Here is a 257,310-nt window from a genome sequence, read left to right as displayed (position 1 = left end):
AGTTCTGGTGAGTAGCCTGAAAGTTTTTCCTCTTCTGTCCTTGGCTTTCTCAGTTTGCAAGGCTAGACTCTCATACGAAGAAGCATTAGATTAATCAGTGTACCATCCTCACTTTGTTAACTCGTAAGATATTTAATTACTGAGTAGTTATTAATTAGTAAGAAAAAACCCAGTGGCAAGTTTGGGATTTTAAAGGAGCAAATTTATACATTACATATATGAGAACACACACACATATATATATATGCACACACATATATACATACATATATAAGTATATATATGTATAAATACACACATTTATATATTCTAATTGTTGAATATAATTGTATTTAAAAATAATAGATTTATTAGCCATTTTCTTTTGATCTGATATAAAAGTATTCCTCGACTTGGAGATGGTCACTACTACTCTCCATATATTACAGCTAAGACAGATTAAGACTTGTATTAGCAATAATTCATTGTCACAAGTGACCACAGTATAGTCTCCCGATCTCACATGGTGGCCTAATCTACTGGATTATATTATCCACATAGGTTCAGGAGGAGCTTTTCATTCGCTCCCCCGTATTGCCCTACACCAAGGACCCAATCGTTACCTAAATTAGTTGTTGATACTCATTTCTTACATATAAGACAGTCATGAGAATCTAAATGTATTTTACCTAAGTATGTTGCTTGTCTCAAATTTAAATAATTAGAATTCAAAAGATAATGCTAAGTTTAATAATAAAAACTCTGTTTTTATACATAGCAGAAATTTGTCCACCAGTTTCTTTTCCTTTGGATTTTCAAAGGAATTACTGAGTGATGGATATGTTTTTACTTTAACTCACAGCCCATATTAATACTTTGCTCCGTGTGCAGAAATCTCTTAGAATCTGCTACAGGCTTACAATTAGAAGTGCCTTATGTGTTCTGAGCAAAACAATTTGAAATAGAAACACTTTACTTCATATTAAAGGAGAAATGGCTTGATCTCACCATATATCTAAATCCTTTTGTGTTACCAAGTATATATCATGGATTTATGAATTCACAGAGGAAAAATATGTTGGTGAGAATTTTCTGCTTAGAAAGTGGAAATCACAATGGTACAATGCTGTTCATATCTTACTGAGAGTCCACATTATCACCACGACGTTACTCTTGATATTAACTTTGACCATTAGGTTGAGGTGGCGTTTGACAGGCTTCTCCTCGAAACCCACAACCTAGTCTAATCATGTGAAAAACACAGTCAAACCCCAAGTGAAGGACATTCTACAAAATTCCTGATGAGGACTTTTAAACATGATCAAGATTACCAAAAACAAGAAAAGTCTGAGAAAACTTCACAGCCCAGAGGAGCCTAAGGAAACATGAGGAGTAAGTGTAATGTGGTGTCCTAGATGGAATGCTGGAATTAAAAAAGGGGCATTAGGTAGAAACTAAGGAAACCTGAATAAAGCATGGACTTTTATCAGTATTGTTTTACTAACTGTGACGAATGTACCAAATTAAAGTAGATTGATAACAATAGAGGAAAGTGGGTGTGGAGTACAAGGGATCCGCCCTCAACTTTTCGGTAAATCTAAAACTATTCTAAAATAAGTAATTTATTTAAAAATCCCTAAGAACTAAAAAAAAAAAAAAAAAAAGTAAAACCAATTCACACTAAAACTTCAAAGAAAAGGAGTGTAAGGTCTCATTCCTACTTAGTCAATAACCTTTGTTTGGGTCCAGCATATGATAGAAGGAAAGTCTAAATATGTACACAATTTATAGCACAGAAGCCTTTTTTGAAATGGTTAGGCCTATTGGACACAATGTTTTTGTCCCTTTGTTAGGCATGATTAGTTACACACAGAAATTATATGCAGAGAAAGAAGAATTTAGAGCCTTTCTGCAACTGTCATCCTGAGAAATTTAATCTAATAATCAGAATCAAAGTGAAGTTTCTCTCTTGACCCTTCCTTTTTTATAGGACCATGTGACAAGACTTACTTGTAAGGAGAAGGAAGGGCAGGCAACAGCTGAGGAATCATGTTCTCAGTGACAGCTGATGTGCTCCGTGCTCAGGTCTCCAAGTGTTCCTTGTGCTTAACTGGACCACTTGCTGTATAAATTTTTTTAGAGGCTCACCAAGCTCAGGGGAATGGCAGAGAAGGGACAAATTCACTACAAAGGATGGCTTGTCACATTCTACCTCCTAATCCCTTTGTATTTTTTTTTTTTTTAACTACAGTTTCAAGATTCGACATCAGTCTGCTTCTTACATGATTGTGTAGGTTTCTAGGGTCTTTTTGGCCAAGATAAAGTATTTGCTTTCTATTTGGACACATTGGGCCTGGGAAATGAGAGTAAGCTGTATTTCTCCTTCATTTCACTGGTCCCTGTCACAGCCTAACATGCTTGCCCCCTGATGAGGCAACCACAGGGATTTGTTTATCACACATGTTGACCACCTATATAACATGCAAGATCCTGTTACAAGAGGCGTCAGGATTACTGGGTGAACAAGATGGATTTGGTTCTTGTTTTCTTGGAGTTCTGCTGGAAGCTGGGGGCTGTGAAGGACAATAATCAACTAAACAAAATGATGGCAAATTGTCACAAGTGACAAAGAAAACAAACCTAGTACTGTGAAGATAATTACTTGAGGTCGGGTGGACACCTGCTCTATGTAGACATCTCTGAGGAGATGCCATTAGCTTAAAGGGAGACCCTTTCCTGGAACTCAGTTTACACTTGTATATGTTCTGAGAAGATTACGTAGAGCAGAAATAATGATGTTACCTAATTTGCAGTTGTATGGAACTTAACCGTTTACAAGATGAATTCCAAGTATAAAATATATATGTCCTTCAACTCAGCAGCAATTCCAATTCTTCACAATTAGTACTGACTCTTCACCTTGGTTGCATGTTAAAATTACTTGGGGAGATTTCACTAAGTCCCGACGCCTAGTTTCCACTCCCAGAAATTCTGATCTAACTGGTCTGTTTGGGAGAGGACCCGGGAGCATGGGAAGCAGTATTTAAAAGCCCTGCAGAGGGTATAGCTCAGTGGGAGAGCCCATGCTTAGCATGCCCAGCATGCCTGAGGTCTTGGGTTCAATCCCTAGTACCTGCATAAAGAAAAATAATAAAAGTCCCACAGATGATTCTAATGTAAAGCCAGATTTGAGAAACACTAGCCATAATGAAAGACTCACACCTATGAAGCAGAATTCTGCACAATGGTGTTACTACAGTATTGTTTCTAATAGGAAAAAGATCACAACATAAATGCCTATCAGTAAAAGTTGGTTAAATTGACATGGTACGTGTAGTCTTTATCTGTGCAAACATGGAATCATGAGGTAGGTCAATATATACTGATAAGATCTCTAAGACACGAAAACAGCAAGCTGCAGAATATGATGTATAGTGTGATACCATATGTGTAAATATACCCACAAAAATCTGTGTAACTCCATGTGTATGTATGAGTGCATGTCTGGGTTGGCTACTGTTCAGACAGGTGAAAAAGGAGTTATGGGGACTTCAGCAAGATCCAAGCTGAGTGTCAACTGAGGGAGAGTGAGGAAAGATTAGGAAGACTACCTTCTACCATGCCTCAGGACAGTGAAGCATGATATCATGATTTAGGATATGAATTTGAAAGATGTTGACACGGTGCTTCTCAAGATGGTCACGGCTGTGTGTTGCAGTAGAAAAGTGGTAGTAAAGGGGCTTGGAATCTGGAAAGAGAAGCTGACGGGCTCACAGTCATAGTATCACGTGTTGTCATGCTCTCCTTTTGACGGCACTGCCCCTTCCTCTCCACTCTTTCTCATTTGCGCCCAAGCTGTGGATCTCTGGGATACATACCTAGCGCGCGCACACACACATACACACACACACAGCTACAAGGACACACAGACCCACTGACACATGCACACACACATTTTTTCAGCCACCAAGTTTAACCCTGAAGAATTAGATAATGCTAAGAGCTTGTTACTGTTTATCAAAATAGATGAGTTTTGAATGCTTATAAATATATTTTCTAGGAGTGAAAGAAAGGGAGAGACTTGGGAATTCTGAAGTACTAGAGAATAAGAGATAGTGAAAAATTGTACTGAGTTGTAGTGGACTAAGTTCTCAGATTTTTTTTTTTTTGATGTTTTAGAGAAAGAGAAGTGAATAAAATGTAGAGACTGCTGTCTGGGCTGGACTTAATTATGACAACACTCAGTGTTGTGCCTAATCCATATTAGATGCTCAAAGTTTACAATGAATAGATAATTTTGGATAATAACATGTAATTGTAGTAATTAAATATGTTTTATTTGAAACCACAAGGAAAAGCAAAATGATTTTTATGAAGTCAATTTAAATTAAAAATGTGTCAGTTAGCAAGTGAATAAATGGCAGCAACTTTTAATAGAGTTTTCAGATTCCTCTTTTCTATCAGGGCTGTGCGTTAATCTGGTACTCCTATTTCTTAGGTATAGGAAAAATACTGCTGAGCCCAGTCAGATCTTTCCACAAGCCATGGACAGAGAGCATAGATTTACTCTCGGTTCCTTCTTTGTTGATAATGCAGTATACAGAGCCTAGTGTACTTATTGCTATGATTGACTTAGCTAGGTTTAGAGCAAGCTTGTTCTTGTTAAAGAGGGATTGCTCACTTTAGATGTGGATTAGGTAAAAAGGATATTACTTATGATGCTTGAAAAAGTATACTAATGCAAATGTGTAGTAGTTCCTCCCGGTCAATTTATCAGAAGCCCTACAGTTAACACACACTACTTTGACCTTGCATACAGCGCTGAATAAAGATCAGGGATGCAATCAAATTAGGTGGGAAAAAAAAGAAGATAGAATCCATGGTCTCAGGAAAATTTATTCAAGAAACATTTATTAAAAACTTACCATCTACTGTGCTGGGCAATGCAAACACACTTGTGAGCAAAAACTTGAGCTTACAGTCTGGTGAGGGAGACAAGCACTGGCAAAGCATTATCCAAATAAATCTAAAATTATACTGAGATGAGTATTTGAAAGAGTATTTAAATGGGGCTATGAAAACATGGAGTTGGAAAAACTAGAGGGCGTCTGTCTTCCCTAAGGAAACGATAATTGGATTGAGAACAGGAAGAGAAGGAGGTAATAGGTGAAGGGCAGGGGATAAGGATTCTAGCCAAAGGGAGCAGCAGTGCTCAAGCCATCTTAACAAGGGTTGCCATATACAATACGACAAATATCTACATAAAAGAAATACTAAACTAAATTGGTAAAAAAAATTAAGTGAGCATTAAAATTAAAAAGCAGATTGCAAGTGGCTGCATCAAATGCCCTTCCTAGACATTACATGTATAAATTTAAAAAGACATTTAAAATTTAAAAATTTGCCTTCTTGGTTGAGTCCGTATCTGCAAAATAACTTAGAAATCCCATCTGTCCAACTGGCTGGAATAAAAAGTAGGTGATGGCAATCTCAGAAAAATCTTGAGGATGCAAAGTGTATAATGGATTTTAGTTATCTTTCCTCTTGTGAGGAAAGGAGGAGGCAGGTAACATTATTCCCACTACATAGCTAAGACTTTGAAAAAGACAGTCATTGACCTCGTCAGCGCCAGAAACTCAGTGTGTTTTTCTTGCCTCCTACCGATTATTTTGCCCAAATAATTGAGCTTTTTTTGTGTCTTACCTGCAGATAGAATTCCTCAAAATATACTTATTTTGTATTTCCCCACATATTGGGACCATTAAAAGTTTTTAGTAAAGTCCTGTTGAACTAGAATTGAATTTGTTGTCATAAACACTTTTTACATTCCTAAAGAAAAGAAATTGTTGATTAATTGAGTACAGTTGGCCCTTCATATCCATGAGGTTCTGAACCCTCAGATCCAACCAACCATGGATCAAAAATATTTGGAAAAAAATTCCAGAAAGTTCCAAAAAGCAACTGAATTTGCCCCATGCCAGCAACCATTTACATAGCATTTACATTGAATTAGACATTATATATAGGTCATCTAGAGATGATGGAAAGTTTACAGGAGGATGTGTGTAGATTATCTGCAAATATCGCACCATTTTATATAAGGGACTTGAACATCTGCAGATTTTGGTGTCTTTGGAGAAGGAGGGGTTCCTGAACCAATCCCTTTTGGATACTGAGGGACAACTGTATGTAGTAAACAATAATCGTGAGAATTTGCATTTCTTCATATGAAATGTCTTTTTCATTTGTGGTAATCACTCTTTTTGGTATAACAAAGTACTACGTTAGGTTTAAAATTTTATATCAATTTCCTTTGATAAATCTCTCTAGGTAAAATAAGAATTAACTTGGATATGTGAAGAATTAATATGTGTGTGTATAAAGAGCAAGATGTTAATAGTTGTTTTTGAGTGGTAAAATTATGAATGGATTTCCTTTTGCTAATCTACTTTCTTCATTTCTTCTGTGATTGCAGATTACCTATATAATAAATAAATGATAAAATAATTTAAAAAGCCAACAATAAGGGTTGGCTGTAACTAAAATACACAGAGTTCACATAAAAGTCTACTTGTTAAATTTTCACTTAAGGCTCAGGATTTTTTCCCCTTACTCTTATGTAGCGCAGTTCATGTCTGTGTGATAACTATGTGGCAACTTGCCAATGACAAGCACTTGGAATAAGTCGGCTTCGTATAATTCTGTGCTACAATAGCTACTTCTCTAGATTTTAGTCCTTAGTTGACGTATCCACCATGCCCCCTAAATTTGCTTACCAAAGCTCTTCCATCATCTGCAATTTATTTCCTTGTCTGAGCTTTGTCTATAAACTACAAGCTACGTTTGGTGGGTGAGACCTATATAGAAATCACATCTTCTTACTGACTTTTTCCACTGAACAAATTGAATAAAAAGTGGAGTTCTTGGTTCTGACTCTCTCAAGCCCTAAAAAGTAGTATTTATGTAGCCACACACCATTCCAGTCACAATTTGCCCCAATAGGAATTGTATCTGTGATTTATTCAGGTAATGATTATGTGATTTACATATGCCAACCTCAAAGCTAAAGCAAGTGGTGAGTGGTTGAATTTTTTTCTCCATTAGGACATTGACTAGGGAAATCTGGCTTACTTTTAACTAATTATGTGACCATTGACAGTTATCATAGCCTCAGAGAGGCTTAAATTAAAAATGAGAGAAATGGATGAGATCCATCATCTCTTTTTTACTGCAAAATTCTACTGTTTCCTCTCAAGAGTAGACAGATATTAAAAGCAAGCTTTCTTAGGGACAAGGGGTGGATAATAAAGAAGATTTTTTTTTGATATTTACACTCCTTTCATCACTAAGTTTTTAACCAGTGTTATTTATTTAACACTCAGCAAATCCCATCCTTGTGTAAGCAGGAGCCGGTATTATTTTTCTCCTGCTCTTAGAGTTACCCTGTTAGAGGTCATGCCACAACCAGGGCAACCCAGGGTCAGTGCTTAGGAATTCTGTCTTCAGAGAGATGACGAACTATGTGGAAACGGAGTCAGCCTGGTTCTTCACGTTAGCGAGCTTCTTCCCTTGGAGGTGGGGTTGTAAGGTTTCTTAAGGAAGGACGTTTATAGTGATTAAAATTGCTCAGTGCTTGCTTCATTGTGTAATTCTGATACTGTAGTATGTAATTTTGGCAAGAGGGGAGTGTGAAGGGGACAGAAAATCCCAGACAGTGGCATGGAAGGGCACATGGTGTAGCCGCTTACCTCAAGAAAAGGGGCTATGGCAGGAGGAGGACCCTCGCTGATTGGTCAGACCCCTGCCCTGGTCACAAATGCCTCCTGGTTATCACCTGGGAAGGGCAGCTGAGAGCGTAAGTGCCCAAGGACAATGACTGTCCGGCAGCCCCCATCACTCTGTAATATTTAGCATAGCTCCAAGAACAAACTGGCAAAAGAGGCATTTGAGAGTTGATGTTTTTCTGGGAAATAAAGTGCAAAGTATCTTCCAGGACAAAAATGTTAAGAAATTCTAATGGTGTGCATACCTTAAAAGCCAGAAATTCTGCTGCTAGGCACACTGCCCTACAACAGTGTCTACATATGTGCATAAACATTTTTAGCAGCATTATTCATAATAGCACAAAGCTGAAACAATTCAAATGTCCATCAACAGTAGAAAGGACAGGTGAAATATGGTGCATTCACTTAATGACACATTACACAGCAAAATAAACTCTAGGTACATACAATAACGTGAATCAATCTCATATAGTGTTTGGTCAAAGGACTCAGATTAAAATGAAAACTATATATATATATATATATATGATTCCATTTATGTAAAGTGCAAAACCAAGTGAAACCTACTGATGGCATTAGATGACAGAGTGGTGGTTAACTTTGAGAGGAGGGTGGGGTAGTGATGGTGAGTGAATGGGCTGGTGGTTATACAAATATATTCACTTTGCAATAATTTATCAAGCTGTACACAAGATTTTTGCACTGTTCCAAATGTACATTATAATTTAATAAAAATCTCAATAAGGAGAAGTAATACTGCCCTCCAAAGTAAAATGAGTGACAGTAGATGGAGTCAAAGGGACTGAGGGACCCTGTTTTCAGGTGTGTTTAGGGGGCTTCAGATGGCATGCGTGTGGCTGTCTCCAGGAGAATGGGCAGCAACTGCAGGGACAGGAATAGCCTGTGGCTGACAGTGCATTTGCTTCTTCTCGTCCTGGTCAAGGTTTTCTAATTCAGGCCCAGGAGAGTATCCATGTCTCGAGAAGGCTACACTGTGGCACGTTAGGTATTCTCTAGGGACTGGCAGCCTCAGATCGAGCATTTGGAGGAGTTCTAGGAGACGGGGGGCAGCGCCAAGGGCACGCTTGTCCCGCTGTAAACCCGCACCAGGATCTAAAAAATGTCAGACACGTGTTCCCCTGTGTAAATTTCAGCGTGCAATTTCTAGCTTATTAATTGCCACATACATTCTTGTATATCAAATAATTGTGGTTTTTCTGACACGGAGGAAGTTAGGACCATGTAAGCTGGGAAGGCGGCAAAATGGAGCTGCAAGGGCCTCTTTCTCAGCTTGTAGTGAATTATTTGTAGTCAAGACCAAGCACACATATTGATTCTCATCAAGTGAGGTTCTTTACAGAGTGAAAACGTCGCCTGCCCTGGAGAGGAGCCCCATGGGACCGTTTGTGCGGCACTCTTTCAGATGAACAGATTAAACCCCTCATAAGATGCTGCTTCTGACACATCCGCACTGTATATATTAAAATCCTCTCGGTGTCCTTTTGGCAGTTAGGATGCTTGTAGCTTCAGTGTGCCCTCAGTCTGTGTACCAGCTGGCAAGGTGATTTTTTTTCCCCTTCCCTGGAATGTGTAAGGAAGAATTAGATTGCTGTTTGTTGAAATAGACTGTGTATCTCACAAGTCCCATTTCAATAATCTTCCAGAGGCGAGAATGAATTTGGCATTGAGAAGGGCATTACAACATGGCTAAATAAATAGCACGAGGCCCCTCAGCACCTGGCCAGCCAGCAGTGTTACAACGTGACTTCCAGCCTTTACATTTCATGGTCTTTTTCTTCAGCAAACAGAGTCTGAAAGGTCTTGCACAGAGGCAGAATTTTAAGTCTGAACACTCAGGAAACTTGGTCTTGGAACTCCAAAGCTGTCACACAATCCCCTGAGAAGTGCCAGAAACTTTCCAACAAAATCTTTTTATGTCTCCAATAACTGTTAAATACAGTATGCCTTCGGTTTCCCCTCAAATTTAGTCTTTTGAGCTGTATACATATTCTTGTACATTTCTCCAGCTTTCAGACTGGACTCCACCATCACAGGGGTGTGAAAGACCATCTATAGGGCCGTCATTGATACTGCACAGAAATCCAAGATACCCTGGGAAAGGGGGAAAGCCCTTTGGTTAGGGCGTGGAGGAGTGGGAAATCTGAGTGCTCAAGTTTGGTGTGTGGTTTGGTCCCATTTCTTCCCTCAAATTATATTTCTTTAGGTGTGAAGGAGAGGGACTGTCTAAAGCAGGCCTTGTATGTGAGTGGAATTCTTTTTGTAGTGTGCTGTGTTGCACATAGTGATCCTGTTTTTCCTGGAATGTTGAAGAAAAATGGATGAGCTCTCACCTCTCCTCTTGCTACTCTCTTCCTCACACTTCGAGCTCTTGTCATTCTGGCTCATCAGTTTACTCACTGTGTCTCTGTACCTCAGGACCTTTGGATATGCTATTGTTTCTCACTGGATTGACCTTCTCACCTTTCTTTCAATGGTTACCTCAGAGAAGCCTTACCTATCACACTCTCTCAGGTAGGTTTTACTTCCCCTCATTCCATATTGCAGCTCTTCATTTGAAAGACTCATGGCATTTATCAGAATTTGAATTATTTATTTACTTGATTATTGTGCATTTTACTGAATATAATGTAAATTCCATGAGGTAGCCTTCAGGGCTGTCTTGCTTGCTGTTGTAGTTCTCTGACTTAGCACACACTATCTGACATATAGTATTAGGCTCAATAAATATTTGTTGAATAAACAAATGAACAAACTCATTTTGGGTGATACATTTTTCTCTTTATTATATTGTTTTTTTCTTGAAGCTCGCGTCTTAGATGTTTTTCTCTCTGGGAGGCTATTATAACTCTTTAAATAGAAAAAAGTAAAGAGACACATTTACTACAGTTTTGGAGAAAGGAACAAAGAGAGTTGGTCTTGTTGTCCCTTTCCAGCCCTGTATTAGTTATCTACTGCTGCATAACAAGCTACCTCAAAATTTAACAGCCTAAAACAACAATAAACATTTTTTTTATCTCATATAGTTTCCATGTATCAGGAACTCAGGACCAGCCTAAATGAGTGGTTTTGGCTCAGAGACTCTCACGAGGGCCACAGACATCTGCAAGAGGGGCTGGAGGATCCACTTCCGAGGTGGTCCACTCCTGTGGCTAGCTAGCAGGGGCTGGGTGTTGGCAGGAGGGCTCAGTTTCTTGCCATGTGGGTTTATCTGTGTGTCTGAATGAGTGTTTTCACAAAATGGCTGCTGGCTTCCTACAGAGCAAGTGATCCAAGACTGCAAGGTGAAACAGCAAGTCTTTTATGACTTAGCCTCAGAGCCACATGCCTTTATTCTTAATATACTACTTGCTACTCATGTCAGTCACATTTGATGTGGGAGGGGACTGCATAGCTTGTTAATACCAGGAGGCAAGAATCACTGGAGCCCACTTTGGAGGCTGGCTTCTACAAAACCCTACATGATTGTGCCTTTGGTTTCTGGAGTTTTCCATTCTGTTTTTTCTCCCTCAGTCAGCTAATAGCAATATCAACCCTCAAATGTGGAGGTATCTCAGGATGCAGAGACAACATAATAGACATCTGCATGCAAGAAAACAATATTGTTTGTGCTTGCTAAAATCAAGTTCTGCACGCACGGAGTTCTCCTTAGTCCTATCACTGTCTTAAATAGAAAATACACAGAAGATTTTCCACTAATACAATTTTTTTGAATGACAGATTGAAAAAAACAAAGGGGTCCATTTTTTCCCCTCATGTACCTGAGGTCTGTTTTTGTGCTGTGACTTACATACACAATTTCCAGGCTTCAGAATCACATCACTTTTAATCAAAAAGAATTAAACATGCTATTAACTTTTAACTTTCATAGTGTGGGTAGATGCTTATTGGACTTGAAACCCATTCAGCACAAACCAGGCAATTCTTTCACTTTCACTCATGGGCAGTTTTATCCCTTTCTTCTTCTCTGGTTTTTAAAAATGTATTTGCATTTGGTGGAGTTTATTCCAGTCATTAAATTTTAATGCCCAATACACATAATGGGTATTTTTAGTCCTTTACCTACTTGCCTTCGTCATAATCAATCACCAAAACTTCTATAAATATTATCCCTATAGACCCAACTACTGTCATAAAATTTACATCCTACTTATTTGTAAAATGCTTTTGGAATTAGAAAAAAAATCCATACTCCAATAATCCCTACCCAAGTTATTTTTCCTGAAAAGTTTTAAAGACTGTAAGATCCTTCTTTAGCAATGGAGCATCAAGTGACATTTTATACCATAAGAATATCATCTATTATGATTCTCATTTAAGTGATTTGGTGGCTAGGTTTTGCTAAAGGTGATTTTAGAGCACTGCCAGAAAATTAAAATTAGGAACTCTCACCCAGTGCTTGTGGGAGTATATATTTATGGGATAACTATTTCATAGATCAGTTTAACAATGTCTAGTGGAGTTGAAATTGTATATATTCTATGGACCAGTAATTCTAGTCCTGGGTATATATATTAGCAATACTCAAACACATGAGCATTAAAATGTACATTGAGGCACTGTTAGAATAAAAATTTAGAAAGCGTGAAAGGTGAAAACACAAATGGATGACAACACAAACCATTTCAAATATGAAGTATTGATATAATTCATACAATAAAATATTCCACAGAAGCAAAAAATCAATAAAATAGTACATACATAAACTTAGCTGAATCTCACAAACATTATAATGAAATATAAAAATCAAGTTGTACAAACACACATCATGCATGATTCCATTTATATAGCCTAAAACATGCAAACCAATATTGTATTATTTATGGTCTACAGACAGAATAAAAAATAGAACAATATTTATGAAAATTACAAACCCCAAATTTAATATAGAAATTTTCTTTGTATGAGGGAGGGGAGGATAAATAGGATCTGGGGTTTAACTGTAGTTGTAATTTTTTATTCCTTGAGCTAGTGGTAGGTATATGGATTTTTATTTTATTATTTATACTTTGCAGAATAATTCATAATTTAAAAATCTGAATGAAGTGCTGAAATCTTCTGAGAACTATAAGATTCTTGGCTTGATGGTGAAAATTGGTATAGAGATACAACAATGGTCAAATGTGTGCAAACAGCATTTTATGTGAGTTTTTAAATTGGCATTTCCATGTTTTCTATATAAAAACCTTTGCTGCTTCCAACACTGATTTTACCTTTTATCCAGATGATTATTCTGTGTAAAATCACGTACTCCTCTCTCACTTTTATCTGTAAAACTGAGTTGGTTGTGTTAGGTCACTTTTGGCTTAATGTATTGTTTAGCTGTAATGCTTGGTTTAGGTATAAAAATCTGGGCATTAAAAATAAAGATCCTTAGAAATAAATCTAGGTTCATAAAAGGGAGAATTGGCCTCTTAAAAATTTCTAAACTGCTTTCCCCAGATATTCTAAATAATCTTTAAAATATAAACATTGAACAATTATTTGCTCTTCTGCTCTTTCTGTTTGCCTTTCTAGTATTGCAAAAGGGCTCAGTAAAAGGAGGATAGGAAAAAATGAAGGGACACTCTGAGGGTGGTTTGCTTTTTACCTGTATATAGTAGGGTTGCTGCCCTTTTATCACCAGGCAAGTGCTCAGAGATTCACAGATTAAATTTCTGTAAGTACTTTAGAAATTCCCTCAATAGTCTCTGATCATTCTATCTTTAGGTGGAAAAATACAGATTTTGACACTGGCATTGGCTATCCTGGAATGGCTACACTATTCTAAGTTCTAATAATCATATTTAAGTATCTGTGATCTTAAGAAAATGACATCTCAGTATCACAGAGTGGAATTTCCAGCATCCTAGCTGTCAAAAATACAGCAAAAAAACAAACCAACCAAAAAAACCAAAAAAACCCCCCAACAAACCCAAACCCTAAAACCCCACAAACCAAAAACCTAGGGAATAAGAAAAAATAAATCCCAGATACCAAGATGTAGTTGTCCCAAAGCATTGATTCTCAAAACTTGACTGCATATTGGAATCAAACGGGGAGTTTTTAAAAAACACTCATGTTTGGACTCATTCCCAGAGATTCTGATTTATGTAGTATGGATGCCACCTGGGCATCAGGAGTTTGAAGAACCTTCCAGGTGATTCTAATGTAAAGTTTATAATCTACTGAATCAAATTAAAAAAATGTTTTTTTCCCTGTATGAAAAGGCTTGAAAGTGTGACTCAAAAACATACTGACTCTCCAAGCCTGTAGACTGTTTTTAGTAAATGACAATGGAATGGATGCATAAATGAATGAGCAAGTGAAAAAAAAATGCCTATTGACTCTCAATTCACATATATTCCTAACCACTGTTGAATCAGTTTATACAGATTAAAGGTTACTAATTAAAGGTTAATGCTGTTGAGAGCCAGGCCCAGTGTATACCCAAGGGAGAGCTGGCAGCCAGGATGCAAGGGAAGAGGACAAATGTCCACTTTCCCCTTCTCTGTGAGCAGAAGCAGAAACCTATTAGTACTCCTGGGTGTTAAGCGTCTGTGAAATGGTGTCATGAGTACTTAGCAGTGCTTTGGACATAGTGAGCATTTAATCCATATTCACTGAATAAAGGGATAAATGAATAAAAGAAGGGAATGTTGAATGGGGGGAGGGAGGTTACCCAGTGAAAGAAACATGCTGTTGAGAAGTAAAATCACCCAGCAGTTCTGTAACACCGAAAAAGAGAAGTTGAAAGTCCCGTATCTCTATTCTGTTTTATCCCCCTGGCATTTGTTGAAAGGAACTGTATCTTTGTGATGTGAATTCTCCCTAATCCGAGACAGGAATGGAGATCACTGCTCAACTCAGTTCTGGTTTGAGTCCCCCTACCATCCGATTCCTTCCCAGGACCCTAGAAGTGGGAAGCTCTTCACAGCTGTCCCAAGATCAAGAGGTTCCCCAAATAAAATTGAACACTGAACATTCAAGGACGTTTCAAGATAACACATGCTTCTTTTTTACCTTCTCAGTAATACCTTAAATATTGAAAAGAGCGTTTGATGAATGATAGGTCAGGGGCTAGTCTAAATTTCCTTACCAGCTCAGGAAGCATATTCTGCTTCCCACTCCCCCATGCTTGCGCCTCTACCCAAAACTGCTGGAAAGCAGATCACTGGAGATGTGCTTTTGCTTTGAGACAGCGGTTAGCTCTCTTCCATCAGTTCTGTTAAAGGGGCTTCAGCACAGGATATTTACACCACTTCAAGTTGAATTAAGTTCTCCTTAACCTTCCCAAGGGCGGCAGAAAATACTGACACGCCTGCTTCCCTTACTCTCTGCTAAGTCAATACTGCACTTGACTGGTTTCCACTTGACCATTATGAGAGTGTTAGAGAAAAAAAAATTCAACTAACATAGAAGAGGATCAGACCAGAAAAAGTACCTAAGTATGTCAGATTAATAAGAACAGGAGAAAAGCCAGGAAATAATTTTGGTTGACTATCTTTGCCTTTTATATGAGTCCTAACGTTTGATACCTAATGTGTGATACCAGGTCGCGGTTTCCTTGAGATCTCCAATACAGAAGAGAAGAAAGGCTTGGGAAGTGTTTTTTGTTGTTGTTTGTTTTTTTACTTTGAAAATAAAATTATTGCCACTCATTCACCTTAGGGAAAGTCTTATTTTTATGTGCTAAACAAAAGTAAAAATTTTAACATGAAAACAGTAGTAAGCAAAAGATTCCATGACTCAAGACATTTGGGGTTAATTTATTTAAAAAAAATTATTGTTTTTCTGTTTATAAAACTAACACCTGCTCACTGTGAAATATTTAAATACCACAGAAATCTATAGTGTAGAAAGGGTAAATTTTTCATAATTTCACTTCCAGCAATAATAGTTTAATATATTTTTTCAAGTTTTTTTCTATCAGTAACTTTTTATTATTAATAATAATAGTGGTAGTTTTAATGAAAACAAGATTACATTTTACATATTGCTGTGCACCTTTGTTTTGCTTCACAATGTCTAGTCATTATCTTTTCATTTACATTGGAGTATGCTGTATTGACAGTTCTGGGTCACTTAATACAAAAAATATGTGCCGAGTTTTCATGTCTTTATTAGATTCGAAACCTTGCCCTCAGGCATTTACCTGAGAAGGGGTTTTATTGTCAGGATTGTTTATTTGCATTCATAGAAATACTAGCCTAGATCCACTTGGAAAGGCAGTGCAAGCACTTACTGAACACGTACCATATGCCATGGGTAGGAGGGACACAAAAATAAGTGGACCACGTTCCTGCCCACGATCTAGTGCAGGTGACAGACAGGGGTACTTACAGTCTAAAGCCAGTGAATCTGGGTTCCACAGCGGTGATCTAAGTGAACTTTCCTGGTAGAATACAGGAGGGAGAAACTAACTCTGACTGAGAGGAATGGGGGAAAGTTTGTGAAGGAAGAGCATTTTGCATTAGACTCCAAAGGTTGTTTTGGCCTTTAGCAAGTAGATAAGGAGAAGGCCTGGTGGGAACAGTGTGACCTAAAGTATTAAAGGATATGACGAGTTTAAGGAAGTGTACCAATAGAAAGCACTGCAGAGGGAGGGGTAGGATATAAAGCTGCAAAGGTATCTTCTGGCTGGGTCGTGGAGGCCCTTACATGGAAGGCTAGGGCATCTGGTGTTTGATGTAAAAGGAATGGAGGTCTGCTGTTGATTCTGATCCGGGTGATTATATCTTTTGAACACAGCTCTATAGCAGAATATTTCAGGTTGTGCTGTGATTGTTTATATGGTTTGTAAATATCTTCCACACACACAAAAATGAGCTCTTTTGGAACAAGAGATCATTTTTATTTCACCCTTATAGCCCCAGTACCTAGTAAAGGGACTGTCATATTAAACATTCATAATTGTTAAATTGGTTTTTAAAAGTTATTTGTTGAATAACTACTGTGAGCACGTTCTTTCACATGCCATTTCAAATACTCTTGTAAGCCAGCCGAGTCCTGTTTTTAACTTCTTTCTTTGTATTTTTGTTACTCCACATTACTTCCTAACAGAAATTCCCATGCGTAGAGCAAATTTCTGAGTTATGAGAGTAATCTTATGTTAAGATATACTTATATTAGAAAATTATTTCCCGCTTATCTGAAATTCAATCTTAACTTAGCACCCAGTATTTTTATTTGCTATATCTTGCAACCCTACTTATGTAGAGTTAGCCTTCTCCAGTTAGTCCAACTGATACCTTCTTTTCCTTTTCCTTCCTTTTTCTTTATCACCTCCAGATGCAGCCTCTAACATTTTAGATGTGCCAGAAAAACTGTGATTCACTGTGCATTTTTTTTTTGCAGATTTAAAGGGATGTGATTGAGGCCCCTTCATTACTTGCTTGCTTTTAATGTTATCAGACTCCAATGTCTTTGGGAAAAGAGACTTTTTTTTTTAATGGATAACCACATGTAAATATTAATTCCCCCTCAGGAAATTTTGGTTAACATAAGATTCGTCCTGAACTTTGAGTTAACCTTGTTTTATTCTATTCTCTTGCCTTTCATACATATAAAATATAGGGAATTATAATGAATTATACATATACATCTGCATCTTGCTTCATACATTTAGCTTTGTTTTTGAGATTTATCCGTATTGATACATGTTGCTCTTATTTGTTCATTTTTTATGGCTGAATGACATTTCACTGTACAAATGCCACATACTTTATTTATCCATTCTCCTGTTGATGCTGAAATGAACTTTCTTATATATATATGTCTTTGTATATTTGCGAGTTTCTTTAAGGTATATTGAATGGACTTGCTAGTCCATAGGGTGCAAGTATTAATGTTGCTAGATATTGTTGCTCTCCAACGAGAGACTTTAATTGTACATCCCTCTCATGTTTGAGAGCTCTTTTTTTTCTTTAAAAAAAATTTTTTTTTTTTAATGGAGGTACTGGGGATTGAACCCAGCACCTCGGGCAATGTTTGAGAGTTCTTGATGCTACAAGTTCTCACTAAAACTTGAAAATATCAGGCTTTTGAAATATATGTCAATCTGAGTGGGATAAATTAATATTCTTACTTTGTTTAGCATTTTAATTATTAATGAGGTAGAGCATTGCTAATAATATGCTTATTAGCGCCTGTGAATTGCCTGTGTGTAGCCTTTGCCCAGGTTTATGACTAGGTGTTTTTATGACTAGATTTTTTTTTTTGTCTCTTTTGTATTCATTGGAATGAGCTCTTTATTCTGAATATAAATAATTTTATATGGTTTGTAAATATATTCTCTTTTTTCTGTGGCATGTCTTTTTATTCATGTGTTATATACAGGTTTTTAAATTTTAAAGTGATCAATTTTATTAATCTTTTCTTTTAGAGCTTGTGCTTTTTGTTTAAGAAATCATTTTAAAGAAATCACTTCCTAATCAAAGTTCTTTAAGATATTTTCTTAAAGTTTCTTAAATTTTTCTTAGATTTTGTCTTTTATATTTCTATATTTTTGAGTATGAAGTAAATAAAATAGTGATAATTTTTTACATGTGAATAACAAAGTATCTCAAAACTATGTATTGAACAGTCTATTTTTTCCCCCTACTGGCTTGTAACAATACTTCCTATAAACAAGGGTCCATATATCTGATAATCTGTTTCTGGATTTTCTGCTGTGCCCTTTTGGAATATTTTTCTATGCTTGTGCTAAAATCTCAAGGGTCAGTCACTACAGTTGCATAGCACTCATGCTATACAGAAGGGTGATTTTCCCAATGATTCCATTTTGGAGATATATCATATTCAAATGTGTTGATAGTTATGTTTAAATTAAAATACATTTAGTACTAATTGTAAGATCCATAGAGGAAATGAAGCACCTCCTTATTCCCTCCAGTTCCCTCATTTTTATGTGGTAAACAAGAAATTAGACTCTCAGCTGTAAGATCTCTTTCTCTAATTCAAGCTTTGCAAAGAGTACTTAGCATGCTTGAAGGTCACTGCTGATGAACAGCTTGGAATCAAGCTATTAATATTCACAGAACATGCCTATGCTAAGTGACATGATTGTAAAATATTCTGGAAGCCAACTTTGTAGTGCTTTCTGGTAACATTAAGTGTTTCCAATAAAATCCCATTAAAGAAGGGAGATTGGTGTCAGTAGTATCAACTTTGTATATTTCATCTCAGTATAATTTTATTAAAAAATGAATCTGATGTATGTAAAACTTTCTGTCTTTGAGAATTGATTACATTTTCCTTATTTAATTTTTCCCTTTTTTGTTAGCTACTTAGGAGTTTTACACCCATTGTTGGATAACTTGACACTAAAGATACTTACAAATATACTTCATTCTGAACTTCAACAATCAAGCAGTTTCTAATGGCTTCCCCCTGAGAAAGCTGAACACTTGAGTACACATTTACCTTCTCCTCATTTCCTAGAATTTGCTGATGTAATATGGAATTGTAGATCCAAAGCATTATTTTTTTATTATGAATTTTCTTCTTCAAGAATCATTTTTTACTGTTAACAATAATTATTTGCATAATTCTACAATTTATTTAAAATGTTATGTCTTCCTCAAATTATTTTTTCCGTGTTATTAATCTGATTTATTTTAGTTTACTTTTAAAACAGCTTTAATGGCTTAATTAGTACACAATAGGCTGAACATGTTTAAAGTGTGTAATTGTGAGTATGTATATGTATATATCTATCTGTGTCTATACATCTGTGAAACCATCACCACAATCAATGTAATAAACACATCCATTACCCCTAAGTTTCCTCATGCCCCCTCAAATCTCTCTTCAGATTTGGATGGCTCATGTCCTTGAATGAAAATTTCAATACAAGATTTCTAGCAATTTTACTTTACCATACAGCCTTTACATATGCTTTGTAGGAAGTTCATGGATCTCCATTCAGTGTAGACTCCTGTGTCAATCTGGAGATGCAGGCAAAATTGGGATTCTTCCCACAGTTACTGCTCCATCTCCTTCTTTTTGTCTCCATTTCATTTTCTGATACAGGGGATTTTAATGGAAATGTCAAGGACAAGGGAGAGTTCATTTTTTCCTCTAGTTGGCTTCCTGAATGACTGTGATAAATGGTGACCAGTGTTGCTTCCCCACTACTTTTTTTTTTTTCAGTTGCTGTATTTCCAGTAGAATTTACTCAAAATGTCATGGTTTTGGTGGGATTCTAACTTTCTTCAGAGGTAGTAAGGGTCATTCGTATACTCAGGAAATGTGTCTAGTGTTTCCAGGGTATAGGTAAAGCTGCTGTCAAACTGGATTGTGGGTGTCAGAGCTTGGATAGACTTGGCAGAGTGTTGAATAAATAGTGTGTGAATTCCAGTTAGAGTAGGGGCAGAGGGCTAAACCGTGCTAGGGCTTCCTACACTATGGTGAGAAATGCCTCAGTTCATCTTTGTTACTTTCCTGTTGACAGGTTTCTGATTCAGAATTTTTAGTGTTTTCTTAATTTCATAATGATTCTGTATCTGAGATTGCAAGATTTTTCTTTAATTAAAATATAAATATCAGTTTATTTAGTAAATGTTGCAAATTAAATAAGTAACTCATAATAAAGATTAATACACACCCAGAATGGTTTAAATATGTGTTTTTTTGCAGGGGGTAGGTAATTAAGTTTATTTGTTTAGTTTTTTGAAAGAGGCACTGGGGATTGAACTCAGGACCTCGTGTGTGCTAACTAAGCACTTGCTCTCCCACTGAGCTATACTCTCCCTCCTTGGTTTAAATATTTTTACAACACCCAGAAATTGCTTTTAATAACTGAATTTAATGACAAATGTTTGTAGAGATCTGAGGATCTCTTTGAAATCATTAATATTTAACATTTTGCATGGAACTCTCTGGACATGCATATTTTCTTTCCATTTGGAGGTTTTGAGGCAGTGCAAAGCTCTTTCAAATTCAGTGCCATTGCATTTAATTGAAGGCTATTGGAGAATATAATAGGGCTTAAGCTGGTATTTGTGTAATTAGTCCTAAAATATATCTTGTTGATAGTGTGAAGGATTCAAAGGGAAAGGGACAAAACTTCAGCTATGGTATTAAAATGAACTCCAGCAGAGTATTTCTGAACTCTCTTTTCTGAGTCTACTTGTTCTCCATCCTCAAGAGATTATGTGAACAATATTCTTTTCTCCTAAGCAGTTCAGAATAAAATGAATGAGAGAACAATCCAAGAAAATGATGCTGGGAAATGTTCATAGCAATAAGACATCTGGAACCAGGAAGACTTTCCAACTAGAAACCTAGATGGCTCAAAAATATAGTGTTTTATCTTTTTAAGCACACTTCAGTGTACAGGCTATTAACTGCCTGATCTCAGTGGAATATCATTTGGAAGCTGACATCACTCATTTTATCATTGGTTTAACAAATGCAATGGTAATGTAATTGTAGAATTTGTAACATTTTGTACTTGCCCTTGCAAGTTGGAGTATGAGTTTTTTTTTTTAAATTGTATTATTTAATTATTTTAGTGTTGGGGGGTGAATAATTAGGTTTATTTATTTTAAGAGGAGGTACTGGGGATTGAACCCAGGACCTCATGCATGCTAAGCACATGCTCTACCACTTGAGTCATACCCTCCCACATTGAGTATGAGCTTTATCAGCAGATATATCAGTTTGTTTTTTCCCTCTCTTCTTTGTTATGATTGTTGCTCAGACAGGTTTTAAATGGGAAGAACTCTATATCATTGACAGGGATGAATGTCTAAGGTGTGTGTGGCACAACACTAGCCTACAGGTGCAAACTTGGGTCTTGATGACACTGCGTGGCCACTTGCTAGAATCCTCAGGAATGCTCCAGGGATATGTAGAACTCGTTAGCCTCTAGGGATTTGAGTCTGAACCCCTCTGAATCCCACTGGTCTTTACTTGGTCAGATCAATGTGAGTTTTGATGACTCCTTTTACTCTTTTACTTTAAGATTTGATGCAGGTGAAAAGGACCTGCTTCTATTTCCCTTTGACCTAGATCTTTATAAGGCTTTGGAGCGTACCTTTAATTGCTAGAGAAGGAGATAAGAAATCATACAGAAAGACCAGAGCAATATCCTTAATTCCTCAAACAGAGCCAGCCTGAACCTTAGTTTTTCTTGATCTGGTTCTGCCAGCTCTTGTGTGACATCCAAAATGGGATGGGGGCCACTTCTAGGTCCCATTCACCATACCAGCCAGCAGCAAGGGAGAGGAGGAGGGTGACAGAAAGAGCACCATGTAAAGGCGGACTCCGAGGGGAACACCGTTCCACTAGAAAGTGTTTGCTCTAGTGCCTTTCCACTAAATCTTTATGATTTAGGGGTTCATGTGTCTCTTAAGGACTCCATTTTGCCTAAGGCTTATATCTAAGCTCCTGCTTCTGGGGGGAAGTGGGGAGGAGGGGAGAGTGGGAGGTCAGTATTGATCCTTGGTCACTTTTGTTGCTGTTTCAAAGTCCAAGCTGTGTACTTGAATATGTAATACAAAACACATATCAAGCACGTTGTCTGTAACTTAATTTTAAATGCATAAATGCTTTAAAACTGAGAGTATGATATGTATATGTATATGTATATAGTTTATGTGAACATATTCCCTAGGAGCAGGAGCACTCATTATGTTAGTGGTTCTTCAGCACTCAAAACTCTGATGAGTGTGACCTCCAGAGAAAATAAGTCCTTCAAATGTTGCTCTCTGAACCCACAGTAGAGAGTTCATTAGCTTGCATGAGGGAAGTTAGAGATGCTTTTTTAATGGAGAACTTAGTGGTGTTAAAGGTATAAGGCTTGGATGGAAATATAGAACAGGTACCTCTAGAAAGGGATTTATAAATATGGAAAAATCAACGATCCCACACCCTTTGGAAGGTGCTCTATTCCAAGGACCAATTTATTGCCAGTCCTTGTAACTTAATGAGGAATTCAGTTGACTGCCTTGACAGGAAAATTGACGATCCTGCCTCTAGAACATCATCATATCTTCCCTGGGACACTGTTTTGTGCCAGATGCTCATTCCAGTGCCCACTGAGCTGGACTTGACAGAGCTTCCCAGGACAGGCTGTTTGCCTGTGTGGATGCTTTTGCGACGGCTGGTCAATTGTTGCTGTGTGTGTATTAATGACAGAATTCTGTCTGAGATTTGTTTCCTAGGTGATATGCCAACCTGGTAGCCATGTTACCGGGAGATTTGGCTCACCTGTCTCTCTCATTGTGCGAGGCTACTGATATCTACTAAAAGGACTGACTGATTGTGAAGTACGAATTGGCTTAGGTTTCTCTGCAATATCAAGAAGAGTATTGATAAAATAAGGCACAATGCTAACACTTCTTGATAGGATGACCATATAATTTATTTTCCAAACTGAGACACCTTTGATAGTGAAAAGGGGTATGATCAATAATTAAGTCAGAACAATAGGCATAGATCAGGACACTCAACTTCTTCAGACCCTGTGTGCCTGCTAATGTGTTTGCCTTTAGGGCTGACAGGGAGTGGGGGTGGGAGTCCTGGGTGAAACTGACCTATATTTACTTCATTCACCTCCCCAATTCTCATTTTCTCTATCAGATCTTTTCATGCTAGGTGGAAGGGCTGAGAAGCACTATTATCCCAGGCTCAGTTCTTTTCCAGTCCAGGTTAAATCTTTATTAATTTTTGAAATCTTTGTCCCAGTTCATTAAAAAAATTATTAGCTCTGTTAATAAATGGCAACAAAAACTAGAATCTGGAGTTTCTAAAACTATTCCATTTCTTCAGTAATTTAAAAAGGGAGATGACAGGTTTCTAGGACAAATACAAAGAAAGGAAGTTATTTTTCTAATTTTCTTTTTTTTTATTGAGGCATAATTTATATAAAGTGCATAATGAATTTTTACTGCCACCTAGGTTAAGTTACGGAATACTCTCGACATCTCGTAAGGCCCTCTTTGTCTCCTTGGAAAGCCATCTTGAATGATTTTCAGATAAAGTTGATATTTAAGATTTGTTGTCAAGTTTTCTATCTGGTTTCAAACCCTTTGAATTCAAAGGCTCATGAAACTTACATAGGAGTAGGGATTGGTAATTTCTTGCTGTGACTCCAAGGAAGGTAGAAAAGAAGTAGAACGGAAAAGGCACAGACAGAAAGATAGTGGGATAAACATAGAAGAATAAGCACTGCGCAAACTTTTCTTTCTCCTCACTCTTTCCAGAAAGGACAAATAGCTAGCTGTCTGCATCTTTAATATCCTACCCTCAAAAAGAAAGAAAGAAAGAAATATAATTTACCAAGTGCTCACTAGGAGCCTGGGGACTGGATACTTAATGTACATTATCTTGCCAACCCTCAAAACGAACCTATAAAGTGAAGAACAGTATTTTGGTCTGTTTACACTTGATGAATCTGAAGTCCCAGAAATGTTAAGCAGCTTGCCCCAAATCACACAGTTCGTAAGTGTTGGAACTAGGATTCAGATCTTTTCTGCTGTTATACCAGTCTTCTGCGAGAAATGTAGATAATGTTCCGACGCACAGTTTCAGCTCTAAAATAAGAGATGGACTTATTGGCAAAATGACTTGATTGGCGTAAGGTTTTCTCTATTCAACAGCATGGGCTCACAGTTTACAGCTAAGTAGGCAGATAGGAAGAGGGGGAAACAAAGAAAATGACAACTAGCATTGCCTTCTTTTACCCCTTATTCACCCGCCTGCATTTTCTTTATATATTTGAGAGGTGATACATGAACTTGCAAAGAGAAGCTGTTCCGTGTCAGCACCCAATTGACTGTAACTGTAGAAGATTCCTAGTAACCCAAGAACAATGTCGTTTGCAGTTTTTTGCGATTATGGGATTTCCCTGAAGATATAAATACATACTTATGTGAACTATATAAAACTGTAGACTTTGTAGGTCAAAACCAGTAAAATACCATCAAGGTGATGGGATTCAACTGAATATTACTGCAAAGGAGGAAAAACTGTGAGTTGAGTAGTAACTCTCTTCCAAGATGAAATCAGATGTTATTCTTGAACTCTAACCTTATGCTGTCTCTATGAACAAAGTGAGAGTCAGTCCAGTCTTGAGAAACGCCCTTCAACCCTAAAAATTCACCTCGTGTTCTCTCTCAGGAAGACTTCATTTGTTTATTTTTGAAGGGTGATGATTTTAAGCATGTCAAGACAAAGAGACGGCCTCTTTAATGTTACAGAACAGCTGCACAGTCAGTTTGCTGGACCCCCGGTGCCCCTCAGGATGGCATGGCATGTGGGGCTTCTACTTGAGGAAGCTGCTCTCAGTGGCAAGGCAGCATGAGCTTCGCCAGTGAGAAAGTGCCAGGCCTTAATATGGGAGCAAGGGGACTTGGGGACTAAAATAAAATTAAACCAAATGGTAGAAACACGCTCAACTCCTTAATTTGTCTGATTAGAGCCAACAGGCGCCACCGTGTAGAACATTTGCTCCCCTCCCAGATGCCATTAAAGCAGCAGTGGAACTATTTCTAGGCTTGGCTCCAGATTGATGGGGGGTGAACTAACAGTGGATTTGGTTTCAGCCTGGAGTCAGTGTGAGATGGTGACAGACTGCAGTCACTGCAAAAGTCTGTGGGCATCAAGTGTTCCCCAGAGCACATATCTGCCCGGAGGAGAGCCCGCAGTCCCTAAGGAACATTCCTCTCACTCCAGTCTCAAGCCAACCCCGACTCCTATCCTCTATTACTCTGCTTCATTCTCTAAACACAGGTGCAGGATTACTTAGACTTAAGAGTTTTTAGAAGTGTTCGGTTAATGTATACCAGGCTAGCTTAATATTTAATCATTGCCCCTTAAAATTGCCCTATGCTGTGTAAAGGGTACAAAGAGGGGCAAGGCTATCTTTTGCTGTTCTGGGAGAGTAGTTACCAGTAAGAGGAAAAAGAAGTAGAAGACTCGGTTCTGGGGAATGTATAGAAATCTTGACAGCCCTCCCCTGACCTTTTCTGAAATCAGCACTCTGTTCTCCCCCACCCCCAATCAGTCTGCCACTAGCTGTGTGTCCTTGAATTGCTTAACCTCTTTGGGACTGATGGTTCACACGTTTGCAGAAGGAAACGTTCAAAGATCTCTGTGGATCTTGAAAGTGCTAACATGCTGTGAGTGTAAATGTAAAAGTACTTTTAAAGATTAGAGGTGCTGTATATCGAATTGTTATCATACAAAAATCTTCCTCAAATTCTCTTTTCCAGTTCTGCTATTAGGTCACTGATCAATACCATCAACTCTGTTTTATAGAAGTGAAGTTATTTTTCTAATAATTTAACTGAAATGTTTATTGAGCACCTGTGCTAGGCACAGAAGCATATCCAGGTTTGTTGGAACTGAATCTTCTATGATTTGGGGGACCCCCTTTACAAAAAGGCAATTACAAATACAAACTTAGGTGTAAAAGTAAATATTCATTTAGAATGAGAAAAGAAATCATAACATGTTACTGAGGCTTAGAGATTTAAGTCCCTTTCTTCTCAGCTCTCTTTAGGCAATTTATCAGAATTGCTTATGTAGAAATGCTTCTGAATGAAACCTGGCTTTCCCCCTTACCTAGACAGAACATTCTACAGATCTCAGCAACTCGTAGTACTCAGTGGGGCCTGTGCAAGTGAGCAGCTCTGAAGTTTAAGCTTCATGAAGCTTCCAGGTCAATCTGCCTCTAGTTCTTTAGGGAATCAAGACACGTAGGATAGGATTCCAGCCTCAAAAAAATGACAGGGTTATAGCCATTAGCTAGCACTCAGCCCTCATAGCATCAGCACAGAATTGGCACTGAATAAATGTTGTTGAATGAAACACGACCTTTTCAAGGATAGTATTATGTTCTTTACACTAAAGAAGATAATAGTTTACAAGAACAAGATACACTACTGCTACATTACAGGTGAAAAGGATATTTTAAATAAGAGAATACCCTAAGACATAGAATTAGCTACATGACTTAGGGTCTTTGACCAGTTCTTTAAATCAGGTAATTAGAATCAGCCTCGGCTGGGCCCCATGGCACAAAGTGAAACAGATTCAGCAGTTCTTCTGTGATCAAGACAGGTAATCCAGCCCTCATATCTGCCCAGGCTGTTACTCAGTCAACCAAGAAACTGCCAGTCCCCCTTTGCATCCTTTTTGCTGTCAGCATGTGCCAGTGAGCATCCTTAGTCTTAACTGCATCATACCCAACTACTTAACTACAGAGATGGAGTTCTTAACCAACCTTTGGTGGTGGTTAAGTAGATTTTGTGGTTTGCAAACATGGATGGAAAACAATCATACTGATCTTCCCTAAGTTCTAACTGAAATTAAGCATTTCTCTCAGTTGTTGATGTAGGGAAGAAACACAGTTGTTTGCGCTTCCTGAGGCTTTATCATTGATAGAAATCACCTGTATTTTTATACCACATGATAGCAGTTATTTTTGTGTATCACTACTTCAGAATTATAAAGTTTTTAGCCACATCACTAGATTTTTATTAGATGTCCTAATAAAGAAGCACATATACTACATCACATTTAAAACTACTTGGATATCTGTATTTCAGTGTAGTTGGATTTCCTTTGCAATCCTATATATTAAAATCTTATTTACATGTTTAAAACAAAAGCCCTATACATTTTATTTTATATATTTAAAACATTATTCTGAGAAGAGATCCATAGTCTTTAACAGATTGTGAAAGGCGTTCCTGACACCAGAAAGGTTAACGCCCCTATTGTAGAAGCTAAGGTTAGGACTGAATTCTGTTGACATTTACTTTGCAGCAAAATTTGGTAGAATTTTTAAATAGCAGCAGAAAAAGAATTCAAGTTCACTCTGGGTGTTCATGTTTTCATTTAAGGAGTTCATAAACGAATAGGACGGTTAATGAGTTCTAGTGGAACGTTTTCTTCTATTATTGTGTACAAACTGCAGGTAAATACTATTTGATTTCTTGGGCCACATGCTCACAGTGCAGTAATAGTTAGATTAATTTCTAATATGTCTCATCTCATTATAGACCTATGCAATCGTCTCTTTCAATTTAAATTGAGCTTCAGGGAAGATTAAATACTTAGGTATTTATTCCAGTTTGTATAAAATTTCTAGATCCATACAAATTAAACTTCCTCTATCTAAATGACCCTAATCGTTCTAATTTAACTAGATGGAGCTTATTTCCTTTTGACAGAACTTGTCATGTTGAATCTTAGCCATGGAGATGAGCAGCATGCCAAATAGGTAATAAGGATTCCAGATGTTGCCTTGCCACTTTCCAGCAAAGTTATTAATGAAAGTCAGTTGCTTCGTGTCTTTTTTTATCCTCTAATATTGCTAAGAATATAAACTTCCTTTCTCCTTATTAAGTCATGGTAATTTAGAAGTACAGGAAATGGGCTGCTGCGGAGGAAGGTGATTTTTATGAAATTACCAATCTGTCGTACATGGTACATCTGGGAATCTTATAGTGATGTGAGGCTTGGTGGGACTGGGGTGGGAGAGAGTGAAGGAGGATATGAAAATTGTGACAGGGCTCTGAGTTTGATTCTGTGTGTGTCTGTGTGTGTACTGAAGGGGACCGAGCACTAAGAAATCCATTTTATTTACTTCTGGCTGGGATTAGCCAATAAAATAGGAGTAGCTACCATAACAGCCACTCGATTAAACTGGACCTGCCCAAGTTAAGGTGAGGCAAGATGTCTGAAGGCCTCTTAATCTGCCTCTGAAATCTGTTCCTCTGCCCAATGCCTGCGGGAGTCCAGGGAGACATCCAGGACACCGAGGTCCTTTGGTAGGGTTTCATGTATCTGCCCTCAAGGCACTGAAAGGAAGGTACAGTTGGAATGCAGAGAGAACCCTGGGGGCTGGAGGGGGATAGGACCTTGGAAAGAAAGTTGGAGGCCAGAAGATAGAAGGCCTGGTTCCAGGACCTGCTGCTAGATAATGACACGCCCTTTAGGCTCACCAGGAAGATCTAACTTTCTTAGGTATAAACAAATTAGACATTCAGAGCTAAGAAAAGCATAATAATACAAATGATAATTATAATAATTTTTACATGTGATGGCTTCATTAGTTTCTTTTGGGTTTAGTGAATTTTAAATGAATTTTCCTTCAGTTGTTAAAAAATACAACACTCCGGGCTCCCTTTTACTTTGACCTCTCTCCTTTTAAGTAAGCCATGGAAAGACCTTTATATTTCTAGACGTATAAAGTATGGCTTAATATTACTCTAGAGAAAGAAGTGTGATCCAAATAACTGGTGATGTGAAATAAAGTCTAACCTTTAGAAACAAGTCTCAACCAGCATCATAACCTACATTTAAATAATTTTATGTACACAGCCCTGCAGGCCTCTCATCTCTCATGATTTTGGCTCTGGTTAACAATAGTCTCATGTCTAGTTTAAACTGCTTTGAACTTTGAAGTAGAAGACATTTACCATTGAAACCATGTTTTGAAGTTAATACGTGCAGCATTTCCAGGATGCCTGAATGGTTATGTGGGTTTTTTGATGTAGACATCATTTCTTCAAATGTCTACAAAGAAATGCTATTCTGGCTTCAAGTATCTTCTCCCCACCATTACCTCCATTTATTCGTCAAGTTCGTTAACAATTGAAATTATTAAACTGAGCTCTACTGACATCTGCTGGACAAAAATCTGTTTTTCATTATATTATCAACTCAAATGTTCAGGTTTTACTAAATAGCTGGTTACTATTAAACAAATCAAACAAAGCTGTACTAAACAAAATAGGAAACAGAAATAAGCTAAACATAAGATCGTTAATCAGCATGTAATAAATCAAAGTAAGGGTTCCTGAGTCCATTTCTCCAGCTGGTTGAGCCATATTCGGTTTGGTGGATTAACACACATTTTCTGAGCGCCCTCTATGTGTCACCCTCTGTATATACACGGTGGGTTCAGTGCTTGGACAGGGCCCTTTGTTAAGGCACGGAGGGTCTGGTGGGGGAAGACATATATCTAAAAAGATTACTTCAGTAAGTATCCTATCCAGAGCACCTCCTCTTCCAGCAGTGGGACCACTGTGCTGTACCCATTGTTCCAAGAACATCTTTGTGGAGGAAATAAACCAGAGCAGAGCTATTTTATCCATTAGGCAATGCATAGTGCCTTGGGCCTAGGTATTTTTCATGGGCCTACAAATACGTGTGTTCTACAACAGGACAACAGCAGGTTGAAAACGATAAAGTTTAAATGTCTATAGAATGCATCATACTAGCCTCGTTATCTTTAAATTCAATGGTTCTCAAACTTGACTGTGATCAGAGTCACCTGGGGCTATTAAAGCAGATTCTTTTATACACCAGTGTATCTTTATATACTGGTGACTTCGTTGGTCTTGATTGGGCCCTAGAATTTGCATTTCTAACAAGTTCCAGGTAAAGCTAAGCAACGTTGCTGGGCCAGAGGCTGCACTTTGAGAACCAACAGTCTGAGAATGTTAATTCACAATTTTTGGCTTGAGTGCCCAGTAGTCAGTCACATCATTAACTGAATTAGGAAATTCAGCTGAAGGAGCAACCTGGAGAAGTGACAGGTAGAAAGATGATGAATTTGGCTTCTTCAAGGAAACAGAAGAAAAGGCCATCAAGGCCAGACCCTACAGAAGGTCTGTTAATACATTTCAATAAGATATGAACAAAACTCAGGTTTTAACCTGGCAGGTAAGTACTGGTAAAAGATAAAATCTGCTGTCCATTCACTGTAATAAGTGGTAGAAAATGCGTTGGTTATGTGAATCATCTTATCTTGGATCAGTTCTGGTATAGAACACCTGGGGAATATGCTTATGTGAGGAGGAATGTATGACCACACTCACTTGTATCAGCCTTTCAGCTTAGGAGTTGAGAACTAATTTTTTCTATTCCTAGTGATGTTTCCAAGCTTCTGGGTTCAGCCTTGTTCTTATGCACTTACATGTCTCTGGATAAATGACCTCTGAGGCGCTATGGATCCACACCACTTTATGAAATTCTCATTTAGGAAATGTGGCAAATGATAGATGATGGAAAATAAGGGTAAATAACATTTCTGGTGTACACTTACTACTCAGAACACGCTAAAAAAATTGGAGAAAGGAATGTGATTGATCTGCTTTTGTGTTTAAAACACCTTTAAAAATTGGCTGGCTAATCATAGCTCCTTGTAAATTCTAAACAAGGGGCAGAAGGCTCTAATTTTCTTCATACAAACCTTGATTCTAGATGACGCAAATTAATTATTTACTATAGATTATCTTCCGTATGATTCTCATATTACCAGAAGCTTATGATTCCTTGGAAAGATTCCAAGTCCTTGGCAAAATTTCCATTAAAATTTTTAAAATTATAAACACATATTTGTTCCAAGTCCACTTCTTTCACTTGCTGCAATCACCATCACGTGAAATTGATCACCTTTGCCTTGACATTATTTGGAATTGTGTCACATCAGAAATCAGACTTCAATTATTCCAGCTCTTTCATGCTGTCACTGCTAGAGCATGTGCTCTTTGATCATACACATCAATCGGTCCTTTCAACTCATCAGTCAGCTCCTGGCCTGCCTTCCTTCTGCACTGAGTCGGGATTCCGTGATGCATTATCTAGTCCCATGGTACCCAAAGGCTCTGTGGCCAGCAGCATGGGCATCGTCTGGGAGCTTGTTAGAAATGCAGAATCTCAGGCCCATCAGACTGGTATTTTAGAATCATTTTAATAAGATTCCCAATGATTTGTATGCACATGTGGTGGAGAAGCCCCAAACTCAATGTTTCTTTCAAGTTTCTTTGATTCTCATACACTTCTGTCTTTCCCTTTTCATTACTCACCCAAATCCAGTCCTGTTGAGGTTCCATATCTCGTTGAAATCACTTGTTTATATTTATCTTCAGATTTAAACAGTCTTTTGTGAGCAGATGTCACCTTACACTCCTAATCCTAGCTAAATGCTGTACCTATCACATTCTAGCAGCACCAATAACATTGTTTGAAGTCCTTTAAATTAATTGCTATGTAGGTCATGAGCCAATTACTAAGGTGCTCTAGCAGATTGATTGAGCTCTCTCTTCAAAAATATTTGCATTTTTACAGGATTCCTAAAGAAAATGGATTTAACCTAAACCATTCATAAATCTAATGCTGGTTTTTTGAGAAGTTGTTCACTGAGGATGAGTGACTTTTTGTCCTCAAGTTTTCTTCCACCTACTCATCACCGAAGTGATCCAAATAAAAGAACCCTGAGTGCTTCTGCACTGGCTGAGTGGCTTTAAAACATCTTCTCCCTGCAGGAGTACTGAACTCCAATATCTCCAAATATGGACAGAAACCACAGGTCACAGGAGAGGCTTGAACACACTTGAAATCTGTGGAACAGGGGAAGGACTAGCTGGGGGATTAACAGGAGTAGGAGAACAGATTTCCTTGTCACTGCTTGTCTCTTCCCCGTCTTCCTCACCAGACTCCGAGCTGACAGAGGAGGGATGTATATCTTATGCACACAGAATGCCCCACCAGGCAACTTGCATACAACATACCCGTGTTTAAAGAATTTGGGGGATGAATGGTTTTAAAGTATTGCTCATGGCATGATTAAATAAAATGGCACCTATGCAGCATATAGTCAGACGGTGCCAGCAGTTTGGATTATATCAGCAAGGGGGTGATGTTAATTTCTGAATGCTGAATCTGGAGAGAACAATCAATATTAACCATCAACTTTCACTCTGAGCCACATCAGTATTTCTCTGGTTACAAATACCTTTCATAATATCCCAGCTCCATTAGAGAAGAGAAATTAGGCAACTGTGACACTACTTTATAAACTGATTTATCAAGAGTCCTGCCTTTGCCTGCATAATGACTAAGTGCCTCACAAATGCTTTCCCTAACGTGTATTTGTAGAGTGATAGAACATTAGCTACAGATTTAATGTCACCATGGTTATAATTTGCATGTGAATGAAAAGTTAACATAATGTAGAAATGTGAAATTAAACTGGTTGACTGTGAGCAGTAGTCCTGCTAAGATCCTTTCATCTATCCTCATTATTTCACCTCTTGCCTTATTGTGTTTGCTGCTTTCTCCCATTATTCATGAAATTGTCAGATAAATCCCAGAGGAGGCACTAGCACACGGCTTCTGGAAAATAGTGTTTGGAGAGCTTATGTAATGGGACCAGTGACGCCAACATGTTCTCCATTGTAAAAACGGCAGCGTTCCCTTGCCTTGTTTATTGACCCTCAGCTTCAGAAGGAAGAGGGGGAATTTGGATGGGAAGTAGAATAAGAAAGCAAATTATCAGGAGGCTGACTTGTAGGTTTTTCTCAGTTTAAATGATACTTATAAAAGTAGAGAATACATGAGACTTTTAGTAACACTGAATCCACAGTGGGAACTATCTTGGGAAAACAAATGACATAATGATTATTATTCTATTCAGAGACTATGAGGAGAAGCAGGGAGGCAAAGGTCTTTTCTAATGCAAAATTCAGGAAAAAATAAACCAAACTACTATGGGTAAGTCACAGGAGATGAATTATGTCTTCAAGTTTTGTTTGCTCATGAGGTTACAATTGTGGTGCAATTTAAAGTGCTTGTCATTATTTTTCTTCCAGTAGGAAGATGAGTCAGGGAACAGTAAACCAGAAAGCAGATCTCGCTGGCTTTACCCGCTGAAATGTGATCTTGTGGAAAGTTAGGGGGAATGCTCCAGGCATCACTTTGGAGTCTCTGGGTGGCCTCTGCAAAGCACTGTCCTCTCATACCTCCTTGCCCACATCTAAAGATGTGATGCCACCATCTATACCTTTATTCAATCAGAAGAGCAAAATAAAAATAACTGCATTTATTCTTTGTATTATGAGTCATTCTAGCAATAGGCAAGTGAAATGAAGGGCATTTTAATCATATGTACCAGGGGACAAAATGTAGTTTGGAGGTGAAAGCAAGTATTTTATAGTTTGACAAGTTTTGGTGAGCTTGGTGACACTAAGCAGCTGTGTCATGAAAAGCAGCAGTACAGCCATGCCAGGTGGTTCGGCAGAACTCCTTTCCAACCTCTGCATACGCATTTTATGATTATGCTTCACTTAATCTCTCCCCCTCTTTTCAAAGTTCCTTTCAGAATTGGTCAGCTGGGAAATTAATTTCTAGAATTAGACTTTGTTACTAACCGCAGGCTGGATTCTCATATGTATGAGATAGTTAATATACTGCTCTGCTTGAAGCCTGGTAGGTTCCTCCTAGTTCTATAACAATCAGATTTTAAATATTTTCCTCTAATAAATTTTTACTTTCATAAAATTGACCCAATAATGAAGAAAAAGTCAGGAGGAAACCCTAGGGAATGAGGGTATAGAGAAAAGGCATCATTTACCATTGAAGGAAAATATTTCCTAAGCTTAAACCAGAGCAAACAAAAAGCACATGACAATAGATAGTCCTAATAAAATTTTATTGAGAACCAGTAAGTTAAATCCTTTACACAACATAGAAATACATATGATCCCAGCCCTTTCCAATAAATGGCAATGTAACATTGGCGTAGGATCCCTGAACATCCCGAACACTTTGCTTTACACCTGTAGGAGAGCAACAGCTCTTCTACAGCTTAACAATACAGAAATGGGGTGCTCTGACCTACTGCGGGGAGGCAGAACTGGAATTAGAATTCAGTATGAGTAGTGAAAGGACTACAGATGAGTTGGAGTAGCCAAAGGAGTAGATGAATAAATGTTTACTCTTCACGTTTTGTATTTCAAACTCAGATAAGAAAAGGCTGGGCATCATAAGATCAGGCACAAACTGACCTGAGGACACAGGAGCAAAGTCTATCTCTCAATTCAGTTATGCAGGGAAGTGGTAAAAAGAGAGAAAATGGCCACTTTTACCTAATACTCTGCCAAATAACTGGAACTGACATCAAAGATGAAAAGGGAGCCAAATGGCTCTAAGGATTACAGACTTCTTGATGGGACCAAAGCTCAATGGGACTGATGTAAATAATTGATCATGCTGTTCACTGAAACACATGACAGGATAAATGAATACTGCTCAGTAAGGTTTTAAAGCTTTGCTACTTATAGTCTTTGCATGGAGATGAGAGATACCTATTGAGTATTTTTTGGGAAACAATTTTGGGAAAGTTTTTTTTTTTTTTTTAACCAAAAAGATATCTGAGGGAAAAATGATGTAAGAGAAATAGAACCGAAATGATGCTTCTTTTCAAAACTAAGAAAGGTTCTAAGTGTAAGAAAGTGTAGAAGTTTCTTTCTGTCTCTATCATGGTGTTAGGGCATTAGTCTGAATTTTACAGCCTTTGCCTGAGTTTAAAATTCTATCCAACTTTCTTAGCTCTTAAACATAAATAAAATGAACAGCACAAATATAAAATCCTGCCAGTTTAATAACTCATAAAAAGCTAAAAAAAAAAAGAAACCTCAATTAGATTTGTATTAATAAATTTGTTAATGGATGACAGCAATTAAACTGCAATCCAAATATGAACAAAAATCTTACTCAAAATGTTCTTCATCCTGCCTTGATATCTTCCTAGGGTTAAATTAATCAAGATGTTTGGAGCACTGTGATCAGTTTCCCCTGGTTAAGAGAAAATGTTTTGCTCTTTTTTCTTTAGTAACTATACTAGCTAAAAGTGCAGGTACGGTAGAGTAAGACAATTTACTAAACCCAATGGTCTTTATTCTTTCAAGTTGGACCCCCAGCCAAAGGCAAATTAGCTTTACCATGAACACTGACACCATTGATCTAAATGTTCCCGGGAAAGGCACATCGTGTACACAGCTTACCAGCAGCACTTCAGAAATCTGAGAGGCACAAGGTTATCCCCAACCAGCACAAGTCACAGAGGAATAAGGTAATCCTAGGAACTGAGCAGTGGGCTGTGTTTTAGATCCTACTGTCGGTAGCCTTTAAAGGGTCAATTTCCAATATTGGCTATTTTGGTGCTAAATGGAAAATAACAGGGGATTGCTACCCACAGGAACCAACATACACACAGTGGGGATTTGGTTCAAAGTTCCAATAAAAATAGCATTTTTTTGTGACTGAGGGAGCCATAAAATAGGCACATTTAAAATTCTTAGACCTCGTTTTTTAAAGTTGCGAAATGTTCCAAAATCAGTCAAAACACATAGACTATAAACAAGCCTGGGAAAGTCAGCATTGGCAGGAGGAGGAATGGGGGCTGATGAGCCAAAACATTTGTACAGAATTTGAAGCACCACGGATTCTTCATCTACCAGATAAATGCCCAATCCTGAAGGCTCAGAAATGGATGAATGTTAAAGCCTAGGATATGCAAAGAGACAGGATCCATTTGTTCTAAGTGTGATCACTGGATAATACCTCCTCAAAAACAGCATTTATATCAAAACTTCAGTGTTTTTGTTGAAGTTACTGAATATATAGCACCCCTCTCCCATTTTAAACAGAAGTAGAATGCTTTACTAATTAGTGAAAAGACCGTTATCTAGATAGACAGGCAGGACATATCTTAGGGCTTGTACCAAGCAGCCAGCATTTTACAAAGCATAGTCACTGCAAAGTTAGTAACTAACGCAAGTCAAAGTTTAGAAGGTCAGTTAGACAGGGTGGGCTCAAGTCCTAGGTCACAACTTATTCACACATAGAAAACTCATTTCCTGATCTTATATTAATTCCAGAGAACAAATAAATGTATGTAAGTAGTTCCAAAACACACTAGCTTATTTTAGAGAAAACAATAACCTGCTTTTGTTAGCTTATCTTGAACTAACCTTCAAATCAGAATTTTCACAATGACCATCATATTTCAGAAGTTTTTGATAAAGATGCTGGATTACAGAGCCTGGATGCTCTGCTAACAAAGAGAGGCAAATCTCAAAAAGTGTGTTGACTTCTAGTTTAAATAAGCATTGTGAATTTGAAAAATGGTGTTTAGGTCCCTAGCCCAGTTGGCAACTCTTCCAGTATTTGCCCTGGAAGCATAGAGTCGTATTTTTGTCCCCTTTCATAATCAACCACCTAGAGAAAAGCAAAGTCATAAACTATCATAAAAAATACTAAAGAGAAGAAGTGGAGGACAATATCCAACAATAATCATGTATTTATCTTCAATTACATTTAGTTTCTTCTAAACATTTTTAGAATAGTAACAGACGTTTATATTTATAAGCTTAAGTAAGAATACGGTTGCCTCAAAGGTCTGAAATAGATACATATATGCCCTCAAAATAGTACACATATCGCCTACCCTCTCTTTAGGAGAAGAATGAAATTAAAGTTAATTAAGCATTCCTTGGATATTTTAAAGTAAAAGTAAATGATAAAAAAGGAACTGACCTAAAGACAAATTCTGAGGAAAAAATCAACTAAATCAAGTACACAGTTTGACTCTTGTTCCTTGAAAAGCAACGAACACTTTAGCCCAGGTCTGATACACAGAAAGGCTCATGCAGTGAGTCGCAGGGGGCGGACTTTCTTTTTACAGTTCAAATGCAGGGAACTTGGCTTTTGTGGGCACGAGCAGGTCAGCCAGGAAATATATTGTTCCAGCCATTCCTGAACAAAAAGAAACAGGCAAAAGTTATTACACAAAGTGATACATAGAGGCATGAACAATATTAATATAAATGATTTGAATGAAGTGGGCATCTGTTTATATTTATATACGGTGCAGCTCAACATTAGAGGAGATCACTAGTGAGGTGCTCAGCCTCTTTATCCAGGAAGGAAGATAGGAGGGAGAGTGGACCCAGACAAGTTCAAGGCGCAGCCCTGCCGTTTACCATATGTGAGCTCCTTCACTGTGGCCCTACTTACCTGTCCGAGCCTAAGAAACCTCACCTGTGTGACATGAGGATAATAATGTATGTTTTTGCTAAGATGATTTATGATGACATCTGCAAAATGCCCAGCACGTCCCTGGCTCTACAAACAGTAATTACCATAATGAATCCTAGTACTGGGTCTGTGGTGGTCCATGCAGTAACAGATTGTGAATACTGAGTTATCGTATTAGGAAATAAAGAAGTAGTTTAAGAAATAACTATAAAATTAATTTGTTGATAAAACTAAAATACAAAAATACATTAATTACTAAGCAGAGAAGTAAATGTTGATACTAAAAGGCAACCAAGCAATGTGTGAAAAATACCTTCAAAGAGGGAGAAGGGGGTATCTGGTGTTCTGCATCCGTGTTCTCCATAATCTAAGCACCATTCAGCAAACTGAAAATGAGACCAAGTTAAATTACTGAAGTGATTTCTTCTACAGACCCCTAAAAATTGAGTGATTGTCCCCAAGAATTACTCTGAAAAGTAAAAAACTATCCCCACAGCAGGGAAAGGGGTTAATGCAGAGAAACAGCTGGACTAAAAGAGAGTATGAAGCATGGGAGGAATTTAATAAACTGTCTGAGCCACGCGTCCAAGGTTGTCAAAGGAGAAAGAAAGGGACAAAACCACCCTACATCTCCATAAACGCTGTTGAGTAGAATTATATCCTTTTTTAAAAAAAAGCTAATTCAACTGAATAGCTTTGAAGGTTTGCTTAAACTGTGTTTGTTCTATAGACATGGTTTAAAAAAAAATGAATTAAATCAGATTCATTAGAGACCCTTCCACACCCTCCTGGGCGAAGGTGCCTTCTTTTGGGTGGTTCTGCCTCCTACCTTGCAGGCCCTGTACAGGTACTTGGCGTCCCGTGTGAGGTTGTACAGCGTCAGGAAGGCGTAGGCGTTCCCTGCAGCGCCATGGCACAGCCCGTACCCCTTCTTCAGCAGCCCGTGCTGCCAGATCACTTCGGCACACTGATAGGCATCGTTGAGATAGCGTTCCTCTCGGAACACCTGCAGAGTTAAGGGACACAGTTTTATTACAGGGGGTATAAAAGAAACGTCTACTGACATTCTTTCCTGATAGGAGAGGAAGAGAGACAAGGTAAGAGAGGAAGGAGGCAGGTGGCTTGGCAAGAAAGGATAAGGAGTTTAGAGCCAGAGAGATGCGTTGTATCAGTGGGGACAAACTGCAGTAATTCACTAGCTTTGCTTTATTTGTTTTTAAGTATGAAACTGGGCATGGCTTTGTCTGCACGGTCTGAGTTTTGTGTGTGTGTGCGTGCGCGCGCGCACGCGCGCGTGCTGGTGTACGTGGGTGTCATTGGTGAAGTTGCCTTATTTTACTTGCAATCTGCTGTTATTGTTAGTCACTTTCCAAAGAACACTCCACTGCCTTCTCTGTAACGTGATGCCCTTCACCATTAGGAATTTTCTTTACATACTGGAGAAGAAAGTGTTTATAAAATTGATTATAAAAACTGATTGGATTAAAAACATTATACTTTGTTGGAAAAAGAGGTACACCTTTACAATCTATTGTGAACTCCTATATTTTGATCAAAGACTTGAGAAATATTTTCTCTGAGTAGACATTTTTAATATCTCACTATAAACTAAGTGGCCTTAAAAGTAGAATAAGACAGTTTTAAGTGTTTCCAATATATAAAACTTTCTGAAAGCAAAATCTGATATACTAATAGGTTATTTAGACTATGAGATGCCTATTTATAGTCTACAGATTTAAAATTTGTGGATTTGGCATCAATGACCATAGATATCTGGTTTACTTCCATTTATTCCCCTCAAATAAAAACCTTTTCTTCTTTGATTGTGGCTTTTCCATTAGAATGCTTTTAAGAAGTGGTATTTGCATTTTTTATTATGGTAAAATATACATAATATAAAAGTTATCATTTTAATCATTTAAAGTGTACAATTCAGTAGCACTGATTAAATTTAAAGTGTTGTATAACTATCACTGTTTATTTCCAAAACTTTCCAAACATCCAGACCAGAATCTCTGTACTCATAAAGCAATAATCTACCTCCCCATCCGCCCCCAGCCTCTAGTAACTTTTATTCTACTTTCTTTCTCTATGAATTTGCCTGTTCTAGATACCTCATGCTAAACATCACATCATAGAAGTGGAATATTACAGTATTTGTCCTTTTGTATCTGGATTATTTCACTTGGTATATTTTTGAGGCTCATGCATATTGTAGTATGGATCAGAAGTTTGTTCTTATTCATGGCCGAATAATATTCCATTTTGCATATACACCATATTTTGTCCACTCATCTGCTGATGGACACTTGGACTGTTTCCACTTTTTGGCTACTGTGAATAACGCTGCCATGGAACACTGGTGTACAGGCATCTGTTTGAATCCTTGTTTTTACTTCTTTTGGACATATACCTAGGAGTGGAATTGCTGGATCCTATGTTAATTCAATGTTTAATTTTTTGAGGAGCTGCCAAACTGCTTTCTGTAGCACATGACCACAGCAGTGCACAAGGAGAACTCTTTCTATTTTTAATTAAGCTCCCTGGATACTTACCTTGGCTTGGCCACTGATGCTATCTATAATCTTGGCTACTCTACTTGTCAGCGAGGCAGGCTTCTGTTCTATGAAGTAATGTCTGCTATGGTGCAGATGGATACTGTCAGAGTGAGTTATAATCCATCTAGCAAAGTGATTTTAGGTCCAACAAGTGATATATATATATATATATGTATATCTCAATATATCAAGAATTATACAAAAATTAATTTTGAGTTACAGAATTTTATATTATGTTTTCCAACTTATTTCTAAAATGAGAAAATTCGTAGTACCTTATAGGCCTGAAGGAGCATGTAGATTACCCCAGGGGAACCATGGCACCAGTGGACTAGCAGATCTCGAGTATCGCCCACACAGGGAGGGTAATTGCCAGAAGGGAATTTCAGCTGGCAGACATAGTCTACACTGGGCTTGACCAGACTGTGTAACTTCGCATGGCTCACTTGAAGGCTGGGCTAAAAATGAGAAAGGGAATTATTAGTTCTGCTGAAGCAAACAGACCTTCCCAAGCCTCAGGGATGAGTTTTAAACCAGAAAGAGAACATGACTGAAAGGAGTTTAAAGTCATTAAGAGGTTTTGGATTCTACCCATTTTTTTCAGCTACTGGAACAAACTAAAATTAGGCTCTCAGTTAACACTTGGAGCCTTATGTATGTACTATTTTTCAGTATTTATTGTTATCTACATACATACAAATAATTTTCCTAAGCCAATATTAAGAATGTAAGAGAAGTTTCCTACGGTTTTAATACCATAAACATACTGTTGGGCATAGCATATTCAGCTATTTTTCATGTAAGTTACAAAATCCATTGAAAAAGCTCCTTAGATTTGCTATGAGTGAGCTTTAGGCAGCATATCGTCTTGAGTTTTCTATTGATTTTGTTCTTACTCCTGGAATTTGTTCATGGGTTGTGCCTTATAATGTGGAGTAATACTAACACAAGGCATCTGCTGAGAGAGCAGAGCAGAAGGGCACTTCACATGGAGGAAGAGGTTGAAAACGCCGTAGTATGCACAAGTGGACGAGGTAGGCAAGCATGGTCATCTACGACTCAAGCATCATCTCAAAGTGCAGCGCCTTTACATGTGCACACTTTACATGCACCTCGGCAAACGTTGCTCTTGCTTGTTTAGGCCACGTAATTACCAGGGGAGTGATACAGTTGTGGACAGAATGAAAACTAGAGCTGGAGCACCTGTCTTCTCCTCCTAGCAGGCACTGTCAGGAAGCACATTTTAGTCTCACCGTCATCACCTCTTACCTGCATCAGGTAGTAATAAATTCCTGCCAGGCCATGAGCAGCCCCCACGTAATATTCTTGGTACCATTCATACATCAGTGGAGTCTTGTCCGTGAAGTTTCTCTTTCTAGCTAGGTTTTCTCCAGAGGTTAAGACTGTTTCACAAATCTAGTGGGAGAAAACCAACTGAAATAAGGAAAGAACCAGAATAGAGGTAAAGAACTTTTTGCTAAGAGGTGCTGGGGAACATGGCAAATTAGACACCATCTTATGGCCACGGATGGGCACAGTTTGATTTTGTACTCAGAAAAGCACATGTGGCTATTCTGCCTAACAGAGGGACGCTCCAGAAGATTCTGAACTCTTTTCATTGCCTCTCACAAAAATTCACCTGTCAAAGGAAAGCAAAACTCCTTCAGGCACAAAAGGGACACCTGCACCGAGGAAGGGAAATCTGGCCCTTAGCTTTGCATGGGCTCCAAATTCTCAGATGGAGCAGCTGGACTTCTTACTCTGAGTCACTCCGTTTCCAACAGCAATCTACGTGAAGCTGCTGGTTCCCGGTTCATGCCTGACTTCAGAGGTTAAGATACACCTTACCTTCCAGGCACCTGGGATGTGCTAACTAGGAAATGAAACCATAAGTGAGGCAGATAGTTAAGTGGGATCCTAGAAAGACTCCAAAAAGTACAAAAACGTGGTACCTGCTGAATATGGCTTTGAGGAATCTTTTCCACTCCAAAATTCTTATTCACAAAAAGAAGAGCATAGATATAGCCAATTCGTCCGTAAAGCATTTCATTTGGAGCATGTGGATCAATCTTATTTAGGTGAATTAGCCTTGGAATAAAAACACATGCCTAAGATAATGTGAAAGGGATCAGGCAGTGGTAAATACTTAAAGATGGTACGTTTAAAACACACACATACAAACATATGTATATGATTATATATATACATGTATGAAGTTATTATATATTACTTTAAATATATAATAGTATAATATATAAAATAGAAATATTTTAGTATATTTACATATCATAACATTATATAATATCAAGTGGGCTGCCCCAGACCACAAAGGGTAATCAGGGTTCAAAGATTAACCCTCATCTAAATTTGTTTTCTTCAGTTCACAGTGGACCTCACAGATAAGAAATTTAGAGAAAGGAACTCATGAGAACGGCTGAGGCCACCTGCAGCCTCCCTAAGTCCCTCACGGCAGCATGCCCCAAGACCGGCAGTTGGGGTCAGAGAAGCTAAGAATTGCTGACTATTATAGCATTCAGCTTGAGGACAGGACTAAGTCAACACTCAAAAGGCCATCTGTGTCCATAAAATGAAATGCTTGCTGCACCCCAGTTGTCCCCTTGACTGGAGAGCTCCTGAATGTGTCGTCCAGCCTAGCTGAACTGAAGTGTCTGCACAGCAGCCTGGTCTGCCACTGTCGGTAACACACAGATGGCTCAAAGGCATCAGTCAGTCTCCCTGACTCCTCTGTCTCTCAGTTTCTGGTCCTTCTTGTTTAGAAATAACCATGGTTATCAATTTCTTGCATATTCCTGGAATTATTTTATGCATATATAAGCATAAAGCTAATAAGCTATTTACCAACACATCTTGACAACCACTCCTTATCAGCACACACAGAGTAGTCCATTCTTTATCACAGTTGCACAGTATTCCATTGAATGAATTTATTATAATTTATTAGCTCCCTATTGTTAGATTCAGTTCAGCTTCTAAAAAAATTATTTGGGTTATTCTGGGTTTTGATTCCAGGTAGGATGGAGTAAGCATACTCCACCCGGCCTCTCCCAGTAAATGCAGCGCAAAACCTGGAGAGAATGCCTGAAGCAGCTATCTGTGGACTGAAAAGTGAACAGCAGCAGGCAGAATAGGGTGACCAGAATCTGAAGTGCTGCCAAACCAGTAGTGAATTTACTGTATCTTCCCTTCTGGTACTTCCTTGGCCCAAACTCAGGGCAGCCTGACCCTGGAAGTGGGCATCAGAGGGCTGACAGAGAGAGCCCAGAAGAAGCCCTTCAGCTCTTCCTCAAGGAAGGACAGGAAAGGGAACTCTCACCATCAGAGAGAGTGGGTCAAACACCTCATTTTTCTTTATTTCCACTTTCCTTTTCTCTGTTCTTTCACTCCTCAGGCCACAAGCAATCTCCTGGTAGCAGCAGAAGTGAAGGCAGGAGGCGCCAACACTCTGAGTGGGGGGCCTGTCCTACAGATTGAAGGGACGGGTAGTCCCAGGAGTGGGGGAAGGCTCATGGCTTCACTTCTCTTTCGAGCCTCCCCATCACTTGGCCCCAAGATGCAGGCATTTTTGTGGGATGTATGTGGCTGAGTAGGGTCACCAAAAGCCTCAGATTTCTTTCCAGAGAAGCAAAAAGGGAATCCCAAGGAACCAGAAAGTAGGTAGAGTTCACAGAGGGATAAGAGCTCAGGGAAGTGAAGTGACTGTACTTGTAGTCTTAATTCTGAGAATGAGCTTTTTTTTGGTGAAGGGCAGCAAGTATGATAGATAGGGAAAATGTCTTTGCTATTTTAAATTTTTCATCACATGAAATTCTGAAAGCACATCGCAATTATCTATAAATTGTCCCTATACATTCAATGTGAGACCATTTAAATTATTAAAACAATTTAATTTTTTTGTGAAACCTGGCAAAATAATGTTAGTATACAAGAAAAGTATGAGATGAGAGAGCCATGGAATTCCAGAAAAGAGAAGTTATGAGAGGCCATTAGCCCTTCCAGAAAGTGACCTAACCTGAGATTGATTGCCTTTGGCACTAAATATGCTATTTAATCTCTTATCTCTGTACTTTAACTTTCTCATCTATAAAATGAATAGTCCCTTCTAATTTAAAAATTTATTTTTTTAAAGTAGGTAAGTATAAACAACACCTGCATATACATATGCATATATATATATATATCATCTAAGTTTATATACTAAAAATGGTTAATAAGTATTCAGAGTATCAAAAATCATACTCCTGGAGTGATTGGTTATATCTGAATTATTCTAACAAGGAATCAACATTCAGAGATACCTGTCACTTTAAAAAAACTTTATCAAAATCTACACTAGAAGATCTGATAAAAGCATAATAAGAAATGTTAGAAAATGGCTTTCATTGGTGGAACGGGGCGTGGAGATGGATGGGAGATCTGGGAGATGGTACAGGCTATACCACTGTTGGATGAGTAAGCTCTGAGAAGGGCCGAAGGACAATGTGGCTTCTCTGAGCCACAAGAACAGGGTGGAGACTAATCGTATGTATGTGTGTGTATCTTCTTCCTAAGAAATGTTTGCACATTTGGTAGAATCTGGTTAACTGCTTGTGCCTTCATTTACTCAGTGGTAAGGTTATAGCTGAGAGAATACACAGCCCCTATCGCTAATCTCTGGAAGCTGCCAATGTCTACAAACAACACAAACAAGCAAACAAACACTTAACTGTTGCTGCCACCAAGCCATACATCAATAGGTACAGAGTCTTTGCTCTGAAGGAAGGTACTTGTGAAAGAGAAAATAATCCTTTCCCAACCCCTGCCCACCACTTCTACAAGCCTGTGGTGGTAGGTGGGGAAGACTTCATTAAAAATGAAGAAGACATGTTTTAATAAGCAGAATGAGATTTTAGTGACTAAAAAGGGCTGACAGTTATGAAAAATGACTGAGAAAAAGTTATAAGGGAACCTACTCCCCAGCAGCAAAGGGGGGTTTGGACAAGCATGGTTGGTTGCAGTTACTGACAAAGTTAAGCTTTTCCATATTACACTTCAGTCGATGGACACATCTCAAACTGGTTAAATATGCAAATACTGGCTCATATATATATATTTTTCCACTACAAACACAGGCGTTAAACTCACAGTGGAACAGTGGTTATGTTAGGAAGAGAGACACAGTGGTCAGAGGTTGCTATCATCTAATACTTTTTCTGACTTTTTCTCCCCAATGTCAACAGTGTTATCTGGCTGGTTATGGGCCTTTTTTTTTCTACTTCAGTATCACATACACAGCTCCACCCCCCCCAATATTTTTAAAGAACTTAAATATATTTACTAAGAAAAATTCTATTTTTTTTTCATGTCAGAACTGGCAGGTCAGTAATGTTGAAACCTTAAGAAAATAAAATGTCTACTAGATATAAACTCAACTATTATAGTAAACAGAATGGACATCTCAAGAGTTTTGATAAGAATTTATTACCGAGTTTTAATATAAATGAATCAAATTGTATAGAATTTACATAATTCTATTGAAAAGAAAAAGCACTTTTGATTTACTTTTGTAAAGGGTATTGAAAAAGCTATTCAAAAAGGGAAAGGACTGTCAATTTTTAAACAAACACTGCTCTATGGAAGTTACTCGAAATAATTATTGCATTAGCTCCAATGATGTTCTCACCTAAATAAAATGTGCTTGAACCACTGAATTAGAAAACACCACTCCTTTATTTGCCAACTTTATGACCTGCGTTACCACTAGGTGGCGATACATAATTAGCATACCAATCATTTTGCCACCAAACTCATTTGCATCTGGAAAGCTCAAAGTAGATAGCAAGTACCTTTCAAATACTCAAAAATATTGTTCAGTGCATCTCATTAAGATAGTACTTAAGAAAGGAAGTATTTCATTTTTTTCCTTCTGGACTTGAATTCAAATCATTAAGACTGCTGGATCTAACTGGATCCAATTACTAAAGGTAGGACTTGCAGCTGCACGTTTTACGTGCTATATTCTTAAGATAAAATGAAGAAATAACAGCATTTATGAAACATAATGGTTATTTTATGTGTTTTCAGAAACTCTCAAACCTAGAAGCACATCATTGCAGCTCCATTTATTTGTTTTGCTATGTTGATATTAATTAATAGCAACTGATCTTTAGAAGAGACAAGTCACTGAAATGTCACTGAAGGAAGAATAAAGATATAAAAACAGGATAATTCTGTTTCACTCCTAGCAATATTTCCCCAGGGTGTTACTGGGGAGAGTTTTTGCCTTTTATTATCAAAAAGAAGTCCTTTACTTACTCCTGACACAACAAAAGAGAGAGGGTATACACTTTCTGACCAGAAAGCCTGAGTTCTTCATCACTCTAAGTACTGGCCCCAAAGCAAAATACATGTGAAGTTAGTCACTTAACTGGGCACAAAACAGGCAATGTTCTTTATTCGTGTAGTGGCACCAACTATCTATGCGTAGAAGGAAGGGAGAAAACAGTATAAATCAAGCAGTACAAAGAACTAGTGCTATTCATTATCCTCCCTGCCACCTCCCTCAGCCAACTGCAGGACAATCTGAGCAGAAACACACACACACACACTCACTCACTCTCTCCCTCTCTCTCTCTCACACTCACACTCCTTCTGCGGTGTCAGAGACCCTTTCCAAGAAAAGTGTAAATGTTCTCTTCATGCTGAATACAACTTGGGGGTTTTAAATATATCTCTGGAAGCCCTAAAATTCTCAAAATTCCAAAGTTAAGAATCCCTACCTTAGGGAAACTCTGATTTCTTTGGATTTCAGTTTCTCTGTCTAAGGATTAGACTTTCATTGATCACAAAGGCCCTTTTGGTTTCTAAAACTAAACATTATTATTCTTAAAGACCACTATATTAAGAAAATCCAGAAAAGGGACGCTGAAATATGATGTTGGCAGTGGATACCATACAGAGACTTTGAGTGTCTGTGACATCTCAAAATGGCTGTGTGATATGAGGAAGAAGGTTAGGTAAAAAAGTAAAATAAATAAGTAGGTTTATTAAATAAATCATGACATCAAGTATTTTTGGATTTCCTGAAATTGAATTGAAAAGACTTAGAGATTCTTCCTCTAAAAGGGAGGAGATGTGAAAGTAATTTACAAATAATTCTTTTCTTCTGTTCTTCCATGAACTCCAGAAATCTAAAAAATCAAAGATGCCCCAAAACATACACCATAAGAGAAATGCAAATTAAAACAATGAGATACCAGTACATAACTATTAAAATGGCCAAAATCTGGAACACTGACAGTACCAAATGCTGATAAGGATGTGGAGCAACAGGAATTCTCATTCATTGCTGGTGGGAATGCAAAGTGGTACAGCCACTTTGGAAGACTGTAACTTTTCTTACAAAACTAAACATACTTTTACCATATGATCCAGCAATCATGCTCTTTGGTATTTATCCAAAAGAGCTAGAAATTTATTTCCACATAAAAACCTGCACATGGATGTTCATAACAGCTTTGCTTACAATTGCCAAAACTTGAAAGAAACTAAAGTGTCCTTCAGCAGGTGAATGAATAAATCAACTGTGGATAGATCCAGACAATGGAATATTATTCAGCATTAAAGAATGAGCTATCAAGCCATGAAAATACATGGAGGAATCTAAACGCATTTTACTAAGTGAAAGAAGTCAATCTGAAAAGGCTACATACTATACAATTCCAACACTATGACACTCTGGAAAAAGCAAAACCATGGAGACAGACCTTTTTAAAAAGATCAATAGTTGCCGGGGTTAGGAAGGAGACAAGAGGAATTAATAGGCAGAGCCCAGAGAATTTTTAGGGCAGTGAAACTACTCTGTATGATACTATAATGATGGATGTATGTCATTATACATTTATCCAAACCCACAAAATGTACAACACCAAGAGTAAACTCTGTAGGCTGGGTGATTATGATGTGTCAATGTAGGTTCATTGATTGCAATCAGAGGACTGCCTGGTAGAAGATGCTGGTAACAGGGGAGGCTATGAGTGTGTGGGGTAGGGGGATGTTTGGGAAATACACCCATATCTGTGCCTTCCTCTCAGTTTTGCTGTGAATTGAAAACTGCTCTCAAAAGTCAAGTCTACTAAACAATGAAACAAAAAAACCCTTTGCTGGAATTGTAACTCTGCTTGTTAGCACAGTCAGTGGGAGCCTAACAGCACTGCATGCAGAGCTGCATGGCAGCAGACTTCTTAGCACAATTCTGAAAGAGTGTTCAGTAAACTCCAGTAAAGTAATAAATGTAGTTTATGAGTGCAAAAGTTTAGTAATCTTCATGAGTCACAAGCTTCTAGTGAGTTGCCCTGATTTGTATTAAAAATGAAAACCTGGATTTGCATGTCACTTGCCCGTAAGAAAAGCAGTTTTGAATCTGCTTGTGTTCCCTCAGGAGGCCTCTCCCAGCCTACTGCCTGCCGTGAACCACACTTCTTTGAATTACTGATCTTGCATAGCACTCTGGATTAGTAATCACATGATCAGGCTTTTGATCTCATTTTTGTTACTGAACTGATGTTTGATCTGGAAGGTGTCAGTGTCACTGTATCTTGCAATAAAATAGGGATTATAATGGTTGTTCCTTAACTACATCACAGGAATAATTTGAGACAAATGCCAGTACTAAGATTTACTGCTGAGAGAGAGGAAAATTCACTAAAATGTTCTTTTGCTAACACACAAAGAGTTAAAGCCTCATGACATAGATAATAATTCTCAGAAAGAAACATGATTACCGGGTGATGCAGTCTTCTGCCTGCTTCTCATTGTTCATCTTGTGGTACACCACAGCAGCCACTGCCAGGGGGCCCGCGTCCCCGCAGAGGAAGGTGATGGACCGCTTGCTCAAACAGTTGAGACTTTGCTTTACGTAGCCATGTGCCATCTGTAGGTAGGCAGGGTCCCCAAACACATCATAGAGCTGTAGGTAAAGCACAGCAATACCTGGAAAGCAAAAAGAAAATCACGTACAGATGAGGAGAGGGCATTTGATTGTATGTTTTGTGTGTGTTGCCGACCCAGCAGTGTTGATTTTCGATAAACTATAATAAACATGTAAATTATCTGGAAGTTCAGATGACCTTAGTTCTTGACTCAGCTTTATTACTAAATAGCTCTAAGAACCAGCAGGCAACCACTTGTTCCCAGTTTCCTTACCATTACAACTCTAAATCAAAATAGGAACTGTAAGAACTCTAAACCCAAGTTTAATATTAATCCTTCCTGCACTCTGGCTATTGTGTTAATATATTCTTTTTGATGGTTAAATGATAGGCCATAAACCTATGGTTCCAAATAAATCGCCACATACTTATTTAACAAATAATAATTAATTTAATAATAAACAAGAAATGTTTGTTCTTGTGAGCTAAAGAAATTCACAGACTAGCAAAGGAAAAACTCAATTTTTCTTTGCATAGAAGATAATTTCTTCCATGACAAGACAGAGTAACCAAGTCCCCTACCCAGTATTGTTCCAGGCAGGGATTATAAGAAAAGTACTAAGTTATCTGAGATCTGAGAAAATGAACTCAATTCCTCTTTAATTTTTTTTTTTTTCTCACTGTCGAGGACCCAGCCACTTTAGGAACTGTGCTGTAGAAGCTGCCAAAAACTTCTGCTTTGAGCCTTACTTGACTTGCTTCTTATCCTGCTCTTAAAGCTGGCTATATGTAATTGAGGCCTTGTCTGCACGTCTTCGTTCCAAATGCCTGTCACAGTAGACAGATCCTTTCCTCTGAAGCCGACTGGTCTCAGGGCAGACTCAAAGATGTGGGGTAGGGAGCCTGCCTGCCTGCAGCATTTCCAGAAACTCATTTCTCCCCTTAAAGTACATTTTCCATCTCATTTACCATTTTTAGAAGATACAGAGTCTCTGTTTAAATCTAAATTAATAGAGCCAATCTCTTCATGGATTTCAATGCAGTAAAAACGCAGTTTGCAAAATTACTTTTCACTGTACTGAGGACAATTTTAAATTTAGATACTTTTCTCATTTTGCATGGGTAATCTCCAAAGCTTTGTGCTACAGACAATTCAATTTCACATGTATATTGAGGCCAAATTTTCATTTCCTGCCAAAGTTAATAACGTTGTCTGCTCTTTCAAAGTGGCTTGGTGTTAGTAATTCCACAAGCTGCTGATCAGATGTACCAGTGCTTAAGGTTTGTAGACATAAGTGTACAAAACCATGTATGTGGGTAAGGAAAAAAAAAGTTCTCCTTTTCACAAATGATCAATGTCAAGAGCTTCTTCTAGAATTAGGTCCTTAATAGGCTTCATCTCCATCCACAGCAGGCATCTGCAGGCAACCCGTTTAAATTGTTACCCTTTCACTTTGCCCTCCTGTTCCCATCGCTGCCAGAACTTTCCTAATTAAGTTATGTAGGCACTGAAGCCAGATAATGACATGACTGAGACCAGAGAAAATAAAAAGTGATTAAATACAAACCCAATGATTGTCTTCCTTTTCAGACCTTTGTCTCTCATTATCAAGAATTTCTCTTGGCCTAAATAGTTACTAAACAAAACCCATTAAGGTGTGCAATTGTAAGGTCTGATGCATTTCTCATGAAAAACACAGTCATTTCTCAAAGTCTCACAATATTTCATTTATATGAAAAGTTTTTTTTTTTTCCTTTTCGATCACCGGAGAATTGGCTCCCCATGACCTCAGTTCTATTTCTCTCATCCTTCAATTCTGGCCCTCTATGTCTGCGTATTTTGATTAAGCAAACCTTCTGCTGTTTGCAGTTTACAGTGCCTACCTTCCTCCCTGCTGCAAGACAGCCAACGGTGAAAAGGGTTTCAAGTGAGGAGTGCTATTGCCAATTAGAAAAATGTTCCTGGACAAGCTTACTATGAATCAGTCTAGGTCAGGAAAATAAGACAAAATGCAGTAAGTCAAAGACATTTAATGCCTCATCAATATTTTATACATCAGGTGGCCTAGTTTGATAATGGAAAAAATGGGGGGAATTGCCTATAACCCACTGTCTTGAACCTGATTCTTACAATCTTCTAACCTTTGACAATATTCATGCTTATAACATCAACTTTGCATAAATACTGAAGATTGAGAGGTAACTGGCAAGGTGGGAAATAAAGACACAACCGCAAGGGCTCTGCAGGGAAAACTCATCCAGCCCTCATACCTATTCACAGCCCTGCCTCAGTCCATGCTTACTCTTTTCACATGTAATTTTTATCAAAATAAATTTGTTCTTCATTGAAAAAAGTCAAACAGTACTGCAAGGCTTAATAGAGTTTTGCCGTTTCTTGCCCTACTCTATTCCTGCCTCCCAGAAGCAACCACTTTCAATAATTTTAGCCATTTCCTTAGTATCTGCCTCCACATTTCTAGTATGTTAGGTGCTTTCTGTTGATTTTTCTGTATCAGACAGTTTTGATTCACATTCCATTCTCGAAGATAAGAACTTAGCTCTTATAACAGACTGCTAAGCAGTCCTCTCAAATTTATCTCCCTTTTCTCTCAACAATAACACCCTGGGTTTTAGCTAGGTACATGCTGCCCAGAACAGTCTTCTTTACAGCTGGGTATGGCCATGTGCATGGGTAAGTTCTGACCAGTGAGACATAGTGGGGATAATGAGGGTAGCTTCAGAAAATGTTCCTGAAAGGCGGGGGACCTGCAATTTCTTTCCTCCTGGCTGGAATGCAGATGTGATGGTGTAGCTTGAGCAGCCATTTTAGACCATGAAGTGGCAGCTCTGTGATGAGGATGGTAAAGCATCAAGATCAAAGAAACTTAAAACCCAAAGGACTCTGAAGCTGCCGCCACACCAGTCCCTGACTGTCTACTGACACAAGAGAGAAGTTCTGTTGTGTTAAAGCCACTGTTATTTCAGGTGTATTCCCACATGCTAGTAAGCTTAGTCCTAAAGAATACAGCTCTCTTCAAAGCTGGAGAGGTAGGTAGAAGTACATTCACTGAAACACAATAGCTGCTAAATGGTACTCCCACAGATGCCATGACAGTTTCAAGACTGATCATAAAAGGTCAAAAAGTGGGTGATGGTCCAATTCCTGGGGATCCCAGCCCCTTCCCCCAAAGTAGTTGGAGACCACATAGGGTCTTGTAAACCAGTTCAGGATTTTAAGTTTTATTTGAAAAGCACCATTTTAACACACGGGAATAGCATAATTAAATTTCTTATTTTAAAAATTCACTGTAATTGCACTGTAAGGTTTGTTAAAGAGTATGGAACAGTGGATGCAGGGGGAGCAGTTAGGGAGGATATTTCAGGAATACAAGTGAGAGACAGTGGTTGCAGTAGAGATGGAGTAAGACTGAACTGTAAAGATAACTGTCTGGAAGGCAAAAATCAACAGAAAGTGGTAAGGAACGTCTGAGGGGGAGATGTCTAGATGACTCGCAGACGTCTACCTTCAATTGCTAGATGGGCGATCCTCTGAGACCCGCCGACACCTCTAGGGGATCCAGATTTTGGAGGGATGATTACAGTTGTACCCATTCGTAAACTCATCCCCAAATATGATTCCAGTCTCTAAAAGACATTTAATATAATGACAAAGAATGTTTCTTACTGGCTTCTAGAATAAAAGCCATCAAATATGCTTATGAGTCTCAATATAGGATGATGTATGGAGTTTACACTTTTTAATGTTTTCTTTAATCACAGAATATGCTACTTAATCAAGAATATCCTTGGACTTAAATTTGAATAGCAGATAAAATTTCCTCCTTTATTGTTTATTAAACAAAAAGTAGAATAATAGAGATTTACTTTCTTCCTCTACCCTTTCACTTTTTCCTCCAGACCAGAGAAGACTGAATTGAGACTTAAAATTTGATTGCAATTAATTGTAAGAATATACTCCAAACTGTTTTAGATTTTAGAATAATTTAAAAAAAATCCCTCCCCCACCTTTTATGACTCTGGATGAATTCTGACATTTTTGTTGGTACAAAATTTAAGTTAAATCTTCTTCTTTTTTAGCTAGTCCACTCCATGATAACTACTGTCGCTAGCTATGGAAACCAATGCTTTTTGGTCTGAATTTTACTATCTTGTTAGATTTGCTCATATATATGACTTAAACATATTGACATATTATAAAAGAGAAAATAACCCACATGAAGAGAGAGATGCTGAGAAATGAGTACAGCAAAATCTAAGCCATTATTTTCCCATTAATACTCAAGTCATTAACGGTGATCAATAATATTTCGATAATGTCCTAATTCTGTTAAGTAATGAGTACCGTCCTTCAGGAAAAGGAGATTATTCCTACTCTGGATGGTCTTCATTTCCCAAAGGGTATGGGAAAGTTGTTTTGGGGATACCACCTTTATTTTACATGCAAATCCAGGCAAATTTAAGTAACATCAGTCAAAAACAATCAATAAAGTATCATTTAGAATCATGCATGGGAAGTCACTAATTTCAGAAATAGCATGTTAGTTTTTTAGTTATTCACAGCCTTGGAAGCTGACTTGGAGAAGGAACAGAGAGAGATGGGCAGAGTATCCCCTCCATCCTGGGGGAAAAAAAACCACCTAAAGGAGAAGTAGGTATGGGTGGGGCATGGACTGAAAGGGAGGCTTCACATGTGGGAAGGCTAAAATGGAGCAAATGCAGACAGCACTCCCAGCATGTGGAATCAGCTGAGCAAATCCACGTGCACAAGAAGACCAGGGGATGACCTGGTTAGTAAGGCTGGACCTCCTTGGGGGTTCAGATTATTAAAAGCCAGACACAGAAATTTAGATTTGATGCCAATCTGCTAGTTTATATAGAGTAGCAGCATTCAAAAACAGCGTTTTTCAAAGATAAATTTGGCTACAGGTGTTAGTCCAGGACCTCCACGATGGGACTGAACATGTGGGCCTTTATTAGGGAAGCAGATCTAGACACGAGCCCCGTGGAAGAGTACCGCGGGCACACACCTGCAGCTGCATGCTTTGGCTTCCACCTGTGGCCCCTCCACCAGAACAGGTGGCCTCACCTAGCTACAATGACATCAAGAGGTGTAACCTCCCAGGAGCCCAGGAGGGGGACACCAGATAGGGTGAGCCCTGGAAGTGTCTAAAATGGGGCCTGGCAGGGAGACGGCAGAAAGAGGGAGCCAAACCTCGGACAGGTTGGGTTTGGGGTATTTATTAGTCATCCAAGCAGAGATGTCAAGCATGCAGCAGGGTGTGTGAATCTGGAGTTCAGGGAAGAGAGGTTGGATAAATGCCCTCTAAGAAATAAACAGAACCTACTTATCAGCTTCTGTGATCTGAGAGGCCAGCAGAAGCCCAGATACCTACTGCTTCCATCTTATAACTCCTGGAACCTGTTTGGTTGCTCAGAACCGCAGTGGCCAATGTGACAGACTCAGTCACATTAGCCACATTTCACATCCCTGATGTGGCTAGTGGCTGCTGTAATGGATGGCAAAGTAGCATTTCCATCACTGCAGAAAGGTCTAAGGACAGTGCTGCTCTGAACACTAGGGACAGTGTCATTCTTTATAAGAAGTTCCGGATGTCTGGCACTGCCTCATGTCTCATCCTAGGAGTCACTTGGTTTTGAAATGTTGACAACTAATTTACTTGAAAGACAAAAAATAGACTATGAGGACCAAATAAAACTTTGCTGTAACAGGAACCCATCCTGGCTCTCAGTATGAAAGCTCTGAACTAGATTTTTTCTATTTGGTTTCCTTCTGTAGCTAGTACTCTAGGGAGGGAGGGTAAATTGTTTAGGGACACTTTAAATATGCAGTTTCCTTACTCAGCTACTTATCCTCAGTAGTACTATAAATATAGCCAGCTGCTGAGTAGTAATTAATACTAAGCCTTTGAATTTCTGAGGGATCATTAGTCCTATTCATCTTGACCAATCAAGACCCTGGTGCATCTCAAATATCTATGGAGATGATAAAAATCTCCACAGATGTATGCAGCTCTCAAAACACTTCTCTGTAATTCTGCATTTTAGAGGTTGCTTCTTAACATTATTCATTTATTTTACAAACAGCCTACACTGATGTAAAAACCTTTGCCACTTCAGCTCTGCAAGTTATTTCCTTGCAGGCCAGGTGCTTTTGAAGACTCTTCATGTACTCTGGTGGGAAAAATCATGTTCAGGTTACAGATACTGCTGGAGTCACTGGAGGTGCTCAGCTAAGGCCCAAGAATGGGTCTCAACAGTGATGTGTAGACAAGAACTTCCTAAAGGAAGGGGTATGGGTTGTTCCAACCTAAATTTCAAATAAACTGTTTCCTAGTTGAAACTTTAAAAGCTCGTCATTTTTTCCCCTTTCAGATTAATGAAAATATAAGAAACGAAAATTTTCTCTGATTAACCCCATACAGTATGATCACCTGCTTTCTAAGTAGGTTGGTACTTTGTAATGCAATGTTTTGTAACTGTGCCTCAATTTTGTGTGTGTTTGAGTGTGTGAATTTCCATTTCTTCAACAAGATGACAGTGTCTTAAGGGTAGGATTCCTGTTTTCCAGTCACTGCAGTTACTATTTGTAGCGCTCTCCACAAACCCTGGAGTAAACACTGCCCTGACTAGTACATCCATACAGTCTTCAGATTAAAGCCGGGCATGGTGCTGGCTTTCCAACTCCAGTACTTTTCATACAGGTAATCTGGGGACGAAACCAGTTGCCACTCTACACTCTTGATTTAATAATACTGCCCCACACAAAGAAGTGGAAAAGTAAATAGAGGGCAAATGAGCCCTCTGAAGATGTATCTTCTTTTCTCCTTTATTTCCAGAGCACAAGAGGAAAAGAGATTAAAATTTTAAAAAGGAGACATCATAATTTCCTCCCTCCTTCCCTCAGTTGCCCTGCAGTGTACTGCTTTGTGTAACCATCAAATTAGGAAGTGCTCCCAGTCTTTTATTCAGACTACCATAACAGGTGATAAATCCCTCAGCACAGTCGTCGTTAAGAGCGTGGGTTCAGGAATCACTGCCTGGGATTGAAGCCTGGCTCTGCCGCTTCCCAGCTGTGTTATCTTACCCTACTTACTAAATCTCTCTGTGCCTGAGTCTTTATCTATAAAATGGAAATGACAGTAGCTACTCCAGTTACTGCGTGTGAATCATGCTGATCAATATAATCATTCCCAGCACATAGTACTCACTCAATAAATGCCCAACTCCATTAGACTGTGAATCTCTGTGTGTGCTGAATGAGTCACTTCTCATGTCTCATCTCTGATGCCAGAGAGTACAGAGGGAGCCATACTCTCCTCTTCCTTTTTCCATTCCCTGCCTTTCTCCGCCCTCACTGGCTCCTCTGGCTGGGGACAGCTGGCCAAGTGCTCCCGACACACGTGCATCTGGCCTCTCAAGCTTTCTGAAAGTCTTCTTGTCCTCAGGCTCTCTCTTCCTCTCAATCCTGTTTCTTATGTGGTAATCCATACCTTGGGCTGTCTAGGTGCTCTCTGAGTCTGGGGAAGTAAGTTCAAACTGGGGGCAAAAGGGAGGAAGCCTATTTCATGTCCAGGTCTAAACATATGCTCTTTATCCAGCTTTACCAAGCATAAAGCAGATATTATGAGACCGGCCTCATTTCTAAGTTCATTTCTCAACTGCATCTGAGGCTGAAGGGAAAGACTTGTGACTAACTGACTCTTTCACATCCTAATAGACATGACATGAGTTAGATCCCTGCCCTTTCCCGATTCCACCTGGCTTTATTTGTGACATTTAGTTTGCTAGGTGGCAGCTGCAGTGGCAATGGCAGGCCGCTCTCTGTCCACTCATTCGTTTGTTCATTCATCGAATATTTATCAAGCATCAACTATGGAGCTGGCGTTGTGTAACTACTGAAGTTAATGGAATGAAAATAACAAAATGTGGTCCCGGTCTCCTCGGTACTGTCTGTAAAAATCAAGTGCCTAGATATGCCTTCTTTCTTTACCTCTGGCCATTTCTTCTGATCTACCTATCAACAGTCTCATCCCATTCTCTGTGCTTCACCCAAGCACACTGGTGGCATCTAAACCCTAGAGCTGCTTCAAGCCTGTGTCTCAGCAATTTAAGATAACCTACAGGTACAAAGAAAGCAGGCGACATTCTTGGCACATCCATCTGTCTAGCAGTCACTGCGAAGGGCTCTAATAAACCCGGTGTAGATCCATGCTGTTGATCCCTTCCGTTTGTCCTAACAACACTGGCTGGAAGGCACAGGTGCTTCTCATGAAGGTGAAGGGCACTTGGTCACGGCTCAAATTAGACATTGAAATGCTGGCTCTGATTAAGAGCTACTTATAAGGAGATCAAATTGCAAAAAAAAAGACATCAGACCAGAGTGATTCCTTTTAAATAAGTCTGGTATCAGCAGAAACTAAGACCCACATACTAAAGCTGCAGCTCAGAAGCTATACATTTGGCAGATCAGACGAACAGCATCTTTAAACACTTTAATAACCTGCATTTGGAGTGTGAGTTAATATTACTCCAGGGATTATGCTGCATACCCTCTTATTTAAAATGTTATCTAATACTTGAAAAGAGGAGATACAGGCCAATCTTGGCCTCATTAACTTTCTGAGTTGGTTATATAAGATTGGGTCATGTCTTTTGGAACTAAATCCCCTAGAGTCCTCTGTGTATTTTTTTTTTTTTTTTAAGCATGAGCTGATCATCATTTCCCTTAGGAATCATCATAGTTAAGAGTGGAAAAAAATAAAATTAAATGAAGGCTAGCACATTTCCTCATTCTCTCTTGAAGACACTAGTGAGATCAGCCATCCCTTGGGTTTACTTAACTTTTCTACTATGTTATCTGCAAGGGAACCAATCTTTCCTAGTAAATGCTTATTTCTAACACGAGAATACTTCATCTGCTCATTTAATCCTTTATAGTAACAATTCCTCACCAGTGTTTCATGTTTTCCATTTTATAAGGTACTTTAAAATCCTCTCTCCCCTAGAACCTATGATCTACCTGGAATAAAACCCACAGCAGCCCAATGGCAGGTTGCATTATGCTCTCTGGTGAGTCCCCACAGACCCCTGGACACTACCCACCACCACTCAGCAGCGGGCCTTCAGATTTGATCTTAAGGGGCTTCCATGCCTGCTGTTTTCCTGCACTGCCTGCTGCTATGTGCACAGGCACATGGAACAGTTCTTGATGGAGCATCTAAAGGACCAAATGGCTTCCCTTGCCTCCCAAGCTGGGAACAGATACTTAATGAGCTCTTGTAAATCTACCGGGAAAGGATTAAGGCCAAAAAGAACAACTCAATGTTTATTGCTGGCATGTGTCATACATCAAAATCATGATGCACTATACTTCAGTGTACTAAATTTTATAAAGGAGGATTTCAGTGAAAAGAACTGAGGCTGTTCATTTCAAATATCGCTTATTAACAGTTGCAAGAGCTACTAATTGCTTTCAGACGATAGGCGATTATTTTACTCAAGAAGATCCTCCACAAGCCTTTTCAAATATGAACAATTAGGAGGAAAAGCTTTTGTTTTGGCCCAGTTAATTTTTCATCCTGAAACCATGCTGAATAAATTAATTCAGGATTAGGAAGGGGAAAAACAACTTTTGCAGAACAGCGCTGGAGATTTCACTTTCTAGCTGCAAATGCCCATAAATTTTTAGAGGGTTTACTCTATGTCCAATCCCAAATAATGTTATTTAGTAGACATTTTAATAGCAATTACTCCTGCCTATCTAACAAGCCATGTTTTCTTCTACCTTTCCAAATTCCTGTCATGTTTTAGCAGGGTTTATTGTGATTTTTTTTCTAAAACACTTAACACTGACTAGTCATTAGCCATGTCTAAAAAGTTTGTACAGCATGAGTGGCATCATGTTGGCATTGCTCAAATTACTCCAACTTACAGCTTACGTGTAGATCTTCTTCACTTATAAAATATATGGAGTGATCCCAGATGTAGGAGAAGTAAAAGACACATGATGCACTCATACACTCACACTTGCACTCCAAGCCAAGCTTGCTGGTTGAATCCTATCTTTGTCATTTACTAGCTGTGTTACCGTGAACAAGGTACTCAGCTTTGCTTTGCTTCAGTTTTCTCATCTACGAAATGGGGGTCTGAATGATATCCATGCCATGGAGTTATTCTGAGGTTTAGATGGGTTATTTAATACAAAGCAGTTACATCAGTGTCTGGAATATAACATTAGTTATTGGGACACACACACACACACACACACACACACTCTGACTCCTGTCACTCATTAGTTATTGGGACACACACACACACACACACACACACTCTGACTCCTGTCACTCAAATGTCAATCCTGGTAACATTAACAAGAAATGTGTTTTACTTCTGTCCTTTAACAGTCAAATGATCATGAAACTACAAACTGATGATCTTCATTCCTTTAAGAGCCAAAATTCATTCAATATATTCTATTATTAAAGTACTAAATTCTTGTCTTTGAACATTAATGTACAGTAATAATTTTTTAACTCTCAATTATTGGCTGAAAAATTGATTATTCATAACCCTTCATTCCGGGATAAGTATGAGAGAGACCAGAGGGATTTATGGTAATAAGTGCCTCATTTGCCAATATGACACAGCTGCAGGGTTTAAAGAATTTCCATCAGAAAAGACTGAATCACTTGCCATTACTAAAAGAGGTTGCTAAGAGACTGCTATTAGTAAATTTCTCTCATAGGAAAGCTCTCAAAGTACACTTTAAAGCTGACTGTCTGTATCAGGACCACTGAGGCTTGCAAACTGCAGATTTCTGGGCCCTGTTCAAGACCTGCTGAAGCAGAATCTCGGCTGTGAGGTCCAGGAACCTGCATTTTTTATGATAAGCACCACTGCCTTAAAATGAAATCCAAATTTCTTATGCTGAAGACCTGCTCCTCCTTGTCTACTTTTTGAGAGTAACTGAGAAACACGGAGTCTCTAAGCTGTGCTCTCTTCAAGATTAGAAAGCTGTCTTTCTGTGTCTCTGCATTAGTAAGCTAGCTGCAGTTCTTCAACTTTCCCTCTGTGGTTCCCCCTCACCTTTTTGACAGCCACGTACTATTTCCTCCCAAACTTTCTTGACCTCTTAATGACTGGCGAAACAGTGAATGTCAACCAACCAGCAATGACCAAATGGAAGGTTTAGTTCACAGAATCTATACTTGACCCTGGGTCCCTGTATGGATCACTAATACCTAAAGAAAAAAAAAAAAAAGACAATTCTGGACATGTTTTATTTCCATAGGTAAATTCTCCTGTTTCATGCACTGTATTATGGAACTCTTCCCACTGAATCCCATCTCCGAATGAACCATGTAATGTTGAACATAAATTTTTCTTCCAAGTATGGCAGCCATCCAAATCTGTGTCAGGCATGAATTCCATGAATATGTTTACCCTGCCCTAAATTCTAAGCACTGCTAAAGATCCAGGAGACACCCAGGTTAGGCTGAGGGCACGTGTTCTCCCCAGAATCGTTTAAGGGTGCACCATTCAGTCACACAGCTCTGGAAGGTAATGCCTAGGCTCTCTCTCACCATGCTTGTGCCAGCTCACAGGCAGCACTCCATACCTGTCCAGCCAGTGTAAACGGTGCTGTCCCGAGGGTCTGCTGACTTCAGGCCTCTCTCCATTTGCTGAAGAAGCTCTCGAATCTTATTGTTCAAGCGTTGTGAGAACTCTGGAGTTAGCTGTAGGTATTAGAGGGAAAACAAGTATCAAAAATTAAGGGCCACTTGGTGTCACAGACCACAGGCTATCAAAAATAGTGGAGTGCTTTCTGGTGTTTCAGTCATACATGTAACTGATGCAATAGCGTAAAATGAGTATATTTCAATAAATAATAGGAGGGTCTTTCATTTCTACTTAAGCTACATTTGTTTTTTTGCCTTAGAGACTGGATAATTATTTTACTTTTAACAGCAAGAACAAATTAACTAAACTTAAAAGTACTACTCTGTTTTCTTACTCATGTGAGGAAATAATTTTGCTGTAACTTAAATATTTAATTTTGCTGTAACTTAAATAATTTTGCTGTAACTTAAATATTTATCAGACTGCCAGTGATAAACTGGATCACAGTAATTTCCACCTGACAGGAATCATCTATTATTTAAACCAATATTTTTATTATAATAAAAGTCATTTTATTAAACCAAACAGAAATCAGAAAATGTTTGCTGTTTTCAAGCCACTGGATTTTTAGTATTCAGATAGCAGCAATGTTAATTTTCTAAAGAAACACATGAATTGTTTCTGTTATTTAAAAAATGAAGATGAACATTTATCAAAATCCCTTTAGAAAAAATAGATAATCATTTAAAAAAATTGTAGAAGTAGCATAAGAAATGCAGAATAAATTCACCGATCTCAGGAGGCTGAAGCAGAGTGGAAAGAGACCTAGCATCAAAAACCCACGCCCAGTACAGCACCCAGCAGGCTTCAAAAAAGTAAATATCGCTTCATGAATGAGACTGGCTACATCCTTGTCTGCTATTAGCTGAGTGATCATGCTCACCCCTTAACTTCTTTATGACTTCCTGTGAAGTCAGGATAATACCTGCCCCACCAATTTCAAAAGGTGTACTGAGGATCGAACGAGATTGTGTGTCTCATGCCTTTTGTACTCAGGGATGTGAATGTTGACATTTTTACTATTTTAAGCAGTCCAATGGTCTATAAAAAGTAATGATTTGGATATGGATTGAAAACACACTAAGGCTGGGGTGTGGGGTTTGTGACATCTGCATGAAGGCCCGGATGCGGGGCAAATGGTGAAGTCTATCCAATAATTGTTATTTGTCCCAAAGGTAACTGAAAAATATTTTGAAAGTTCTGTATACCCTGAATCATGAAGTGTCTTTAAAGGTCACCATAATGTATCCCTCAATAATTTTAGGAATCTGCTGTGATTCCCAGACTTGGATTTCACAAAGCAGTAAAATGCTGAAACAATGGCAGGAAACATGACAGGGGTACAAACATCTTATTTCACCAAATGAGGATTGTAAAAACAAACCTGACGACTCCCTGTGTGCATTATAATGTCATTTTTTAAAAAAAGGCATCTTAACATTGACAAAAGTAAGAAAGGCAGTATCAGAATTACTGATAATAACAAAAGATATTAAGTTTTACTGATGCTCTGAAGAGTATCTCTGATAGGCAAAACAGACAGTCAGTCACATCTGGCTTATTTATTCTGAGGCATCACCATGATCCCTTAATCCACACTCCAAAGAAGAAACCACAGTGTTTGATGGACACACTCCCATTATTTAACAATTTCTGCCAAGAGGTTAAGATTTCAACAAGCCTTAAATATACATTTAGTAAGATAAAATATACTTCAGTATTAATATAAAAGGTCTATAAATCTCAACTAGATAGAAGAGTGCCTCTACATGACAACATGACATATCCTGTTCATATATCATGGATAATTTATCATCTTGCCTGGACTTACTGTAAGCAACCAAGAATAATGCAAATGCCTCAGCCTCAAGAATGGAAGTTACTTTCTATGTGTCACATAATTGCATTTAATAAAGGGGAGCTGCCTAAGAACACTGATTGCTTGTGGCAGACCACGAAATTACTCAAACCTGGCAATAATTTGAAGACTCTAAAAGCCCTTTTCTCTGATACCAGAAAACAGAGCAGTTCTGTATAGAAATCTTTGTGTTAACAAGTTAAGGAGGACAGATCTCCAGGGTCTGATCCTTGGTGTTCAACATTAAACAATTTTAGAACTTGTAGGTCAATTTCTTTCTGGGATGGTTCCAAAAAACATGTGCTAGTCAATAAATCCCACTATAATTTTGGGGCCAGAGTTCAAATTTATGGATATCTTTTTTTCTCCCTTAGAAAACAGAGTTAAATTTGTAAAAAAGCATTTACTTTATAAACAGCCTAAATAGTGAGCGACATTTTATTGACAGCTTCTGACATTAGGATCCATCCTCAAGTGTTCTCTTTGCTAAGTAAGCATGAAGCAGCATGTCTTCCTCCAACAAGACAAGACAAGTGCTTCAGCTTCAGGATCTGCAGAGCTGGGCAGAACGCAGGTCCAAATGGCCAAAAGGAAGCCATCTGACTTCAAGGTAATTCTCAGAAGCTTTGTTTGTGCAGTTCAATTCTGATCTTAAAAGAACCACATTGATTCTAGCTCCGTATACATCTTGGCACCCTTCGATCCTCCAGCTCTTCTCCATCTCTTTCATTCCTCCTTCCTGCATTACTCACCCAAGTTCACCTATAATGACAAGTGTTTTAGGGAAAGAACCAACAGAATCACTGAAAGTTAACTTGGCAGATATGAAATCTTGAAGATTTAAGAACCACATGTGAAAATGCTTTTTTGCATGACTGATGAGCTTAGAAGAAATGAACTGGTAAAAAAAAAAGTGTGTATATGTAAAGAGATCACTCTTCCAACCTAACTCCTAAGATTTCTCAACCAGGTATTCTTAACAAGAACTGTATTCCCTCTTAACAACTGAGCCACAAGAAAACACAGTCCTCTGGTATCTCATGTCCAGGTTCTCTTTCACACGGTGACTTGTGAGGTGCTAACCAGTTTAATTTACCAGTTATTTACTTATTTATTGCCAGCTGTGGGGATGTCTTGGGAAGAGTGGAAATGGTGCAAAAAAATTTCAGGCCTATGTGCCAAATTTCTCTTAGCACTTTCAGTATAAAGACGTCTTTACCACATTTTGGTTTACTTTTTGCCTTACCCTGCCTGTACTCCTGTTCAGTCATAAAACAGTAACACGGTGCATGTGAAATATCACCAAAATTTCTCACCTTTCTTTAAAATACAAACCAAAAATGGTCAAAAAAGCAAAATTACCCAGAATTTGCATAGCTGCCAACTTTTATAATTTAATTATCAAGGAAGTTATTTCAATTATTAATATTAATAATATTAACAATGTCTCCTTATAGAAAGAAGTTCAACATGTTAGAGCTCAAATTGTATATTTTACATATTTTAAATAGATTTCATACGTTTATACTGAAATTCTATATTTTTAAAAAAGGGCTGATAATGCCTTTCTTTTAGTCAAAATGAGCTCCTTTCCAAACACTTGGGCGTTTAAGGCAGGGATGCAGGCAGATAAATCCCAAACTCACCCTCCCTGTAGAATCAAAGTAGCCTTCGGCAAGGGATTTGTTATAATCGGCATAAGGATTCGGAAAGGCCCTTTGAGCCATGACGCCAGAAACGAGCCTGCAGAAAAGGGGAAAAAGAGAATCTATGTTGAGATAGGGCCCTCGGCTGAGCTGCGAGGGCGGCGGCCAGCGCCCAGGAGACACCTTCTTTCCAGCTCCTGGGCCACTGCGCGGTCCTGGTGGTCCGAGTGGACCCCGGGCCCACCGCGGCCCAGCCGCTAGGGCGTGGCACCTCCGCGAAAAGGCTGCCAGGGCCCCGAACCCACCGCGATGAAGGGGACCCGTTTTGTACCCCACTTTGGCACTCTTGTGAGCTGAAGCAACTGTCTGTCCAGCGCCCCGAAGCCCTGCGCAGCCTCGGGCCACTCACCCCGCAGCCTCCGGACAACAGAAGCGACGCTTTCACTGCCCACTTCCTGCCTAGCTCGACCAATCAGAACCTTCGCCACTCCGGAGGCCCGCCCCCTTCTCATTTCCAGTTTGTTAAAGAGACAGGAGTGTGGCTGCTGAAGGATGATGCAGGGTGACTCAATTTCTGGAGTGGGGACATATCTTAGAATAAGGAGCAACTGTGCCCAATGTGTCCTACCTTTCTTCTCTTTTAAATTCAAAAAAAAAAAAATTTAAACTAATTCAAGTTCAGATGATACCAAAAATCAGACTTTTTTTTTTTTTTTTAAAAACCTGGAGAAGAAAAAAGACTGCTCTGAGATCTGAACATTCTCATATACTTTTCAAACTTTTTCTTTCATTTCTTAAAAAATCAAAAAGCACCACTATCATTAGCAACAACAATGACAACAATCTTTGGAAATAATTTATGATAATTTAACCTCAAAGGCACTCAGTTGGTGTGAGTGGCCAAGGGCAAGATATCAAATGGCTATTGCTAAAACTTCAGGAAAAATAACACGAAAACACAAATTACAGCTCTTAAGAAACTTAATCTTCTCCTTAGCCTAAATTGGACTATAATACTATATATCAAATCCCTTAAAAAAAAAATAACAAAGTCCAGTAGAGCAGGACATCCATATCATTCAACCTCAAAGTTTAGCAGTCTCTAGTATTTGAAAATTTTTGCTTTCATTTACATTTAAATCCCACCTGGTACACATTAGGCCCGTTCTGTTGCTCAGAGAATTTTGAAGTTCAGGTAAATAGAAAGAGTCACTGTCTCTTCTCTTTCATTCCCTCTTGTTTCAATGAAGGACCCTAGTCTCAAGCCTATTGCTGAAGCTCAGTCCCCGCCCCAGCTCCACCTTGGTCCAAACTTGTCCCTCTGTGGCTGCCATCCCAAAGTCTACTTCTGACCCCCTCTGGCTCAGTTTTTTTTTTTTTTTTTAAACTGCTGCCCTCCTGAGACACTTACTTGTTAGCTCCTTCACCAGATTCATGAAGGTTTGGTAGAAGCCCTCAGTGAATCTTAAATTGGACACCGTTCCTATTTTAATAGACATGTGTGTGGAGAAGCATCTCTTAAGAGATAAAAGGGAAAGAAGTGAAAGGCATTTCATCAATGATTTTTCTTAAATTATTAAAGGCTTACTATCATTTATCCATTCACAGTCTTTGAGCAGTTAGTATCAGTGTGATATTGAGTAGATTAATGACTCCTAGAGGGAGACGGCATCATAAAAGAGTAGATTGTGTTTGAGCAGAAATGAAAGAAGAGTGGACGAGGAGGATGGAAGGAGATTAAGTGGAGGAGGAAGATGGGAAAGAAGAAAGGAGCATCTTGGTCTTGCATTTGGAAGGCCAGCCTCCTGAAGACCAAAGAAGTGAATGGATAATTAGTGAGGTCATGCACGGGCTCTCAGTCTCAGCACTGCTCATGTTTTGGAAGGGATGCTTCTTTGTTGCGGAAGCTGTCCTGTTCATTATAGTGTGTACAGCAGCATCCCCCACCCCCTCCTCCCACTCGATGCTGGTAGCACCCTGTCCCCAAGTGGTGACAATTAAAAATGTTTCCAGACATTGCCAAATGCCAAAAGTCCTTGAGGGGGGAGAGAGGGACAAAACTGATCCTGGTTGTGAACTATTGAGAGAGTGTAACCAAAAATGTTTAATAAGATTGCAGGGTTTTACTCCAGTGTCATTGCAAATATGGTTTGTGAGAATAACGTGCTGACAGGAACTCAGGAAGAACTTGGGGATTTAGGGGTGTGTGTGTGTGTGTGTGTGTGTGTGTGTGTGTGTGTGTGTTTAAATCTCAGTGCAGAAATGAATTAATTTTACTCTTTGGTTTTTAGTATCGCTCATTGGTACATGGAAGACCCTAATTCTAGTTCAACTTTTCCCTTAATTCCATTTTCCTACTCATTCCTCTCTTCCAGGAGGCAATCACCACAACATATTTAATTTGCATATTCTTTGGAAAATATGTCATGGTTTCTGTAGGTATGCATTTTTAAAAAGTGGAGTAGTGCTGTAAGTAACAATGTGTGTTCTAGATCTATTTGTGTTGCTCTGTGTACAGTTAGTTGTTTTAGTTAATTGTATACTTAATATTTTCATGTACATCTCCACCTCATTTTACCTATTCTTTCCCCCAAGGATGGGTGTATTTTTACATTTAAGTCTTGAACCTATCTGGAGTTTAGTTTTTAACCTAGTGTGAAGCATGGATCTAAACTTATTTTGGAAGGGTATAGAATTGTTTTGAAAGGTTAACCAAGCATGGCAAGTCCTCTCTTAATCAGAAAAAACCCAAAGATTTGAATTACTAGAAATCATTTAGAACTTGTTTCTTTTGTTTTGTTTTAGAAGGAACCCAAAGAGTTTCTCCTTGGTTCTGGCTCAGAAGAAAAGTGTTTGACACTGACGTACCTGTATTAGTCTTTTAGAGTGGTCATAATGAAGTAACACAAGCCTGGGTGGCTTAAACAACAGAAATTATGGTCTCACAGTTCTGAGGTTGGAAATCCAAGATAAAGGTGCTGGCGGCATTGTTCTCTCCTGAAGCTTCTCTCCTTTGCTTGCACATGGTTGTCTTCTGTGTTTTAACATGGTCTTCTCTCCATATGTGTCTGCGTCCTGATCTCTTCTGATACAAATAACTAATCATATCAGCTTAGGCCCACCCTGCTGACCTCATTTCACCTTAATTACCTCCTTGAAAAACCTGCACCTCCCAACTCAGACACATGTGGAGGTACTGGGAGTTAGGGCTTCAACACATGAATTTTGAGGGACACAATTCAGCCCATAACAGCACATACATTTTCACCTCTGGCTATAGTGGCTGCACACATTTGTGGTTAACACGGTTTTGATTATTGATTATTTTTTAAGGACCATTCCACTTTTGATAAATTTAGAATGTTATTTTTTGAAAAATATTGCCATATTCTTTCTTTTAATTTGTGAATCTATTTTGTGTAAACTCTCAGGAAATAGTCATTATACTATTGCCTTTAAAAAATACCTCTAGAAATCTGGGAACATTTATATTAAACTGAGAAAACATGTGTCATCTGTGGACTCTTTAGTTCTCTTCTAAGACTTTAATTTCAAAATGCTATAATGTGTATTAGTTACAGTGAAAGCGAACTTATAGTTATAAAGAGGCTCAAAAGCATGACATGAAGAGAAATTAATTTTTCTCTTACTTGAGGTTATCTTTGCTCCATGTAGCTATTTAGGGTCACAGATTCCTTCCATCTTGTTGTTTCTCCCTCCATTAGTGTGTTATCCTTGTCTGCAAGATCCATGCTGGTCACATTTGTATTCCAGATAATCCCTGTGGGAAGGTCAGGAAAACACAGAGAAGTGCACATCTGATGCCTTCAACCTCAGACCAGGAAGTGGAATCCATCACTTTCCACATTATTCCAGTGGTGAGAGTTCAGGCACATGGTCACCTCTAGCTGCCTAGGAGGCTGTGAAAAAAAAGTCTTCTGCTGAGCTGCTGTGTGCCTACCTATAATGAAAGAAGGGAGAGACTAACTGTGATGGTCAGTTAGCAGTCTCCAGCGCATAAATTCTAGTCACTGATACTGTGTGTCTCCTATCAAAGGGGCAACATGCTTAAATTTCTGTAGTGTTCCCTTTGCTTCTGACCTCCTAGCAACCAAGTCTTCTCTGTATTCCCTTGAACTTTCTGGGTCACTGACATAAAGTAGAAGACAGATTGTAAGACTCCATAGTCTTTCTTTTCTTTTCTAGAAAAATCTCCCCTCTCAAAACAAAATAAAGCAAAATGCACACAGAAAATCAGGCAAATGGCTATTTTTTTGCACTTTTCTCCTAAGTATTACATCTTTTGTGGAGAATACCCTATTTCCGTTTCAGCTCAAAGAAGTAAAAACAAGAGTTTTCTAAGTCTGAGTTTAATATCGCCGTGCTGTTGGCTTAACGTCCATCTGGGACTGTGTAATACTGAAGCAATTTTCTGTTTCATTTACAGTACAGAATCCTGGGATTGAAAGGAGGTATTGACAGTGGGGGAAACAAGGGCATGAACAGACATACCCCACGTGCACCATGGTACGCTTTTAATTTCCCGGAGATAGTATTTCCTGTGGTGCTGGTAGCACTCCCTTCCTCCCTTGTCAGGACCGTTATTAGTGTGCTGACAGATTCCTTTCTCTAAATGTACCCGCTGGCTGGGTGAGAGATGCTATTATGTGAGACAGGTGTGCTGGGGTTTTCTTGGGAGATTAAAGACTGTGAATACAGAAAGTTGGTAAAACATTGTACAAACATTTAAACTGTCTTTTCCTCTCTATGCTTAACATGTGAGAAAGGCTCTTGATCAGCAGTGTCAGTCCATGTCTTAACTAGCAAAATAAAAAAGAGGTTTTTCCCTTTATTGTTGAAAATACGTACCTATGTAGGTTGTTAAAGTTATGCAGATCCCCATCTCTTCTCTGTGCTTAAAATGCATAATGAAGGTAGAAATGGGAAGTGTCCCTTACCAGAGCAGCCTTCTCACTACCGTGAAGCATTAGTCAGGCGGATTATGTTTGCTTCCATCCCTACTCAACTGTACACAGCTCACCTATGGAATGAGATGATTTATCACCAAAGCTTTGCAAAATGTCCCATTTCAAGGTGTTCTTTTGGCATATCTGGAGTCCTATTTCCTGGCAGGGGAAAGTAACCAACAGAGAGAGAATCTGGCCTATATAGTCCTTCTTTTAAGCTTCCGAATTGCCTCACAGCAGGTACTTTTCAAGTATTTAAAAGAGAAACTTCAAAATTTCCTGACTTCCCTGGTAGACACATAGCCACGTTACATGTACCTCATTTTTCCTTTCTATTTGCCTTTGGGGGCGAGAGTTCAAATGGATAGGGGAGTAACCATGTGAGTAGATCAGTTCATAACAAGAAGTGGGAGAAACTCTGACCTCAGGGGGATATAAACTTAGCCGCGTAACTCACAGACCTAGAAGGGAACTTGAAGAACTCAGCGGGTTCATCCTGCTACTGCCACGTGGGATCATCCGGGCATGACCACGTTACTGGTCAGCCAGCGGCTTTGACGCAGAGGAGAGGGGCTGCGAGACCCGGGGCTGTAGCCGCAGGGAGGAGCTGGCTCCTCGGGCATTGTCACGGCACTTGGGTTGAGCCTCAAAGCCTGGGACCAGAGCTGCTCTTGGGAGTTAACTGAGAAAGCGAGGAGCAAATTCTTGAGCTGATTTCCTGACCCCAGAGGGACAGGACTTGGAGTCCAAGGAGTTATACAAAACTTTTTTTCTAGAACAGTAATGCTGATACATTGCGTCACCTTGGTAACTTATTAAAAATATAGATTTTCTAACTTCACTGACAGAGTTTGACTTAGGAGTTTTGGGTTGAATCTGCATTTTTTTAGAAAAAAGTTCTCCATCTCATTCTCTTGCAGACTACAATTTGAAAAATTCTGGAGAGAGAGAGAGAAAGAGAGAGAATATCTTGAATATAAAAATTATGGTGCTAAATGGTGACAAATAGACTGAAATTTTGTGAATTATCATACTGTCCAATTTTTATTTGACCCATCATAGCCCCTAAAATACTTCCTTGGGCTACTGTTAAAAAAAAAAAAAAAAAAAACAGAAGCAGAAAGCCAAAAAAAAAAAGGAAGAGAAAAGAAAGGAAAAATAAATATTTGTTCACTCCAGCCTGTACTTTTAGGGAGCTATTTCACCTGAGATCCTTCCAGAAAAGGAGAGTTCATAACTTCTTTTGACAGTCATTTAGGTTTTTTGTTTTTTTTTTGACATCCTTATATTTCCAGGAGTTCTTTCTTAGATCTAACGTAAGTATGTCTCAACTAGAAGTTTAAACATGTTTTAAGCAAGGTGGAGAACTGGTCAGGACAAGTCTTTTGTAAGTTTTGAAACTTTAACTTGATTTTCTTTAGGCAAGGTAATTGCATTTTACACCTTTTTATCATGGGGCTAACTTACAGCCCTTTAATAAAGAGGTCCTGTATATCTTCAAGCTGGGGACCAGGCAGAATAGTGCTGAGGGGACTGGGAGGTTGCTGTCACTTGGTGTGTAAAGGCTCATAAACATGCCAGAGCATTTGGTGTTGCTGGCGGGACTTACAAAAAGGCCGAGAAGGTAAGAGTGGTCCACAGCACCTTCCTAATAATAACGCCTTCTGTTGACAGGACCTTTGTTGTGTGCTGAGCACTTTACTTGAGTTATTTCCTTTGATCCTTGAAACAGTCTCCTGAGTAGTCACTACTATTAATGTCCTGCTTTTATAGGTGAGGAAACTAAGATTTATAAAAATAAGTCACTTTTCCAAGGCCACCATGTAGTAACCCCAGACCTTCCAACTGGAGAGCCAGTTTGCACACACGCTGTCCCCTACCCTGCACCCAGGCAGCTCCGGCCCTCAGTGCTTCCGCCCCTGCTGATACTAGGGCCTCAGTGCTGCCCTTCAGCCACCCAGACCCTCGTGACCCACCCCCCCCGCCCTTATACATTCTTTTTGTTTTTTTAACATTTTTTTTTATTGAGTTATAGTCATTTTACAATGTTGTGTCAAATTCCAGTGTAGAGCACAATTTTTCAGTTATACATGAACATACATATATTCATTGTCACATTTTTTTTTCTCTATGAGCCACCACAAGATCTTGTATGTATTTCCCTGTGCTATACAGTATAATCTTGTTTATCTGTTCTACATTTTGAAATCCCAGTCTGCCCTTTCCCACCCCCTGTCCCCTCTTATACATTCTTATTTATTCTTCCTGGTCCAAATCTCTATTTCTCTTGCTCTATTTAAGAGTAGAGGTCAAATAAACTGATGCAGAGGTATGTGGTGGGAGCTAAAAATCACGTTTTATCTGTTTCTGTGTATTTAGTTTGTATAGAAGTTTGGCCCTGACTGGATGCATAAGGGCTAGACATCTGACATGCCTCCAAATTATACTCTCTGATTCGTTTGTTGGTTCCTTTGTTCATTCATTTACCCCTTTACTTTTCTTTTTTTTCTTCCAGTTTTATTATGTAGAATTATTACAGTTCAACTGCACATACATATTATATTGCATGTAAACACATATAAATAATATACTGCACTTTTTTAGTTATCATATATGTACTAATTATTGTTTCTAAGAACAGATTAGATCTTTAGCTTTTTGAACTTACATAGTTACCAAAGGAATAAAGCCAACTGCAAAATAAGAATCAATAGAATGTGATTTACCCCTTTCCTTTTGAAACAGGTGTTTCAAGTAGCTGTTTATGGAGCATCCATTGTGTTCTAATCTGGGGGAATACAAAGATAAAAGGTGTGATGTTTGATCTAAAGCATCTCAGTCTAGTACTGAGTACAATCTATGTAAATGTTATCCTATAAGATGTGCAGGAAACTGTGGGAACTCATAGCAGGAGCATCACACCTCAACCTGGGGCGGTCAGGAGGTTTCCTGGCAGGTGGTATCTGAGCTGGGTCTGGAAGGAAGTGTAATAATGAACTAAGTAAAAGTGAGTGGGATGATCATTCCAGACTAGAATGACTGTATTTTCTAGATTATATATATACTTTATATACATATATATATATATATGGAATTATATGGCATATACTCTGCCTTTTTTTCACTCAGCATAATTATTTTGAGATCTATCCATATGACATATATCAATAGTCCTTTTTATTGTTCAGTTTTATTCTGTTCTGTGGATATACCACAATTCTCTTCTTCATTCACCTTTTCATGAACATTTGGGTTATTTCCAGACATGTACAAGTCTTTGTAAGGGTATTCTCTTTTGTTTCTCTTGGGTGAATACCTAAGAATGGAATGGCTGGGTAGTATATAAAGTGTATGATTAGCTTTAATAAATGAAAGAACTGTTTACCAAAATGGTTGTACCATTTCACATTCCCACAATCAGTGCATGAGAGTTTCAGTTCCTCCATATGTTCACTGACACATGCTGTGTTTAGTCCTTTTAATTTTAGCCATCCTGGTGAATGTGTAGTAGTATCTTGTTACGGTTTTAATCTTCATTCCTCTAGTTACTAACACTGTTGAACATCTTTTCATATGCTTATTTGAAAACCATGTATCTTTTTCACTGATGTGTCTGTTCAAAGCCTTTGCCTCCTTTTTATTAGGGCCTTTGTTTTCTTAATAGCCTTGAGAGTTCTTTATATATTTTGAACATGAGTTCTTTGTAAGATACGTGATTTGTAAATGTTCTCTCTCATGCTGTGGCTTGTCTTTTCATTTTCTTAACCATGTCTCTGAAGAGCATCTAATGACTGGTCCTTCTTTGGAGTATAAGTGCTGAGAACCCTTGCTTCAATCTGAAATGACTCTGAAAGAACATCTTTGATCCAGAGCTCCCCATGGGATGGGCAGGGCCACTTTGTGACTGTGTTATAGGTCAGCTTCTCCATCTGCTCTATCCGCCTTCTCTTCCCTTTACAGCTCTTATTCCAGAGGATACTCTACCAAAACCTCTTACATGCAGGTTTCTCTGAGTCAGTTTCCAGGAACCACGCCTAAAACAGGACTCGAGACTATTTGCTTGCTTTAAATTCTTACTCTGTAATTGAATCCTACCCTATACATACACAAAAAATGTACGCTGAAGCACATCTTTCTTTGTCCCTTGTTACAACTTCTGGAAATTAAGTCTAACTAGGAATATTCTTGACCTTCTTCTACCCTCTCGTTTTCTTAAAGAATCAATGTGTTACTTTCTCGGAACGATCTACTGAACAACATGCCACTCTGCTTGCCTTTCATGTGGCTCTGGCTGTAGCACCCCCACCCCTAAATGTCCTTCCTGCTGGCCTATTGTCCTCTCTCTCCTGCCCTCTGACCCTAGCCATTTATACATTCAGTAGAGGGATTTGCATTTCAGTGCCTTGTAACCAGCTGTACAAGTTATGGAGGGACCCGAATATATAACAGACTCAGTTTGCGTCATCTAAATTTTGTGGCAGCACCATAATTCATACAAGGGAGTAGCTCAGGCAGCTGTCTCATGGGGTGGGGCACAGACTGGGGTTGTCTGAACCCGCATTTGCAAAACTCTTTATGTAAGACAGAAAAAGCATCAGTTGTGTGTATTAAGGACTGAAGGATGAGGAAGTTGATGGAAATTACACTAATGTTCCTCCAAGCCACCTCTTGGCAATGGCATTCTTTGAACAACTTGCTGTGCTGATGTTTATGTTTATCTTCGGTATTGTTTAGAACATTGTGTTCCCCCAACCCCTACCCTGACACTACTTTTTTTTTCCTTAAAGCTAAGTCTGATTTCTCTCTCTTAGTTTTCTTTTCCTCCACAGTTTGTATTTCCTCATTCAAGTGTTTGGATAGTAAATTTACCTTTACACATGTTTGTGCTCCCAGCCATACATATCAATTTGTAAAAGGCCGAATAGAGAACAGTTTAGCATCAGTGAAATGTCAGGAAAATGCCCAGAAGGCACCAATGCAATACTAGAGTTTCAAAATCTGAGAATGGAATTAGGCCACCAAATCAGTTTTCCTGCCTGTGTCGGGGACCACAGGGATATGTCCCAGTTCTTTAAAAAAAAAAAGGGCATCTGAACCTCATTCAGTATAACTCACGGGTCTGCGCTTGGGACCTGTGGGAAACCTTTGGACTTGAAACTAATTGAATCTGCATTGAAATGTCCTTTTTCTTCATTTATTAAATATCTGATTTGCTCGACAACTTTTTTTCTTTTTGGCTTGCTTGCCTTATTCTTTTTTAGCTGCACAAATTGACTATTCTCCAATGTTGAAAGAGAAGAAAGAAAAAGAAAAGAAAAAAACTGAGACTGAATCATACTGTCTACTAGATCACAGGTAGAACCTTCCCCTTTGAAGTTTCGTGTTGAAGGAAAAGACACACCTCTGATTTAGATGGGAGACAAACCACTCATCAATACAAAGTGTTATTATAGTGTCCCCAGTACCATAGTTGAAGCAAAAACATCCTTTTTATTTGAAAAGTGAGGAAGGATGACAACATATGTCTGGGCCCATCATTGTCATTCAGACCCTTACCACAAAGACCCTGCTTCTGATTGCAGGCTGAAGTGCTCCTGACCACATTTCTTTTCCGGATCTTGACAGACTGTGGTTTTCCAACTGTCTCCTTATTAGCATGCTGCCTGTCCCCTCTGTCCCTGCTGCACCTGCTGTGGTAGTGATTGCTTTGTGTGCATAGGTACCATTGCCTTCAGAGATTAAGGGTGCATTGTGAGCAGAAATAAACCAATGGATCTATTAGTGACTGTACAAATTTCACCCATCTTTTGGACAGTAACTGGAAGATCTCTCCGTGGAAAGTAATGTTTGGGAATTTGAAGTTAAGAACTTGTGTTTACAATTGTCCCTATATTCCATTTTCCACTCTCTCAGCCCTTTTAATTTTTGTTTATAACTGCATTTAATCTCTGGAAAAATGGTAGAAAGTTGAATTTAATTTTAGTTTCTATAAAACAAAAAGTGAAAACATTTTGCCAAGTATGTTTACTGAGTTTTTTTTTTTTTTTTAAGCAAATCTAAGAGAAATCTTAGTGGTCTACAGATTTGCATTTTTTATGAATATTTCTCTAATCCTTGCTTTCATACTAATCTGGGAAACTAAAGATGCAATAAATTATTAAGAATTATTTCTATTTGTTTATTAGAGAGCTTATTAAGGAAATTATTATTTTAACATTTGAAAAATTATTTGGTCTAGACTGCAAATTTATAGATGGTGGAAAAGCTTGGAGGAGGCCTGGATCAGTGCAAGCAGCCTTATGGAAGGAAATCTTTAGTTTGATTTACCTTTTAGGACTGAAGAATATCTGTCCTATGGTTTAAAGGAGAAGAGGTCCTCCCTTCCCTTTCTGAATGGTTGCTCTATGCATCTAGGGCTGGTTTGACTTGAGGCGTGAGGTATTCAACTGCTGCTGACTTTGTTTTGAATTTCTAGCTACAGAACTTTCAGAGGACAGAGCACATCTCTTGTTGGGTACCAAATAGGTGGGTATGTGTTGGCACTGCTTCCCTCCCGACATATCTCAGAAATAAATGTTCTCCTGCCAGCACACTGACTCTGCAACAGTGGAGGGACCCAGGAGGAGGACTGCTTCCCCTCATGAGAGCAGGAAAGGAGCTTCCCTCCTTGGCACTTTCCTCTGCTAGTGTTTTGACAGTTTCCAATGTGGAGGTCATAGGAGCTAGTAAATAAATACTAGGTAAGGGGCAATCAAAGATGTGGAAATCTAGTTTAAACCAAATATCATCAAATGGGGAGACAGAGCCATAAACCAGTCGCAGGACCTCAGTCACACTTGCTTTTCCCTATTATCAGAGTGAAAGAGAAGAAGGAAAGCGAGAGGGAAGGGGAAAAGGAAGGTAAGAAATGTGAAAGAGAGAGAAAGAAAGGGAAGAAAGAAAGGAAGGAAGAAAGGAAGGAAGGAAGAAAGGAAGGAAGAAAGAAAGGAAGGAAGGAGGAAGGAAGGAAGGGGAAGAGAAGGGAAAGGAAGGAAGGAAAGAAGGAATGAAGAAAAAAGAAAAAGAAAGAAAGTTTCACTCTATATATCACCTTGCTTCAGTCGGAGAATGATTCAGCTATTACCAGCATTCTCTGTGCAGTGTTATCAGCACATAACAATGTTATCAGCATTGTTCTGCCTAGACAGCATTTAGGAAATCTCTGGAGTTGGAGCCTTATTGAGAATAATATTCTTAAAGATTATGGGGGTATATGTGTGTATATAGACTTGCCTTTGACCGACGAACTGTGTAATTGTGCATAATCCCTTCTTTCCTCTCCTGCACAGCCGTGGTGGGTTTCTCTATGTGGGTTTATGTGACTTTGGTAGATCAATCTCAGCACTGGTTGTAAGAAAGAATTTTGCATCTAATATATGCATATGAATTTAATAAATACACCAAGAATTACGTCTCAAGTAACTTTACAGTACTATTGCAGAATTGGAAATTGTGAAATGATGCGTGTTAACACTTAAATTTGCCCACTGCACCCTGAGCTCCTGTTCTGGTTGTGGAGTCAAGTGCGTTTATGTCTGTAGAGGGAGAACTCCAGGATACTTGCAGGAAGTCGTGGGGATAGGAGGAAGGGCATTTACTGCCCTAACTAATGGTGACAGGGTATATCAAAAGTGAGAAGAGAGGCTCTCTTCTTTCAGGGGTGAGCCATGGCTATAATGAACAAAAGTTGGCTCCCTTGGAAGATTGATAATGCGATTGGTCAATTTTTGTACTGTGGAACTATCACCTAAAATTTGGGACACACGCTACACACATACATGATGAACTTGTGAATCAGTTAATGTAATTCTTGAAAAGCTCAGTTAATATTTTCGCCTGTGTGTGGTGAAATAAGATTTTCCACAGAGCCCGACCTTGGGAGTCCAGCTCTGTTCCTACCTCAAGAATTTCTTGTCTCAGAGAAGTCCGTTAGAACTCCGTGGTCTTTGGACTCCTCAGCTGTAAGATGCAGAATGTTGTAGGGGCAAAGCTGGTCGATCTCCTCGAAGGCTGTGGTGCTGTGGACTGGGACACTTTACAGCGGTTCAGGGAGCTGATTTCTAGAGGCGATTAGTTGGTTTATAAACAAATTCTTCAGACATGAAGGTTTGGATTGTGTATTGGCTGGAATTGTTTGAATAATTGACCTGAATGAGTTTAATTGGTTATAAGAGAGTGTTTTGTTTCTTTGGATGATGTAATTACTGCCTGTGTTGAGTTCCTGTAGGCATGATTTAAATGTTGGATGTTTTTGAATTGCATTGGTTGTATAAGAGTGAATTTGATATCTATGACTTTATTTAGTTCTTCCTGGTGTTCTGAGTGTCCCAAGACAATGGGCAGTAATCATCTCACCACCATCATTCAGGCACCAAGTCTCCACCAATTTTCCCGTAAGAAGAGATGTGGGATCACCTGGAGCAGCAGTCAGCACTGAGGAATTGTGGATAGCTCTCTCCTAAGAGGAATCTTCTACTGGGGGGCCCTGTTGGAGGACTGGCCTTCCATCAAGTCTGTTAACCTGAGAAACAGTCATGCCATTTGACTGTCTCTCAGTTCTTCCTTCTTAATTTAGCAGAAGCTTCAGTGGAGATTTAAGGGAGCAGTATCAAAGCTGGTGAGCGGGCAGCAGAGCCATTGGCAGCAGTCAACACAGGGGTATCCGGAGCTGCTGGTAACCAAGAACCTTGTGGCCGGAGTTGCTGGTAACCAAGAACCTTGTGGCAACAAAGTTAACTGCTATGAGTTTAGGTTGAAGCCAACCCAGTATACCAATGGACAAGAGTTAGGCTTCATGATCTTTCCAGAATCCTTTTTCTGTGCTGCTGACACTACAGTGGTTTGGTTCCTGTATTTATATTTGAATGAAATACTAAATTTCAATTAGATGGTAATGCAAATAAATGATGTAATTTAATTGAAAAAAATTCAACCTCATGAATGTTATAATTATATAACATTCATCATGTGGAATTCTCAAAATATGTTATAATAGCAACATTTGATGGCTAGAAAATCTTTAGACATAGTTGCATAATTTAATGACCTATAGCTTGTTACATATAAAGAAGTAGAAGTTCCAAAAGGTTAAGTTAATTGCTGTAGTCCTCTAGCAAGTCACTATAGAATTCAGAAATAGGATGACTACTGTGAATGGGAAGTGGACAATTTCCTTTTAGGAAATGCAAGTGAAAGCATTTCATATTATTGAAGTTTGATCATCTGCAGAAAATGACTTTAATGTGTTGTTTGGAATGAAGCATAGGGGATAATCGGCTTTCTTTACCCGACCAGGAAGCCCAGAGGGCCACTGGTGGCGAAGAATCTACTGGAGAATATTTTGTTTCTTGCCTGCCTTGCTGACATGAATTTTAAGATTATACACTTGGGATACACGGTAAGAGTACACAAAAGTCTAGTTACAATGAAAGGAGGTGTTTCTTTATTTCAGGGGTTCTTAAATTTTTTTTGTGTTGTGACTGCTTTGGCAGTCTGGTGAAGCTTGCCACTCCTCCTCAGAACAGTGTTTTAAAATGCACAGTATGAAATACAAAGGATACAGAAAAAACACATCACATTGAAATACGGTTATCAAAATCATTTAAAAAGTGTGACATAGTAATATGTGTGCTTCTTACTTATGCATTAAATAACAGAATCGAATGCCTGGCCTAATAATCATCATAAATCCAAAGTGATGACATATACAGTATTTCAATATATCTGTGAGAACTGCAATGAGAAATAAAAATAACAGTAAATTCTGTCTATGACAAAGTTACAGGTACTGCTGACACTACAGTGGTTTGGTGCCTGCATTTATATTTGAATGAAATACTAAATTTCAATTAGATGGTAATGCAAATAAATGATGTAATTTAATTGAAAAAAATTCAACCTCATGAATCCTTTGAATTCTATCCCTGGGCCCCTCTCTGTGGGTTCAAGACGAAGAACTCCTTCTCCGTTGGGTTTCTAAGTCATCTTTTATCGCTTGCTTCTCTGAGATGGTGCTCAAATAGGGGTTCCCAACAGGTTTTTAAATAGGGGGCAAACTGATGGCTTCACTGGGGGATAATTGAGTGGAGTTAGCAGAGGCTTGCAGTAAGAGCACAGGTTGGGTGAATCCTACATTAAATTATCAAGTAATAAGTTTTTTTTCCCCTCTCTCATTCACTATCCTTTCTGCGTAATCTTCCTCCAAGTCAGGTGCTCAGTGCTTCTGAGTGATATGAACCATTCAATTACATGTAATTGTTAGTGACAAGGCTTTAGGTTTTACATGGACATATTTTTACATATGTTTACATGTAGTCTGCAGGGAGGAGGCACTATTTAATCCAAAGGAATCCAGTGCCAGTGATGGTTTTTTGCTTTCTTTGGCACCCAGGTAGATGGTAGAGGGATATTTTGGGCCGTTACTGATACCTTTCAGTCACCTCCTGGTTGACTCTTTCTCTTGCCTACTCATAAGCCAGATGTAGGTTTTATTTGGCAAACAGAGTAAGTAGTTCTTCTCCAGTTTGCGCTTGGCTCTACTTATCCTGGCAGTAACATTTCCCTAGGGGCAGGCAACTACTCCTTCAAGTTGAACATCTCATTTGCAGTGCTGTCATTTGAGGTGATAGTCATTTGTAGTCTGTGGAGGAATGATTTCATTCATATGAGTGAACAGATGGGTTAATAAAGCCATCTGAGGTTGTAACCTGGTTCGCAAGCAATCTCAGGGACATCCATCGTGGTGTCATGATGCTGAGTGCTGAACTACCAATAGTCTAGTGTATTAAAAGCACCTTGAAAAACCAGCGTTAAACCTCATCTAAACAGCTCATATCAAGGTATGCTTCACTTCTAGGCTTTAAGAAGGAAAGGTGATACAGAGTATGTTGCTGTCACGTAACACAGAGAAAATATTTAAGCTCTGATGATGAATTCATTTCATAAAAAAAAAAAACTAAAATGAGTTTTGTGCCATTTTATTCTAGATGTGTTTTCTTTATTGCCTACCCTGTCTAATTCTAACAGAGCTTTGACATCTTGAAAGAAATGATCATATAAATGCATGAATACTTTTTAAACAATTGACACGAGCTTTAGGTGAAGGGATTCTTTTAAATTTGTTGCTTTAATTATGTTCTCAAGCTCTCCTCCTTTTTGTAGTGAGCTTGGTTTTGCTTTATGCTTCGCTGCAGTATGCACTGAGCTTGGTTCTGAAGCCACGTACGAAGGGAAGAGAGGGAAGACATTGGGGAAAGCTGCTGTTCTGCTGGACTTCTGCTGCGCTCAGCTGTCAGGTGTACATGCAGGCACCATTGATGCTTTTTAGTAGTATGAGGCAGTTGTTTTCAGCCCTGGCTGCACATTAGAATAATCTGAGGAGCTTTTGAAACATACCAGTTGAGTCAGAACCTTTGGTATGCATTAAATCACTCCAGGTGACTCTAATGTGCAGCCAGTGTTGAGAATTTTTGGTAAAATGGGACATGAAAATCAGTCTGAATTCAAATGGGCAAGAAACGGAACACAAATGATTTTTTATTCCTAACCTCAGTTTTGCTAGTAACTTCAGTCTTTCTTATGGTTTACTGACCATCCCACCCCACCATAGTTCAAAGTTGTTACATGGTGCAAAATTTGGGGGATCCAAGGAACTTCTTTATTTGTAGGTCGTCTGTCCTCTGAGGTTACCATTGGGTGTCCCCCATCCCATTAGCAGGGCACTTTGGGGCCAGTGGTACGGCATGCCTGGAGCCCTGGCCTCTTTCTGTGTTGTGCTTCACCCAGGCACCAGGACTTGGGCTAAAGGGATGCCACACAATTGAGTTATCTCATGAATCATATTTTAATGCAAGACTCACAAAATCTAAATGAATGCCAAGAATCCATGATGAACAATATATCACAATTTTAAAGAAAGACAGGATTTGTATACCCTCCATCATCAGCCATTCTCCTTGTGGGAAATACAGCCTTTCTAGCAACACTGCGCTTCCTTCCTTCTAGTTGAGGAAAATCTCATTTAATTTTTTTTTCTGCCTTCTTGATTTCATATTTGGCTTGTATATTTGACCTCTTCAGGAGTATTTTCTCTTATCCCTGTCCCCCAAATGGGCCTAGACATTTGGAAGCAAAATATATGAAGAAAGGTATTTAGTGAGCAACTCTGAGTTTCTTTTCAACTTGCTATACCTCTCTTTGTCACTGAGCAGAGAATTCACTACCTGAGGTTTGTGTGAGTGTGTGTGTGTGTGTGTGTGTGTGTGTGTGTGTGTGTGTGTGTGTATGTGGGGGAATAGGGTACTGTAAGTTTCTTCTTTCTCCCTTTCTTTCTTTCTTTCTTTCTTTTTTTCTTTCTTTTTTCTTCTTTCGTCTTCTTCTGAGGGGTCTTTCTCTTTCCTCCGAACTTTCAGCGGTTTTGAGGTCTGCGTTCTTTCTTTTTCTTTCTTTCTGGCGGGCTTCTTTCTTTGGCTTATTTCTTCTTTCTTTCTTTTCTTCCTTCTTTCCTTCCCTTCCTTCTTTTTGTTCTTCTCCTCCTCCTCCTCCCTCTTCTTTCTCTCTCCTTCCTTTCCTCTTCTTTCTTCTCTGTTCTTTCTTTCTTCTTTTCTTTCTCTTTTCTTCTTTCTTTCTTCTTTCTTTCTTTCTTCTTCCTTCTTCTTCCTTCCTTCCTTCCTTCCTTCCTTCCTTTCTTTCTTTTCTTTCATTCTTCTTTCTTTTCTTTCTTCCTTTCTTTCTTTTCTTTCTTATAAAAGCAAATTGATGGGGAACACAAAGCATTTACATTATCTGTCAAAAATTCAGATCCTTATCACCAAAATGCCCTGTCTCTTATACCAAGTATTTCTTTGGGTATGTCTTATATAAGTTGCTCACCAAAAATTTCAATCCAGCAGGGCACTGCCAGTGCTCCAGAAGTGTCTGTGGCATCTGCTGCCCCCTTCGGTGCTATGATGTGCATGAGAGTATGCTCAACTTTCCCACTCTTTATTTTGCTATTTGAAGAATTTAAAAAACTGTGTATGTCTCTGTCTCCAGAGCCCTTCCTGGACACAAGTGCTGCATTCATCACTCAGAAGAACTTTGCAGTCTAGGAAGAGCCACCACCTTGTGGTCAGTATTTCCTGTCTCTGTTCTCTGGGTGTTCTTGAATAACATGTTCCTCCTCCTCTGGCCACATGGGAATTAGGAGCCACGTGGGAATTGACTCAGGCAAACAGCCTTCTCAAGGAGGTCCTGTGCAGGAATGTCTGAAGGTCAGCAGCTCATGTATGTTGACTTTAAGTTTGACTCCTCCCATTCTTGTACACTCCACCCCTGACTCCGCAGGAAAACATACCAACTCTAACTCAGGATGTATCCAGGTCCTTTCAGTTTTCACCAGCTCGACTGCCATTGCCCTGGTCCCGTCAGCACAGTCGTTCCCCAGGGTAACTGCAGTAGCTCCCTAACTGGTTGTCGGGTTGTGGGCAGGAGCTGCTGACGCTCATCTACATGCATGTTGTTCGCTGGCACAGCGCTTGTCTACTTGGTGTCCAGGTGGAGCCATATGACTCTTCTCATGTTGGAGGGAGAGGGGCTGATACCTATCTCCTCAGGTGGAGGAGTGTGTGCCCTCCCCACACTCTTTCTCTTTCCGCAGCCTCCAGCTAAAGGAAGAGAAGAACACTGAGGACCTGGGCGAGAGCTGGGCCACAAGATGGAGAAGGCCCTGTGGCCTGAGTCTCTGTATAGATCAGAATCATCACATCGACCTGCACTGGACTTCATGTGAGTATGAAATAAACCTATTGTGCAGACAGATGCTTGGCTCGATGCCTCTTCTCCTCAGCAACACTTTTCCTAATCACCCTATTTAATTGCATACTTTTTTCTTCTGGTAAAAGGTTTTTTTTAAAGTTATGCTCCATTTATAGTTATTATAAAGTACTGGTTATATCTCCTGTGTTGTACAACATATCCTTGTAGTTTATTTTATACATAATAGTTTGTAACTTTTGATCCCCTTCCTCTAGGGTACCCCTTCCCTCTCCCCACTGGTAAGCACCAGTTTATTCTCTATGTCTGTGAGTCTGTTTCTTTTTTGTTATATTCACTAGTTTATTGTATTTTTTAGATTCCACATATAAGTGATATCACACAGTATTTGTCTTTCTCTGCCTGACTTATTTCACTTAGTATAATACCCTTCATGTCCATCCATGTTAATGCAAATGGAAATTTTCATTCTTTTTTTTATAGCTGTTTTTTCATAGCTGATGCTATCTACATACATCCATTGTGCGTATATGTACACCGCATCTTCTTTATCCATTCATTTGTTGATGGACACTTAGCTTGCTTCCGTATCTTGGCAATTGTAAATAATGCTGCTATGAATGTTGGGGTGCATGTATCTTTTCAAATTAGTGTTTTAATTTCTTTCATATATACACCCAGGAGTGGAATTGCTGGGTCATATTTTTAGTTTTTTAAAAAACCTCCTTACTGTTTCACAGTGGCTGCACCAATTTACATTCTCACCAAAAGTGTACAAGGGTTCCCTTTTCTCCACATCCTTGCTAACATTTGTTATTTGTATTCTTTTTGATGATAGCTATTCTGACAGGTGTGAGGTGATATCTCACTGTGGTTTTGATTTGCATTTCCCTGATGATTAGGGATGTTGAGCATCTTTTCATGTGCTGATTGGCCACCTGCGTGTCTTCTTTTCCTTTTTGAAAAGATGTCTATTCATATGTTCTGCCCATTTTTAAATTGGGCTGTTTGTTTTTTTGATGTTGAGTTGTATGAGCTGTTTATATATTTTGGACATTAACCCCTTCTTAGTCATATTATTTACAAATATTTTCTCTCATTCTGTAGGTTGTCTTTTCATTTTGTCCATGGTTTTCTTCACTGTGCAAAAGCTTTTAAGTTTAATTAGGTCCTATTTGTTGATTTTTTGCTTTTATTTCTTTTGCTTTAGGAGACAGACTCCCAAAAATATTGCTATGATTTATGTCAAAGAGTGTTCTGCCCATGTTTTCCTCTGGAGTTTTATGGTTTCTGGTCTTATATTTCACTCTTTAATCCATTTTGAGTTTGCTTTCATATATGGTGTTAGAGAATGTTCTAATTTCATTCTTTCACATGCAGCTGTCCAATTTCTTCTACTTATTGAAGACTCTCTTTTTCCATTGTGTTGTCTTGCCTCCCTTGCTGTAGATTAATTGACTGTAAGTGCATGGATTTATTTCTGGGCTCTCTACTCTGTTCCATTGACCTGTGTGTCTGTTCTTGTGCCGGTACCCTACTGTTTTGATTACTGTAGCTTTGTAGTATAATCTGAAGTGAGGGAGCATGAGTCTTCCTGCTTTGTTCTTCTTCCTCAAGATTATTTTGACTATTTGAGGTCTTTTGTGTTTGCATATAAATTCAAAAATTATTTGTTCTAGTTCTGTGAAAAATGCCTTTTGTACTTTGATAGGGATTGCATTGAATCTGTAGTTGCCTTGGGTAGTATGGTCATTTTAACAATATTACTTCTTCCAATGCGTGACATGGTGTATGTTTCCATCTGTTTGTGTTGTCTTCAATTACTTTCATAAGTGTGTTACAGGTTTCCACGTACAGGTCTTTTACCTCCTTAGGTGGTTTTATGCCTAGGTGTTTTATTCCTTTTGATCCAGTGGTAATTGGGATAGTTTCTTTAATTTCTCTTTCTGATAATTTGTTATCAGTGTATAGAAATGCAACAGATTTCTGTATATTAATTTTGTGTCCTGCAGCATTACCAAATTCATTGATGAGCCATATAGTTTTCTGGTGGTGTCTTTAGGATTTTCTATGAATAGTATCATGTCATCTGCAAACAGTGACAATTTTACTTCTTCCTCTCCAAGTTGGATTGCTTTTATTTCTTTTTCTTATCTGATTGCCATCGCTAGGACTTCCAATACTATGTTGAATAAAAGTGGTGAGAGTGGACATCTTTGTCTTATTCCTGATTTTAGAAGAAATGCTTTCAGCTTTTCATCATTGAGTATGATATTAGTTGTGGGTTTATCATATATAGCCTTTATTATGCTGAGAGATGTTCCCTCTATGTCCACTTTCTGGAGAGTTCTTATCATAAATGGATGTTGAATTTTGTCAAAAGCTTTTTTTGAATCTATTGAGATGATTATATGGTTTTTATTCAATTTGTTAATGTAGTGTATTATATTAATTGATTTATAGATATTGCAAAATCCTTGCATCTCTGGGATAAATCCCACTTGATCATGGTGTATGATCCTTTTAATGTATTGTTAGATTCAGTTTGCTAATATTTTGCTGAGGACTTTTGCATCTATATTCATCAGTGGTATTGGCCTGTAATTTTCTGTTTTTTTTTTTTTTTTTTTTGTAACATCTTTATCTGGTTTTGGTATCAGGATAATACTGGCTTCATAGGACAAGTTCGGAAGTGTTTCTTTATCTGTAATTCTTTCAAATAGTTTGAGAAGTATAGATGTTAACTCTTCTCTAAACGTTTGGCAAATTACACCTGTGAAGCCATCTGTTCCTGGACTTTTGTTTGTTGGGAGTTTTAAAATTACTAATTCAATTTCAGTATTGGTAATTAGTCTATTCATATCTTCTATTTCTTCCTTGTTCAGTCTTGGGGGATTATAGATTTCTAGGAATTTGTCCATTTCCTCTATGCCATTTTATTGGCATACAGTTATTCGTAGTAGTCACTTATGATCCTTTGTATTTCTGTGGTGTTGATTGTAACTTATCCTTTTTTATTTCTGATTTTATTGATTTGGACCCTCTCCCTTTCTTCCTTTATTTTTCTTGATGAGTTTGGCTAAAGCTTTATCAGTATTTTTTTTTTTTTTTAGTTTGTCAGTTTTGATTATATTTTCAAAGAACCAGCTTTTAGTTTCTCTGATCTTTTATACTTTTTTGTCTTTTTTTTTTTTTTTTTTGTACACTTTTTCAGCTCTTTTGGTTAGATACCTAGGAATGGACTAGGAGTGGAATTTCTGGGCCATTTTGTAATTGCTTACTTTTTGAGGAACTGCTAAACTGTTTCCCAAGGCAGCTGTACCATTTGACATTCTCAGCCTTTTAAGTCTTTATTTCATTTATTTCTGCTCTGATCTTTATGATTTCTTTTCCTCTACTAATTTTGGATTTTGTTTTTTTCTTTTTTTTCTGATTCCTTTAGGTGTAAGGTAGGCTATTTATCTGAGATATTTCTTGTTTCCTGGGGTAAGCTTGTATCACTATAAATTTCCCTCTGAGAACTGCTTTTGCTGTATCCCATAGGTTTTGGATTGTTGAGTTTTTGCTTTTATCTGTTTCTAAGTTTTTTTTTTTTTTGATTTCCTCTTTGATTTCTTTAGTGATCTATTGGTTGTTTAGTAGCATATTGTTTGGTCTCCACTTGTTTGTGTGGTTTTTTTTTTTTTTCTTTTTCTTGTAGTTGATTTCTAGTCTCTTAATGTTGTGGTTGGAAAAGATACTTGATATAATTTAAATTTTCTTAAATTTTACTGAGGCTTGTTTTGTGGCCTTAGCATGTGATCTGTCCTGGAGAATGTTCCACATGCACTTGAAAAGAAAATGTATTCTGCCGCTTTCGGATTGCTCTATATATTTAAATTAAGTCCATCTTGTCTAATGTGTTATTTAAGGCCAGTGTTCCTTTACTGATTTTCTGTCTGGATGATCTGCCCATTGATGTAAATGGGGTACTAAAATCTCTGACTATTATTGTGTTACTTTAATTTTTATCGTTTTAATTACAATGTGTCTTGGTGTGTTTCTCTGTGGGTTAATCCTGTATGGGACTCTCGGTGCTTCCTGGACTTGGGTGACTGTTTCCTTTCCTAGGTTAGGAAAGTTTTCAGCTATTATGTCTTTAAATATGTTCTCAGCCCCTTTCTCTCTTTCTTCTTTTTCTGGGACTCCTATAATGTGAATTTTAGTGCACTTGACATTGTCCCAGAGGTCTCTTAAACTATCCTCATTTCTTCTCATTCTTTTTTTCTTTTTCTGTTCAGCTTCAGTGATTTTCAGTACTTTCTTCCAGCTTCCTGATTCACTCCTCTGTATCACAGAGTCTTCTGTTGATTCCTTCTAGTGTATTTTTAAATTTTGGTTATTGTAGTCTTCATTTCTGTTTGGTTGTTCTTTATATTTTCCAACTCTTTTTAAAAACTTCCAGCTTTTCACTCTGTGTATCCATTCTTCTCCCGAGTTCTTTAATCATATTTACAATCATTAACCTGAACTCTTTCTTGGATAGAATGCCTATCTCCATTTCACTTAGACCATCTTCTGGGGTTTTATTTTGTGCCTTCATCTGCAACATGTTCTTCCGCTGCCTCATTTTGTTTAAGTTGCTATTTGTGTTTTTATGGATGTAGTAGGTTAGTTATTTTTCTCGATCTTGGAGAAGTGGCCTTCTGTAGGACACATCCTATACTTTCCAGCAACACATCCCCTCATGTCACCCAAGCTGCATGTTATAGAGGTTTTTCTCATGAAGGCAGCTTGAGTCCTTCTTTTGTGGCAGGCTGACTATGTGGGCAGTTGGGTAGGCTTGGTTGGCCCCTAGTCTGATTGTTTGCCAGGCCCTGCCTTGTGGGGAGGCTATCAGCTGCTGGTTGATGGGACTTGGTCATGAGGCAGGTGACTACCCAACGCTTGTGACTGATCATATCCCCTCCCCCTTCTTTTTTAAGTTAGCTCTAATGAAAAGAAGTTGTATAGGAGTTAATTAAGGAACTGTGTACTGTCCCTTTATGATTTTGTTTTACTATTTGGCCTTTACCTTTCGTTCTGATTTAAAATTTTAAAAAAAGTCTGTTTTATATCTACTTTTGTTCCAAATCTTTTTTGAAGTGAGGCAAATTGTAGATGAGGAATTTATCTTTATATTCTCTACTGCCAACAAGTTTGTGCACATAGAAGTTGTTAAAAAGAAGTTTAATGAATGTAGTAAAATATAGTTTAAAATTCCACATTCTATTTATTTCAGGAGGTTTATACTTTTTTATTGTCAAAAGCATCTTTTCAAATGAATTTAATGTTGGTTTATGTTGATTTAGTTTGAACATTTTGGGGGTATTATTTCAGGGCAGGAGAGAGAAAAAAGAAAAGAGCAAAGCAAGTCCACTGTAAAAGGAAATTTTAGTTTCAGTCTGGGTGGTGCTTCTTGCCACCTCCCTTATCCCGACTCTCCTTAGTCTCATGACTTTCACTTTGGTTAAACAAGACCTCACAATTTGGGTGAGGGCCTGGCTTCCCAACTCAGCTCCTCCAGCAACTAAAGGAGGAAGGGTAATTCCCCCCTCCTTTCCATACTTTAAAAGGAGAAACTGGACAAACTCAGTGGTTCTCAATGTTAGATTCAGCTTAAGTGAAATGAAGAGTTTCTAAAAATCGATTCCTTGGGCTCTACTCCTCAAAATTCAGGTACATTTTATTTGAACAAAAATAAATTATTTTATTTAAAAATTATTTTTTATTGCAACAAGTATTTGAACATGAGATCCAAACACTAAAATATTGAAAAAAAAATTCTCCATATGATTCCTTTATGTAGCCAGAGTCTAGTCCATTGATCTTGCTAATGTCTCTCCCAGCATTGCCATCCTGTGACTGGGTAGATAATTTAGATCTTTCTAACTCTATAGAAAATAAAGTTAGAATCACTAGTGACTTCCGCAGAAAATTTCTTGGGGGTTATATTACATGCTGCCACTAGATGGCATTGGCAATTCTTGGGATGGAGGAGATTCTGCTTATTTGGGATTTTTGCTTTCCCTGTGCAATATACTTGCGACACTTAGCTTAGGAAGCTTTGTGGGGACATGACACTTTAGTTCCTTTCCCTGAGCTAGAGGCCCAGAAGGTGCAGCTGTTTAGCTTGACAAGTTGATAGAGGGAGACTCATTAAATAAACGTTCTATCGTCTGAAGGGAGAAAGTGAACCCCTGCATAAATATTAGCTCACATTTTTCTTATTATTTCCAGCAGGTGTGTACTCTTTCCCTGCTCTCTGTATTTTTCACTCTCCTTTTCTGTTAGTGGCATCTCTTCTTCATTCTTTCTTGATTTCTGTCTCTAACCACTATTTATGATCTGGTTATAATAACGTAATGAGGAAATAGATTTTATTTTGCTACCTTTGTGGTTGATGAAAATTTCAGGAATCTAAAAATGATTCAGATGCAGCATTCTTAAAAGGGTGAATATATTCAGGTTACAATGGGAAAATTCTTATTCAGGGGACTTCTTCTGTAACAGCTGTGGCAGCACCAGCCAAATCCAGGAAGAAAGGAAGAATTTTTTGTGCCCTATCAGGGAAAAACAGTCAAAATCCTCTCCTTTTTTACAGCACAATTCGGGTGAAGGCCAAAGCTCTGGGTGTACATATAAGTAGGGGTTTTGCACAATAATAGGGTGTGGTTCTCTGCTGCTTTTCCTCCAGAGATCTCAAAGCACACTTGCTGCTTTATTCTATATAGCTGCCTCTTTTCCCTTGGCTGTCAAAATAGGAAGATGTGTTGTGAGGTTTTTTTCCCCCAAAGAGATTGCATTCCTTCCCTGGCTTTGTTCCAGTCCAGCTGCTTGTTGTTCGGGGAGATGCTATGCTGTTGGTGCCAGGATATACCACTGTGCTTTCTTCTTCCCTGAGTGACATATACTGATGGGTCACTGCCTGGAACAGTGGAGCAAAGCATGGTGTGTGTCCATCCGTGAAGAACTCTTGTTGTTTACTCCTCTCTGATCTCCATCTGGCAGCATCAGATACCCATCTTCATTAAAAAAACAAAACAAAACAATTGACTAACCAACTAGCCAAAAAAAAAAAAAATACCCAAACAACACACACACAAAAACAACAAAAAGCCTGTCTTTAAATTAGTAGTTAATGTTTATTGAGTGCTTACTGTATGCCAGGGACTGTTTTAAACACTTGACATATTTTCTATCATTTAATGCTCACATCAATATCATGACCTAGGTTCTATTATTGTCCCCATTTTGCAGATGAGGAAACTGAGTAAGAGCAAGGGTCAAGAAATTGCTCAGTGTCACACAGCTGATAAGTAGCCACGCCAAGCTCTGAGCCCAGGGAATCTGACCCCAGAGACCACACTCTCTTTAATCTACATCCAGGTTCTAGAGGGTCACGGATTGGAGTCCCACAGCAATAAAGGATAGGTTCTCCAATTGAATAGTCATTAGGAAAGGGTGTATTTCCTGTTCACGTAACTGTATTTCCTTTGGTGTAAGATTGAATCGATGCTCCAAACCCAGTTCTTCCCTGTTCTGGAGGACCTAAGTGTGTTCTCGTAGTCCCACTTCTGGTTGGTTAAGCAATCAAAAAGAGGGAAGCTTCTTTCTTCATCATGATTGGCATCACCTGGTGTGTCTACACAATCTTGAATAAGTTTGAGAAACAAACAACTGGGAGGATGATCCTCATTTGGTTTTTATTGACTTACTTCTGTTATACCTGACACAGGGGGCAGAGATAGGGACCGATACAGCTAAAACTCTAACAGACGGCATTAGGGAGCTTTCCTCACTAACCATAAACAAAATTCTTTAGCTCAACAGAAGTCTAGAGAAAAGACAACCACAGCCTAGGGGTGTGCATTCTTAGTGTGATTCATGTGATTTAGGGCACGAAGAGAACAGACAGTAGTAGTACTCTGAATGAGCTACTTTATTATGAATGGAGAATATAGAAGGAAGAAACATAATCTTTAGGGCTTTGAAATCCCTTCAGTCAACATATCCTGAAGAAACTAGCAACAAAAAGAGAAAAAGAGCACAGTCCTTGCTATAGAAGAAAAATAATCTCAGTAGAAGAATCCACGGGCCAGAATCACTGTGCAGACATCCAAGGGAGTTGATGAAGAAAGACTCAGTAGTCAAAGCCTTTCATGAATGGTGTGTGTCCATAAGCAAAGACTGAGGCTTAGAAATAAGCTCACATCACACTGCTGGTTTAGGTGAGTGGGATGAGGGAATATGGTGCAAGCCTAGAACAACATGAGAAGGTTTTAGGTTATTACTTGAGCCACACTGGTTGAGGGTCAATACCAATTCCTTAGTGAGGAAGGATTATAGACTAAACTCAAAACTGACTGATATCTTTTACAGTTTAGGGCATATTTTTTTTATTTATACATTGCAATTTAGATGATTCTCCATTCATGTCAGGATATTTCTCTAGTTTAAAAATTTCTCTTAGTTCTATTCGAGTCATTGTACCATGCATGAGTTATGCTGAGTTTCAGATTCACAATCGGCTGCCTCCTGATATCACCTGATGACCCATAGGCAGCTCAAATTGAACATTATCAAAAATAAACTCACCGTCTTTCCCCTAGACCTCTGAATTTTGCTGGAAACCATATTCAGAGAATGACAAAACCAGCTACCTTGTTGCTCAAACCTGAAAGGTGGTTGGTATCATCTTACACTACTTTCTCACCACTTTGTCCAATCAGTGTTCCAGTCCTGCAGGTTCTGTCTCTTAATGCTGCTTGAATCTATCTTCTTTTCTTCTTTAAGTGCCTTTAAGTTCAAGATCTTGTCACTTCTCATTTGTATTATTGCCTTTCTTTCTCCTCTTTGATCACATTTTTGTGTATCTTTCTCTTTGGTTTAGTTTCTTTTTCCCCCTCTAAAACGCATGTCTGATCATGTTGCTTCTCTGCTTAAACTCCTTTAGCAGTTCCGTAGAGCTTTCAGGATAAAGTAAACTCTGTCAGTACACAGAGCCCTTGAGGATTTGAACCCTGTCCCCCTCCCTAGACCCCCACCTCACCCTTGCATGAGATTCCTCAGATAAGTTGCTGACACTTCTATCTTCACACATGCTGTCTCTCTACGAACTCCTACTTGTCCCTTCCAACTCAGCTCATGCCTCCTCCTCCAGAAAGCCTTTAAAAGATAGACCTCAGCTGTATATTTAAGACTTTGGTTTTTCTTTGTTTCTCCAATATTCTTTCATTCCTTTCTTTATCCTTTCTTCAGTATCAGGCTTTTCTTCTTCTTTATCAGTTATTAATATATTAGCTTCCTTTCTGTATGTATATGTATGGCTGAAACATTATGCTGTACACCAGAAACACAACATTGTAACTGACTATACTCAATTAAAAAAATACTAGCTTCCTTTCTTTCTACTATTCTCTTAGTACTCTTCTTTACCTTTATGCATAGATTAATATATACTAAGTTATGGTCTTCTCTTTTCTATGTCCCTTTTTAAATTCTGTACATATTTGCCCTATAATCTGTTGTGGAAAAGGACATATTTTATAAAGGAATTTTTAGTCCTTCTTTATCAATGATATTAACCTAAGGAAAACCCAAGAGCAAACACATTGAACTTTTCTATCTAATTCCTTTAAATTAGTCTCCTTACTGTAATAATACTGTTCTCAGCAGTTAAAGGTTCATCTGTATCAAAGATTAATATAGTTTATTGATGCATAATCTTCAAAGAGAGTCTTAAGGTCTGCGAACCAGAGAGCCAGCACAGGGATGGGTCAGAAGTCCAGGGTGTGCTTGTGTGGGGCTTATGGTAAGGTAAAGTTTTCTATTTGTCAGCGATAAGGCAGGTAGGCCAAGAGCAGCCCCATTCATAAATTTGGTCTGGGTCAAATCCAATTCATAGATATTCAGCCAACAGAAGTGTGAGTTGCAATTGTTCATGGCCTTGAACTGCCCCACCTTGGATCCTGGGAAATCAACGTGGCTTTGTTCAGCAGTGACTGCCTGAAAGGACCATAAATCAGGAGCTTCCATACAAACCTTTTATTGTCAAGGTAACGGCAAAGAAAAATGATAGCAGTTATTCCACTTATACAGTTTAGCCTTTTTTCTTTCTCATTGATGTTTTTTCCAATTTTCTTTTCTTTTCTTTTCTTTTTTTAAAAATCTGACTAATAGGAGCATATAGCCTTTGAGTTTTTTCTAGAGAAATATGTGCTACAAAACAGCATACAGTTCTTAGAGGGATGTCTTAAATAATTTGATTTGTTGAAACTAATTCTGGCTATGCTGTGTTTTGAACTGGCCAACCAAATGATTATCCAAAATGAGAGTTTTGCATTTTTGATAGCTGCAAGCCATCTTTTATAATTTCATATCATAATTATATATATATAGACCCAGAACACTATGCATGCTGTCTGTGTGACTGGGGTTTGTTCATTTGCACTATACAAAGTGATTAGTAACCTCAGATGCCTATGCTACGATAGTTTAGTTGCCATTGATGTAGCTCATGATACCCTGATACGTTGATATGTTGTGATCTGTTGTGTCTTACAAGTCACTGGTCACTAGTAATTGTTGAGCTACCAAAATGAATAGCTTTGTTTTACAGTTATATTGGATTCACAGTGATTCTTACAGTGATGCTGCCACTGCCTCTTTCTTTTGTGGGAGAAATGGTAGTGCTACAGCCATTTGTCCAAGGTTTTTATCCTAAGTGCTAGTTATTACCCAATATCTGTTCACCTCCTTTTTGTTCATCAGAGGCCATGATTTTTTAAGCTAGGTAAATGAGTGGTTAGAATAAAGACGATATTTCCCAGCCATTCTTGTAGGTAGGTGTAGCCACTGACTAAATTCTGGCCAGTGGTGTGAAGGTGGAAGTAGTATGTGCAGTTTATAGGAAGTGTCTCTAAAGGGGGAGAGCATTCTTTTTTGTCTTCTTTCCCTTTTCTGTTGATTGAATTATGGATACAATGGCTGATACAACCCTCTTGGACCATGAGATGACTTTGGGAAAGGAAGTCACCTAAGAAAAGGAGCTGGGTCCCTGATTCTGTGGAGCCCAACTTCCGGACTTAATGGATATGAAAGAGAATTATGTTTCTAATTTATTAAATTTCCACTATTTCTTGTATTCTGAACCTAATTCTCATTATAACAAAATCCAAACAAAATAAAGGTCGAGAATTGAGAGTAGTGGTTTCATGATTCCTAAATTCCAGACCCAAGCTTCTGACTTCTGAACCTTTCCATGTGGATGACCCACAAATCCTCCAAATTTAACTCATTAGCTTCCTCTCCAAATTTGCTCTTATTGTGTTCTTTATCTCTATTAATTCCAAACTAAAACCTTGAAGATATCTCTAGTTCTTTTCCTTCTCACACCATTATGAAAGAATCCACCACAGTCAAGAAGATTGTCTTCCTGAAATGGTGTTACAAAATCAGAATACATTCTTGACAGAGTTTCTTGATCAGTTTCAGTAGAAAATTGAATGTACTTATCAAGTTGTGCCAAGTTGTTTCTTGTGATTTGTATACCTACCCCATTTTTTTCTGCATCATCAATTAATTCTGCCTCACCAGATAAGAGTTGCTATTTAATACTTTAATTCAGTTTTTCTGGAGACCTGATTGTATTTTGCCCAAAGTGTGACCACTGCTTTCTGAAATTACAAATAACTTATGTGAACATCCCTCAAAAATATAAATAACACATGCATTTAAGTTAATCCTAGTGTATTTCATATTTTTGATGCAATTCTGAAAGTAAAACCATCTAATTCATCTCTCTAGGATCACTTATAAGATTTAAATTAAGGAAAGTGTTGTATATAAAGTTTAAAGTATTGAAGTTTACAAAATTTCCTTTCCTAGAATGTGATCTTTAAGGAAATGTTAGCAGTTTGACTTAAGTCTAATTCTGAATAATGATTGTAATGGACATCTATTATTATTTATAGCTGCCCATTATTTTCTAAATGGACTTTCTGTCTATGGAAAAATTAATGCATCAAAGGTATTTCCTATCCCACGTGCATTTTGAACTCAAGTTGCCAGCCTTGGTTGTAGCCAGGTACCAGACATGTCACCCAGGCCTCACCACCAGGCGAACCTGAGTGAGACCACAGTTCAAAAATGGGCAGTATGAGGCACCAGTAGAGCTTGCACTTTGCTGATATAAGTTTTGGCAGAGGTATTTGGATTTAGGAAGGGGCAGTGAGTTTTAGAAAAGTTCCTTATGAAAAAGTGGCATTGGTCACGGTGGTGGTTGTGATATCCTCCGAGAGGAGTTTCAGCGTGCAGTGTTCGGGGGCAGCAGTGACAGTTGTGGTCTTCTCATCAGCTCAAGTGTCTGTCATGTTCCTGGAAGCACATTCATATGTTTATTGTTATGTACCTCAAAATAGTTCTGAGAACTAAAAATTATTATTTATTTACTTATTTATACTTCATCAAATTTTTGGTTTATTCTTTTTTACTAGTTCATGCTAAGATGCTCAGATGATGATATATGCTTTGGTATTGATTTTGGCCAAATAGATATAATTTTTATGTATCCGTATAAAAACACACACATATATATTTAACAGACTTATTGAGATAAAATTAACACCCAATAAACTACAATTAAAAAGTGTTTAATTTGACATATTTTTACGTATGTGTAACTGTCACTACAATCAAGATAATGAATGTATCCATCATGCCATTCCTCATGCATATCATTATGTTGGTGAGGCTGCAAATGGAAAAAAAGGCACCCCAAAGTTAAAACCTCTTATGATAAACCTATGATTTTTGTCTCTATGGTTCTTGTGAGAAGCTAGTGCTCTGTTTCATTGGGTACCATTTGGATTGAGAAAAACAATTCTGAGAGATAGAGGTGAATAATTAAATCAAGTGAAAAAATATTATTTAATAAAGAGTTAAGGTAGTTAATCCACTACTTTTTATTGTAGACTTCTTAAAGTCACCATGGAATCTCAATATCTGAGCAAAGTTCAGTGAAATAAGATGAAAACGGCATCGGGAGATGGGGAGACCCAAGTTCCAGGCCTCTGCCTAAGACTAACTCGCTCTGAGATACTGAACAGCTCACGTTCCTTATTTGAGCCTTTGTTTTGTCATCTTCAGTGTGGACTACATATTGCAGAGGCCTTTAGGTTTGGATCTCTTATAGATAATCATCTGGAAATACCTTCTTTTCTACTTCAAACCAGCAGTCTTTATTTTAGGACAGAGTGAGTTAGATTCTTTCCACGTTAGGGCCTAGAGTAGAAGAAAGTTCCTAAAAAGGTGAGCTGATTAGTGCCCACATGTAAGGAGAGAATGCACATGTAGGCACGTACGTAAAGTGCTTGGCATTATTTCCTGCGGTGGGTGTGCTTGAGGGTGAGGCAGAGATGGGCTGGAAAACTGTTCTTCTGACCTGTGATGTTGTGTTGATATTTTGCTTTTTATCTGAGCCAAGGGCCCCATTGTGCAAAACAAATATGTGCTTAGTGGAGGGTACCTCAGGCTAAAAGCCAGCCGTGCATACAGTTATGAAGTAAATGAAGTGGCATTTTGCAGTGGTTGTTACTGTTCGCATATTCCCTGATGTTTTCGTACACTGCATTCAGTGAGACACGTATGTAAGAATTCCTGCCACAAGAACTGTCAGAAAGTAGGCACTCAATGAATACTACTTCCCTTCTTCCATCTTTCCTATGCCTTGCAGCACAACATGTACTATGCTATGTATCTTTTATAAATACTGTTCTCTGTTCATCCATGTTTCTCAGTTAAATCTGCCTCAGGCTTTGTTTCTTTTTTAAACTTTTACTTTGACTCAAAATTTACCTATGTGTATATTTTTTTCTACTTGGACCCACTAGCTAATGGAGCCAAAGGGCAATTTATTTAGAGACAAGATATTACAGTAATTTAACACATATTTATTAAATGTTTAACATATGCTAGGTAATATTCTAGTGATGAGGATACCTTTGGGGACAATGCAAACAACAGTTTCTGTCTCTATGGAGCTTACATTCTGAATGGTTAGAAATATGAATTAGTAATAGTTACGTTGTTTTTGCTGTCTTCAAATCCATTTATCTATTTTCTTATTTTCTGGTAACTGCACCCCAATGTTTTTATGGGAAACGTATCACCTTCCTTTGATTGGAGTCTTAATTGTCCTCAGTCTTTGACTGAGACTGACCCTCAAGTTACTCCAGTCTCCCTTAGCCAATTTGTGGACACATGGCTTTGCTGGACCAATCAGATGCTCCATCAGATTGAATGACAAAAGGACTGAAAATTGTTGGAGTGAATTCAGTTCAAAGGAGGCACTCTGACAAAGACCATTGATTTCCTGTTACCTAGAACTTCAGAGCTTGACTAATTCCTGTTAATGCCAAAGACCTTATGCTTTGACTGTTCCTTCTGTGCAAATCTCCTCCAATGTTTCTTGTCTAAGTTATAGAGGTTTGGGTTGGTTTAAACCCAGTAATCCTAATGATGCTAAATTAAGTATACTTAAGTAAGAAGATCATATTTCTTTATCTATATTAACTTAAATTCAACTCTCAGTCTCATCCACTGAGTTGGCAGGATATTAAATTTATTAGCGGGTCCTCCTTCCCATTAGGGCTAAAAAGAAATCAGGAAGTTCCTGTTGTTTTCAGTCACTTGTACACATGGGTCATTGCTGAAACACCCACTGTCTCAGCATTTGTGCCATACCAGGGGTGAGGAAATCTCTGCTATGGCTGGACACCCCGAGTTAAGGTTCAGTTTCTATACATGGTGCACTATGCAAAACTTAGTATGTGTAAATATATATAATTTCTCTGAAACTTTGTACTCTTCAGCTAATTAATCTGATGCAAAATCTCCCTCAGATAGTTAACTTATCTGAAAGACTGTGCAATCTTCTAAGAACAGAGGGCAAACTATCATGTTCATATTGTTTTATCCACTCACCTGTCTTCCCTAAATGACCCTGGGTTTGTGTACTGAACTCTGAGGAATGATTTATTCATTTATTTAGCAAGCTTTTATTAAGTTTCTGCTCTGTCCCAGGTCCTGTATGAAAGAAAAACTTAATATAATTTCTGCCCAGGTCGGGGGAAGTTGGTTAGTGGCATGGTGGCTAAATAATCAAATAATTATGGCAGTGATAAGTGCCACAATAGAGGTATAAAAATAGGCATAATGGGAACACAGAGGAAGCTCTTGAATCTGTTTGGAGATGTCCAAGGATGGTGTGCAGCAGGAGAGGCTTCCTGGGCTGAGTGTTAGGGAGCAAACAGAAGTGTGCTTCATATACATTCCAAACAAAGTGTGTGAGAGAGAGAGAGGGAGGGAGGGAAGAGTAGAGAGAGAGAGATGGAAGAGGAGCAGAAGGAGAAGACTGGGGAGGGAAGATGGAATAAGAGAAGAGTGGCCTGTGCTAAGGAGTGCAGATTAGTCTGACATGACTAGTATGACGAGAATGAAGAGTCCATTGGGGGACTCGTGGGAAACAAGCATGGAAAGGGAAGCAGGAGACAGAGCAGAGTAGGTAAAGGACGAGTTTTGTAATTAAGTAGTCCCATGTGAGAATTCAAGTTCTGCCCCTTTGGTGCTGTTAACTTAAAATAAGTTACTTATCCCAGTGTCCTTCACTGTAAAACGAAGAAAGTAGCAGCACCTCTATTTTAACATTATTGTAAGGATTACATGGATTCATGAACATAAAGTACTTAGAACAGTGTCTGCCACAGGAGAATTCAAGAAATCTTTCTCTCTCCTCCACTCCTCACACTCCCTGAAATTTATCACAGAAGTCATAAAAGCTGAAGGTTACTGATAAAAAGTGCTTGGTGGATCCATTTGGGAAATAGGTGGAAATTGATTGAAGAGAGAGGATGAAGCTGGCTTAAAGAAGACCTTTGAAGCTGGATAGCTTTTGTGAGTTACAGTCACAAGCTTAAGCATTATTTAATTGCAAGTGTAGTATTAAAGTGAAAACAGAAACCAATGATACAAATTGCTACAATCTTGTCAACTAATCAATCAATACTGTCTTTTATCTGAGACATTTCTATTTGGTAAAGACAAAAATCTCTGCTATTTGCAACTTTTACAGATTTGCAGAAATAGTATAGATTGGATATTTATATTTAAATTTTTACTTAAAATTATATTTCAGTTATTTGACAGCCATCTTCATTTTTTCCTACATTCTTTCTTCCCCTTAGGAAATCATTGTTAACAACTTGATGTGTGTCCTTCCCACATGTTTCTCAGTGTTAGTAAAACTGAATACAAACAAAAACACCTACACTAAACTGTTGTTTATCTTCCCTAAAAATGGAGTAACCATATACATTTCTTTGTAATATACTTTTATTACATAAAAACACATCGGGGACATGCAGCTAATTGCAGGACTCCTATAATATGGAACATTATGCATATATTGAAAAATAATTATGAAATCTTTAGATCTATAACAGACCTTAGAGATCACCCAGTTTAAGAGCTCACAAAGATACGTCTCCCCAGTTTAATTGTTTTCCTGGTGGGCAGGGATTTTGAACATAGAAGTGTTGAAAGCCCTATTAGAAATTACTCTGGCAGTGGTGGGGAAAAAAGGTTTGAAGGAGGAGTCCAGGGCCATCTTTCAGGTGTCAATGCTAATGTTATTTCCCCTGGGGAAGCGTTCCCTGAAACCCTTGACTAGGTAAGAGGATAAATCACCCTCTTATATGTCCAAATAGAACTTCTATTTGTTTTTTTGTTCCATTCACTGGCATAATACTAATACATAATTCGTTATCAATAAACTACTTACTGTCCATCTTTTGTGCCCATTATGTATTCATTACCTAATATTAGGGCTTGACAGATTAAGAAAAGACTCAAAAATGAATGAATGAGCTGGGGAATTTGTTTTGCAGGGGGCATTATATAGATGTTGAAATTTGATGCAGCAGGGTGGAGGTGAGGGATGAGAGTGAGTGACAAGAAGGTTGCATCCAGGACTCAGAGACTGATACTTTCCTTGTGAGTTCATGGCAGTGAAAGTTATATTCCTTAACATTTTAGGACTGCATGCTAGTCTTCGTTGGTCCACTCAGAAATAATTCTACTGTTTGTCAGCGATACACAGTAACCAATTAATTGGAAATATACCAAAGTAGCTCAAGAAGGAAAGGATGGGTCAAATAATACTGCCCTAGGGGAGGCAGGAACACGGTTTGCACTGGAGACTCAGTGGTGAGCCTTGGGAAGCCATTCCAGCCATGCCTCATACATTTTTATTCATTAAATGTCAAGTTCACGGGTGTGAGGCAAACCTCTGTCAACCGATGTACTTCTGACTATGATAAATAAAGGTCAAGGGAATCTGAAATATGGCTCAGTTAGCAGTAGGATTAACAGAAAAATATTATTATGGGGTAAATGCTTCAGGAAAATTTGAAAGGACACAGTGTTCAATTGAATATGGGATAGGATAGAAAAGAGTGATTTTTTAAAAAAATGTTAACTTTTACAGCCCGGGGAGATTGGGAAAATAGTGGTACCATGAGAGAAGTTGGAATGTAGAGTGGTTATTAGGGGAGGAGGATATTATTACATGTTTGGCTTTATGCATATCTGCATTTATTATGATGGTGAGACGTCCAAGTTAAGATTTTTAAAGGGAGTTTCAGTGAAGATAAAACTGGAAACAAAGTCAGGTGTTGGTATAGCCATGAGAACAGAATAACTCTTCCTGGAGGTAAGTTTGTACATCTCTGACTCTTCTCATTTCCTTGAACATAGGCTCCATGCCTTAATCATCTTCCAGTCTCCAAAGGCTTAGCACTTAGGTGCAAGAGAAGTCATTCTGACATTAAATTGAATTGAAGTTTAGTGAGAAAAGAGTGGAGTGCTAAGAAATTTCCACTTTCTCCTGAAACTAGCTCAGAATTTCATCTTCATTTTTTAAGGCTCTGCCAGAGTAAACTGTTTTAGAGGCTACCTCTTTTGATAACCAGAGAATCCATCTACACCATTTATTTCCTCCAGAGATTTATATGACTAGAGAAGGATTTTTTCACTTGCCCTCTCTTGATTGTTGGGTTTATTGCATTACAGATGCTTAAGCCCTAAACATTAGCATCTTGTGAGAAAACAACGAGAGACATTTAAATCCAAGTTTTCCTTTGATTCTGACAAAAAAGGATAACAAATCTGGAAAGATAGCATTCCAGAATATTTTTGCTTACTCTTCACTACTTAATCAACACTTTCAGCTGCAAGAGACAGAATGTTTTCCTTCACACTGGAGGTAGGAACCAGGTTAGACACCCTGATAATAAGCGACAGTATTGTGGAGATGGATGGGATGGATAAAATACAGGTTTTATTTGGTTTCATCTTAACTGCATTTGTTCTATCCCCATTTTATTGCCCATTCATTGCTTCATGTCAGTTCAATTCTATTCTATTTCAATTTGAGATATACACACAATATAATGCTCGGTATTTTCACTCAAAAGCATTTTCAGATCTTGTCACCAGCTAAATCTTCTTTTCTTATAGATTTCCACTTTCCTGTAATGAATTTTAGTAATTTTAAGCCTTTTTTTAAAACTTGTAGACTTTTAACATTTATTAAATGCATATTACTCTAATATCTTATTTCCATGATAGTTAAAGGTAATTTAGGAATCTGCATAAGGGATGAAGTCACTTATCTAAAAGTTGGGTAAATTTTTCAAAAGTCCCCATACAAAATTAGTTGTTATATTAAAGTAAAACACAATTTTTGATGGGTGGAGTTACTGGACTCTTTAAGTATTTTAGACTCTTCTGATCTGGTGTCATGTTTGTGGAAGGTGACAACAATTTGCTTTCCTAAATGCCATTGATCCTTTATAAAATAACTTGCATCATTTTTCTTTTATCTTCACCTATTAAATAAAACTGTTTACTCTTATCCTTCAAATTCCCTTTCATATGCTGCAATAATAGCAAAATGACTGAGCATCCACTACATCTATGCTCACCATTTTACATGAGATAGGTTCTCATTATGCTGATTTTACGGAGGAAGAAACCAAGGCACATAAATGTTCATTAATTTGCTCAAACACATGGTGGCATTAGCATTCAAATTCAGGTGGTTTAACCCTAGAACTGACCTTTTGACCACTATTGTCTCCCATTTCTGAGATAGTTGTCTTTGGTGTACACATGAGAGACACAAAGATGAACATCACAGTTCTTGGGGTAAAGGTTTTTTTTGTTCTGGACCACTGTGAAGGGTGTGCAATTTGATTGACAGCAGCTGTCTTTTTTTTTTTTTTTAGTCATCATCCCCTACTTTTTTTCTTTTTTTTTTTATTGAGGTATAGTCAGTTTACAATTTTGTGTCAATTTTTGGTGTACAGCACAATTCTTCAGTCATACATGAACATACATATATTCATTTTTATATTCTTTTTCACCATAAGCTACTATAAGATATTAAATATATTTCCCTGTGCTATACAGTATAAACTTGTTTATCTATTTTATATATACCTGTCAGTATCTACAAATCTTGAAACCCCAGTTTATCCCTTCCCACTTGCTTCCCTCCTGGCATCTACAAGTCTATACTCTATGTGAGTCTGTTTAATTTTAAGTTCATTTGTCTTTTTTTTTTTTTTTTTGGGTTCCACATATGAGTGATATCATATGGTATTTTTCTTTCTCTTTCTGGCTTACTTTTCTCAGAATGACATTCTCCAGGACCATCCATGATGCTGCAAATGGCATTATTTTATCTTTTTATGACTGAATAGTATTCCATTATATAAATATACCACATCTTCTTTATCCAGTCATCTATTGATGGACATTTAGGTTGTTTCCATTCCTTGGCTATTGTAAATAGTGCTGCCTTGAGCATTGGGGTGCAGGTGTCTTTTTGAAGTAAGGTTCCCTCTAGATATATGCCCAGGAGCAGGATTCCTGGGTCATATGGTAAGTCTGTTTTTAGTCTTTTAAGGAATCTACATACTGTTTTCCACAATGGCTATACCAAACTGCATTCCCACCAGCAGTGTAGGAGGGTTCCCTTTTCTCCACACCCTCTCCAGCAGTTATCATTTGTGAACTTTTGAATGATGGCCATTCTGACTGGTGTGAGGTGATACCTCATTGCAGTTTTGATTTGCATTTCTCTGATAATTAGTGATATGGAGCATTTTTTCATGTGCCTACTGGTCATTCATATGTCTTCATTGGAGAATTGCTTGTTTAGGTCTTCTGCCCATTTTTGGATTGGGTTATTTGTTTTTTTCTTATTAAGTCATATGAGATAGCAGTTGTCTTTTACTGAGTGTTTTCAGTACTGTATAGCCATCCTTACAATCATGCTGTGGGTTAGGCATTAGTGTTTTTATTCCTCAGCTGAGGAAACTGAGCCCAAGGAGGATTACATAGCTCAACCTAAGGCAGAGTTGTGACTAGTGATGATGAAGTCTGCAGATAAGCCAAGTTCCAGAATCTCCCTTCAGCATCACTGATACTATTTGTTTTGACCTCAATCTCCATCCATACTCTAGTTCTGCTGTATATGTGACTGACAACTGCCTACTTCAGACTCAACTGGGATGCTGGTTAAAAATGCAGCTCCCCAGTTCCAACTGGAGCAATTCAGATTCAGTAGATCTGGCATGTGGCCCAAGAATTTGCATTTTAAACTGTTATTCTTTGCCCTTTTCATGCATAATAATCTTGGAGAACAGTTGTCTTATTTGACATCAGGAAAATGTTCATGAGAGGGATAATGACTTTTTTTAATCTTGATTCTTATTTAAGTCTTACATATGCATTTTGAAAAATAACTGGTGATATTGCACTAAAAACTCTTGTCATGTCACCAGCTGAATAAAACTACAACGCTTGAAAACTCTCTAAGACCTGACTTAAAATTTCTGGTTTCTGATAGAGGAAAACTGATGACAGAAGGAACAACTTGTATGCCAGTTGAAAGACCATGGCCTTGGGGCTGAAAGCCCCAGGGAATTAATTTTAGCCAGAGTGGGTAAAGACAGGGAAAAAAAAGTATGAACTCTGCAGAACAGATAATTCTATGTTCCATCTGTAATTTTGCACAGAACTCCTCTGCCAGCCGTTAGCTCCTGTGGTTTCTATTTAGCATCATGTAATGGTCTCTCAATTGTCCAATGATTTACCAGTTATTTTAGGATTTCTATTTCTTTGGTACTTATCATCCATGCCTACTGAAAAAGTGAACAATAAAAGTAATCAATTGGGAACATTTTAATGAGGCAGTTCAACCCGAAGCTTTGCATTCAAGTATTTGTATAAATTTGAGGAGGTTATGCCTCCAGCTCTGTTTCACTTAGCTTAATGAATGAGGAGAGACAAAAAGATTAGAGAATTTTTGGTAACTTTGAGCTGCAAAAATGTCATTTGTGGGGAGGAGGTTATAGTAGAATGCGCTTTGAACAGATGGTTTATTTTAATTGTTTACAATCTACTACCGAAAAAGATTTGAGAATAAGATTATAATTTGGTCTTTATATGAGGTGAGACTTTAGCCATGTTGTAGAATGTCCTGAATGTTAAGATTTAAGCACAAGTGGATAGTTATAATCTGATTTTTCTGTTTTTTCTGTGTGGTACATAGCTTTCTAGACTGCATTGTTCTTGTGAAGTGGAGACACTGAATATAATTTTCCCTATTTAATTGCCAGAAAAATGTACACTTGTGCATTAAGGTAGCAGCTCCCAGTCTCTAAGTCAGTGAGGGGAGTAAGGTCTTCAGATTGGTCCATGTGATGCTCTCTTCCAAGGGTGCAGCATTTTATTAACTGTGAAAACCCTACAGTCCTCTGGTGATCTTATTTAGTCAGGTCTCTGATTAACACTAAATTTCTACATCATGGTTTTTGTTGAGGGCCCCTGGAGTGAAAGTTTAAGCATTTCATTAGTCTCAACTAGATCACCAAGAACTAGGAGGCATTTTAGAGAACGTGTAATTGGTTTGGGAGGGTTGTAAGATCACTCTAAATTTTAGAGTAAGTCAACAAGGTCTGTATCATTGTCAAATTTAAAGAGAAAATGTTAATTAGTTTTGACCTTGGAGTCTTTTGGAAGAGGACTATGTTATTTGGAAAGCAGTAGATTAAGAATTATTCTGAAGAATGGAGAGAGAACCTGATAAAATGCCAAAGGAGTGGCTTTCTACTGAACAGTCCTAGATTCCGAATAACTCTCTTGTTTTGAAGTAGTGTGACATAAAACTGAAGTAGATGTAGGTTTTTCTGCCTTCCCACTGTTCTCTGTTAAAACTGGGGTGGTGACTAAAAAGGGAGAATTGTGCACAAGCAATGTGATGTCTTGGTTTTTATTATTTATTTATGTATTTAATGGAGGTACTGGGAACTGAACCCAGGAAAGAAAGAAAAAAAGAGAACCAGATACTTCAGATTTTCTTATAGTGGTATATATTTTGATGTTCATAATTCTGAGTTGTTCTGTTCAATTAAATAGTTTACATTTAGTTTGAACTTATTTATTTAAAATTTTGGTTTAGGAGATAGCTATTTCTAAATAAAAATACATGTTTTTCAGTTAAAAAAAAAGGAAAAAAAATACATGTTTGCCAGGAGTTTAGTACTAAAAACTTGTTCTTATATATGGGGCCTTATACCTGGTAAACAGTTCTGTGAATCAGATCCCAGATCTGACTTACAGTTCACATGGGAATATTGTGGGTTTTTGTTTTTAGTATGACATAATATTCAACCTTAAAAACCATCCTCTTTGACTGTGACTGGCTGAGTCTTCTAGGGTAAACAGGTCTTCAAGAAGATGATCCCGAAATAACGAATCTCAGTTGTTACCAAGCTCTAGTGGGCAACCCCATGACAGGGAGTGACCACTGAAGTTGAGAGTGGTAGAGAAGATCGATGCCAAGAAAGGAAGTAACTCTGCAGGTGAAAGATCTTCTTGAAGGGTGGCATGACCACGAAGAACAGGGAACTCACATCAGCAGGCCTGCCATCAACACCCCTGCCTTGTCCTAAATAGACAGTCTTATGGATTCAAAGACCCTAAAGATCAAAAGGATTTCTGGGTTTTGGAAGACTTAAATTTAGGTCAGAAATTTTGAAAACCAAAAACTTATCATGAGTAGAGTGTCTTGAGACTGCAAAAAATAACAGTGACAGCAATGGTAAATGGTAGCCAATACTTCTGTGGCACTTACTATAGGCTGGGCACTGTTGTAAGCGCTCCGTCTATAAAGCGCTTCATTTAATTCTATGATCCTGTGAGATAATTAATGTCTTTATTCCAATTATACAGATGGGAAATTGAAGCACAGAAAAGGCAAGTAGGCAATTTTCCTGAGTTCACACGTTCAGTGAGGGATGGAGTCAGGAACTGAACAAGGCAGTCAGGCTCCTGAGTCTGTGTTCCTACTTACAACCTGCACTAAGAACCAGATTGCTAAGACATAACCCCACCGCGTGCAGCTGCGCCTGTCTAAATTCACAGGGCTAGCAGCAGTGGGAACAGGCTCTATATGTGGCTTTCCAAAGCAGTAAAAATTCACCTATTCTCTGGAAGGGAATCATTTTGGGTAATTTGCTAGCTTTGCAATTTAGGGGTTTCTTGGATGATCTCGATATCTGTTTTTGGAAGGCACCTGAGGGATCATGTACCAGCCAGTGGCCTACCAAGGGAGATCAATCAAGTGATCATTAGTGCACACCATAGGAACAAGTTCATTTCAGAGTTATCAAAAATGATCCTTTGTTCTTCTTTCTTTTCAAAGGAAAGCCATTGGGAAACAGGGAAACCAACTGCTGGAACTCTCTCTGTCTGGTCTAATCAGACAGAGAACCGTTGCATCAAGCCAGCGTCCTTAGCTGCCCTTCGTTGGCTGCTCCTGATTAGGCCAAGTGTAATGTGAGTGACAGAGCCTGTCGGATGCTTGTGCCACACATTATGATGAGTTAGCACTCAGCTGCTGCTGTCACACAGCTTCTTAAAAGGAGCGTTAGGGCATCCTGGGGGGAAATAAGCAATGTTTCAGATGCAGAAAGGCTGATGGGAGGGTGCTGCTGACAGTGGCACACGTTGCTCAGGCGCACAGCCAGCCCTGCAGCGACTGAGGGTTACCCTGCTCCCTTCACTTGTGCAGGACAAGGGATGAAGGGCACCTTGGAAGGAGGAGGGGCCATGCAAAATCATGTCATCTTTCTTTTGTTTAATGCAAACTCGTTATGGAAAGAAAAACGACTGTCTGCTCTTGTAACAACTACCCAAAACCACTAATACAGATTAGATTGTTGTGAGTCAGATTTGCACATTGCTAGGCTTATTCCATGGGAGCAGATTCATCTGCACTGATTACATGCTTTTGTTAACTTGAAAGTGTCTTAGAAGAAACAGGCAGTAAGTCTCCAAGAGATCTCAGTAGATCTGCTTCATATGGAAATGTGTAAGTGACAAGATACTATGTGGCGTTAAAATGTACAGTCATAACTCAGGTACGCAGAAATGATTGTTTTATTTTTCTATTACTGAAACTGTGAACCCCTATTTGCTCTGTTGACTGAAAACTTACTCTTGCCCCTTTAGCTTACGTCAGTTATTTCCAGTATATTCAGATTCTGTGGTTATCTTTTTGGCTCCCTTCTTCGATTCTCTCTAGAGATGCTCTAAGTTGCTGTGTGGCTTCTAGGTCATCCTGGCATTGGGAGAGGAGTGTCAGTCCTCACTGCTTCCACTGAGGTAGGGCAGGTCTCTTCCTGCCCTGGCCTCATTTGCAGCATGTAGTGCTGATACACTTGACTGGGCCTCTGGTCCAGACGACACCCTCTGCCCCAACTCTGTCTCTCTTCAGACCACAGGCCCTCTGAAGAGCTTTCTTGTTTTTCCTTAGGGGATGCTCAAGAATTCAGGGTGGCTTTCTGTGCAAAAATTGGACTTTGTGGCGCTCTAGCAGGCTGCCTCTGGCTCACCTTTCCCAGCCATTGTGGTGGCCCTTGCGCCATGTTGCTTCGGTGCCGAGCTGAATTCTCCTAAGAGCTTGCAGTGTTTCCTGGCTATGCTTTGAGAAACAAAACATTTGCATCCTTGCTCCGGGTGTTGTAATTGCTCTTCTATTCTGGGCTTGTAATCATAGCAGGGTGGGTGGGCAGGTAGATTGCAGATTCTGCATCCACCCATGTCAGCACACTGCAATATGCCCAGCTTCTAAGACTCTCAGGGGCTCATCTTCTTCCCTCCCCCACCACCTACCACTGAAGGCTTTATCTACCGTTTAGTGTTGGAAAAAACCTCATGTTTTATCCCTGCTCTAAGTGTTATATTATAAACACTACGCTGAGTCACTTAAGCAGTGGCTTATTGGAATCCACAAATCCGTTTTCTCACAATAGTACTGGGAAGCCTTGCTTTTCAGACTGTTGTCTCAGCTACTGGCTTTTAAAGAGCCAGTTCTGAATACCAAAGCTGAGGAATGGCGCTTTGGTTCTCTTCTGTATTCATCCTCTCCTGGAAGTAAGGAATGCAGTGTTTTGATTCAGTGGGTAGGGTAGGAAACAGGAGAGACTCCTGGGGAAGAAAATGCATTAGTTGCTATTTCAAAAATATTATCCTAGCTATAACACTTTTTTTAAATTGTATGCACTTAAAGAAAAAAGTTCAGTTTCTCCCCTTTTTTCTTTTTCTTTCTTCATACTTTGTTGACACTGAAACTCCCTCATTATTGGTAATGTTCTGTGCAACTGCAGCTTAATACCTGCTGCCTCATATCAGATTTCTGCCTATCTATAGACCATCTAAAATGGGTGCTGACTGTGAGGGAGGAGCTAGTATGATTTTTACTTTTCAGATGAGAAAACAAATTTAGAGAGATTAGGTCCAGTTTCACTCAGCTAGTAAGGGACAAAGCTGGGATTCAAACCCAGGTCTGTAACTTCCCATCTAAAATTTCTAAAGTTGACGTTACACTGCCATTTCTAATTTGAGTCTGTTTCAAACTTATTACACAGACATTAAGCTAAATCTATCCTGAATACATTTCATGGAAATTAATTTCCTACAAAATGATTTTATATGTATACAATTAAAAATTACATACAGTTTTTAAATTTGAAAGAACATCAGCTCTCTAGTTTCTAATAATCTGGAAGTTTTTTCTGGATAGTGAAAAAAATCATTTTGGTTTTTAGTATTAGGTAGTTCTTTAGATATAAGCCCAGTTGATTGGCAATCCGAAATGAGCCAGTAGATATTCCAAGAAGATTGGAACCACAAATACCAACTTGGGTATTTCTGTCATAACACCTTTGTAGGGCATTTAATTTGCCCAGTAGATCTCATATCCATTAGGAGGGAAATGAGAGTTAGGAGAGAGAACGTAAGAACTGTTGGATGGAATCCTTGAGTAATTTTTAGATTACTTCCAAAACTAAAGTTAAATAGTACAAGATAAATAAACATGAAAAGAAAAAAGCCCATGTAGTATTAACAGGTGATTTCATTGTCTCAAATAGTAGAAATATTAGCAAGTTGAAATCTGTTGTAAGTTTATATCATATTCATGAGCACACCAGAAACCCATTCCCTTACTTAATGATACCAGATATATTTTAATAGAAATTTCTTAAACTCTTGTACTTTGAAATGCTGATAAGCTCCAGAGGTGTATCTTACATTATCTAAAGATGAATTATTGGTTTTGGATTTCTGTTTCCTCAAATCACCACCAAGTTCAGTTACAGTACATTGCTAAGGGGTTAATTTTCAAACCAATGACTGGTGAGAGGGCTAGTGATAAGGGAAGGAGGAGAAAGCAGTCATAATTGCTAAAATTCTTTCAGTGTGAATTTTTCTTTTTTGTATCTGCTCTGTATCCTGGAAGGAATGACAGTTGCCTGATTCAGTTTGGTTGGAGTCACAGGCATGGGGTTTGAGTAAAGACTTTTTGTACAGCATGGCAAGGTTGCTCCAGCTTGGACGCGCCATTCTGCTCCACGGGTGGGCCTGGCGCACGTGAATAACGTAAATAGCGCCTGCCAACCCAGCCCTCTGCAGTGCTGAGTACTGACATACCTGAGTGTGCTCTACGTGTCACAGCAGCAATACTCAACGCTGCTCAGTTATAGTCTTACTCCAGTGCGGTGCCCTGATTCCAAGGTGGACATCTTATACCACCCATTTGTGCTAAGCTACCCTGTTTCCCTGAGTAGTGTGACATTTTATATGAACACTATAAGACAGCAGTGATTCTTTTAGGATGACGTGATGTGATTCACTGGGTACTGTTGACAGATGCGCTTGCCCTTGGTCTGGTCTTGCACAGAGGCTGGAGCCAGCAAAACACACGCTGTTTCCTCTTCCACACTGCTCTCCACTACTGCTGTCTTCGCAGGCTGAAAGAATAATGCTGTAGCAATGAGTTCTCTTCCTGTAGAATACTTTCGTCTTTCTGGCCTTGGGGAGGGCAGCATAATTTACAGTCCTTTTTTCATGATCCTCTTGTATGATCCATTTTTGTTTGTGGCAGGATTTGATATAACAATAGAGATTGTATAGTTATATATTGAAGTTATCTTCCAAAGTAATAAGATGCCATTTTCAGATTTCCTTATCTTGTCTCAATACACCGTTCAAGTTTTAGAGGCCATTATAAGTCTTACACAGGCAGAGATTTCCTACTATAGTAGTAAAGACTGTACCCTTATTTCTTTCCATATTTATGTACATATGTACATAATAGTGGCACACTTAAAATGTTCTACTTTTGTATATTAAAGATTGGTTACTACAGCCCAAGAGTGAGGGTTCATTTGGTCTTTGAAAAGAAATCAGGGAAACATAATTTCATAGTGGCTAAACTAGTTCATCATATTAAAATGAGATATCCTTATGCATGTAAGTAAGGATATGCATTTTAATTTCAACAATTTAATTCACATTCTTTTATTTTTTTAATAGAAATGATCTTGTCTGGAAAAACTATTTTTGTTTGTGCTTGTATTTTTGAGAGAATGTCATTGATCCCTGCTTAATTACTATTGTGTGATTAAAAATCAGTCCGTTGACATCTGGTGGGGATGGTAGAATGAATGTTGTGCATTTATTAACTTTCATCGTTAACCCAATACATATGCTTGCATTTTCTTATAATATGTATTATAAGCATATTGTAGATAAAGTAGAAAATAAATATTACATATCATCATATTTTCATACCTCCATTTTTAGTATTTATATATTTTATCAGCTTATCAACATGAGGAGTACATGGCTGCGTTCTCAATATGAAGAATTAAAACATAATGGCTAAGACCAAAATCCTCTTTGACAGCATTCCTCCCTATGCAAAACTCCTCCTGCTACAGAAGAGAATATTATTACCGATTTGATTATATCCCTTCAGACCTTTTTCCAGTTGTTTAATTTGATTTAATTAATTGTATGGTTGTGCCTGTGTGTGCTTTATTAATGTTATATGGTAGGTATTTCTCTGTAAATTGCCTTTCTCATTCACCAGTAGACATCTTTCTGTCTAGGCTTCGGCACTAATTAATGGGGGAACCTTGAGAAGACGACTTAATTTCTGTGCCTCAGCTTCCTCACACTTGAGTGAAAATCACAACAGAATCAGCATGACAGGTTTGCTGAAGGATGAAATGGATTAACGCACGTGAAGCTCTTAGAACAGAGCCAACACACAGAGTAAACGCTGTGTCAGTGTTTGCCCTCACTCTTTGTGCATAAAGATCTACTTTCATCTTTTAACCTGCTGTGAAATAGTCCACAAAATCGGCATCCTGTGTTTTGATTAGTCATATCTCCATTGGTTACTTTGAAGCAAGGTTTGGAATTACCCACAGAAGGCTCAGCTGTGCAAAGAAAATGTAGCTTATTTATTTTTTTAATGACTGATCTGATCTACTTTGCCTGCTAAAAATTAAGCTTTAGTCTAATCTGGTAAACGTTGTCTTGTGTCCAGTGCTGCAATTCAAACAACCCTCTCAGGTAACTGTCCCTGCTTCGTTGGCCTATGTAGATGCTTGGTTTCTCCACGTTCCATCTCCTCACCCTGTTCCTCCTCAAGGTGGTATCTGGTTGTTTGGCTTACATGATTTGCTGGTGGAGACAAAGGATGCCCAGACTGATGTGGCATCTCTGGTCCTCATTGGTATCTACAGAGAGACTGAGCGAGTCTGCTTTCGGTGCTGATCCCTGCCGTGGTGGGAAGTAATCCCATTTGCTCTTTAAGTGATGCTGGCTTTAGATATCTGTCTCTTCTCTGAAAGGATCTGCCTGCAGTGGTGTTTTCATCTCAACCCCAGGCCTTGTAATTCCTGTACTCTCAGAATGTCTGTGTCGTCACAGTGAGGACTTGAGCAATTCTGGGTCCCCAGTTTCTGGGCCAGAAATGTTGTGAGTTCTGTCTCAGGTTCATGCATCTGCTGGCCTGCTGCTGTCATTTCTGCTCCATGACTTCTTCACTTCCTTGAAGAGTGGTCCTGGATGAGGGGCCAGGGGCAGGATTGGGGAAAAGAGATCTTGACCTGACCTCATCGTTCCCCTTGTGTTTCCTTTCTTCTCCCCATCACCCTTCAGCCTAAAAGGGCTGGCCGCTTTCTCTGCCATTTCCTCCTGCTTTCTGCCTCAATGCCATCTGATTACAATAGGAAGAGTTGACCTCTTTGCAATATGTAAGAATTCTTTCTAATCTAAGTCCTCTAGTTTAGGTCTGGTACCTAATAGGAGCTTGAGGATTTTAAAATAGCCTTTCTCCTTGGACAAATCTTACTTTTTTAAGACTGTCTTACTGCAGAGTACCTTTGGAATGCCAGAAGATCAATTTTAACTTTCCTCTCTTTTTGTATTCCTGCTGTAACAATCCTAAACTAATTAATCTAAATCAAATGGAGTATGTATGTGATAAAGGTCAGTAAAAAGAATTTCAAAAGAGAAAAGAATATTAATACATTTAAATATTATTCCCACTGGTTCATTTCTGCTGCAGTGGATATCTATCTGTATATCTATGTCATTTCGTGCATGTTTTAATATTTCTCAAAGTTACACACTGAGAAATGTAATTACCATACAGTATGCACATTTACATTATACATTTTACTAGATAATGACAAATTCTGCTACGAAGTGACTAGATCAATTTACACTCACACTATGAATGACTGAAAGTATCCTTTATTCACCATCACCAGACAGTTTACATATCCACTTACATTCTTTCAACAACCCTCCACACCAGGGACTCTTGTTACCATTTTATATATGAAAACACTAAGGTTCAAAGACTTAAAGCACCTTGTTCAAGGTCACACAGATAGTAAGAGGCTAATTCAGGAAACTTTTCAAGCAAAGCTTAAGACACCCAGTATTTTATCCCTCCATTCCAGAAATCTGTCTCTATTTTGGGTTAAACTCTATAATATTGACTACTATTGTTTTCTCATGTGTTAGTTAATAATCTAGGATAAAACAGAAAATTACATCGCAAATAATGGACAAATGATGCTGTTCCTTAATTAGCTCAGTTTGAACACCTATTTACTGGTCAAGGGAAAATAGTTGGCCTCACATCCTTTTGACTCACAGTCATAAGTTACACAGGAGAAGAACACAACTCAGTTGGATGAAGGGCTGGATCTGCAAGTAGCTTTAGCTCTAGGACTTGTGAGGCCTGAGGCATAGCCCCAAGACTCTAATCATCAGGGGCGCACTGGTCCAAAGGGATGCACACCTTCAGAGTTTGCATCACCAGCTATTACAAGCATCTTTATTGAGACTGACGGAAGCGAAGTCCTCAGGTCAGAAAACAGAAGAACTCTCTCAGCTGAGTCGTGATAGTTAGAAATCTCTCTTCTGGAGTCTATTGCCTGGCCGAATTGTCCTCGCAGAACAAATCGTTGGATAATGAAACGCATGTACTGTAGCTGGAGGGGGCTGTCCTATTTACAGCACCCGCTTCAGCCCGAGGCACAGCTCTGGCTGCTCCATTTCTATCTATAAGTTACAGCAATGGCCTCGGCAAGCAGTACACTCTGTACAGCAGCTGCAACTCGTTATCGGCTTTGTCCAGAATAACAAACAGAACAAACACATTTTGCAAGGGTTTTTTTCCCCCTCTTATGTAGAGAAGGAGGAATTAAGCAATCAGTGAAACGTTGATTGATCAGTTGTGCTGACTTAGAGAAGTCCAAGGCCACATTAGTTCTATTAACCCCCAAAAAACAGCAACAAGAAATTTCTTAGAAATTTCCTTAAACCAATATTTTTGAGCTGAGAAGTTAGATTTCCCCAAAGGGAAAAAATGGGAAAATATTTGTGCTTTACTTAGTAAAATTTACTCATCCAGATGATTTTGTAATGTAATGATGGTTAATTATTTTTTCCAAGAGAATTCATGTTATTTGGCAGGTGTTGGCTGACCAAAGAGTACTGGAGTTGCGTGAACAGAAGGGTATGATGAAAATCAATTTTAGTCAACCATCCTACTCCTATGTGTTAACTTTGTCTTCAGCCACCAACTCCTGCGGCCATATTTAGACCTCTTTTTACCAGAAATTGAATCACCTCTAAAATTCAAGCGTCCCTCTTCTCACATACCCTTTCCTTATTCTTTGACCTCGTACACTCAAGTATTTCCTCTGTTAACAGTTTTTTGAGAATCCTTTCTCATGTAGCTTAGAGTCTAGGTCTATCATTATAATAATTCCTTTGCAGATATTCTCAACTTCCACACCTCAGTTTCTCTCTGACTGGACTGGCAGAACTCAAACCTTTGGTGACCAATCCTCCATCCCCATGCCTGCACTCATGCATTTGAACATGGCTGGAGAAAACCACATACATGGACATTCTGGTGTCATTATAAATTCATGATCACCAACCTCGAATGGGAAGCTAATACTACTGAATCTTCTGCAGTGGTTCTTTAATGAGAGCATGATCTTTCTCCTCACAGGCGTTATTTTAAATATTCCCATCCTCAGTTGAAAACCATACATTACATCCTACTTCATGGCAAGTAGGAATTGTCAGGTGGCCGTGCTCGCATCTTCACACTGTCAAATCAACCAACTTTCAGCTACGGGAGGGATATTTCATGCATCCACTCCTACTGCCCTCCTGTTACAGTGGTGGCAGTGTCTCCCCTCCTATGAGTCCTTCTCCATGTTCTCTAGAAGTTCCATCTTGACTCTCCCAAGGTCTTCACTTTTTGGTTATGCTCGTTCTTTCATGCAAATTTGCTCATCACCTTCAGATAGAGCAATCTCACCAACTGTAACAACTGTAAATATGCCGTGGTCACCTTCCATTAAACACACACACACACACACACACACACAGAGCAAATAAACCCTCCTTGCTTCACAGTTTCATCCAGTTTCTATTATTTCACTTAACTGCTTTTCTTCCTGTGTTGTCTCTACTTCTTTATGTCCCATTCAATCTGGCTTCTTCCTTCACCACTAATTACATGTGTGGTCTCAGGTAAATCCTAGCCTTGGCCTGCTCCACAGGAGCACAAATCACATGGCAGAACTGTCCGCTCTTGAGGGAAAGGAGTTTGGTCTTTCACGACCCTCAAGTGGAGCAAGGCAACACTTGTCAAGCAGGGCGGTTCTCTGGAAAAGGTGTCAGATGCGACTGATGAGCAGCCAGCTCTCTCTGTGGCTGGGGATGGATATGCTGGCCTGGTAAGGGGTCTCTGGGCAGGGCACCCAAACAGGTCTCCCACAGTCAGCTTTTTTAGCATGGACACACTTCACGGGCAATGCATTCTCCCTAAAGCAATCAAATTGTTTTTTTTTATTACAGAAAGAAGATAATTTAACTTTCTATATGCTACAGACTGAAAGTTTATAGCCCCCTCTCTCCCTGCCCAAATGTGTATGTTGAAACTCGAATCCCCAGTGCAATGGTATTTGGAGATGGGGTCCTGGGAAGTAGCTATATCATGAGGGTGGAGCTCTCATGATGGGATTAGTGCCCTTGTAAGAAAAGACACAAGAGAGCTTGCTTCCTCTCTCTGCATTGTGAGAAAACTAGGAAGAGGGCCCTCACCAGAACCTGAGTGTTCTGGCACCCTGATCTCAGAATTCCTGGCTTCTAGAACAGTGAGAAATAAATGTGTATTGTTTAAGCTTCCAAGTCCATAGTATTTATTTCAAGAGCCTGGATAGACTGACACCACATTAAAATCCTTCAGGGGCTTCTTACTGTACTGTGAATGATAAATCTACGTCTTAACATGACCTACCAACCCCTGTAGGATCTGGAATCTATCTCTCAGATCACTCCGGGCCTTACTTCTCCCTTGTTCACATCCTCTTATCCCACCAGTCAGTTCCTGGAAAGTGTCATCAGTTCGCAACTCAAAGCCCTCATGAATGCTCTTCCCTCTGGCTAAAATTCCTTTCCTCCTACATTTAATTAATATGTATCATTCACATCTCAGCTTAAGTATCATTTCTGCAGGCTGTCCCTAACCATCCAATCTAAATTTTATTCCCCACTATTATTTTCTACCTAAGTACCCTGCTTTTCCCCTGCAGAGTTGTAATTAAACATTGTAATATAATTTACAATTATATATTGTGTGGTTAATTACTAAATTCTCTTAATACATGGAACGTCTTGATTCATTCGTATTTGTTAAACATCTCCTATGTGGTATCATGAGGTTGGGGGACCATGTCAATGTATTTCACCATTGCCTAGTAGAGTTTTGGGTTTGGAGTAAAACCTACTCAACCTGTTGAATGAATCAATGAATGAATGGATAGATGATGAATGAATAAGATGTACAAAATCAGAGGATCAGGAAACACTTTTTCTCTGGTTATCCCTTAACAGTTCTACTAAGGCTATTAACATAAGGTCTTTGATGCTTAATCAAATTATAGTATCTTTTGGTGTTCTCTTCTGAGTTCACAGCACTTGATAGATATTCTCTCATTAACTCTTACACATCCCTGTCATTCACGTGGCATTGACTCGCCCGGTTTTTAGAGAAACTGGGATATAAAAAAGTTAATTGACTTGGCTAAGGATGGAATAAGTTTATGGCAGAGCCAGGGGTAGAATTTGCCTCCACATCTTAAGTAGTTTATCATTTTGCACACTTGTTAGTGGTTAAAGAAAATATATTGAGAATAACTCCACATCAGTAGGTTAGTGAAACTGGAAACTTCCTTCTGAAATGTAGTACTATGAATATTCCTTCTCTGCACATAACACATTTGATGAGCTACACCTTTAGGCCAAGAACCCTTTTTTTTTTTCCATGATCATTAATCTTTCTCAATTTCCTTATGAGAAAATGATAAGGACAAAGGTTGAATAACTTAGTCACTGTGTTAGAATTAATTCATGTCAAAGTTCTGTTCTGGGGTTTTGAGTTGACTTGTATAAACAGACAGCTATGTTTTCCATCCTCATTTGAGGAACAGTTTATATGTTTAATATTAAAAATCCTAATTCTGCTGATTGCTAAGACTTAAAACATACAAAAGGTAGGTTGATAGGAACTAGGGTGCTTTGAGTCCTTCTAGGGAAACATTTTGTGTAACATTTTACTTAACCCTTTATGTTTCATTCATACATGTAAATATTACTTAAAATGTGTGTAAAGTCATGAATTGTTTTCCACTGGCTTTAACTAGAATTTTCCTCACATTAGTTTGAGTATAGAGATACTCCTTAGAGTGAAAAATGACATCAGGCTTAAAATATAATTGTGAGTAAAATTGCAGAGTGTTCCTCCTGGCCAAGTCAAGGTGTAGTGTGCTATTTTGAAGTGTAATGTATTAAGTATGTAAAAGAATGGTTGTCATATTTCATCTTGAAATTTATCAGGGTATTTAGGAGTATATTTATTTACTGAGGAAATATGTTAATCTGAAGATTTTTTTTAAATTGAATTAAAGTGTCTAGTACTTTTTTTTTTTTTTTTGCCACCATACTAAGTCAGGTTACCTGGCAAGGCCTCTAATCCTATTGGCATTAAAGTATGACCTGTCTGCTGGACTTTGGACCCATGTCTTTTCTTCAGAGGAGATAAGGAAGAGTCTCTTATCTTAGGTCTGAAAGAAACACAGAGTCCAGTATCAAGTTAGTGAAGTAGTTATTTTCCCAGACATAGCACAAGGTTTTCAAGCCTGAAGAAAAATATTAATCTCCTTACAAAAGGACTTTGCTGACTTGGATCTGGACATGGCAGTCCTGTTTCCAGCCATCCTGTGTATGAGCTTTGGCAGCCAAAAGTTTGTTTGCTTTAATGTTGATGTGGCTCATCTTTTCTTAACTGCTCATATTCAAGATTTGGAAAAGAAAGAACAGTGGTGAGCTGAGTAATTCATTGGATTCTGATGAGGAGCTCTGGAGAAATTTTTATTATTCCTGAGTTTTAAACCCTTGTAACTTTAATATAAACTGGGTATGAACCTTTACTTTTTCTTTGCCATTTAGTAATGATATTTTGGTATTCCTATTGAGTGTGATAGTAGCTATAAACTTATAATTTTATGGGTGTTTGGTGTTTTATGTATTTTAAAATTTGCTATTTTTATATTATGCTTTATACAATTCAATTATTAACCTACATTTATTTTAAAGTGGACTTTATCATAAATTTCTCTGTCTTTCATGTGTTTTTCGATAGCATTTGGTCTTTTTAAAGATATTAATGTGAGATTTCACGGTTTCTACCTTGTTCTTTGGAGTCACACATGGAGTGGATAGTTACCATTTTCTCTAGTTAACTTGTTCAGTGTTGATCATTACACCCTATAGCCAAAACTGGCTACTGAAGTGTAATTCTTTTTGCTTTTTTTTTTTTTTTTTTTGAGAAGTTGTTGGATCTGAAGTGGCTTCTAGGGTATGGGTCAACTCCTTTGGGAAATAAAAGATGATATGAGGGTTTTTTACTTTGTGAAGTACATTAACAGGTGATCACATTTCATCCTGGGAGCGCTGCTGGAGAGGAATATTGATTTAGCGTGTAACACTTGGGTCTTACAGGTCTTGAGTTTCTCAGATCTTCAGTTCTTTTTGTTATTCTTTATTGTTCAATCTGGAGAGTAGAAAATAAATGGCATGTCTCTTTTTAAAAATAAACCAGAAAGGGTTTTCAAGAGTGAGCTTTTGGGGGGCAAGTCTGTGTTTGAGTCTTATTTCTATTCTAGGATTTATTACCATCTTTGGCACATAAAAGTCCTTCAATAAATATTGAAAGAAAGAATTAGAGAATTAATAATCATTTATAGCCTATGAGAGGTCACAGTTTGTTGATACAAAACAGAGACAATGTAAACACTAACTTAGGATCACACAACGTAAATGAGGTATAAAAGACTGAAGTATTTTCTGAAGTATAGGAAAGAGTATTTGTTGTATTTTTAGCTTTGTACTGCAGTCAAGAAGCAGTGTGGAGCTATTTAATGATTTTAATCATGAAAGTATCAGTGTATAAAATAAGAGTATGTAAATAGCAACCTAACTGTATGGTACAAGCAGGATGTATATCAAGTTCAAAAAGTAAGATTTTACATGGCTTTGAAAGTTTGGCAGGATACAGACAAATAGAGAAAATTAATCTAACAAATGTACAGCCTCAAATTTCTTCATCAAGTAAAATATTGCATCATCTTATGTTGGTTAAATGATTTACAATCTGTTTTATCAATTATTCCTCATAGTTTTTCTTTTTTTTATTTTTATCAATTCCATTTCATAAAGAGAAAACTTCAGTAGACAGAAGTTGTGTGGTCTTTGGCACCATTGGTAGTATGTCAAGGATTTCATTTATGTATTTTAAATGTATAGTCTTGTAATCACACATTCCTTCTTTGACTCCTCTTTTCTGTTGTTCCTTGTACTCCTTCTATCATGTCCTAAGTATTTTCTCTGGTGAAATTTGTGTGGCAGGATGAGGAAAAGAAGAGTCAGAGATGGGGTTTAACTGAGATGCCCTGGATTCTAGCTGGTGGCCATAGCTGAAGGTGGTCAAAGAACATCAGTGGAACTGGACCTTCCTGTTGCTGAATGGCTCTAGTCTCTGCCAGGAGTCAGTCTTGACTTTCCGTGTTAATTTTTTTTTTATTTGTATAGGTCTTTGCCTTGATTCCTTACAGTATCATTGAGAAATAGCTGTATGTCCTGCCTTCAGAGTTCAAGAGCCATCTTGGCCTTTTACATCCTTGCCCCACATTCTTGTGTCTGCCCAGAAGCTGAGCCAAAGACTCTGCTTACAAACTACGAGGACAGAAATAACACCTACAAGAAAGATGGCACTTCATAGATATATTTGCTGATTTTTTTGTCAGCATGATAAACAACTTTTATTTAAATGTAAACATTATTTTAAAAGGGCACTTTCTCTTTAAGAGATTGATTTTCATTGAAATTGATTCTGGCTTCCAAGCAGAGAATTAGCTGCAAAGACAATTTGCAAAATATGCAGATAATTTAGGAGTTTAATTTTGAATCATTAAAAAGTTTGTTCTCAGATTTGAGTCTTGTTTTCTCAGTTCACAGTGATATTTCACTTTGCTTTTAAGTATTATTAAGATATGTATTGATATATCTTTATAATAAAGAAATTTCCTATTTTTCTTATCCTGTATATGAAAATTGAAAGTAAAATGAGAGTTATGTAGTCTAGTGGGTAGCAATTCTTTTCATATAATGTTCACAGAATTATCATTAGATCACAGCTGCTTTGAGTTACATGTGAGTGGGGAATTAAGTGACATTTAGTTGAAGGTTTCAGAAACTTTCTTAGGTGTTAAGCCTTCAAAACTTATATAAATAGAAAAATAAGAAAAAAATTATGCCCTAATAAAAAGTCTGTCTTTTATGTAAAGATTTATCACACAATCAGTTTATCTAGAAGATGTGCCGTTATATCTATCTGCAAATTTGGGGAAGAACTAGATACATTTTTGAGAGAATCCTTGGTTTGTGTTGGGAGTAGCAATATTTTATAACTAACCTATATCCCTGAAAACTCTGTATCTACCTTTATTTTGTTACAATAAAGAAGTGTTTATTAGTTAATTACGTACTAATTAATCCTGTAAATTAATGGTAGAAAAATAGACATTTATGGACAAGTGACTTTTAAAGTCAGGGTCTTTAATAATTTGAGGAATACAGTCACCATTTTTAGTACAAATATCATTCTAACTTGACAGCCCTTTCTTTTTCCAAATTACATATTGGCGTACCATCCAGAGTAACCAACATAGTACTAATAATTCTCCCTTTATACATCTTTATTTCTTTCATGTCTTATTATTTTTTTTAAACAAAATGTCTAATCATTTCTTTTGTAGGATTTTTATTATTACTGGTTGACTTCAACTTCTAATCTCAGTCAATTGCTTTTTAAAAACAAAATTTTGAAACCTTGACACACACTTCAACTTTCTAATGCTCAATCCTTTGCTTTTTCAGTCCACAAAGTTTTCAAGAAAGTTCTTTTGAAATATTCAATTCCTTAATTCAAGTTCAATTAGCAGCATTACATATTTCCCCTTTCCTATCAGCTGAAGAGTATTTTGATGAAGTCAAGTACAGGTTAAAAATAAATAACATCAAATAAACAATACCAGAATAAAACATTTAGTTCTTCAATATCCCAGGGAGTGACAGGAGTTGAAATTCAAATAGGCATTTTTGACTGTTAGCAGTTTGTCAAATTCAAGCATCAGGATGTTTTACCCTCCTCTTCTTTCTCCCCTTCTCCAAGTCCTTCTTGCTTTTCTTTTTTTCCCCTCTAGAGTATTACCTGTCTCCAAAATTTTTTAACTTCAATAAAAAAATGACCCCCACCTTTCACTGACTTAATGTAGAAATCTTCAAATCTAGAGGAAGAAACAGCAGTATGGTCTATTCATGGAAATTTGCAATAGTAGTTTAGGAAGATGAAACTTTACTGTTTGTGAGAGCAGTGGTCTGATTGTTAGAAGGACAGGTCTGATTGTTAGGAGGGCAGAATACATCTTCCGGGTCCAAAGTTCCTTTGAAAAGAGGAGGTCACGGAAGAAATCAGATTTAATGTAACAAATGTTCTATGAAAGAGGGTAGAGTAGGAAATGTGCATGCATGACCTGCTTTTAATATTTAAAAAACAGTTTTCTACGTCATTCCAAGGTAACCTATTGCCCCTTATTTCAAGACACGTTGCACAACATGCTTTTTTGTGATCCTCAAATATATTTAATTTAAAGAGGGTCCAACACTCTCCCAGCACATAACCTGGCTTACCATAGGTAGCCCCTCCTCATGGCCAGGGTTGCTCTTTAGAGTCTTGCAAAATCTTTTGTGTTTACTCTCAGCAAAAGTTAAGAATTAACAAGCCTATCAGAGCTGTTTGTTGTTCCTTTCAGCACATTAGAAAATGATTTTGCTGCAGTAATAATCATTGTGCAAAAAAGACTGATGATGAATTAAATTTTAAATTTTTCCTTAGAAATAAATGATAATTGCCTAATGATTTAGCAATTCTATATTATGAAATTTATGTTGTAGGCATGTTTAGGCCAAAACAAGAAAATGCTAAGGCCATCATTAAGTGTAGAGTTTGATTTTTGTAACTGTTAGTTTCTTTCACTAAGTATTCCAAAATTTACAAAATTACTTCTATTTGAAATGTAGTAATTGTTCAGAAATTATGTTTCTACAGTGATATTTATTAAGGGCTTTAGATTTGGTATTAAATAACTCAAAATTAATGAGATGACTTTGGCTCATTTAGATAGATATTTCTTACATCTATAAAAACAAAGAAATTGGAAAAGATTTTAATAATCACTTTCAGCTATATAAAATTATCTGTTACATAAATTTTATATTCTCTATTTTATGAGAATTTAGGCAATACATTTTAAAAGGGATTAATTTCCTAAACGTGTCTTTACAATCCTGTTTCCTAATATACAGCATCTGATACATAAAAAGTACTCAGTAAATACTTCCTGGATTGGTTATTCTTTTAACAATTCTAGACTTTATGAACAATCGTGAAAATTCAATGCCATTAAATTATTCTGATTCTGAAATGAGTAACTTCAAGCAGTAGTATGTAACATAGAAAAATATAAAATTTCCTTTTGCTATTTTTGGTAAGTCAGGCTGAATCAGTTAGCCAACTTGAAGTATGACTCCCAGACCAATTAGTTCTACTAGATTACTGGAAAAAAAATTATAGTTTTATTTCTGTATTACCTTCTTCATTTTTATATTATTTTAATTTTAAACATAGTACATCAGAGAACTTATGGATACTTTCTTCTCTCTCATTATTTCATTTTTACTGAAGTTATATTTTACTCATTTACAGGTAATGTTGTGGTATTTCTGAGCATTTCTACCTCTACAAACATATATTCTTCCTATGAAATTGATCTTAACCAGCCTAGCCTAAGTCATTTCATGTCATTGCCAAGCTATATTTGACATCCTGGAAAGAGGATGGATGTTGGCTAAGAGTTGGGTTCTGATCTTGGCTTTGTAACCTATTAGCTGTGTGATTATGGGTAAGCTACTTAGCTCTCTGGGACTCATCATCTTCGTCCGTGAAATAGGGATAGAATTAGCTATGTTTCAGAGATAGTTTTTAAGGTTAGCAAATAAGGCATTCCCAATGCCTAGCTTAGGGGATGGCACTCAGTAGGCGATCAACAAATGCAAATGCCTCAACTTTCAGGCAGGACCATATTTATCATCACTGAACTCTTTAAAATTGATTTATTCAAATACTTATTTGTACTTACTGGCATGATAGCAAGTGGTGTTACGTACCTCATTATGTATCTCTCTATAGATACAGATATATGCTAAGATCTTGTGGTTGTAAATTCCAAGGTTTTAGCTTCTATTGTAGGATTTTGAAAATTTATTACCCAAGAATTTCTTTTCTTTTTTCTTCTTCTTTTTTTTAATTTTAGACTTTCAGGAAGATTGAAAGATTTTTGATTAAGAATCCTACATGATGTGATTTTAAGTTTATAGTCATCTCATGGTCAAAATTTCATTTTTTTGTGTTTCAGATGATTCAATATTTAACTTTCTAGTGAACTTTGAGTTTTCTTTTTAAAATTTCACTCTAAACTCTGCCTCCCATGTATGATTTATGACTTAATGATTCACAGCTTTAATGATCACAGCTTACTAGGACTAACTTTGGGCAGCTGCTTTACTTTATGACTGCTACATGTGCTTTTTTTACCTATTTCTGTATCATCAGTCTTCCACAAACTTGCAGCTTTAAAAAATTTTTTTCCCCCCTTTTTGGACTAACTTACACTTGACCTCACTTTGCTTGCACTTTACCCCGTTTGTGTTTGACTATTTCTTCAGTTTGCCAAGGTCACTGTGAATTCTGAATCAGCTTCCTAAGGCATTGTCTGCTCTGTTCTTCTCATCCCACAAATACTAAAAAGGTTGGTTTACTCACTAGGTAATTCACTACATCCTCCTACATTTATATACATTCTCCAGCAAATGTATTTGCACCTAATAATAGTCTAGAATATATACCCAATGCTCTTGAATTAAAGATTATGTCTATCATTTCTACGCAGCCTAGTAATAATGTCTCCTTTTTCGAGGCAGAAATTGTTATGACAAGCTTTATCCTTTACAAATACATGCTGCTTGTACCAACTAACCTGTTCTCTTTAAGGTCTTTTTCAGATAGGGTCTTCTAAATGATAGCTTTTTTATTATCCTAGAATATAATCACACATGCCTTGCATTTTAATACGTGTAACCATTTTTACAAGGTCCCTTTTCCAGCTTCATTTTTTTACCTTCTTTTGAATCACTTCAACCTTTATGCTATCAAGTTTTAGACTGATAAACATATTCATGAAAATTGGTTCTTTACTTTCTAATCCCCAAAATGCCAATTGGATCTTAACGAATGTGTCAAACTTGACCGGGTTTCCAAAGACATCTGGTTGTTTAAAAACCCCATCATTTAACAGCCTAATATCTGTCTTTTGTCATTATTGACAAATCTTCTTCTCCCTGGCCAAACTTTGAGAAAGCCTTCTACTAGCTGACCCTAGTTTCTGTGATGTGAGAAAGTGTATGCCTTTTTATGTAGATACAAATTCTGGTCTATATCCTCGCTTGTGACAGTGTTCCTTGTTATATTAAACTAATAAAAATCAGAATTGAATCATAATCACTTCTACTTTTTCCAATTCTATTTTCATGCATCTCTACTCAAACACAATTAGAACTTTTTTGGCGGGAGGGGGTTCTTTATCTTCTTTATTCTGAATTATTTGCTCTCCAGACATACCTTGCTTCTTGCTTTAACTTTCTCTCTTCAAAATAACCTTTTGTAGAATTTTTAATTGATAGCTTTCTTTTCCTATTCCGAAACATTCATATTTCCTCTTATTTTTCATCTGAAATAATTTTATTTTTTTCTGCTTAATTAAGCATCACTGATCAGGCAGGAACTCAGTATACAGAAATCCATTCATTCAGTCATTTTTCAGAAGCACTCCTTGCATGCTTGCTATATTTAAGACTTTTTGATAGATGCATCAGTGTGTATCATTACTTATCAAGACACACTTCAAGAAGGCAGTTGGCATTCTCTGTACTTTTTAAGAAGGAATGACTACTGCCATTATTGTCTCTTTATTCCAAAACCTGAGGCCTTTATTCTCCAGGATGAGCTGCTCTCATTTTTCCCAACTGCTTACATCAATGGATCATCCAAAAGAAGAGGAAACTTGAAATTAGCACAAATACAGGCTGTCATTCAGTGTTGCTTTATGTCTCCTTTTCTTGATCACTAATGAGAATGGATTAATGGGAACAAAAAGATGTCAGAGAAAAAAAAGAAATGGTATTAAACAAAAGCATATGGAAATGTTTGACTTCACTAGCAAGTTAAAATTCAAATGAAAGCAAAATATCATTTCTTGTGCTTAAATAAGCAAATAAAAGATAACACCTAAAGTTAGCAAGGAAGTATTGAAAGGAATACATACATTGTGATTGGTATGTAGATGGGTACATTCTCTTTGGAGAGAAATTTGGCAATACTGATAAAAGTATTGATATGCATTATATCAACAACATAAGCAATGAAAATGAAGTATTTTGCTGCCATTTCAATCAAGGTTTTAAAAGAACATGAAATAACATTGAATATACTTTATATTATTACCTCACAAAAGCATAATGCAAGTTGATTGCAGTTTTCAAAACTATGACTTGTGCATAGAAATAAATGTTAGAAGAAAATATGCCAAAATATTAACAGAGGTTATGTTTGGGGGGTGGGCTATTATCTATTTTTGAGTATTTTTCAAATTTCTTTGAATAACAAATGAAAATAAATACCGCTTAGTACTTGATATAGTATCATTTTCAATATCAGATATCCCAATCACAAATTTATCACATTAAATTCCTAGGAATTTGGAAGGTTGAATGCGTCCATTTTTCTTAAGAAATGATAAATATTTATATTAGTTGATACTTTTCTTTCTCTTTCTCTTTCTATTGTAATGTATACATGTATGTTTTAATCTCTATATACATATACACACACTTATTCATATATATAATATATGTAAGGCATTTTCCAATTTATGGAAGAAATAAAATACTTTATCTGTATTAGATAAAAAAGTACTAGAATATTACTTACTTCATCAAAATTGGGAAATTGTTACTTTTAATAATTTTTTGTTTTCCACATGGAAAGGAAAAGTAGCCCAATGCTGTAAACAGTGATAATAATGAAAAATATATTGATAGAAAAGAAGGGCTAAATTCATGTACACTATTTTGTTTTTGAGTGAGTGACTTAGAAGGTTAGAGGTCCTTTAATGACCTAGTTCCCCTGAAATACGTTCCAAATGCGCAGATTCCTCCAACCTTCTGCATGTACATTGCGCGGGCCTGTTACCCTGCTTAGTTGTGTGCACACAACTTATGTGAGGGGAGGGCATGTAAATGCAATCAGAGAAAACAAAATCACTCCAACCTGAAAAATGCTTTTTTGTAAAATGTGTTGAAAAAAATGGCTTTCACAAGAGTGTAGTATTTCCAATTTCCACTAAAATTTTTATGTCTGACTTTCATGTTCTTCACCAATCAACTCTTATCACCTCAACTCCCTCTCTAACTAACAATTTTCTTTTTCAGTCTGGTTGTAGATTTCAGTCTATCTTGAACACTCAAATTTAGAACTACTCACCATTTTATTTATCAGTCTAATTCCTGAGATAATTGTAGAATCACAATCAATGAATTTTCTGTTCATTACTCAGACTATTTAACCAAATGTTACAAATCTTCTGGCCCTCCCTTTCATTATGGTGACTAGAAACATGGACCATCGTCTACATCCAGGACCTTTTACTGACAAAAGTAAAAGCTCATTACAGCCCTCAGGCCTATATTTTTCTTTAGGTTGTATAGTCTTGGAATTATATCCTAACGTTGTTGACATCACTTTGGAAAATCATGTCTAGTTCACCATGCTTTTTTGGTCAACTGTTAAGAGTAGTTATGAAACTACTTACTAATGCCTTTTCCTTGTTCAAATTCTGAACTTCTTAGTACCCCAACTGTCATATTTAATCAAAGTGCAGAGAAAAAGGGGAGGAAACATACCACAATGTTCACTGCATGTGTAGCTCCAGGTAATGGGACTATGACTGATTTAAATTTATTTTGAACCTTAAACTTTTTTCATAAGTACATACCATTTTTCTAATTAGAGAAACACAAGCCTCATTATGTATTTCATGTATATACATAGACAAGGATGAGACCAAGACCTAATACAGAATTAGTCTAAGGCAATAAGTGCTATTATTTCCAAGTTCTTAGTTCTATGAGTTGAAAGTTTTTCTTCTGCCAGTTTCATCCTCCAATTAATTTTCCATGATCTTTCTTTCACACAAATTTCATCTTTGTTTAAAACACTTCCATGACTACCATGAACACGATTTATGGATTAAAACCAACTATTTTAAGGCATGCAAAGTCTTCCATGTTATGGTTCCTGTTCATTTTCCCAACCTGTCCCTGGCATCTAGGCTTCATCAGACTGTCTTAGCTTTTTTTTTTTTTTTTTTTTGATATACAGTATGATTTCATGGGTCTATGCTCATGCCTTTCCTCCTGCTTTTTTCACCCCTGTCTACTTGGCATACTGTCAAGATAATGGTTCAACATAATCCCATATTTAATGTTTACTGGACATCCACAAGGGAACTTTTCTTTCTTGCCTTCCTCCTTCCTTCCTATCTTCTTTCTTTCCTCCATTGTATTTGGACATTACTGTAATATTACTATTTTATTAATTACTTATATACACTAGATTGAACCTATTTTTTCAGCTTCCTTTTTTAAAATGTATTTTCTATTGACATATAGTCAGTTTACAATGTTGTGTCAATTTCTGGTGTATAGCATAATACTTCAGCCATACATGAACATACATATATTTGTTTTCATATTTTTTCACCACAAGTTACTACAAGGTGTTGAATATAGTTCCCTGTGCTATACAGTATGAACTTGTTGTTTATTTTATGTATATTAGTTAGTATCTGCATCTCTTGAACTCCCAATTTATTCCTTCCCACTCCTTTCCCCTGGTAACCCTAAGTTTGTTTTCTATGTCTGTGAGCCTGTTTCTGTTTTGTAAATAAATTTATCTTTTTTTTTTAGATTCCACATATAAGTGATATCATATGGTATTTTTCTTTCTCTTTCTGGCTTAATTCTCTTAGAATGATGATCTATAAACAAGCATTTCTCCAACAAAGACATACAAATGACCAATGGGCACATGAAAAAATGCTCAATATTGCTAATTATCAGAGAAATGCAAATCAAAACTACGGTGAGGTATCACCTTGCGCTAGTCAGAATGGCCATCATTCAAAAGTCCACAAATGGTAAATGCTGGAGAGGATGTGGAGAAAAGGGAACCTCCTGCACTGTTGATGGGAATGTAGTTTGGTGCAGCTGTTATTTTTTTCAGTTTTCTATCTCCAGGAGCTGTAAAGTAGTCTGGCTTCACAGAATGTTTAAACATGAATACATTAAGTATTTTTTAAAAAAACCCTCACCCCATCCCTAATTCTAGCACTCATCCTGTGCAGTGGAGTTTTCAATCTCTACGCCATTCTTTGTCATCTTTTCCATTGGCATTAAAGGCTAAATGAATCAATTTCAACTCAAGTTGAGACACAAATGTTCAAGTTTTGAGAACAACAGTTTAACAACTAAAAAAAAAACTTGACTAAAGAAGAGTATTCTTATTAAAATCAATGTTTACCATTGTTTTATATATTTCTTACAAATTGAAAAATTAAGAGGGGATAGAAATATGGAAATAGGCTACTTTGCTCTAGTTGTGTTTTAGTTAATATTACTGATTGCTTTAAAATTTTGAACACAGAATAATGCAATAGTAAGAATGTAATACACTACTTTACCAACTCAAAAAAGCACAATGTAGAAAGATTTATTCTATATTTGTGGGGAAAAGCTTATTCTGGGGTCCTTTTTACTCTGTGTGATTTCCATGATCTTTTTCCAAGCAGAAATTGGCAGGTCTAGTCTTCAGTTTCTTTGAGAATTCAAAAGGTCTTTCAAGGCAAAGCAAGCATCACACTGAATACAAGCAAAAACCTTTGACCCTTTGCATTGTTAGAAAGTTGCTACCCTTTAGGGTAAGTGATATTCCTGAGATTGTCCATTCTGTCTAGGTCAGTCTATTCAGCTGCATAAGCAATTCCTTTGACAGATGAGTGGTTTTCCACAGCACTAGCATTATTTCAGCAGGAGAAGGTAGTGTTTGGTGTGTTGCAATTTGTATTACATGTCCACAGAACATCTGTGGACATTACCTTGGGGGGAGGGCTTAAGAGAAGGAGGAGTTGTGGCTGAAGACATTTAATGACAGAATGAATGGAAATTCAAAGATCACTGTGCAGTCAGCCTTAAACACCTGGCTGCACCCACCTCCCCCAGCTTTCTTCCACATTAATTAAAACATTTTATAACAAAATTCTCCTAAAAATATATGTAATTTGATTTAATTTTAGTCATAAATCAACATCTTCAAAATGACGAGGATTTTGACAGTCTGTAAAGTGGTGAAGACACTGAAGACAGGTTTCAGCTTAACCAATGTGACTGCGTATCATCAATGGAAATTCTCAAGACCTGGCATCAGGCTCCTTTCTGTCAAGGTAATATTCCCATTTTCATTGTTCCCAATAAAATTGTATGGGTGTAGTTTAGGATGAAGCAAAGGTGTCACTCACAAAGCAAAAACATAGTTCTGAACTGCTAACTTATTAATATTTGCCTTGCTAGAAAACCTGTAGATTTAGCAAATGCTCATTTTTATCTGTTCTGAGTAAAATTATGACGATTTTCACTTAATGTAAAGACAGGTCACTATCCCTGTGAATATGTAAAATGTAAATATTCTATCTAAAAACAAATATTTTTAAAGGCATTAGGGCTCAGACTGTGCCCAGACACTGTTGTTCACAGTTTGCATTCAAACATGGACTTGCTTATATGTGCGTGACCCATATCACAGTAGATACTGTGTTAAGCCCCTGTTCTGTGTTGGCTCACTGTAAAGTCTTCTGGGAAAAAAATTTTGGAAGGAAAATCTCTCCATAATTTTGATATTTGCACATCATCATATAGACACTGCCTTTGCTTTTTCCTTTTTCCTCTTAGCCCTTCTTTGAAAAGGACAAATTTATAATTTTTAGTTTGCAGATTAAGACACTGAGGCAATTAGCAGCTGATAATTCTTTCTCTCCAAGTGTATTTATTCACTAAGGAGCAGGTCCAGGAAGAGAACATTGAGTGCTCTCCCCCCTGCCCCCACCACTGAGTTATGAAATTCCAGTAGGAACTGCTGTTCCTTCCGATACCTTTATGAAGGCATTTATTACCAGAGAAGTCCAAAATTACTCCAAGAGAACTTTGCCAATGAAAATTGTCTTTAGTGAATATAAAATTTAAGTAATCACAGTAGGTTTAAATATATTGCTTCTATAGTAGTAGTAAGAGCTGCAAAAAAGTGAAGTTAAGAAAAAAAAAACAACCAACCAACCTCTATCCATTGATGTAATGATAGGTCCTAATAGTTTTGTGTGTTCTGCTTGTACTTTGTGTGCTCAGTGGGTTGATCAAAAATCCTTCAGATACTCTCTCCCAGCTTCTATTGCTTGGGGTGCTCAAGTGAGGATTCAATGATTTTAGCCCGAATGATATCTGCAGGGCGAAGCAATGCCCATAGATTTTTGTGACCTCCACTGACAGGAGTGGGAAAGAAACAGGAGTTAAAAAAAAAAAAAGGAAGAAAGAGAGAGACAGAAAGAGAAAGGAGATATGAAGGAGGAGTTAAAGTGAGGGGAGAGAGAAAAAGAAAAAAAGAGAGAGAGAGAGGAGAGATCTCTCAGGAGAAAGTATAAGAAACTATCATTTTAAGTTAAGAAGACCAGGAACAACAATTTTCTTGGATTCAGTTGAATTGAAACAAGAGAGCCAGAAAGGAGATATGTTCTAAGCCATCATCAAAGATACAGTGACTACATCTATGAGGGTGAATATTTGGTTTCAGTTTAGTGCTAGTAATATCTCAAGGGTACTCATATGTCACTTCAGAGAGAATAGATAGCGATGAAAATAATATTACCTAACGCTAGAAGGGTCTTCTGAGGCTTCAAAGTTGTGTCCCGTGGAATAGCTTTTTCATCTCACAAAAACAGGTAGACAGGGTTAGGTGTATCTCAGTCAGACACCAGAGACGGAGAAACTGAGCGACTACTTAAAGTGGCATAGATGTGACTGAGATTAGAAGCCAATTCTCCACTGTTGTAGTTAGCACTCTCTACAACCACAACTACAACAAAATGGCTTAATTATGTGGATGGACCACTGTGAAAGTAGTTCTTCCAGCTCATGGTGGCAGATCTGTTTTAAGGGTCTGCCAAAGTTCACAGCTAAGAATGACAAATTTGTAGGAGAAATAAGCCATCATTTCATAGTGTAAAAGCCATTACTCACAATCAATCATTTCTGGCCAAAGTTTTGGAGGAATGCCAGGCATGAAAAATACAAGTTCTTGAACTTCATAATAGTGAATTAAAATTCTATACAGCAGTCTGAAAGAACGTGTGTTATTATTCACTTATTTTGATACAGCCCTCTATCTACTATTTTTCATGCCCTTTTTTTTTTCATGAAGTATAGTTGATTTATAATGTCATGTTAGTTTCTGGTGTACAGATTGGTGAGTCAGTTGTACTTATATATGTATTCTTTTTCATTATAGGTATTACAAGCTATTGAATATAGTTTCCTGTGCTACACAGTAGGACCTTGTTGTTTATCTATGTAGTATGTGTATGTAGTAGTTTGTACCTGCTAATGCCAAACTCCTAATTTATCCCTCTCCTCCTCCCCTTCTTTTTGGAAATCATAAGTTTATTTTCTATGTCTGTGAGTCTGTTTCTGTTTTATAATAAGTTCCTTTGTCTCGTTTTTTAGATTCTACATATAAGTGATATATGAGATTTGCCTTCCTCTGACTTATTTCACTTAGTATGATGATCTCTAGGTCATCCATGTTGCTGCAAGTGGCATTATTTTATTCTTTTTTATGGATAAGTAGTATTCCATTCTCTGTGTATATCACATTGTCTTTATCCAGTCATCTGTCGATGGACATTTAGGCTGTTTCCATATCTTGGCTATTGTTAATTGTGCTGCTATGAACATCGGGGTGCATGTATCTTTTCTAATTAGAGTTTTCGTCTTTTCCGGATATATGCCCAGGAGCAGGATTGCTGCATCACATGATAACTCTATTTTTAGTTTTTAAAGAAATCTCCATACCATGCCTTCACTTTTAAAACTCAACTCTCTTAGAAAGATATATTTAAACTTACTCTTTTTTATAAGGGCACCCTACTTTAAAGATAGTTACAGTCATGAAGATATAGATACATATGATCAGCAAAGGGCAGTGAGAACAGTCACTAAAGGTTATTAGTATTATAGCCAGTTATAGATAGTAAATGGATCATGGAAGTTACCTGTATTTGGATCTCTAAGCATTGCACTGCAGATTGGTTGACTTTTCAATGTAATTGGAGGTCACTTTCTTCTCCCCTTGGCAATGGACAAAGAGTGGGTTTGACGACAGCAGTGACGCACTTGAACTCTTATGTGGCCCTTCCTCAGGTATTTTGGCCCTTCCTCAGGTATTTGTTTGTAGCTAATATTTATATAGAGTGTACCTTGCCAATAGACACAGCTGTATTTAGCTTGTAAGGAAGAGAAAGAACTTCAAGGTACTTTACATGTTAAAGGAATTTGATATCAAGGGTATAATCAACCCTCATAAACTATGAAAGTTTTAGAGGCCGCAATCTTTCTTTATTAGTACTGAAAATGTTCAGTGCTCATTACTACATTCAGCCAGCTATAGTTGTGCAGTGGAAAACACACTGTACAGGAATAAAAACAGCTAGATTCTAACCTCTCTTATACATTTGTCAGTGCTCTAAACTTGACCAAGTCACATATTCTCTTTGAATCTAAATTTTATCATCTGTAGCATGAAAACAATTCTTGATTTATGCCAAGAATTGTGTGACCATCATACATGATAAGTGCTTAGAAATCTCTAAAATACTTTAAAAGCAAAAACTGGGTGCTTGAAAAATATTCTCTTCTGTACCTTTTAGTAGAAGGACTTAATAGAGAGATCAGAGTCTCTTCATGCTTTCATGGACTACAAATTATTACAATGACAAGATATCTGATAAAAATTCTCAAATATTTATAATGATGATTTTTTAACCTTTGCTTTAATATCAAATCTATCTCTAGGAAGATATTGCTGATAATGAATTAGACTCAAGGACTATGTTGCAAAGCATCTTTTTGTTTTTTTTTTTTTACACTAAGAATTCAGTTCTGAAAGTCAGAATATACATCCTAATATCTATGTATCTATGTATCTATGTATCTATCTATTTATCTATCTATCTATTTATTTAACAAATAAACATGAAGCTTCTATCCTGGGAGTGTATAGGGAGAATAATAAGTGGAAATAAATGAATAAGTGGATAGTCTGACTGCAGGAAACTTACAAATTAAAAAAAAAATTCTTGAGTGCACAAGTCTTGGAAAGTCACCAAGACTAAATAGTTTTATTTTTACTTGCAAATGAATTTAGAAATCAAAGGTATTAAGTTGAAAAGGTTAAGTTCCCTACGAATAGAAAAGGATTCAGTAAGTGCTGCTTCTAACATTAATCCATTTATTTTTAAAGATGGTGACCTGTGTTACAATTAAGCCAGGAACCTAACAGTCCAAGTGTCCTTCTCTCTGGCACTTCAGATGCGATAAGCCCCAGGAATCATTACTCCCTTTGAAGGGCTTTAATTTTGTGAGGTATTGTATTCTGATTCCAACACAGAAGTAGCTGTTAGCTCAGCCTTGAGGACTATTGTCATTTGATTAGAAATTAGCAGCTTCAAAAATTCCCACAATTAGAATCATTAGTTATATTGTAGTAGCTTTAAAGACATTCACAGGACGTAGAGTTCACTATTACGTTGAAACCTCTTTGTACATATTAGAGGTGGGGCAGGGAGAGGTTTATTACACATTCTCAAGAATAATTATTGTATTAGACTTTTACTACATATAGATGCATTTCAGAGCTGGGTTTCATCCATGATAATCCAGATCTTTGAAATGATAAATTGTGTTCCAATCCCCAATGAGTTGTTGCAGAATCAGTTTGGATTATTAACAACTTTACGTATTTTTGGTGGACGATATTTCATTAACTGGGAGGTGGTCTCTCTCTCGAGCACTTTTGTTTATGTACTCTACCTTTTATAACCCTCTTTTTTAAAAGTATAGACTTGTACGTTTGTCACCAACAATGTCTTGACGTTTTGAGCTTCTTGTCGTGAAACACTTGAAAAAGCTGCAGTTGAACAGGACCTAGACTAGGGTAGGGGAATGAGACACCTAGGGTACAACATGGAAGGAGGCTCTCACTACCAGGCCATGGCGTGCTTCTTTTGACGCTGTGCCCGGGGCAGCTCACTCGCTTCACCCTAGTCCCAGCCCTGGGTCGGAAGCTAAGAATTCTGGCTGGGAAATGCCAAAGGAACTGGTGCTGGTCTTGGTCTCATGCATTCCTCTTCTGCTGGTGGCGGCTTGTGTTTCTATTTGACACTGCTTAGCTGGACTTACTTATAGTTTAAAGGTAAATTTAGATCCTACTGCTGTGGAAACAGAGAACATTTTTCTGCTCTTACATCTTCACTAGACTTTCTTCATATTCCTGACTTGTACCAAAGGTTGGAGGTTGTAGTAGAGAGTTTCTAATATCTCCTGGGCAATGGTCATACCAGAGCTCACTTCATGGCTTCAGGAATTTGCTATGCAAGACTGAATGCCCTTGATGTGACCAATATTTCCTAGGGTCTCTACAATGACTGAGGACTGAAGAAAGCTACATGGGCCAGGCTCAGACTTGGTGTTGGACTGCTCCAGGATCCTAGGAATCCCAGCTTACACCTGATTTTCTTCATCTGCTCTAAATGAATTCAAGTCATGAAACTATTTTCAAGGCTCCTCTATTCTTTCCCTTTTTTCAACTTAGTAAATACTGATCTTTTAAATTTCATAGGGAGGTCATTGGCTAACGTGAGGTTCTTACAAATGAATCAATAGAGTTGCTGTATCACTAAGAATTTTACTAAATAATTTTTTTTCTATGATGTAAAACTAAATATAAGAACATAAAAATGTATAACCATAAAGTAAAAATTTAGCTTACAATATTAAAGATCTCTCCTAGATTCAGAACAATTTACCTCATAGCATATGCCCATTAAGTACTTGTTAATAAACGTACACTTTAGAAGTGTATCTTGGGGTGGAATTTTTCTGAAACTATATTTTATTTATAATAAGAAACATAACTAGAATAAAAATTAAGTAATCTGACTCAAATTTAGTGAATTTGGCTCATTTTTTAAAAAAAAGTCTAGAATATAGAAGTATTCAAGTAAATTAACCTTGTAATTTTTTTTCCTCCAACACTGGCTTATGTTTAACCAAAGGCAGATGACTTAATATGAACTTAGGATGTTGTAAGGCTATTAACTAAAGATGTTGTAAGGCTTAATTGATTACTGCTGTTACAGTACTTTGAAATCCTGAAGTGTTAGGCATTGTAACTTCAGAGAAGTCTCATTAAATATTATAGGCATAACAAATTGTGCTGTAATTCTGAATTTTAAGTATCCACATTTTGAAAGTATTAACTCCAAGAATGAAAAATAAGATTTCATTTACCAATAAAGAGCACTTCAAGATTTTAACTTTTTACCATGTTATCTATATAATAATAAACAAAAATAAATTCTGGCTTTAAGTGTCCTGCCTTCTAAAGCTCGGTTCAGGTTTATTTTATTTCTTAAGAGGATGAGTACCGACATGAACTAATAGCAAGGAAACCTCAGGTAAACAAGAAATCAAATATATTATATAGCTTTAGGCCTTGGTGAAAATGCAAATAGACACATGAGGCTTCTTCTTTTTCTGATGTGCAAATAATTTACGTAGACAAATGATTTAACAGCAATAAAGTCAGATTCCCAAAGTAAATAATTTTCATTTCCACTACTAGCTTAAGGGGATTATTGTAGCTATGATGTTTTATATTCAAATCTTTTATGGAACTTACTGCTAAATTAGCTTGAGGCTTTGCATCCAGAACATTTCGCTGGTGAATTCTCACACCTGGGGGAAGAAACAATGCTGTTCTTCCCATTTCACAGCTGTGTAAGTGCTGTAGTGAACACAAGGACACGTGGATATCTGTTTCTGCACACAAAGTGAATATGCATGTAGCAAATGTGGGTAGAATTTTAATTATGCCTTAAACATCATATGGATCTTTTTAATTTGGCATTTTGTTTGTGTGCTTATATGTGTATCTGAAGCCATAGTTGTTTAAATTGGCTTCCGAATGCTCTAAATAGTTTCTCCTGGTGTGATTTTATTTCTTACTTGAGTCCATTTATGTACTGTACTTTATCTCAACACAAAATAATTGGATTTTTCTTTTCTTTTTCTTTCCTACACTTTTTGATTCCATTTTGAAAACAGGTTGTTTAAATCAAAGAATCAGTGAGGATTCCTGCTTTTTATGGCTGTTAGTAATTCTACGAATACAATGTTTTAGGGCAATGCTCTTATGCCATATTTCTTCCATTTCAACCAAAATATTGTCATGTGTTTGTAACAAAACATGCTGTTTTTCAATTTTCGAAATTTTTTTTCTCATATAGTCCTGTAAGCTCCACATATACAAAAATCTAATCTGGTGGGTATTCACCATAAGCAATTTTTGATGGCAGGAAAGTCTTCTTTTGACTTATTTGAACAAAAGAATCCAAAGATAACTGGTTCAAAGTAAAGGATCAGTATTCTCAAAGTTAGTTCAGAATGATGCTGGGATGTGGAACGATAACAGAACAGGTAGATGAGTTTTAATAAGATAACACTCTGTTACTACGCAAAGGAAAACCTAACAACAATAATAAACACTTCTCTGTTTCAAAACTTTTATAGGTTAAATTATTAATTCTGTTCGTATTTGACTGTTACTTCTTAAGACTAAGCCTTCTAAATCAGCTGAGCATAGCACCAGGGACACATTTTCAAAGTTTTTGAAGGGGAGTTTAGCTGTGTGACTCCCATTAATCATTGTTGCATTGTTCTTATCCTGGAAAATGGTTTGAAACAGCTACCTTTTAAAACTTGATCTCAAACTGAGAGTATTAGAGTGTAAAATTCTGGTCATTTATGTGTCTTCCCGTAAAGCTAATTGATCATCTTATGAAATTAAAATAGACCTGTAAATGTTGGTTTACAATGAATTTCAATTTTAAGGAAAAATTAAAAACCCTGAAGAGATATGTTTAGGAAAAATTTCAGATCTACTTGCAGTATCATGTTTTTGTAACATCATTAAAAAATAAAATATTTTTTTATACGGTAAACAGTAGTAGCAACATCTGTAGCTGATAGACCAACAAGTAAATAGAGAATTTATTGGAATTTCTACTTAAATGCAATCTTCCTTACAAAAAATGCATTTTCATCAAAAATTTCTTAGAATTTGTGAAAGAATCCCAAGGCTTTACAAACATGAGAAAGTACAGTATCCAAAGATTGCCAAGTTTGTTTAAAAATTCCTAATTTTTAAGTAATATAAGAATAGGGACCATATAGATATTTATGTAATTCAGCTTAATTTAGAGAAAAATAAAATTGTAAAAGAAAAGATAAAACAGAGTAATTGCATATACACAAGAAAATTCAGTTTTAGCCCATTTAAACATTATGTGTGGAAAAAGCCTACAGTCCTATCATGTTTCTCCTATAAATTTGCAGATAAAAGTAACAGTATTGCTGGGACATAGAGGTTACTAATTTCAAACTTTAATCTTCAAACTCAGTTAAAGTCATTAAGAAATGCAATTTTTGACTACTTATTTTATAACCTGATTGGCTCCCAGATCCACAATGTTTGTATGCTCGAGGCTAAACGAAGTCAAACTATGAATATAAACTAGTTTTAATGTATTTTCCTTGCTATCCATATTGTTTATAAATCCTAGGCCTCTTTTTTTTTTTTTTTTTTTTTTTTTTTGGAGAAGTGGAGGCTGGTTTGTATGTTTTGCAAACATAACTACATGAATAGGAGAAAAATATAATTCTGAAGAGGTACAGAAAATGTCAGTAATTACAGATACAATTTAAACATTGCTTCAAGGTCAATCAAGAGGCTTTTAGAAGGTATAGAGAAATCTGTGTGTGTGTGTGTGTGTTTGTGAATTTTATTTAAGTAACTGCAAACTGAACTTGTGCTTATTGCCTCCCCACAAGGTGAATGTCTACTCTTGAACATTTAACAACTTGAGGTACCATTAGCTTTGACTAAGGACCTTGGCTAACATTTATGTGCTGTGCTAAATTCATTCAAAGTTTAGAATAGTTCCTATGTTATAGGAATACATGAAGAAAGGAAACCATCCACATGTCCTGCAATGTTCTACATGCATCTAGTAGTTTCCAAGTTAGAATCCCAATAAATAGCAAAACTTCCTTTCTTGAGGCTCTCCAAAACCTTTGGATTCTTATCCAGACTTACTTGGTTTATGTGTCTGTCTTGAGTTGAGTTCTCTAAATGTAGACACTGAGATGGTGTTTAGGGAGTTGGATATTTATTAGAGATAACTTCAGTGGAGGGAAAGTTCAGGAAGCAGGATTAGGCAGAGATGAAGTATATTGTGATGCAGGTTTGACAAAGCCTCGGTCAACCTGATAGAAAGCTCCTGTACATCAGAGTGTTGGGCCCAAATCTTTACATCCCAGCCTGGAGCAGCCATCTGGTATGGGTGTGGGCTACTCCAGGGAGGGCCGGGCAGTTCTCTGCAGCCGAGGTAGACTCTGAAGGAATTGATAGCTTGTGGCTGTCTACTGACCTCACTCCTTGCAGCAGGGTGCAGTCCTTCCTGGAAGGGAACTGAGAAGACCATCTCCATGTCCATAGCAACTTTGGTCCTAACAGTCTGGAAAGCTTGGGAACTCAAGGGCCTGGAGCCAGTGTGGAGAGTTCTCAAAACCTTCTGGTTCTCTTTAGAGTATAGGTTATAATTAATTACTTGATATTTTGCTCTGACAATTTACAGATTTACAGATGGGTAATTCTTGTTTGACCTGGGCATGTTGGAGCTTACCTGGTGGTAGTTTTGAATTAAAGTTCTTACAAGTAAATTTAAGCGCAATTTGTGACTGAATTATCCCCATTCAAAAAAAAAAAAACTGGAAAGCAGAAATGGAAGTAAGCTTAGAAAAAGAAAATGGGTAGTATATAACTCAGTTTATGCTGCAGTGTTCTACACGACAGCTCCAAGGGAGGGGCTGTAGTAGCGTGGTGAAGCGTTGTGGGTTCCAGTCCCATTGATTAGGTTCATAAACAGCTACTTCTCCACTTACTAGTGGGATGATCTTGACTACACTAAGCCTCCGTTAGCTTTACTCCAAAATGGAGGGCTTAATTTTACCTAATTCGGTGTTTTGTTTTGTTTTGTGAGGATTAGAGGAGAAAGTCCCTCATTAGCTTGAGAGACAGTGCCTAGCACATTCGTGGTAACTATTATTGATGATGTTTTAGGGACAGAGCCAAAGTAGAGTTTTCAGTGAGAGCAATCTGCTCCCAAGGCATATTTTTCCAACATAACTTCCTAATTCCTTCTAAAATAAGATACTGTTCTCAGAACAGTAGAAATTTGTCACTTAAATCTATATACACAGTTTATTTGTGCAACTGCATGTAGACTTTCATAAGCATAGGTAATGGCATGCAATTTGGTTTATGTCTTAAAGGGTCTCATTAAAGCAATGCCAAAGGGTAGAAATAGGACAGTCACAGGTCAGTCTACTTCTATAAGGCATGCTTAAGAAATGTTAATGCTTTTTTCCCCCCCAAAATAAGGATTATTCCAGAATTTAAAAATAAAATAAAACAAAATGGCAGGTGCTTTAACATATGAAGTCAAACTAGAGAAAAAACAGAAGTATACATGCTATCTTTACTCTTCTCAAAATTAATTATATAAATATTTATTGAGTGCCAAGCATGTGTCAGCATTATGTGTAAACCTCAACAACAATAATAGAAATATAGCAGCCTCAGTTTTGTTAGGTGGCGATAAAAATGGATAAATTATTAGTTGTAAACTATTTGTGAATTTAGTATAGAAATGGAATATTATAAGTATGAGACTGTATCAAACAAACAAATTCTCTACTAGCATGTGATGGGCATTTTAGATGAAAAATAAAGGGAGAAAAGGGAATGGTTGGGTTATATATGCTGAATACAGCTTTATTTATTTTGCCCAATGATGGAAGACTAGATTTCTATTAACATAAGATAATAGAATTTTATTTTATTGTGGTAAGAGCACTTAACATGCAATCTACCCTCTTAACAAGTTCTTAAGTGTACAATACAGTCATGTTAACTACAGGGACAATGTGGTACAGCAAATCACTAGAACTTACTTATCCTGAACAACTGAAATTTTATGTCCATTGATTAGCAGCTCCTCATTACCCCCTACTCCTAGTCCCTGGCAACTACAATTCTCTCTGATTCTATGGGTTTGACTATTTTAGATACCTCATATAGATGAAATAATGCAGTATTTGTCCTTTTGTGACTGGCTTATTTCACTTAGCATAATGTCCTCAGGGTTCATTTATGTTGTCATATATGGCAGGGTTTCCTTCCTTTTTTAAGGCTGAATAATATTCTATGGCATATATATGCCAAATTTTCTTTATCTATTCATCCACTGATAGACATTTAGGTTGTTTTCATATTTTGGCTATTTTGTGAATATTTCTGTGATGAACATTGGAGTGCTAATATCTATTTGAGATCCTGATTTCAATTCTTTGGATAAATATCCAGAGGTAAGATTGCTGGATCAAATAGTAGTTCCAATTTTAAATTTTTTGAGAAATCTACATACTGTTTTCCATCATTTTGCATTCCCATCACCATTGGAATTATTTTTAATTAGATTAATAATTATCTAAGTAACTTTATTACCTAGCCTGTAGGCCTAGATGTGATTTGAAAATTTTACTCCCAAGAGATGTTAGGAAAAGATGCCAAAGGGAGAGAAACTGAAACTAATATCTTACTATTAGAATTAATATGTTTGGATTTGAAAGATTTGTAAGACTAACCACTACTAGAAAAATATTGAATTGGAAATCTGTGTTTTAGAAAAAGAGTTCAATCAAAAATAAAATGATTAAATTATTTTTAAAATGTGGTAAAAAGTAAATATTATATCAAGTATGAAGTGAAAAAAAATAAATGCTTAATGTTTTCAGTATTAAAAGAAATGGGGAAGAAGCATATAGGATAAGAGAGTATATATGCTTTTATTTTTTCTGTTGTAACTTTTCCTCTTTCACTGAATTCATCATTTAATAATTTAACAGTGCTCTGCTAAATAGTAGATTATCTGACTAAATTAATTTGACTAAAGTGTGAACAAAGCTTAATGATGATGTAATAGCTTTAAAAAAGGAATTGCTGTGCTCACTCACATCTCTATTTGGTGGAATGTGGAAGAGGGCATATTGTTGAACCAGGTGTTCTTTATTTCCTTAACTAGTTTCCCAGAAAATAAATCACATGGAATTAAATACAGCTATAAATTGCCCATTGCTCCTCACATTTGTGAACAAAGCCTAAGAGGAATAGTTAAAATACAACTGGACCAAAGCAGGAGTGTAATTTGCAAGCCAGCTGTGTCTCAGAGAAACAAAAGAAGAATTATGCAGCATCTTTGCCACCTAATAGCCATTCATTCATTCATTCATTCATCCATTCATTCAACCAATCAGTATTTGCTCTCTTTCTACTAATGGTAGGATTTTAAGAGTGATAATCAATCACACCCCTTCCTCAACCTCTAAATTTAGAATGAGTTGAGAAACAAGACATAGTACTCAAATAGAGAGAAATATGAATATCAGCTTTACTACCGTTCAAGCTATTTGGAAAACAGGGCCTAGATCTGTAACCAAATGGGCTTCTTAGAACTCCATTCTCTGAGTCAAATGCATTTGCTCCCAAGCTGCAGACTTCCCACTTTGATGTGCAACTGAGAACAGGTTTCTTTGGAAAGAGAGTTAAGAAGAGTTGAGACAATCTTGCTCAATTCCATTTCCCAAAGTCACCAGTCACATCTGTTAGTTACCTCTCTTTTGTGGACCCAAGGTTAAATGATCTTTCCAGAGCCCCTGAAGGTTAACTTTGTGGGCCACGGTATGAATTCAGAGAGGTGCAAAATGGTTTCCACAACCACCCACGAGGTACCAGATGCTGTGCTATGTGCTGGTGATCCTGTGTTGGACAGAGAAGGTAGGGTCTCTGTCCTTGATGCTGTCTGGTATTGACTATAATCTTATTGTCACATCATATACTTGGATATAGGGAAGTAAATTATAAGTGCCAATTTTTACCTAACCTTAACTTTAGAAGTGATAAGTCCTTCAGTGCCTGTCTAGTTAATGTACAAAGATGACCAGCTTGAGTTTCTAGAAGAGAGGGTAAGATGGAAGGTTAAGGACCTGGGCATACCTGAGTCATTACGCCTAGTGGTCTTCAAGGTTTGTTTTTCTGACAGTCTCCAAAGACATTGCAGAACTGACCTTTAAAACACAACAGTTGATGAAGAGTGTACAACCCAAACACAAACTAAGCAAACAAAGAAACAAACCAAAAAATAAGTGAAATCCACATTTCAGCAGGCAAGGTATGAAAGGGAAAGAAAAGCCAGGTGGTGAAAGGTGGAAGAGATGAGCAAAACTGCTCTCTCTAGCCCAGCCTCCTCTATGCCTCATCTTTTCCCTTCCACAGAGCACAATTTCAAACAGTTCCCAGTGGATACAGCTACGTATAGATGGGAAGAATGAGCCAGGGTGGAGGAAGTGATTGGTATAGTCTATGAAGTTTTTTCCCTAAATCGTCTGCTCTTCTCACTGCTTTTCTCCAGAAGTCTGCCCTCTGTATATTTAGAAATAATTCCTCCCTTGGTTAGATGGAAAATTATACTCTACTCTTATATGAAAATGTTTTTTTCTGAATTGGTTTACAATTTAGATCATGAGTATATAAGCAAATTTGGGCAATATTTATTTAGGGAATAGTAACATATTCCCTATATATGTATGAATAGTTATTTTTATCTTTAAAAGCCTGTGATATAAGCATTTGCCAACCCCAATGCGCTTGACCTTACTGAAATGAGATTTCTGGATAGAAGCTCAATGTTTCTGCTGCTCCTTGTGGTAAGGCTTTTATTATCTTTAGTGGACTATGTATATTTGGGTTGATAAATAACATTAAGTGGAGAAAAGGACTGATTTGATTAATGAAAGCAGTTTAAATATGTCTTTACTTCTAAATAGAAGATTAGTACAGATATAAACCTGAAGTTTCTTTGTTATATTTCAGCATTTTGTTGTCAGTTTGGTTGAGTCAATATGAATAAAAAGGTCACAACATCAACAACATCTAACTAGTCCTTTGACTTTGAGGCACTTAGATCTAAAATTAGATAATGAATTAAAAGTTAATTTTTTAATTGGCTATGATCTTGAGAGTTGAAGAATATTCTTATAATTCCGTATGCACTTAAATGGTGATGAAGAATTAGACTATAATGGAAATGAGTACCCAATTAAAATTCAGCTTCTAAATGGATCCTGTCACATGCAGAATTTAATTTACATGAAGGTTTTACTAAGAAAAGTTATTGGGATGTTAGTAAGAGACCCAGAGGGGAGAAAGTAAAATGAAGAGCTGTAAGGACATAATAAAAGGATTGATACTACTTATACCAGATCAAGGAAAAAAAGTAAAAGGAAGAAAGAAAAATAAACCAAAGTGGTCATTTGCAAATAATACTTAGATAAGTACTTGTATTTTAGAAAGAGAACAGCTGTTTTCCAAGCCTAGTAAGAACAAATCGAAGTCCTTCTCAATTCCACCAAGAGGGAGTCAGATTAAACTCACCTTAGAATTTGTTGCTTGCTTGTATCGCTCTGTAGTGATCCACCTGGAGACAGGCAGCAGCTAGTAGACGCACATTTCACACTGAGCAAGGTGAATTACAGTACGTGTTTATTCAACTCATTTTGGTGATTAAAAAATTAATAGCTTTCAGTGTTCAAAATAACCGTTGGTCTCTTTGAATTTGACTTAGACCTTTCACTTGAATTTGCTATGGCAAAAATATGTGAGAATATGAGAAGTGTAAAATAATTTTTCTGCAAGGTTTATTTGTATAATCTATTCTAAAACTGAGTAGAAGAATACAGGATTTTCTTTCTATACTCCTATATTTTAGAATGCATTGAGTAAGGAGAGCTTTCTCATTTTTTCTGTATTTTCAAAGTGAATTAGAGTCTGAAACAGTTTGTTATGTAATTTAAGCACTGTCAGCCTCTTTTATGTGAAATCCCTAGTAAATTGATATAAATGATCCTTGTGTTTTGAGTTACCATGATATTTGTCTTAACTCTGCATAAGATGTATTTGAACACTCACATGCAGCAGACTCAACATGCGTATTCTGGTATAACCATCCACTGACCTTTCCCTTCTTTGCCCTTTCTCCCTCAGTATCATGCACATCTTCTTCCCACTATAATATCTCCACACTGACTACACTTAAGATATTGTAGAAAGGCACTGTTACTTCAACAGCAGAAAGGCAACTCAAAACATACACTTGTCTCTTTAAAAATTTATAACTAGAAGAAAATTAAAACTAACTATTTAATTATGCTTTTTTAGTATTTTTTAAATGGTATTTTTTTAGATTGTAACTTAATGATGCTTTATTCATCCAACAAAAATTAATTGATTATCTACTGTGTACTAGGCACTGATGCCCTGGAGGCAGGCACATCCGTGAACAAAGCAGACCCAGCACTCCGCCCATGTGAAGTTCACTTCCTAGTGGGATAAGGCAGCTGTTTTACACGACACTGGTTGATGTGTTAGAAGACAAGGAGAGCTGTGAAGAAGAGTAGACTAAGGAGGGGGTGCTGGAGGCATGTTGTAATTCTAAATAGGTCTTGCCAAGAAGATGGATGACATTAGAGTAAAGACTTGAAGGAATTGTTCAACTTTAGACTTTAAATTCAAAATCTGACAAGTTTCCTTTTTAAAATTTTAATTTTTATTACTTAAAGCATGAAGGAGAAGGAAAGGGTGAATTATTTTATGAAAGAGAAATCTCTGAAAGGAAAAGATGTTTTATGTATCTTTGCATCTTCAGGTGTTTAAGAGATACTCTTCTTGAACTTTCCTTTATTTTATCATCCATGCACATATCTGGTCCTTTTACTATATGGCGGGGGTTGGTGGGGACTGGGGACATTTATCGATGTATCTCCGGAGCCTAGCAGGGTACTTTGCACATAGTGGGAGCTAAATGATGGTGTGACCTGAAGGTCTAAACTGTCCCATTGGCATATACATTTTTATTAAACACTTAGGGACTATGTCATGATAGAGTTCATTTATTTTGTAGAACTCATATAGCCTTTGGTTACTTTCCCTGACATTCTATGAGTGTACAGACTTCTCTTCACCTTAAGATTTCCTTTGCACTATCAGCTTTCGAACTACCAAAGTGCTCTGGTAGTAGGCACTAAAATTATAACAATGTTACAGTCTAATTCCTAGACTACAGATCTCTTTCTACTACGACTGAGGCTAATAAAATATCTTATGATGGTAGCAAGGTGATTTCTTTTGGACTCATTGGAATGAAATAGCATTTGGGGACCTGTTAGCTAGAAGAGGGAATTCCAAATAATAGCTCTTTGTTCAGTCTCTCCATCAATTCATAGGTAAGTCAATTGGCACTTACCATTTTAAACTCATCAGAGGCCAGTGTAGTTAAGTGGAATATAAAGGGTACTACAGGCAATAAACAGAAGCCTTGTAACAATGTAATGTGTAGTGGAAAAGAGGATTGGAAGATCCATAAAAGCTGCCAAAAGGAACAAAAAATATAATTAAAGGAGCAAAAAGACATATTGAACACAATCTCAGGGACTATTTCGGGCAACAGTAAATGTCTCCTCAAATGTATCTTTAAAAGATGGAAAGCAAAGTAGAAAACTAGTCCCATGGAGACAGGAAGAAAAATACCAGATAGAATTGTAGGAATACGCTAACAAAAGTCAGATTGATTATGCTAATTTTTACCTTTCTTTAAAATAATTAGATGGCATCTAGCCCATAGATCAGACAATATGAAATTCTTAGGTGCGAAGAGGATAGAGAAAAGCAAAAGGAAAAATATAAACAGAGGTGATATATTAGACAGGTATGGCTCAGAGTAGGGTAGATAAATTGTTACATAGAAGACAATTGAAATTTGTCATCCACATGCCAAGTTTTGCCAACTAAGTACAGTTATTTTAGGTTCTATCAAAGTTAAATATTATTTAAGAAAATGTTTCCTGCCTTCCCTCCATTTTGTGAAAGCATGTGGGTTACACATGACTTCCCCAAGAACAGAAAATAATAGTTTCAGTAGAAAATATTTTTCTGACAGTGAATTTCTATTACTTGGACCAAAGGTTTTCACCTAGTGAAACATGTCAGAGATACCTAGGAAATTTTCTCAGGAAACACATCCCTACTAAGAACCATCACCATAGACGTTTGATTAGCTTATAACAATCTTTGGAAATACACTGAACATAATCACTCTTACTTCCTAAAATCATCAACCTCTGCTTGAATTATAAATAAAGACTGGTTGACAAATTAAAATATAAAATAAGAATATTGGACTATTAGAAGCGACATGCAAACTTGATTTCCTGGTACAGAAGCAGAATTCAGAACTTGTGTGTTAAGCCAATCTCTTGTCAGGGAAATCTTGTCATCACTCGTTATTACATTAATTATTTATTGTGGTTTCCTCTGTGCTGAGTAATTCCAAAAGCTTTTTTAGTTTGGTGGCTGAGAAGATAAACCACGACTATTTAAAGGTAAAGTGTGAAGCTTGAGATCTTGAACACTGGTTCCAAAACTGTAGATAAAATAAAACTTTACCTCAAAGATCATTTGAAAAGCAGGTGAAGGACATCATTCTTTTGGCTAACTCTGTCCGTGGACACTCACATACACACTCATACACACAACCACACATAACATGTGCAGGACAGCACTTTCTCAGAAATATACATTGAAATCTATGCATTGCAGCTCCAGTCAAAAAATAAACTTGATATTGAGCGGAATACTGTAAACATCAATTTTAATAGAAAATACTCAGATAGTTTTGTGTGTAAATAAAAGTTAATATGTATACACACTACACATAAACAATATATAGGCACATGGTGTATTGGTTTAAAGATAATCAAACACTACGTTGAAGAGCAATCATTCCAATGTCAAGGGACTTGTGTACTTTGCAACTTAAAGAGGGACCTATTTCTACAGAGATGATTACTATAGAAAAATAATGAGGCTTTACCATTTTAACACTTAAAAAGATGAGTTCATTTTATAAAGCTAGAGAAACGTAGAAACAGAGGTCTACAAATCATGTATTGTGTTCCTGCTGTATACCAAGGTTGGTGTGTGTGTGTGTGTGTGTGTGTGTGTGGTAAGACTGGAGGTGGATGGCAGAATACCAAACGATTGGACATTATGAGTCCAGAGCTAAAAATGTAAGGAAAGGAAAGTAGAGAATTAGTATGTTTCTGTCTTTAGTGGCTGCACTTAACCTTTGCAGAGAGAACAGTGCAATGATCTTTCTTACTTCAGTAATTTCAACGCAGCCAAACTTGTTTCATCTGTATCCCTATTCATTCCCCCAACCTCATTTTGAAAGAGCTCTCAGATATCATATTATTCTATGCTTAAGTATTTCAGTGTAACTCTTTAAAAAATGAGAATTCTTAAAAAGATATAACTATAATGTCATCATCAATCTTAAAAAATATTACACTAAATATAATAAAATATCAATTCATTATTCAAATTTCCTCAATTATCGCAGAGATGTTTTCTTTATAGTTTGTTTAAAACTGTGACCCAATTATTTTGTCATAGGGTTTTTCACAGAGTCCAGATTTTGTTCCCCAAAGTGTGGTTTAACACCTTCCTCTCTCCTCTGAACTTTATGGAAATTGAGAATTAGACCTAAATTCTTTCAATAATAGAATTTAGAGTATTTTTTTTTGAAGAATTTGGAGTATTTTCTTTACCAAAAATTTTATAGAAGCTAGTTCAAAGATTCGTATAGTAAAATAGTCAAATTCAGAATGCCTTGTAATCTGAAGAGAGACCCAGACATGAATATAATTAACTCTACTAAAAAGCAGAAATGTGATATATTTTCAGATGTTCCATCGTCCTTGCTTTTGCATCAGTATTAACAGAGTGATAAAGTTTCCATTTCTTTATGATCAGAAGGCTTGGGGAGGGGGCAGCCCCTGAGACAACTCCATCACACACAAGAGCTCTGCGGATTGCCATTTGATAGATAACCTTGAAGATTCCTTCTAGCTCTAAGCCTCAGAGTAATGATGAGCTGTATGGTACAATTCACAATGTTTTTGCAAACTCATGAATTTCCCTTAAAGCTATATGTGAGCAAAGGTAAGGAATATTAAGAGAGAAAAGACAGACACATAGCATTTCTGCTAAATGGAAACATTTCCAGATTGTCAATAACTCTACCAGGAGACAATGTATTGACATACTTCAGTTCCTCTTTCAAGCAAAACACAATAAAACACCTGCCAGTGACAAGAGCCATACATTTGAAGAAAAGTGATAAGTAACAGTAGAGCGACTCCAAATCCAGTATGGTTTCATCAAATGTGCATTTATTTAGTACATTGGTGTATACTTTTGGATTTTTTTTCTAGTAGTAGTGTTTCATATTTTGTATTCTGCTAAAATTCATGAATCTGTTTCTTTAGGCACAGACAGCACACATTGTCCTGGAAGATGGAACGAAGATGAAAGGTTACTCCTTCGGCCATCCATCCTCTGTTGCTGGTGAAGTGGTTTTTAACACTGGCCTGGCAGGGTGAGTAATGCTTCTATTCCAAAGTTTTATTCTTCCTCTGTATAGGGGAACAATGGGATGATCTTACTCACGGTGGGAAACTGAAGTCACTGCATCATCATAATGACACCACACATTGTCCTGAAGTACAAGCCTCGTGCTTGTACATAGCCTACTCCCGCCTCCCCTGAAAAAAGGCATAGACACAAACTCTTCTCTGCTGCTGTAAAGGAAAGAGAATATGGACACTGGTGTTCCCCTGATGAAAAAAAAAAAGGAACAAAATTGATTCTAGAAACTTAGGGCGCAAGTTATGTGAGATTTCCAAATAGCTTCTGCACAGCAAGGGGTGTGGATCTGATCAAGGTGAGAACCAGGAAAAGGATAGGTAGTACACTCTGGTGCCATTCCGTGAGTAACGTTAAGAGTCAACTTTGCACGTCTAATATGAGCTACTAGAGGGAGCTAAGAAGGTCCTTAGGTATTTTATCTAGTTTCACACTCTAGTAAGAAAGGTGAAACAACAGATACATTTATTGTCTTAAAGTAATCAACGGGAGAGGACGTGCATAGGTCTGATATTTTCAAAATTAATCAACTGAGACTGAATTTGGTATTTAAGATCTGCTAATAGGTGTACAGCCACAAAGATAAGAGTTGCTACAGAAATCAGGAGGCTGTTCTTATCTGGCCAACAAATGCTCCTCTGGGAACCAGGAGGTTGAAGTTTTGGTCTCAGTTCCAGTGGTAACTGATTATGTGATATTGAGAAAATCATTTAACCTTTCTGAATCTTGGTTACCACATATAAAAAAAGTGAGGGGATTGGATTAGAAAGTAATTTAAGACTAGGGGTTAAAAAATTTTATCAAAAGTTTCCATTAAAGATTCAATAAACTATAAAATGTTTGATGAATTCTTTAGGGAAATTCAGTTAGCCTTATATAGACAAGGAGGCTTTGGGTTAACTGATACTGAAAGATATTGATTGACCAAACTTCCATTATACTATTAATGTGCATTCTCCTCTAAACTCTTAGCTCTCTGAAGTGAAGAATATTAGATGGTTTTTTAAAATGGTTCCACTGGTAAGAACATTAAATTACAGTGTATGAAACCTGTTTGCAAAGTTTTGCTTCACCAGGCAATTATTTAAGCTTTTCGACAGCACTAATTACTAGCTGTGTTAATATACCTGCCAACAAACGACTGTTTAATATACATCAGGATGATGGAGAGCACTGGGGTTTTCTTCTCTGTGATAGATTGCGGGTAATAAATCTTGTCACATAACAAAAGTCAAACAGGACCTGATGGATTAATTTGCTTCCAACACTACAGTTCTCTAGGACAAGCTGTATTTATTCATTTACTGGAGAATATATTGTAAGCGTATGTTTAAGGGAAACAGCCAGTTATTTTATGGAGAGAAAGAAGAAAGGGAAGTAAAATTAAATTAATTAATGATTTTTTTTGATGTATAAAAAGGCATACATTAAGAAGATTAGTCCACAGATCCTATTTTCCACTGAGAAATGCTGCTTTTATTCATTGAGTGGCTCACTCAGTAAGGTGGTTAATAATTAAGGGGGTTATTTTGTTTTTCATCTTCAAGAAATGCATTTATATTGCATGTAAGCCTTGGTTAAAAAATTATTAGTTCCTGACAGGTGAGAGGCACCTGAGAAATTAGCTGACGGATGGGTGGATAAATACCACAGTGCTCCAGTCACCTTAGAGGCTGTTGAGCTGAAAGACTAAGTGTTCTGTTGACAAAGGGAGCTCTGGGAGGGGCTGGTCTGGTTGGGGGTTGAAGAGTTTATGTTGACTATGGCCTGAGCTGAACTTTATTGGTTTCGAGGTTGTCATTCTGTCCCCCTTAGCACCTAAATTCACCTTCAGTAGTAATCCACAAGAAAGATTCGGTTTAACTTTCCCTGTGGAGAGTGAAAATGCAAGAGGGTGAAAAAAATCTCATTGCAGTGTATTCCAGTGCATAGAATAGCTATAGATAGACCCAAGTATTTATGAGGATAACATTTCTTATTATTAAGAATAGGAATTCTACGTATAGTTTTATTTATATATAGAACGAAAATAAGCACACATGTATTCTTATTTTTACCTCCCCAAATATTAAAATAAAACCTTCCTGCATTTCTTCCTAATTTTAAATCAGTACTTTAACAGTTATTTGGAATCTTTTAATTTAGATGTCAGAAATGCTTCAGGTCAATTTTTGTGGGATTGATTTCATTCTAAGTTGATATTAACTTTTAAACATATACCTCTTTCTATAATTAAAATATTTAAAAAATCAACTCTATTTAGTATTTCTTTCATAGAAATTAACTCACTATTTTAAATGTTTAATGAATTTTAATAAATATATAGACCCATGTACCCACTGCTGACATAATCAAGATGTTCTTCACTATCATAAAAGACATTAAAAAAAAACTTTTCAATTTTTGATAGTTAATATTTTGGTGAAATGTCAGTCCTCAATAGTAAATGTCAGTTTGGATTCATTCATATCTGGTAGGCTAGGAGAATCTTTAGGGTATCTGCAAACTTTAAATAGAGCAATATTTAAAAAACTAAGATCCTATGAAGAAATTTTTAAAGAATCAAATAATTTAAGAAAATGAAGGAATGAAAATTAAATGAGAATATGCTTTAGTACTTGAGTCCATTTTTCTTTTTTTGTTTATTTTTCAATTTTTAAAATTTTTATTGACATGTAGTTGATTTAAAATGTTAGTTTCAAGTGTGCAGCAAATTGATTCAGTTATACATGTACATCCATTTTTCTTTTCATATCAATCGTATCATGGCGTAAATTTCCATATTCTATCATAAAACTTCCCTAGGTTTGGCAAAATCTGGAGACAGGCTTATAGGATTTTATTCTCATGTTCTCTAATTTTCAAGGTTTTAATCATTAACATTGTGTGTGTAGAATACAGTTACATACATTTTTTGCAGGTAATTTTTTGGCATCTTTATCCAGGTACCCGGAAGCTCTTACTGACCCTGCTTATAAGGGACAGATTCTCATCATGGCCAATCCTATTGTTGGGAATGGTGGAGCCCCTGACACTTCTGCGCTGGATGAACTGGGACTTAGCAAATATATGGAATCCGATGGAATTAAGGTAGTACCAGTGATGACTATTTAACAAGTATAGTTGGTTTATTTTAAGAATCTAGGCTGGACAAAGTTTCAGCCTCAATACTGTAGTACAAATCAGTAAACTTATATTCTCAGCCTCCTTCCAAGGTATATGAGAATCATCTTTAACATGACTTTATTCTGAATTTCATTTCTCAGGGCATTTTGGATTTGTTCTTAATGCTGTGGATGAAACTTGACTTCATTAGGAAAATGTTGTTATAAGTTCAGATAACAGCTATGCTTCGGGAATTGGTATTGAATCGCCTTTTCAAAGAATTTTAAGAATCAGCTCTGTATCAACTATTTACCTTTTAATCTTACCTTCTTTAGGAGATGAATAAAAGATAACTTGTAGTTCAGTCTAAAAGTAAACATAATTAAAATTTCCTATTCAAGGTAAATTTGAATAATATCTGAAGAATGTGAACCAGATAATTCAAAAATTTATACTCCAAATTCACCACTTTTTTTTTCTTTTTTATCACCACTCTATTTTTTAATGACTTGGGACTGATCATTTAATTTAGATCTGCATCTCACAATTTCCCCCCAAAATTCAGTCTCCCTTATGTAAATGTAAATTTAAAAAATTATTTCATTCTCCATGTGCATTAAGCAAGCAATTATTAATTAGATTATTGATAATGCCATGAGGGAAAAATACAGGGTGCTGAGAGGTGAGACCTAGTTTGGCAAACCAGGTAAGACTGTCTTCCACATGATAATTAAGGTAACAATTGTATATTTTAAGAGAAAATTGTTGACCATGTTTTTTTCTTCAAGTCTCCAAAATTTTAAGCCTTGTATCAGTGGATCTAATAAATTAAGTGAGCTGACCCTTAAGACAAGTCAGAAGAATTGGATAATATTTTGTTTATTTATTTTAAAAATGATCGCCTGTCTTTCTAGGTTGCAGGTTTGCTGGTGCTGAATTATAGTAATGACTATCACCACTGGCTGGCTACCAAGAGTCTAGGGCAATGGCTACAGGAAGAAAAGGTGAGAAATATGATAGGACATCCAGCATCACTTAAGGACAATTGGTGGGGTTTGTGGAAAGTTGGGAAGGCGTATGTCATTGAAAAGGGCCAAACAGATGTGGCAGTTTGGGATCCTTTTATTTGAGAGAGCGACTCCTTCTGTTACTCAAGGGTGGGAAACATTTAACTCCGAAGACCATATATTTTCATCTTATCCACTAGATGGCACTCATACATGCTTTGTAGCATTTCTCTTTCAGGAAAGGGGTTAGAAAAAAATTTAGAATTTTGTGTTCTCTGGAGCAACTTAACTTCCCCCCCTCTTTAACCAGGATTTAGATATGTAACTTGCATCACGGGTTCTAGTACCAGCTCCACCTTGTGTGACCTTGCTCAGGTCATGCAATCATACCATACTTTCTTCGTTTGAATTCTTATTGGATATAAGCAGATTGCCATCAAGTCTCTTTGGCTTAAAGGTTATGACTCTATGATGTATAATTAGACATCATCTCATTTGAAGAAATAAATGAAAAAAATAAGTTACTAATCTTATCTTATGTCTTCCTTACTTTGAGTACTATTTTCTAATCAGATAAGAGAGTCCTCCTGGTTTGAATGTCAGACATACTTGAAGTTAACGGACCTGATATACTAAGCATCATTTCCAGTGTAACTGTAGCTGCATTATGTTAAATTGCTGCTGGGCTTGTAACTGACAGAGTATTATTCTGGGAAAGCTCTGCCTCTCCAGTAAGCCAATTGGGGCTAAATGTTGCTTCTTTCTAACAAATCAAAAAGTTTTGATCTTGGTTTCCTGGGTCTCATTCTTGCTAAATTTTAAAAGAGAGAAGGTATCTGTATTATCTCCTAGGTCTTTGCTAGTTTCTTCACAATTATTATCTGAATTTACCTGTTTGTAACTGTCATTCAGGAAGCTCCTCCTTCCTCCCTTTAATATTTCTTTTGTGTTATTTAGGCATCTGATATTACGGTCCCTCTGTGTCAGAACTTAAAGTTTAAGTATAAGCTTAAGCCGTGGTTTGTTAGTTTGTTTTCAGAATGTGCTTTGAATCTTCTTCCATGATCAGAGACATGCAGAGTAGAAGAGGGTCTAAGATAATAGCCAGCTTGCCTCCTTCTATGCACAGGTGAGGGAAAACGGCTTCCTCAAACATCACTCAGATAGCTGGTGGAAGCAAAGAAATTAGAACCTGCCTTCTGATTCTTAACTTATTGCTCTTCCCCCTTTTATCCATGGGGGATGCGTTCTGAGACCCTGAGTGGGTGCCAGAAACTGTGGGTAGTACTAAACGCTACCTATACTATGTTTTTCCTATACGTACATACCTATGATATAGCCTAACTTGTAAATCAGGCACCTATTCCTGCATCACTACTCTTGTGCTTTGGAGCCACTGTTCAGTTGGAATAAGAGGGTTACTTGAACAAAAACACATGGTACTGCCACAGTTGACCTGATAATTCACATGGCCACTAAGTAACTAACAGGTGAGATACACTAGACAAAGGAGTGGTTCACATCCTAGGTGGGACAGAGCAGGATGGCAGGAGATTTCATCACACTATTCAGAATGGCGCACAACTTGAAACTTATGAATTCTTTTATTTCTAGAGTTTTCCACTTAATATTTTTAGACTGTTGTTGATCGCAGGTAAATGAAACCACAGAAACCAAAACTGGAGATAAGAGGGGGACCAGCTATACCACATCTATCTCTATCCAGCCTAGTTAAAGAAACTAAAACAAATGGTGGTGTTGCCTGACTTACTAACAGATTGGGCAAAATTCAATACAGACTGACTATGTAACAAGCAACTTCAGGAAAAATGTGCCAGTAGCCTATTATGTGCCAGGAACATTTGGTTCACAGCATGGATTTATATATTATTTACTTATCTTTGCTTATGAAGTTCACAAATTCCATTATTTCAAAACATATATGTATATATAAAATTATATTACTTATTTAACATCCTGGATTAAAAGCAACAAAACTGTAGTGGAAGACTGATGTTCAGAATCTCTCATTTTTCATTCTGAAGAATTCTGAAGAATGGAGATTGAGTCCTGTGCCCAACCAGAACAGCAATTTACCTTGTTCTCGCCACATGGTCGCCCTGGATCAGAGAAAAGAAGGAGTAGGGAAATTATTTACTACTCAGGAAGATAGATGATGTCAAGTCAGTATCTTCAAAACACTAGACTGGATCTAATTTCCTCCAATTTTACTGTCATGACAATTTTATGTTTCTTATAGGTCCCTGCAATTTATGGAGTGGATACAAGAATGCTGACCAAAATAATTCGGGATAAGGTAAGACCATCATCATCTTCAGCCAAATCTATGTCTCTTTACATATGTATGTGTATATGTATATAAAGAGACACACACACACACATACATATGTATATATATATGTATACATATATATATATGTATGTGTGTGTGCGTGTATTTTTCTCAATGAGCGAGGAATCCATTGGTGTGTAAAAGAACAAATCTGGCCATTTTCTGCCATTTGGGTCTCTGTCATCCTGTTTTACTATCTCTGGTATAATTTTCAAGACTGAATACTTACTAGAGTGCCCACTATGTGTTCACTATCCCAAGTGACAAATCAAGGCCTTTGTAATTCAGCTTACATGACAGGGCTGGTGAAATAAGAGGAGGAGGTAACTAGGTGTGTAACAGTTTTGCCTGAATTGAATGCCTACCTGCTGAAAAATGAAGACCAGGAAGTATACAGCACTGGTGCTGTTACCTGTTTTGTCCTCTTGGAGGGTTTATTTGTGGAATTAGTGAGTTATAGTTCATGGGTGTACTAGGTGAGCCCTGCATACCCTGCTTGTGTTGTCTCAGTTTTGTAGTCTTTCTGGAGATTGTTCCAATGACCAAGATGATAAAAGGTAAGATTATCTTTTGCTTTCATATCTGATTGCTGAAACATTTGACCCTCCCTCTGAGAATATCTCATCACCACCTGCTCACTTCTTGTTGTTGTAAGAGGTGGACACTATTTTTCTTATGTGAAACCTTCACATCCCAGGCCAGAAAGAAATTGCACCTTACTAATGTTAACTAAATTTCCTAAATGCCACTAAAGTTTTCTCATTGAATTATATGTATTTTCTTTAAAAAAGATACAATTTCAAAGTGAAATAGATGTTTCAAGAAAATCTGCTGTAGATTCCTTGTTGGAATATGTATTGACACAGAATCTCTGCAAATGGAAAGAAAGAACAGCTTTGAAAATAAGAGCATGGCCACATAGCCATGGCCAGAAGGAAGGCAGAGAGAATGTCCAGTCCTTGCACTCTCCCTCTGACTTTATACCCTCCTCCATGATTTTCCTGAGAATAGATACTAGTGAGATTACATGTCCCAAGTAGAGTTTTGGGTTTTCTTAGCCCAGTGATGTTGTGGGAGGAGTAAACAATGATGAGGCTTCCAGAATGAGAGAGGAATGAAATCAGGAAATTCAAGCTGCAGAATTGGCAGGTTGAATAGAATATGTAATTAAGGCCTAGTAATTTGGGAAAACATTTTACAAGACCTATTGTGTTCTTCATGTGATATATTAGCTTGAGGTTAACACTGCTCTTATCAGAGGCAGTTAGGTTTTCAAATTTTGGCTGAATAGAATAGCACAGACAAAACAGTCATTTTGCCTAATATATTTGATTGTGAGTGATGTGGGTTCATACTAAAAATGTATGTTGTGGCTTTCAGTTCTATTAGTCTTAGGTTGAAAAGTAAGGCTGTTACTCATTCAGCGTGCTTTAAGAAAAAGGTAATGAGAACAGAAAGCCAAATGTCAAAATTAGGTATCCATAAATATCAAGGAATTCTGTGATTTGGATTGGGAAAGTAAGTGGAGACCATCATGAAACTTAATAATCCAATGTAGAAGTGAAAATGTTTTTTAGTATTTTTCCCAGAGTGTGAGTTAGTCCTCTGCTTTTAATAAGCACACTGAAATAACCATCTGAATGATGTACTGACACTCACTTACTTCCAAGTTACTTCTTCCCCTAAGGAATAAGTTTCACAGGGAAATAAAGGCTTTCTTCTGTTTCCTTCAAAGCAACAATTTCCTTGGATAAAAGCAAATCAGTAAGTTATCTTGACTCCCCCTCATAACGTCTTGATTAGTGAATATAATATACCATTTTCCTAATTAGATCAAGACTTACTAGACTTATTCACGAATGAGTAAATCTCAAGGCACAGCTAATAATAATAAGAAAACATTTGCCATGTTCAAACTAGCAAGGTTAATTTGTGAAAACGTCACAGGTTAACATTCTTTAAAGTTCAGGGCCTTAGGCACATCTGGACATTAATATGTCTAAAGCAGTGAATATTTTCATTGCCACTTCTCCAAGTTTATAACTTATACAGCATTTCACATTTTTTTGTGAATTAATTTTACTCTTTAATCAATTTCCGTTTTTTTTTCCTAATTTTCTACAATTTTTAGATTTCCTTTTTTCTCAATAGATTGTTTTGTCCACATCTCCCATGAAATATCTTTAGGTCATAAGTACCCTAAATACTCTGATTCGCACCTACACGGAACCTGAATTCTGTTTCCTTTTGACTTTGCTTACCTCAGGTGACTGTCTCAGCCCTAAAAGAACTAATTATACTTCCCAGAGTTTCCCAAAATGTACCATGCAGACTACTTCATCTTTCCAAGCTGAGAAGATGAAGCTCTTTTGCTGATGGCTATAAGTAGTTATAAAGACATCTGAATACTGGAGCAGCTGTTAAGCCCCTATGAATTTATCCTGTCAGCACCTTCTTTGTTGCTCCCTGTTAACTGTCTAATTTTTTAATTGATAGGGTACCATGCTCGGGAAGATTGAATTTGAAGGTCAGTCTGTGGATTTTGTGGATCCAAATAAGCAGAATTTGATTGCTGAGGTTTCAACCAAGGTGAGAGATTTTCCTTTGTATTGTGTAGTTTTATTTCATTTCCTTTAGACCTTCCTTTTTTGTAATATCAAGATCTTCATTTAGGCAGAGGTCATCTTCCAGAAGTACCAGAGTTGAGGGGAAAAAAAGAGGTCCCATAGCAGCTAAAGTGGATGTATCACAAAATCAGTGCATTTTAAAGTTAGTAACTTTTACCTACAGGGAAACTTTCAGGGGCTGATTTAGAGACTGTTTACTATTAGTTTAACTTTTCTTTTTTCCTTTTGTGATTTCCCAGGTCAAGGCTTTAAAAACGTCAGACAGAGGGCTGTTGAATTGCCAGAGACAGGCACAGTGACAATCAGGAGTCAGAGCTGATGGTCTGCTGGAGAGCCAGGGGCGCTTTGTAGGAATCAGACCCAGTACTCAGAGTCTGGGGCTCCTACTTGTGCAGAGTTACAAAAGTATTCCTGAAGACACTGAAGATTTAATATATTATAGCTCAGTCCAAAAATTAGTGTTCCTGATGACTGTATCACCCCAAAGTGAGATCTGTTTAGTGTATATTTATAAGAAGCTATAGAATACAGCTCATAAAGAGGTCTGTTGGTTTTGATTGAATATCTATTAATATGGTTGTGAGTATCTTGGGCTGCAGTCCCTGTCCTTCAGGACCACAGAGTTTGGTGGGGTAGGCAAACAAGTAATCACCGAGGATAGAATACTGTGGTCAATGCCATCCTGGAATATGCAGGAGGTGCCACAAGGGCAGACGTGGGGAAACGTCAGATGAGACAGACGGATCAGGGAAGGCTCTGCAGGTTGTTGTTCTGAGGTATAAAGAACAAGTAGGCAGATGGAGACTGAGGAGAACTTCGTTTCGGGCAGAAGAAGTGGAGTGTGTTGAAAGGCACAGAGGTGTGAAACAATATGGTGGGTTTGAAGGGTTAGGCATAGTTTGGTGTGTCTGACCAGAGGGTTCATACATCCAGGTTCTCACATTTGGCTGAAGATGAGGGGTGATGGACGAGGCTGGAGTTAGAGGGCTGAGTATCATTGGCCAAATAAATCAACGGAACTAGAGACCCCTGGGAACCTATTCAGCGTCATTTTGGAACAGAGTAAACTGGCTGAAAGAGCAGGTGACTAGAAGGTTATTGCAGCCAATTAGGGGAAAATCCCTGAAAGCCCAGGCTGAGCAGTCGCAGCAGGAGACGGGACAGCAAGGCAGTTTGGACAAGTAGGGGCAAGAGGTTTCCACCGCATTTCCCCATGAAGTGATTTGGTTTGGGACGCAGCATGCCAGAGGGCCATTTTTATAGAATTTTAGAGTTTAGAACTACCTTCAGAATCTAGCCTAGCATGTTCTGAATGTGAGGAACATTGGCCTGGAGAAAGTCACCTTGAACAAATTCTGCAGTCAAATAAGGCTGAAAAACACTGCATAATATGTTCTTCTCTTGGAGAGTCCCAGTAAACCCATATATTCAACTTTCTGTGGGGCCTTGCTTACTTCAGTCATTCTATATGGAGAGTATATGATGCGTTCGTGTAGAGACCAGATTGCAAATTTCATCTTTAACAAATTTTGAAAGCGTCCTAAATTTTGAATGTGCTAGCTAACTCTCGAAGCTGGAACCAGTGTGGGCACCCAGCCCTCTAGGCTTTCTCTCTCTCTCTTTCTATTACTTCTGTTTTTATGAGTTTGGGGAACTGCTTCTTGGGTAAATGCCTGTGAAAATGGATCTGACTCCAAGCAGTGCTTAAAAACGTAGGTAATGATTATGATATGCTCTGGGATCCTTTTATGAAGTCTACCATTTAAATGCAAATGATTGCATAGTAACCTAAAGGGACCGGTGTCTACACTAGCTTAGCTATCCCTCTGACTCAGACTGATTTTACCCACTAGCTCCACTGCATAAGCCTGATGCACAATAGCGTTACCCCATCCAAACTTTACTGCAAGTTGAGGATCAAGTAGTGTTTAAAGCATGATGTATCTATTACTACATATGCCAGTGCTGAGTCAGGCAGTAATACTTAAAAACTCCATTGCTACTGGTTGTTAATGAGGCAAAACATGGGAAAGATGGTTGTTAATTATGGAAGCAACCAATATCTTAGGGATAATTGTTATTGCTGTAATCAACATTTTATATAAAACAGCAAAATACTCTTTTCTCATAAAAAGGATACAGTTTGTGGCATTTGCTGTGCCTTTCTTCCCAAATTGAGTGTTAACTGCCAGTCACTTCCTAGGAGTTAGCAGTCAATCTGTTACCCAGAGCCAAGCATCCTGAGATGTGTTTATGATATTGGTGTGTTTCTTATAGCTGAAACTTCTCTCTTACTCTCTGGTTTTTAAAATGGCAGGATGTCAAGGTGTACGGCAAAGGAAATCCCACGAAAGTCGTGGCTGTAGACTGTGGGATAAAAAACAATGTAATCCGCCTACTAGTAAAGGTAAGTGATTTGTTCCATCTGAGGGATGAGGATTTGTGGTATTGATCATTAGTGTTCATCTGATTTCCTCTGTCTGTTTCAGAGAAAGCTTGTGTATTCTCTCAGAATGTCGGGGATTTACTCTCTTCTTGTTGCCTCTGATCAATGAGATAACACATTTAGCCCTGTTTAAATTAGAGATGTAGATTACTGTTAAAAAAAAAAAAACCAAAGGCCACAGAAGCACAGAAGAAAATGGTGGCTGTTTTTTTCACTTATTGGCTGATATTCTGAGACATGACACACTCAGTTTCTTCGGGTTTAGAGATCACAGAATAGCTAGTCTGTAAGAGAGCTCCCCCTTTTGGGCTACATTTATGATGTACCACATGTTTGTAGGAGTTGTGCCCTGATCAGTACAAACTTTCATTTGGTTTTATATTAACTCTTAGAGAACCAATTAAAATTTAACCTTAAAAATCCTTGAGGAGAATGTAACCAATGTTTTCTTAAATATTGTTTTGTTGAGATTTCTCCTTCTCCTCTGTCTTTCTCTCTGTCTCTGTCTCTGTCTCTCTATCTCTTTTACACATACACCAACCTTCTGGATATGTTTGCATAACACCAAATAAGTGTGGGTAGAGGGGAATTCTTCAATTCATCTTTTTTTAGAGAATCTTAGCAATACCCCAAATCATGATTTCAGATGCTGGTCAATTTTATTAACAAAAACGTGCATGGACACTAAGAGTAGATAGATTCTATTGCAAATGTCTGCATGTCACTGCCTGAGGGCTCTCTGGTAGGTTGGAGGCTGCTGGCAGGCAGGAAGCAACACAGAATTAATAATCCCTGGAGCAGCCCCAGCCAATGACTGGAGAGAGTCAGTGTATACATTCCCCAGCTCCTTTGCCCCGTGGCTAGGCTGTCTTCCAGTGGATTTTCTGCACTGGCTCTCAGAGCTCCCAGTGGGCTGAAGCTCCGTTTGCTCCCAGGTGGTAACTGCCCTGATAATACATACCTTATTAGGGTCTTTCACTGTGTTGCTTTCTATCAGTATTTCTTGGAAATGCTTCCAAAGAAACTTCTTTCCCTCAAATTCTTATCTCAGGAAATGCTTCTGGGAAAACAATCAAAGACATCTTCCTGTCCACTTTTGAATAGAAAAGTTTTAATTTTTCTATTGGAATATACATATTGTATTTAATATAAGAAAACCCTAGGAAAGAAGTCTGCTTAAAATTTAGTCAAACAAAAAAGAATTAAAAAAAGTGAGAGGTAGATCAACTTAAATTTTGCAGAAAATGGATTTATCTTTTTTTTTTTTAACGTTTTTTTATTGAGTAATAGTCATTTTACAACGTTGTGTCAAATTCCGGATTTATCTTATTTTTTGCAACTCCATGCTCCCCTAGCTAGTGAAGATACCTGTATTCCTGCGTGCCCAGTCAAAGCCTTTATGCGCTGTAATCTCCTGAAGTGCAGGAAAGTGTGAGAAAGTGCATCATCTATTTTTTCAGAATCAAAATTTTAATAGTGTTTTTTCTCCGCTTTCTATTCTAGGCTCCATTTCCATCACGCAAAATACCATGAGTCACCAAAGAATTTCTTGCTCAGTGTTATTTATTTGAATCATGCACTAGGTTTCCCTTCCCTTTAAGGAGTGGGTTAGCCAAGAGAAGGTCTACCACCATGGCAAAGAAAAATGTTATTAAATTGACCATTCCTGTGTTTCTTTTCCAGCGAGGAGCCGAAGTGCATTTAGTTCCCTGGAATCATGATTTCACCAAGATGGAATATGATGGGCTTTTAATTGCTGGAGGACCTGGCAACCCAGCTCTTGCACAACCACTAATTCAGAATGTCAAAAAGGTGCAGTGAACCTGGGGTGGTGTGTATCTTGTGTATGAAGTGGAAGGAGTCTGCTCTTCAGGGCTGAAAAGACTCTAATATATTTTATTTATTCAATTTTTTAATACTCCTATTTGTGACCTCTGAGGCAATGTCAACACAGATGGCATATAGGGGAAGCCATGGAAGGGAGGGTACCCCAAGAAGAAGAGGCAAAGTCACTGGGATTCTATCCTCGAGTTAAGAGTGCTGGAGTCTGATCTCCAAATGTGTTGTCTCTACAATCGTAAAATGACAACTTGTGTTCCTCACCGTGACCTTGGGACCTATAAGATCTTCAAGATTTTAAAGAAATATTAAATTAGATTTCGTTAGTCTGAATGTTAAGTACATTTCATTGAATTGTAATGCTACAAATTGTCAATCATGTCCTTATTTATAGTGTAACTTTTTATTCGATTACTATTCTCTTCAACTTGTTAAATTAAGGGAGAAAAAACGATGCTTCATTTTATTCCTTCAGATGTAGCATTTTTTAAAATTGTTCTTACGGATTAACAAATATTCTCCCTGATTTAGGTTTTGGAGAGTGATCGCAAGGAGCCATTGTTTGGGATCAGCACAGGAAATTTAATAACAGGATTGGCCGCTGGTGCCAATGCCTACAAGATGTCCATGGCCAACAGGTAAAGTATTTATGCTTCTGTTTACATGTCCAGCTGTCTCTGAAATATTGTTAGTAACTAAACGGAAAAGACTTAGAGAACTTACATGTCATTTTCTTCAGAAAAAAATAGACAACCACACTATTACATGGTTCATAGTTGTCGGACTACCTGATACCACTTTTGTTACATTTTTGAAAGGCAGCCTTCTCCAACGATAACTTTGCCATAGTTTAAAGTTATTTTCCTTTCCTTGGCATAAATTGAGGTTAAAATACTCAGTCAAATGATATTCCAAGGGAAATTGTTCTGATTTTTAAGCTTGATTTCAAAGCACTGAGAACATTGTAAAACTCTAGTGTGACTTATGAACCGAGAAATCTTTAGACCCTCTTGGTTTTACTTCCTTGCCCCAAATGATGTTAATTTATTCAACATGGAACTTCCTCTTGAGCTCACCCTCCACATAAAGTATAATTCAAAATGATTCAGGACTGAGTAGTTTTCTTTTTATTATCCCCCAAGAACACTCCTTTGGCTTTAATATTACTATAACTCCCTTAAAATAAGTCACTTATGTTTGTCTCTGTTAAGCTGGTGAGCAAATCTTAACTTTATGTTACGAGTACAATTCCCCTTTTCTAAAACCGATTATAGAAGTTTAATAGATCTGATAGTTAACACACAACAAAGCCTCCTGAAGCGATTTTTGTTGCTAAAATTATTGGGATTACTAATCTATGCCTTTTCTCACAGAGCAATTTTCACTAAGCATTTCAAACTTCTGAATTTAGAAGGCATTTTTTGTTCACTATTTTACAACTAATGCGTTACAACTAATTCCTCTCTTCACTTTTCCTTTTCCCTACTCCTTTTCACCTTTTCTCTCCAGAGGGCAGAATCAGCCTGTTTTGAATATCACAAACAGACAGGCTTTCATTACCGCTCAGAATCATGGCTATGCCCTGGACAGCACCCTTCCTGCTGGCTGGAAACCACTTTTTGTGAATGTCAATGATCAAACAAATGAGGTAAGTGCTCTCAATAAACCTGTTGAGTCGGTGATGAGAAATGCAGGGCTTTTAACCTTTCTCTTGTTTATGCTGGCTTTTCTGGGGAGTGTATGTGGAAGAATTCATGTTATAGATGATTTCCCAGAGCCCTCTGCTTTTAAAAAAGTCTTTTCTCTCTGTCTTATTCTCTCATCTGTTAAGATCCTCTCTTTCAGTGGTTAATCAATGGCTGTCTTACACATATTTATTATAACGGGCCATTGGTGGAGTCTGCTTTGGCCCAGTCTGTGCGGGTCTCTGGGACTCACTTGGCACTGAAGTTGCCTTTGAGAAGACCCTTGGAGAAGTAATTTAGGAGGTGGAGAAAAGAAGAGGATTTGGGTTATTCTGAACAGAGCCTAGAGGAGCCTCAACAGCTGCAGACCAAATCAGGTGTTTTTAATAAGGGAGCATTGGTTGTCTTCACTGGCTTATTTTTATTAGCATTGTTTGTTTTTAGAATATTCTTAGACATTTAGCTTAATTTTTGAAATTTGAACTTTATTATCCACTGAATCATACATCACCCTGGTTGGCATTCATTGTTACAGGAGGAATTTCTTCCCATTTCTTATTCCTTTAGGGGATCATGCATGAGAGCAAACCCTTCTTTGGTGTGCAGTTCCACCCAGAGGTCAGTCCGGGGCCAACAGACACTGAGGTATGTAAGAAAAATGAGGCCTATTGTATATTAAAAAAATGTTTTTCTTAAATCAGAAATGTACTTATGTGAAACTTGGTAAACCAAAATAATCACCTAGATGGTCCTGGTACAGAATATTTTTAAAGAGTGCTTTGATAACACCCTTATTGCATGAAAACGTCCCATGAATATCATGGAGGAAATTTCTATTTTAAAAAAAAATTTAAAGTAGGAAAGCCCTTAAGAAACCAATGCAATGCTATTTTTATTTAAATGATGATCACTCTAATATATTTAGTTCTGAAATTTACAATTGTTGTACTATGCAAATGAATTCCCTCTTGCTCTCTTGTTCTCATAACTGAAATGAAATTTTAATCTCCCATCTGTGACTTCACAAAAATCCCCATGGCAACTGGTTGTGTAGCCACAAGGGAGAATAAACAGCAGGAGGAGCGGGAGGAAGGGTAAGGTGTGCGGGAGGCAGGAGAGCATGCAGGCACATACAGATGAGTCAGATGGCTTAAGGAAAGAACCATAAGGAATGCTTAGAGGAGTTTAGTTTATAATTGAAAAATTTTCACTTTTATGTGAGCCTTTGGTTGAGTGTTCAAGAGCATTTTCCAAACAAGAGTTCGCAGTGACACTTAGAAAAGTCTGGGAAGTCTAGAATGACTCTTCCTCTTCCACACCCTGGGTGATGCTGACAATTCTTCCTTGTCAGTAGACGCTCTCAGAAAAGACACCTAGGTAAAATGAGGAGAGTAAGAATCTTCCCTCTGCAAACTCTGCTTCTTTATCCCTGAGTTGCCTTTTCATATACTTGTCTTTTGTTCTTGTTTTAATATTATTTGGAAATAATGGTTCTTAACAGTCAAACTCAGAACATTACCCACCCATGATGAAACTCAAAAATAAAATTTAGTTAACATACATCTACCACCTAAAACACGCTAAATTCTTTTTTAATTTAAAATTTAAGTTATTTGCCTATATTACTACTTCAGACTAGGAACATTGAAATTAAGATATGTGATATCCAGTATCACTTAATTTTTTTTTTGGTCTTGCCAGATAGTTGCAAAATGAATATCTTTGTTGAAATTTTTCATGTCTAGTGCAACAGCAGAAGTAAAATCATCGATAAAGTTTAAAAATAATCTTTAGAGATATCTTTACGTGTGATACAATGTTTAGAGACATTTTTAGACTTGATAGAAAATTTGAAATTACAATATTTCTAACTTTAGGGAGCATGTCATGTAGTTTCTTTTTTTTGCATACCTAGACTTTTATTTAGAAGAAGAAAATGATTCATACTTAGGCTGAAAATGACATTCTTAAAAGGCATTATCTAAAATGTTCATTGCTGAAAAATTTCTTTTGATAGGATTTGACATGAGCAGTTAGAAGTGTTTACTTGATCTAATTTTTTTAAACTTTTTTTTTGGTGGGGGTAGGAAATTGGGTTTATTTATTTATTTATTTTAATGGCGATATTGAGGATTGAACCCAGGACCTTGTGCATGCTAAGCACGCACTCTATTACTGAGCTGTGCTCTCCCTCTGATCTAATTCTAACAGTAAATATTTAGTTAGTTTTGCCAGCTTTGGCAAAAAAAGCAAAAAACAAGTATTGCACAAAAATAATTCCTAAAAAATCATTTGTTGCTTGTCTAAAGTTCAGATGTAACTGGGTACACTGTATTTTATCTGACAATTTTATGAGTTTTGAAACTTCTAACTAGTTGGTTTTATTTTTTCTAGTACCTGTTTGATTCCTTTTTCTCACTGATGAAGAAGGGGAAAGGGATGACCATTACATCGGTTCTACCAAAGCCAGCCTTAGTAGCATCTCGAGTTGAGGTCAGTGTATTTGCGCTTCTTTTTGGTTTATGTATTTTGGATTTTCTCTATCATGTGGTGATTTCTTTTTTAAGTGAATGATATATAGCTTTTTTGATATCTATGAAAAATGATCAGTAATACTTCAATCACCCATCACTTTGCATCTAATTATTTGTTCTGTTCTTGATGATTCATTGGATGTTTATTGGCATGCTCATGTTTTGATTTGAAATCATATTTTTCAAGTTCACTTCTAGAATGTTTTTAATACAAATAATTTAATGAAGAGTAAGGTTTAATTTAGTTTCAAGTTTGATATACTTTCCATTACTCAATATGTCATAGCCCTGTGTATGCTTGAGATAACAGTTCGACTACAGAGTCATTATAGATGATAGAATTTTTGTTTCAGCTAGAAGATTTATTATTCAACATCATAAATGGAATAATATTTTACCTCTAAAGAGAAGATTGATAAGGATTAATATAGAATAAGACTTGAATCTTTATTTGTTTATATGTGTATGTTAATATGAAGAGGCTTCTACCTATTTCCTTAATAGTTAAGGCACACCCACACCATTTGTTATGTAAAATTTAGAAGGATGTGTGTGTATTTTCAAGTTTATATATATATATATATGCATACACACATGTATATCTTCTTTTTATGAACAAAAATAATTAATTTATATGTTTACATGAAATGATAGTTGAGTTAGGTGCTTCGTTTTAAGGATTTCTATGACAGCCTCCTTTCCTGAAATTAAGTGGTTGGAGGTAATCCAGCCACTCAGGGTGGAATCAAACCGTGGATTCTTGCTAGTTAAAGAAGCTATGTACTGTGTAATGTGTTTCTCAAAATACAACTCATGCTTTTCAGATGCTTTTCTTTTTTTAAATGGTCAGGGAAACAGTATAATTTGGGATTCTACATTGCATTGCATATAGTAAGCACTCAATAAATACAAACGAAGTTTCCCACGTCCTTGTCTCTTGCAGTGACCAAAAATATCTTTTTCCTCTGAAGGGCTTTGTGGTTGTGGTTAAAAAAATAAGTAGTAGTATTATTCGCCTAAAATCATATATGCAATTCGTAAGGATTTCAGTATGTTGCCAGAACATGATCTTCTTTTTAATGTATTTTCTGTAAATGTTTTTGGACTGAATTGCAAAGTAACGGTGAAATAAAAATATGAAAGTGTCTCTGTGTCCTCTTGTCTCCTATGTTTTTCTCTTCATTGACTAGGGAAGGCCCACTGTCTTGTTTATATTTATGCCCATCTTTTGTCCAGAGGAAGCTCATGGAATACTAATACATTTAGTTAATTAAATTTTAAGAAGACTTTTATCTAAAAAAATTATATCTATAGGTTGTATTTATTATATATGAACATATAGATATACATTTCCATATATATTTATGTAGTTATTTTTAGATATTTATATATGTTTAAATAAAATGTAGGCCTATTTCAAAATTTTTTTACTTAAGTGGAAAAAACTTTATGATCTTTGGAAATTGCTTTTTGAAATTAGAGCTGTTTAAATTGTTGGTCTTTTTACTCAGATATTATATATATTTCAAAACATTCTATTTTAAATCACCACATAAACTCAGACAATATAGTGTATCTTCCCCATACTTAAAAATGCCTAATTTCCCCATATTAATAATAAAAGCAATGCCATTTTGTTTTTAATTCCTTACAGGTTTCCAAAGTCCTTATCCTAGGGTCGGGAGGTCTGTCCATTGGTCAGGCAGGTGAATTTGATTATTCGGGATCGCAAGCTGTAAAAGCCATGAAGGTGAGAGAATATGATCTTTGTTGGAATTAATATACTCCCTTTAATGAGTCTAATTAGTATTTTATAATTTAGATTTATGATACTATCTCTTTTCAAAGTCACTATAATTAATTTCCTTCACTCTTCCTTACATGTCTTATTATATTAAAGGAAGTTTGATCACAGACAAGATTTTTAACTTTCTCAGATGTGCACACCGGCAAATTCAGAAGGTTAGATTGGTCTCCAGAATTTTCTATATCACCAATTTATATTGAAAACATGTAAATCTACACTTATAGATGTTACCCATTGAGGTGGGGAACTTTTGAAATGTACTTGTCTTTTGTGCAGAGGAGGGAATTGGGGTATCCGTGGTTCATTAACGCACTTCACATGTTCTCCAGGAGGCTTTGGGCATCTCTTTGGTTGAAATGGGGAAGCTCCAGCTGGAGGAGCAAAGGCAACAGTGTCTTCTGTTCAAACTTTAGAAGTTATAATGTGTCACTGGGGGACTTAATTCCCTCATCTGTGACTTGGACTGGATGACCTATCAGGCTGGTATGGCTGGATTTTCAAGTGGAATAGACAGTTTTATACCTAAGTTGTGAAGAATACCCTCCCTGTTTCTTTAGAGTCTCTTGAAATCTCCCCAACCATTATAGTAAAATAAATCTTTAGAAAAGTTCCACAGTATGTGTAAGATATTTCTATTGAAGAGCAAACTTGGCTTCTCTTTGGTGTCCTTATTTTCCATGATTGTCCCCATTTTGGTGCTAAGCAGGCCATCCAAAGGCAACGGGAGCACTCTGTGACCTTGCCACAGGCTTTGTGCAGTAAAGCCACTCTTACAAAGAGACCTAGCTTCCTCCCTCCCACTGAAAAAAAGAAAGAAAAAAAAAAAAGAGACCTGGCTAGGTGAGAGGAACACAGGGAAGGCAGCAGGAGACTAGGACAGCCAACACGGAAAATAGTTGGCCAAAAGTTGCTTTTTTTTCTTGGTTTTATTCAGGATTCTATGTCCAGAGATTTTCACCTGACAGACATCTGTTGAAAACAGACACAGCCCCTGATTACCTTACTCTTCTTCCCATTTGTTTTTATTTTTAATGCTCTTTTCCATACACTCATGGGTGTTCACTCATGTGTACACGTGTTTTTTTGTGTACATTTTCAAAGTGTACCTTATTTCATTGTATTAAGATTCAGTTTATCTTTAGATAGATAATTTGTGGATATCCAATGGTTCATATTGGTTAGAACACAATCTATGTGTGTTCAGGGTTTAGAACACATTTAACTAGCATACACTCATGTTTGGTAGCTTTATAAAGACAGCATTTTTATAGCTTGTATTTTTTATGTGTTTTACATCTATTATGTGGTTACATATTTTATCTGAAGAATAAGAATTATTCATTATAGTATTGTGATTAATTAGGAGGCTAACAGAGATGAATTTATGAACTAAATTTTTTTTGGTTTTATTTTGTTGTTGTTGTTACTTTATTTTATTTTTTTATTGAAGTACAGTCAGTTACAATGTGTCAAATGCTGGTGTACAACACAACATCCCAGCCATGCATATACATACATATATTCGTTTTCACATTGTTTTTCATTCATGGTTATTACAAGATATTGAATGTAGTTCCCTGTGCTATACAGAAGTTTTTTTAAAAACTATTTTTATATATAGTGGCTAACATTTGCAAATCTCAAACTCTCAAATTTATCCCTTCCCACCCCCATTCTCCTGGTAACTATAAGATTGTTACTGTGTCTGTGAGTCTGTTTCTATTTTGTAGATGAGTTCATTGGTGTCCTCTTTTTCTCTTCTTTTTTAGATTCCACATATGAGTGATATCAAATGGTATTTTTCTTTCTCTTTCTGGCTTACTTCACTTAGAATGATGATCTCTAAACAAGCAATTCTCCATTGCAGACATACAAATGTTGAATAGGCACATGAAAAAAAATGCTCAATATCACTAATTATCAGAGAAATGCAAGTCAAAACTAAAATGAGGTATCACCTCACACCAGTCAGAATGGCCATCATTAAAAAGTCCACAAATGATAAATGCTAGAGAGGGTGTGGAGAAAAGGGAACTCTCCTACACTGTTGGTGGGAATGTAGGTTGGTGCAGCCATTATGGAAGACCAGTATGGAGATTCCTCAAAAAAACTGAAAATAGACTTACCATATGACCCAGCAATCCCAGTCCTGAGCATATATCTGGAGGGAACTCTAATTTGAAAAGATAGAAGCACCCCAATGTTCATAGTGACACTATATACAATAGCCAAGACATGGAAACAACCGGTATGTCCATCGCCAGATGACTGGATAAAGAAGCTGTGGTATATTTATACAATGGAATACTACTCAGCCATAAAAAAGAATAAAATAATGCCATTTGCAGCAACATGGATGGACCTGGAGATTGTCATTCTAAGTGAAGCAAGCCAGAAAGAGAAAGAAAAATACCATATGATATGAACTAAAATTTTAAAAAGCTTAGATTTTACATGTATGATAGCTGGAACTATGTTAGAAAAAATGATGTAACATTTATTAAATTTGAAATTATGTCTAAGTTTTAAAGTGAATAGACACTCATCACATGCATTTATGTGACCTTTTCCTATATAATTTGGTTTACATAAATAGCTATATTCATTATATAGCACGTTCAAGAAAATACTTAGCAAATATATTTATCTGTTGGTATTTTTCTATAGTAGTAAGACCTATAACTTCTGGTGATGATGTTCTCAGTTTGGACTCAGTTATTTAAATTCTAGCTCATATTTTAAATGTATTTCCTTATCTGTATGTATCTATTCAATATTATGTTAATAATACTCTTTTTTAAAAAATTCCTTAGGATCTTAGAACTCATATTGAGAAATGGGCATAGGACTTGAGTCATAAGACTTGGATCAGAGTCTTAATTTTGTCACTCATCAGCTCTATGATCTTTGGCAAGTCAGTTAACCTTATTGAATCTCAATTTCTTCATCTGTAGGATGAAAATTTCTTTCATAGTCTAGCTATAAAAGTCAAGTAAATTAACAAAAAGGTACATTACAAGTTTTAAGGCACTATTTGAATTTAAAGTAGTATGAAATATATTTCATTTTTCATTCAGATCCTCCCCCAGGGATATGTAGGGCTTTCAAGGATGATTTCTATACTTTTATCTGAATATTTTGTTGACATTTTAGAAGAGTTCAAAATTGACATGCTAATAGGTAAAATAACAAGAACCATCTGGCCATATTTCATAATAATTATTTTGCTAAGTGTCACCCTTATCTGGTTTATAAAGCTATTATCCTTAGTAGCCTACATGAAGAATTATTTTAGTAGTCTCTCCAGATGTCAGGAATGAGACAGGGCTATGAATATCTTCACCCACATACACACACATACAAATTTTTGTTTTCTTTTTTGCCATATGGTCATTTTCTTTTTATATAATATGTATAAACAGTTGTATAATTTTCTTTGTTGAAGCACTACAGCAGGCATGAAAATCTAAAAAAAAAAAAAAAAAAATGGAAACCAGCAGAAGGCTCTCAGTGCTTCCAGCAAGAAGGAACATATTATCATGCATTTTAAACATATACTTAGTGTTGTTCTTCAACAAACGTTAGAAAAGGAATCAGCTTTGATGTTGCCTCTTTTTCCATTTTATATTTTACTCATTCAAGAATTTTTGGAATATTTTATTCTTTTAAGGTCAGTTGAGCTGTAATGTTCAGTAGCATTTGTGGACCGTTAGTCAAATTCTGTAGAAGACATCTCCAGCTTCACTTGATACCTACAGTGGCAGGGAATTCAGGGTGAACCTCATGAGGCAGCCACCTCTTTTGGGATGATTTTATTTTCAAGCAGTTTCTTCCTTCCTTTCACCAAATGTTTGTCTTCCTTTAACTTCCACTCAGTAGTCCTATTACTGATCTCTACAGCCTGCAGAATAACCTAAAATTTTTGTTACCTGATAATACCCTTTGCTGGAATATGATTATTCTCTTCTTTAGATCATATGCTCAGATTCCAGATCCTTTTGTTTTCTTTTAGGAAGAAAATGTCAAGACTGTCCTGATGAACCCAAACATTGCATCGGTGCAGACCAACGAGGTGGGCTTAAAGCAAGCGGATACTGTCTACTTTCTCCCCATCACCCCTCAGTTTGTCACAGAAGTCATCAAAGCGGAACGGCCAGATGGGTTAATTCTAGGCATGGGTGGCCAGACAGCTCTGAACTGTGGTGAGTTTTTTTGTTTTTTGTTTTTTTTTTGAAGTTTAATTGCAGAGCTTTGGTTCATGCGCTTATGTATATTTTTTGTTTGAATTCATTTAGCAGTTGTGCTCTGTGTGTTCATAAAAGCTTTCCTCTGTGTAAGGAAGCTGTTAGCAAACAGCCAGAAAATGTCATATGATGAGTATTACCAGTTTATTTCACAGAACAGCTGGAGGACAGAAAGAAACCTTTCGCTTTAATGCTTGGGGGTGGCTGAGTAGGTTTCTTGGGTCCCCCTCCTCCATTCCAGGAAACTGCTTTTCTCCGTTACCAGTGAAACCCTCAGAACTACTATGAATGAAAAATGAGAATTAACATTGATTAAGTGCTCTGTGTTCTCATGTGTCAGCCCTGTAGCATATAACTTTCACATATATTTTCATAACAACATTTATCAGTGTCTCTACCATCCCTTCATGCAACTGCTGAGTCCAGCGTTCTGTCCTGTTTAAAATATTTCAAAGCTTTAGAACTAGATTATGAATGAGAATCTTGTTATCTGATTGGGGTAAGCAGTTGGTCATGTAATTTGTATGTCAACTATAAAAGACAGCCAAAGTGGAATGGCAAGTTAGTGGAAACACAAACAATTTTGATAACTTTAACCCAGATAGATACCCATAACACTGGGATTATTTAAATAAGAAAATTTCTTTATAGGAATAGATCTTAGAAGAAAAGGAGATATACTAAAATTTGAAGGCTCACTGTAATCGTATGATTTTTATTAATAAAGATAATAAAAATCACTTGGAGAAGGTGATAATATACATAATAGTAGCACCAGCAAAACATTTTGCTAGAATGTCTTCAGAATTTTTCTTTCAAAGTTTTTTTTTACCTGAAGTACTGTTCTGTTGTGGAGTCTGGTGGCTTTTTGGAGTTAATAATAAGATTTAAAAATGTTGTGTTCAGGTACCTGTTAAAAAAGGCATAAGAGTTTGATATTTTAAAAACTGATTTATTTTGTTTTTCTGTAGGAGTGGAACTATTCAAGAGGGGTGTGCTCAAGGAATATGGCGTGAGAGTCCTGGGGACCTCAGTTGAATCCATTATGGCCACAGAAGATAGACAGCTGTTCTCAGACAAACTAAATGAGATTAATGAAAAGATTGCTCCAAGCTTTGCAGTGGAATCAGTAAGAAATCTTTTTTTTTTTTTTTTTTTTTTTTGAGAAACAGGGCCATCATGTGTCTTGTGTTGTAGAGAGAATGGTTTATCATGCCTAAAAATAATAGTTAAAATATTACATTTGGATATATTTTCTTCCAGAAATGTGTTAGTACTTCAGAGGCATTGCATATTAATTGCAGCACTCAATGCTGAAATGTTATGAGAAGGAAAGTGTAGGCCCAAAGATGAAGTGGCTTATCAATGATTGAAGCACCACTGAGTACCAAATCTCCTGAATCAAAACAGAGAACCATATAAACTTGTACTGCTGAAGTAATTTTTACCTTCTTCCTGGGATCAGTCATACATCTTGTGAGTGTGAATGTCCTGCAAGTGGAAAGTGGCTGAATTAAAATTTTCTTGTTAGAATCGAATAAACATTTTACAATAAAATTATCAAGAAAAAAGCTATTGGATCTAATCACTTAGATTTATGACTGAGAAACCTGTGGCTTTGATGTTTAAAGAAGGCAGATTGTTTTCCATTCCTGTAAATTATTTCCCATTGTATCCTATGCCTATTGATAGGATACTAATTACCAAGTACTAGGAAAAGGTTAGCTTCCTGTACACCTTTTTTTGTCTCTGACTTTATTCCTGATTTCAGGCATATAGTCAGTGGCGTGGGGGTACTGGAGGCAGTTTTTGATGCAAATTCCCCATTGTAGAAATAGGCACGTCCTCTGGGTTGAGGCATGTACTGCTGGGACAACTAAAAATGGGGTATGTATGTTTTCAGTAAAGAATGTGATCAAGTACATAGCATGTTCCAAAGCTGTCAATCAGGAATAGTCTCAGGGTAGCTCTGCTGAACATTTAGAGAGCTCCTGCCATACATTTATTTTTTCATTGCCAGATTTAATTATGTCCTTGCTTCCTTAGGATGAGAAACAGGCATATGGGAAAGGTGTAATTACATTCCCATTGGTAGTGTAATAATATTCCATGACAGGAAAATATAGCCACCATATGTTGTATTCTGTAAGTTAAAAAAAATTTTTTTTCCCAAGCTTCTGGGACTACTCTGACTGAACTTGAAAAATGAAAAATCTCTTTCTAGATAGTATTCCTAATGGCTTATTACAGTGATACCAAGTTAGGTTCTGTAGCAGAAAACCTTATTTTGTTAAGAGATGAAAACTTTTGAACTGAATTTAAAAATTCAATATGGCTCCCATTCTTAAATTAATGACAATTATTCAGCTTTGGCCATTGTTTTATTTTTTTTATATTGCAAAATAAAATTAACCATGAAAAAATTTTAATAAAACCTTCACTTTATATTAAAAAAATCCTAAGATTTTACTTAAAATTTATAAAGTAAGTTATTTTTCAGAAGGAGATGAGGGAATAATAGCACATTTCTGTAGTCGCTTTCCCCAAATCAACTGATTTACCCAGATTGCCAGACTCTTCTTGGTTGGTCTTTTCTGATAGTGTGGTCAGCTCTTAAAACTTTGAATCCTTGCTCTTGCTGACAGATTGAGGATGCACTGAAGGCAGCAGACACCATTGGCTACCCGGTGATGATCCGCTCTGCCTACGCCCTGGGCGGGTTAGGCTCAGGCATCTGTCCTAATAAGGAGACCTTACTGGACCTCAGCACAAAGGTATGTGTTCTCACAGGTCGAATTCTTACCAACCAAGGAAACTCACTGATACACTCTTCCAATAAAAGAAAGTTGTGTAGATGAGAAACGGCCTTTTCTCTGTTTATAAATCACTGCCACGTTCTCTAAATGTGTTGTCCAAGAGAGGACACTTTTGAAAGAGAAGCACAGTGCAGTTATTTACACTGGAACATGGCATTAGCCCAAAGCCGTCTTTATTGTACTTTCTGTTGATTTCATTGATATGAAATCAATCCAATTCCATCTCTCTCTGCTTCAAAACACCCATCATGCTAAAAATGCATTTTAGTGATTTAAAAAACCCAGAATATAATGTCCCATTTTGCCATTATTTTTTGAAACAATATGACATGGATGACATCCAGTAGGAGAAACAAAACACATTGAGTAGTTTAGTTTTACCTCAAATTCAGGTGTTTAAATGTTATGATATAAACCTCTTAGTACCATAAATGAGTGATGTCTCTGCCAACTGCCACACACACATAAAAGCAAAAGTGAGATTTGAGTGCTTACAATTTATTTTCTATCAAAATCACTTTAGCATATTTCTGAATACTTCTTAAGTATTAAAGGGAAAATCTTGAGAAAATTAAGATATGCTTCAAAAAATAAATTAGAGATTAACACAGAAACTGTGCTCCACGAGAGCAGAGAGTTTTGCCCACACTCTATTCCCACAGAACTGCGCAGTGTCTCACAATACTGGGGCTCAGTAAGTAAGTCCTTGTTGAGTGGATGAATCCATGTGTGGCCCAGAGGCCCATGTGACTTTCCACGTGGCAGTCAGGGAAGTGAAGCTGCCAGATTTATTGTAAGGGCTGTTTTGGGGAGAGCTGGGTCAATATCAAGCAGAGTTTATAGCCTTATCATTATTTACTTTTTTGGAGTGGAACAAAATGTGGCCCTTGAATTATTGACATAGGATTCTGGAAACAGATAGATAAAATTAAATATGTTTAAATAACTGCAATTGCAAACTCACATGTCAACAACTTGGACTTTGTTTTTCTTAAGTTGCCAAAAGAAACTGAAAAAAGGGAAACGTATCCAACATAAATGTTTATCGTTTCCATTCTGGACTTCTGAATCATGTATGTAAAGGAAAGAATGTTTACGGAGGTATAACTTTTTTTTCCCTCTAGTTTATTGGAAGCTCCCAATGTTTTTAATATTAACAACCTCATTATTACTGTCAGTAGTGACCATGCATACTTATTCTTGATTAAAAATATTTTTACAGTATAAAAAACCATTCTTAATACTTAATTGTCTAAAAATATTTACCAGGAAGACAGTTTTGAAATGGAATACTTTTAAATTATTTATATTCCTCTAAAATAATTAATAGGTCATTGAATGGTTTTCTTTGTTGAAAACCTAGCTTTTCCTCTGAGAATAATTACATGTATTGTTATATACTGAGCTCCCCCTTATTCTCTTGAGATTATATTTAGCATCACTAGAAACCGCATTAACTGATCTAGGTCCCTAAATTAATCTTTGTATAAAATCTAAGACTAGGAAGAAAAAAACTGAGGCAACAGACGAAGATGATCTTTATTGTTCCTGTGTCCCATCTACTCCATTAGAATGCAAAAAGCTCCCCCAAATTCATCTGCTTTGTTTCCTAGATTTCTTCTTTTAGCAGGCAATCCTAATGACAACTTAATCATTATTAAATTGTTCATACTAGATACAGAGTTTCCTAACCACTTTGAAAACTTCATCATGGATAGCTGTGGGGACCAATGTGTTACGTTTTCCGTTGCACTTGCTGGAGCCTGAGGTTAAAAAAATAATGTTGAGGCACATCATGGAATAGCTTACACTGAGTTATTATTTCATTAAACTGCCTGCTAATAATTTGGAAAAAATCAAACTACCTTTCCCTAGTTGCTTTCTCTTCTTTTCACTGTCATCACAAATCAAATACATTATGAGACAAAGGGACATTTCTTTCTTGGGTTTTCAGCCACTAAATGTCCTGAGGTCAGAGACTGCCTCTTTCAGATTTGGGGTTCAGCGTTCTACCCACCGGTAGGCACAGAATAAATAAGAAATGATAATTATACTAATTCATATCTGCTTAATTAGGCATGCATGATATATGACTCAGAGTATTTAAGCACTTAGGCAGTGATTACCCATAATAATAGTCGCGTATGATTCTTCTAATTCCCAAGTTCTCATATGCCATCTTGGCTAACTGTTTACAACCATCATCATCTCCTTTCTTCTCCTCATCAACATCGACTGACTTTTATTGTGTATGTTCTTTACAAAGCACCCTCAGCTATTTTAGAGAAAGACAGAGTCTTTATACTTATTTTTCCATATTTATTCACACTTACCACATTTTCTGGTTTCACAGAAGCCTAGCTGCTGAAATAATTTCATTTCCCTTTGCCTGATTGCTCTATTATTTTCTCCTTTTCCTAAATTAGTTTGATTTAATGTCATATCAGCACTTTGAATGGCAAGCCTCAATAATGTAAATCAAGCATATTCACTGCACGATGCTATTCCTGGTACCTCACTGATTTCCTGGCACATTGTGCCTTCTGGAGCATAGAGGAGGATGGGAGACTAGGCCTGAGACTTCAGCACAGATCAGGATTTAGGCTGGGGCGTTTTGTCAAATATCCATGTTTCCTGACTCTTTGATATCTTTTGTCACCAATTTCCAGGCCTTTGCTATGACCAATCAGATTCTGGTGGAGAGGTCAGTGACAGGTTGGAAAGAAATAGAATTTGAAGTGGTCCGAGATGCTGATGATAACTGTGTCACTGTCTGTAGCATGGAAAATGTTGATGCCATGGGTGTTCATACAGGTAGGCAAAGAAGCTTCAAGCATTGTAGTAATGCCTTCAGCTCATGTCTCTGATGGTTCGTAGCAGTCTTTGTTACATTCTTTTCTTTAAATTACAGTCTTTAGCTGAGACATTTGTGATACAATTTTACATATATAGTATTTTATAGTATTGAAAGTACTTACATTTAATTTGATCTTCACAAAAACCCTCTGAAGTAGGGTGAGTTTTATGATACTGATTTCATTTGAGGAAAGGGCCAAATATAAACAATAGTGAAGGTAAAATCTCTTGGTGTTGAGAATTAAGGAGTGAAGTTAAGAAACCTTCAAACGAACAGAATGTTAGTCACCAAGTGGATGAGAAAACAGCCACAATAAATAGAAATAGGTGAAATAAATATGTTCCTCCGGAAAGGAAACTAGTTAGACTAGAGGGCAAGGATGATGACACAGGATTTAGAAATGCTGAACGCGAGATGTGGATGGAACTCTCAAGAAGAGGTTTGAGAATGTGGAGCTGGAATTCAAGAAAAGTGGATCGAAATAAAGAAATTGATACAAAGTCATTGGTAGACTTGGTTTAAAGGAAATAATTGAAGCTGGAAGCATAGTCTAAGCATTCAAAGGCATAGGCATGGAAAGAAAGAGAGTTGGGTGAGAACTGAACCCTGGGAAACATTCAGATTTATAGGGCAGGAGAAAAAGGAAGGATTAGTGTTGAAGAAAAAGAAGGAAGTGATAGTTACCAAGTAAACTAATGCAGGAAATATTTTATAAAAGCTTTGGTTTTGACCGTAGCAAATGCTATGAAAGGTCAAGAATGAGGATTTAACGTTGGATGTTCAAGAGGACAGTTTTAATGCAAAGTTGGTTATGTGAGTTGTATTGGAAGAAATTACATGAGTATGAGTAATAAGCAGAACTGATAAACTTTCAAGAAGTTTAGTCGTGTAAAGGATGAGAGATGGTTCTTGAAATTGGCAGTTAGGAGAGGGGCTTCTTGAACGAGTAGAGATATGACCATGTTTATAGGCAGAAGGGATGGTGACTAAGGACTGGGAAAGGGGTTTTCAGGATTTAGTGCTCTGTCAATAAAATGTGATGCAAATGAAAAAAAGAGACTGAGGATACAGGAGGCTATGATTACAGAGGAGTGAGAAAACAGGAAGGGATGAGATATAGAAAACTGATGGATGAGTCAGTCTGGGTGAAGAGGAGCTGCTATTTTATAGAAGGAAGAACTTGAGAGATGATTTGAGATACAGAGAAGGGAAATTGAAGAAGTTAATGTCAAGTAGGTGACTAAGCCTTGATAGCTAGATGAGCTTGGGAAAGCTTAGAGAGATTTCTGTAAATAATATGTCAGAGTAATACGGGTGAAACAATCAGAGGGAATAGCACCTGATGTGCCTAGTATGTATTTCTTCAAGATAATGCTTTTCCCAGCAGACTCTTCGCCTGTTATGTGTCATGTGTCATGTGTCATTCACATAGATTGTTAAGTCACTAAAGTTGGTTATTTAGATATGCTACCAAATAACAAGTGTTGCTTGGATGTACAGGTGATTCGGTGGTTGTGGCCCCCTGCCCAGACACTCTCTAACACGGAGTTTCAGCTGTTGAGACAGACGTCAATCAATGTCGTTCGCCACCTGGGCATTGTGGGTGAATGCAACATTCAGTTTGCTCTTCATCCGACCTCAATGGAATACTGTATCATTGAAGTGAATGCCAGACTATCCCGAAGCTCTGCCCTGGCCTCAAAGGCTACTGGGTAAGCCCAGAATGATTGACCGCTGGTTTGCAGATTCTTCACAGATTGAATTGGAAAATTGACAGCTAGTGGAAGACGGTGCTGCATTTACAAGCTGTAGTCCCTATTTCTGTATGCTGGCTCCCAGTCATGTCCTGAGGACATGGTTATTAATGAATTGGCTGCCAGATTGAGGCAAATGGTATTGCTAGCTGGCTTTGTTTGCTGGCTAATCATAAACTAATCAAAATCTGGGTGGTCAAAGCAGGCTGCGAAAAATCTGCTTCTTAATTGCACTTTGCAGATGTTGTTAGAAAGTGCAAATTAATCCTTAATTTTAGTCCTCAATTAGCTTTTCAGGTGTATAGCAAATGTTAGGCAATGATATAGTTCACTGGACACAAGCATGCGATACACATTATTTTATCTTAGCAAAACTCCACAAGACCAAACAACGTAGAGTTTTTCGATAGGTAAATCTCAAAACTAAATTAATAAATTTGTATCTATTTAACAATTGCTAGCAAGCATAATTGGAGAGAAAATTTGTAAATATCTTCTGTTTCTACTAATATATTTAGCATCTAGTATTTAAATGCCATGGCATTTAAATGAAAAAAATATTTATGCCCAAAGATATGTTTATGTAACTACCCAGTGCTGCCTGGAGTGGTGAAAGGAATGTTGACATAAACAAGAGTCAAGAGACCTGAGTTCTCCTCTGGTTCTTCTACTAAAGGTGTGACTTTGGATACATCACTGATTGCCTCTATCAGTTTCCTTATCTGTTGAATGGGGAGTTGTACTAAAGAACTCATATGTAATTCTATAGTTCTATGAATTTTCTCAAATACAGTTACCCAAACTGACATTCCAGGAGAGTATAGTCCAGTTCCCAGAATGTTAGTTGTGTAAGGCACCCAAAATTCAAAGATAACCTGGAACCAGAGCAAAAACCCAAACTTCCAATGACTGCATTTTATGACCATGACATATCCCATAGTACCAGGTAACTCCACCATCTTCCTAGGTGCAGACGTGTATATATTTTTTCAAAAGAATATTTTGCAGATTCTTATTTTAGTGGAGGTTATACACAATTGAGCACTTTATTTATCAAGGAAAGTATTGATTTTGGGTTGAAGTGGTGAAGGTTGAGAGTTGTAGCACTGCATGTCAGGCATAGAGTGTAAATACAATCCATTCCTCTCTATCATGACTTGCTTTATTTTATAAGGGACTGTTAAATCTTCATACAGAACAGAGAATCAGGTGTGCTTTATACCCTGATGTAAAATGATACCAGAATTTCTAAGAAAAACCAGTGTATGTTTTGCACTGTTTTTAATACTTTTTACTGAAAGGAAAAAAAAAATGCCTCCTCCTTTACAGGTACCCATTGGCATTCATTGCTGCAAAGATTGCCCTAGGAATTCCACTTCCAGAAATCAAGAATGTTGTGTCGGGGAAGACATCAGCCTGCTTTGAACCCAGCCTGGATTACATGGTCACCAAGATTCCTCGCTGGGACCTCGATCGTTTTCACGGAACATCTAGTCGAATTGGTAGCTCTATGAAAAGTGTAGGCGAGGTGGGTCCTTGGTTTATTCCTCTAGTTCATTCTCATTCTCAGTTATTTTGTTAAACCCTTAGTGTCATTGGAAGTCTTAAGTTTGCCTGGATACTGGGCTCTTGATTGAAGAATGTATAGAAATTTCATTCCTCCCTAGTGTTTCAACATAAGACATAGCTGTTTTAAATCTTAATTTTCCAATCATGCTTCAAGGTGCACAACAGAATTATAACTCAAATGCCATGAAAGTTTTGTTGGCAGTGTTTCCACCAGATAAACGACTGTCATTCACTTTACATTTCGTGGAAAGAGTCCCCTTTTACAATGTTCATGGTAAAGCTTGTAGGCCAAAGGATTTAAGATGTAAGATAATTTCGTAATGTGTTCACTTAAGGTTTATTATCGAAAGATTTTTATTTTCAGTGAACATTTAACACATTACATTTAGTTTAACTCAAGTTAGTAAACATTTCCTGAGTTCTTACAACATGTAAGACACTGGGAGGTTTATAAAACAGTGAAGATGTAGATAATTGTGACATATTTTCTGTAGCTGGCAGGTGCAGAATATTTAAACAGAACCAAATATGAGTTAAACGGTGGTAAAATTTAAAATACAGTATTTACATGCAGGTGTTATGACAGCATAGTAGAATAGGGTCAGGGAAAGCTGGGATAGTTGTTCCACTGAAAAATGGTGAATTCACTTAATGAATGTGAATTTTAATAATATAAAGTATTAAAAGGCACAAATTTTGAGCAAAGACAATTATGTATTCCCTTTATTATTATATATGTATGTTTACTTCTCTTTTACTGAATAGACTCCATATACCACTATATACAATGTACTTAAAAATAATAAAAATTCATGGTGAGTTACTTATGGAACTAGTTACTTTAGGGCCAACTTTTAAATATGTAATAGTTACAAGGTTTATTAAATATTCCAAAATATTTTCTTAATTTGATAGTACCATAAAATATTTTATTTCTGGTACTTTTTAAGGCTTATTTCTGCTACTTTTTGAGGCTATGAATATATGTCTAACTCTTCAAACACCAGTATGCCTCACAAATTGCATATCTGAATTAGACTAACATTTTGTTTGTCCCTGCTCTTGAGGCTCTTCCCTTATTTCTAATTAAGTTTGTAGCAGTGTGAAAAGGTTATCTGTTTGGCTTTAGTGATCTCTGAATATGTATCTTGTCACTCAGTTGACATGAAGATTTACTAAACTGACATTAATGGGAATTTGGTCTATTTGAGGCATCATGGAAGTTTACTGAAGGGAGCATTATGACTGTTATTATTTTAAATTGGAGACCAAAAATGCATAGCAATCTATTATTCCATGGAAAGAATCAAAGACAGTGTTTATGCACTGAAAATAACTGGGTAGCCTTCAAGGTTAATTTAAGTTTAGTTCTGACTTGTAACTTGTCCAAACTAAATCTCCATATGGTTTTCCTAATTGATTAGTGTATGATCAGCTGCAAAGATTGTGGGAAGACATATTGAATTTGTCATGGGGAATTTAGTCTCCACCTACATTCAAAATCTGAATCTGTCAGTATTTGTTATGATTCTCAAGGTTCTATTAATATTAATGCTTAGCTTTAAAGAAAGACAGCCTGTCTTGGATACTGATACCCAGTTAGACATAGTTCTGTTTTTGTATTAATACATGTCTAGTTTCTCTTCATTTGCTTTTTATTCTGAAGGACATCTGCACAAAAGCAAACTCTTATTAAGGAAGGGTCTATATACTCTGGCCACAAATTCTTTATTTCCGTACTATGGTCCAAAGCAAATATGGGTCATTTCCTCATTAGTCTTAGCAAATTCCCTAAGTGATAAAAGAGTGACCCAATGATGTTAAAGACTCATTACATCAAAACTATGGAGAAAAGGAGAGGAAGAAAAATACATTTCAGTAGCATTCTTCTGCTCTATGTCTTGTTCCTACTCTTTTTTGAAAAATATTCAATTTTTAGTTTTGTTACAAATTAAAAACATGCAAGCTCTTTCTATAAATATGGGTTTTAAATGTGGATTACAGGTCATGGCTATTGGTCGCACCTTTGAGGAGAGTTTCCAGAAGGCTTTACGGATGTGTCACCCGTCTATAGACGGTTTCACTTCCCGTCTCCCAATGAACAAAGAGTGGCCATCCAACATCGATCTCAGAAGAGAGCTGGCGGAGCCATCCAGCACCCGCATCTATGCCATCGCCAGGGTAATATGGGACAAGGGGCCCAGTGCTATCAGATATTCTCTGAATATGGTCAGCCTAGACTTAAATGTAAAACTGAATCACTAAGTGGTTTTGAATTCAGGGACTTTTTTTGGAAAAAAATTAGTTCTCTTTAATAGTCTTAAATTGGAAACTTCTGTGTATTTCATTAGATTATTCTATAATTAATGAAAAATTATCCCTTTTTTGACTTAAAGTCTCCCCTTAAAGGGTACATTGCAGTTTTAAAGGATGATCACATAGGCAAAATGATCTTCCCTTTTAGTACACATATTATCAATACTCTGAGGTATTTAATAATACTGATTTGTCATTTCCTATCACTCTCATTACTCACTCCTTGAAAATGTGTAAAATTCTATTTAAGAAAGGAAGATTCATAAAATAATAATACCACTTGGTATGTGCTACCTAAGAGTCTAGAATAATCTTTATTTATTTGCTCCTTTTTCTGTGTTTAAGCAACAACAAACTATAAAGAACTTCTATGATTATAGGCTTTTCTGTGTAATTATTTTATTGGTTTTCTAGAACAAAAAAGCCCCATATTTCTCACTTCCACCCACCAGTTACCTTTAATACAAATTAAATGCCATATTAATCTCCTTTCTTGTTTACTATGCTTAGAATTCTGAAGTTTCAGCTCATCTGATTTTATAAAAGGTGACTTGGGCAGCTGGGATCTGTCTGGTCAGAAATCCCCGAATTGCTTTCTGACATTTAAGGAAGCTTAGGTATTAATCCTCCAACAGTGTTAGACTACACTGGAGCTACAAAGCCCTGATGACCATTGTATGTGTGTGTATGTGCATGTAGGATGAGTTGATGAAAATATGAATTTTCTCTTTAGAAAGGGAATCTGTCTCTATAATTGGTCTTTGTAGCAACAGAAAAATGCTGTTAGTGGTCTCAAACTCACTGCAACTTTTATGTCCATGTAAAGAGAGTCCTGCAGAGAGAGAAAGAAGGGAAGGGTATGTTTCCTTCAATGCATTCAATGTATACTCTCCTTACAGTTATGATTTCTAAATGCAGGTTAATTTCCACTGGAATTCTGAAGTAGTCTTGGAGATACTAGTATTTTTTGATGGACATTTCTCAATGCTGAGTTTCAAGATAATGGAGAATTAACATTTTTCCATGGTGGTGAGATGAGAGGTTATTCTAGAAAGCCATTTTACCTTCTTGTTCTTATTTCAGTCTTTTGCTTAAAAAGCAATGTACCACATTCATATATGTGTGTATGTGTGTGTGTGTATACATATAATTTTTTTCTCAAAGGGCAGTAAATAGATTTTTTTCCTTTAGTCTAGTAATCATACTTCTGCCATCTTGAGGTGGATGAAAAAAGGAAGTATTTCCGAGTTCCCAGCGAGGCTGTAAAACTCAAGCATATCTCTCATTCTTTTCTAACAGACTTATAAAGAATGAGAATTCAGGGAAAATGCGTGGAGATTCTTTCTTGCACACAGTACGAGCAAGAAGTGCAGGGTCTGAGGTATAAACTACTGCTTGCCAGAGTGCCGGGAGAAGGAACTGATTTCTGTTTGTTAGAGGTCATCATTACTGTTCATTTCCACAGCAACCAGGAACTTGGTGATTTTGACAAAGAGTTTAAGGAGTGTGGAGGGCTGAAGGGGAAAAAGAAGGAAGGGAGTGAGTAAATCTTCACTCGCTTTCGTGCTTCTTAGAAAGGGCAACTTGCTCTGAGGTCTGATTTCTGCAGCAGTCTTATTTCAGGATGACTGGTCATCACCTCTTTTGACTGGAAGAGAATGCAGGGCATTATTTTTGATTTGGGGAACATTAGAGTAACCTCAAACATGTTTGGGGTCGTTATGAACTTCATTACTGCTGTGTGACATGGCAGGTTGCAGCGCTTGAAGACCAAGTCCTAAGACTGGCAGGATCCTGCTTCCCACTCAGAACTGTGGATGTGATGCTGGTCATCCTTCCTCACAGTGAAATGACCACAGATTCCAGGTCCTCCCTCAATTGCAGGATAATTACTGCGTGCAGTCGTGTGAAAACATCCTTTGGTCTGCCAAAAGTGTCACTGACTTAAAGTTCTATCCCCCTCACAATGTTGATGGCCAAACAGCCAATTGTCCCTTTAATCACTTGGCAAAGAAGACAGAATATTAAGGAACCTGGCTACAGTTACAGGGAGAATTAAACAAAAGAGACATAGATAGACCTATGAAGCAAACATGCCTTTGAATATTCCCATTAGATGTCATTTCATTCTCGTCAACAGAATTATGAGCTGTATTGTCTCTCAACACTTGTAATCATGGTTTCTCAACACTTGTAATCATGGTCCCTCTGATACTAGAAATAAGTAAAAGTTTTTTTTTTAACATTTTTTATTGACTTATAATCATTTTACAATGTTGTGTCAAATTCCAGTGTTCAGCACAATTTTTCAGTCATTCATGGACATATACACACTCATTGTCACATTTTTTTCTCTGTGAGTTATCATAACATTTTGTGTATATTTCCCTGTGCTATACAGTGTAGTCTATTCTACAATTTTGAAATCCCAGTCTATCCCTTCCCACCCTCCACCCCCCTGGTAACCACAAGTCTGTATTCTCTGTCTGTGAGTCTATTTCTGTCCTTTATTTATGCTTTGTTTTTGTTTGTTTGTTTGTTTTTGTTTTTGTTTTTTAGATTCCACATATGAGCGATCTCATATGGTATTTTTCTTTCTCTTTCTGGCTTACTTCACTTAGAATGACATTCTCCAGGAGCATCCATGTTGCTGCAAATGGCATTATGTTGTCGGTTTTTATGGCTGAGTAGTATTCCATTGTATAAATATACCACCTCTTCTTTATCCAGTCACCTGTTGATGGACATTTAGGCTGTTTCCATGTTTTGGCTATTGTAAATAGTGCTGCTATGAACATTGGGGTGCAGGTGTCATCCTGAAGTAGATTTCCTTCTGGATACAAGCCCAGGAGTGGGATTCCTGGGTCATATGGTAAGTCTATTCCTAGTCTTTTGAGGAATCTCCACACTGTTTTCCATACTGGCTACACCAAACTGCATTCCCACCAGCAGTGTAGGAGGGTTCCCCTTTCTCCACAGCCTCTCCAGCATTTGTCATTTGTGGATTTTTGAATGACGGCCATTCTGACTGGTGTGAGATGATACCTCATTGTAGTTTTGATTTGCACTTCTCTGATAATTAGTGATACTGAGCATTTTTTCATGTGCTTTTTGATCATTTGTATGTCTTCCTTGGAGAATTGCTTGTTTAGGTCTTCTGCCCATTTTTGGATTGGGTTGTTTATTTTTTTCTTATTGAGTCGTATGAGCTGCTTATATATTCTGGAGATCAAGCCTTTGTCGGTTTCACTTGCAAAAATTTTCTCCCATTCCGTAGGTTTTCTTCTTGTTTTATTTCTGGTTTCCTTTGCTGTGCAGAAGCTTGTAAGTTTCATTAGGTCCCATTTGTTTATTCTTGCTTTTATTTCTTCTAGGAGAAAATTTTTGAGATGTATGTCAGATAATGTTTTGCCTATGTTTTCCTCTAGGAGGTTTATTGTATCTTGTCTTATGTTTAAGTCTTTAATCCATTTTGAGTTGATTTTTGTATATGGTGTAAGGGAGTGTTCTAGCTTCATTGTTTTACATGCTGCTGTCCAGTTTTCCCAACACCATTTGCTGAAGAGACTGTCTTTATTCCAATGTATATTCTTGCCTCCTTTGTCAAAGATGAGTTGACCAAAAGTTTGTGGGTTCATTTCTGGGCTCTCTATTCTGTTCCATTGGTCTATATGTCTGTTTTGGTACCAATACCATGCTGTCTTGATGACTGTAGCTCTATAGTATTGTCTGAAGTCTGGGAGAGTTATTCCTCCAGCCTCTTTCTTTCTCTTCAGTAATGCTTTGGCAATTCTAGGTCTTTGATGGTTCCATATGAATTTTATTATGATTTTTTCTAGTTCTGTGAAATATGTCCTAGGTAATTGGATAGGGATTGCATTAAATCTGTAGATTGCCTTGGGCAGTGTGACCATTTTAACTATATTGATTCTTCCAATCCAAGAGCATGGAATATCTTTCCATTTTTTAAAGTCTTCTTTAATTTCCTTCATCAATGGTTTATAGTTTTCTGTGTATAATTCTTTCACCTCCTTGGTTAGATTTATTCCCAGATATTTTATTACTTTGGGTGCTATTTTAAAGGGGATTGTTTCTTTACTTTCTTTTTCTGTTGATTTATCATTAGTGTAAAATGCAACTGATTTTTGAATGTTAATTTTGTAACCTGCTACCTTGCTGAATTCTTCAATCAGCTCTAGTAGCTTTTGTGTGGACCTTTTAGGGTTTTCTATATATAGTAACATGTCATCAGCATATAATGACACTTTTACCTCTTCTTTTCCAATTTGGATCTCTTTTATTTCTTTCTCTTGCCTGACTGCTGTGGCTAGGACTTCCAGGACTATGTTGAATAGGAGTGGTGATAGTGGGCATCCTTGTCTTGTCCCAGATTTTAGTGGGAAGCTTTTGAGTTTTTCACCATTGAGTACTATGCTGGCTGTAGGTTTGTCATATATAGCTTTTATTATGTTGAGATATGTTCCCTCTATACCCACTTTGGCGAGAGTTTTTATCATAAATGGGTGTTGAATTTTATCAAATGCTTTTTCTGCATCGATTGAGATGATCATGTGGTTTTTGTCCTTTCTCTTGTTGATGTGATGTATTACACTGATTGATTTGCGTATGTGGAACCAGCCTTGTGTCCCTGGGATGAACCCCACTTGGTCATGATGTATAATCTTTTTTATGTGTTGTTGGGTTCTATTTGCTAAAATTTTGGTGAGGATTTTGGCGTCTATGTTCATCAGTGATATTGGCCTATAATTCTCTTTTTTTGTAGTGTCTTTGCCTGGTTTTGGTATCAGGGTGATGGTGGCTTCATAGAATGAGTTTGGGAGTATTCCCTCCTTTTCAATCATCTGGAAGAGTTTGAGAAGGACTGGTATGAGTTCTTCTTTGTATGTTTGGTAGAATTCCCCGGTGAAGCCGTCCGGTCCTGGACTTTTATTTGTAGGGAGGTTTTTAATTGCTATTTCTATTTCCTTTCTAGTGATCGGATTGTTCAAGTGTTCAGATTCTTCTTGATTCAGTTTTGGTGGACAGTATGTTTCCAGAAACTTGTCCATCTCCTCTAGGTTATCCAGTTTGGTTCCATATAGTTTTTCATAATATTCTCGTATGATATTCTGTATTTCTATTTTGTTTGTTGTAATTTCTCCATTTTCCTTTCTTATTTTGCTAATTTGTGCTCTCTCTTTTTTCTTCTTTGTGAGTTTGGCCAGAGGTTTGTCGATTTTATTTACTTTTTCAAAAAACCAGCTTTTGGTTTGGTTGATTTTTTCTATGGTCTTGTTAATCTCTATTGTATTTAATTCCTCTCTGATCTTTATTATTTCCTTCCTTCTGCTGCTTTTTGGGGCTTTTTGTTCTTCTTTTTCTAATTCATTCAGGTGGTGGGTTAAATTGTTTCTTTGAGATTGTTCTTCTTTTTTGAGGAAGGCCTGTATCGCTATAAACTTCCCTCTTAGCACTGCCTTTGCTGTGTCCCATAGGTTTTGAGTGGTTGTGCTTTCATTATCATTTGTCTCAAGGTATTTTTTAATTTCAGCTTTGATTTCCTCATTGATCCATTGTTTTTTCAATAACATATTGTTTAATCTCCATGCTTTCCTTTTTTTCTCCTTTGTTTCTCTGTTGTTGATTTCCAGTTTCATGGCATTGTGGTCAGTAAAGATGCTTGAGATAATTTCTATCTTCTTAAAATTGTTGAGGTTTCTTTTGTGCCCAAGTACATGATCGATCCTGGAAAATGTTCCATGTGCACTTGAAAAGAATGTATATCCTATTTTTTGGGGGTGTAATGCTCTGAAAATATCCACCAAATCTAGTTTTTCTATTGTAGTATTTAATTTCTCTGTTGCTTTGTTTATTTTCTGTCTGGAAGATCTGTCTAGTGATGTTAATGCAGTGTTAAAATCTCCAACTATGATTGTATTCCCATCAATATCCCCCTTTATCTCTGTTAGTAATTCTTGTATGTACTTAGGTGCTCCTATATTGGGTGCATATATATTAACGAGTGTAATATCCTCATCTTGTATCACTCCTTTAATCATTATAAAATGTCCTTCTTTATCTTTCTTTATGGCCTTTGTTTTAAAGTCTATTTTGTCTGAAATCAGTACTGCAACACCTGCTTTTTTGGCTTTTCCATTTGCATGGAATATCCTTTTCCATCCTTTCACTCTCAATCTATATGTGTCCTTCTCCCTAAAGTGGGTCTCTTGTATGCAGCATATTGAAGGTTCTTGCTTTATTATCCAGTCTGCCACTCTGTGTCTTTTGACTGGAGCATTTAGTCCATTAACAGTTACAGTAATTAATGATAGATGTGTGTTTATTGCCACTTTGAACTTATCTTTGCAGTTGAATTGGTATATCCTCTTTGTTCCTTTCTTCTTCCTTTTGTGGTTTGGTAATTTTCCTTTGTATTATCATGGATTTTATTTAATTTTTGTGACTCCTTTGTAAATTTTTGGCTTGTGGTTACCCTTTTTTGTAAATCTATCAACCCATTACTATAACTGTTTTTATTAAACTGATAGTAACATGATCTCAAACCCATCCTACTGTTAAAAAAATTTTAAAAAGAAAGAAAAAAGTATTCTATATTTCCCTGCCTCCCTCTCCCACTCTCAGTGATTTGTATGTCTTCTTTTATAATTTCATGTTTACTTTATTTGTAATTCATGAGTTATCACCTTTCCAGTTGTGTGTTTCTCATTTCTGTAGCATCCTGCTGCTTTTCTATTTAGAATAGCCCTTTCAATATTTCTTTTAGCATGGGTTTAGTGTTGCTAAACTCCTGCAGCTTTTTTTTGTCTGTGAAACTCTTTATTTCTCCTTCTATCCTCAAAGATAGCCTTGCTGGATAAAGGATCCTAGGCTGCATCTTTTTTTTCATTCAGGGCTTTGAATATATCTTGCCACTCCCTTCTGGCCTGTAGTGTTTGTGTAGAGAAATCAGCTGAGAGCCTTATGGGGGTTCCCTTGTAACTTACTCTTTGCTTTTCTCTTGCTCCCTTTAGATTCATTTCTTTATCCTTGACTCTGGCCATCTTGATTATGATATGTCTTGGTGTGGGTCTATTTGGGTTCTTCCTGTTTGGGACCCTCTGAGCTTCCTGTACTTGGATATCTGATTCCTTCTTTAAGTTTGGGAAGTTTTCAGTCATGATTTCTTCAAAAACCTTTTCAATCCCCTTTGATCTTTCTTCTCCTTCTGGGACCCCTATTATGCGAAGATTGGGATGCTTTATATTATCCCATAGGTCCCTTATGCTATTTTCATTATTTTTTATTTGCTTCTCTTGTAGTTCTTCTGAATGGGTGCTTTCTATTGCCCTGTCTTCTAGATCACTAATTCGTTCCTCTGCATTATCTAGTCGGCTTTGCACAGCTATTAGATCATTCCTCATCTCTGTCAATGAGTTTACCCAGTCTACTTGGCTCTTCTTTACAGCTTCAATTTCATTTTTGACATATTTTATATCTCTAAACACTATCTCTTTTAATTCCTTCAGCAATTCGATCACTCCCTTTTTGAAATCTTGATCTAGTAGGCTATCGATGTCTATTTCGTTGATCTTTCTTTCAGGGGATTTCTCTTGTTCTTTTAATCGGGAAATGTTTTTCTGCTTCTTCATCTTGCTCATACCTCTTTGGCACTGTGGTTTATGGAGTATCAGTTGTTTATTTTGGTCCTTAAGGATTTTATCTATCTAATGCCTATTTAGGAATAGAACTTAGGAAAAAAAGAAAAAAAAATAAGAGAGAGAGAAAGAATTTTAAAAGAAGGGAGAAAGAGGGTTTGAAAACAGTGTATAATGAATAATAGAAGAGTGAGTTGAAGCAGAGTATTAATCGGGTTGAGACGTCCTTTTAAAACCTTTAGAAAAAAAGGGGCGGGGGATGAATAGATGTATTTGAAACCTGTGTCTAATCAATAGCAGGACATCAAAACCCAAGAGAAATAGAAATGAATTAAGAAGTAAAGATTAAGAGAGTAATAGAAAATAGAACAGGTAAAAACAGATTTAAAAAAAAGGGGGGGGGGGTTGTCGGTGTTCTCCTGGAGTCTGTGTGCTTTTACTGTGAAGTCTTTCTGTCTTCGTCCTGTTTTGGAAGCTCAGCTTGCTGTTTTCAGAGGCCCTCCTGTTGGTGCCCTCTTCTGTGCTGCTCCCAGCACCTGTCGGCAAGCAGATCGCGCCTCCTCCTAACACTGGGTCAGGTGCAGCTCTCTGCTGTGGGCGGGCGGGTCGCTGCCCCTCCGGATGCCGCAGTCAGATGTTGCAGACTGGCCGGGTAGGAGGGCGGGTCGTGCCCCCTCCCAGCACAGTCAGTCAGGGGCTGTGTTCCTGCCCGAAAGACCGGGGGGCCGCTCTCCCTCTACCTGCGCCGCCGGTAGTTCCGCTCTCTGTGCGGCTGCGCGCTCCGCCCTGGTCAGCGCTCCGCAGGTGGGCTCGGGGAAGACCGAGGGACAGCCTTGTCCCTGCTCCGAGCCAAAACCCAGCTCCTTGTTTGTCTTTGTGGAACAAGTTTTCTGAGGGACTAGGATGGAAGGATCCTATCTGCCCCGGGCTGCAGGCCAGTCTCAGTCTGGCCTTTGAGGCTGCTAAGCCCTTCCGTGGGGATGCAGGTTTCGCCCCCGCCCCCGACCCCGCCTGAGTGCTCAGCGCGGAGGATATGGCGGCTGTGCCTGAGCCCTGCCTCTATTCCCCCGAAAACTTTCCGCGGGTTTTCAGAGATGGGGGTGTGCACCCTTCCCCCGAGAGCACATCAACCTTGCTGTTTTGTGGAGGGCCCAGGTTGTTCTGCCCTGTGCACCCACAGCCACGGCGCGCAGCCCCTTGCGTTCCCCCGGGGCTGCCTTCATGCAGCCACTTCCGTCCTCCGCCCGGCTTGTGCAGCCTGGCCCTGACCGCTGCTGCCGGCCCGCGTCTCAGGCTGGGTGTCGGGGGGCGCTCTGTGCCCGTTTAACTTAGTTCTGTTAGTCAAGGGCTGCTCTGTACAGATCCGAGCCTCGGAGGCTCCCCCTCCGTCCCGCTGGCCTCTCAGTTGGAGAGGGGAGACCCAGCGAGCGAGCGCCAGTCCTCCTTTGCCGCTCCCTCCCCGCGGGACCCGTCCCGCTCTGCTTTGCCTTTTGTTCTTTCTTTTTTCCTTTTCTCCTACCAGATTTTTGGCCTCTTTATCTTTTGAAGAGGGCGATGTTCTGTCGGAGTTCCACAGGTGCTCTGGTTGGCTGAGTGGGTCTGTAGATGTGGGTCTTGGTGTATTTGTGGGAGAGGGTGACCTGCGAGCGTCCTTCTACTCCGCCATCTTCTCCCTCCTATGAAATAAGTAAAAGTTTTAAGAAAATTAAGAAATATAACAGCAGTCATTAGTTACACATATTTCTTAGTGGGATTTAAAAATGCAGCATTCCATTCTAAAATACATTGTTTTGAAATATTAATTGATTAACATTTTTTTCATCGACTATAGATATCTAAAAATAGTAAAGACTAAGAGTAGGCACCTTTTGAATATGAAGGTTTTGGTTTTGAGAGTTTCTCTCTTCTTTCAGCTGCCTTTTGTACTCAGCTTTATGACCCACAGTTGTAATTTTACTTTTGAGAAATTGTTAAAGTAAGCTTGAGGAAAAAGCCGAGCTGCCTGTCAGAACAGCAGTTATTACTACATTGTTTTAGAATATTTTAGGATTTTGTAAAATGCCCGTCTTAGCACAAAAGTCACAGTAACTGATCCAGAATAATTTTCTGAAGTCCTCTGTGGGGAAATATTCTAGAGAAATAACACCAAGCCAGAGATATGATCCATAAATTCTCACTGACTGGTTTGTGTGAATGTGGAGTGAAGTGATAAAAATACGCGAAATATGCTAAAGGGTAATTATCCAAAATACAAGTTAAAAGATCATTATATTGATTCTACATTTTCTTACCGATTTGGCGTAACTATAGTTTCAAGAGATTCTCTCTAATTCCAAAAAGATGTCTCAGATTTAGAATCTAATTGGTCACACAGTCATATAAAAAGCAGTCATATAAAGAGCCTGTTCAGGGGATTTTTCTGAGCACACACCACTCTGACTAACTCGGGGCGCCTCCTTTGCATGCCGTTTGTGGATATAGTTGGCGATGTCTGTCGGTTTATTGGGAGGAACATCAGTGATATGGTATCAGTTTCATTCTCAGTCTACAGCCTCAGGCTCTCTGAATAACATGGAGAGGAAAGGCTGCCATGTTTTCAACCAAATAAGACATTTATAAAGTGTTTGCCAAAGACAACAGCTCTTCTCCTTTTGGCAGGCGTTGGAAGACAACATGTCCCTTGACGAGATTATGCAGCTCACATCCATTGACAAGTGGTTTTTGTATAAGATGCGTGACATTTTAAACATGGAAAAGACACTAAAAGGGCTCAACAGGTAAGGCCGTAGTGCTTTGATTGACTCCAGGTATCCTCTGTGCAAGTTTGTCTTCCTCTTACCCTTCCATGTTTGGCCCAAATTCTGCTTCAGTGAAGTAAATGGTGCCAATGTTGAAAAGCAGTAGCCATAGCTGGGAGAAATGGCAGTTTTTAGATGTTTACCTTTTAAAGTCATCTATTAATATTTTTAGTTTTCTCCTACCCCTACCCTTGCCATCAAACATGGTGATATTTTTATTAGGTCTTTTGAATTTATGAAAATTAGTGTACATTTATGAATTCATGTGCTATTTAATTACCAAGCATTACTTAGATTTAGATTTTATTAATCAATAATGAAATGAATAATATTTCTGTTTTCTGTAAATGTTCCAAGTTCTGAAGTCTATATTTTGCTTTTAATATTAACCTACATGTTGCTGCGTATGGATGAGCAAACATATGCCTCTTGCATTCTACTGATATTTTTAACATTGGGACATTCAGTTTAGCATGCAAATAAGCTACATTCAAATTTCTGTTCATAGACTCTTTACCTCGTGCTAATTTGCATTTTTATCTCCTTCATGGCCAATTATTTTTAAAAAGTTTATTTCATGTTCAGAATATTCTGATAATATCAGTGCTTTAAAATCTACTTTTTTTTTTAATTTCATGAGAAGGTCGTTCCTCGAGACACATGCAGTCACAGATAGGTTTTAAGCATGGATCTTTGGTAATAGGAGCATTACCAATTTCAGAAAGACAGTAAAATCCTCTTTAGCTTCTCCCCTTCAAGAGGGCTTTGAAATAGTACTGGGAAGAACTCTCACCTGCAAGCCTAGGCGTGTGTTTAGAGGGAAAAATTTTGTTTGCATAAATTATTCTCAAGTGATTTTAGTAAATGTAGAAAAGTTAATCACTTAAAATGTGGCTGAAGACGGTGGATGCTCTCAAAGCCTGGATTTCTCAACTCAAACTACTGCATCATATAATTGGGTTACTGTGTTTACCTAATCAAGATGCACACAAACTGGGCAATAAAAACACTTGCTTTTCTTTTTAAGTAAAATGAGGTTCTTTTTCATCCATTCAACAATTACCTGCAGCGATGCTTAGTTTTGAAAATCGGGGATTCCAATCTGCCAAATGTGAAACTAGCTTAGTTGCTTGTAAGTCATCCTTCGTGGTGATCACATAAAATGAACAGTAGATAGCAGATAAGTTAAGAATTGAGCCTGTACATTCATCTTAGAATTTTGCTGACTTGAGGTTTCCTTTCTTGGTTTATGATGCCAGCAGAATTTCTATGTTGAATTATAGTCTTGTTCCAGTGTTTTCAGTTTCAGACAACTGATTTCAAATGCCTCTGAAACCACTCCAATTAAACCACAGGAGGGTGCTAGAAACTTACAGTATGCTAATTGTAGCCATGGAAGAGACCTGGGGTGAAAAACAACAGATGTTATTGTGATTTAAATTTCCACTTGATATACATTCTGATTTTTGGACAAATTAGATGTTTTAATTGAATAGCTTCTGTTACAACCAGAAGGTAAGTTGAAATTCTAACTAAGCAGAAATGAGTGTACGTTGATAGTAAAATAGGTGCTTGGAGGATTATTAGAACGGCTCACTGTTACAGATCACTTATAATATCTTTCTGACTTTCACATTCTGTTGTATTTGTTGCTGATAATTTGACATTTTAAACTAAAGTCTCCATTTTCTGGCATAAATCTATATTTGTAAATGTAGATTTTTATATTGTTCATAATGATCTACACTAAAATTTTTTTGTATAAAGCTTTTAATAATTTAAAAGATTCTAAAACAGAATGCTTACAGTTATCTCTTGTTTCAAGAACTCAACAGATGATCGATGATGTTAGGGTGTTAACTAAATCCTGAACTGATTATTATCTGAGGGCCACTTTACTGTTTAATTAATTTTTTTGAGTGTCATAGATGCACACATAGCAATTCGATAGTGATTGTTATTTAGAAGCGCTGGATAAATAAAATAAGAATAGATGGCCACTGAAGCTACCTTTCTTAATTGTTCTGTGTTACACTGGGGTCTGAGGTTGAAAGAATATTGCAACTAATGGTGTAGGACTTGCCTTTTTCTTGCCCTATTTTGATTATCCTCACCATTAGCCTGGATTATGACATCTTCTGCTTTTTCTCAGCCTCTAATTACCCAGGGATGCTCAGACATCAAGGAAGATACTGCTACAACAGTAATAGGAGTTCTCTAGTAACAGTTGGCATTGTATGGCTGAATTATGTATTGCCAGTTGGGAAAAGGTTAAGATCAGCTGCTCTTCTTCATTTGTATTTACCTATAGTTAACTTTGTTTCAAAATCTCAGCTGGTCCCATGTTGGAAAGGCTGGCTTTAGATGCAGGCTTAGGAGGTAGCTATTTCTTTGGTGTGATTTGGGACGATCCCTAAATTCTCTTGCCTGAATATATTTCTGGTACCAACGTGCTCAAGTCCCTTTGAAATTTTCTTATAGGTCCATGGGAAATAGACAGTGGGAATCTTAATTAGGAGAAAAGGAGAAGCTTAAAGAGAGGATAAAGTATAGAATGCTAAATGTGGGTAAAATTTCACCTGGTTCCTTCCTTGTGGATTGGAAAGAGCACAGGCCATGGGGCCAGTCCAGATAGATGGGTGTGCACCACGGAATCACGGGCACGTGACCTCCCTCACTTCTCCAACCTCACATTCTTCCAGCTAATGTCTACTATAATTTTGTTATGGAGCTTAAATGATATATGCGTAAAGGACCTCTGGCGCATAAGTGCCCAAGAAAGTTTTCTCTCATTCTCCCTGAAGATGGAAATGCTACTTGTTATAATGAAGAGTATTTTGTGATTTTAGATATTACGCATTTTAAGACCCATTTTCAGAGTCACAATTTACACTTGCTTATATATTTTGCAATGTATCATTTCTTAATTTTCTTTATGATGCATTGGCACTGATTTTAATACCAGCCCTATTTTTGTTATGAGGAAGCAATGATAGCTAGTGATACAAGTGTCATTCTTATCAAAAGATCAATACCAGTCCATTATGCTAATGGGCAAAAATCCCCACTCTACAGTTGTTAATCATGCTAAAATTCTTCTAAAATCCAATAAACACATTAACTAGCAGAAGATGAGACGAGCACTTACAGTGATGGCAGTCTATGACTTATATTTACATATAGTCGTCTGAAATGAGGTCCAGAATTTGACTTCCAAATGGAATATACCCAATGTAGGCATATATGTGAATGTCTCATACTGGAGTAGAGAAACAAAACAATGATGTTAACAAGGTTGGCACTGTGGAAGTAGCTGATCAGTTTTTCATGTCTGTGAGAAAGTGGAAATTATAATTTTCTTACTTCCTTGAAGAGTGGAGAGAAACACGTATCACGCTGAGGATGAAGTATGAAAGCCCAGTCTTCTCCCGGGTGAGGGGACAAGTTAGCCAGGTGGTAGAGTGATCAGCTCAGCATCCCTCAGCATCTCAGCTCTGAGTGCTTGCTTCCATCAGAACTCAGTTTGCCATCTTCAATACATGGGCCCAGCAAGGGCAACCCTCTGGAAACTTCCAGAGCAAAATCCATTCTTACCAACTTAGGTATTAATCACTATTCAGACAGCTTCAGCAAGAAAAATTCCTCTTCTCTACTTGAGTTCACTGACTTTCTCCTTTTATTCTTAAATTGTTTATTGCTGCCCAAGGGCCTGCTAGGAAAGTTGACTGTTCTAGGCAGTTCCCCAAATTTATAAGCTGGTGTAGTGGCATTAATCGACCTGGAGTGATAACATATTTCACAGTGGATTTCTTTAGGTTTTTAAAAGTTTCTCTTTACTCAGTGTGATGTGAGTTGTATCATGGAGGATTCCAATGTGTTATGCATATGCATTGGGATCTAGATGTTTGAACTTCACGTTACAAGACCACTTTGCAAGGAGTGTAAAAAATTCGAGCCTGTCAGAAGTTTCAGTGTAGCTGTAACATTTGCATGAGCTTATCCATTGGCCTTCACTGCCAAGCTACCCTGACTTTAGTATATTTTCCCCACACTCACTTATCTTACCAACACTGATTCCTTCACACATAATGCTTCTCCCATATAGCATTTTCACTAGAAGAAAAATATGCTTATTTTGATCTATTAAAAATTACAAAAATCTCACCTGTAATCCTTTCCTCCATTAGTGCTTAGACATTCAATTTTGGTCATGCAAATAAATCCGAATTGGAGGGCAGAAGTGCAGGTACCATAAGTCAAGCAGATAAATATGTCAAATGTTTTTATCAACTAGAGTCTTTTGGTAAGAATTGTTCAATAAAGTACAAAGAATGGGTTTAGAACAGAGACTTGAATTTTAATTCAGTCAAACACCTTCCAAGTGCAAGGTAATAATCACCAAATTTGTTGACTACGTATCAGACACTGCTCTAATACATTGTTTCATTTAATCATTCCCATAACCTAAGAAGTCAGTAATTATCCTGACTTTAGAGATACGAAACTGAGGCACTGAGCTATTTAGCAATTTTTTGGTATCACATGCTAGTAAATGACAGAATTAAGACCAAATCTGAGCAGGACTCTAGAACCAAGGATGTTTGATATTTAACCACTGTGCTATATATAAGTGTGTATGTGTGTGAACACATATACATATGTACAGCAACACATATGTGTATGTATATATGCATAGATACATATGTATATGTGTCTATGTATATATACACGTACATATATAGATGTGTGTGTGTGTGTATATGTTTAAGGATATGGAGAAGTGAATTATATAATGTCTGGAGAAAATAAGATTACGTATAGGAGACACTTCCAGTATAGTTACGTAGTTAATAAAGAGAGAATAGTCCCATCAATGTAGAAGTAGCACATCTGATAAAGAGTTCAACTATATTAGTAATTAATAGATGAGCACAGGTACAAAAATAGCTCGGCTGAACCCCTTTTACTGTAAGTAAGTAAGGAAGTCAGCTATAGTAAAGCTGGTTTGTGGACAAGAACTATTTCAGGACATTACTCCTCAAACATTTTTATTTATAATATTAAATTGGATTATCAATTTTAGGTGAAAGACAATCATGTTACTTAAAAAAAGAACAACAATGTGAGCAGGCAGGAGAAACACTGAGTGCTAATTACCAGCTTTGAGCATCTGCCTATCCTCTGCTTAGAACTCTTTTTAAATTTTTTCATTTCCTAATTTTAATTTTTGGATTCTTCAGCTATTTCTGACTGACTGTCTAGCTCAAGAATTTTATTGTACCCACTTAAGTTCTATAATTTTGCTCTTTTACTGGCTAAAACTAAGTTGAATTAAATTTTGAATCTTTCCTTCAAGTGATTGGATTAAAGAAGACAGCCAGCCAGGGCTTGTGCTGTACCATGTTAGATCTCCAAAGGGAAGGGTTCCACCATTTATGATAACTGCATTTCATTCAATTTGGGCAATTTTCCTAGAATGGTCCATTTTGCTTCTTGTTTTTTTGTTGTTGTTGTTTTGCACAATGCTGCTACTTATGTTGGCAACATCATGCTTAACTATTTAAAAGGAATCTGTTTTCATCCATCTTAGAGATTCAAAAGTAGGGGATATGGCCATTGTGATACAGTTCATGCCATATAAGTATATGAGGCTAAAATTTGGATTTATTTCTCTACTAATTGTTGATATAAACTTAATTTTCTATGGATTAATGTGCAAATTATTCAGGAAATGCTTTTGTCCAATATATTATAGGGTTTTTTTTTTACTATTTTAATTCTGATATTAATATTCTCTTCCCCCCTCACTGCCACTTATTGCTACAATCAATGTAGTAAAAAAGAGAAGGACCCAATTTTCATATGAACATCACTAAGTTCAGTGTGATAAACTACGTCCGTTGATGAGTGCTGGAAAGTCATAGGTGTGCCTGTAACTTAGGAAAACAATCTAGGGCAAGCCTGGTGAGTTCCACTTGGGCATTCAAGTGCTAAATTGAGCTCAGTAAATTTGGTCATTTCCCTGCAGCCACAAACTTCTGGCAGATGTAATAATGCAGGTGTCACCTTAGCTGGAACACTCCCTTTGAATGTCCTCTCCTCCACATGTTAGTTTCTATTGACTTTTTATTTAACTTGCTCACAAGGCATGGCAAAACTGGACAAGAATGTTTTGTGCTTATATTTGATTGAAGTTTTCCAGGGGGAAAGTGCCCCCTAAAAGTTGTTAACCCTTAGGCATAAGACAGAGAAGGGTCAGTACTTAACTTTCTAATGATAACTTATACTTTCTGGTAGAAAAAATATATATAACAATAAACAATTAGCCTTGAAGTGTATTAAATATAGAAGCAATTTAGAGAAAGAAATAGATATATTTCATTGTATGTAACATATGAGCACATGCTATACTTTTTATGCTCCTTTACTGTGATATGTTTGTGATACCATTTGTTGTTTCCTCCACTCCAGTCTGTGGACATTTAAGTATATATACTAAGTATGTGGGTATTTATTATTTTGAATGCAGAATGAAAATAGAGATGTTTGGATACTTTAATGGAACTCATTGATTTGACTTGCAGAAAATGGGTTATGTCCCCTGTATTCGCTATCAACTCACATTATAGTTCACTAAATCTCAGTTTCACTGTAGTTTAAAAAAAGTACTCTTTTATTTTACTAGGCAGTCATGCTGCTAAGATGAATATATAATATATTATGTGTAAAGTAATTGACTTTAAAGGAAAACAATTTTATCAGTTACTACATATTACTATCTTATGGTTTTAGTCTTCATACCCTAAATCATTTATCTGATAAACCTCTTTCAGAATACCAAATATTGGACCTTACATAAAAAAGTTTATTTTTCTCTGTAAAGAGGAGCATTACTGTGAGAATTTCCATACCTATGAACTAATGCCAAAAATACATTTTATTTTTAATTTGTTTTATGTTCCATGTGATAAGATGAGATATTTTAGGTGATGTCACAGATTTGACAGGCGTCTATTAATTTTTAAGTAATAATTTCTTGTATCATATATATCTTAAATAATATTTTACATCAAATATTTAATGTTTTGAGAACCCTCATTGAATTCATTATTTAAACAATGTTTTTTTTAATTGAAGTATAGTCAATTTACAATGTTACAGTGTTGTATTAGTTTCTGGTGTACAGCATAGTGATTCAGTTATACATATGTATATTCCTTTTCATATTCTTTTTCATTATAGGCTATTATAAGTTGGGAGTTCAGGATTTGCAGATACTAACTACTATATATACAGTAGATAACAAAGTCCTACTGTATAGCACAGGGAACTATATTAAACAGTGTTTTTATAATTTTGACAAATAATTGTGCATTTTGAAAGTGTGAGAGAGTACTTGAGTCCAGCATGGGCAAGATACGTGTTTTACTTAAAATGTTTTCGAGGTGATATTTAGATCATTCATAAAATAAATATTATATTATATATTTTCTGCATATTAATTCTTATAAATTTGAAAGTTCCAAAAATCTTAAGTTGATTTAAAATAACATAACACTCACGATTTGTATGTATGCATCTAGTGATAGTCAGGATTTAATAGATTACCCTATGTCAGTATCTGTGACTTCAGCATTATGGGTTATATATTTATTTGATGATAATTCTCTTAGAAGCTATAATTAGACCAAATTGTTAGCTATTAACTTGCCTTCATTGGATTTGTAATCTATTTTGAAAGACTTGTCTTCAAACTTGTATTTGAAGACTTGTGTTCTTGAAGATCTGTATACACATAGATATACAGAAGACAGGATGCTTTTAATGAACAATGAGAGGCAGAAACACAAAGCCAGAAAAGTTCAATGGAGGTTAAAAACAAAAGCTCTGAGACCTTTGTGTGTGTTACCTCACGTAAGTCTCAACTTGAGAGTTCTTAGAAGGTATGCATCCCTCCTGCATATTTTATAAACAAAACAGTGACTCACAGTGTTTAAGTACATTTTTCAAGATTTCAGGGGTAGTGCACACTGAAGCCAGGATTTGAGTTCGGGATATTCAGAATCCAAGGACAGCATCTTTGCTTCAATACATCCCAATGTCATGGGAGCCAAAGGAAGAGACAATTAAAAATAAATAAAATAAGAAGACACTTTCAGCAATATTTAGGTTTAGGGAGAGCAGAGAGGGAGTGAACTGAGCAGCAAGTCCACCAAATTTGATGATGGGGAGGTAAGAGTAGGAGCTAGACTATAAGGACCAAATGTGCAATGACAAAGAGAAAATAGGTAAATAGAGGAATTCTACTTAGGAAGTGACAAATTGTGTTTGCTCTTATTTTGTTATACTTCTCTTGTATTTCATAAAAATGAGACTCTTACTATATGGAAATTAATTCTGTGAATAGAAATTAATGTGAATATTATCTACCTATTTGCTCAGTGTATATAATAGTTGAAGCCACACAGTTTCACTCATTTTGTGATTATTACATGTATGCTAATAACATCCTCCAATTACACTGTAAATTCTGTTAGGGGAAATTTTAAATAGCGTAATGTCTTAATATGCTTTTATTATAAGAGTTTCTTAAGAGCTTTTGCTGATTTGTATGAGTAAAGAGTAGAATGTATTCACCATTCTAAAGTGTAGCATCAGTTCTGAAAAAGATAAAGATGGCTTTCAATTCTTATTTACCCTATTTTTTTGGGGAATTGGCCTTGCATATAGTAAAAATCCAATAATATTTGTTTGATAATGTGCCCATTAAATAAATGAAAAATATTCTTGGTAGAAAGTGAAAATCAGAATTTCTCAGTGATGCCAAAGAAGGGAAAAATTGGAATGGAGGAAGATGTATTACAATTCCTGGTTAGTTAAAGGGACCACAGAGCTGTTAATTGAAATGCGTAGTCTAAAATATAAACTCTGTGTTGGAAGACATTGTAAATCAGAATCTCTAGGTTTTCATTATTTAAGTGACTATATATTTACTAATTAGCTGGTAAGGCTCTGAATAAACTGTTTTCTAATAGAGGGGATTTATCTAATTTTTATTGTCAGAGATTATATACACTGGGGACATTATAATAGTTACATGGACATTATGAAATCTCTATTGCTTGTTGAGGACAAAAAGCCAAAATTTGCGATTAACACAATTATCCAAGTTTTCAAAACTGCAAATTTTTAAAAACGTTTTTATGAAAAATATTAATAAATATGTACAAGTGTAGAGAAGGCTCTGATTTACTTAAACAGCAAAGAAGATTAAGGTAAAAAATATAGAATTATATTTATAATACAGAGATTTATATTTCTCTAGTGACCTTAAAGTGCATTTCTATTATAATACAGGTGGAAAATAATCACTATTCTATTTTTGTAGATGGTGAAACTGAGTCACACAGAGGTGTGTGTCATACTTTATGTCATACCAGTCAGAGGAAAGCAAGAAATCTAGCCCAGGGCTTCTGCCTTCAATTCTAGTCACTAACCCTTTTCAAAAGCGTCTTTGTAGAGATATGACTTTTAAATCAGACAGCTGGAGATCAGTTCCTCCTTAGCTGTCAAGTTGTGAGCTGCGTGTTTTCCTGCCTGAATTGTTGACCCCACTTAGAGCAGAAGCGTTGTAAGAGATGTGCCCTTTTCTAGAACTCTTGTGGGGAAAACATGGGAGCCTGGCAGGGAGAAAGCTTTGGCGAGTCACCTTTAAAAGACGCAAATAGAATTTTCAAGGGCATAGAGAGCTAGGATAATAAGAATTCTCTTTTTAGGTTTTTCTGTATTTATAAGACAGTATATTATAAATATATATACATATATACATACATATACATTTATTTTTTATTTAGATAAAATGCAGATGCCTCCATCTCTCAGGTTAATGCAGGAGTGAGTTAAAAATTCCTGAAGTGTACAATGGAAATTAAATTTAGGCGGAATAGTCGACCTGAACTATTATTACAAAAGCTAGGTAATCACTCACTGACCCCAGAATATTTTCACCTGCTCGTTCATACCTTAGGTACCTTCCTTGGGGGAGAAGTCCACGAGTCCCCTGGAAGATGAAGTGGGTGATGCCTTTCCCTGGGAGTGGGAGGCAGTGGCTCTGCCTTCTGATAGCAGAGTAAATGCCTGAGTGACCACTGTCTCCAGGAGATCGTTTGCGATTTGCAGGGAGTACAAAGTATGGTGGTCCTCACCACCTCAAGGCCTGGAAACAGAATTGCTGCAGAGAGAGGGAAGAGACTTAGAAGAGCTGGGCTGCGGGGGCCAAATTTGGGCAGCTTGCCGGTTTTGTTCTGCTTAACTCCTTGCTGCTTCTCCTCCTCCTCTTCGCTTTCTCCTTGCTTGTGCGTGCTCCCTCCCTTTTCCCTCATCCTCTGGCGTTTGTGTTTATGAAGCACTCGTTACCTACTTCCACTGTGCTAACCACTTGCCACGTTTATCTTTACCCGACTGATGAAATTTTTTTTTTCTGGGGGTAGTTGGAGCCTGACTCTAGATTTGGCCGTGGTATCGGCCTATCTAAGGTGGAAATAGACAGGCACTATTTGCCTGTGTAGGCATGTTACGATAATGTAATGGCCATCACATGGCTGTGTGACGTTGCACTTACTGCCTCCTTCCCTGCCTACCACTTATCTTAAGCCAACAGACCGACTTAATTGACCATCCCTTGCTCTAGGTAGCTTGAAGAGTGAGCTACTCAATTAGTTCTCGAGTATATAGTCAGTAGTATGAAATAGACAAGAATTTTTGCTATCATGGATATTAATGTGCAAAATATATTCATATGTCTCAGATTAACATAGATCTAGTGTGACATGTGAGCAGGAATTTAATTCTAGAATTTTTCCACATCCTCATAGAGGTGGCTTCTTATTTTTCCCCTTTCCAGAAAAGGCTTCAATTTTCTCATTCAAGAACTAGAAAAATTTGGTCAAAAATTATTCCTATATATGTTACTTTTAGCAAGAAAAAAAATTCTATGCAGTAGTTATCAGTAGATAGGCTTCGGTTAAGAAACTCATTTTAATAATATGCTAAGTAATAGTTTCTAGAAGTCAAAGAAAGTTATATATTGAAAGTTATACATTTATTGCTTGGACAACATATGTGATATTTGGAAAACTACTCTGTGGAAACATGACTTGCTTTAAACAAAGATGATGGAGAAATTTTAAAATATAGGACTTCTAAATACACTTATTTGTGAAATAAGAAATTTTAAAACATCAAAGAATGCTCATTCGATCTCAGTTGTCTACTGAGGCCTCATGATCTATATCTATACACACACACACACACACACACACACATGTACACACACATATGTATATGCATATATATATATATATATATATTTTTTTTAATCTGCTGGATTTAAATTCCAGGCATATAACAAACCTATCTTCATGAGAAAACCCAGGATTTTGCTTACTGAATCATCCTCTTAATTTTTGGAAAAGAATGCAGAGAATGTATTTAAAATTATAAATAAATTTGCTGAGTAGAAATAACAGAAGCAATATTCTATAGTATAGACTTTGCCTTTTAGCTCAATCTGGTCAGGTAAATGCTATTCAGTTAGTAGAAGCATGCTCTTTTGAATGTAACAGAACACTTTCTTATACACTAATAGACAGGACTTGCTACTGTGATTAAGTGGTTTGCGTTTGTTTTTCATTGTTACCGAATCAAGTGCAGAGAAAGTCACAGCATTCTCAACTGAGAATACTGAGATGCAAAATGTGATTTATTAAGGATCAAAAATTATGATTAACCGAACCTCTATTAGGTTATTTTCCCCAGTTTTATTACTTGGTTATTTATAGAATATAATTATGCTGTTATAATCAATAGTATATAAATGGCCTTACCATTTTGAAAGTTATACAACAGTATTTCTGGATTTTTGGGATTACTCAAGATTGGTAAGAAATGAACATAGGATTCAGGAAGTTAAAAATTGCCTACTTAACAATAGCTACAGTGTTAATTTCTCATAAAGTTTTCTTCTTCATTTTGATTTTGTTGCTGTTAATAGCCTTTAAGGTGAAGTATAATCTTAAGTGTGTCATCCCTTGAAAATCAACACTTGGCGGCTTTATAGCATTATTGTGGTAGTGCCAGGTGGACCCACATCCTAACAGAGTCTTTTCACGCTGGCGTGGTTTCACTCAGACATCAGATCTAGGTATTGTTTGTCCTGGACATGAGAGAGAGACCGAGGTTTTCTTTAATTCCTCCAGAGACCTCATTTCTGTACAGACATAAGGCATGGTGCTCTCAAAACTTAAGAGAAAATAGTAGTATTTACCCAATTGCTTGGGTTTTATCCTTTGCTTTTCTGAACGCTGCTGCTGCTTTTGAAAATTGTCTTGCATTTCTCTCAAGGTAATAACCTGTCTCCTTGAAAAAAAAGATGTGAAGACAAATAACTCCTCCACTTGATTGCATTATTGTGATTGTGGGATGGTCTTGAACCTGTGAAATGCCAAAAGTAATCAGTGAAGCCCCGCAAAACTCAGGGGAAATGCCAGTGAGGGGTCTCAGGACAGAGAACCTACATCTTACACGGTTCTCTTTCCTTATTAAAGCAGGTGTCATTACCAAGCATCAGGCCTAGTGTTTTTCTCAGCTTCTGCCTTCTGGGGGAGTTTTTAAAAGAAGATAATAATAAAATGGCAAGCTCATCCCGTAATTGTAGGCCAAGTGGAGTGCTCATTTTCACATTAGAGCTTGTGCAGTCTGGAGGGAAATTTGTTTAGCATGACTTGTGAGTTGGTGGATCAGATAAAAGCCAGTCAAGTGGAAGAGAGGACTGCGAAGTGCGCGGGCTCCCCTGGTAATTGCGATGCTGCAGGCGTGCCTCTGGTCGGCTAATAGATTTCCCCAGCTCCTCTACGCCAGGTGAAAATTTCCTTATTAAGGGGAATTTATTCCATTTCCTTTTATCATTTATTATTGAGGACTAAGTGTGAGTGGAGGAAGTTTCAGAGATGACAGGGTAGAATTTTAAACAACAACAACAAAATCTGCATCAGAAGTTGAAGAGAAAGAGGAGAGAGGCTTGTATTGTTTATAAAACCAGAGAACTGACGGGAGACTTCTCGCTGTAGAAGCTGAGCCATGCTGTCTAACTGTTAAAAGATAGATGATGGCAGAGCGTGTGAACGTCTGATTGTCTGATTTTAAGACGTTTTTGCCTCCTCTAAAATTTCAGACTGTCATTTTGTGCTGCTAAGTAGAGAGAAACTGAACATTATGAAAAGGCCAGCCTCACAGCTATTTGGCTTTTCTTTGTTTTATTGTTTAGAGTCTATTATGCGGTGATGCAAGTGTAACCTTTGAAGAGTCTGCCCTTGAACTCTGAAAGCAAGGAAAGCTGGTAGAGGAAGGAAAAGTTGTATATGTAGCATATTTTAGAGGACACAGTTCTGAAATATGAATTTAATGTGTGTTCAAAGGAGTAAAGAAACACAGACATACTAGTACACACAACTACATATCAAATAATGGAAGGATAAGGTATTTATTATACATATTGTGAAACTGTGTGCTTTAGTGCAGTATGCTGCTTTCAGCTGAGCACATTTCTTGCTTGGTGTAATGCTCCCTTGATTTACAATATAATATAAATACAGCAGTCCCTACTGAGGCTTCAAAAAGCAGTTTTGAATTACAAATTCAGCGTTTATCTTTCTTTTGGTGGTTATTCTGTTTTGAGTTGGTTCCATATTAAGGTTTTCATTTTCCTTTGAAACAACAGACATATTATAGCCGTGTCCCTAACATAAGCTTTTACCTAGTTTGATTTAAAAAAAAAAAATCTCCCTCTGATGGAAGTCCTTTTTAGCAGACAAAGTGGAAGGCAGCCCGATATGGGCAGATAAAGATGAGGAGCATGTATCTAAATCTCCACATTGTTAAATGAGCTTTATGTCCACTTAAGATTATTCATCTTGTATTTGACTCTGTAGAGGTTTAACCTTATCTAAATCACTGGCCCAAAGCTAATGAATCGTGTCTTCAAACTATCTCTTCTTTTATTTTATTATAATGGGACTTAAAATAAAATTTTGTATCAGAACAAGTAGGGAATAAAGTGAATTTTCTTCTGTATGTAGTGACATGCCAGCCAATCTTGTGTTATGCAGAAGCAGTGGAGACAGGGATCGAGGGAAATGTAGAGACAGGCCACGTGCATCCTGTCTTGGACTTAAGGGTACCCTGCAGAATTATGACAGCACTGAATGTGGGAAGAAGGATTCTAACTTATGTCTGTAATTGCCATGGTGGGTCAGAATCAACACCTGTTTTCTAAGTGAGGAGGATTGCAAAATGCTTTGCACTATTTCATGATTATGTCTGAAGAGTTGAAATTAATAACCAAGAGGCCAAGAATGAAAGACTATAGAAGATCTATCCTTTTGAACCTCATAGGAACACACCTACCCAATATTTGCATTCAAGTTGAGATAGATGAATATGAATATAGTTATATGTCATTCCAATTTAATACACCTTATTTTTAAGATGTTTAAAATATCATATCATGCTATTGATCTAGTTATTTAAATACTGAACAAAAGTTAAAGCAGTTTTTGGCTCACCAAGAAAATATTCTGAGAATCAGCTTAAAACATGGACTCTGCAGGTCTCCCTGTAGCATCTATTGTAGAACTCCCACCTGGTATGATTTGAGGTGGTACCTATGAGAAATAGTTTTCACCCCCATTCTGAAATTGTATCATTCATTAGTCATTATTTTGTGTTACTGTTGCTTTTCTCAGGCGTCCCCTTTAAATAATGAAACCTTTCTGAGGTGCAGATGCTATGGGGAGTGGTAATGATTGAGTTAGTCTTAGTGACAGAGATATTTTTGCTACCAGAGCTGAACACAAAATTAGTTCACTTTACTTTTGTATGCACAAGGCCAATTCTATCAATCAGCCTTCCTTTTTCTTTTCTTTTTTTAAATTTGTTTGTTGCTAAGAGTCCAATTTTATCTGTTGGATGGAGGAGGAAGACGTTGTGTATTTGCTGGAGATGTCTTTGTATGCTCTATTGGACTCTTTTGCTGGGAAAGAATAAGAGGAATTACGCATATTTCAGCAATAGAAAAGATTATATTGCTGAATGTGGACAAAACAAATGCAAATTTCCTGCATCCCTAATAGAAATGTGAGGAATCTAAATGGTTTCTTTTTTGTTTGTTTAGTAGCATTATTTGTAGTTTTATTTAAAGCAATATGGCAGCCTTTGAAGAATTGACTGATCACCCATATAGGAAGAAATAAAAATCATTCAAAGCAAAAAAAAAAAAAAAAAAAAAATGACAAGAGAGCCAAAGATAAGTACATTACTTCTGGTTGTCTTTGGACTTGGAGAACTTGCATGTATGCTAGTCCTTAGTCATAGTTATAGGTGTGATGGTTCTTTTCAACGCATGTTTCCTAAGTGTGTCTGGCCCATTGTTGTTCAGAGTTAGAGTTTAATCATTTTAGTTAGTGTGAGCTGTGGACACAGTAACATAACAGATTTTTTTCCGCAGATAGTTTTTTGGAATAATAAAGAAATGTTTTATTGAAGATCTATTTATTTATTGCTTTTTTTTTTTCTTTTACTGACTATCACACAATGATGGGAAAAATAATCTAGCAGGTAGCTAGAAAAACCTTTGGGTAAGAATTGGCTCAATGTTATATGTGCAGTATTTCCCCACCCAACTCAAGCTTTATACCTATGTTTTTAATAAAATCGAAGTTCACAGAGAAAACGTGTAGCCTTTCCACACACAGGTAGACATCACTATGATTTGAAACCTTTTATGAAACTCATGATTACAGATACTTATGTAAAAAGAACATTATCCAGAATTTTAATTTAGGAAAATAGCTTATTTGTCAAACACTTCCACTCTGAGGGTGAATGCACGCTTGCCCATAATCAAATAAGCAATTGGTTTAGGAACATAGTCTTGGCAAGGAAGGTGGAAATGTACATTTCTAAAATCAAATAAGAACAACAAAAAATCCTTCCTCTGCTTTTGTCTCAATTTTTTTTTTTTTTTGCAAAACTAAAGGCAAACACCATAAATTTGGGTGTTTCAAGGGCCCTCAGAAGCTCAACAGTCACCCGCTGGGTAAAGCCTTTCTAGACTTCCCTAGTGGAACTTAAACCTTCCTCTGAGCCAATCTCCTCTCATACACATTTCTCTCATAGCACCTCTCACTGTGCTAGCAGAGAAATGGCTTTTGTTTGCCTTCTGATATACTCTGACCTGCTTAAATGGAGAGATTTGATATTTTCTCTCTCCATCATTAAAATATGTAGGACAGTGCTCTGACACACAGAGCTTATCCACTAAGTGTTAAAGCACTGATGTAGGAAAAACGGTGAGTGTGGCCCCACCTTCACCATCTGCAATTTCCCACTAACTCTTTCAGACAACAAATCCTCAGTATGTTGCCTGTACCTGCCATGCCCATTGCTGCCTCAAATTACTGCAAATACGGTTGTTCCTGCCTACAGTACACCTGTCAGCCCCTTTTCTGTATAAACGTGCACTTGCTTTGTGGCTCTGTTCTCACCCCTCTTCTGTTCCAATATGTCTCAAGTACAACCACTCACATGATTATCTCTTTTCTCTGACCTCACATTGTACCATGTAGCTTAGCTCTCCATAAAATGTTTGGAATCACTCTTTACCACTGCATTGTTTCAAACATTGTTTTGTGTCTTCTTGAACAGCATTGTCTAGTAGAAATTTCTGTGATGATAAAATATTCTATAATCTGCACCATCCCGTATGTGGCTATTAAGTGCTAGAAATGTGACTAGTGAAAATGTGGCTCCAAATAATTTAAAGTGTTTAAAATTAATAAACATCTAAATTTAAATAGTCACGTGTGTGGTTACCATATTGAACAGCATAGTTCTAGAGCGTGCCGCACAGTGCTTGACACACAGTAAGTGACTAATAATACCTAACAATAAGATTGTGTTCAAGAATTTGACAGGAAGATGTGTTGCTCAGGGAGAATGCTTATCAAATCCTTGGGAAGATTAAAAAATCAAATGGGAATAGAAAAAAAGAAGTTAAATTCATCAGGAGGAATAATGGATTTGAGAGACAGAAGGGAATTTAAGCACCATAGAAAAAGCAAATTGACTGGGAAGAGCTGTAGCTTCAAAAATTCAAACTAACACTGATATCAGAAAGCCAGAGAAGTAGCTATTAAATACACCAGCTTGATTCTCTCATCTGAAAACTCAGAATATGAATTAATTAAATTAAGAGATTGGAGGATAGAATTAACAAACTGCAGTAGTCTTAACTACATTCTATTAGCAGAATTTCAATGATAATATTTTATGTATTATTAGATCTTCTAACACACTGTTACATTTTAACTTCATTGTATTGACTATCAAACTGTTATAATTGAATTTTATTGCTTGCAATAGCTTGGCCACAATTATTTCGTTAGAGATTTTTTACAATAGTATTTAGTTCTTCTGTGCTTTGGCTTTTGGCAAATTATTTTGTGTACATTTTGAATTCTAGTTATAAACTGGTTTCAATAACTTCTTTGTCTTTTCTATAAAATAAAAAAGCTCTAGAGTTACAGTTTTCTTCATTCATGTGGTAAATATTTATTAAGTGCTGCTTGTGGACCAGACAGTGTGCTAGGCTTTGGAAAAGATCTGGCAAATGAGCCAAATGTATTCTTTGCCCTCATGAACTTGATTCTAGAAGAAAAAAAAAAAAACTGTTGAATAAAAGCTAAGAAACATTACAAATACCAGGAGATGATGATATGCTACACAGTGTGGTTCCAATCATGCCCTTAGTTCTAAACAAAAGAGTCAGTTAAGAGCCCAGGAAGACCTGTGTGGGTTAGGGCAGACTGAGAAAGCTTCGTGGATGAAACTTGGCTTTAACTGACCCATGAAGCATGGCTGGGAGTTGGAGAGAACCTGGGTAGGTAACAGGAATACCAAAGGCATTCCAAGTGAGGGAAGTAACATGAATAAAGTCTACACTATGGAAATGAGCATGAAGAGAGTGAGGAGATAAATCTAGCTAGAGTAGAAAATATAATCATTAAACTACAAAACTATCTTCCAACATAGACAGATATGTGATACTAGTAAATAGAGGCAGTTTATGGAGGGGATACCCATTCTGATGCAATATTGGGATACCCAGGTGAAGAAATTCTCAAAGCTCATAAGGACCTGGAGCATAGGTCAGATATTGAAGAAGAGTCTATGGATTTGGAGGTCTTCAACTAGTTATCCTACTTGAGTTGATGACCTTGACTAAATTTAGGAAGGAGAGAAAGCAGCCAGATGAAAGAAGGTAGCACAAGATAGAGCTTTGGAGAAAAAAACAGTAAGTGGGTGTTGTGAGTAATAAAGTAGGGTGAGAAACAACTTACTAGAAGCCAGAGGAAAACATCTTTTTAAAGAATGGAACATCAGAATGATCATATACTGACAGGTTGAGGAGATAAAATTGAGAATGGGCTCCTGAATTTAGTAAGAGGGAGGTCCCTGATTATTTTTGAAAGAGCAAATTCATTAAGACAGTAGGTTCAGAAACTACTTTTCAGGAAATAAGAAGAGAGAGGGTGCTATGGTGTGAAAGTAGACAACTACACATTTGAGAAAGTGAGCATTGCAGATAGTAGACTTCATAGAGGCTAGAAATGTAGTGGGTTATTTGTGTTTTTTTAAAAGATAGGAGATCTAAACATGTTGAAGATGGAAAGTAAGGAGCCTTGTGTGACTCTGAAGTTGAATAGTTCACTGCTTATCGTGTTTGGTCTCAGTGCGAATCGCTCTTTTTCATTAAATCCTAGTGAGTCCATTGCAGAAGAAACACTGAAAAATGCAAAGGAGATTGGGTTCTCAGACAAGCAAATTTCAAAATGCCTTGGGCTGACAGAGGCCCAGACAAGAGAGCTGAGGTTAAAGAAAAACATTCATCCTTGGGTTAAACAGGTAAAGGATTTTTTCTTTCTTCTTAGGATTTCTTGTGTGAAATGTAGGCACCAACTCATAGAACCATTTTCAATAAAAATTGGGGTGGAATTCGAAAGTGACTCTACTTGTCCGACTGACACCTATGGTGTGACCTCTTTCATTCAGCACAGGATTGGTGTATGCTGAAAGGGAAAAGGATGAAGGGGCACTGAGAAATAAAAGGAAGACTGAGAACTTGGTTTTCTTGGCCTAAATGAAAACAAAAATCAAAATGACCTCTCCTCTAGTTTTTGACCCATGTGCAAAAATATCAGTAGTAAGAGAAATCCTTAGTGTAACAGAAGGACTTGAAGAGCCCTGGTGTAGTGGCTGACCCTCTTGAAAAGCACAGTTATCTCTTTTTGGCACTAACATTTTACAGGATAATACTTTATTTTAAGTGCCCCATCGTTATGGTTCATTTAGTATTCATTGTGATAAGGTTGGGCATAATGAGCTCATCTAGTATTCATGACAATCACGCAAGAACTTGCATAGGTGCACCATTGTGATTTTTTTTTTTTTTTTTTTTTTTTTTTTTTGGCCTTTAGTAGAAGAGATGTCTTGGCTTAAAGTACCACCAGCTGGTTTTTGTCCTTTAAAATCATTGACTTTTCCCTGTGAGCTCAGGGGGCACATGCACACCCTTTGGTCTCAGGCTTGATGCTGAATATTTTGTATTCAGCAATTATTATCTTTCTCCCTCCTCACCTGTCTTACATTAGCTTGCCCTGTTGCCCAAATTCTTGCTCACTAAGCTGAGCTCCTGGCCCTTGAGAGCTGAATTGATTCACTTTTTCCAAATATGTTCAATGAGATCTCGTCCCCTACCCTTCTTCCCCATGCTTTGCGATATTTATGTCATCCTATTGCTCAGTGCCATAGGTAACTTAAATCCTATGCATTAATTTGCAAACCAAAGACATCCTTACATATAGGTCATTTTGTCGTGATTTTTAGATGTTATTTGCAACTGCTTTAGACAGCTGGCTTTGTAAGTTTTCCTGGTAGCCAGTTGACTAGGACTACTTTGTTATGTTCATGAGAGGTACTATTGCAATGATCCAGTAATGCTCTGGAATGTGTATTGTTATTCACTGCTCAAGTGACAACAAGATTGTTTCATTGTCTTCTTCTTCCCTCTCACTGTCAGAATTAGAAAGCAATGGGATTGTACATACCTTTTTCTTGTTTTTACACTTGACAGTAAGAGACATAAAGGAATATGATGCAGAACAAAAAGAAATCCACAAGCATTCTTGAAAAACAATTATAACAAAGGGAGTAAAAATCCCTATCTATCTATCTATCTATCTATCTATCTATCTATCTATCTATCTATCTATCATCTACTATCTATCTATTTATTTTCTGTTGCAGATTGATACACTGGCTGCAGAGTACCCCTCCATAACAAACTACCTCTATGTTACCTACAATGGTCAGGTAGGAATGGCCAAATTTCTGTATGCAGAAAGCTCTAGATTTAGCTTTAGATGGAGGAATATGTATATTTTTGTGTCTTTGTTTATCTAGTGACCTTGATAATAAAAATGACATCATGTGGGTTGGATGTAATGGTGTGTTTCTGAACTCAATCTTTTAAGAACTGCCTTAAGATAATAAACTCAAACAAGTAAAAAAATAAAGATAATGGTTACATGAACATATAATTATGCTGTGTTCTTATGACGATTTAATTAGAAACACTGAATAATATTTTTATAAGTAGTGCTTGTGTAAGACTTTATACTTCTGGGTTCCCAGAGACTGACAGAGGAAGCATATCAATAAGAGGAAGAATGGGAAAGACATACTCAAAGACAGGACACATAGTTTAATTAGAGGGAAGAATAACGCCACAATTTCCACATCTTTCACTTTTCTTCCCCTTAGGAGCATGATATCAATTTTGATGAACATGGAATGATGGTGCTGGGCTGTGGTCCTTATCACATAGGTAAAGTGATAACTTGTGTTTACACAGGACTTTACAGTTTATATACTACCTTTCACACATGTTAATTCCATTATTCTAAGAACTATGTAAAATAAATGCTGTCGTAATAAATATTTTACAAATCAGGAAACAGAGGTTCAGAGAGATGAAGCCCACATTTATGCAACTATTAAGTGGTAGAAGTGGGACTCAAGTGTGGGTCTCAGCTACACATTCCATCCCCTTTCATTTCACCATGCCACCCCTGTAACATTTTCATCTATATTTGCTCAAGAACTTTATACATTAGCCAGAAATTGTATTTGTAGATCTGATCTCTGGCCTCCCATATGACTTCTGTTGACATCAGATGCAAAGAGCAATTCTCATTGGTGCACAGGCAGAGTATTATGTAATTTAAAGTGTTCTCGCCGGAAATTGTTATATTTCTTCTCCAGTCACTTGAAGTTAGATATTCAATAATGAATCAAGGTCTATTACTCTTACAAAGTATATGTTTAAATAGACAATGATATTTTTCTACACATGTATTTAGTCTCTGCAAAGTTTTCTAATACGGAAATGATGGCATATGATTGAAATGTATATAGTTTTATTTTGTTTCTTTATCATAGCTTATTTTAGTTTTTACAATTAAGTGCTTCGGGATATGGTAGCCTACCAACTTTTGGTCAAATCTTGAAGTAGGCCAGAAGTGTTTATACCTTTGCCACTTTAGTTATCTTATGGCTAAGTGACCTAGACACCTTCACCAGGATCTACCCTTCTCTTCTCTAGACCTTTCTTCCTTCCACTTCAAATTTTACCTGATTTATACAACAGTTCTGCATTACTTTAGGGCCTGGAAAAGATTAGCAGAGCTAATAATCAAGTGTGTACTTAATTGATAGTGAGATTTAACATGTTACTATATTTGGATAAGTTATTATTCTGACAAGAATTTTTAGGAGACAAAATCCTAATGCAAAGGATTAGTACAAATCCTGGAACTTTCAGTTCTATGGCATCCCAGTAGAGGTGATATTTTGAGGCAGTTAGGCTATTATTATACTTCAGATTACTTCCTAGAAGGTCACTTACTCTGCATGGGGTGGCCTTGCCAAGCTTAAAAGGATATGCTTGGAAAGGCCAGGACTTTCCAATCAATCAAGATATGTCAGAGCTGCAAGGCACCTCAGGGATCATTGGGTTTGGCCCTCAGACAGCAGGGTAAGTGGGAGGACTGAAACAAGAACTCAAGTATTCTGATCACTAACTTAACTACTTTTGTGCACTGGAGGTCAATATGTTCACTTCGAGTTCCTTTTCAGTAAATGAGATTTTTTTTTTAATCATTACCATTGTCTCCCATTAACTTTGAGGTTCTGAATGCTTCAAATATGAAGATTACGTCTTGCAGAATTTAGCATATAAAACAAGCCAACCTGGCATTGTTGTTTAATTACTCCCTGTTTTTCCTACTAATAATACAGTGTGCATCACAGAGCTGACATTTATATTTTGGAGTTTTAACAGTTGAACTGAAAGGCTAAAGGGTGTTAGCTCCCTTAGCCTGGACTGACTGGCAATATATTTCTGCTTCTCTTTGTGTTGTAACTTTATGCTTCTCTTCCCCGTTCCCCCAATCTCATTGTCTCCGCAGGCAGCAGTGTGGAATTTGATTGGTGTGCTGTCTCCAGTATCCGCACACTGCGTCAACTTGGCAAGAAGACAGTGGTGGTGAATTGCAACCCTGAGACCGTGAGCACAGACTTTGATGAGTGTGACAAACTATACTTTGAAGAGTTGTCTTTGGAGAGAATCCTAGACATCTACCATCAAGAGGTAAAAAAAAGAAAAGAATAAAGAAGAAAAAATATATGCAGTGCGCACTTTATATACATGCATTCATGTATGTAGATTTATATTACAGTTCCCCTTAGGAGAAAGAGCTGCATTGTCTAATTTAGTGGTGAAACTCTTAAAAAAAAAATCACCCCAGCCTGAGATTCTTGAGGCCCTGGCACAGAGAGATTATTTTTCATATAAAATTCACTTTTTCTTTCTAAGCGTTCCCACTGAAAATTCTTCTTGGTAAAAATGTACCAGACACATATTAACTCACACAAGGAAGCCCCAGTAAGTATTTTGCAAAGCGATTTAATTGGTCATCTTGATGTAACGATAAGCAGCCTCTCTCTAGTGCAGGTGCCGTTGCGGCTTAATGATGACCAGTTCCCGGAGGAGACAAGTCAGTCCTTCACAAAGGACCAGTTAATTCTTTGTGCCATCAGATGAGACCATTAGTCTTCAACTCCAGATCGATGAGTTCATTGTGAATGACTCTCGCGGTTGCCCTTCCACCTGCATTCCAGCACTATTGACTGTCTCCACTCACGTGATCGGAGGTTACAGTGTCTGTGGAGCAGGTTATCTCACCATTGAAAAATAACTACTTGAAATGTTTACAGAGTGTTGTTCAGTGGTTGTGCCTTTTGATGTCATTATACTTAGTTTCCTACTACAGAAAATCATCTTTCTGTGCAAAATATGGTCACTTAAGTAAAAAAAAATACTGACTTGGAGCCACAAGACTAAAATTCTTGACTTGAAAGTTTATTGACTCATACTAGTTACTTGTGTTTTCTGTGCTTCATCTTTCGTTGTTGTTGGCGAATCACATGAGTGTGAAAATGTGCTACACTGCAGGTACTCTGAAGGTAATATGAGATTTGTGGCTGAGATCACATTGCCAAGTGTAAAAGGACAGTGCCAGAACAATGTGTTGCTTTTATTATTGTGAAGAAAAATAGACAAATTTAGGACTGATGTATCGTTATTTTTTTCTATTTAGGCCTGGACTACGAATCTGTCAATATAATGAAACTAAACCATTAGGTAGAATATACACAATTTTTAGTTCTCTCTGTGACATGGTTTTTCTAATGATTTCTTTATTCCTTTTAAATACATAGGTGGGGATCAAAACGAGTCCATTCTGCAAATATTTCTTGAGCACATTTAAAAAATCAGATTCAGCAGAGTAAAGAGCTATAAAACCAGATCTCTGCCTTTAAGACATTAAAACCGGGACCCATGTTGTAATATGTGAAAAATTACATAATTGTTTTAAAAATATTAACAAGCTTTACAAGCAAGAGCAGCAGGTATTTTACACGTAATTAATCATTTCCCCATGAAATGGTTTAAGGAAAGATGAAGAACTCCCTTGACTGCCTATGGATTCAGTTATACATGGATGTTACTGAGGTTCTTTTACTATGACTGAATTCAGTGTGATAGAAAGAAATCAACTGGTCCTTTTTGAAGCTAATTGGCATTTATAGTGCTACTATACATAATAATATAATTTTAAATGTTACGTTGGAGAGCGTAAGAACAATATGCTGTTGACACATTCTTTAGGCTATCCCACAGGAAATGTTATATACCATATGCACAGATCATACACACGTACATACACATGTGTGTTTCCTTGTATAAGGTTGTTATGTGTCTTCTCTCAGCGGACTCTACAGGCATTGTCTTTCATAACTGGTGTCCCACGACCTTCAGGAGGCTGCCGTTATCCGACCTTGGATGCCCCTGGTGATGCTGAAGGCACTGAGGCATTCAGTAGTAAATTTGCAGAAAATTGGAAGCACATCTAAACTTATTTAAAAGCACACATTTGAGTTACTTAGAAGGGCAAAAGGCTCCCCGAAAGATACATAGCTACATGGGATGATAGAAAGTATGATGGGTCCCTTGGTCCGGGTCTCTTGGTCTAGTTCAGGACCAAGGCTGTTTCTATGGCATCAAAGAAGCACTGCTAAAGAAAACAGTAAGGGGAAATCAGAAAAGTGACATGGCCTGTGAGTAAAAGCAGGCTGCTTTGGAGGGAGGTCTTGATCAGAGGCTGAGTGAGAGAGGACGCTAGAAATGCTGAAGTCTCCTTCCCACTTGTTATTTTGTTCTAAATAGAGAGTGTTACAGGGATGTACCTCTTTGGCTGCTGACTTATTTTTTATACTTTATAAAAAGCAATCCCTTAAACTGAAGTCATTTATTCCTTATGAGTGTGTTCATGAGTTCTGCTCCCTGAGAAGACATTTGAATTTTTATTTTATTTTTTGTGTGTATGAGTGTGGAAAAGAGTCAAGAAAGTGAGATGTTGGTGTCTGCCATCTACAAGGCTTTCATGGATGGTATTTTGCTAGTTCACAATTTTCTTAGGACACTCCTTACAAGGAAAGAGATGTTCTCAAATTATTTTGAGGTACATGAGTTGAAAATTATTATGTTGTTTATAGAAGTTCCAACACTGTGCTTCCCTTTTATTAGACCTATTGTTAGTTCTGCTTCCTGGGCATAATTATGCAATAATCTCTATAGTTACAACAATGAATAAGAATCACCCACAGACCCTGTATTAACTTCACATTTTCCCTTTCTTTCTTTGGAGATTCATGGTTTGAAAAGTTACATAAACAAACAACATTAATTTCCATTTACTTCCAAGCCCTTTTTCAGAACTATTTCTTATTTCTTTTAGTATGTGTTTATTAAAAAGCAAATTGAATCTAAAGATACCAGGCAACATATTTGACACTTTATGATGTCCCTGTCTGATTTGAGTCTGATTATGTAATTTTTCTTGCTTTTACAGTGACTTAATTTACTAGATCATACCCATAAAGATGTACTCTGACTAGTGATTTAATTCTACTTTTAACACCTAGTACTGTATATGTAGACAATAGTACCTCTGTACCACAACTTGAGTTAAGTGAATGAAGGAGTGACAGACATTAACTGGTGATATGCAAAACCTGTCACGGAATGCATGACTCTAAACTAGAATTAGGGCTCATTCCTCACATTTAGTTTAATTGTAATTAAATATATTCTCAAGATTCTGCCTGAAATGTTAAAAATGTTTTGCTAAAATGTGAATTACTAAAATATAATGCATGATGCAACCTCACTGGCAGATGTGTAAACAGTGGACGTTTCTAAGTTAGAGATAATACATGAAATTACAAAGGCCAGGAGCTACTTTTTGATGAGGTAAATGATATTTCTGTTAGTAAGACACATTTTCTTACATTAAATTCTGTCTATAATACAGCAGTTAGTTTGTCTATAAAAATAAGGGCTGACCAAAGTGATTCGTGTCTAAGAGAAATCGAGATGTTCTCAAATAAATTTGAAATATTTTCTTTTCGTTCTTCACTCCTAAAAACAAATTTGTGTTGTGATTTCAGCTTAAAGATTATTTCAGACAACTTTTTGTGTGGTGATAGCTCTGTGATACCAAGTTCAAAAACTAGGAAACTAAGTTGGGTAAAAATGCTACAAGCAAATCTAGGGAAGATCGGTGGTACTTTGGGACCCCAGTGGAATTATTTTAGGCCTAAAGTATTTAGAAATCTGTGAAACAAATCTGAATTTTAGAATTCTTTATTTCAGTAAGTCACTTGAAACTGTTTAAGTGTAAATGATTATGAAATAAAAGTAATTTATCTGAATGAGATACCAGGTTCTTTTCCCTAAGTCCCTGCAAGTTCTGTGCTTGGAGTTGGGGCCAATTTAAGATATGATTCTTCCACAAAACTCTCCTCTATTAACTTTATCCGACAAATATGTTCTATTCTACTGAATTCCCTTTGCTGTATGGGCAAAACCTGCACTAAACCATAACACCATTACTCTAAAACATTCCTATGGACGTGATTTGTCTTCCAAGCGATGGTCTTTATTTCTGGAAGTCAATGATGAATATAAGGCTTTGCAGGGAAAGTTTTTCTATCTACCGCTTTCCCAAAAGAATGTTTTAGAAATAGCTCTTCTATCCTCTTAACCTTCACCACCTTTGAAACCAGCCAGGAAATCAGCTTTAAAGATTTGGTATATTAGTTAAGCATAGCTGCTTTACAATATGTAGAATTGACTTCAAGTAACTCTGTTTGCTAGATAAGAAAAATGGGCAAATCCTTTCACCTTCACCAAGCCTCAGTTTCTTTAGCTGCAAAGTGGGGACAGTGACGACTGCCTCAGAGTGATACCATGAAGGTCAAAACATAGTCCAGAGTGTGGAGAAGGTACTTAATACATAGTAGCAGCTTATATTATTATTTTTTTGAGTTGCTAATTTATTGAAAAATAAAATTCAATTCCATAGGGTTATTTTAGAACATACTGATATATTTATTAATTAAAGGATTTTTATTAAACTTTAAGCTCCTCTTTAGTCCAATTGACTCATATTTGCTCCTAGGTGGCTACTTCCCCCTCAGTTTTAGAATTTATTTTGAAGTCTTTCACATAAGAGATTTTTTGTATATATTTAATTCAGGAATTAGGGGGTTTTTTGCCTCTAAAATCTTAACACTGCTAATAAACTAAAGAAAATATGCAAATAACATATTATTATAGTTAAGAGAATAATTCTTAGGAAAAGGTTTGCAGAAAATGGATACTGAACATAAATAATGGTAATAAAAGTAGCTTAAGTGTACCTATAAATATGCAGAAATGTGGATAATTATTTTCCATTCTGTTTACAACGTACTTAAGTACTCAATTGCAGGGTATTTGCTTAGGCAGTACACAATTTCTCTCATCAGAGAAATTAGTTTCATCCCTTTTAGAAATATTTCAGAATAATTTCAAATAATCACAAAATACATTTGGCACATGTCTTTTATTTTGGCAATTTTAGTATTCATTAGTAGGTCATTAAGGCAAACAAATTATGCCAAGATCAATGGCCTATCAGGTATTATAATATTTTGATATTAATAATAATGTCTTACTTATACACTTACATAACACCTTTAATGTTTATTATCTTATTTGATCTACACACATAGGAACCTTATGAAGTAGGCAGGTGTTATTATCCTAATTTTGCAGACAAGGAGATTGAATCTCAGGGAGAGTTTCACGGAGGTGACCAAGAAGGGACTTACAACTCCAAATCCAATTCTCCACCATCCTGCATTGGCTCACCCCCACCTCTATAACACTAGTCTTGAGAAAATTTGAGATTTGGTGGGCTTTAAAAAAAAAATCTTGGTGTTTTGATTGCTCATAGAAGGTTAAGGTTAAAGATTCAGGGACTGCTTGTAAGGCAAATAGTAAGGAAACAGGAACTAAAATCAGTGATGGGTATAGAAGACAACTGCCAAGGCAGCAATGAAGGAGAGAGAATGTCAAAATGAGAGGTAGGATTTAAACGGGACTTTAGGTATAGTTAGAGTTTAGAAAAGTGAAAGGAGAAGGGAGAAAGGATACAAGGCAAGGAGAGGCTGAGTGATGAGAAAGCTTGCTGGTGGGAATGCATGTAAGTGGGGACAGTGAGTAGGTAGTGTCCTGGGGCTGAGTAGAGTGATCATGGATAAGATCTGAAAGTCTTAGTGGCCCTGGTGGTACTGAGTTAACACTTTATCCTTCAGGCAAAGGCAACCTCTGGAGAACTCTGAGTATAGGAGTAACTTGGTGAAGCGATCTTACAGGTGATTGGTCTGAATGTGAAGTCCAGGGGTGGAAAGGAGCAGGAGAGGTGAATGTGACAAGGAGATATCTGCATCCATTTCGGAAATTACAACAGTAGTTCAAGAATTGGTTATTATGTAAAGTGCGGGATGGAAATATTCATTGGCTTGATTTTCTTTTTCTAATTGCCACACACGTAGATGCCACACATTTATGTTCAGTTGTATGGAAGTCGTACATGGTAATCATGTATAGTCATATGGGAGTCTTACAAAGATTTTAGCAGGTAAGTGCCTGGACAGTCAGAACTTGCTGTTTATCTCTGTGGCATAGCTTCATGTTACCCACTGATGGGAGTGATGGAAATGTCACCATCACATTCAGCATTTTCAGGAAGGAGATGGAGGCAGTATTAGCACAGTTGTACATCATCCAGTGGCTGATATTGAGGACATATTTTTCAGGCCTGTGGTGGTTGCATCATATCCGTTGGGGGCCAGATTCCAAACAACCTGGCAGTCCCCCTCTACAAGAACGGTGTCAAGATCATGGGCACGAGCCCTCTGCAGATCGACAGGGCTGAGGACCGCTCCATCTTCTCAGCTGTCTTGGATGAGCTGAAAGTGGCTCAGGCGCCCTGGAAAGCCGTTAACACTTTGGTAAGGAGAGAGACACCTGTCTGTTTTTAATGCTCCCTTTTGAAGAGCCATAACCTGAATGTTCACTACTGCAGATGTTAACTACAGGGCAGATAGAATGCACTATGCTTGGTGAATATACTTTCAAGTCGCTGTATTTCCATGATTGCAGTTAAATGCCGGTTATAAATTGATAGGAGTATTCTCATTAAGATTCAGACAATGAAAAGAACTTCAAACTATTTTTGAACTAGATTTGATATTTAGAATTAGAAACTAGAAATTTTATGTATTTCGATGTACCAATTTACATTTTAATGGTGTCTTTTGAGAGGAAGAATAAAAGGAGTTGGCTTACTACTTGTTCTAACAGTACCATTCTGCATTTTTATTGAATATTTTAAAACTATTCATACTTTTTTGTTGTTGTTTCTGTTAATTAGAATGAGGCATTGGAATTTGCGAAGTCTGTGGGCTACCCTTGCTTGTTGAGACCTTCTTATGTTTTGAGGTAATATATTGTTTTCTAAAACAATGATTTAAAAATCCAGAGATATAGAACTGCATTCTGTATGCTAATGGCATGAGGCTTTGTTGTGTAGTAATTTGTAAATCCATCAACAATCCCCACACCAACACAGCCAGACTGAGGACCTGTGCACAGTTCTTCAGCTTAATGCTTTTCCTTCAGGGAGTAACAGTACAAAGCGTCTACAATCCATCCTGCATCTTAGAAGGAGGGGTTAGAGTATTTCCTTGCCAAACGGAGGGAGGGTAGTTTTACACTGGAGAAAAGGACCATTTGAAAAACAAAAAAAGCGAAAACAAAACAAATTTGGGGTATCTTTCGCCACCATCCGTTTTCTAATACCCAGAAATGACAGCTTATCTTCGACTGTTGTTAGCACCTTCTGATGGTGCCTCTGGTTTGAGTGTTTAAGTTTTTGAAATCAGATTTTTTAATAAAAGAATTGTGATGTTGAAGGACATGGACAGTGAGGTTCTTTTGTAATAAACTTTGAAACTAAGTTCTGTTATCAAAGGAGAAGTTGTGACTTGTCACCTAGTCTCTTCAGATGTTACCACATGTAAGGAACTACTTCACTGAACAGGGGATAATGAGAGAAACATCATTTGCTGTGCACAATTTGAAAGTGTAAATGGAATTTGAGATAGGATCTTTTAAAATAATGAAAAATTTCAAATGAGGTGGAAAACTTTCCTTTTTATTTAAATGACATTTTGTGTAAACCACAGTCTAATAATACTACTTCTTTGAGGTGTTAATGTAAGTTAAGTTAAACAGCATACAGACGTTTAAGGGAGAGTCGCAGAAAGCAGCTCTGACTACCATGCTTCCTCTCATGACTGCAATCCATGTCTTTGTTTTAGTTTCCTGTGATGTGAATTATCAACGTTATTATGCTGTAGCCTTCCTGTCTTAAATAAAGGAAGAAATTGAAAGCTCCTTATGCAGAAAATTTGTAATAGAGTAGAAAAAGAAGGGAAAATGCTACTTTTTAAAAGGAAGTGGAAAGTAATATTTTTCTTTATTTCTTCTCTTCCTTCTTTTCTCCCCATCCATCCCATTCTGAAAATGCCAAAATTCAGAGTAAATTGATTTCAGATAACATTCTTTCTCAAGAATTTGAAGGGACATACTTGAATACATTTCAGTCAGATACTGTACATTATATTCACAAGTATTACTTAAAAAAAAATGATTCTTTTGTAACCCAGCTGAGGTAATAGAATGACCTGCTTTGACAGTATACCTGTGGGTTAAGATCAGCTATTGGTAATAATCACTGAAGAAATAAGTTTAGAGAAACTAGGTTCTAGAATAAATCCTTTTAAGGTTGGAGTGTTACCTGGAACCAGTAGAGAGTTAAAACAGTAAATCAGAAAGGGTGAATCTTGGGGACGTGCCATCTCTAAGAGCTACCATGATTCTTCTTAGGCATTGTCACAGGTCTCATACCTTCCTCATCCCCATCTTGGGGGATTATTTTTTTTTTACTTTGGTTGATTATCCCATTGATTACATAAAGTCTTAGTTTAGAAAAAGGCACCTCCTTTCTTAGCCCGGACTGGAATTAGAGGTTGCCTGGAATTCTTCTGAGAAACAATAATATCTAGCATGCTTTACTTCTGAAGTGGTAAAAGAAACTGACCTCTTTTTTTCCCTCTTCCTTACCCAGTGGGTCTGCCATGAATGTGGTTTTCTCCGAGGATGAGATGAAAAAATTCCTAGAGGAGGCCACTAGAGTCTCGCAGGTAGTGTCCAATTTCCTTTGGATTATTTTTACCTCTTCTGTTAATTGCTACCTTATTTTATATGCTGTATTTCTTTGTACAAGATGTTGTTAAGACAATTTTTCTTTTTTCTTCTACCCACTATTCTCCTACATATGGGAACTGAGAAAACACAAATGCATTTAATTATATTTAGATCCTTAGGGTTAGTGGAAGAAGAGGAAGACCAGTGCATATTTGGTCAGAACAGAGATGTATATGATTTTCTTCTTCAGGGGCAAGGCTGGCTAAGCGTCCTTATCTGTTCATGAGTTAGATGCTGGTCAAGTTGTCCCTGAGATTCCTAGCCTCCCATTCTCATCATGAAACGGTGAAGGCTCCCCTGACTTTGAATTCTCACACCTGGAGAGACTTTCTTAGCCTTGGTCAACTCCACAACTTTAATAGTAAATCCCTTCACTCACCTATTGATTTTTTTTTTCATTTTAGTACATTCTATTTGTAAGTTAATAAACATGTTTATAATATTGTGGTCTCTCAACCACCTTCCTCCGCTGCCCCCAGCTTTTACTTTCTCCTTCGGCATTACCTCAGTGTGATCCATTTAAGATTCACCCAGTGGGGTTATTGATCTGCAAACCTTGAGCTGTAGAGGATGAAAGTAATGTTTTCTTTTAAAAAGCATTCAAAAGCTAGTTGGGGCTTAAAAAAGAAGGAGAGAGAAAGAGAAAGCACATCTCGTATAGAAGAGTTTGATGTTAGGCAAGTGGAATTCGGAGGGAGCCGAGGAGTGAAATCAGAGGCATTTCAAAGAGGAATGAAGGGTATGGACTGTCCCTGCACATATAACGCTGGACCTCCTTTCTGTGTGGTAGTTGTCCCCCAAGGAAATTTGGTCAGTGAAGAAAGTGGATGAGAATAAACTCCGAGAAGAGACAGGAAGTATAAAAAAAGAAGCCAAGTGGAGTTTGAACTCACTTTTGTGTACAAGTCAGAAAATGGAGGAAGGAATCTGTCCAATGGACTAGTTTTCGTTAATGTGCTCTGGAGTGAGACACCGACTGTCCTCTTCTCTGTTTTATTTGCTGCCGGGTGTCCTGCCCACTCTCCTCCCGAGAAACCAGCAGCTGGACATAGCTGGTCTCACGTGAGGGCTGAGGCAGGTGTTCTCTCCATCCTGTTTGCAACCCTGGTTCTCACCGAGCCTCTACTTTAAATATTTTTTCTGCTATCATATGGACAAAACCTTTACAGGGCCAAAGGTTTGTAACAGAGATGTTCTGATTGAGTACTTCTGATTCAAGTCTCTCCATCAAACTGCAACAGAATCTGGGCTTCTCAATTCAGTGAACCTAGAGTAAAACCAGTCCCCATCAATCATCTATTTATGTGTTCATTCATATTTAGCACCTGCTGTATAATGGCATTTTTCTCAGGATCAGGGGTCAGTCTCACGAAAAGACAGTTTCTGCTCTGACAGAGGACCCTTTACTAGGACCATCAGACATCAAATAATTATAATATGATGAGCATTGCAATTGAGAAAATACATGAAGTTGAGGGAGAGTGTAAAAGGTTTGGAATCCAGTTCCTGAAGAAGGGACTTTTAAATTGATTCAAAATGGTTGGTTCAGAGTTAAAAGGTTTATATCCTGAGTGTGAGTAGGAAGAAAGAGCAGCATACGTGAAGGCCGGAAACTGAGAAAGACCATGGGGTTTCTAGAAACTGATAAAGCACCCACTTAACATGGCTACAGGGGGAGTGTTGATTATAATGATGGTGGAGTAGAAATGAAGTCTTTCTTTGTCAGTCATTGTACTAAGTTTGGATTTCAGTCATATTTTCTGAATACTGAATCACTATGCTGTACACCTGAAACTAACACAGTATTGTAAATCAACTATACTTCAAATTAAAAAAAAGAGCAATTAGAAGTAAAAAAAAAAAAGGGAAAAGCTTGCTCTGCTATAATACAGAGAGTGACATCTGGGACAAGACTGAATTCATGGAAAGAGGTTACGGGGCTGTCAGGTAGCTCAAGGTAGAGATGACAGTGCCTTGAATCAGAGTAATGATAGTAACCATGGATTCTAGAAATACCGAGAACGTGCACTGAGGATGTGAATGGATGGAGACAGAGGGTGAAAGAGGATAAAGGATGATTCCTGCATTTCTGCCTTCAACTAGATGGACAGTGATACCATTTATTGAAACAAGGCACACTGAAGGGGAAGTTTTAAAGGGGAAATTATATATTATTTAATTTTTGACCTTTCAAATATGAGGTGCTTGTGAAGAGTTCAAGTAAAGATTCTTTGAAAGTAAAGGATTATATAGATTTAGAATTGAAGATCCAGATCATGGCTAAAGATAGAGATATAAATATAGATTTGGAAATCAATAGCTTATCATTTTAATTGAAGCTTTGAGAATGGAAGTAATCACCAGGAAGAGGGCGTAGAGGCAAGGTGAAGAGTTAAGACAGAGATGAGAGGAAGCCTGGCATTAAGGGCTGAGTAGAGAAGAAAGAGCCATGAAGGCGCCTAGAAAGAGGCATGAAAATGTGGTTCATGGGCCAAAGGAAGAAAATACTTTAAAAAGGCTAACCATGGATAACGTTGCTGAAAGAGGGAACTTTAGTAAGAAATTTTCTTCCTCCACATTGTCAGGATGATTTCATAAATTTGTTCAATTGACCAGGATGGCAGATGCGGTCCTCGCCCCATTCAGATCCCTTTACCTGTGGGATTGCCCATCCCCCACCTGCTGTGGTAGCTGGTAACACCCCCCAGCTGCACTTCTGCTCAGGATAACTGTTCTCAGTCAAAGGGGAGCCTCAACCACGAGGCAAGATCCCTCACCTCATCACCACCCTCAAAACCCTGGACAGTGACTGACCTTTGCCTCAAGATGGGACTTTCTCTGTGCTGCAACTCATGCTCCAGAGCTCCCTGTAGGGTTAGGCTGAATCCAGTCCCCACTGAGACCACGAATGTAGTAACCCGTTCCAGCTGCCCAGTCTTGCTTCTCTCACTCCCTCGATAAATCACTTGAACAAAAATCCCTTAGGCTTGGCTAGAGAAATTGACTAAGACAGCTGATAAATTTTATCTTTTTTTTTTTCAAGTTATATCCTTATCATCATAATACAGAGAAAAATTCCTACATAGGTCTTAACACAGCTCTACGAGGCCTGCCAATAGTAAATATCCAATATTTTTAAAAGAGGGAACAGAGATGAAAAAACTTTTTTTTTTGCCTATCAAATAGGTTTTTGAAGAAAAGGAAGTGGGGAGATTTTCCTCATTTGGTAATAAATTTTAGGAAGAGAGCAGCCTGTTTGTGGCATAAAACTGGTTATTTTGAATTTTTCACAAAATTCAGTTCTATTTAAAGCATTCTGTTAAAGGAGATGAGATATATACATTGAATACATAGGCAGAGAATGATGAGCTCCCTGATAGTGGTGAAAAGGGGCTGGTGTTTAGAAGAAAAAGAGATGTTCAGAGAAGGCTTCAGGGAGGAGGTGGCATTGGAGCTAGGCCTTGAAGGATGGGTTGAAATGTAAACGATGAGGGTGAGGAGAGAGGTGGAGTGCATTTGGGAAGGAGAGACATGGAGACAGGGAGAGGCAGCGTTTGGTAAGAGAACAGCAGTGGTGCAGGTTGCCGGTCCCTGGGGCACAGAGGAGGAGAGATGCCTCAATCCTGGAGGTCTTCGTTCAGCCTCTCCATTTAGTCTGGAAAAAGCAAGCAGTGGTCGGGTTGTGGAGGGCATTGCAGCGTGTCATGAAGGAACTGAGTGCGGGAAGAAATTAAAGAATGATAAGGGGTCTGAAATAGCTGAGAAAAGAAGACATTTTAAGATGAATAAAGAGAAGTGATTTTGCAGTTGCAAAAGTCATACTTCAGAAGTTTAAGGCACGTCGGTTCCAGGTAAAGGATTCCATCTTTGCCTAAGAAAACTGAAACAAGATGCTGCTCTCCTAAGTTCTTCCACAATCTCAAATAGAGACTGATTGAAAGGCTTGAGAAAGATAAAAATAGGAAGAGAGAAAAAGCTTGAGCTAATACTAATCTATAATTATAAATAAAACAGAGGTTTATCATTCTGGCCAGAAAAGGACCCTCATTCTGCCCTCTCCTTAGCCTCCCCCTTTCTCTAACTCACCTAGAAGTCTGTATTTAAAATTTCAACACTCATGTTCAATTCACTGAGTACTCAAATTTGGAGAAAGACCCTCTTCCTCACCGTAAGCAAAGAATGACCTTGCTCTTATGAAACAAATTGGCTAATGAGTATGTGTAGTTTGTTTAGCATTAAGTTTTTCCCCCCCAAGTATTGCCCTGGTATTTACTTAAGATACACGATTTATTTGACACTATACATGTGATTTCAGCTAAAGGTTCTGCCCCTCTGTCTTCCTTGGTGACAGGAACACCCAGTGGTGCTGACGAAATTTATTGAGGGGGCTCGGGAAGTGGAAATGGACGCTGTTGGCAAAGACGGAAGAGTAAGTGCCTTATCCTCCACCTCCCCCGTCCCTGCCTTCCCATCAGAATTTTTTTTTTTCCTGGCAATTTTGAAACATAATGCAGGTCAATGTTCATGATTTCTACAAAACAGGTCTCTAATAATAGTGGGGACAAGCTGCTCAGTCCAAAAAAAATGTTCAGATTCACTGACAATTCCGTTGATGTGTCATGGGTATCATATCTTCTGTGTTTCATACTGCTAGAATTTCTCTTTGATGATATTCAAAATTAATTATCATCCTGTGCTCATTCTTTTTGAATAGATTTTCGCTCTCATTTTCTTTTGTCTGTGGGTTTCCTTTTATGTTTCAATGGATATTATAAAAACACCCAATACTTTTCTTTCTGAAGTTCCTAAATGAATCCCTACTTTTTCTTCTCTCTTGATTTTTCGTCCTCCCCCTTTTTATTTATTATTGGTTAATAAAGGTAAAATTAAACAGAGGAGGGTGGATAAGGGTAATAATAACATACAACTGGCTTACCACACCATATCTTGTATTGCTAATACAAAGAACACCTCCGCCTTCAGGGAGAAATGAAAACATGAAGAATGCTTTCCTTTAGTTTTCACATTGTGCTAACAAGGCATTTATGATTTATCTTGAATGACAGGAAGTTGTATTTTAGGGAGTCTGCATCATTTTGTTTGCTTTAAGGTAAAATCAAAAGTTGGCCTTCCTTTTCTACTTCGTACTCTATTGAAAATGTTAAATAATTTTTTGTTTGTTTTATTCTGTATTTATTTATTTATGTTTTTATCTTCTAGATTAACAATTTAAAGTAGAGTTTTTTAAAATATATATGTATATATACATCTGTGTATATGTATATAATAATGACAACTTCTTACCACAGAATCATATACTCTAGAGTTTAAGCACCCCTAGAAATTGTTTATTTCAACCCCATACACCCCAAGGATGAGGATTTTCTTCAGCATCCCTGGAAAGCGGTCACTTGCTCTCTGTTTAACCCTTTTGGTTATACAGAACAGAGACAGTTGTAGGATTACATATATATTTGTTTATTTTTGTTCCTTGCCTTTACTTCTTGGACATCTCACATATTCCTTCTCTTGAACTAAGGTCTGCTTCCCTAGAATTTTCATCCCTGACCTCCTGGCCTCCAGAGTTATAGAGCATATGCTTAATCTTTTCCTCTTTTTTTTTTTTTTTTTTTTTAACATTTTGTGTATTTGAGACTGAGATACAAAATAAAAGGAATGTGATCATACCAATGTGGAATTGATGTAAGGCTGGCCCACACACATTTGTGTGTTTTCAAATACTGTGCTGGTGAAGTAATGCTGGTCTGTTGGCCTGATCTGGCTCCAGCTTGCTAGGACGTGCTCTTGCCCTAAGCATCTCTTAGGCATCAACCACTGTTTACCATCCTGGACCCCTTCTCTTGGAAGTGTTCCAGGTTATTCACAGAATTTTCAAACAGTCACACTCAGAAATGGACATAGTACTTCAGACGTATAACTTTTTCAGAGCTCAGTGGGACCGTTGTCTCCCCATTTCCAGACAGTATGAAAAAGTCTGAGTGCTTACTCTGCACTAAATACCGTGCCGGGCACTGTATATGTGTTCTCTTTCATCTTTACAGACATTCTTTGAGGCAGATACTATTGTTGTTTCTATCCTATCAGAAACCAAGGCTGAGCAGATGAAGTACCTTGCCCAGGCCACAGAACTCTTAAGTGGCTGGTGTACTGAGACTCACATGTCACTATGCTTTAAGTCATCCATAAATCTGATAAACAATCTTCTCTGTAATTTATTTAAGTCTTTTACAGTCACCCAATTATTCTCCCCCATCTCAGCTTTATCATTTCCCAAAGACACACATACTATTAACATTCTGGTTATAGTGATTGAGGCCATAAACTTTGCAATCTGACAGGTAAGAGTTCAAAATCCTGACCTGGTCACATAGTAGTCACATGTACTTGGGTTATTTATTTCTATATTGCCTTGGTTTTCTTATCTCTAAAAGAGGACAAGAATATCTTCCTCTTGCTTCCCTCTTGTCTCAAATTTCAATTTAAAGATCTCTTGATCTTTTGAGCTTCAGTTCTCTTTCTGATCCACCTCAGTTATAACATTTATCTAGCTAAATATTCACCTCTCCATCTTTTCTTTTCCAGAGCCTAAAACTTAACCTAGAAAGGAAAGATAAAGATATCTTCAGTGCTTCCCCAATGCTTTAGTTTCCTCTTCATTCTCAAAAGTCAATATGAGTTGACTTAGTTGTCTTCTTGTCCTGTTATTTATACCTATTCTAATCAATGCAAGAGGGAGGTAAGCTCTCAAGACACTCTCAGCTGCCCCTTGAGGTGATCTGTCACTGCACAGGGCTTGGTGAGGCTCCATGGCAGCTCTTTCTAGTCCTCTCATCAGGGACTTAGCAGAGAAACTAATCAATGCTGGAGGCATCTGTTAGAATCAAGGGAGTGCGCGAGGCAGTAGCTTCACTGAAGTAAGCCCCTGATGTCGACTGAAATAAATGGGCAACCTAGAAGTTGAGAGTTATGTTTTATTTGGCGGGAGGACTCGAGCCTGGATGACAGCCTCTCAGATGCTCTGAGGGACTTCTCCCAAGAGGTGGGGCAGGAGCTAGGATATATAGGAGCTTTACAACAAGGACCAGGTAGTTGGAACAATAAAAGATTACTTGTTATCTAAAGAAAACCAGGCATCTCAAGTTAAAGAATTTAGTGCTTTTCTGTGTATGGGAGGGAGCAAACATTTGGGCTCATTGAATTCATTCCTTTGACAAGCATCTAGCTATCTAGGGCTATATTGTCCTTTATTATTCTGAGTCCCCTCAGGGTGCACCATTGTGAGTGGCCACAGAGGCTGGGCTGCAGGCTAGTCTTCAATGGGGGGTGGTGGCAGCCGCTGATGACTTGATGGTTTCAGCATTCTTTGTTTACTGATATGGCTTGCAGTATTTTTCGTTCACACTGACAACTCTTTCTGAAATCTTCTTTTGACCAGGTTATCTCCCATGCCATCTCTGAACACGTGGAAGATGCAGGCGTCCACTCGGGAGATGCTACTCTGATGCTGCCCACACAAACCATCAGCCAAGGAGCTATTGAAAAGGTCATCATTTATAAATAAAAGTGAAAGGGGAAAGACAGAAATTAAAAAAATAATTTAACTAGGTAGCAGTGTAGGACATGCGCTAGGTGAAATTTAATTATGAGGGGAACTTCCTTGCTCTGAGTCTGCTGGGTATTTTAAAAGTAACAATTTCCTTCACTAATCTTTAGAGCCCATTTGGTTGCCTACTAGCGCGGTGGCTCTCTAACTTCAGTGTGCGTCATAACCATCCGAGGAACTTGTTAAAACACAGGTTTCAGACTCCATCCCCAGTTTCTGATTCTGTCGTTCTAAGTGGAGCCACAGAATTTGCCTTTTTAACAAGTTCTCATGTGATCCTGTTGCCGCCCATCTGGGGACCACATCTGGATATCTGCTGCGGCAGATGATTCTAGTGTTTGAGAGCCAATTACAGGTGAACAGCATCTAAAGCCATGCTTCTCAGTTAGAAGCAGGTGTGCAGCAGTCCCATGAGAACCTTCTGGAACCGACGCTTTCACTGTCTGCCCTTACCCTCACCTCAAACAGCACTTTATGCTTCTTTCAATCCCTCTTTTGGAACCACTGCCTTAGAGGCTTTTCCAGGAATGATGACTCTGCTTCAGTACTCAGTATGCACTGCTCGGTGTCATCTTAGAGACAATTATCTTAAATAACTCTTGGGGATGTTCCTTTAGTGTGCAGGTATATGAGGTTAGGCTTAGCTTTTTCGGTGAGACTTCGCAGTAATCCTGCCATTGGAATCTAGGCAGGCCTGTCTGACTAGCTGTGCAGTGGGCTGGATTCTGAAGTTTTAGAATGTGAAGCAGTAATCTGGTTTGTAGCACCAGCAGCATAGAAGAACAACATCCCAGAATTTCAAATGTGCTTCAGTGCTTCATATCAGGGTAAATGACCTTGAGAACTCAGATTTCTCCAGGTCTCTCAGAGCTGCGTGCCCATGGACTCTACTTCCTTTTATAACTGATTAAGTTACTGAACCACTTTTGTGAGAGTATTGTGAAAACCTCCTGATTCTAGAAGTCAGTGCCCTCTCTTTGCATGAGTACCTTCCGGCCCTGGTTGGAGGCAGGAATTCCTCTGTGTGACACGCAGAGCCTCCCCACAAGGATATATGTTTCCTTCTGACCATAATACCTACCCTTGTAGAGTCCAGGGCAAAAGCAAAGCACATAAAAGAAATCTCTCTGGTCTCTTTGCAGCACCATGTAATTTCAGGGCCTGCACTCCTCAGCAGGGGCGTCGTTAGATAGAGTTTGGACTACAGCTTTTGGTTCCGAAACAATAGACTGAAAGGATTCTATTTAGCCCTCGAAGTAAAACCAGTGTCTATAATTGTAGGTAGATAGCTACATTTGGCAGAAAGATAATCCTGTAAGATTATTTGTTCTTTTCTCTGCTATCCTGTTGTAAATATTTAGTGCATATAGTACAAATATTACTTTGTTAATAGCTTATTTTGTTAACAGAAGAATGGATTCTATTATTATTACTATTACTATTACTATTAGTATTATTATGATTAGTGGAGATGTAGCTCTCTGTAAAGAGAAATTAAAGACATCTAATTAAGGTGCTGCACTTTGTTTTTAAACTAACGAATGTTCTTTAGCTCTGTATCATTGTCCTTTTAATCTAGGTGAAGGATGCTACCCGAAAAATCGCAAAGGCTTTTGCCATCTCTGGCCCATTCAATGTCCAGTTTCTTGTCAAAGGAAACAACGTCTTGGTAAGAAATGCCACAATGTTTGAGAAGACACCACTGCTGTGTTAGGTGGTGCTGGTTTGTGTCCCTTCGGTAATCTGTGTGAACACAGTGGCAGAGCATCTGAGAGCCCTGCAGGTGACTGTGTCTGAGAATGGGGTGCTGTGCAGCATACAACACCTGCCTCGTTTGAAGCACAGGCTCTTGGTGGCACTGACATGTCGGTCTCAGCTTTGTAAAGCGCTCTGATCCACTGCACGGAAGATCACTGTCTGCCACCTACAGTATAGTATGGATGGATGCAGTGACTGTGATTAAGTAATCTGAGCATGTAGAACAGTCATAAATTATATGCACTGAAGTTTTGCTTCACTCCTTTCTCTGAAAAGAAAGCTGTTTGGATACATTTACAAAAAAAAATGTTAAGTCAATGAAGTTAGTCTTAATTAATTTAGTCTACTTAATGTAACCAATTAGTAACCAATGCTGATTCATCACCTACTAGGCAAAGTCATAAGTTGGCTAAAAGGTGTACAGAACACAGTCTCTGCTCAAGACTCTCAGCTTAGTGAGGACTAGGGAGAAGACGAGTTTGTAGATAACTATAACACAAGTCAAATAGCTGCTAGAAGGGATGGACAGATAAAGTGGTGTTGGAGTCATGGGCTACAGAGAGCTTGTTTGCTAGCGTGTGTGTGTGTGTGTCTGTGCGCAGGTGTGTTCATGAGCATGTATTTGAGTGTCATATGCCGGGTTTGGGGTGCATCATAAAAGACTTCAAAGAAGACTCTGAAATTTTAGCTGTATCTTAAAGGATAGCTAGGATTTCGATAAGACGGGAAGATAGAGAGGACAGTACACATTACAACGTCTGTGAGAAAATTTGGCACATTTTAAGAGGTAGTGACTTGTTCAGTTCAGCAAGGCCATCTTTCTAGGGAAATCATGGAAGGTGAAAGAAAGAAAGACTGGGATCAGGAAGGTAGTACAAGAGAACACAGAGGGGTTCACCGAGGCAAGAGGAGGGAAGGCTTTCAAGAACTAGACTTTCGTCTGATGTCTAGTAGAAATCTGCTGGAGGCTTTGCAGTAACGATGCGGCTTTATCTGAATTCTGTGTTGAAGTAAGTCTGTCAGCAACGTGTGGGGATGGAATTGTGAATAGGGGATGGGAGAAAAGTTAGAATTCAAAGATACTGACTGAAAGGAAACCAAGTTAGCAGGTGTCAAGCAGCGGGAAGGAAAAGAAGAGGCTGGTGACACAAGCGCTGGGACCCAGCCAGTAACAGCAGGAACCCAAGGGGCAGGGAGCATATTAATGTCGTCGCTGGCTCTCACCGTCCTTTCTCCTCTGTTGAATTTTGTTACCTCTCCAGGTGATTGAGTGTAACCTGAGAGCTTCTCGATCCTTCCCCTTTGTTTCCAAGACACTTGGGGTAGACTTCATTGATGTGGCCACCAAGGTGATGATTGGAGAGAACGTTGATGAGAAACCCCTTCCAACACTGGAGCACCCCATAATTCCTGCTGACTATGTTGCAATTAAGGTAACATTTTCAAAAATCTATTAGTCATTGTTCAAGTTCCCAAGAAATTAAAAGAAAGATTTTCATCAAAAATAATCTTGATATTTTATGAACCTTCTAACTGAAGTGCTAGACTAGAGGCTTATGATGTTTACTTTGAATAATACAATGTAGTTGCTCTACAGGCAGCTTTATGTGTACTATTGTGCATTTCAAAAAATTTTAAAAGTATTTAGAATGTAATAACTTCAAAACCAACTAGCTGAGTAAAATATAAACTACATTTATGCAGCTGATGCATAACGGTGCCAGTTTAGTTGGTAAACAGAGATTCTGGATATATTTTCTTAGGATAAGGCTTGAATTGTGCCAGGACTTCAGGAATGCATGAATCTTGTAAAAGTGTTACCCTACAGTGGTGGTTAAATTTTTACTGCCTTGGCTACTTTGCTTAGTTCCCAGTGCATATAAGTTATATTTACATTATACTGTAGTCTGTTAAGTGTGCAATAACATTATGACTAAAGAAACAATGTACATAGCTTAATTAAAAACTACTTTATTGCTAAAAATACCCATCATCATCTGAGACTTCAGCAAGTCATAATCTTTTTACAGTAGTAACATGAACGATCACTGGTCACAGATCATCATAACAAATATAATCATAATGAAAAAGTTTGAAATATTGTGAGAATGACCAAAATGTGACACAGAGACATGAAGTGAGTAAATGCTGTTGAAAGAATGGAGCCAGTACACTTGCTTGGTGCAGGGCTGCCACAAAGCTTCAATTTGTAAAAAATGCATTAGCTGTGAAGTGCAATAAAGTAAAGCATAATAAAATGAGAGATGCCTGTATATATGGATATTGCTAGTAAGAACTTAATAATAAGTCCATTGTGCTTTTCTAGGTGCCTCAGTATGCCCATGGACACAGTATTTATAATTATGACCCTTAACTACCTCACTGGACAGTATGAGGATTAGTAAAATATATCAGTATATTTGAATTGTTTAGATAAAGTACACAATGCAATTTATATTGTATATGTTTCTGTGACATTTACACATTTTGTACATCTTCAGAAGGTTTCCATTTCTGTATGTATTAGTTACCTCAACCATACTTGTGTTACAGCTGAGACCATGACTTTTATAGTAGAAGTTTTAAGTTGAAGCTATAAATAAAAAGTACTTAATAGTCCTGTTATGTTAATAACTTAGGATGCCCTGGATTTTATGGTCCATTGAGATGGAATGCCACTTCTTATGTTGGGGGAGGGTGGCATTTTATTCCTGGAGGCTGTGATACAACATAAACTATTAGAGCTCTCAGTGGGAAAATATATATACATAGGATTTTTGTTTGTTTGTTTGAGACCAGCAAGTAGAAGGCCCCCCCAAATATTTTTCCATTGGTTCATCTATATATGAGTTTCAAAGTCACATGTCTTTATTCTTAGACACAGGGTTATACACACACACATGGGTACACACATATGGGTATGAAACAATTTCCAACTAATAACAGTACTGATAGATATGAAATTTTTCAAAATGCACTGCGTTTTCCAGTTTACTTCTTTTCTACTGATCATTGTACAGGAATCTTGATTTTTTTTGTCAAGTAACTTGTTCACAGTCAGTCTTAAAATGGTCCTAGTGAGGTGGGTGGATATCAACAGGTGATGTGCAGAGAGAGCAGGAATATATAATAACTTGACTAAGATGACCCCGTTGAATAACCTCAAGCAAGAATTCCCATGATGACATGGAGGAGTGCCAGAATCAGAGGAGGAATAGTCTAGACTGGATAAATGGATATACAGAAGAAATGAGAATTTGGTTCTTAGTGAACTGCACTGATAAAATAAAGAAAAGGAAGCACTCTTATCTGTGTTCTAGTTTGTATGAAAGTTCTGGGCAAAAGTGTTTCCAAGCAGAATGTTTTTCAAGGCTTTTTAAGAGGCGTCAACAACAGTTTAATGTCTCAGAAGTCAGCTTGCAGACAGACATTTCTGGCAAGGTGGCTTGTTTCAAGTCCAAATGATCAGAACAAGAAGAGTAATGTTTCAAAAGCCTACCAAGAAAAAAAAATGTGTTTGAACTCTGTTTGGGAGATCCATGCCCAGCAGACTTCGATTGAAATCACTCCAGTAAGAATATGTGTAGGCCAGATTAGAAACACTGGCCTAGTCTGGTCACTGGGGTCCTATTTACAGAAATAATTTGTGATTATTTAATCCAAGTTTTTGGCCAAGAGCTCAAGAAATTTCTGGAACAGGAGTTTAAAGCTATTTTTCAAGTCAGATGCTTAGACCAAAGAAACTTTTTACGTGTCTACCAGAGCCTAAATGAATCCTATGCGAGATGATTCACTAAATGTATTTATCCTCCCTTATTCCTTTTATACCTTTTTCTCACATACTTCTCCCACCTGTTATTTTTGACAGGCTCCAATGTTCTCCTGGCCCCGGTTGAGGGACGCTGACCCCATCCTGCGCTGTGAGATGGCTTCCACCGGAGAGGTAACTAGTTCATGATCCATGGACACTTTCGACTTTGAAATCTATGGTTTTATGATCTGAATATAGTGAGTAAGTTAGTAAGTAGTAAGGAAGACACTTCTTTTGCTATCAGAGTAAGTCTGAAAGGGCTTAAGAAGTTTGAACTGAGGAAAAATCTTTTGCTTTTGCAGACCAGAGTCTAAATTTTCACTTGTATTTCAACATGTGACCATAATACGTGTGTTTGTCATTCATTTCCACATCACACATTGAGAATGTCTTTCAAATATTTCTCTTGACATCTAAGTAAATATCTTCTGGTTCTTTCTTTTTATTTTAAGTTTCTCCAGTCTTTCTGTAACAGCACGGCTCTCCACTCCCCTAACTTGCCTTGCTACAGGGAAATTAGACCGTGGAGTTTTTACTAGCAATATGGAGAGTGAATGTACAGCATGAGAAAGATAACGGGGGCTGAAACATTGTGGAATCTGCAGATACATGCAGAATCCCAGGGCCACTTTCAAAGCAACTTTAACCTCCCAGGGATTATCTAAAGACTATAATGGGACTGGCCACTGGATGTCCCTCTTCACTTGTGTTGGGGACTCTGTCAGCTGAAGGTTTCTTTAAGAATGTGAAATGTGTTTCTTGTAGAGATCTGTCAGATTCCAGAGAGTTCCCTACATGTCAGTGTCAGGACATTTTATAAATCACCTAGCCCTTGACAGACTTACTCGATACAACCTTCAGATTCTCATCAGTGCACCCGGGAGTGGCAGCATCAGACTGGGAAGCACCATTGTTTCCTCTTGGTATTGAGGAAAACCTGGAAGGGGAAAATACTTAATTGTAACAAATACGTGATGTTTTATATGGTTGCCTGGTTACAGGCAAGATGTGTGGTGAGAAGCCAAGTGAGACCAGAAGGGAGGCAGGGAGGAATAAATGGCTATCTCGTTTGAATTTGGACTGATGATTGCCTTCTCTTAGCAGCTTTGCTGCTTCTGTTAATTTAATAGGTGAGAAAACCTAAGTTGAAAATGAGGGACCTACGTTACATTTCTCTGCTGTTTGAGGAGACAGTCTTTCAGGTCTGTCTTGATCCCATGGTCACTCAGCAGCGGGGCTGTTTTCAGTTGGCTCAGGGTTCAGATCAGGGAGAGATCTGTTTCCTTCATGCTGTTTTCTCTAGTGTGGCAAATCTATTTTCAGCACTTAAGTCCATTCTGTTTCCAAACATACATTATTGGAGTGGTTGAAATACGAACATGTGAGAGAATTAGAAATCCAGCTCCCCCTTTCTTGTCTCTGTTTCAGAGGTATAGACAGAGAATTCTCCTTCCATTATTAGAGTCATATTTCCAGGTGTTACGTTACAAGGTCTGCTGTATAACCAAAAATCAGAATAATTCTAGCTCGGTGAAATCTTAGTTATGCTTCAGCGACATTTGCAATGTTTAAAAGGCTTGTTGTGGGATTAAATAAGCCTTCAGCATTCCTAGTGGTGAGGTGAGGTGGTAGTCCTGATCTTTGCTTACATATTTAGTTACTTCCTCTGTTTTTTGTAGAAAACTGCTGAAACTTCTGAAGTATTGTTGCATATGCACTTACTATGGGATTGCCCAGGTTCTTTCAGTAGAATTTGGCTCCTGTTAACTTAGGTTGATATTGCTTAAGTTGGTTGGTCAGTACTTGTCCAAAGAAAATATTCTCTGTGGAGTGAAAAGCAGCATGTACTGGTGGTCAACTGAAAATCACAGTCATGAGAACTTTCTTTTGACAGTAAGGGAGTCATTTGCTTCAAGAATAAATTTAGCCATCAGTGCTATTTACTGTAATGGTGGTTCTGTACCTGTGCCAAATGATGATGTGCATGGCAGAATCTACCCCCATCAGGCTTACATAGAGCACTTGTTCTGTAGTTACGGTGGTCATTTGACTTGCAGCACAGTTACCCTAGAAGAAGCCCCTGTATATCCTAACATTACGTATTAATTTGGATTTTTTTTTTACATATGGCTATAGTATTCAGGACTAGTAGCAAGGTATTTTTTGTTCATTTTTATGAAAATAATAATAATAATAAAACAAGCTTCTTTGAGATTGTCATAGATATATTGAATTTCTCAGAAGGCTTTCTCCTTAGCTGTCTGAAATGACTCCTAGCCAATTGATCAGCAGTTACGCATTTGTGCTCCTGACCCGTGAACTCACGCACTGTTGCATAGCATACACGGCATATACTGTTATTTAAACATTAAGTGAAATTAACATTTGGTAACCCACCTCATTATGGGCTAGAAGCTGTGATTTGTATCCAAATATCTCACAGTAGAATTCAGTTATGTTGCTCCATGGAGTATTGTTGGATAGAGAAAGCATTGCTTATTTATTCATTATGCTTAATTAAAAACATAAGATACATCTACTTTGGTCCGACTTTTAATCCCTGGATTCAGATTGCATGGTCTTTGGGCAGCTGAATCAATAAAACCTAGCATAGGGAGTCTGTGGCTTTCCATTTGTGTCTTTTTTTCGTAAGGGTGGTTGACTGTCATTTGCTTCCTTTTACTTAATTTTTTTCATTTATCCTAAACAGGTGGCTTGCTTTGGTGAAGGTATTCATACAGCTTTCCTAAAGGCGATGCTTTCCACAGGGTTTAAGATACCCCAGAAAGGCATCCTGATTGGAATCCAGGTAAGTGGTGTGTGGCTGTGTGCATGCCTGTGGGCACATGCTGACAGTGGCTGGGGGAAAGCACCTTAATTGTGGTACAGAAGAGGGGAGATTTGTTTAAAGTTCCACTGCAGAGAACAACAACCTCTACAAAGAATGGGCATTTGTTTTCTGTATGTTCTCTGATTTTTGCTTTTTTTCTACTGCAGCAGCTAATACAAGTAAGTGAATAAACAAACAAATGAAAAACAGAAAGAGAAAGTCTTTAGGGAAGGGATATTTTTCCTGAAGGGGATCTCTTCTATTTCTTGGTTACATCTTTTTTTATTTATTTTTGCTTTCAGTTCTTCCTCTTTAGCTTCTGAACACAGGCTTTCCGTAAATTTGAGTCTTACCTCTTCTTTCTTTCTGTCTCTGTCTCTATCTCTTGATTTTCCCCTTTGACAGATCAGTCATGTCTATGGTATCCACTCTCCTGTCTGAAACTATCAACTTTAAATCTTTATCCTCAGCCATTCCATATTTCTAACAATCTGCTGGGTAACTCTATCTGGATGTTTTAAATTCAACACACCCCAAACTGAAGTCATATTATCCCCTCCTGACCTCTATTCCTCCCTTCCTTATAGTCATTCATTCACATTTCAATTTCTACTAAATGTCAGTGATTCAAAGCTGAAGAAGATATAGACATTATTTGAGAAATTGTCTCAGTCTGATACACCAACACTAATTGAGAGTTCTTAAAAGGCAGTGACTTAATGGGCTTGAGAAAGTCAGCACATCCCACAGTATACTTGAAATATTACTACTTAGTAAAGTCTTCTAAGTTAATTCAGGGTGAAATAATCATAAGTGGATATCTTCATCCAATGAAAAGGGCATTATTGCCTTATTATTGCAAGTCAAATGTAAATCTTAGGGCAAAAGGGGAACCCGGAAACTCTTAATACTGTTTGGAATAATTATTGCGAGAATGTACAAACTGTTTGTTTATGCATTTCCTAAAAAATACTAGATGTTTCCCAACTGATCATTCACTTTCATTTGAGACTAGTAATTCTTGGAGACTATAAAAACAATAGATGATGTTGTATGTCACCCCTGCCATACTTTTAATAAGTTCAAACCCTGCATGGTTACATACAAATCAATAAAAATATAATTAGAGTAGTACCAGGTATTTTCAAGTCAATGGGTGGTTATCATAGATGCCGTCTCACTAGGGTGCCTTAATATCAGCAAATTAGACTCTGGAGACTGGCTGATAGTGGCTTTGAAGAAGTTTCTGCAGAGAGTAACTTGGGATTTTGCTTCATAAAGGTGCCAGAAGGGCGATGGTGAACAGTTAGAGCAGAGGCTAACAAGATGACTTGAAGTTGTGAAACTTAATGGTAGTTTAGAGACATACTGCACCATATGAGAGACTCATCACATTATAAATGGGTATTAAGTATTATTAAGTCACAAGTCTGAGAGTATTTGCCCAACTTTCAGTTATGGCTTAAAGTTTAATGTGAGACCTGGGGGCATTCAGAGGAGACCATGCCCTTAGTCTCCATCCTCACAACTAATCATAACAGTGCTAACATTTAGAAATACCAGTTTAGGAAGGCAGTGATGTATAAAATCGTGCCTTGTTTGGTTCCAGTGCTGCGGGGAAATGTAAAGCAAAAATTAATTTGATCCCTATGAAGCACTTGTGTGATTTTGGCATCAGTGAACGGGATTTTTGCTTTGTAGGGAAAAAGGGGTTTTATAGGGGGAAAAAAGAGTCTTCTTAAAGCCATGAGGTTCTGTTCATTGAACTTCTACCTTTCAGTGTATTCTTTTTTAAATAAATCAATGTTCTAGCAGCTTCCTGAATTTTTGCACAGAGCTTTCTCCCTGTGCATGAGTACATAATGTTAGAATTTAAATAGATATGTATTTTAATTACAAAATTTTAAAAAGTGCATTTAAAGAAATATTTAATAAAATTATATTTGATAAAATATTTGCACCTGTAGTAAAACTGATCATCAATACTCTAAGCCTCTAGAAATAGGCAAGAATCATTTTCTGACCTACTTTATATGGGAAGCAAAGAAAAGCTGATGTCTCCAACAGTTAATGTATAATCTCTTCATTACTATGTGGAGGATTTTCATTTACAGTGATTTTTAAAAAAATGTGTAGTCATAAATTTAGCTGAACACTATGACACAATATACTAACCAGAAAGTTAATAGTTATATAACTCACTGGGCATCTTTTTTAGTTAGAATGGGACCAAATCTAGTCTCAACTTTTTACCTAGGCTTCATAGCAACTGTGGATAAATTAGAATTCCATATTTCAGCATACATTGTCCTTTAAAAGAATCATTTTATTTAACTTGTTTCCACTGGGCCAGAAGAAGTCATATAAACTTGTTCAAATATATAGAGTCAGAACTGGAGGGGACCTAAAATAGTATTGCTAATATATAAATGTGGATTAGGGCCAGTAAATACAAGAGAAGGCATTTAGTTATGTAATGACGTACTAAGAAAGCAAGTCCACAACTGCATTTTGATTTCTTAAAATAATCATTCATTTCATGTGGTGCTGTGGAGAGCACTGGTAGCCAGCACTGGTGCAGTAATTTGCTTTATTATCCCTTCACATATAAGTGGAGAGGATGGTCGGTCCCATTTATTTGAAGTGAAGGTTTTCTTTTCTCTTTATTGCCCCACCCTGATCCAGCTGCCTGCTATGAGTAGAAGGATTTACTTGAAGAAACCTTAACTCTAATTTTTCACAACAAGTTGCAAGAGAAAATTGGGAGGTGGGGGAGAGAAATATGGAGTAAAGGCAAAAATGACTCAGAGCCAGGAAACATTTTTTCTTATTATTGGTGGGTTAACACATATTTTAAATAGTAATTTAGTACTAGCAAGTATCCACCACTTCTCAACATTTAGTAGATCGTATGGGTGTGTTTGTGTGTGTGCACACATGCATGCATACAGGCTCATTGGTTTTATGTCAGTTTTCCTAATTTTTATTTCTCTTCTTCCCACCCTACTCCTTCACACACACACACACACACCCTGTTTCTGCCCTCTCAAAGTCAATCCTATAGTCAAATTACCGGGAAAGTCAGAAATATTCGTAACATTAATCTTGTATAACTAGGATTTAAGAAAAAAAATCAAGATTTAGATTTTTGTCAAAGGATCCTTAATTTTATTGTATGCACTGTGTCTCTATCAAGAGCTTTTGCATAGGTAGAGACCCTAAAATAAGGAAGGGGTAATTCACATTTATGTGCCAACAAAATCATCTTTGATTTTCCTGAAATATTTCAAGCCTCTTTTCGCCCCATCAGGAGTTATTTTTAGTTGCTCTGAGTAGGCAATCTGCCTTGTTGTGAAATTTTCTGGAACACCCTTTAACAATAAATGACTCACTCTAGAGCAGATCGAGAGCCCTCGCTGTTTTTTCTCCTCTGATTGGGCTATTCAGTGATGCTTGTGGAGTGGAGAGAACCATCCTGACATCTGTGCTTCAGTGTTGCTCAGAAACACAAAGCAAGCATTTTATTTGAAGAAAGACGACTCCAAGTGACATGAATAACCTTTCATCTTCAACACAGAATCATTAGAAACAACCATAGAGTTGTCAACCCAGACATCTCTGTAGAGTCCACAGACATCACACAGTCTTAACTTGGCTTTCGGTTCTGTAGCCAGAAGTTGGATTAATGTGAAAATGATAATTGGAGGAAATATACATATATATATATGTATATTTCCTCGAATTATCATATATGTATATAAAGACTTTCTTTCATATAAACATTTTCCAGGAAATAAATCAGCTTGTACTTTTCACCTTAATAACAAATGGTTTCTTACCCAGGTATTTTCAATCAGCTATTAAATCTGGGGCTACTCAGATCCAAGCTGACAGCTGTAATTTCTTTTTGTAGAGAGGCTATTTTATGTGTCACAAGTGTTCAATACATGTTTGATAGAAGTTTATAATGTGACTGTGAAAGCCAACACCCCAGACCAGAAGGCAGAGCAGTTCCCTGGCTGGGAACTGCCAATATTGTCATGTCAGATATTTATCTTTTCCACTTGGGGGACAGCATTGAAACAGCTCCATAATGAGGTTCTGACTGGTGTCTGCAGGTCTTTAGAGGACTTGCTGACTTATTTTACTTTAAAATGGCAAAGAAAAAAAATTACATTCTAGTACTCCTCTCTCAAACTTTTTTTTTCATAGTGACTTTGGCCAAGGTTAATGCATCTTCACCTTGAATTACAAAATGAATGAAGGATGGTCCTCCTGTCCCCTCTTCCCTCCTGTTCATAAACTGAAGTGTGCTTCAGAATCACCTGGAGGGTTTGTTAAAATGCAGATTACTGAGACCCCACCCGGAGTCCCTGATTCCATAGATCTGGGGTGGGGCCCAAATTTTCATAATTTAAACAAACTCCCAGGTGCTGCTGATTCTCTACGGACTACATTTTGAGAACTACCATGCTGGTGAAGTAGTATGTTAGAAAACTGGTTCAAAGTTATGTTATCACATGACCATACCTTATTAGTGATTTTTTTTTTTTTTTGCTAGGGGCAAATGTAAGAGATCGAGAATAGTTCATTCAGCACATGATTAGCGTATCAGTTGGTCAATATGTGTTCGTTGGTCGGCTTTATGTTGAGCCTCCTAACATGCTTGGCTTTTCCTAAAGTCTGCTCTGTATTTAGCAGAAGGTCACGATGTGATGTTCCATATTAGGTGGGGAGGTTGACAAAATTCAGAAGCTCATTTAGAATATTTCATACGTATTTGCTGTGTTTCAAGGACTCTTAAAACATGAAGAAAACCTAAAATGCCATCTCATTCAGTCCCTGGCTTTCCAGCCAGAATCAAACTTGAATAAACGATCGTCCTCTTCCTCTGCCTAACCTGTTCTTAAGGAGGCTGCCGCATACCTCATTAAACTGCCCTACTGTCACTGAGGAACTCTCTGACTTTATACTTATTTATTTTTTTATGTCTAGTCATGAGCTTCTTGCATCCAGGCCCATGTCTTCTTGTTGGGTCCTAAGTGGGGATAAAAAGCTGTTATCTTGGGCCTGGTTAGTTTGTGTTCTAGAAGACTGTCGCAAATAACCCCTCGTCTGCCTTAGTTTGGATTCATCCCGCTTCATTTATCTTTTCTATTTGTCACAGGTTTCCTCTCATAAAACAGCAGTTCTGGGATTGAGAGGGCCAGAATCTGAAAGAATTTTATATTTGAACATAGTCTTGGGGTCTTTTCCTGAGATATAGAGTTTTTCTCAAAAAGCCTCTGCAAGTAAACATTAGGAGGTTTTGTGGGCTGAACGTGATCAAAATTGTGTAAGGTTCTTGGTATGTTTTATCACAATTCTCAGTTTGTCTGAAATTCTGCAATAAGATTATATTCATGAAATAAAATATATATATATTTTTCAGATTCTTTTCCATTACAGTGCATTACAACATCTCCCTTTAATCTTTTTATTTATTATTATTTATTTATTTTGGGGGGAAGGAAATTAGGTTTACTTATTTATTTTTAGAGGAGGTACTGGGGATTAAACCCAGGACCTTGTATATGCTAAGCATGCACTTTACCACGTGAGCTATGCCCTCCCCTTGCTCATATCCATGATTTTTTTCAACCATTTCTAATATGGTTTCTAATAGATTACAAAACAATTACTAAAAGTAACCAAATTATGTCAAAGTAACAAATTATGTCATCTGTTTACAAACTTTTTGCAGAGGAAAATAGCCAAAAAATGCTTATTTGGGGAAGAATGGCTATGTTTTTAACTTTGCATAATTTTGTACCCTCTGTTTAGTTAGGTTACTCAGACACTCATGTTAATGAGGTCAAGGTCAGAGACTGATCATTGGGTAGACCGCTGAGCTTTGTTTTCCTTCACCCTGACCGCTGTCTTGCAAATACTGGCTTTTGGTCACAGGAGGGACGTATGTTCAGAACTGGGGAACCCTGATGTCAACAGACAGTCCAGGGAAGGCAGGACCCAGAAACTAGATGGGTCCAGCTGGGGTTCTCTGAAGCGCACAGCAATGAACTCTAAGAAAACATCTGAACAGTGAGATTGGACGTTAAGGAAGCCTGTCCGGAAGTAAAATGTATGTGAGGAGGAAGTTGGTTTGTATTGTTGAGTGTGATAGCCAGTAGAGGAACCCAGGCTTGGAAGCTAGGGTGCAGGGGCAGGAATCTAATCTCTGGGAGGCTGAAAAAAACAACTATCTTAATAATAATAATTAATATTTAATAAGAACTACTAATAGACGAGTAGTTGTGCTAAGGTACTGGACTAAGACCTAGGTAGGACTTACTCATCGAATACTCACAGCAACCCTATGATGTGGACACTATTACTATTCCCATTTAACAGATGAAGAAAGTACATCACAGAGGGGTCAAGTAAGTTGCTCGAGGTCACACAGGTTATCATGGAGCACCAAGAAGTAGGTGCACCATTATCCTTAATGGCTGTTTTATAAATGAAGAAATGGAGGCCCAAAGATACTAAGTTTTCATAGGAATGAATGGGAAAGCCAGGATTTGAAATGCAGCTTAGTGACCCCAGAACCCTTTCTTTCACTCTTTGCCTCAGAGTAAATGAATCTCATATGACTGACTTATTGTAGGGAGCTGTAAATGAATGAAGAGGACAGGGCCTCATTACTGAAGTGCAGTCCGAAGTTAGAATTCAGTAATTAGAACAGGTTGGACAGGCACACATCCAGCAAGGCCAGCTTGGTGTTGGGCTCCTAATCCAGGTGACTTTAAAGTCTCCCTGACCAGGAAAAGAGTCTGTCCGGAAGTGGGGTGGAGCTGATGCTACAGGCAAAGTGGATTAAATAGAAAGTGAAGAAATTTAAGGAGTAAAAAGTAAGACAGTAGAAAGCAAGATAATGTGAATGGAATTTCATCTATATTGGGAAATAACAGCTTATACTCACTATAGGAAGACAAAATGATAAAAAAAAATTGTCATCTTTGAATAGAAAACACCTGGCAACACATGGCATTACCTTCTATGACATGAGAAATACCATGTCATGAGACTAAATGACTAAGATGTGTATTTGGAAAGTGAATTTTGTTAAATCCCTTTAATTTCAGCAATCATTCCGTCCAAGATTCCTTGGTGTGGCTGAACAGTTACACAATGAAGGTTTCAAGGTATGTGATATTATTTTTTTAAGTTCTCTGTCAGCATTCTATCCCCCAAAAAGAATCTTAGGGACTGAAATAGTCCAAAATAGGATCCTTCCACCTGAAAGGTATAACTACCTTGATAGTTTCAAGATTTCAATGGAATAAAATCATTAGAAAGACTAGTTTTAAGTTTTAACAAAATTACTACAAACTCAAAAGAATTTGCCAACTAAAACCTTAGGGAGTTTGGCGTGTACAGAATTGGGAGAAAGTTTTAATGCATTCCATATATTTTTCCCTTTTTCCTTTTCATGCTTCCATATGAAGTCATAGTTTCCAGCTGTTACAGTTACAGGCAAAACTTCTTTGCCATAAATATCTCCACACAAAGCCTGGTTCTGTAAAACAGAATGATTCCCAAGGCTCCGGGTGGGTCTGTGCTCATGAGGCTTTGTTGGCATGATAACAATGAATTCTCAGCCATCAATAATTCTTTATTTTTCTCCTCTACAAAAGCAGTTACAGTTGAGGTTATTAAGTGTTTTCTTACTTCAAATATTTAAAAATTATTTAACATGCCCACGACTCCAGATACTGAGTCCAAATCTCTGTTCACGAGATGCGATGTGAATGGCATCTCCTATTCACCAGTTTTCTTCTGCTCTGTGTTTTAAATGACAGTGTGTTCCAGTAGGCTTCTTCGATCCATGAAAACATTCCCCATGATGCAATAACCGACTTTTCCATTTTAAACGCAGCTCTTTGCCACGGAAGCCACGTCAGACTGGCTCAATGCCAACAACGTCCCTGCCACCCCAGTGGCGTGGCCATCTCAAGAAGGACAGAATCCCAGCCTGTCTTCCATCAGAAAGTAAGAACTAGGCAGAGTTTCCTGAGATAACAAAATAAATGGAGGATTAACTTTGGGAATTAGTATGATAGATCAAGTCTTCCAAAAGTTCTCTTAGTCAACCAACTTAAAAAGAGTAAATTTGTGAATGATAGTAAAGCTTTATTCTCATGAACTTCACTATTACTATAAAACACTATGCCATATGTGTACATGGTGACATGTAGCATCTTTCAAAATACTTCCTGGTAAGGATCCTTTCCTTGACTGGCACCGAGTTCTCAGGATGAGAATTACGGGCATGAAGAGTGCAATGCAGCACTTTGTATTTTGCGCCAACCTTCTGTTGTCCATATATGTGTATAGCAAGTGTAAGATTGACCAGCTGCATTTCCCTGCAGTTGTGCATCAATGAATCAATTTATGGAGGACTTGCTATATGCAGGACACTGTGGGGAGTGCTATAATAACGTCATCTGTAGAATTACCTAATTCCTATTCTTTAATCAGATTGGTTATTAAGCCTTAGTCTACATCATCATTGGGTTTTGTAAAACATTATTTCAGCACCATGTAAGCCTCAGGAACACCATTACATCAATACTTATAGAACTATGTGGCATAGGTACCTAGGAGATCATTCTCATTTGCTCCAGGATTTAACAGCCTGCTGAATGGCTAAGTCATACCAAATTCTATGTGATATACTGTCTCTTAGGGCTCTTAAGAAAGTAACCTATAAATCCTTATTAAAGTGATTTAAAAAAAAGGCCAAATTGTTCAGAACTTAGTAGACTTCCAATGATGCTATGAGCCCTTGTTTAGGGCTTTGTAAAACAATAATTAGCCTGCTACCTGCCTCCGACATTTCAGCGTCTCCTAGTGTGTGTAGCAGCCCAGCAACAGAACGTGAAATGGCTGAATTCTAAACCAGACGACTTGTATTTTCAAACCATCGGCTGAAGCCCTGGGAAGCAGGCAGTGAAGGAGTTAATCTGGGAGAGGGAGTGTGAGGGTGGACTGGCCTTCAGTGCTGGAGGAATCACCTCCTTGTAAAATAATTATCAAATCCCCAACGCTCGCTATGGACAGATAGCATTTTAAAGAGAAAACAAATGTTTCTTTCTGATTAGTTAGACATTCATCAGAATTCGTTGAAAAACACAATACAAAATTATAACCCCTAAATGTGTGCAATTTGTACATTTACTTAGGAACAGAGGAGGGCAGGTGTCAGTCAGCTCAGTATGGCATTGTCTTAGATGGCTGAGTAATTTACGTCAGTGTTTTAAAACTAATTGTAAAATATATATAGTCCCCTATAAGCTTGTGTTTATTTTGTTTATTCTTCTAGATTGATTAGGGATGGCAGCATTGACCTGGTAATTAACCTCCCGAATAACAACACTAAATTTGTCCACGACAATTACGTGATCCGCAGGACAGCTGTTGACAGTGGAATTGCCCTCCTCACAAATTTCCAGGTGTGCTCTTTTCCTCCACGGTAGCCCATGTGAGGGTTTTAATTTCTGTGCCTCCCTTAAGAGTGGCTCTCTCTCCACGTGCCTCTCTGTTCTCCCCTTCTTGTAACTTTGGGAGTGGGGACGATTTTCTAAATCGAATCTAAAATAATGGTCTATTATGGTAGGTCATGGCCCAGTTGAGACAGCTGGTGACCGAGCAGTTGAGATAATCATACGCTGTGGAAAGCCATGGTTCTCTCATTACCCCTACGATTATCCTTTAAATAAAAGGTGTGTGGCATGGAATAAAGATACAATTTTATTCCATTGTTCCTAAATGAAGGCCACTGTGTAAAAGCAACAGGTTAATGATCATTGAAGATCCAGATACAGTGCAAGCACGTGTCCAATTCGTAGGCAGTGATTGCAGGAGGTACATTCAGTTCTACCTGGACTTGACCCACCAAATTTATCACAAGGAGAAGAACCATTTGCCAAGACTCATTCCCTTTCCGCCCATCCTATTTTACCCCTCTGCCTGAGTCAGTTTTAATCCCCGTGCAGGGGGTAGGGGAAAATAAACTTATTCATGTTGAGGTCTGAGATGCAGGAGAAAGTCCCCATTAAGTAAAAATGTTTGGGTCTTTCATCCCATGCCCCTTTGAAAACTGGGAACAGAAACTTGACTTTTCATTCTGGCTGCATTAAACATTCACCTTCATATCGTATGCGTTGCTAAGATTCCTACCCTTATGTTTTCAGGTGACCAAACTTTTTGCAGAAGCTGTGAAGAAATCTCGCAGTGTGGACGCCAAGAGTCTCTTCCACTACCGGCAGCACAGTGCTGGAAAAACGGTCTAGGGAAACACATGCCCCTTCTCCATCCTCAAATCAACCCAAGCCCCTTTTTCTCTCAATGAACTGACTGCCCACTCTCTTTCCCAGAGATGAATACTGACATCAGACTTTATTGCAGTTTACTTAGTTATGCCTCCAGATTCTTTTCTCTCACAATTAAATGGTCAGTCACTTTTTGGAAACCTCACTTAGAGAGTCCTTCCTGAGAAACTCGTTCTTCACGAGAATTCCTTTATTTACTAATGCCTTGTTTTTGGTGGGCTAAGCTTCCCAAGTGCGTCTTTGCAGCTAATGTTTCATGGTGCTGATTAATGATGATCAAGGTAGAAAAAGTCGCCGCTCGGTCTTCTGAACTCTTTCTATATATATTTTACAGACACTACTGTCATTGTTTTTAAGCAGCATCTGCCATGCTCAGGACACTTTAACAAGGCAGAATACTACAAAAATTGTTAAAGTGCAGTACGGATTTAATTTATGAACTCCTTCATCGTGATGTTTGTGTATTGCTTCTTTTTAATAATCATTCTATCTGGCTCATCCAGGAATATCATTATCCCCTCCCACAGGGCTGAATTTGAGAAGTGTGACAGAGGTCTCTAAAGTATGGATTTTTTTAAAGGACACTGGTTTGCAGTTTTGTGTTTTGCAGTATGTCAGCAGATGGTGGATACCGCTGAGATGGTTTTATTCTTGTTTTTCTTTGGATTTTTAACCTGAGCCAAGTGAACTCTTCAGATTTATGCCATCTCTGCTGCCTGCTCCCCCTTCCTGCCAACTGTGGAATAACTTGGAAGTTATGTTCATCCCTTCAGATTATAGTTTCTGTTGATCTACTGAGTCCCACACTGCAATGTGACTTTTCCGCATTTTAAGCACAAGGCACTCATTCCTTCTACATACAGAAAAGTCCTTCCTACAGGGCAGCCTTTGTCGCTTTTAAACTTTTTGTGATATAAGTGCTCTAATTGTGAACTTTTAAATAAAATACTAAGAGGCAAGACACCTGTATTCTTGCATTTCTTTACTCATTTATTTTTGCATTGATACATAAAATCTGTTCGATTCTCTGATGCAAAGGGGTTTGAGGCTAGTATTGTATCTTTTTTTTTTCTTTTTCTATACGAAGTCATATAAGGTATGAGCAAATTAAAAATAATGAAGTTTAAATTGTTACATTTTTTTCCTCCTCCTGCCCCTTACTTGTAAATCTCATTTAAAAAATTACTATCTTGTTATATAGTTGTATGTTACCTTTGATCTGGATCTTTTCAAATACATAGTTACAATCACACCCTTACCAAAGATTGCCAAACATATATAATAAATTAACCTTCTAAAAAGTGTCCTGCATACCACAGAGAAAAGTACTTAAACCCAGTCAGAGGCTGACCCATGTTTTCTGACAGTGCTGATGGCCGTGGTGACACCATGTCCCAGAAATACCACCTAAAACGTGGCTTTGTGAAGTTTCTAAGATAATGAGGACATAATAGCTTTTTTATCCCTCCTCTTGATATGGATCTACATGAAGGCTTTTCAGATTCATTTCCTCCTTCTTTCCCCCTTGTTATCACTGTGGTTGAGACCTTTATTTCTTCTTCCCCACAATATTATATTAATGTGTTCTCGGATCATCCATTGGTTCACCTGAGCATATTTAATGAGTTTCTGTAATTTTTGGTGTAGAATATACTATGACCCCTCCTACCCGTATTATTCTAGTACTTTTCTGATATTACATTACTTTACTATATTACAGCACCACCGTACCACCAGCACCATTATAAGAAATAGCCAACATTATGGAATACCTGCTATTCCTCAAGCAGTTGTAAGTCACTTAGATGACTTAACTCATTTAACCCTCAAAATATCCCTAGGACGAGGTACTGTCATCTCCAGATTATAAAGAAAGAACCTGAAGCATACAGAAGTTAAGCAATATGCCCAGGTTAACACAAAATGCAGTTTCATTTTTTAAAATCTTGTATTCTAATGAAGACAGACATGTAAAAAAGTCATTTCTTACAGTGAAGAGAGTACTTCACTTGCTTGTGAAGATCAGGGAGAGGCTTTTCTGGGGAGCTGGCCTCAGGTGTTGTCTTGCACAGTGTGTTACAGTCAGAGAGAAAGGGCTAAGGGCAGAGGTTGAGCCTGACTTCTTAGTTGTGCATGTTTAAACCCCATAGAAGTTTTAAAACTTTTAATTTGGAAATAATTGTGGACTTAAAAAATTGTAAAAATAAAAATAGTACAACCTTTACCCAGATTTACCTATTGGTAATATTTTATCCAATTTGATTTATTATTGCTCAATCTGTCCTCTATCAATCAATCTATCACCTATCTCTCTGTCTAAACACACACATATAAACACTCAGAGGAAGAGAAAAATTACACTTTGATCAAAAGTACACTGCTAGTGACCAATTTAGAAATGTAACTCATAATTTGAAAAAAATAGAACTGCTTGCTGAGGGTGCCAAAAGTTTAAAGCAATAGTTAAGTTTTGTATTGTGGAAATTTAATAAAGGCGCTCAATATTTATATTAATTTGAACAGGATATTTGTAAAATAGAGTAAAATGATAAAAGTAATAATAATTAATCAAGCAGCATTGTTTCTAAATAATCCCTATATTTTTGTTCCTGAAATAAAAGATCTTTGGAAAACAGAAGACACTATACACTCTCTCCATGGTGCTGAAAGTGAAATTATATTAATTTTTGTTTTTGTTACCTTTGTGTTTACTAATGTTCCAAACTTTAAGAAGAATTAAACATAAGTAAATAACGCATTCAAGTTTGATTGGAGGAGGGAAATGCAAGAAAATGAAAGTAAATTTGTGTTCAGATTTGGCAAGTCTTTGTCCTTTTGGAACATTTTTATTCTTTTCTGTAAACAGTTTAACACATTTTAAAATGTCTGAATCTGTTATATATCACAGGTGAAGACAACATAGGGGTTATGTCCGTAGAACTGATTAGAAATCGAAGTAGCTTTTTCCATGCTGAGGACACAATAGCATGCGAGGAGGACCAGCCCTGCTGGGTGGGGTGGAAAGGAGCTCAGGCAGCTTGTGAAATGAAGAAGAAAAAAGGGCTAAAGAATGATCCGGTTAGAAATTTAGGATTTTATGGCTTTGGAAAGGTTAGTAGAATATTTTAACTGTACTTCTGTCAAACTTTCCTCTTAAACAGCCTTCCTACGGGAAACTTTTAAAAACAGCTACTCCATTCATTTATCTCAACAGCTGCAGGTACTTGAACCTAAGCGTCTACAGTGTCCACAGCCTCCTCAACAATGAAAGTGGAAATTATCAGAGAAGCAAACCAGGGCTGAACGTGGCTGAGTGCTCTGTAATTACACACCAGCATTACCATTTGGCTGCTGGGGTGGCCCCCCCGCTGGCACAGGTGCTCACATACACCAATCAGATCCACAAGGACCTTTCATTACCTATCATTTGAGACACCCTTAGCTTGAAAAAGACTAGCGTAACTTTATTCCTTTCCCTTCTTTCTCTTACTGCTTCTTATTTTCCTTTGTTCTTATATATGAAACTTCTGTTTTTCCTAATGAATATTACTGTGCTGCTATTTTATGAGATGCTGTTGCAATTGGTGAGCATGAGGGGAATGTGGCAGGAGGAAGAATGTCTATCCTTCTCCAGAGTGGCTCCCTGGGCTCTGTGAAAAATTGGCAATAATTGTCACTACTTTTTCTCTTGTGCATAATGTAGGGTTCATGGGTTCCAGAAAGAGACTTTAAGTACCTACAGCTGTTGAGATCAATTCAGTAATGGGAAAAAAAAAAAAAAACCTTCAGCAAGCCAAAATTAGCACCATTTGTGAGTGTTCCTTGTTGCTAAAAGATCATTTTTTGAGTCTTTACAACTTTCGTTTTATAAAGGACTTGTATTCACAAAGAAAACTATTAATTGTTGACCAAAACAAAAAACAGGCTTTTCTGGTAAAGGTTCGCTTTCTCTTTCTTGAAACTACCAGCCTAGCTAATTATTTCTTTAAGGTGTTTCCTAGAAGAAATACACAAACCCCAGAGAAGTCTTTGTTCATCAA

General features: G+C 37.4%; 2 protein-coding genes across 5 annotated transcripts; one reads left to right on the top strand and one right to left on the bottom strand.

Annotated features, from left to right (window-relative positions):
• Positions 1–34,198: 34,198 nt before the first annotated feature.
• LANCL1 (LanC like 1) lies at positions 34,199–64,780 on the bottom strand. 4 transcript variants are annotated; one of them, XM_014564152.2, is made up of 10 exons: positions 64,724–64,780; positions 64,315–64,411; positions 60,749–60,866; positions 48,943–49,150; positions 42,115–42,250; positions 41,432–41,578; positions 40,438–40,620; positions 38,434–38,610; positions 37,918–37,990; positions 34,199–37,322 (listed from the first exon to the last, which is right to left on the bottom strand). In XM_014564152.2, the coding sequence occupies exons 2-10, from the start codon at positions 64,393–64,395 to the stop codon at positions 37,246–37,248; spliced, it is 1,200 nt and encodes a 399-aa protein (XP_014419638.1). In that variant the 5' UTR covers positions 64,396–64,411; positions 64,724–64,780; the 3' UTR covers positions 34,199–37,245. The 4 variants fall into 4 exon arrangements, with proteins under 4 accessions (XP_014419638.1, XP_006190570.1, XP_032335840.1 ...); XM_006190508.3 differs by having other exon boundaries at positions 64,646–64,765; XM_032479949.1 differs by lacking the exon at positions 64,724–64,780 and adding an exon at positions 64,651–64,672.
• Positions 64,781–130,122: 65,342 nt separating this feature from the next.
• CPS1 (carbamoyl-phosphate synthase 1) lies at positions 130,123–254,231 on the top strand. Its single transcript, XM_032479946.1, is given in 39 exon segments — positions 130,123–130,405; positions 149,847–149,956; positions 152,949–153,093; positions 154,023–154,112; positions 156,376–156,432; positions 158,965–159,057; positions 161,413–161,502; positions 163,225–163,353; positions 163,912–164,018; positions 164,890–165,028; positions 165,633–165,710; positions 167,460–167,558; positions 169,254–169,349; positions 173,419–173,608; positions 174,622–174,779; positions 176,296–176,424; positions 179,136–179,280; positions 180,824–180,843; positions 180,845–181,035; positions 182,407–182,605; positions 184,651–184,827; positions 195,276–195,394; positions 214,294–214,435; positions 215,837–215,902; positions 216,353–216,416; positions 218,059–218,240; positions 224,360–224,554; positions 224,977–225,044; positions 226,735–226,810; positions 231,226–231,303; positions 234,331–234,438; positions 236,078–236,167; positions 237,519–237,689; positions 240,125–240,199; positions 242,778–242,876; positions 250,022–250,081; positions 250,816–250,928; positions 252,262–252,391; positions 253,133–254,231. Coding segments are annotated over 39 exon segments (4,503 nt in total). The 5' UTR covers positions 130,123–130,279; the 3' UTR covers positions 253,232–254,231.
• The last annotated feature ends 3,079 nt before the right edge of the window (positions 254,232–257,310 follow it).

This window comes from Camelus ferus, chromosome 5 (assembly GCF_009834535.1).
Source record: "Camelus ferus isolate YT-003-E chromosome 5, BCGSAC_Cfer_1.0, whole genome shotgun sequence".
Lineage (NCBI taxonomy): Eukaryota > Metazoa > Chordata > Mammalia > Artiodactyla > Camelidae > Camelus > Camelus ferus.
This window is presented reverse-complemented; position numbering and strand designations above follow the sequence as displayed.

Coding starts and splice junctions, on each gene's coding strand:
- LANCL1 (XM_014564152.2), bottom strand. CDS start 64,395: ATGGCTCAAAGGGCCTTTCCGAATCCTTATGCCGATTATAACAAATCC. Junction 41,579..42,114: donor CTCAAAGCCATATTCAGCAG/GTACCACGTTTT, acceptor TTCTCCCACTAG/ATTTGTGAAACAGTCTTAAC. Junction 37,991..38,433: donor ACCTGTACAGGGCCTGCAAG/GTAGGAGGCAGA, acceptor TCTCATTTTCAG/TTTGCTGAATGGTGCTTAGA.